Source organism: Acomys minous, assembly GCF_964271855.1.
Source record: "Acomys minous genome assembly, chromosome: 5".
NCBI lineage: Eukaryota > Metazoa > Chordata > Mammalia > Rodentia > Muridae > Acomys > Acomys minous.
In genome coordinates, this window is record NC_140494.1 from 87732613 (window position 1) to 88020970 (window position 288358).

The 288358-nt window shown below is 43.7% G+C and overlaps 1 protein-coding gene across 2 annotated transcripts; it reads left to right on the forward strand.

Annotated features, from left to right (window-relative positions):
• Positions 1–26501: 26501 nt before the first annotated feature.
• Positions 26502–141638, forward strand: EEPD1 (endonuclease/exonuclease/phosphatase family domain containing 1). Of its 2 annotated transcripts, XM_084783930.1 has the most exons (9): positions 26502–26859; positions 27258–28295; positions 56552–56701; positions 93825–93876; positions 126180–126290; positions 130063–130197; positions 132749–132887; positions 138493–138687; positions 140948–141638. In XM_084783930.1, the coding sequence occupies exons 2-9, from the start codon at positions 27418–27420 to the stop codon at positions 141145–141147; spliced, it is 1860 nt and encodes a 619-aa protein (XP_084640056.1). In that variant the 5' UTR covers positions 26502–26859; positions 27258–27417; the 3' UTR covers positions 141148–141638. The 2 variants fall into 2 exon arrangements, with proteins under 2 accessions (XP_084640056.1, XP_084640057.1); XM_084783931.1 differs by lacking the exon at positions 56552–56701 and having other exon boundaries at positions 26506–26859.
• Positions 141639–288358: the final 146720 nt, after the last annotated feature.

Genomic DNA, 288358 nt, shown 5'->3' on the forward strand with positions numbered 1-288358 from the left:
CCTGGTGGTAGATGCTGTGCTTTCTATAATTCTGCATGGGGAAGACAAGAACCCATGGAATCCTGGTCTGGGCTTACTGCAGGCTCCCCTCGGAGGATGCTTCCTATTCACTGGCTTGGTCAGCGCTAAGGGCCCCGCCTTCACGGTAGGGCTCTCAATTAGCAGGCATCTCAGACATCTTGGCCACATCTTTCTTGTGGCTTCTGGATCCCACCCACTGCTCTGCACCCTCAGTGCAGTCTCACCTGGCTCCGCATGAACATTTCCAGTGACAGTGGACATGCTAGTCTGCACACAGTCCCTTCAACCAAGAGATCTTGAATCCATCAATGGTGCACAATTTATGTTTATGTCACTGTGACAGGAACATTAGAGATTTGGTAGGAGCATGGCTTTGAAGGAAAGGGACACCCTGAGGAGCCACAGCCCCCCTCAGTCTTCCTGCCTTGGAGGACCTAATGCCTGGGCGACACTTTGCTGAGAATGCACTTGTGGATGGAATGGTGTGAGGCCTGTCTAAAGTACCGCTGTGGCTCCTGGCTTTATGGCAGGAAGAAGGCTGGGCAGTATGTGGACAGGTGACAGTGACCAGCTCGGCCACTGCGAGCCTTGCAGTCTCAGAACACTAGTAAACCATGAGAGAATATTGAGCTGTTTCCTGAGCAGTAGCTACCAATACTAAAATCAAATGCAGGAACCAGAAAGATGGTTCATCAGTTACTACTCACGCATAGGACTTGAGTTCAGTTCCCAGGACCCACCTCAGCTCCAGAGAGACCTGATGCCTCTGACCTCAGGGGACCCCTGGACTCCCCCACCCCACATACATAATTTAGAATAAATCTTTTTTAAATAGAAAAAATAAACTACATGTTTCTGACACATTTATATGGTAATTTATCTACTTTCTAGTTGAAAGAAACAAAATGAATGACGGAAGTGGCATTGTTTTTTATTTCCACATGTGTCCATATCACCTGGTTTTCAGAAAGATGGGACTCCCATGACATGAAGCTATTGAAAAAGGCCACCACAGACCTAAGTGGAGATAAGTGAGATGGACTAATATTGTGAATGTAATTTTACTTTGTTGGCTTTCAAAGGCCCCAGAGTACCGAGGACAGCGTGAGGACCCCTGGTTTGGAGTTTAAGAGAAAGTATATTTTGGTTTTGCACTGATTGTCCAGATTCAGTCCTATTTCCAGCATCTAGGATGTGGCCCACACATTAAGTGTGATCATCCTTGAGTCAGGTACTGAGTGTAATCTCCGACTTTGTCCTAATATTAGACTGATTCCTATTGCTTGACTGATACTCAAGCACAAGATTTGAACTTCCCACAGAAGAGGTCAGACCAGCCAGCAATGGATGCTGCAGGCCCGCGGTGTGTGCCATTCCTGTTTCGCTGTCATGGCAACCCCCATGGGAGAACTGCTGAAGCATGGAGCTTTGCTGTCTAGATCCTGATGTCCTGCCCAATAAACAAATGACTCCATCATTTTGCGCCTTGGGCCCATTTCCCTCTTGCCTCATTTGCCTCCTCTATAAAATGAGGTTCGTAAGACTATCTCTCCTCCATGGATTTGCCGTGGGAATTCAGTAAAGCAAAGCTGGAATGCACTCATAGTCAACACCCGGCAAACATTAGCCACTCTCTGGTAATTAACTCTCAGTTGTGGGATGTTCATATAGTAAGGTGAGATTCAGCAGCACAAATGTCCATGATAGATGTTCATAAAAGGGCAACATTTACAGTGTTTAAAACAAATCCAGGAAAAGGATGGGGCAGGGGAAAAAATAACAGTAAGAATGTCCAAACCGTCACAAGGAATCATACTGTTAACTCTACCTAAAAATGCCTATGATACAGGTAAGCCAGTGCAGTTTAAGTGAAATTTTCCCATCCAGGATAACAATGCTGCCCCCAAGAACCAAAGCCCATCTAACAAAAACATAAACACCAAGCAGGAGTCAAGAGTTTTTGAGTCAGACTTCCAAAACATTATAGGCAATGGCTACTGCCTTCGTTGGGAAATCATGGATCTTGAAGTAGAACCTACAACCATCACTTTACTAAACCAGCACAATCCCTGATTACACTCTAAACACCTCTATATCCACTGTGTAGTTCTTGCCACTCACCAAGGAAAATTCTCTTTGCAATGGATAGAGACCATTACAGAAAAGAACAACCAATCAAAACGCAGAGTTGTGGAGTCCAGTCCTAACTGATACATCTACAGTGCAACTCCTGTACCCAAGACTCATTGCAGGGATCACTGCAGAAGGGGAGGTCTTGTAACAGTCAGAGAATCAGGGACGTTTACTGTGAGAGTGTGTCTCCTAGGAATGTCAGAAGCTATCGCCGTGAAGGCTCACCAACATGGCTACGTAAACATGAGCTGAGCAAGGACAGTGACAACAGACAAGCTAATGTAGATGGGGAAGAAAGCACACGAGGCAACTAAGGAATGCTGAATGTGGGAGAAATTGTCTTCCCCACGGAAGAGCACATCAACTGGTTATCCAATACCAAATGTCAGCCTTAAAACATACATACATGTAACATTAAACAGATTGAGCAGATTGTATTTTTATATTTAGGAAAAAAATAACACATATAAGTATCAGCAACAATCAACAGAAAATAGGCTATGAATCTGAAAGAGAACAGAGAGGGGTATATGGCAGGTATGGAGGGAGGAAAGGGAAAGGGGAAATGATGTAATTGTTTATAATCTCAAAAACATTAAAAAATATACTTTCAAAAAGCCAAGAATTAAGAAATGCATATTGGAAGGCTGGAAAGATAGCTCAGTTGGTAAAGTGCTTGCCTGCAAGAACAAGAACCTGAATTCCATCCTCATGTTCCAGGTAAAGCCAGCTGGGTACATTGGCATGGGTTGGTAATCCTAGTACTGGGGAGGTAGAGGCCGCTGGATCCCTGGGGCTCATTGGCCAGCCAGTCCATCCTACTTGGTGAGTTCTTAGCTTATGAGAGACTCTACGGCGGCCTGAGAAACTATATCAAATGCACCTGTACACACACACACACACACACACACACACACACACACACACACGCATGCACACTTGTGCACACACACAAAGAGTACCCATTGTATGTCTACTTGTAAAGCTCTCAAGACCTGTCCGTGATTCTGGTGGAGAGCAGAGTAGTGAGTGCCTTTGGAGGAAGCACCGGGAAGGGAGCACACTTGTTTGTTGCTAGTACCAAGGCTGAACTTGAACTCCAGAGCTCAAGCAATCTTCTTACTTCCGCTTCCTCGGTAGCTAGATCTGTAGACGTGCACCATTGCACTCAGGCACATATTGCTTTTAACCAAGTATTTTCTTTTTAAACTTCACTTTTTAATTAACCAGCTAGTGTGTGTGTGTGTGTGTGTGTGTGTGTGTGTGTGTGTGTGTGTGTTTCTGTGGGATACCATTGATATTTACCAATGATTTCTTCCTTTGTGTTTTCTTTCTTTTCCTTTTTTCTTTTCTTTCTTTGCTAGGTTTAAAGCCAGGTACGCACTCATGTTAGACATGTGTTCTGCCATGAGCTATATCTCAGCCATTAGCCAGTTGTGAGTGGCATTTGTGAGTGGTAACCTAAGAGGTCAACCATGTGGAATTATCAAAAGGGTGTTTGGTGTTAATACAATACCCTAGATGAGACATCCGGTGAGAGTTTAGACTAGAGCTTATTGAATTCCATTTCTAGACTTGTCTTTAGATTCCCTGGGCTCTCTCAGTTGAAGCCCAGCTGTGATCAGAGTTCACACACCCTTTCAGGGCTGCCCTCTTGTCAGGCCATTCACTGGCTACAGTGGCAGATGCACAAGGTCTCCCACAGACTGACTCACACAACTGGTAGTTATGTCAGTCAATAAACACCCGTCATCATCTGCTAGCAGTGTGTTGTGATGGCGTCTGACTACCTTCTAAAGTATAGAACAGAGCTTCCAAGACATTCTAACTTTGGGAAGGACTGACAGAATCAACAGCAAACGTATTAAAATTTCACTGTCCTCAGTGTTCCAAGTCACTTTTTCTTTCTTCCTATATAATTTTATGGCTGAAATCATATAGGCAGTCCAAGCATTACAATATGTTCCTTTTGGCTGATTCATGATGAGAGAGAGAGAAGGAGAGGGGAAGGGAGAGGGGAAGGGAGAGGGAGAGGGAGAGGGAGAGGGAGAGGGAGAGGGAGAGGGAGAGGGAGAGAGAGAGAGAGAGAGAGAGAGAGAGAGAGAGAGAGAGAGAGAGAGAGAGAGAGAGAGAGAGAACACGAACCCTGGGCCTCACACATACTCTGCTGTTCTGCCGATGAGCTTTGTCTCCAGCCCCCAGGATATCCTTCCCCCCCCCGCCCCCATCAAAACACTGTAAATCTCCACAGACTGGTAGCCACCTGTTTTTCTGCTGGCCAAGTCACTGTTACTCAACAATGCCACAAGCAGGTACTGAACTCCTCCTGCTTCGCAAACATTGCCAAGTGGACACAAGGGGAAAGGTAGACTTTGCTAGGCTGGGCTCTCAGTGACATGGAAACAGCTACACAAACAAATGGCCACAGTGCAGGGGAATTCGTATCTGACAAGGACATCTGAGGTTGCCTCCTTGTATCAGCAGGCCACAGCTGAATGTCAGTGAGACATTCAACCAGACACCCATCTGATATGTAATGATCCCGCTGTCTCAGCTTCCTGTCACATGGCATGTTTGATTTTTTCCTCTGCAATACTTATGACCACTCAAACATTTTGTCTGTCTTGTATATCAACTATATTCTGCAGTGGATGTAACCATGTTTTTGTTTTGATCCCAAGTATGGGATGGGGAACAGACTTGTGAGAGAACAGGTGATGTTTATCCACTTAGAAGTTGAACCACCTCGTGGGGGGTCTTGGTTTTTGCCAGCTGAAACACATCCTAGTACAGACTCTGATATATATGAGCCCAAAACAGGAGGCTGGGCTTTTTGGGTCTTGGTATTATTTGGCTGTTGTTCATCCCTCCACTTCAAGATGCTCCTAGAGAGAACTGCTCCAGGAGAATACTTCGCTTCGGGGCTCCGGATTCTACTTGCTGCTCCGGGTTCCAGCTGCAGCTTTGGTGGAATTGCTAGTCTCCTGTTCCCATTAGCATCTTTTCTCTCCCATTTAGGGTAGGTGGGCTGGAAGGGAGGTATCACTCTAAAGAACCCCAAATAAAGTACGTTTGGAAGAAGCGAATCCTACAATATTCTCTCATGCCTCCCCCACCCCCACCAGTCCCAGACATACAGGAGATTTCCTGGTCAACAAGAGAATCACCAAATGACTGAGAGAATTATATATCCTGGGTATATTGCTAAATTAAACCATTAGTCTGTAATAATTTAGGAGGAAAGGACAAAAATGGCTAGTGTGATACATGTAATTATTATCTTGAGCATATCAGAATTTTTAATGAGAACGTGAGTATAGTATAAAGTGAACTAATATTAGCATTAAATATTTTTGTGGTGAACCACTGAAGTATAGAAACATGCACCTGAGTTTAGTTCCAGACACTTAAGTGACAAATGAGTATCTAGTTTCCCCTGGTGTGGGTGATGCAGTTCTGTGGGCTCGGGTCCTGGATGGTTTGAGAAGGTGAAAGCTATGGAGTGGGTGATATTCTGAGGGCTGAGGTCCCGGACAGCATGAGAAGGTGAAGGCTATCTGAGTGTGAGCGCCCATTGCTCCTGTGACCATGACTTCCCTGCTGTAATAGATTTGGTCCCCTCCTTCCTCAAGTTGTTTTGGTCAGGTATTTGCTGCAGCAACAAAGAAAGTAATTAAAGCATCCTTTGCCTGCTTGAAGGCATAATGATCACCCACTCTGCAAGGCCAGAATAAAATATCCATGCAGCCAGGGCCTAAATAATAACTCCTAAATAACAGCTTCAGTGGCATAAAAATACGTGTGTACAGAATAGAGCTGTGGGTAGATGTCTACACACGTATATTTTAGGCACTTGCAAATATATACAAAGAATCCAACATACCCGCTTGGGAACAGTCGGAACATGGGGAGGAGAGTTAGCCTTTCCAGATGCCACTAAAAGCCCCAGCTTGATCAGCTTTCGTCTCTCAGTCCTAGGACACATCTGCAATGGCATTTTCTGGGACAGTTTTGTCCCTGATGAGCTCAGGACCTGTGAAAATGTCACATGTGTTCAGGCATGGACCATCTCTTTTCACATTTCTGGAGACTGGTGTACCCAGGCAAATCCTGACTGAGTGCTACGCAGAGACATGTGGGAACTTGTACTAACGATGGCGTCAGAAAGGTAAATATGCGAATGCCTGGCCTCTGTGCCAGGGTGCTGCGGTGATTGGGAGATTTCCTAAAGAAAGTTCCATTAACCAGAATGTGAAGGTCAAATGGAAGCTTGAGGCAAGCTTGGTGGTAGAGCACCTCCTTAACATACACTAGGCCCAGGGTATCCCCAGGTAAAGTGTGAAAATAGAGTAACAGCTTGCTCAGTACAGAGTACAATGTGGTCAGGTTCATGGAATGAATCCCCCATCCTAGTGTGAGAGGCAAAAGGAACAGCATGTACAATGGCAAAGGCAGAAAACAGCCTCACTGACAATGTATGAAGGTGAGCTGGGCCCTGACTCCGAGCTGCAGAGCATGCTGGGGCCCTATTGTTAGGGAACACGTGTTAGAAGCCAGGGAGGTTCAGCAGTGACCTTGGGCATTGGGGCAGAACTGCCTTTTAAAAAGAAGCCTTCACATTTATCCCAATCTCCTGGTAAGTGAAGACTTTCATGGGACATGCCCCTTGGGCTAGTGTCCAGATATAAGTGAGTACATACCATTTGAGTCTTTCTGCTTCTGGGTTAACTCACTCATTATGATCATTTCTAGTTCAATCCACTTGTCCACAAATTTCGGAAGTTCCTTGTTTTTAATAGCTGAGTGGTATTCCATAGTGTAAATGTACTACAGTTTCTTTATCCATCCTATTGGGACGTTGGGCAAGAGAAGCATGGGAGAATGGGGAAGTAGAAGGATCTAGAGGGTCCTAGAAACCTACAAGAAGAACATTATGATGGGCAGATCTGGGACCAGGGGTCCTGCTCAAACTATGGCACCAGCCAAGGACTATATGTGTATTAAACATCGAACTCTGACCCAGATCTAGCCAATGTACAGGACATTTTCCACAGTTGAGTGGAGAGTGGGGACTGATGTTCACACGAACTCTGGTGCGCCATATTTGACCATGTCTCCTTGATGGGGAGGCTTGGTGGCACTCAGAGGAAGGATAGCAGGCTACCAAGAAGAGACTTGATACCCTATGAGCATATACAGGGGGAGGAGGTCCCCCTCAGTCACAGTCATAGGGGAAGGGAGTAGGGGGGAAGCGGGAGGGAGGGAGGATGGGAGGATATGAGGGATGGGATAACTATTGAGATGTAATAGGAATGAATTATTAAAAAATAAAAAAAATAAAATAAAAATAAGAATCCTTCAGCAGCTGAGTTAGAGGAAAGTTGAGGCTTTCAGCAATAGTCTGGGCTGGGCAGGAGAAAGCACATAGGGAACAGATCTGAGAGATGCGATGAAGATTTGTCAGGAGGCTAGGATGTAACTGGAGGGGTGTGAGAGGGATGAAGGATTTGATGAGGGTAAGAACTGCTGTGTATCTGGCTTCAGGACTCGACTCTGAACAGAGAAAATTGAGACTGCTGGCTTTGTGGTGCTGACAGAAATAAGCAGGTCACATCCTATAGTAAGTTAACCAGCACTGCCTCCTTAGGAGAAATATGAAGTTAGCTAGGAGGTGAGAGCTGCTAGGCAGGCCATCTGTGAATGCTAGCACAGTGAAAGTACACTGGCCAGTGGCATTGGGGCAGGGATCGAGGCGGGGGTGGACAAGAGCAATGACAGTGGCACTCGGTGGATTAGGAGGAGACTAGTTCACTAACATTTAGCCTGGCATGTTCTAGAAACTTCCAGGGGTCTGTGCAGCTGCAAGGGCCCTGGAGAAGTGTAAGAGACAAACCAAAGACCTGCCCAGGTGGTGCAGGAGACACCGCAGAATTCGAGACAGTGAGCACAGCTGCGACCCAAAGCCAGGAAGCTCTACAAGGGGATGGCTGCCACTGTTAAATTCAGGAAGATGTGCAGTGGTGAGGTGGGTTGGGGAAGGGTGTTGCAGGTTTTACTTGGGAGAGGGGAAGGTGGAGATACAGGTAGAGAAGTCCAAGTAGCAGTCAGTTGATGTGGCATGGGCCAATCTTGTCTGTCTGACAGACAGGGCTGGTAGGAAGGCCAGGCCAGTGGCCCATCACGGAGTGTGTGATGGGACAATCCCTCTAGTTCTTAGGATGCCATGCTTCCAAATGCCACTATCTTCTCCAAGGAACCCCATGTCCAACAAATGAACTGCCAAGGCAGGACCCAGACAAGAAAATTTCCAAATTACTGTGAAGTGATTCTGATGAATGCCATTGGAAAAGTAAGGTTTTCTGTGTTTTAGAGAACTTGCTGTTGCCTTCATTACCGTTTTGATGCCGGGAGAGGGAGAAAGACAAGACTCAGATAGGAAGTCTGGGATGGTGGCACATGCCTTTAGTGACTTTAACTGAAGCATCCAGGAAGCTGAGGCAAGTAGGTCTCTGTGGGTTTGAGGTCAGTCTGGTCTCCATAGCAAACTCCAGGGCAGCCAAGGCTGCTTAGTGAGATCCTGTCTCAGAAACTAAACTAAACAAACACACACAACAAAAAGGTCTGAACCACAGAATACATAGAGATAGCAAATAAACAAATAAACAGATGTTCTATTCCGTGCATCATCTGGAGGTGAAAAACTAGTGATTAGATTGTGATGTACACCAAGTAGAATGTCCTAAATCCAAAATGCTGACACCACCAATGGCTGCTGAGAATATGGAGCAATAGGGACATCACTCCTTGCCAGTGAAAATGTAAAATGAGAAGGCCACACTGGAAGACAGTTTGCTGGTTTATTACAAAACTAAAATAGATTCCTATTATATGACCATGCAATCACCTTCCTCAGTATCTAGCCAGATGAGATGTCTATTCACTCAAAAAAAAAATCACACCAAAAATGTTTGAAGGTTTCTAACAGCCTCACTGATGATTGTCAAGCTTGGAAGCAATCAAGGTGTTCTTCCATGGGTGAAGGGATAAACTGTTTCTTCTGGACAAAGGACAATTTATTATTCATTGCTAAAAGAATGTGAGGCTCTTGTTATTGCCAACAGCAACAGCAGCGCATATAGATGTGCCCGTGTATATTGTTGATGGGAACGTAAAATGTGGAATAGACACCACTTGCTTGAGAACATTATGCTAAGTGAAACAAGCCAATCCCCTAAAGACAAATATTATGTAATTCCATTTACATGAACTTCCTAGAGTTCTCAGACTCATAGAGAGAAGGCAGATGGTCAGCGCCTCGGGTGAGAGATGGGGAGTTGTTGTTTAATGACTACAGAATTTTATTTGGCAAAGACTGAGTTCTGGGGATGGATAGTGATGCTAGGTGGACAACTGTGTGATGTACTTAGTGTCACCAACTGTACTCTTAAAAGGGTAAAATTATGTTACAGATATCTCACCACATTTAAAAAATCTAGTTAGGATATTCTGTATTCAAGCCAAGAACCGTTTTCAAGTAGCTTAAGGTGTGTGTGTGTGTGTGTGTGTGTGTGTGTGTGTGTGTGTGTGTGTGTGTGTGTATGTGTGTGTACCTATATTGTGGCTGTTCCAGGGGATGGCTACTGTCAGAAATGCACAGCCTGCTGCTCTGATGGAGGCTGACCTCTCAAGAAGGGTAGCAGGGAGGCCACTGGCAAACCCATCTTCTTTGCTTTGCGTGGTCTATTTCTCTCCTTTGCTGTCCTCTGTCTCAACTTCGTATTCATGCGTCATGCTCTGTCCAACCCTGACTTACTGAGGACCGTCCAGGCATCGCTTCCCCTCTTGCAATGTTCTCTAGTCTGGAGACACTTGTTCGCCACTTCCTTATTGAAAAAACCCCACAGTTCAATTTTGAGGGACCCTATTTATGTGGCACGAGCATTGTATCAGGGGCTAGGAAAGTTGTGAGCTAGTGTGCCCCCATCAAAACTCCTTTGTCTTGTAAGCAGCCTCTCCAGCTGCAGCTGCCAGCAGTCCTTAGATGCCAGGCCATAGAATTTACCATAGCAGCAGTGACCTGACCTGACCTAACACCTCAGGAGTGACTGGTTCCATATTCACCCGGAAGCTGTGGCTCCCCCCGCCCACCATTCCTTTCCCCACAACTTCTGTGTTATTTGTTATTCCATCTTATATTTTTCACCCAAGACAGAAAACGATATATGAGGCGAAGTTTATGTGACTCATTTTTTGTATTTGAATGTGAGCACCTACTGCCACTTAAACACTGACTCATTAATTAACAAGAAAGGAACATTTAAAAGCATTGATTTATTTTTAATACAAACACACAAGTTGATCCTACTATCTGAATGAACTTTGGAAAAAGAAATCTAATCTCTCTGGTTTTGCAAAATGACCAGGCTGGATTGCACTGGGAGGCCACAGCGTGCTCTGCTTAATCCTGAAAAAAACTGGAGTGGACATTCTTACTGCCAACTGTCTCAAACACCTTAACAAGGACCGTGTGAACCTCTCAAGGGAGCTAAAAGAGCAGAGCTCCTCCCAGACCTGCCTGTGCACAGAATCCTTGTGACACAGACCATCCCACGGAGCTCCCCTGGGAGACCCTCAGGCTACTTGCACATATGTTTGGTGCTTCTTGCTTAGTTGACTCAAACTAACTGATTTTGCATGATCTTGGGTCCCCTTGGTTGTTTCCTGCACAAACCACACTCTGGCTATCGGAGGTTCATTTTCCTTTATCTCTGATCACAGGTCACCAAGTCCACTGAGTCAGAGTTCACTGAAGTTGCTCTTAATCTCAAAGGCTGATACAGTATCTCCGGTTACGGAGCAGGATAAGGCACAGTTACCCTGCTGCTGTTATGTACGGGAAGGCGTCTGAGTGGGCAGCTGTCACCTGGGCAGACTTTGTGTTGTCATTTCTCCAGCAGAGCATTGTCTCACCTGTGTGACTAGTGGAAGGCACAATCTAACTTTGGGTTATTCTGCAACTTTAAGTATCTCCCATGGCTCTGATTAATGAGTAGATAACGTAACTTACTGGAGACCAGAAAGCAAGAAAATGTCATTAAATGCAGAATCTGGGTGTGGCCTGGGTTAAAGGGGCCTCTGCTGTGCCCTCCCAGAATAAGCTGGGTGGCAAAGGGCACAGAAATGGATCCCAGCAGGACTAGAGGCTGGAGGTCTGTAAGCCAGTGCTGCAGTGTCACACACTTACTGAAGCCCGATGTTAGGTTTCTTGTCTCCTCTGCCTTCTGAGAGGCTCAGATGTTCCTCAGTTGGTAGCAACGTCATCTTTGCCGTTATCTGTGCAGAGCTGTCTTCCTTCTGGCTGTGCCCATGTCATATTATGAGTGTCTAAGAAACACGGAGAGAATGTAAAGTGCTGACTGACATAAGCAGGAGGGTATGTAGAAGCGGAACTTACGTCATACCTCTTTTACCTTTGAGCAACAATTGAGAGAGCTTTTGTCTGTTTGTTTTTGACTCTGCTGTAGTTGTTCGTTGAGACAGAGTCTCACTATGTAGCCCTGGTTGGTGTGGCTGGTGTGTGCCTCCGGCTCGCTGGGGTGAAAGGTATGTGTTGCCATGCCCAACCAAATTAAGGGTTTGCAATTCCAACTTTACGAGTGAGGGCACCGAGTCTCTCAAGAACGTAGTTTTACTCCTGTAAGCGTGAAACTACCACTTGAATCTAAGTTGCTCTGTCACCAAGCTCAAGACTGCTGGTTGTTCCACCCTGATTCACAAGTCTTTACCGTCGCAAGGAAATGCACTAGTCACAAATCCGGCAGGGTGGACGCTAGGGATGTGGACAAGGAGGCTGCCAACAGAACAAGGAGCCTGGTAGAGATGGACGACTCCTTCAGGAGTCCCAAGCAGGCTCTGCCTTTCTTCTTTCGATTTGGTTTGGTTTGGTTTCAAGACAGGGTTTCTCTGTGTTGCCCTGGCTGTCCTGGAACTCTGTCTGTAGACCAGCCTGGCTTTGAACTCACAGCGATCTGCTGCTCTCCCTGCCTCTGCTTCTCAAGTGCTGGGATTAAAGGCATGGGCCACCACACCTAGTGTTCCATCTCTCTTTCAATATGTGAACTCGAGACTCTCTTGATTTTCAATTTGGTGATCTATAGCTGGGTTAGTCCTGTCTTCCAGAAGGCACACAAAGTCCCTTAATTAATCACTTATTGTCCCTTCCCTCTCTGCCCTTGACAAGCTTCTTCTCTCACGATAACAAAGCACCAGTGGACTGCAAAGAGGAAGAAAGCATATAATTTAATTAGAGATTTGACAACAACAGCTTGGAGCTGAGCCTGAAGAAATGAAAGTATATGCTTCTAAAGTTCCTGGGTATGTACAGGAGGCTGTATATCACCACTTGGAGGCAGACAGTTAATTAAACATGCACACTAAAAACTCTGAAAGAACCAAAAAGATAATGAGACACACAGATACCCCTAAGAAGCCACAGAGATGATAAGATGAAATAAAAATAACAAGTCTACCAAGAAAGATACACACATTGCCAGTGAGCACTTGAAAAGGGGGCTCGGTGCTATTACTTATCAGGGAAATGCAGATCACACCTCCAGTGAGATGCAGCTTGATACCAGGGATGTTTTGCTGTGGGCAAAAGGACAGATGCTAACAGATGTTTGAGACAACATAGAGAAGTCAGAATACTCAGGCATTGCTGGAAGGAACATACAATACAGGCAGCAACTTTGCAATTGCTTGGTTACTATTTATATCATCCAGCAATTCTGCTCCTAGGTACATTCTCAGGAGAAATTAAATGTGTCTCTGCATGATGTCTTACACGTCAGTGTTATGGTGGCATCATTTGAAGTTATCAAAAATTCAAAGCCAACCCAAAGTTTGCCAACTGATAAATAAATATGGTGTGTGGCAGAATTCATTCAAAATAAGGAGTGAAGTGTTGACATATGTTATAACATAAATGAGACTTGAAAATCTTATGCTAACTGACAGAAGCCAGTCACAAAACACTGTACTATAAGACTCCACTTATATGAGCTGTCTAGAATGGGAACATTTACAGAAACAGAAAATAGATTAGAATGTGCTTAGGGCAAGTGAGTGTTGACAGTGGGGAGACTCCATGGCAACAGCTGAAGAGTATGGTTTCTTTAGGAAGTAATGAAAATGTTTTATAACTAATGATGATAATTCCACAATTTTTATGTACTTTGAAATTTATTAAAATGAGCCAGGTTGGTGGCACCTACCTTTAACCCCAGAACTCAGGAGACAGAGGCAGGTGATCTCTGTGAGTTCAAAGCCAGCCTGGTCTACAGAGTGAGTTCCAGGATAGCCAGGTGCTACACAGAGGAACCCTATCTCAAAAAGTCAAAACTAAGCCAAAACAAACAAAAACACGCCCCCCCCCCCGCATAAAAAAGAAAAGAAGAAAAAAGTGAGCATGTTATGTAGGTGAAGTTCACAACATACGGACAATAACAATAATTGTTATTAAAAAAGCAGCCAGTTCAAACATGAGAAAAAAGAACAGACGGAATAGAAAAAAAATCAAAGTCTTTAATCTAAATCTCAGCTTATCAGTCATCACACTACATTTATATGCACTACTTCTGTGCTTCAGTCTGAAGATATAAATTGACTTATTGGATGCTCAACAACAGCAGAAAAAGAAAAGGCTTTTCTTAGTCTCTTTCCTGCAGCTATAACAGAACACCTGAGACTTAGTAAATGATTATGGACAGAAATATATTCAGCTCATGATTCTGAATGTTGGAAAGTCCAGGAACATAGGACTGGCAGCTGGGAAGGACCTTGAATATTACCTCATGGTAATGCAATGGCACAGGAAAGAAGCTGGGTGGGGGGGGGGAGGGGAGGAGGAAGGGGGCAGGGGGGGAGGGAGGAGGGGGAAATCAGAGAAGAGAGGAGAGAGGAAAGGAAAGGGCCATATTCAAACAACAGCTTGACTATGTTCTTCCCATGACAAACCAAATTTAAATAAAATAAAAAGGTATAAAAAAGATATCTTACAAATATTAATTTTTAAAAAGCTGGAGTGAATACATTAATATCAGACAGTGTCGATGACAGAGCAGAAAATATTAGAAAGGACAAACAAGGCAATTTCTATCTTTTTTTTTTCCTTTGTCTTTTTGAGGTTTTTTTGTTTTTTGTTTTTGTTTGTTTGTTTGTTTTCTGAGACAGGGTTTCTCTGTGTAACAGCTCTGGCTGTCCAGGAACTCACTCTGTAGACCAGGCTGGCCTCAAACTCAGAGATCCACCTACCTCTGCCTCCACCACCTGACCCAAGGTAATGATAAAAAGTCACTTTCATCATAAGGATAGAACAAACTTAAGTACCTATAGGCTAAATACCAGAACTCACAGCTATGTAAAGATAAGCCTTCCAGCACTGCAAGGAAGTAATAAAGATGATCTTGGTTAAATGTGATATTTTAATTCAACCTCATGTCCTATAATAACAAATTGCAGCTGGGAAGTCGGGGGTCTCCAACCCAGTCCCCTCACTTTTCTATGTGAGGAAAATGGGACCTGGCAAAATCATTTGCTGTGTCCAAGGAGTCAGAGTTAATCCATGCCAGAGCCTGGCTGTCAGCCGGTGTCACTCGATTTCCTCTCATGTAAACTCCTCAGTTGGACATACAGCTGTGCTGCAGTCAGTACTGCTGTTTGCAGGAGACTATCTCTTACGGACCTCTTCATAAAGAAAACATTAAGTGCTGTTGGAGGTGCTGGGGATACATGACGTTCAAGTGTGTCCTGTCAGGAGTTTATGCTTTAGTGAGGAAGAGAAGGCAGTATATGATGCACAAGAGGTAAATGTTCTACAAAAAATAAGGTAAAGAGCTACCACCCCAAAGCACTACCACACACTCACATAGAAGACTCCTGTGTTAAAAGCTTAGTTGTTTGCTTATGGCATAATTGAGAGGTGGGATCCTTAGAAGAGAAGCTGGCGGAAGAAGTCAGGTGGTTGTGGGAGTGCCCCACCCCTCCTTTTGTCTATCTGTGCATCACAAGGTAAACAGAGCTCTGGGGTGAAGTGCCGTCATGCCACAGACCCAAAGCTGCAGAGCCAAAGGACCATGAACTAAGATCTTTGAATGAGCCCAAACAAGCCTTTCCTCCTTGCAAGTTATTTGTCTCAGGCAGTTTTATAATAGTCATGGAAATCTGACTGTTGCAAGGTTAAGGCCACCAGAGAACACACATAGACACGTTTAAGGCTGAAAACAAAGCCTGAGATCCTACACTGCGCTCACCTCTGCTCAGCTAAGCTCCGATCCCTCCATTCTTCTCTGTGGGCAATGAGCCTGGGTGCACTGAGGGGGAAGCAGACACAGGGCAGCAGGGCAGCCTTTGATGGATTAGGTCTTTGTTCCTGTTTTGGCAGTTTTGGGGCCCTATGTGCTGGCTTTTACGGTCAGAATGTCATCTCTAAAGTGGTGTCAGTTGTACTAAGGTATTAGGGTCTATCACATGACTGTACACACCTCACTGTATTTTCCTAAGACACGGTCATCATGTGAAATGGTCCAGATAACAGTAAGTAAATGCCGTCTAGGTGTCCTCCTTTTGGAGAATCTCTGTGTACATGGATAAATTAAAGGCCGTGAGAAGTTTTACTGCAATAAAATGCACTTCATTAGTTTAAGGCAACACTTTATGATCATAAAACATACTTTGAAGAGTGTCCATGGTGCTTCTTGGGCTCTGTCCTAATTAGGGTTCTATTGCTGTGACAAACACCATGACCAAAAGCAACTTGGGGCAGGAGAAGGCTTATTTGGTTTATATGTCCTGATCATACTAGAACACTGAAGGAAGTCAGGGCAGAAACTATGGCGGAGTGCTGCTTAATGGATTGCTCCCTGTGGCTTGCTCAGCCTGCTTTCTTGCCCAAGACTGTGCTCTTCCACAGACATCATTAATTGAGGAAATATCACATACCTACGTTAGGGACGGTCTGATGGACAAAATTCCTTATAGAGGGTCTCTCTTCCAGGATGACATTATTATATGCCAGTTGACAAAAACTAACCAACACAGGTTCCCTGAAGTTTCCTTGATGCTTTCTTTATGGATTAAACCAAATTCTTTTGTGTTTTTATTCTTCAAAAATCTTCACAGTCTCTCTCCCACCCAGAACCACTTTGTATGTGAGGTGATTATGGCTGCCAGGTGTGATGGATGTATGAAAGAGCCAGTTGTGGGCTTTAATGAGTGATTTTAAGATAGGAATGACTTTTCCTTCCAAGGGTCCAGTATCCTTGTGAATGGGGAGAGAAGCTGTCTGGGTTCTCTGACTCTTACTGTCCCATCGTTCTTTTAAGTGAAAGTGTTCTAAGACTGTGGTTGACTTTGGCCATCGCAGTCTGCTGCTGCTGTCCCTGCCACATGGCTGTGGAACAAGTGTTGACTCATTTCACTCAGACCCAAGGACATATTAGGGTTCTGACTTCCAAGTTTGACACCTGAAACTTTAACAGACACCTTGATTTAGATCCCACTGGTTTTTATTTTTTCTCATGGAATCCACCCAGTCAAGGCTTGGGGTACATTTAACCTGGTTCCCATGCACCAATTATACAGTTCTTGAGCTTGAACTTGATAGAACACAGCATCATGTTGCAAAGTTAAAAGGTTGGATATGCCAGGATGGAATTGTGACAAGTGTTTTGGATGCTCATGTTCTGCCACGGCTGAGAATCACTGCCTTTGAGACTGTTTTTCCTCTACAACTTTCCTTGGATACCTGCACGGCATATGACTTTCCTGAGGGCCACCTGTATATGAGAGTGCACGTCTGAATAGAAGACAGCGGGCAACAGGTTTTTGCTGTAAATAAAGGCAACTCAAACAAAACAACCCTACAGAGAAAACAATGCAATTTAGGCTAACACTGTTGTCTGCCTGGAGTCTGAGCCTGAGGAGACATTTTCCCTCAGGAAACATTAACAGACGTGAGAGCACATTATGGTCACTGTGGCCTCATCTGAGAGCTTCTCCTGGAAGCTCTAGAGTGGCATGCAGAGAAATTAAAAGGGAGTGACTTCCCACACAGAAGCATAATGGTGTTTAATGCCCTGTCTGAGGCCTTTTAACTCCCTCTTCCTCTTAGATGGCAGGCCACACTCTAGGGATGCTCTGTGAGACTTCCATTCATTCATTCTTAAGGGGGGTGAGGCTGTGGGATAAGGGAACCCACCAGTCATTCAGGATATTGATAGTGATGCTGGAAGGAAAAGGGAGAACCAGAGAATGGCATCATGGGGTTGATAAGGTGCTGGTGTTGACAGTGGTGATTATCACCTCTGGTAGGTGAGTTTGAGGAGGGAGTCTGAGAAGGGCAGATGAGCTCACCTGTTGTTTCTATGTACCTGCCAGCCTTCCTCTCAATTCCCCAGGCCCAGCACAGGCCTCTCTTCTTCTTGCTCATGGCTGAGTTGAAGGAGCCTCCCCATCCAACCCCCAGCAGTGCAGCTCTTAAGGCATTGCATCAGATGGTCATAAGGTAGCAATAGGCGAGGTGGTTCTGTGCTGAGAGACCGATTGTCATTGGGCATTTGGGAGTCAGAGAAACAGGCTCCACCAAGAAGAGCATCCCATAAAAAGCATTCAGTAAACAGAATAAACTGTTCTATGGAAGGGTGGAAACAGAAACTAACTGGAATTCTGGCTTTCCTAGGGGAAACGAATAGAGCAAATGGAAGCTTTATTTCCCAAGTGTGATGGCAAGAACCCCAACACATTTAAAGATTAATGAACATTATATTCTATATTAATGGTAATTCTGGAGGGAACACAGGCCTCTGATGGTAAATGTTCTCCACTGGGGTATGGAAATAAAGATCTTGTTCTGTTAGGGCCTTACCACAATGATCACCAACCAAATGCACCAGAAGAAATAAAATGCCAGTTGGAAGTATGTATACATATGTATATCAAACATCATATATAATTATTGTTAGCACTAATATTTAAAAAGAAGAATGTTTGGAATCTCTTACCCATGTATTTGATGGATATTTGATGAATAAACAGGCTTCTCTGTTTCTATGAGCATTTGTGATCACCTGCTAAGTAGGATGGCACTTCTGCAAAGAAGTGAGGAGACTCTAAATAGGGATTATTATCACAATCTTTTTAACTTAGTGGTTCAGTATAAAAACGTACTGACTAATTTTGCTTTAAAACCCTCATTTCCATAATGCCAAAGCCAGATAAAGGCATCACTAAAGAAAAGGCTATAAATCAATACCACCCAAAAACATGGATGCAAAAATTCTCATCAGAATATTAACAAACCAAATGTAGCAATGGATAGAGCGAATTGTATGTGATGACCTAGTAGGATTTATCCCAGGTATGCAAGGTTGTTACAACATAAAGTTAACAATGTCCCTTGTCACATCATCAAGACAAATGAGGAAAAAAATAAAATGAACACCTCTGCCTACCCCCACAATTATAGTTTAATAAAAATTCAAATCTGCTCATGATATAAACTTATCAAACTAGGAACACAGGGGCACTTTCTCAAATTGCCAAAGACATCTACAAAAACCCTACAGGTAATATCACACTTGAAAAGACAGATGTTTACTGATAAGAAAGAAGGCAAAGACAATCCTTATCATGTCATGTTGCATGTACAGCCAATGCAATATGACAAAGAAAAGAAATAAAGCGTACATAGACTGGGAACAAAGAGACTTTTTTGTTTATAAAAAACATGACTACTTGTGCAGTAAATCTAAGATAATTGACATTCAATTTATACTGTAGACTATAAACAGTTATATCAGGGCTTCCAGATAGGTCAGTGTACAAAGCTCAGCCAGGTTCCTTCATGTCAGTAATGTATACAGGGCAACTGAAATAGAAACTATACTGCTTAGATTAGTATCTTCAAAAATGAAATACTTAAGGATAGAGTTGTAAGATCCCCATGAGACAACAGATACAATGCTGATAAAAATAGGAAAGAGCTGGGCCATAATTGGGGTCAGCAGGCTAAGGTGCTTTTCTTGAAGCCTGACACCTGCGTTTGGTTCCTGAGACTTACAGCGTGGAAGGAGAGAGCTGACTCCCTCTGTCTGTCCTCTGACCCCCACATGTGTGCTATGCATGCATACTCCTTCCCACGCTAAGAAAACAAATGTTTAGTAAATAAATGAAAAGAACTAAGTAAAAGGGAAGAATCCCATACTCAGGGACAGGAAGCCTTAACACCACCAAGTTCTTTCAAACTTGACCTTACAGATTCAATACAACCCCAGTCGAAATCCTAGCATGTTATTTTTATATGCTAAAAACCAAAACCACCCCAAACCAAAACACAACAACAACAACAACAACAACAACAACAACAACAACAACAACATGTGTTTATACAGAGACGAAATACACAGTAATCAACTTAATACTGAAGGAGAATCACCCCCCCCCCTTTTTTTTTCCTTTTTCTCCAGACAACATTTCTCTGTGTAAGAGCCTTGGCTATCCTGGACTGTCTTGGTAGAACAGGCTGGCCTCAAACTCACAGGGATCTGCTTGTCTCTGCCTCCCAAGTGCTAGGATTAAAGGCATGTGCCACCACCACACCACAACTTTTAACAGAGACTCCCTAACCTTAGAACTTGGCAAAATCGCAGAGTCATCAGGAGGTGTGGACAGAAGGCAGGGAGGGAGGACACTTGTCTACCACTGGCTTATATGAGCTGAAGGGTCCAGTTCCCAGCACCAATGAAAATATTAATAATATTTCAGAGAACCCAGACATAGATTCACATAAATACAGTCAGCAGATTCTTTTTACATTAGGTCTTGTTATGTATTTTAAGTCATAATCCTCCTGCCTCACCACAAAATTCAAAACATATCATAGATCTGAATCACAAACACGAAACTAGGTAACCTCTATAATATAATGCACAAGGAGAAATGCACAAGGATTTGAGCATGGGTGATGATCTTTTGGGCACAATTGCTGAAATAAACAAATGATAAGCTAGACGTGTTCAAGGTTAAAAATCTCTCCAGAAGGCAGTAACACGAGAATGAGAAGACAAGACACACACTGGAAAAAGCTATTTGCAAAAGACATGTTTAATAAAGGACTATTATGTTAACTCTATAAAGAGCTCTTACAACATGACAAAATCAATTGTAAAACTTGATTTAAAAATTTTTAAGGGCTTGGGAAGATTGTTCAGTCAGTCAGGTGCTTGCTGCACAGGCATGAAGATCTGAGGTTTATCCCCAGTGTTCACCTGAAACCCATGCTGACACATTCTTGTAATTCCAGACGGGGTGGGGGGGGTGGGGGGGGTGGGGGGGAGGAGGAGCGGCACAGGGGGCGAGGAGGGGGCAGGGGGCAGGCAGTTTTGGGTACTTGCTGACCAGACAACCTAACTGAATCAGGGAGTCTAGGTCCCAGTGAGAGGCACTGCTAGAAAACAGAACGGAAAGCTCTGGAGAATGACATTGAGGTTGACTTCTGGCTTCCATGTATGCCAGAATTTAAAAAGCTTTCAAATGTCAATCAAAGAAGAGATAAAGCTAAGTGTGAGGTGTTCGCCTTTAATCTCCACCCCTCTGGAGGCAGAGGCAAGAGGATCACTGTAAGTTTTAGGCCAGCCTGATCTACAAAGCCAGGACAGTCAGGGCTGTTACACAGAGAAACACTGTCTCAAAAAAACCACAAGAGAAAAACCTGTCTTGAGAAACAAAACAAACAAAAGAGACACAAATGACAGTGTAAGACAAAATGTTCCACATCACATTTTTTCAGCAAGCTACAAATTAAAACCACAGTGAGACGCCGCTAGACACCTATTAGAACAGCCAAACTCCAAGTCCCCAATGTCACCATAAAACGACAGGGACTCTCACTTATTGCCGGTGGAGATACCAAACAGTGCAGGCGCTTCGGAAAGTAATTTGGCAGTGCTCATAAAACTGGAGATGTCCTCCACGTGAGATTTAGCAATTACACTAGTTTCTGTATTCTTTGTCCAGGGACTGTTTAGTCATCCTAAAAAACTGCCTAATCCTTAGCCATCAGGAATGTCAAGAGGGATCTGTGGATGACATGGCCTGGCAGAGGGAGTGGAGCATCACATATAGTCACTCCGTACACTCACAGTAAAGAAACTGGGCAAAGTGGACTGATGGTGCCCATGGCTTATAGAGGGAGAGGATGCAGGACTTACTGAGAAGCAGGAAGAGGCGCTGCCCACTCATCTGCTCTTGGCCTCCAAGAGATCTGACTTGGTTGATGCTGTCCTCACCTGACAGTAATTGCGCCATTATCCATGCTTCTTGCCCCACAGCATTGATGGAACCCCAAGCAGCTGAGTTTCAGTGTGTCTGTCCTTCTCACCTCAATTCCTTCTTGAGAACTGTTAGCGACCACAACGACGATGATGACGACGACGATGTCAACGACACACAGAAAACCAGAGCCTGAGGCAAAAACTCAAAGCAGAAGACCAGCAGGAGGTCCCAGATGCCTGCCAGTCCTGCACTGAGTCTAGACATGAAGGTGATCCACCATGGGCCCACTTCAGGCGTTATGGCCTCTCCATACCCACACAGCAACACTGGTGGGAGACACACAGATGGGCCCATTTCCTCCCTGCCTTCTGGGTAGCTGCGATCAGGTGCAGGATCAGAAGGATGTGCCCCTTGCACTGACCCCAGCCTCTTCCTCTGACCATAGTCAGGACCACAGGGACCACTATGTTTTAGGTCAGCTATGAGGGAGACATGAAGATGGACTCAGAGCAGGGATGTGAAGCCTCAGGTGCTGAGCAGTGAGGCCATGGGGACACAAAAGCTGCTGGGAAAGACGAACACCCGCCTCTGAAATCTGTCCAAAGCAGAGGAAAGATTTGAACAAAGCTGAGCCTGAGATGGTACAAGCAACAGGTGAGGGCAAAGTGCTGACAGCTGGGGTGGAGAGAGCAGGAAGCTCACACAGCCATGCACCCCTGACTCACCTGGCCCAAACTGTCACACGCAGTGGAGGTGGCCAGTGTACAAATGGCCAGGGCTTAGCTCACACGTTTGGTTGAGAGGCCACCTAGCTCCTCCATGGCTCTCCAAAGTGTTCTCAAGTACGTGTTCAGCTGCAAGGAGCTGCCCGGGAACAGGAGAGAGGCTGCCTGGCCTGGGGCCTGCAGAGGCTGCACTGCTTTCTGCCTCTCCCCTTCCCCTCACATCCTCTCTGCACTGTGCTCCATGCCTGTGTCCTGTAGAAAATACAAAACACACACACAGTGGTGGGCAAATGCATGGTTCTTTCCTCAGAGGTGACACATTATGCTGACAGACAATAGCTGGAGAGAAGGGGGATGTGGTCAGTGTGTGTGGACAGGGCTGCACTGGGAGCTGTGCTATTGTCTCTTCTGGCTGGGGAACAAGCCCAGGGCCAAAGACTGTGTGATGAGCACACTGTGAGGGGCCACTGGGATCTGCACTGACCTCTGACCTCTGACCTCTCTCATAACCTATGGGTGCCTGGCACTGCCAGGTAGCCTCTCCACCCTTGGCTCTCTACCAGGCTCCTCCTCTGAGCACATCTGCTGCAGCTGGACTGGGTGAAGGTTCCAGAGGCCTCACTTGAAACCTGGGCCTGGGAGGTGAGTGGACTAGGCTGCTTTCATTCTCCTCCATGTAGCCTTTCTTGCAGATGAGCTAGATGCCTCCAGTGCAGGTGCCAGGTTCCATAACATGAGGAGAGAAGTGTGGTGAGGAGGACTCTGGGAGGCTGGCTTACTGGGAGAACAGGCCAGGTTTGACTGTGGCAGAGTACTAGGCACTCTTAGATGTGGGGGCCTCTGCTGCTAGGCAGAGTTCATTGCTGAATGTCTGCATGCAGACCCCAGGACCAGGTGTGAAGGCCACAGGAGCTTCTGTTGACTCTGTGCAGGTGTCTATCAGTGGTCACTCTGTGCCACCCTAGAGCAGGACTTGCAGTGGGGCAGGTCTAATCCAGAATGTTCCAGAGCCCTGAGAATGCCTGGACTTTCATCAGTTCCAAACACAGAGAACACTTTAGCATACAGGGACAGACCTACTGTTGAGGTCACACAAACAGGAGTCGTTGCTTTGCTACCCTGCTCTGCAGAACAACACCCGTCTTGGCCAATGCATAAGGCTGGTGTGAGGGTCCCTGTCAGTAACCTGCTAGACCATTATTATCTGGGAAGTGCGGTTTGTTTTTCTTTGAAGGGACTGAGAATCTGTGGGTTGAGGCATCATTTCCTAATTATCATGTCTTGTGCTAACCCCCACTTCCTAGGGATGTCCCTTAGACTAAATTACCAGTGCTTTGTAGCATGTCCTATTTCTCTCCTCCTAGTTACTAACCTGCAGTGTTCTTCCTAATTTCCTGTCTACATCCCTGATGCCCAAAGGCTGTGGGAATAGAAGGAGCCAGAACTTGGTCCATCCCTGTCTAAGAGTGCCTGCACCGTGGTATTGAACCATGGAGATGGGCCCCTTGACTTCCACCACTCTCCCTAGTCACTCTTTATCTTCGCGGCTGCTGACTACGAAGCGAAAGGCCACTGTGACCTGGTCCTCTCTGACTAGGCTTTAAGTGAGAACTGTGTTTAAATAAGCAAACACTTATTTTTTTAATAAGTCTAATAAGCATAGACTTCTCCTCTGGTAGCTGTTGACTTAACTTCTTGTCCCCTCTCACCCATTTTGACTATCAGCCCTTCAGTCACTTCTGGCTTACCTGCACTGCCCCAGTTTCACCTCTTCTTCTAAGCTAAAAAGGTATTTCTTTAGAACTGCTTTCTGAAGACTTGCTGAAGAATAATTTAGCCATCCTAAACTGTATATTTAAAACATACCATTCTATTGCCTGTGACATGCTCAACCAGCACCTCTCAGGCAACAGTTCAACCACCCACCTTGAAAGCACTTTGTGCCCTTTTTATTCCGCTGCCCCCCACCCCCCGCCCCCACTCAATCCCTGGTCCATTGTCTGCACATGAGCAGATTCTATTTTCAAGCTTGTATATGGATCACGCCACGTGTTCTCTTTTTGTCTGGCTTCCTTCACGAACCGATTTTCAGTTTCTTTTCTCTTGTTGCTTCCGTTAAATAGTTTGCCTTTATTGTTCAACAATATTCCACAAGTGGTTTGTTTTTTTTTTTTAATTGCACTACTTCTTGTTTTCTGTTACTACAATGAAATACCTGAAGCGGGGTACTTGTGAAGATGAGGTTTATTTGGCACACAGTTTTCTTTCCCCCCCCCCTTTTTTTTATTATTAATTTATTCTTGTTACATCTCAATGGTTATCCCATCCCTTGAATCCTCCCATTCTTCCCTCCCTCCCATTTTTCCCTTATTCCCCTCCCCTATGACTGTTCCTGAGGGGGATTACCTCCCCCTGTATATGCTTACATACTCTGCTGCCTCACATTTGACCATGTCCCCTGGAGGGGGAGACCGGGTGGCACTCAGAGGAAGGACAGCAGGTTACGGAGAAGAGACTTGATACCCTATGGGCACACAGTTTTCGAGTCATCAGGAAGAAGTGTTGACACGGCCAGCCGGCCTTTCTGGCAAGGCTTCAAGGCACATGACATCACGATAGCAGGAAAGGGTGGGCAGTCAAGAGACTCGAGCAAAAGCACGGGGAGGAGGCAGGTTTTTTTTTTTTCCACCAACATTCTCACATGACTGACTCAGGGTCCTGCAAACATCCCCTTACTCCCTTCAACAGGTTGCACTACTGTGACCTCCCATGAAGCACCACCTAGAATGTAAAATTCCACCATCTCCCAACATCATCACCCTCCCAGAGGGCTAAGCTCTAATCCTGGAACTGCTGGGGGACAAACTCCGATCAAACCCAGACTGACGGTAACTTAGGTTGCCAGTCTTTGACCACAATGACCCCACAAACGCCCATGTAGAGGACTTCAGGCTTTGTGCTTTCTTTTCTCTGTAAGTGCAATGGCTGACTTGTACGGCAAAGTGCACTTTTAGCTTTCAGGAGAACTGTCAAGCTGGTCTGCAAAGTGGTCGGACCAACTTCTGCTCCCACTAGTGATATGTGGAAGTTTCGTTTGTTCTGCATTCTCACCAGGTGGATCATCTGTCGTTTAAAACTGTCAAATGTACACTGGTCCAGGTGTGGGCTTCTGTTTATCTACCTGTTGTCCCTGACCTCTGATCACCACCACCACCATGGGGCATTCTTGTCAAGAGAGATCAGCATGCCTGGACAGTTGGCAGCAGATGTGAAGGAAGTTAGGTGAGCCCATGCCGTCCTTAGCGAGGATGCAGACCTGCTCGAGGTGAGGTCACTATTTCCCAGGGATCAGAACACCCCCCACCCCAACCTCTGCCTTTTTCTTTAAGCTCTGCTGACTGGGGTGTCCTTCACTTGTAGTAGTGAGGTCCCTAACATCCCTAGCCTTTCACCATGCCTGGGCTGCCGCTCATTTTCACGTCCTAGTGCTTTCTGCTGGCATTCAAATCAGAAGCCTTGGTCAGATGGCTGGGTTTGACCTATTCTTTCAGAGGACACCAACAGGCCCCGGGGTCAAAGTATCTAACTTAGCACCATATCACCACCACACTGCAGGGTTTGTTTAACCAAATACTCCTGCTTCGGGTATCCACGGTAATGCACAGGGCTCTTTAATCTTTAACTAAACTATCATTTCACAATGTTATCCAAAAACTGTTTTGGAAAGCTGCCTGCGCTTCCCAGTATCATTTCCTTCCTTTGTTTTTTTTTTTTTTTTTTTTTTTTTTTTTTTTTTGTGATTAGACTTACTATTTAATAGAAACATGCCTTCATTTTCTCAGAGAGCTAAATTTACAACTGGCAGCATATGTACATACAACCTTTGTGAAGACACAGGAGGCAAGCCCTCTTCCAGTGACACAAGGTTCCCAGTTTCCCACCCTTTCCTGGATGAAGGTCTCTCTGCTTACAGAAAAGGCCTAAAAGTGGCAAGAGAATTGAACTAGATCTCATTTTATCCCGTCTGAGAGTTTCAGGAGCCTTGAACATGACAAGCCTACTTCACGGGGAAGTTTCCAGCTTGCCCCAGGAGGCGCTAAACAGCTTCACCTAACAAAACCAGAGCTTGGTAGCAGTTTAGGTTCCAGAAAAGCAGACAGGATCACTGAGAGCCATTCCTACTGCCCGCCCAGTCCCTAAGCCCCGCCCCGCGCTCCACCAGGCCTCCCAATGGTCCCGCCCCCTGGCGCTCACGCCCCGCCCCTACGTGCCGCGGGGAGGCGGGAGGAGGAGTTGGCGCGGAGGAGGCGTGGCTGTGCCGGCGGAGGCGCGGGCGGGCGGCGCGACCCGACTTCAGCTGTGACACCCACGGCGAGCCGCGGTGGTGGTGCGCGGCGCGGGGCTCAGGACACGCTCCGCCGTCTCCCGCGCCCGAGTTGGCGCCGGACTTTGCCTGAATCAACGCAGCGGCGACGCCGCTAGTCCTGGTGCAGCTTCTGGGGCTGAATTTCACCGCCGCTGCTGGCGCTCAGGAGCAGCCTTGCCTGCCCCGGGAGAGTGGCACTGAGAGTTTCCCCCCCGGAGAAAGAGCCGGGACACGCGCAGAGAGCCAAGGGGGACCTGGATCCGACCCCAGCAGAGCGGCGGAGAGGTGGGACGCGGGGATCGGAGGGCCGGGGGTGGGTCCTTGAGCCCCTGCTCGGTGTCTGCGCCTGATGGATCAGCTCAGAGTTCCCAAGTTACAGTGCCTTGAGCAGAGTGGGGGCTTCATTTTGACTGTCTGCAGGAGCCCCTATGGGGGTACCCGAAGTGAGGAGGTGGCCCCAGCGTTGCCACAGCAAAGAGGCATGAGGCTAGTGGGTATAGCTTTCTTCCCTTTTTGGACCCAGTGTGATAAATAATCCGAGGAAAACCCACAAGGAGAAGCCTTTCTGTGTTTGCGTTTTTCAGAAGTTGACCTGTCCCCCGCTAGTTCTGAACTTCCCACACTACTCGGGAGTGCTAAGGGTTGACTGATTAATTTCAATCCATTTCCATGTCAATTTCTAGGTGACCCAGCAAAAGGTCGATTTTAAACACTAGCCATGGAAGATTTGATGTTTGCCTGCAGCAACTTTCTCGACCCGTAAGTCCTGCAACTTCCCATTCTTCTGTGCTTAATAAAGGCTCCCAGGCTTCTTTATCTAGAACTGTTCTGTGTTGGTTGGCCATGGGGAGCACCCTGGGCTGCCATCGCTCTATCCCCCGAGACCCCTCAGACCTGTCCCATAGCCGCAAGTTCAGTGCAGCCTGCAACTTCAGCAACATCCTGGTAAATCAGGAGCGGCTAAACATCAACACTGCCACAGAGGAGGAACTGATGACCCTGCCTGGGGTGACACGTGCAGTGGCCCGAAGCATCGTGGAATACCGAGAGTATATCGGCGGCTTCAAGAAGGTGGAAGATCTAGCGCTGGTCAGCGGTGTAGGGGCCACCAAACTGGAGCAGGTCAAGTTTGAGATCTGTGTGAGCAGCAAGGGTAACTCGGCTCAGCACTCTCCCAGTTCCCTGCGGCGGGACCTGCTGGCTGAGCAGCAGCCTCATCACCTGGCCACCACTGTGCCCCTCACTCCGAGAGTCAATATCAACACAGCCACCCTTGCCCAGCTCATGAGTGTCCGAGGCCTCACCGAGAAGATGGCCGTCAGCATCGTGGACTATCGCCGGGAACACGGCCCCTTTCGCAGTGTTGAGGACCTGGTGAGGATGGATGGAATCAATGCAGCCTTCCTGGACAGAATAAGACACCAGGTGTTCGCAGAGAGGTCGAGGCCGCCATCTACCCACACCAATGGAGGTCTTACCTTCACTGCCAAACCTCATCCCAGTCCCACATCTCTGAGCCTGCAGAGCGAGGACTTGGACCTGCCACCAGGGGGCCCCACGCAAATCATATCCATGAGGCCCTCGGTGGAGGCCTTTGGCGGGTTGAGGGATGGGCGACCTGTGTTTAGGTTGGCCACGTGGAACTTGCAGGGCTGCTCTGTGGAGAAGGCCAATAACCCAGGGGTCCGAGAGGTGGTGTGCATGACGCTTCTGGAAAACAGGTGAGGACAAGAGCCACCAAGGGTGCTGGGAGTCAAGGCAGTGTGACATGGCCTCATCAGAGGATACAATTGACTGGATCCTTTGGGGGCAAGGGAAAGGCAAAGAGTGATTTATCCATGCTCCTGAGGTTCCAGCCAATATTGTGGCCTAGAGCTGATTGCTGTGTGATGGGTCCCTCTTAAGCAGAGGCTGTGTGAGTGTGGGTTCTGCTTTGGAGAAGGTCTTTTGACTCTCAGGGCTCTACAGAGTTTGAATCAGGGACGCAGCCTGGGAACTGAGGTGTAGTTTTGCATGTAAGAAAAACCTGAAGTCTTTTTTGTTTGTTTGTTTGTTATTGAGACAGGGATTCTCTGTGTAACCTTGGCTGTCCCAGAACTCCCTCTGTACACCAGGCTGGCCTCAAACTTAGAGATCCACCTGCTTCTGCCTCCTGAGTGCTGGGATTAAAGGTGTGTGGTACCACTGCCCTGCTAAAAACCAGAGTTTTTAAAAGTTGCACTCATGGGCTGGGGAGCGGGGGGAGTCATGATTTCTCATCAAATACACCTATTTGCATGGACAAAAATCATAGTATTTGCAAAAACATACACTGTATTTGCCAGCGAGCTGTGGACAAAGTGTTTAGCACCCCTCCACCCCCCCTTTTTTTTTTTTGTTGAACCTGAACTTGGCTTTTAGCATGCTCCGTCTCCTGTCCCATAGAGGGAAAAGGCCAGTATGGGTGTGGATACTGGGCAGATTGTTCCTTCTGAACTAAGGGAGAGAAAACTGGCAGGTTTGGCCAGTGGGAGGGGATGCCTCCTGTGCGTCGGAGCATCCTCTAACTCTGCACACAGCACAGTAGTGCACCGTGGTAGGAGCCCCTGCTGTTGTCAACTAGTGTGTGGTGTGATATCATCTATCTTCTTACTGTGTCAGACATCCTCAGGCCCCGAACTTCAGGGCTCTGGGATTCAAACAATGCTGGTGGCTCCTTCCTGCCTTCCCTTGAGGCGGACAGGCTTGGCAAGGTGGTATCTTGGTGTCGGGAAGTGAGGAGTGAGTGGTGAATTGCAGCAGGTCATGAGGACAGATTAGTGAGGAGAAAAGCAGGTCACAACGTCTTTCTTGGCACTGTCCCATGGCACATTCTTATCACTGAGGAGAGAGTGAGAGAGAAAGGACTGCGGGGCGGATCAGAAAAAGGGACCGGGAGACCACCAAGTGCTCTTCTCCCCTGCCTTGTTGTGTTATCTGTCACCCAAACTCATACCTTCTGTGGCCCTGGGAGACACACATCAGGATGGCCTTGGTAATAGTCCGCCTTCACAGCTGCCTGGGGGAGGGGGGGGCAGGGGAAGCTGGCAGCACGGTTGTTTAATTCCCATCAGGCGTTTTCTCGAAGCCCAGTGTAAAGTAAAGAGAGGGAAGAATCAGGATCTGAAGTGTCTCAGCAGGGACAGCTGCATGGGTAGTCGTTTGTCCATTTGCCGCATCAGTGTGGCCCTGGGCCGGTACCAGCAACCCCTGCCTCAGAAGCCCTGGGTGTCAGGCTGTGCCACCTCTCCAGGTGCTTCTGGTGAGGCCATGAGGCGCACCTCGCTCTGGGTTGGGCCTTCTGTGTGCTTCCGAGTTTCTTTTTGAAGACCTTGCTCGTGTGTTGTCATCTCTGTGAACTTTGTATTTGAGCTTTTCTGTTACTCTGTCCCCGCCTTTGGTTGTTCTGGCCAGATCTGAAGTTATCTGTTCTCGTAACCATTCAGTCTGGCCAGGAATTAAGGGCCTTGTCGGTTTCTAGGACATATGCATGTGGGGAGTGGATGAAGGGGGGTGGGTAAGGCTGGACACAGAGCCTGTGGTCCCAGCTGTTCAGGAGCTACTCAGGCAGTGGGCTTGGCTGTGAGTCAAGGATGGACCCACCACTGGCTGCCCAGAGAAGAGCATTAACAATTCTTGTCCAGTATGGAGTCCTTGGGGGTCTTGTCCTGTCTTTTTCTTTGGATTTCTTAGAATACTAACATTTAGCTGCTGATTTCACACGAATTCACCCAAACCCAATAGGGTGTAGAAGGGAACACTTGCAGTAAGCAATGGGAAGGTGACCTCCACTGGGGTCTCACACCGTGCTGCACATCTGTCCTATGAGTTGGTGACTCCTTTGGCCTGATCACAATTCAGGTATTGTATGGAATCCTAGCACACAGTGTCTGGTAAAACCTAAGTAATAGGCTTAGAGCCCTGAGCCTTGCAAAGCTGGGGCGGGAGCATCTGCCTATGTGACTGCCCTAGGGCACCAGAAGCTGTCACAGAGTCCTTGAGGGCAGGTGGCAGTCCCCATGCTCTAAGAGCTGTGTGTTCACGCTGATTCACAGAAGTGTCTCAACATCCTGGTATCTCCTTTTGTTAATGACAGGAAGCATATTTGGTGTGAGCAAGTGTGGATGCATGCTGATTTCCAGGAGGCTCTTATTTTCATATGTATATATGTATACTCTTAGGGTGTCCCTTTGTATTCTTCTGACAGCTGCCACATCTATTTGATCTCCCCAGTAACTATGCTTTTTTGTTGTTGTTGTTTTTGTTTGTTTGTTTTTGTTTTTTGAGACAAGGTTTCTCTGTGTAGCCTTGTACTGGACTTGTTTTGTAGGCCAGCCTGGCCTCGAACTCACAAAAATCCGCCTGCCTCTGCCTCCCAAGTGCTAGGATTAAAGGCGTGCGCCACCATGTGTGGCACCCCAGTCACCATGTAAAGTAGGGAATACCTGTTTTTATTAGAGATTCTCCTCCTTTAGGTGAGGAAACGAGAAAGGGGTTAAACCACCTGCCTCTGGAGCAGTTTCTTTGTGACTTACCAGGGACAAGGACGGAGACTGGCTGGCTTTATACCTTGCAAGTGTACCGTTTGCTGAGGCACAGCATCTGTATGTACACTGCTTTCTGCTTAGGTGTCCCGCACTGTACGAGTCAAAGGCATTTCCCACCTCCTTTGCCTGTCACAGACATTAAGTCCGTTATAAAGCAAAACTTGGGCAGCTGTGTCGAGGGCATGGCTGTCTCTTAGCTTCCTTTCTGCGTGTGTTGCTCATCAAGTATGCACATTTTCTTAGAGGAGAGGTCCCTGTGTGGGATTGGAGTCTTTATTGCCCTGATATGCTGCTGATTTGATAGGTGGACACGTTCGAGCTATAAGAAACCATGTCTTGCATGTGAACCCTAAGGTAGGACCTCTCAGAGCTGGGTTATCACAGTCACCAGGAACCTCCAGGGACACCATGCTGTGGCACGTGTCCATGCTTGGATAGTTTCATCAGATCCATTTGCCAACCCTTGGTCTTAGGCAATGTTCCTCCTCCTTCAGTATTTGTGGAGCAAGAATGAAAGAGGAGAGCGCTTCTGCTAAATATCCTTGCAAAATGCAGGGACAGTCAGCGTGAGGAATGCCCCTTCAGTGATTACTGCCAGGCGATCGCTCCAGCTTAAAGTGTCCCTCTGGATTCTGAAGTTAAGCTCAGGGAGAACTGATGGGTAGTTTCAAAAAGAAACATAAATTTCACTTCCCAAGTGCCTGTTTTCCCTACATTCTATAGCAGAAGGAAACTCCACGTGTCCAAGTAGTTAGCTTTTTTAATGGTGTTCATCTCATTTCTTGCTGAGTCCTCACTGCCAAAGCACAGGTAGATTAATGCCTGGCAACATGGACAGTTATAGGAAAAAAGCCTACCACCAAGAGATTTCAGTCTGTCGGGCTCGATTAGTGGGATCCACAGAGATAGAGTTCATCTTGTCATTCAGTTCATTCATTGAAAACTATGTATTGAATGCACTCTTGCTGGGTGCGTGTATAAACATAATTCAGGGATCAGATTGGCTCACCTCTATGACAGAATTAAGTAAATGCCAGTCAGTTTGTATGGCTCACTGTCAAAACAGTGTGCTGAGCCCAGATTTTTTTTTTTTTTTTGCTAACTCACAGAGATTGATTTGGTATCTGAGTGTATTTATTTTCTCCATATGAATAATCGACTCATTAAAAAGTAGATAGATGAGGCAAATGTTATATATATACTATAATATACCTATACCTATACCTACATCTATATCTATGCCTATATCTATATCTATACCTATATCTACCTATATCTATATCTATATCATCTATATCTCCCCAGGGGGCAAAACCACTTAGCATGGTGCCATCTTCTTTGATAGCTATGGAAAAAGAGTCTCTGAGGGTTAAGATAACATCCCTGTGACCTTAAGAAATACAGATGATGGAGCCAGGATTTGAAGCTAGGCTTTCTGTCTGATCTCAGAGCCAGGACTGGGTGCATATTTTACCACACTCAGTACGTCCTTCCATGTCCTGTTCTGACTCTATCCAGTCCATAGCTCATTGTTTCCTCTCCGTCTTGGGTCAAACATCAGGGCCTTTAAGAAACATGGCTTCACCCAAGTCCCCGAAATGGTCTCAGCCTCGGGAGGCCTCTGTGCCTTTCCTGTTTTTGTTCCTCCAAAGGATGGGGTGGTAGCCAGATGTGTGGAGCAAATTCGAGAGGACGTCAAGGCCTCTCTGCTTGGCCCTCACTGTGAGCTTGAGACCTTGGGCTCTACTCCAAGGTGGAGTTCCGGTTCGCAGAGCCAAGGAATGACGGGTCATTTCCAGACAGAAAGGTGGTCTGCACGAAGACTGTCGTGGCTTTGTAAGAGAAGGTGGGGTCAGTGAAGGGAGCTCTCAGTGCGGGCATCACTCAGGGTTTATTTCACAGAAAGGAAAGGGGTTGTGTTTGTTTTTCGAAAAGGTTGAGTTTCTTTGGGGTCTAATGTCAAGGGCCTGTGGAGGTTTGATACTGTTGATTTTTCCAGGTGATTAAACATTCATTCAAGCAATTTTTTTTTTCCGTTCTTTCTCTGGGTAGCAGTCTGTTTGAGACAAAGCGGGGGCTTTGCTGGAACTTCCTTTCTGCATAGGGAGATGAGCATGTCGTACACAGGTACCCAAGGACAGGTGTGTGCGAAGGCTGAGGATGACGGAGATGAGGTACAGAGAAGCTCGTTCAGATAAATGGAAGTCTTGGAAGGCCTCCTCTAAATGCTGGTGGATGGCAAGGAGCTGGGCATGGAAAAATCTGGGGGTGGAGGCAGATGCTGGCGACATGAATTCTTGCCATGCTGTTATGGCTGCTTTGGCCTGAATGGCTGGAGTTTTGGGAGCTGTAAAGGAACAGGCGGCTGTTGCTTCAGGGGTAGCGAGTGCGTGGGAGATGAAGTGGGTGTATATGAACCACCTAGTCAGAGGTAAACGCTGTAGGTATTTGTCTGTGTTTGGGATGATGTCTGAAGCACTTTGAAATTCCTAGCAGACAGACTCAGAGGCATTTCAGAAATTCTGGGGCCAGCTGGCATGCTTGTGTACTGTGTGAACATGACACACGTCTCTGACCTCATCGCTCCGCCCTGTGCCCGATGTACTCTGGTAGGATCTTGGGTACCCATAGCCGTTTGAGCCTATGGCCTGGCTTCTACCCCGGAGTGGCATCTGGCAAGGTGCTGTATGCTTTCAGCATCAATGACATGTAGAACAAGACCATGGTTAGGGACTGTAGGTACCTTGTCGTCAGAAGATATTTATAATAGTTTCCTTGTTGATTGAGCACCTACTCTACGTTTATTCCTTCATGAGGTCAGTGGCGCAGAGCCCTGCCCCATATTGAGGAAACTGATGGTCTTGAAAGGAGGTAGGAATACGACAGATAGTTACCAAGAGAGTGTGCAATATGAGGGAGGATGTGAACACTGCTGAGAGGCCAGAGAGCACAGGGATTGGGTACCAGTCGGCTTGGTTCCGCTGGGTTTGTGGAAACTTCCGCCTTAGGGGAGAGTGAGGCCCATCCTTGGGAACAAGCTCACTGCGAGAGCGGGATTGGCATTTAACATAGAGACATGTGGCAACAATTGGGGTTGTTAGTTAGCACCCCCTCTGTGCCTTCCCCTTCTTGCAGAGTTAAGGACTGAGGACCAAACTGAGCCTTCTCTCTACTCAGGTTGATAATTTATAATACTTAGAAACACAGAAGCTTTCTTCTAGAACAGCATACAAAAAGTCAGCACAAGAAGCAGCTGCCCCTATCATAATTCTGTGAACCTTGCGTGGTGACACATCTTTAATCCCAGCACCAAGGAAGCAGAGGCAGATGGATTTTTGTTTTGTTTTGTTTTGGTTTTTTGAGACAAGGTTTCTCTGTGTAGCCTTGGCTGTCCTGGACTCGCTTTGTAGACCAGGCTGGGTTCGAACTCACAGTGATCCGCCTGTCTCTGCCTCCCGAGAATGCTGGGATTAAAGGTGTGCGCAATCATGCCCGGCTCTCAGGTGGATTTCTTTGAGTTCAAGGCCAGCCTAGTCTACTAAGCAAATTCCTGGAGAGCCAGGCCCTGTTACAAACAAACAAACAAACAATCACAACAAACAAAACCAAAGGTTTTAATCCACAAGTCCTTAATAATCTTTGCTAGTAGCAAATAAAAGGGTGCATTTCACTACAAGTCCATTTACTCATCACAGATACCTGCCCTTACCTGCTGTAGAGGCAGCAAGGTGGGATTCTATATTGGTAATTCTGCATAAAACATTAAGGAGATGCTACAAAAATGCAGGGTGAAGGCATCCTGGCCGTACTGCATCTGATTGCACACAGGCCTTCCGCATCAGTGATTGTACTGTTGTGACTGATAGATGCCACACAGGTGGATCCCGGTGGTTAGGAGCCTATGGAGGTTATCCTGTAGTAAACATGTCATATAAAATAAGTCTAGGATCTCTCCGAAGTCTGGTATAACGTTGTGGTGGTTTTTGTTGTTTCGTTTTCCTGTCTCTAGTTCTCTAACTAATGTTGATTTGTGCTAATTCTCAACCAGTCCTTGTTTCCTGAGGATTCTATTTTGGTCCAGCCATTACCTGATTAAGCTGTTAGGCCAGGGCCTTTGATTGCGAGGCTGCTGTCAAGTCCTGAAATGGAGTGTTTCACCAGGGGAAGGCTGCCCTCCTGCCTGTGTCTCCTACATCCTGCTGCTCTAGGGATCTGCAGGCTTCTTTCCTGATTGAACTCTGGAGGCTCACATTGGTACTTTCTCTACTCAGGCTATTTTAAAGCATGGAGTCTTAGAGCGGGGTTTAAGATAGATTGCTTCTTAAGATATTGATCCAATAACTGGTTCAAAGGAAACCTCCTCTAAAGCTGTTTGAGCAAATCAGTCTAGGTTAAAGAAATTAATGTTTAAAAAAAAAATACAGTAAGCAGTTTCATCATGACAGTTTCATGCGTGTGACGTGGATGTTAACATTTGCCGCCCACTAGCCTTCTCACCCCACTGCTGTTTCCACTGCTTTCCCCAAATAGTCCCTTTCAACAGTGTCACACTTTTAAAAAAACTACTCAGATCTAGCCAATGGGCAGGACATTCTCCACAGTTGTGTGGAGAGCGGGGACCGACTCTGACATGAACTCTGGTGCCCCATATTTGACCACCTCCCCTTGGTGAGGAGGCTGATGGCACTCAAAGAAAGAATAAGCAGGCTACCAAGATGAGACTTGATAGGCTGTGACCATATGGTGGGGAGGAGGTCCCCTTCTGTCACAGACCTATGGGAGGGGAATAGGGTGAAAGAGGGAGGGAGGGAGGAATGGGAGGAGACAAGCAAGGGGATGACAATTGAGATGTAATCTGAATAAAAAACAAACAAACAAACCATCAGGATCACTCATTTGAGAGGAAGCACAGTATATTTGTCTTGAGCTGGCTTACTCCTTTTGACATGATGATCTCCACTTCATCCCTGCAAATGACACGATTTCCTTTTCTGCTATTTTAAGTAGAAGGAAAAGTAAAGCAATTGCTGTCTGAAAATCCCAATGATTGGCTTAAGTGGCCTTCTCAATGTGGACACTGGTCCCTCTTTTCTCACTTCTTGGTAGAAGCCTTTGCCGATGCAGATCCAGGTGTCATTTTGCCATTTGTGCCTCCCAGCACTCTCGGGAGGCAGAGGCAGGCGGATTACTGTGAGTTCGAAGCCAGCCTGGTCTACAAAGCGAGTCCAGGACAGCCAAGGCTACACAGAGAAACCTTGTCTCCGAGCACGGAGCTCTCCAATATTAAAGCCTCACTTTAAACAGTAAAATACTTCCTGTCTGTCTCTTCACCCGATGGGGCTGGAGCTTTTATGTCTGTTTGGTAGCAATACGTATTCTGAGAACAAAAACTGACAGTTAACGCTGGACTTGGTGTGGCTGAGGCCTGAGGTTGGCCAGTGTCACCTGTGACCGTCATCTTTGTCCCTGACTAATGGACATAAAAGGATTGATCAGCGAAGCCGAGACCTCTGCCAGAGTCACATGGCTTTTCAATAGTGGAGTGTGAATTGCAGTCGCAGCAGTTACTGTGTAAGTTTGATGGCTAGAAAGTTCCGGGAGGATCAGCCTGTGTCTGGACTAGCTGCTCTCCTTCCTGTTCTGCTCTGAGATCCTTCAGCATGTGGACACATAGCAGTGCCACCATGCCTGGGAGAGCATGTGTCTGCTCTGGCCTTTGCTTCTTCAAAGTGGAGCAAGGATATTTGCAGAGCAAACTGGATGTGAGATACTGTATATATATATATACATATATATGTGTGTATATATATATATATGCACACACATGCATGTATATGTATATGTATGTATACATGTATATATACATGTATACATACATATGTGTGTGTGTATACACACATACTCATACATGTATATGTATACATATATATACACATACACACAGACACATATATGTGTGTATATACATATATACGTACACACACACACACACACACACACACACATATATATATATATATGACTTTTGAGTATTTTATAGTTATCTTGCCTACACCTTTTTTGGCAGCAGTTTCTTACATTATTTGTTTTTATAGACTCTTTCCAAACATTCATCTTCATTTTCTTAGGAATAATTTCTCTTTCTGTTCATGCTTCTTGTTCACTGATGTCATATTTTAAGAGAGAGTAGTAATGAGTGCTACGGGCACTAACAGTCTTGGGACTCATACCGTTTGCTCCTGGCAAGTGCTGGCTGCCCACAGGCACGGCGGATCCAGTCAGGAATGTTCAGTGTGCTATGGGCCTCCCAAGCCTGAATTGACAGAGGAAAGGGTCAGTCTGCCGAGTCTCTTAAGTTGAAGTTGCTGAAAAGCGAATAAACTTTTTTTTTTTTTTTTTGGTGTGTAAAACCACTAGCCCATGTAGATGAACCTCCAAGCACACTAGCCAGGTATGGGGGCACATGCCTGTCACTCCAGCATTTGGGAGGCAGAAAAATAGATTGTGGATTTGAGATCAGGCTGAGCTACATAGACCCCCCCCCCCATCTCAAACCAAACAAAATTAAAGAAAATCTCAACCAAGCAGAAACACAACAAAATAGACACTGGTACCAGTGCCCAGGTTACTTGGTCTAGAGAGTGTTGCAGAGTATGGAGACTGCAGACTCTGGGCAGTAAGTGAAGTTCCTAGTCACTCACCATTTTCTGTAAAGTTGACTCAAAAGATGTGGCTGGTTATAAACTCATAAGCTGATTGCTCCAGTGTACCAATTCTTCCTAAATTCTTCATCTCAGCTGCCAGGTAAATAGCAATGAACTTCTATGCAATTTTATTTTTCTTTGACTGAACACTTGTATTGGTTACCAGGGTATAAAACAGTTGGTTTTCAACCTGTGGATCGAGACCCCCTTGGGGGGAGGGGAGGGGAGAGTCTAACAATCCTTCCACAGGGGCTGCATATCAGATATTTATATTATAATTCATACCAGTAGCAAAGTTACAGGTAGGAAGTAGCAATGAAATAATTTTATGGTTGGGGGGTCACCACAGCACGAGGAACTGTTATTAGAGGGTTGCAGCGTTAGGAGAGTTGAGAACTACTGTTTTAAATTTCACTGCTTATGAAACCTGTGAATTACTTTGAGCTGGGACATATTTTTTTAAGAAAGAAGGCTGGACTCTATGCTTCATAAAACATTTTTCGAAGTTTTAGAGTTCACAGCAGTCTTTTAAAATTGCTCTGAATTGAATTTTAAAGATTATTTATTTATGTATTTTTTTTTAATGTGGAATATGTGTGAAGTCTCCCAGTGACTGAGGCAAGCATTTCAGTGTATGTGAACTGAACTGAACACAGTCCAACAGCAGGCAAAACGGTGATGATTTGTTTTGATGATTCCACATTTATAATAAACATATAAGCCATTGTTAGAGGTTGCTAATTTTGACTTAGAAGTAAAAGTTGCTTTTATTGTTCTAATTCCAGGGTAAACTTATTGAAGAGCATCTAAGATGTTCAAAATGTCACCGTGTGCAGCCACTTATCTATGAAAAGCAAGAATTTGTTGACATTATCCAAACAAATCAAGGCACAGAAATAATCTGGAGGATGAGCAGGTGGCAAGATCACAATGGTTATCCTAAGCCCTGATTTTAGATAGAGTGTTTTTAACTGATGTATAGTCTTTTGAGACAGGGTCTCTGTGGGTAGCCCTGGCTGGTCTAGAGCTCTGTGTAGACCCTGCTGGACTCAGATTCAGAGGTCTGCCTGCTTCTGTCTCTTGCATGCTTGGAGTGAAGACATACGCCACCACACCGGGCTCAGATACAGTATTCGTGGTCATGAAAACCACTGTGTTAGGTCAGGAGGGTGGTGCACTGTGGAGCCTGAGGCAGGGTTGTGTCCAGGAACCCTGAGGTCCGTGGTGAGACCCTTCAGTGTCTTAAGGCCTGTCTCTCTCCCATAGTAAAAATAAAAAAATTAAAAAAAAAAAGAGAAAGAAAGAAAAAGAAAGAGAAGGAAGGAAGGAAGGAAAGGAGGACCAAAACATTGTCTACATGATACTTTGATTGATCAGCTCTGTTGGATGTATACATTTCTTCTGAGTCTCAGAAATCCCTTCTACTCTGAGGAAGGAAAGTGACCTCTATTTTCTGCCAAGTACCTGGAATTCTGAGGAAGAGGAACAGTGGTTTCTGTAGATGGGCGTGTCTCAGTCAAGAGAGTAACCATGATACAGTACTGGTGACGTAACAGCTAAAATTCATTGTCTCCATGTTTGACCAAGGAACTGTGACCAGTGACTTTGCAGTGGTCTTTGTTTTATGTTTCCCTGAGGCTGGGTCCCTGCCTCGTAGCTGACCTTCATCTCTCTTTGTTTTCACATGGCCCTTCTGCCTATCCACATCCAGATTTCTTCTTCTTGTGAGGACCAGTCATATTGGATGAGGGGATCGTTCATTTTGCAGACCTTAACTTCACATAGCCACATTCTGGGGTACTATGGGTTAGGACTTATTAAGTATGAGGGCACCCCATCAATCAGTGTATAAGAAGATGACTTAGGAAGAGTCGACCAATATGTCTTTCTTGGCCATTTGCGAGGAAGACACATCTCTGACTTTTTCTGGTGGGATAATATCAGGCATTTAGTGCACAGATAAAAGCTGGTGACACTGTCCTCTGACATGAGGACAGCTTTCTTATGAGCCACAGTATGTCTGGCCTAGCTTTGGGGAACTGGGGTTACTTTTCCCTGCACTGCCCTTCAGGTGTGCCAGTCTGGGCACCCTCCTGGAAAAATTCCATTGCCTTGAAGCCTTGTGGTCCACCACCACTCCCAGGCAGCATCTTTTAGTCTGCCAACTTTGGTGCTTGCCCTTAGTCCCAGGTAATATGGATGCATAAGCTGGCCAGACCTTAGTCACTGAGTTCAGGTAGGGATTTGGTGTCTGTCTGCTGTTTAGAACTTTGTGTCCTTTAGACCCGCAGTGAGAAGGTGAGATCCAGAGTGCCTGTCCTGGAGCCAGCGCAAGCCAAGCTTTCTTTGACTTCAGTTATTAAGTGCCCAGTTAAGGGCTCCCATCCAGATCTCCCTGACCATAGTAGGCACCGCAATTGCGTGTGGATGCCATTCGCCCTCCTAAAATGAGGGTTTCACGAGGGCGGGAGCTGTGTTCAGTATCGTAATTTTGGCACACTAGCCCTAAGAAATTTGTGGCAAGAATATGTTGCCACGAACAAATAAGTTATTTAATTTATTTCAAGTGCCATTACAAGCATTTTATATCCAGTAGCTAATTTCATCCCCACACCAACAAGTGAGTATGGTTCATCTACCATATACATGAGTGGGACTTTCTTTGGACCTGTCAGCAGTATAAATGACATGAGGCTTCTGTATAGGTTAAAGCTTAGCTAGGCCTCTGGCTTAGGCAGTCTCCTGGTCACCCCAAGCGTAACACAACTATGTAGCCTACAGCCCACCCCACGGCTAGCTCTATACCTTTCTCTGCTCCACTGCAGTCTGTGTCTGCTCCCTCTGTGTTTGCTTCTCACGTCTTTTACATCTGCCTCTTCTGCTAGCATCCCTCCTTCTCCCGGAAGTCCCATCCTCCACTTCCTGAGCAGATATTGGCCGTCAGGTCTTTATTACAACCGATTAGAACCTCTGGTGCAGTCCTAGATGGCCTGTAGGCAAGCGGGGAAGGATGAATATTTACAAAATATAAGGCTGGTGATGGGCCAGGGAAATGCCAACAGCAGTATCCTGCCAGCATTCAGCTCTCTGCTGGTATAGAACTAACAATTGAAAATACAGAGGCATGCCTTCACACAGTGTGAAGAAAAGGTCACCCCAAACACATGAGGACTTCCTTGAAGATTTTTAAGCAAGTTTGTGGGAAGGCACTCAGCTGGTGAGCAGGGGAGCAGGCCTCGTCTCCTTTACGTACGGAGGCAGAGAATCTGTAAACGTGGAGAGGCCACAGCAGGGCCAGGAGGGGACAGTTCTATTCCTAGAGAGGCCGGAGAGTCGGCGCGAGTTGTGGGAAGTTGTGTCTGTTAGGGAGCTTGAGGTGGTTGTCAGTCGGTGTCCTGGGAAGTCACCCAGTCTGTCATGGTGAGGCCAGCAGTGCTGGGCTGGGTGGAGGCTGGGTTTGTTTTTGTAATTGAAATATGACTTCTCCGCCATGCGGCTCATGACAGTAAAGTGACAGTTACTGGGTTTTATTATATTCACGAAATTGTGCAACTCGTGCCTAGTTAATTCCAGAGCGTGTTGATGAGTTCATAAAGAAGCTCCGTATGTATTGGCTGTCACTGCCCATTGCCTGTATGTTCTTCTTCTTCTTCTGGGCACTTGGCTTTTTGAATTGGACTCCTTGTATCTTGCATGTTTCAAGGTTCAAGGTTCATTTGTGTTGTGGTGTGTCGGCATTCCTTTTTTTTTTTTTCCTTGAGAGCTGAGTAATATTTCACTATACCGGTTGATGATAGCTTTTTTCTACCTTTTGGCTATTATGAACAATACTGACTTTGAACGTACATGAAGACGTTTTTTATATGGAAGGCATTTTCATTGCTATTGACTAGATCCAGAGAGTCAGGTTGCTGGGTCACAGGTAATTCTCTGTTTAACAGTTTGAAGAACTGCCAGATTGCTTTCTAGAACATCGGGATAATTTTTTTTTTTCTATCAGCAGAGTACGAAGGCTCACATTTTCCAAATTCCTGTCAACACGTATTGTTTTCTGATTTTTGACCATGGCCATTCTGTTGGACGCGGAATAGCGTTATCAGGGTCTGAATTCCATTTCCCCAGTAGCCAGTGATGCTTAGCATCTTCCCATGTGTTAGTTGTCTGTTTACGTCCCTTCTTTGGAGAAACATCTATATTTAGGCCTTGGGTTAGGTTATTTTCAAACTTATTGCTAAGCTGAAAAAAAAAATGGTGCTGCGCTGACTGTTTGTCTTCTCTTTCTTGGCACTTAGTCATGAGTCATCACACCAGGACATGATCTGGGCTGATTTCTTTGTAATAGAAGCAAGTACGAGCATCCTACCCCAACAAGCCTCCATCTGGGAAGAGCTTGGCAGCTTCCGCTTGCTGTGTGCTCCATGATTCTGGGAGCAGCAGTGCTGCGTCTGAGCTGGGCTCTTAGCAGAGTCCTTCAGAGGTACTGAGTGTCCTCCAGCTTCACGTTTAAGTTATGTGTTTTGGACGGATGTTTAAACACATTTATCCGAAGCCGGGATGTAATGCACAGCATGCCAGGGATTGCCGTGAGAGGCGAACTCTGGCAATGTCACTACCGTACCTGCAGTTCATAGCTCCCCGCCTCTCCCCGCCCAGGCCAGGGAACTGCCTTGAAGGAGCACCTGCTGCAGGACCCTGGCAAAGCCGCCATGCACAGATGAAATTACATGCCGCGTGTTTATTTCCTGATCTCTCTGAACCCCAGCTGTGGCAAGCTGAGTCATACCCTTCACTTGATGGGACCCTGTCATCAGCGAGTGCAGGCTCCACTTCCCTTTGCTTTTTTTTGTGTGTCTAAATTGCCCTTTCTTCTTAAGTGCCCCTCCCATCCCCTCTCAGTGTAAAGAGGTACTTAGATGCACTTAGGCATATCAGTGGGAATTATGATATTAATTCACAAAAGTACGTTCTGAGTCCTGAAGACTTCCAGCTAGCGACTGCTTCTGAAGGCCTTGTACTCAGAAGCGCTGAGCTCATGCTGTGCATCTACCACACATACACAGCTCCCGCTCCCTTCTTCTGGGGAGAGCTGTCCTGCTGTTTAATTGTCCTTATCATCACATTGATCATCTCCCTCACGCACATACGTCCCTCAGGAATTAGCCCTTCTTCTGGCAATGGTAACAGAACACCTTAAATGGGGTGATTTATCTGAGTGGAAATTTGTTTTGCTCATGGTTCTAGAGACTGAGAGGTTCCCAGGAACAGAGTGCCAGCAGCTAGGGAAGACCTTCAGCCTCCGTCAGCCCCGGGTGGAAGGTTGAAAGGCAAGGGACTGCAGAGGGCCAAGCTTGCTTTTGAAGAGACAGCTCAGGGGGCAGGAGCATGTATTTTTAAACTTAGTGCTAAGCTGGGGGGTGGGGGGAAGAAGTCCCGATGCGTTTTTTTGCCCTGTTTTTTGCTATTTAGTCATGGAGTCATTGCACCAGGACATAATTTGGGATAATTTCTTTGTGGTAGGAAAAAGAGCTCAACTTGCTACCAAAGCGACCTTCCATCTCAGAAAATGGAGGGGACCTGAGTTCAGTAGCTACTACCCACATCATGTAGATCACAGTGGCATGTAACTTGAGCCCTAGGGGCTCCAACAGCTAACACAATCACACATACACATAACTCAAAAAAGAACCACCGCTTCCTGATAACCACTGCTCCCCCAAGTAATGGGTAATCCATTGTGAGGACACAGCTTTGTGTCCTAAACATCTGTGTTATGGCCCAACACCTTTCACTAAGCATAAAGTGTATGACCTTGGGGCACAGACCATCTTATCTATGATTCAGGACCAGTTTTCTAAAGACCCCCTAATTAGAAATAAGTCCAGTGGGCCAGGCCTCAGAGTCCTCTCATATATCTGGAGGCCTCAGTTTTGTCTACCAGATTTATCTCCAGTGTCCTTCTCATTTATTTTAGTTAATTTTGCCCTTCTCCATTCTTTATATATTTAAAAAGTTCTAATTTAATTTGTGCATATTTGTGTGTGGTGTATGAACTTGCTGGTGTAGGTGTGGGCACATACGTGCATGTGGAAGCCAGAGATGGAGGTTGGTGTCTCTCCTGGGTTGCTCTCTTCTCGTTGCCTATTCAGACACGTCTCTCGCTGAAGCTGATTCTCACTGATTCTTCTAGGCTAGTTTCCAGGGGAGCTTCAGGGCTCTGCCTGTCTCTGCCCCTCCTTCCTAGTGCTGTGGTTATGGGTGTGTTCCACCATGCCCAGCTTTTTACATGGGTGCTGGGGATTTGAACTCAGGTCCTTGCATCTGCCTGGAAGGCACCTTTTTGACTTAGCTGTCTTTCCAGCTTCCTATGCTTTATCTTCCTTGCTTTATATCTTTAAGGAATAAATGAGTGATTTTTTTTCCTATACTGTAAACCTTAGATTTTCCAAGTATATTTTTGTGTGAGTACATGCACAGATACTAATGGACCTTTCAGAAAAGCCAAAACATATGCTGCTGGCTTATAGGCAAACAGACCAAAAATAATGTGTCTAAATTAAAAATACTTACATTTTAACCCAATTTTATTTGTGCACGATAAATCTAACAGTGAGTCAGTCTTTATTCCAGGTCGAACTTGAGATCAGCAGCCTCGACATTATCTTTCATGGTTCAAATAGGGTCAATTCATGGAGTCTCACTTTTCTAAACCCCTTTTTGCGACTCATGTGTCCCCAGGTTTGTATGTGTCTGACCATAGACATATGTTTGTATATGTCTCCACCCACAGAGTGTCTGGCTATGTGAGAGCTATAAATATACCCATCTTAAAAATAGATCTTTATCTTTGGTGCTAATTAGATCTCTGCTTCCTTCACTTTGTCAGTGAGTACGTACAGTTGGGAGAACCTGTAACGCGCTTGGCAGGATTCTGCCTTCTGACTAATTGTTTGCAAGCTCTCCCCTGCAGCTCGTTTTAGACGAGCCCAGTGGTACCTGGCATCTGATTTGCTATCAATGCAACTTAGATGGGAACAGGGACTTTCTCTTGTCATCCAGTAGTCTGGTGGCGGCTAGAGTGGGAGCCAGGAACCTTGACTTTGTATTTTTGTGTAGTTCAAGGCTAGACTGCTAGACTGTGAGGCACAGTCTCCTCCTCCTCCTCCTCCTCCTCCTCCTCCTCCTCCTCCTCCTCCTCCTCCTCTTTCTTCTAACTCCTCCTCCACCTCCTCCATCTCCTCCTTCTCCCCCTGCCTTTCTCATACTTGACTCTTTACATGAAACTTTCAAAACACAAAGACATATGAACAGTGTTTGGGCTCCCGCTCGTGAGGTCATGGTGCTTTCTACCTTTGTGCTGTCCTTCTGAGCTCCTTCAGAGCCCGAGGAATCAGCTTCCTTGAGACTTGGTGGACAGCAGTGCTCACCACTCACTGAAGAAGCTGTCAGTGGAGGCTCCTTTGGCCAGCACAGTGGATCCCTGCTGATCTCAGATCAAGGGACAGTGGCACTTATCCGAAAGCAGAGGGAATATGAAGAGCTCCATCTGGCTGTGGGGACAGTTGACACAGGATGGAGGGATTGGGTGAACAGCAGAGACTTTGTGACTGGTGGCAGGGAGAGGTGGTACTCAGGATTGCTGCCTGTAGAACTGCTCAAAGGGTCCTGTACCGTGGTGCTTCCTCTTCCAACCAGCCAGTGCTGTTTTCTGTTTCTTGCAGCTATGACTCTTGGTGGATGTACCCTGACCCACAGACCCCAAACAATGCATCTGTTTATTTACTGATATTAGGGACCAAACCCCAGGGTCTTGTGTGCGCCAGGCAAGCACTCTACCACTGAGCTGTAGCTCTAGATCCCGGACAGTGCTTTTAAAACTCTTTTTAGTCAAGGACAACTTTCGTTAAATGAAATCTTATGGCAGTGATTTTCAACCTGTGGGTTGTGACCCCTTTGGGGGTCAAACAACCCTCTTACATACGGGGCCACATATCAGATATCTGACATATTAGATATTTATGTTACAACTCATAACAGTTGCAAAATTCTAGTTATAAAGTAGCAACGAAAATAGTTTTATGGTGGAGGGACACCACTACAACACGAGGAACTGTATTAAGAGGTCACAGCCCTGGGAAGGTTGAGAGCCACTGCCTGTTGGGAACGCATACCACACCATGCTGATAAAAGATTAAGCTTCTCCGGGCTAGAGCTCAGGGCATACGTGGGGGCTGGGAGGCACACTGTGCAAAGAAGCACCGGCAAAATCCTGTGTGGACATTTTTTATCATCTGGCTCAATGTCAGTCACCTCCCCGCTCCTGTTACTAGGCTCTGCTCGCTGCCAACAACCCATGGATGATCATGGGACTGTTTGCTGCTGGTTCATCAGTTTGTTTTCAGGGCCTTCTGTGTGCTATTTATGTCCCCTGTGTCGGCCTCCTCTTTGTAGGATGATCGCTTTCACAGGCATAAATGCTCATATGCTTCCCTTTGTGCAGACCCTGAGCAGGTGGGGCCACCTGCACCAGAGGTCACAGTCTTCTTCAAAATACAATTTCATTCTTAGCTTTGGCTTTTTTTTTTCCTTAAGCAAATACTAATACTGAACTAATTGGTAGAGGCTACATTGGCCCTTGCAAGTGAAGAGGGCTGTGCATTTATGTCTGGCTCTCTTGGCTTCAGTTCTATCAGCTTTGATTAATTTTTTTTTTTTTTACTTTTCATATTAAGATAATTGCAAATTCAACATCCTAATGATATTTTTGGGGCAGCTCGTTCTTTGTGGTGGGACTGGCCCTTGTTTGTTTTTTTTTTTTAAATAAGATATTTAATGAATCCTTGGCCTCTATTCACTAGGTACTACAAGGGCCTGCCTTCCCTACATGTGATCACCAAAGTATCTCTAGAAATCTCAAAAAGGGGTCAGAATCCCCTGGGTCAGAGCTGGTCCGTGCCAGTACTTTAGAACTATTTAAAGTCCTAAGGAGTGTCATGGGGACTATAATATTGCCTGAATGATTTTCCCTGGCTATAGGAGAGGGGAGGCAATCCACAGGCAAAGATTAGCTCAGTGCTGATGTTAAGGACCTGGGGCCTCAACTGGATAGGGGAGGAAGTGTCGGGGGAAGGTACTGAAAAGAGGTGACTGCTGTGTCTTGGTGACATTGAAGAGTACATATGGGCAGCCTCTTACAGAAAGATCCAGAAGACAATGTCCGTGGGCTCTCGTGTTTCTGAGACATGGGCATGTGACAAGGATGGAGCTGAGCATGGTGCGAGACACATTGGCAGAGTAGAAGGCAGGAATGAGGAGGCAAGGCCCACGGTACCCTCAGGTATCCTTGTACCTTGCTGGTACTTGCTGAGTAGAGGAGGAACTGAGGACTACTGGTCTACCTTGTTAATGGTGAGGTTGGGCTTGGGTAGGGATGTGATGAGGCAGGGAAACTAAGCAAAGGCCTGAGGGTGAAAAAGCCTCCCAGGAAAAGTGATGCGAGGCCTTCCAGATTTTGTGGGAGGGAGTGTCAAAGCACTTGGAAGACAGTGGGTTTTTGAGGAGAAGCCTGAAGCTAATCTTCTCCCTCTGAGAAAGGGCAGGAATTTGGAAGAAGGGCAGGACTTGTTAATCTCTGTGCTGCCTTTTAAGGTAGGAAAAAATTAACTTATGGAGGCCACTGGGTGTCTGAGCAAAATTCTCTCAGGTCAGATGTTCTGAGCCATCTCTTTTGTCATTTTCAACAGCAGAGTATTTGTATGGTTTTAATTACTAAAGAATTAGTGTTTATAAGCCTCTGTGGGGACTATAAAGATGGAAGTGTATTTGGAATAATGTTTTTATTGTTTTGTGCATAGAGTGACGCCTAAAATGTAAAGGGTACTGTATTTGGCTTTGGGTCATATTAATTCGATATGTGTTTGGCTCTTAAGAAAAATGACTCAAACTAAATTCCTAATGCCAAAACACCAAATGTATCATTGCCAGTGAGGAAAAAAGGTGGGAGGCACATGGCATATGGTATGAAGTTGTCCATGGTAAAAATAGTGCTGCCTGGTCCAAAGTAGCTCTTAGGTACCTTGAATGTCTTTGATGGAAGGGGGAGGGGGTAAAGTTCGAGCATGATTTAATGAGTTTTGCCTTAAACTGTTATCGTATGCCTTTATAGCAAGAAAGTGGCTTGGGGATCGGGGCTGGGGTTGAGAACAGGATCAGCTGCAGATGGACATGAGGAAGGCTTGGGGATGACTGTGGTAAAGGTCACACCACTGTCACCCACCCCAGTGGGTGGGTTCTCCGCTATGTAAAGTTGTTGCTGTCTGCTCTAATGGCATCTAGTACAAGTTAGCACTTTTTATGTCTCCTTGTTGGATTAATCTTTTCAACGGGTGCTGAGTGTAAACCCTTCGGGGATCATGTTTAGGAAAACAAGAGGATGTTGGGTCAGCTTGTGGAGTTAATTGTAAAGCATTTGGCACACTTCTGGGTTATGGTCATTGCCCATTGTCATTGTTACTTTCCTCTCTGTCCCTGTCATAAGCCTGGCTCCCTAGTGCAGGCTTACTGTGGAGCCTTGCCTGCCCACATACAGCTGTCAAAGTGGGGCTTCCAAAATGAAAACACCAATCTTCATGAGAACATTGCTTAAGGAAGGACCTCATATAGTGTGTGTGTGTGTGTGTGTGTGTGTGTGTGTGTGTGTGCGTGTGCGCGCGCAATACCAGCTTTTCCTTATAACCTGGAACCCATTTTAGACCCTTCCAGTTTTGTACCCCTGACCCCAAGTCCTTAGATATTGTCATTACCGTAATGACCCACGTTCTGCCCATGAGGCACAGCACCAATAATACCTGGCACGGTATCCAGCAACCAGGGAAGCAAACCATTTCCGAAGGGATGGGCCTGCTTCTGTTGCCCTCAGGAGAAAACTTGGTCCTGAGTATAATTTATTCATTTAGAAGCTTAAAGTCTATCCCTCCCCATGCCTCGCCTCCCCAAATTATCTACTTATATGAAAATATGTTTGTGAAAGTCGGTACCATGTACAATGACCGTATGCCAATCCAAAGCCAAAAAGAAAGTCAAGGTCTAGAGCCCTTCTCTCTATGGCTCTCTGTTCAAGAGAAAACTTTTATTTATTTATTTATTTATTTATTTATTTTTATTTTTATTTTTATTTTTATTTTTTTTACTCCCAGAGGTTGACTGTGCCTGGGAAAGGGCTCTTGGTCTTTGCATGAAGTGCACGGTACTTGTCATAGGGGAAATCCTTTCTGCCTCTGATCTTGGCATCTCCCAGTCCCATGGTAGAAAATGTTTTCTTTGCATGGTGAGAAGAGAGAGGGCCCAGGAACCAGCTGCTAATCTGCAAAGCCTCGCTTGGCTATATGCAGAACACTACTATCCTCACAGCTATCTCCCCTCATGGAGTGGAAGGTGTGAGCCAACCAGGATATGGCTGTCTAAAAGACACATGTGGATGTGCTCAGACTAAACAGGGTTCCAGGCTCCGTTCTTTAGGGAGTTGTTAAGTGCATTTTTTTGGCATTTCGTGTGCTCATTTGTCCTTTCTTGCACGTTTCGTCGGGAGTAGGATGTAGACCAGCAGCAGAGCCTTGCCCCGCCTGTTCCTCTTTTCCTTATATTGCTATCAGCAACAGCAGAAAACAAAAGGGTCCCCGAGACGTCTGTTGGCCCCACTTCCTACGTGTTCTGCTTCTCAGCGGGAACCGAAGCATTGCACAGAAAGGGAGATGATTTATAAACTCGTAGTATGAGGGGAAATTAAACTCTGACATTGCTGCTGGGACTTTTATCTTACAAACAAGTGCGGAGAGTTACACATCGCAGTGTACCGTGCACGGCAGTCTGGGTGCTATCTGAAACAAACTGTTCTAGCCACCCAGAGAAGACTGCAGCTGTGACAGAGGAGGACAGAGAAGGGCACACGGAAAGCCTCCTGTTCTACGTTATTCACAGAAAAATATTTATCTCCTTGTGCTTTCCTATAATAAATGTGTGTGTGTGTCGGGGGGGGGGTAAGATTATGTATTTATTCATATGTACATCACATTTAGAGTTCCTGGCTAGATGCCTGTCAATGAAATGACAATCTACAGGCAGGACAGGATGACAGTGTGCCTCTCTATAGCGTCATGTTTATTGAACTACGTGACTGTTAACCTTTCTAAAGATTGCACATAGTCACACAAGAGTAAAAGCAATGGCTCGAATATAAGCTTGCAATTTAAAGCTATGCAAATAGACTTTTTTTTTTTTTGGTAATTAAAACCCAATTATCCCCTGGTACCATTTGCCCCGCTTGAACTCCTGCAGCAGCTGTAGACCTTTCATTCTGTCTTTATGGGAAGGCAGTGGGTTGGCCTTCTCACACGAGGCTGGGGGAGCAGGTGAGTCAGCATGGGACCCCTGATGCCTGTCAGCCTTTGTCAGGACCCTCTGTACAACTGAAGCGGCACAGTTACTTCTCTCGCACTGATGATGCAGACCAGCACACAGACGAAGGCACCAGGGCAGCATCGCGAAGTTAAGATTCCTTGCCTGTGTTCTTACCTTTAACATTTTGCCTCATGCCTTCCTATTCTGTTGCGTGTCTTATTCAGCTAGACCCTGCTGTCTAGGTCCTGTGTCCCATGGGCTCTTTCTTTTCCCCTCCTCCATGAAATTCAGGAGCCACCTGACAGCAGAAGGAACCAGTTGGGGTGAACAGGGCCTCCAGGTGGCTGGGGTGAGGCAAGCCTTACAGAGGAGGCTGGGGGGATGGTAGTCTCTGGGTTAAAGTTAGCTCACAGGCTCGTGTGTTCTCTTTACTCACCTACACTGAACCGTGGCCCATCCCCGAGTATCTGGTGACGTGGTGATGGCCCACACGTGGCCACGTTCTCCGCAGGGACTCAGAGAAACCTGGGTCACTTGGCCCAAGGTCTATAGTTGGCCAATGCAACCTGTGCTCCTCAAAGATTACAGAGCACACAGTGGACCAGAGCGTGGGTTCTGGGCGGCACACTGCCCTTTGCATCTAGCCTGACAGACGCCCCCAGCACAGCTTTGCTCCAATAATAGCTCAGAACTGCACTCTCAGCTACTTGCAGGAAGCCCAGAACCTGCTACAGTTTTGGCACTGGGGATGTTGTCAAAACATGGCCAGCTTGTGAGCCCGCTCCACACCTGAGGAGAGACAGAGCTTTGCTTTGAGCAGCTATTGCAGTTTTGTTTGCTTTCTTCAGGCTGAAAGCTTTCCACCTTTCCGTGCCTTTCCACTTTAGCAGCTCAGTACAGACCTGTGTTCCAGCAGGGGTAATGCTATGCTTGCTGTTCCTGATGGCCTTTCTCTGGGCCCCGTCTTGCTGTTTCCAGATGATTCCCAGCCCTATGGGTTTTGTGTTGTTTGATTTTTGTGGTACTGGGGGTTGAACCCAGGGTCTTGTGTAGGCAGGGCTCTACTAACAAGTTACATCCTTGGCCCCCATCTTCAGTTTTTTTTAAAGTGTAGTTTATAAATTGTATGTAGTTATATAAACAGTCTAAGCAAAGAAGCAAGCTGTGTTGTTTTGTTTTGTTTTTTTATACTTGGTGTGATTGTTTTAACAAGCTTTTTTATTTCCAGTGTAGCGGTCAGCTAGTATTTTCTGTCAGGGGTCACGTGCAAACATTTCAGGCTTTTTGCCTTCCTTTAGGCAGGCTCTATAGTCTCCTGCGTACACAAATAGGATGTTTGCCAGCAGACCCTTGTTAGTGCCAATGTTTGAATTTCACATACACTTTTACGTTATGAAATGAAAGGGAGAGAGGACAGGATGGTGAGGGGAATAAATTGAGTGTGTGATATACTTGTATCAATTGTCAAAGGACAAACTTAACCTAAAAATGCCAACGTCAGTCTTAGAAGATAGCTTGGTGCTTAAAGCTGTGAAAATGTGGCCTGGAGGAGCACTGCCAGAGCCCACAGAGATGCGGGCTGTGTTGTTAAGTCCAGTACTTGGACGCTGGAGACTGGGGAGACCTCTAGCTACTGGCTAGTGATACTGGCCTTACAGGCGAGCTCTGGCTCCAAGTGAGGGATTCTGCCTTGATAAATGTAGAGAGTGATCTAGGAGAATTCCTGCTGTCAACCGTAGGCCGCCACTTGTATGTGCACCAGGTTGCATTGTGCATTTGTTCATGCCAAAACACACACACACACACACACACACATACACACACACACACACACACACACACACACACGGGGAAATGCCAAAACCATTCTTGTAAGATGCAAGCAGATAGGTGGTATACTGGATGTAGCCCATGGGCCAGAGTTTGTGGATAACGTACCATGGAGCACTGAGTTCTGGGCACTTCTGTGAAATAGGAGGCGATATTCTGATAGCAGCCTTAGACAGTGCTTAACCAGAACAGATTCTAGTCAAGTGACAGAGCCAAGACATACATGTAGCCTGGGAATCTAAGACCTAGAGCTGTAGAGGGTAGGACAGGGTTTGGAACAGCAAGTTTCCTACTGTTCCTTCTTCCCCCGAAGATCCCGTTTGGGCTTGAAGGCCTCCTCTCAGTTCCTTCAGAACCAGTGGTGGACTTCTGACTCTTTGTTTTTGAGAAATATCTTCATTAAAGATGGTATGTGGTGAAGGAGGCCACCTGTAGCTCTAGCTCTCAGAAGGTGGAGATACAGGAGTTCTGTGGCCCGCCGGCTGACTGGACCAGCCTTATTGCTGAGTTCTGAGTTCAAACGCGAGTCCCTGTTTCCACACATAAGGCAGAGAGCAATTGATGAAAGTTCCCTTGCCAACCCTGGGCCTCCACAAATACTCAGAAGCCAATCTCGATGGCACCTACCTATATTCCCAGCTACATGGGAGTGTGAAGTTGGAGCGTCATTTGAGCCCAAGAGTTCAAAACCAGCCTGGGCAACATAAGACTGTGTCTCAAAACTGCAAAGCAAGCATTCAAAAGATGTATGAAAGATGAGTGCTGCCATGAGCAACCCATGCGCCACCCATACCAGCCTCAGCAAGAGAATCCGACTGCCTTGGTGTTCCTTCTGTGCTCTTCTTATGCAGAGGTACCTAAAGAAATACACGTCCCATTGCTCCCTTGCTTTCTGGTAATTTCCCACAGGAGTTCTTATCCCTAAAAGACACATTGTGCTCTGTATAACTGGAGTGACAGTCCACGCAGTCCCTGCAGCTTGCTTTTGTTTCATTCAGCCTCGTCTTCCTGAGATTCCCCCTTGCCTTTTGATTTGGCTGTAATTTACTCAGTTTTACCAGAGGGTGGGTGTAGCACGATGTACTTATCCATTCTACTGTCGAACATTTAGTTTATTTTCAGGCTTTTCTTATTATATAAGCTGTACTGCGGGGACCGTTCTTGTTCATGCAAGCACACATTTCTCTTGGGCGTAGATGAAAAAGTAGAATGGCTAGCAGCAAAATTTTATTTTGTTGAGCCAGGTGTGGTGATGCACACCTGTAATCCCAGTACCCGGGGAGGCAGAGGCAGGCGCATCTCTGTGAGTTTGAGGCCAGCCTAATTTACAACATGAGTCCAGAACAGACAAGGAGGGTGGGGGGGAGAGGGAAAGGGAAAGGGAGAGAGAGAGAGAGAGAGAGAGAGAGAGAGAGAGAGAGAGAGAGAGAGAGAGAGAGAGAGGGAATGTTTATTGAATCATACTAGCACCAAGCATCCATGTGCCAAGCTTGCGGCTCCTCAGAACCCTTGCCCTAACTCCCATTGCTGTGCTCCTTCACCACAAGCCCCCCGCTGTTGTCCATTGCGTTGCTGTCTTGGAAAGATGCCCTTCCCACTCTATGCATCTGGTTTGGAGATGGCCCTTTAAGGAGAATCCTGCCTATATTTCTTTGAATAGTTTCAAAGCAGCTTTGATTGTTTACTTCATGCCCTTTGTGTTGTGGTGGTGCTTGTTTGAGGTGTTGTTAGGTGGGATCTTGCAACTGCTTAGGGCATCTCTACTAAGCCCTGCTGCAAAGCAAGTAGCTATTTTAGTGTGATAGTAGTGGGGCTGGCTAAAGTCTACAGCCTGGATACCTTAGGATCCTCTGGGAAGCACATGTCTTTCTTGAGGCCCTGTCCGAGGGCTCGTTAAAGCAAGATTTTTAGACCTCACCACTGGAATGCCCCAACTTCCTTTTTTTTTTTTTTTTTTTAACTGTCTGCCTTTCCTCAAGTCATTGTTGGGCAATGACCTCTTCCCCAGAAAAACACTTAGGAGGTCATTGAACTTGAAATGACTTCTACATTTGTGTTGACTCTGGAACTTTAGAGTTTCCCCGTTAGAACAAATGATAGAAAACTTGACTGTCCTCGGAATCTATGTCAGTACCCGGTGATAGAGTGACCCTGGCTCTTGTCAAGGAAGCATTCTGAGAAGTGTTGGTTTGTACCAGGCCTCATCATCTTGGGTATTTCCATCAGTGGTCCTCAATCTGAGCGTGTGCTAGGAGGGCAAGAGGGAGTTCATAGGAAAGGTGAAGGGCACTAGGCTAGCGCCAAGCCATTTCAAAGGCCAGGGATAGATTTTTGTTACAATCTAAAAATCAGTATTTCAGCGAGGCACAGCTCCCAGGTCAGCTTGGGCAAGAGGTATGCTTAATGCTAGGGGCAGAGTGGGGTGGGGGTGGGGTGCTAGGGGGTAAGGGGAGGGGCAAGTAGTGCCAGCCTGGAGGCAGACCCAAGAGAGGGGCAAATGCTGGAGTTATCAATGACAATACCCTTGTACAGGCAGTTTGCACATGGCTTCTGTCTAGTTGTCATTTTGCCTTACCCCATTACGGCCAAGCCCAGAGCTAAAACTGGCCAGAGATAAAATATTGTTTGTTTTCTGCTGTAAGAATTTCACCCTGCACTGGAGAAGAGAGAAAACTGTGACAAGCAAGGGATATATTGATTGCCTGACTCGGGCTGAGCCACCCCCGTTGGCACAAGCAAGCCTTCAATCACTTTGGGTGGCCACCAAATATAGGCGTGCTACTCTCTATTGCAACTCCAGGTGCCGGATGGTATACATTTTATTTTGGGAAGTTGCCCGTTTGTTTTTAGGGCGCTTACCATAGGGGTAGATTGTAACTGGAGACTGTGATCCTCTGATTTGGAAGCCAAGGAGACAGAGATTATTTATTGACTCTTGTCATATGCCCTTGCGTTTGGAGGCATAGCCCGGAAAGGTCAAGGTCAAGATTAACATTATGGATTTTCGCAGGATGCCAGGATATTACAGGTCAAACCTCCTCATCTTTCTGTGCCCTGGCCTGGTATATGGAGGCCCGAGTTGAATTTAAAAGAATGCACTGGGCGCCAAAGCCTTTCACCCTGCTCTAAAAGGGGAGCATGCGAGCTTTGCATTGCAGATGTGATTTTTATTTTTAAACTCCCTGAGTGATGGCGTGTGAGCAGTGACGCATCCACAGCCAGCTAATCTGTATTGTGCAAAAACACACAAACCACAAATTATTTTTAAAAGAGAAGAAGGCAGAAGAACAGATGCGGCCAACTCCCCCAGTCACGTGAATGGAAGGAAAAGCTCCCCTACGGGCACTGCTGAACAGTGGCAGAGGTCAGACCGTCCTGGGAGGAGTGATCAGGAAGGGGACAGCTTGCTTCTTTGGGGTAGCTGACCAAGCTGTCCATCTCTATGCACTCCTTTCTCCTCTCTCTTTCTTTTTGAGAATGAATTCTTCACAGTTTGGTGTGATGCTGAGAGGAATGGACCGTGCAGCCTTACCTGCCGATCACTCAGTGGAAGCCAAGCAAATTGATCTCATAGAAGCAGAAGCTGTTATGACTGCCAGTTGAGGCTGCAAAGAGAGGGCCAGCATACAGAGCAGTGGCTCTCAACCTGTGGGTCATGACTTCTTTGGGGGGGGAGTCAAATGACCCCTTTCAAAGGGGTTGCCCAAGATCCTGGAAAACAGTAGAAACTTACTGTTATGAAGTAGCAATGAAAATAATGTTATGGTTGGAGTCACCACCTCATGAGGAACTGTATTAAAGGGCTGCACTAAAGGAAACTTGTATTAAAGGAAGGTAGAAAACCACTGGTGTAGAGGGAAGCTCATAGGATGCATATTGGGATAAGAAGACATTCCAGTAGTTTGCTGTATATGTTATGAAGAGCTGGAAGAGAGTTCAAAGCTTCCGGACAGAAGGAAATGCGAAAAAGTCAGGAGAGGGAGGTGCTAACTACTTTGGTTGGGTCATCAAACATATCATTGTATCAAGCTGTCATATTGCATCTCAAAACTCTGTATTGTATTATCAGTTAATATCCCCATTGAAGGAGTGGAAGTGTTGCTCAGTGGTTACAGCCTCACATGCTCAGGATCCTGGCATCAGCATCCAGTATCATTCATGATCTGTGTATCCACTGGAGGTCTGTATCTCAACAGTAATCGTGGATTACAGCAGTCATAGCTGTGGCATAACCCAACTCCTCCTGTATTTTAAAGTGAGGTTATCATGTAAACAGCAATAGAAATGGCACTTGCAAGACCACGTCACATAATTGTGTTTTCATGGGTTAGATCAGAAACACAAACTATAAAAGCAGACTCATTCTCCTGTCCTCCCTGTCCCCAGCCCAGGGGGACTGGTTGAGATACTCTCTCCTTGTGAAGAGGAATACTGCCCAGTTGTCACTCAGCCAGAGGGAAGACTGGCAGAGTCGTCTTTCCATAGGTCACGGAATGGAGGTGAGATGGGAGGACATCCTCAGTCTGGACTGGTCCCTGTGCTCTCCAGGCTCTTCATCTGCATCCTCAAAGGCTCTGGTCTGAGTCTACCCAGAAGGAGTGCCTGCTCCAACAAGAGAAACAAGAAGGGCTCAGCGTAGGTGGTGTGGTAGGGGTGTGGCAGCCCATAGATGTTTGTAGCCGGGATATAAAATCAATCTTGAGTGTGTGAGGTCTCAGGAAGAATCCCAGAAGAACAGACGGTAAGTGGCAGGACTGGAAATGCTGGCCAGAAGTTAGCTAAGTGGGCTCAGAGGACAGAGGTCTGGGCATTTTAACCACGGGTTGTTCTCCAGGCCGGGAAAATGAGCGGTTCCTGAGAACTTGCAGAGCTGCAGGCGCATGTGCCAAGGGCTGGCCATCCTCCAGGGTTCTCAGGTGATCTGTGATTCAATTGTGAGGCGTCCTCCACTTGACAACTTGATACGGGAGTCGAATCCAAAGCTGAGAGGACAGTTTTCCTTCTATTGTGTGCCTCCACAGTGGAGGGCTGGACCAGAGTCTTTATGGGAGCTGGGGAATAGGATCATGGGTAAGAAAGATCTTGAGGACATAGGTCATCCCAGCCAGGCTTATGTGTGGAATTCTCTCCCTGGAGACAGCTTGTCTCCAGGGCCTTTGCATAAGGGTTGCCTGGCTAGGATCTTGTCAGGGATTTGGGGTACTCTTTATTTTCCGACCTAGATTTGTGTTTCCTGCCCCATTTACTGCCTGTGCCAAGTATTCTGGGTGCCTGTTGGCAGTAAACGTTTGCTGTCAGACCACATTATAACTGGGACTGTCACCTGTTTCTGAGGGTGACAGGGCTGGAGCCCAGGGCTGAAAGGGTATCTGTCGAAAACAAACAGCACAGATTGCATGTCAGTGGCAAGTCCTATGAACTCTCTGCTTGATGTAGGTGCTGAACAGGTTGATCTTAAACTAGGCCAGTGTGTCTTGGATGACTCAGTGTGTCTGAGAACTGAGCCGCTTGCCTTTTGTGACCTAAGCCTACGGAGTGGAACCACTGCTAGTAAACTCTGAGCCTTTAGAAAGGTCAGTGGGGCCCAAGGTCATGTAGCCTGCATGTGGAACTGGGACTTGAGCTGGAGACTTTCCTGCTGTCTCTTTCCTGTTCTTGTGCTTGCTCTGACCACAGGCTGTAGTGAGAACTTTTGTTTCTTTAAAAACACAGAAATGTTATGTAAATCTGTTTTTGTTTCAATCACAGGTGTGGGATATGGGATTGCTTCAGCTTATCCTCAGCAGCTGACTATGATTTGCCTCATGTTCTAGCAGGGGTGTGATTTTGCCAGCTGAAGATAGTTTACGTTTGGGATTCTGGGGACTCTTCAGAGCGTACATGTGTATTAGAGCCCCAAGAGGCATGGTGCCTTGCTGCCCCTGTGGCTCCAGCTCCTGCTCCTCCCTCTACTGTTCCTGGTTGCTGTTTGTCATTGTTTGATGGGTTGCTGGTTGCTGGTGTCTGGTTCGAGATATCCTGATGACAAAGGCCAAATTTGCCCTAAGGAACTCGATGTCCCTAATCAGCGATATTGACACCCTCTTTCCCCTCTAACCTTCTTTCTCTCCTACCTAGTGTTGGGGGTTGGGAGTGGTTAAGGGTGGTATAGGGAGGTAGGAAAAAGAACCCAATAAAGTAGCCAGAAGTTCAGTTACAATATACCTGCAGGTTCGAGCTTTCTGATGGGCCTGGCTGCGACCGCTGGTCACTCTTGACATGTTTGGGGATGGTGTTGGGTACTGGAGTTGGCGTCTTGGGTTTGATTCCTGAGACCCAAAGAGGGAAGACTTTTGGAGTGACTCAGGCAGAAGTCCCATTTATTGTTGGTTAACAGTGTACATCATGGTGTAGCTTCTAAGGGCAGGCTGAGGTCTGCATTTTGAAGTGTGGCTCCTATAGCTGCATCTAAGCGATTGTGGTCCCAGGGTGGGCTGCGTTTGGGAGGCAGTTGCTCAGGGAAGCACTGCAGTTTGTCTCATGTACTGTTCAGTAGGATTTCTGGTCTGTGGCCAGCTCTTGTCCTCTTTTTCTCCCACTCTGAGCAGTGAACAGAAGGAAGTGGAAACTAATACACTCATGCGAGTTTGGCTTATCCCTACTGTGACTCTCCAGCTCAGAACGTGTCTTTAAAATGGCTAAGTCCTGGTTAGCTATTGAAGAAAGACAGCATCACATTTTACATAGTTGGCTTGAGGAGTAATCATTAGCTGGATTGGGACAGGAATGTGGCAAAACCCAACCAACCAACAACCAACCAACCAACCAACCAAGCACTAGATCCCAGACCTTCATCTTTGGGGCTGAAGGCCACTGGACAAGTGGCATAATAAAGATCAGGCAGTGGTCCCAAAGTTACTCATGCGCTCACTTCTTAATTTGAAAAAAGCATCATAAAAAAAAAGATACATCTGACTGAAAATGTAGTGTTCAGAAAAGCACAGCTAGCAAAGAGAAATTGCTCTAATAACCGCCAGACAGAGCAGTTGCGTTCAGACCCCAGCAAGCGTTTGCTTTGTCTCTCCTCTGTGCTCATGGTTAAATGTTATCTGCACACTCCTACAAACCACCCTTTAACTCAACATTTCAACCCTTCCCCAAGACATTAGATCCCCTTTTTGGTGGCACTGAACATGTTCACATTGGGCATTATAGTTTATCTACAAGGAGCAGCCGCCGTGAGGATGGCGACCATGCGGCCTGGCATGATATTGGTTTTAGAGACAGAATCTAGTCTGACCTTCAACTCACCATGTATTATCCTAGGCTGGCCGCAAGTTCAGGGTTTTGGGGATGGGAGGTATTTGCTACTGTGCCTCGTGGGATAAGTAGCTTTTGTTTAGAGCTTGTTCTGTGTCTGGCACTATGCTAAGTTTTACTTATAAAATTGATTTAGTATCACATGGTTTAATGAGATAAGTCCTGTTCTTATTCTTACTCAATGCTCCCCCACCTCCCGGGTGTGTGTGTGTATGTGTGTGTGTGTGTGTGTGTGTGTGTGTGTGTGTGTGTGTGTGTGAGTTGCTATTGCCAATTCTTCCTCTTTGTCTGGTTTGGTCTGGAGGTGGCCCTCTGGTGTGTTGAATGAGAGTGTGAGAATCCAGTATCTGCTGCGTTTAGGATGTGTGACCTAGGACTCTATGGGGAGCTGGCCTTTAGTACCTGAATTTTTTTTTTTAAATGACCAGATCTACTAGATTTCTCAGTTGGCCTTTACAACTTCACATTGTTAGTTAATCTTGTCTCTCGACTTAGTGTCTTTCAGTTAAACTGAAAAATCCCTGGTGGGTGCAACCACTTCTCATGTGCCCTCTCACAGCCGAGTGCGGTGCGCTGGGCACTCGGTCTGTTTTTATTGGCTTGGCAGAAAGAAGGAGAACTGTCTCAGTAAACCAAGGTGAGGCTTGCAAGTGGCCAAAACGAATTTCAGAGAGGGTGGAAACTGAGCCATCTAAACCCCTTTGCAGAAAGCCTGAGTTGTTGTACGGAGGAGGGTCACTTGCCTCCCCATCTGAGGTTCTAGGTTCATGAGATTCAGAGCTGAGTGGGCCTCCAACTTCCTCGCAGCTGCATCTAGAACAGACTGGAAAGTCCAGGAGAGTGTACCTGTAGGAGCCCCGAGCCCAGGAAGCAGATGGCTCTCACCTGGCTTGACACTTTGCTGGCGTGGGCCTCTTCTCCCTCTGAGTGAGCCCTCAGGAGTGGCTGAAGGGGCTAGACTCTACTGTGTGACGGTGGATTTTAAAAACTCTGTGGGATAGTGATGTAGATGCAGGCCTCCTAGGTCCCGGGTCCGTGCTTGGCACCGTGGAGTATGGATGAGTCAGTCTATGGATGAGTCAGTCATGGGCCGCTGGTGAGGGAGGTTGTCTTCCAGTTGTGACAGGTAAGAGAAACACAAGGCAGTGGCCTTGGCTTATTTCTCTTCTTCACTCTGGCCCTAATGTCAGGTCATGTTGACTTTCAGTGGGGAGGGGAGGTAGATGTGCTTGGACCCCTGGCCCAAGGCAGAGTGAGGTACACAGGCAGTGAGGTCCAATGACAACGCCTGTCACTTTTCGGCTAGGAACAAAAGCCGACAGATCAAGGTGCTGGGGCGGCAATGGTGCGCGCTTGGCACTCACCTCTTTCCATGTTGCTGGTGTTTCTTCACAGGGAGATCATGCTTAGGGATTATTCATGTAAATAAAGTAATTGAAAAGACACTCAGAGGAGAAGAATTCGTCTTCTGTCCAAAGACTAACTTCCTTTTAAAGCTGACTCATGTCTCAATCATTGCAATTTGATTGTGAAGAGGAAAATGTCCTATATTTTATGAGGCAGTGGCCTGTAAGATACCTCTGCTGTCTCCCCACAAGCTCTCCCTCTTTCCCATCATCCCCCCCCCCCCCCACATACCTGATCCCTCCTGCTCCAGCCTGTCAGTGAACTCTATCCTGTTTCCCCATCCCTTCCCAGGGAGATCCCTGTCTCCCTCCCAGCGCCTTCCTCTACCCAGCCGCTCTGGGTCTGTGGATTGTAGCTTGACTGTCATTTGCTTAACAGCTAATATCCACTTGTGGGTGGGTGCTTACCATGTTTGTCTTTCTGGGTCTTTTCTGGGTCTGGGTCACTCTGGATGAGGTTTTCTAGGTCCTTCTATTTGCCTGCAAATTTCATGATGTCATTTTTTTTTAACACCTGAGTAATAAATACTCCTGACTATGAGAATGAGTGGGGCTCTGGCATTTGCCTTTTTTAAGGACTATTTTCCTCCCTTTGGGTTGCCGTGTCTGACTTTGATATGATAGTTTTTGCTTCATCTTGTGCCCTACTTTGACATGTTTGGTTGTTCTCTCTTAGAAGCCTGCTCTTTCCTAATGAGACAGAAGGGGAGTGAATCTGGAGGGAGGGAAGATGGGGAGGGACTGTGAGGAGTAGAGGGAGGGGAAACTACAATCAGATATATTGTATGAGAAAAGAATCTATTTTCAATAAAAGAGAAAAGATACCTCTGGCCTTCTCTGAGCAGAGCTTTTTAAGTCACTTTGCCATTGCAGCCCCAGCACTGTGTAGGGAAGGTAAGAGCAGGGCCCTAAGTGTGATCCAAGAAACAATTTTAGGTCACCAGCGTGTCTAGTGATTCTTTCTGCTCAGATGTAGCAGCATGAGGGAGTATGTGTGTGTGTGTGTGTGTGTGTGTGTGTGTGTGTGTGTGTGTGTGTGTGTTCTCTCTTTGTGTGTTTGTGTGTGTGTATGTGTGCGTTCTCTCTTTGTGTGTTTGTGTGTGTGCTCTCTCTCTTCCTCTCTCTCTGTGCTCTCTCTCTCTCTCCTCTGTGTGTGTGTGTTTGTGCGCGCTCTCTCTCCCTCTCCCTCTCTCTCTCTCTGTCTCTGTCTCTGTCTCTCTCTTTCTGTGTGTGTGTGTTACTTGAGATGAACCTGCCTTACATACTACAGACAGGTAGTCTACCAAAGGGACTTTTTCTGCAAATGGATGGAGGTAGCCAAGAGTATTGCAGACAAAACACCTTAGAACTGAACTCCTGGACTCTGGGGTAATGGGGCCAGGCAACTAAATAAGGGCAGGGATCTGCTGAGTTTAACAGGTTCCAGCTGCCAGCATGGCTGAGTCGGGGCCAAGCTGAGGCTGCTCGGTCTTCCATTCACGTGCTGGCTCTGTGTATAGTCAGGTCCTGAGTGACATGGAGGTTGTTTTCTCATACCAGCTGGACTCTGACACCTCTGTTTTCAGAAGGCTGAGTGGTAACAGTGATCAGAGACTCTAGCCAAGAAACAGCATTTTGTCCTAAGAATCTAAGAAACTGGAGACCCTCTTTGGTTCAGGAGTACTAACTAGGTGGGCTGCCTGCTAGTCTCACTGCCAGCCCCAATTACAATAAGAGCAGTGGATGCTTTTTAAACCAGTCTGGAAGCACATTTTTAAAAGTTAGGGAGAAGCAGTTTAACATTTGCTTTAGTAACTTTCATTTCATGCACTATATATAAAATATGAACATTTATGTACATAGTCAATATAAATTTATTGTAGAAGTGTCTTCTGTTCTCTTGTGACCCTTATTGTGTTTATTTTATTTTACCTGACTAGGTGGCACAAGAGAAAGGCCTTACTCTGCCCAGGACACGAGGCTCTTCTGGGGGGAAGGTTTGAGTAGATGGTGTAGAAGAGAGATGTGGTGCTCAGTGGGGAGGAGTGGGCAGCGACCCCTGAAGGCTGGTCATTCCTTGAGAACCCAGCTTGGCGTGTCTTCTTGACGCCCAGACAGGTCAGGCTCCCTGCTTGAAAGCCTACTAGGTGTTCATAGGAAAAGCCAGGAACCCAGACATCCAGGCTGGCCACTTCGCCATGGTCTTAAGTAAGGGGGCAAATGTAGGAGGTACCCACTGCTGGAAATTGTTAATTGGATGGCCTTAATTCTAAGATCTTTTCTTTTCTGTAGATCTCACAGGTTGTTTTTTGTTTGTTTGTTTGTTTTTTGAGATCTGGAATTAGAATATTGTTCCTCCAGTTCTGCGTAGTTACCGTACACATCCAGTGAAGATGTGCGTTAAGTATTGTGTCTTTCAGAGTTACCCTGGAGTCCTGTGGAGGGGTGTGTGTGCCTTATTTATTTATTTAGTTTTTTGAACCCATGTGAATTGGCTTCTCTTGTGGAGTCTCACTGCAGGTTTTTGTTTTTGTTTTTGTTTTGTTTTTAAACCTAGACAGAGCTGGGCTCTTGCCTTGTGTCAGCTCTAGGTCCTGCTCAGCGCTAGGGCAGAATAGAGACAGCAGCAGCCTGACTGTCTGCAGCCTGTTGCCCTCCAGGGATGGTGCACCTCCTCTGCCTCAGCAGTTTTATTTTTATCTCATCAGCTCGTTCCTGCTTTTGAAGTGTGAATCCCAGTGACCCGAATGAGCAGTCTGCCTGGGCCTGGGCCAGCAGAACCAGGTTACTGGAGTTCAGAGGAACCCTGGCCTCTGCAAGTGGGGATGTTGGTGCCTGTGCGCTTCGATGGGCATGGGCCTTGCAGGGCAGTCTTGTTGTGGCCAGCTGGGATTCTTCAGCTGGGGAGACCTTGTGGCAGACATCAGCAGGAACCTGTATTCTCTCTTCTACATCCTTTCAATAGCAGCCCTTTCACAAAAGCAGGCACGATTTCATGGAAGTTAGATGTTAGTATTTAGAATTGCAGAAGCAGGCATGTGTACCTGTTGTCACCTTCCACATGTTAGATGTTAGTATTTAGAATTGCAGAAGCAGGCATGTGTACCTGTTGTCACCTTCACGTTTGCCTGTGGGAGCCCTGGAGTTTGTTGTGTGCTGGTGTTTCAGAACAGGATTGGAGAACAGTCAGGTCATGGGTATGTTCCTGTTTGGGGACTTTGAGGTTAGCAGTGACTGACGGCCTGGTACTCGGGGGAGTGGGGCATGTGGGATGCGACAGTACAGTAGTGCACTGGCTGAGACAGGTTAGAACATTAGATACAGAAAAGCACCAAACACCTGATTTAGAGTCAGTTAAAAGACTATTAGTGGAACCCCTAGACCCTATCAGGAACATGTGTAGCCCCAGGGCTTCTTTACACTTGCCCTTTTGAATGGCAGTTTTCTATAAGGCTATGGTCCCTAGACCAGTGTCATCAGCAGCTGGATGAGAACCTGTTAGGAATTCATATTTTCAGGCACTACTCAAGTCAAGGGAATGGGACTCTGTGGTGTTTTAAAGATGGCTCAGCTGTTAAGAGCACTGTCTGCTCTATCAGAGGTCCTGGGTTCAATTCTCAGTAACCACACTCAGTGACTCACAACCATCTGAACTGGGATCTGATGCCTTCTTCTGGTGTGCAGGTGTACATGCAGATAGAGCACTCATATATGCTTAAATAAATAAATAAAATTTAAAATAAACGAATGCCCCATCCCTATCCTGAGTGGCACTGATGTCTGGGAGATCTCGGGGACTCAGGTTAGCAAAAGGAGACTACGCTGGGCTCAACCCTCAGTCATATGCCATTATGTCTTTGGGTGCCCGGAGCAAGCATACCTTAATGCTGTTAGTGCTCTCACCTGTTGATAAAGGTTGGTAACAGGACTTGTCTTTTAGAGCTATATAGGCCTTCTGGGCCCTGTAGCAACAGTGTTGGGCTTGTGGTAGGCATATGGTGAGCGCTTGCTCTCACACACTCAAGTTTAGCTTTGATCCGGTGTCTGTCTGACTTTAAGGTTGTTTACTCACTGTATTATACTGAGTGTCCCTCCCTTGGAAACCTAATTCACTTAGTTGTTAAGGTATCCAATTGTCCAACAACAAGGAGGGCTGTCTGTTACAGACCAAGGCTAGCAGTGTGGCTTCCTCTCCGTGCCAGCTCTGGTTTGTGTTTCAGTTGCCTGAAGGAGGGTTTTCTAGCCTTTGGGCTGCCATGTGTGAGACCCCGTTGCTGTTACATCTGTCGTGGATTATGTGGTGTGTTACATATTCTTCCTGCCTGCTGTGAACTTACTATGGACTTCCGATCCTTTCCTGGGTTTAGTGGGGAGAGCTTTAACATCTCCCCTGAATACCTTAGGAATCGTGGAGTGCATGTTTGGGGCATATCTGCTCGGCACTCCATGTGGGATTGTGGGCAGCAGCACATGGCCTAGTAATTAATGAACTTTCTGGCCCCAAGCCATGTCCTGCAGGACATGTAAAGATGTCTGTGGCTGCAGCAGTGCTGAGGTGAGGAGCCTAGCCAAGCCTCTCTCCATTTCATGACCACTAGGAATGCTGAGCCTCATTTTGCTGATAGGGAGACTAAAGACTCAACAAAGTCAAGTGCAGTTTTCTAGTGCTTAACCATGGCCACAGTGGGAGATGTTCTCGCTTCGGTTGATCTTGTGTCTGTCTTTATCTGGAAGCTAGGGTATGGGCAGGACTGGATCTGTTTTCTCGGATCTGTCTATCTGTAACCCACTCAAATGGCAGAGTGCTACGTGAGCCAGCCTTCTCTGCATGTTGAAGTCCCTTTTCCCAGAAAGCACCGTTTCTAATGTTCTCATGACCTCAAACAAGTGGCCAGAGCCCACTTGGCACCAGGCTCTAGGGTGGATGTTTTTTCTCCCATCTTTGTCAGCTCCTGATGTCTCAGCAGCTGTGGCCTGTGTCTACTGGAGGAAGTGGTCAGTTCCAAGTGGAGACCCCAGTTCAGGTTTCAGGAGACTGAGAATTCCCCTGGTTTGGTTCAAGGTCATTGAGAGCTAATTTTCGTAGGAAAACCACCCTTCCCAAGGCCCAGTTCCACTCACTAGTGTCTGTATGTTGGGATGGGGCTGGATTCTGCACTCATAACAAAAGGTCCCTTTGTCCTAATACTCCGATTTAGCCTGAGGAGAACTGTGGTTTCCTGTCAGAAGTCCATCTTGGTACAGTGGTAACAGCTTCAGTTCCCTCCCATTCTCATCCTCACCATACTTTTTTTTTTTTAAACAACATATGTATACTTCCTTTTTTCCACCTCCCTTCCTTCCCTTTTCATCTGTGTGACCATTTCTGGTCTCAAGTGAGTCCTGCTAAACAACCAGCATGTTCACGGCCTGCTGTGTGCCCACCATAGTGCCCTCTTTTTGTCAGTTACAGGACAGCTTTCTGTCTAAGCATAGATGCATATGCACACACGTGTGTGCGCGCGCACACACACACACACACACACACAGGCACATGCCCACGCTCTCGTGAATACAGGCACATGCACGCATGCACACATGCACACACACACACACCGAGTGCACGCCCCCTCATGTACATGAACACAGACACATGCACACATGCACACATACACAGACACACACACAGACACAGACACACACACAGACACACACACACACACACACACACACACACACACACACACAGCAGTTTGTGCTTCTTTGTACTCTTTACCCAGGCAGCTGCTTGCATTGCTCTCTGTGGCTCTTGTGGCCTCACTTAACCCAGCAGTCCACACTTGCTAGTCAGAAGATTCCCTGGTGGAAGGAACACAGGGTGTTTACTCTTACTTGGTGGCCAGCACAGGTGTTTCGCACCCGAAGAGGCCTCGCTTCTGGAATGTAGTTGCTCTGCATTTCCTCCGGCAGCTCTGGAAGTGTCTGCTTGTCATATTGTATATGCGATACCTTCTGTGGGCCCACCCTTACCTTAGGAGTCTCGTTGGAGTCTCATGGGGACCTCCTTTCACTTGTGCATGCACGTTCCCTTGTGGACAGTGTCAGAGGCACTCTGGAGCAGCCAAGAGGGTCACTGTTCCTTTCATTGAACAGAAGAGATTGGGGCCCCAGCCTGCTTTCCCTTCCAGCTTCATGCGCACTGGGTTCTGAGAGGCTTCAGGGACCAATGCCTCATAGCCAGGCATAGTATATCTCATGACGTCAGACCTGAGGTTAGCTGCTTGGGTCCATGAATGAGCCTTGAGGTGATGGTTCTCTCTGCTCCAGAGGAGGAGGAGCCCTGCTAAGGGTTGGGGAGAGCTTGGAGGAGGAGGAAGGGCTTTGAGCCAGTGTGTAGCTCCCACGGCTAGTGAGGACAGATGAAACAGAGGGAGCCGAGAGTGAGGAGGAGGTAGGGATGGGAGAGTCCTGGGAAGATAGACTTAGCGCAGCTGTGGAAGTTAAAGTGACACGGAGGTGCTTAGCAGAGCCTGGCACACAGAGTAAGCCTTTAATCAGTGTTGCTTGTTCCGCACTCGGTCTCCCTAACCACCCACAGAAAGGGGAACAGAGAGAAGTGTTTGGCCTGATTTAGTGTGGCGTACCCCATGCCTAGACTAGGGCACACGGCACACATTGTGTCTCCGTTACTGGTTGTTGAGTGAATATAAAAGCAGGAAAGTACAGCATACAATAAGGGGATGGTAATTAAAACAGAAATTAGAGCACAAATAGGGACAGATTACCGGAGCAGATTAGTATCTCGGAAACAAACCGAGCCTTTCTGAGAACTTAGCACATGACACCAGGGGCGTTGCAGAACAGTGGGATAATAGATGGCTAAGTGAGAATGTGACCAGTGCAGAAGAATCACAGCCCTCACCCACAGTGTACATTAAAGGATGTAACTGCACCTTTCAAATTAACCAGAAGTTGAAGAGAAGAGCACGGAACACCATAAAAATTTTGAGAAAAGACAGAATAGCGAATTGGATGATCTTTAAAAATGGACTTTTATATATCACAAGCATGAGAAACAAAATTTCAAGTCAGCGCCGAAAACTTGGCTGACATATCAAAAAAGAAGTTTAAATATTTTCGTATATACTTACATAAATCAAGAGGGAAAAACCATTCCGATCTTTAAAGACAGTGAGGTGTATGGATGTTTTGCCTGCATGTATGGCTGCGTGCCACACGCGTGCCTTGTGTCCAGGGAGGCCAGAGGAGGGTGTTGAATCTCTTGGAACTGGAGTTCTGGATGGTTGTGAGGACCACTGGGTGCTGGCAGTCTGTTAATTCTGCAAGAGCAGCCAGTGCTCTCAGTCACTGAGCCTTTTCTCCAGCTCTGCCATTTCTACCCTAATAGAAGAACCAGCCCAAGGACAGATAGAGGTCATGCAGAGAAGAATCAAAGCAGCCAGGCCACATGGGAGTTCTCAGGGAATGCAGAGAAGAGGGAGGGAGCAGCCTTTGCTTATCAGCTGCTGTGGTAGGGCTTGCCTTAAGAAAGATGCTTTCCTAAATTGCTGGTGGGAGAAAGGCTAGAAATTGCATTTTTGGCACAGAGTTTAAAGAGGCTTAACTACATACACTTTTTTTTTTTTAAAGATAGGAAGTGCAACTCTCTAAATCCAGATTAAGGAAATATCTAAAATGCCCACAACATGTGCCCATATATTTATCATAAGTCATGGAGAAGTGAAAAAAGTGTTCAGTGACAGAGAATAATAAATTGTAGAACATACACATATGAAATCTTACATGACCTTTAAAACAATTTTAAAGATTATTTAATGGAGCCATTCTTAACCTCTATTGATTCGTGCTTGCCAATATTGAGTTGCTTTAAGCAAGCCACATGATCAAGTCCAGACCCAGCAGAGACACAGGAGTCAGCTAGTGCAGATTCTCTACTATAGGTTTATAGCATGATTATAGCTCATAAACATGAGGCATAGACACACAAGTATATGAGGATATACAAGCGTGCTATCAGTTTTTGTTCCTTAATTTAATCTATTATTAAATTGATAATAATAATAAGCAAAATGTATTTCTTGGACTAAGAAGGTATGGCTCTGGGTTTGAGACATTTAACTTGATAACAGATGTATTCACAGGTGGTTGAGTAGATAGAATTAGCCAGTGTGGGGTTTTTTTTGTTTGTTTGTTTGTTTTTTTTTTGGTATGGTGTATGTGGTTGGGCCTAGGTTGGTCCAAGAATAATGTAGCTTTGATTGAATGGTGTGTAAGAAGTGGAACAAATCTATGGGGGTAACTTTGCTTGGGAAAAAACTCACTTAATATGCTGAGTTTGAGGTTCCTCTGAAGCACTATAGTTGACGGTATATGAGGCCTTAGAAATCATAGAGCCAAAGTTTGGTAGAGAGAACTGGAAAAGGGGAGGGGGGCAGGGACAGAAGGAGGGGGAGGGACGGAGTGAGGGAGGAGGGGAAGGGAGAGAGATCTTGAATATTAGTGATCTTTATGAGAGAGAGGATGCATTGGAAGAGATGCAAAGATGGCAGAAGAAAGTATTAGGATAAAGCCTTGAAAGTTACCCTTGGCATGTTAGGGGTCAGGGTGTGCTGCTAAGACATTAGCCACACAACAGCTCTAATACAAGAGGATTAATTGGGGCGGGGAGAGCAAAAGGCTGTCTTGGAATGGGGATGAGAGAGAGAGAGAAAGAGAGAGAGAGAGAGAGAGAGAGAGAGAGAGAGAGAGAGAGAGAGAGAGAGATAGACAGACACAGAGAGAGACAGAGAGAAAAAACAAGACAAAGAGATCTTTTAAAGGGGGTGAGTGTAACATAGGAAAATATGCAACTTATAGTGACAATCTAAACGCACCGTACCTGGTGGCAGCGAGTGGTGACTGAGATTGTGAGGACACTCAGGACACTGATGATGTGTCCTGAGTCACTGAAAGACAGACTGGTGGAACACCAATTTGCAAAATTTTCTCCCTTTTGTTTACTACAAAATGTGAAGAAATAGGAAGGGATGATGGTGAGGCAGGAATTAGGGTACCATGCCTTTTAGGTTGCTTCTTGCTGTCTGGAGGTGACAGTATGTCCTGGAGAGCTGGCTGTGTCATTCACTGTGGCCTCTGTGGGGCCATGTGGGGCTAGAAAAGTACAGGCCTAGCTGAAGCCATTTGTGAAGCTGTACCTTCTGGGCTTAGCCAATCTGAAGCTATTCAGAATGCAGATTTAGAGGGAACACCTGGACCTGCTAGGATCATGGAACAGATACATCTTAAGGGCAAAAAATAAAGTTAAGGGATTTAGAGGGGAATTTTTCCTGAACCTTTTCAGGCCCGTGGTCCTGATAGTTGAAGGAGGGGAGTCCCAGGATCAGGAAAAGTGAGAGAGATCCCACCCTTAAGAATAAGTGGGACAGGCAGGTGGGGAGACAGGCTATTGATTGACAGGAGTATTTTATCCGGAGTCCATTTGATCCATGAGAGGTGGATTCAAGTCAATTCCCTGAAGCTTACAAGAGTTTTTTAAGTTTACAAAAAGAGAGAAGCTTTATCCACGTTAGCATCATCATTGTTTATAATCTGTACTGAAATCCACATCGACTCACACCTTTGTGTCATGGTAGTTGGGAAATGGTTTTGAGTTCAAAGCATGACTACTCTTTAAGGCAAGCTCAGCGGAAGACAGATGCTTTCCATGGAGCTGAAGGGAAAGAAGCTTGCTTGGTCTTGATTTTCAGTAAGAATAGACCATGAAAGCAGGCCCTCGTTCCTCTAGCCAGAAGACTCTCTCTCTCTCTCTCTCTCTCTCTCTCTCTCTCTCTCTCTCTCTCTCTCTCTCTCTCTCTTAGATGGGCATTTCTAGCACAGTGAGACACACTTTTAAGTCTATACTTAGAAGACAGCCAAAGGAAATTTAAAATCTTGAGCTTGTGACTATGATAATAGTGCTCAGTACTTTGCCAGAGCTAGATTAATACCTTATCAGAACTCCACTGATTAATGTTAAAACTCTGAGCTTTTGAGGTCTTAATACAACAGTAACATAGTGAAGGAAAGAAATCTAAAGCATTTTTCATTTCTTTTATATACCTTAAAGTACTTTCTTATCACCACTTAAGCTTTCACACCCTCCAAACTTTGTAACTTACATTTGCCCACCTTAAACTACGTCTTGCATTTACGCACCTTAGAGCACTTTCTTAGACCCTAGAACACTTTCTTAGGTCCTCACAACTTAAGCTTTTATATCGTCAGACCTTACACAAACTTTACAACTTTACGCTACCTTTTTTCTGTCCAAGTTATTTACCAGGAGACACGTGTGGCTGATTAGTAGAGTGCAGGCAAGTGTCTTTAAATAAAGGAGTAGTAAAAAGTTACATTGAAATCTGTTTTGTGAGTTTCTCTCTTTCTCAAGCCTGGTGACAAGGTAAGCTGTGTTGAGACCTAACAGTAGCTCTAGAAGAGTGAAGCCTGCGGCCTGATTTCTATACCTGAAGAGAACCAAGAAGCCGTGGTTGCTGCTGTTAAGTTGGCATATCTATCACCAGCCTAGTCATCAATGTAAGAAGGATAAATTTCACCCGAGTAAACAGGAAGTACAGATCAAGCAGCTTCCAAATCTATTAAAAGTGACAGAGACTTACTGGCTGTCTGGACAGTAACCGTAGGTTCCTCCATGGAGCTTGGGGGTGGAGGTCTCATGAAAGCATCAGTCTTAGGCCATTGGGCCCAGAAGGTCTGACAACTTTCCTGGGGAGTAGAAACTGTGGAGACTGCCCTACTTTGTCTAGGCAAAGCAGGGCAGTCAATGCCCCAGGGTCCTGCTTGTCCACAGTCTGGACAGTGTCCTGTCAGCAGCTGAGGCATGGGCAATTTTTCACCCAGTGGCCAGCTGCGCCACATTCAGAGCAAGCTCCTAGGGGAGGTTCTCCTGTGCCCATCTATCTTTTTTTTGGAGGAGATTAGGGATGATGCCAGGAGCTGGCATGTCTCTATCACACACACAAAAATTTTTTTATTAAACATTTTAAATGCCATGTTCTGCAGATCTCTGAAGCCTTTGAGGACTATCTATCAAGTATAGACACACTTTGTTTATAGTTCCTTTAGACTTGACTTTGAAGACATATACAGGAGGTTAAATAAAGCTTATTTGTGTTATTAATCACATCAGTACTTAGCATGACTACAAGAATAGTTCTGAACCCATCAAAGAATTTGGTCATTTGTAAGGTTACTGATCGTTAACTTGAATGTCCTAGTTATCCTTAACAGTTTACAATAAGTTAGTAGTTTTCCTAAGACTAGGACTATATGTTCCATCCCTGTTAGGTTTAGTCTTAAAAATAACAATTTTTTTTGAGTTGGAACTCTTCTAGTATCAAAATAAAACTTTTAGTCATAGATACAGTCCATAGAGAGACTGGCAACTTTGCTGATCCTTTTAATAGTACAGCATTATAGGCTATTGTAGTTTTTTTTTTTTTTTGTATGGGTTAGTTTATTCAGATAGCTAGAGTGCAAAAGACAAAGAAGCTAAACAGATGCTATTGTGGACCAGAACAGGAATTTATAGATCTTGATTGTCAAATATACCTTATTTATCAAACACGATCCTTATTTAAAATTTCTAGCAGTTTAGTGTTGAACAATTAGCAAAGACATAAGTACTTAGACAAATATCTTAAGTTAGCTTTTGTTACCCTTGAATAGACCTTTATAACTATCCAATTTTATCATCATATACAGTATATTCTAAACCAGAGTTGAATCACATACACAGTATATTGTAGCAAGTATAACTTTAATTTTTTATTTACTATACAAAAATCCATACCAATATTTGAGACTTGTTGCTTCCCTGTTCTAAAAGGAGATACAATGATAAACAAAGATCATTAGGATTTAGGTTTCACAATTGTTGCTTTATACCATGTGGTCATTTTAAGATGGTAAAGTTCACACGGCATGTACTCTTTAACGTTAGTAAAGGTGGCTGCCAGCCATGTGGTCGCTTACAACTTAATGCCGTCACCAGCCAAGATGGAGGAAAGCCACATGGTTGCTATTTAAAAACACATTTTTTTCTAAAATATATAATTTATTTATATTAATATTTATGTTAAATATATATTTGAAGTGAGAGTTGAATCCAAGTTACGTGCACATATACATACAGAGTTGAATCTGAGTTACATGCACACATACATACAGAGTTGAATCTGAGTTACATGCACACATACACCCACAGAGTCGTGGCGTCCGTGTGAGGATAAAGCAGGGAAGGTGACCTCAGCTGGTTGGGGACCAACTTGTACCACTAACAGGTCACGCCATGCAACAGATCTAACGCAAGGGGCTTATTGAGGCGGGGCAGAGGCGGGGTGGTGGGGTGGTGGTGGTGGTAGGGGGCAGGGAGAGCGAAAGGCTGTCTCAGAATGGAGACATGAGAGGTAGAGACAGACAGACAGAGAAACAGGGAGGCAGAACAAACAAGACAGAGGCTTTTTAAAGAGGATTCACTTTGCATAGGAAAATATGCAACTTATGGTGACAGTGGAAAAGCACTGTGCCTGGTGGCAGCAGGTGATGACGTGAGCTGCTGTCACTGAGGTGCTGAAAGACAGGTAGAAGAAGAAGTGCCAGGCAAGTGCCTGTTCTAGATGCTGCTACGGTCATAATGCTGTTGCTGCCCCAAGTTCCAGCCAGTCTCTTGTTATTACAGTCTCAGCATCTTATATCTCTCGTTTGCACCACTCGGCCCACTTGTAATTCTATTAACAGTTGTGTAATTAGCCTATTGAAGGGCATGTTCTGTACCAGACTGTCAGGTCCATGGGAGGTGATAGTCTGTCTAATTCTCTGTTGTTAATCACTGGTGCCAGAACACTGCTTGGCATGGGTTTTCGGGGAGGATACGTGCATCCAAGTCTATATCCAACAAGCAAACCAGGGAAGCAGGACTGATGAGAAGATCTGTGAGGATGGAGAAGGAAGACTAGCAGTGTCGGGGTCCATGAAAGTATCAATAGAGCTTCAAGGATAGACTAGGCACCAGTTTTGACTAGTGTTAGTGTTGGGAAAGGTGGCCTCTAGGTGATCAAGGACGACAAAGCTGTTATAGAGTAAGAATAGAAGCAAGACTGAGGGAAAAAGGTCACCACTAATCTGTCAAGAACACAAGTGGACTGATGAGGAAAAAAGCTGCAGAAAAGCTGCGAAGTGCAATGGACCTCAAACCATGATGGATGGGACAAAGGCGTAAGAGGGAAAAGGTGATCATATAACAAATGGGTACCATGCTTCACGGTCCGCTGGGTTGACCCTTTCAGGCTATGACAATTGATTATTCACAGTGTCCATAAGAAATGGACATCCTGTTTGGAGAATGAAGTTGAGTCATTTCTGTCCCCAGAGCCACTGGGTGTCTCCAGAAGAGGCTGTCAGTGCCCTCACCTCCAGTTGCTGGTGTTGCATCCTCATTAAAGCTGGCTGTGGGTCTGATGTTTTACCCTCAAGAGCTTCTCACGTGATAAGTCCTTTAAATAAAAGTGTCCCTCAGTCTGACCTGCCCCACCCTTCATTTTTATTAGGAATGCAAATTCAAAAGCCTCACCTGGGACCTACTTAGGACGATGGTCTCCATTCTTGGAGAAGCACTGTCCTCCTCTGAAAGCACAGACCAGCAGCTTCCATGACTAATTAGTCCTTGCTGACCTTTATGCTGGAGCCTCTGAACAGGGCTGAGTTCCCACTCCCTGAACATACACACACACACACACACACACACACACACACACACACGTGCACGCCCCTACACCAACCCCCCTACACCAATTCCCCATGCATGCATGCACATGTACACACAGATGCACAAACCCACACATGCATGCACACACACACACACATGCGCACACCCACCCTTACCCCAACCCCCTATGCACATATGCACACGTACACACATGCACACACACAGATGTGAGCACATGTACACACACTCACTGCTTCTTTTGAAAGTGCTTTTGAAGTTGTCTACTTGAAACCTGCTTCTGAATCCCCTAAGCTAGGGGAATTGGGCTGATAAAATTAGAGGCCCCTGTCATGTAACTGTTCCAGTTTACAGGGTCTGCAGGCTCTGCTGGGATCCCAGGCGATTTTCCAGGCCTGGCTGTGATTTGTATGTAAGTTCCTGAGCCACAGACGAGGGGGGTGTGCTCGTGGGCCCCCTGAATTTGGTATTTTAAATTGCAGACCAAAGGACCAAAGGGAACCAAGTTGCATGCTGGAGGATAAGGTTTCCTGCACAGCAGCTGGAATTCATAGCTCTGGTGTCTGAGGTGTCTGGGACTCCTGCCTTTGAAGACTGGAGAGAGGCAGTTGCCTAACAAAAACCAGACCTGGGCCCCTGGCTCCAGTCCTCCTAGTGACTCTGCCTGCAGCGGGTCATCTAGCCCTTAACTGTGCTCTGGGTCATCCCCCCACCTACACCTCTTTGATAAAAACTGGCTTAGTGGGACATTTGCAGTTGCCTTTAAGGGGCCAGGCCTCTCAGCTGCAGCTCTCAGCAGGGAGACTCAGCAGCAGATGCTAATTGCAAGAGAGGTAAGTGGAGTGTTTTTTATTTTTTGTTTTTTTTTTTATTTTTGTCATGTAGAGAGAGGTTCATGGAACCAGAGACCAGGCAGATTCCCATATCTGAAGATGACTCAGAAACCAGGCTGTGCAATTGATTTCGCAGCCAAGGCTATGGGATGCCCAGCTGGTGCTCCCCTGTCCCCGAGTGGATACTCACATTTGGAAAGCCTACTCATGCAGTATTTGGAGGCCTCGATGATGACTAGGATTTTGGTCCCAGTTCTTCACTGTTGAGTACAGTGTTGTGGATAGATCCTGGGAGCAAGGGCCTCTCTCCTTCGGATGCTGTGGCTTCTCCTAGATGACAGACACTAGCAGCTTAGTGCCTGCCCCATCTCTTGAGGGTACTCCTGCTCCTTCTGAAAAGCCTCTAGGCTTCTGCACGGACCCCGACACATGCCCACTGCAGTGCTTTCTTCTATGGCACTCTTGTAGGTGATGCTGCTACTGCCACAGCCACAGGTGAGACCAGCTTCAAGTTCTGCTCGGCTCCCGATTTTGAGGCAAGAAGCAAATCTCTCCGAGCACCCCTGTCCAGTGGGTAGACTTTAGTCCTGCTTGTCTTTAATGGATGGGCACCATGTAAAACTTTTTGGCCAGATAACTGTAGCTTTTCACAAGAGTATTTGGGAAATTCAAAAGCCCCTATTAGCAATTTTGATTTATCCATGGAAATAGATCCAGTTAACAAGAAGGAATCAGAGGCACAGCCCCTCCCCCCTCAAGTGTTCCTTGGTTGTTCTGCACAGGGGTGCTGGGCTCACGGATCCTCCAGCAGAGCGCACAGCAGTGAAGGCAGATCCTGCGGCTGAGCCCCTGTGCCACCATTACTCACTGGTTCAGATGAAAGCCTTGAGACCAGCCAATGAATGTGAACTTAACCGCACAATATCCTTCTCCACTGTATTTATCTCCACAGATAAAGAGAGTAGGTTGTTTAATGGTGGAATCCTAGCAAATCTAGTAGAATCCAAAGAGCAGTTTTGCAGAAGTTATTAAAAACCACAGAAATTTACATGGCGCTTGACCTTGTACTCTCAGGAATTTACTGTTGGGAGCAGTTGAGGTCATGAAAAAAAGCATGGTTTTCAAAGTGCTTCACGCAAATGCTTATTAGAACAGTGAAAAATTAAAAGTCCTGATATCCACTAAGGCATAGTAAATTGTGGCATATACTTGTCTATTTCTAAGTTATTTCCAAGAATGTCAGTTAATGACATAGCGTGCCAATTATTGGTGATAACTTATAGTACTCTATGATATTTACAGATGATGGAAAATGGTATGGATGATATGCCAATTTTTATTAAAAAGCGCATTGATTTAGCTAGGCCAGTTAGCCAGTCAGTGAGCTCCAGGATCTACCTGTCTGCCGTGCCACTCCCCACAACGAACACGAAGGTTAGAGACCCTCACAGCCACATTCAGCTGCAAAATTATTTTATTTTATTTACTTAACCTGTTTCTTTTCAATTTCTTAAATTTCTTTTGAATTTATAATATAATTACATCATTCCCCCTTTCCTTTCATCCCTCCAAACCTCATATGTACCATTCCTTGTTGTTTTCTCTTTCAAGTTCATTGCTTCTTTTTTCATTAATTTCTTTTTTCACACACACACACATACACACACATATGTACGCATATACATACATACATACATACATACATAAATACAACTTGCTCAGTCTGTATAATGTTACTTGTTTGTATGTTTTCAGGGGTGGCTATCTAGTATTGGGTAACCAATTGGTGTGCTTTTCCCTGGGGAAGGCTACTTCTCCTGCTTTCAACATTCTTAAGTTGCTTGTAGTTCTATGTGCAGGGTTGAGGCCCCATGGGTTTTCCACCTTACCATGCCCATTGTTCCTGTTCAACTCATGCTTAGGCAGGCACATTTATGAGACTCTGTGGGCGTAGCTTCTGACATTCCTAGAACATACAGTCTCATAGCAAATTTGGCATTTAGTCCAGATGAAAGGACATGGAAACCCTGAGCTGAAGAAAGTATTGACAACCACTTAATCGCTTTGCTTCTCTGTCACATTGTTGTTTCAGATTTCTGTATTATTATTATTATTGTAGCTGTGACCAGTGATCTATGCTGTTACTATTGCAATTGTTTTGGATGCCGTGCAAGTACCATACTACACAGTGAGCTTAAGTAGAAAGTGTGCACGTCTACTTGCACTGGAAAGTTTGGCTCTTGCCGTCTTACTGCCCTTTTTTCTGCAATGTTCCCAGAGCCTTAGGTGTGGGAGTGCTTTGTGGCTATATCTGTTGGGGCTGGGCTCTGCAACTATGCATATTGATTGGCTGTGGCTTTTTTTTTTTTTGGTAATGGTCTTTGAAAAGATCTGTTGTAAAGAGACGTTTCCTTGATGAGGGATGGAGACTATACTTATCTGTGGATATAAGGACAAATACTTTAGGATGTAGTTAGGGATGATGATGGTTTAAAAGTGGTGATTGTAGGTTCTCCTCCAAGATCCAGGACTTCACTAACTCCGAGTAGCTGGCTAAGTTTCAAGTATCAGGGCATGATTTCCCTTTTGTTGAGGGAATCTTAAATCCAATAAGAGAGCTGTTGATTACTCCCAAAGTATCCGTGGCACTACTGTACCTGTTGATTACTGCCAAAGTGTCTGTGGCACTACTGTACCTGTTGGTTACTACCAAAATATCCGTGGCACTGCTGTACCTGTTGATTACTGCCAAAGTATCTGTGGCACTACTGTACCTTTACTGTTATCATGCTTTGGTTCACGAATGTCATAGCTGGGTAGAGCTGTTGGTGGCTTCCTTCCCTCCTGTAGAACTTTCTATGATGCCTTCTGGTATCATGAGAGCTCCTCCTCATGGAGGAGACTTCCAGGTCAATTCCAGTTCAGGGTCCCCTGAGCCCTGTGTCTGAAGGGCACTGTACCTTCAGCAATAAGGAAGGGACTTACATTCTGCATCTTGGGACAACTAAGGGCAATGACAATAGGCTGTCTGTTTTGGGAGTTACAGGCACAGTCCTGACTGACAACTTAAAACAGGCCTTCTCATACCTGTTACTGGGGGTTTTGTCAGATGGTCTTTTGTTCTTGGAGAGAGCATCTTCAGACTAGATGAGACAGTTTTATTTAAGCTATATATGTACATTTACACACAAACGTGACCGTTTGACACTTTTAAGGCAACAGTGTAATTCCTATGACTCTTCACATCCTTACTGTTATATTACCATTGTCTCTCCTTCCCCCTCCCTAGTTAGAGCTCACGTCACTCCAGATCACTTGTACCCTGGCATTCCCTCTCCATCTCGCCCCCACCACCCCACCACAGCAATGGCCCCTTTTTGATTCCTTCATTTCTTCAGTTACTGCAGGAATCTTGCTCATATCTGAAGATTTGGAGTTAGGAGACTCAGAGAGAAAGGACTTGTGAAGTTTGTCTTTCCGGGTCTGAGTTACCACACCCAATACCTTTTCTAGTCAGTCATGTTTTTCAAACCCAGAATGTTCATATGTTCTTCCCTCCCCTCCCGTCCCCTCCCCTCCCCTCCCCTCCCCTCCCGTCCCCTCCCCTCCCCTCCCCTCCCCTCCCCTCCCCTCCCCTGCCCTCCCCCTCCCCTCCTCTCCCCTCCCCTCCTCTCTTCTCTTCTCCCCTCTTCCCTCTTCTTCCTCCTCCTTCCCCCTCCTTCCTTGCTTTCCTTGTTTCTTTCAACAGCTGACTAGTATTCCACAGTATATATGTACTCTATTTTCATTGTCTGTTAGTTGTTTGAAGGACATTTAGGTTGTTTCCATTTCCCAGCTATTGTAATAGAGCAGCAGTAAACATGGCTGGACAATTTTGTCTGTCAAGTTGGCACTACATTCACGTTTAAAAGGCCTAGAGTGTGTAATTGAAACCCTAGGGGCAATTCCCAGGTAACAGGATTATGATTCATGGTCCCTATTGCCCCCTCTATATTTCCTAAGTATTCCAAAAAGAAACACTTCCTAGAAAATGTATTCCTAAACCTAAATGATAGATATGTTTGAAATGTGACCTCATGGGCCACTGCTTTAAACAAGTCTCTGACCAGAGCATCCAACTGGCTGGTTTGCATTTGCAGGGAGGCCATTGCCTCTGACAAAACGCAGGGACAAGTTTCATCTGGTTCTGAAGGAAGAGCAGCTTTGGGAAGAGGGGAAAGGTCAGCCTTAAGCCGGATGAATTCTGGCAGGAGCGTTAGGCTGGAACCATGGAGCCTGTGCTGTGTAGGTTGGCTTTCTAATTCCCAGTGTGCTCTGAAAGCAGAAAACTCCTTTTTCCGTGCGTGTCTTGGTAAGCCCTCTTACGTTCTCTCAGAAAAATAAAATGAAGATCAAGATTCTTAAAATGTTAGCAATGGACTGAAAAGAGCAGTAGTGAGCCTAGCTGGGGATAGAGGGCCTCCAGGGTGCTCTGGAGCACTGTGAGATAGCTCAGAGGTGCTTGCTCACACCGGTTCTTATGTGGAAAACACAGTACCTACTTCCTGTCTGGAGACATGATCAGATGTAAAGGCGGACTTTAGGATGTCACTCCAGCATGAGTGGATTGCTCATGATAATTCCTGTGTAGAAAACATAGTACCCCTTGCTGTCTAAAAATGTGATGGGATGGATGTAAAGCAGGTCTTTTGCAGCAGTCATTTCCAGCATCCGTTGATGACCTATGGACAGAGGTGCTAGACCGTGGGCAAGGATTAGAGGAAGGCCTGAGGAGAAGGAACGGCCGCTGTCTTCTGCTGGGAACGACTTGAGTCTATAGAAGTAGAGGCCAGAACAGAGGAAGGCCCGGGGAGAAGTCTGTCCTGAGAAATCCCCAGTCCAGTTAGAGTGGACAATACTTAACTGGAGAGCCCAGTGTCAGTGCATCTGGCTTCAGTCATAGTCACTTGGATTAAAAGTGACCAACAAGAACCCCCTGGGTGGTCTATAGCTTTACCTCTTCCTTGTTGGATGTGACACTGGAAAGATGATGAAGCGAAGGACTGGTGTCCTGGGCCCTGAGTGTGGAGAAAGGCTTTGCTCTCATGAGGCATCCTGGCCCATGGCACTGACCTTATCTTCAAGTAGACCTACTGACAGTGACTCTGATGTCATGCAGACATGAGTGTTGAGGAAGCATGTAGCTAGAGTGACATAGCATTCCTTTTTTTTTTTACCCCCCCTTCAAGACAGGGTTACTCTGTATCCTTGGCTGTCCTGGAACTCACACAATAGACCAGCCTGGCCTTGCACTCAGAGATCCACTTGCCTATGACTCAAGTACTGGGATTAAATGTGTGTAGCACCACTGCTGGGCAACAGGATTCTTTAAAAAAAATTATTTATTCACTTTATATCCAAGTCATAGCCCCCTCCCTCCTTTCCTCCCAGTCTCACCCTCCCCCGATTCCTCTGAAAAGAGGAGCCTCCCTACCCACCCACCCCAGCTCATCAAGTTGTATCAGGACTGAGTTTGTCCTCTTCTCCTGTGGCCTGGCGAGGCAGTCCTGTCTGTGGCCTGGCGAGGCAGTCCTGTCAGGGAGATGTGATCAAAAAGCAGGCAACAGAGTCCATGTCAGAGACAGCCCCTGCTCCCCTTACTAGTGGGCTTATATGAAGCCTAATGCCCATTGGCTACATCTATGTAGAGGGCCTGGGTCCAGTCCATTCATGGTCCTTCAGACTCCACAGTCCCCTCTCGGTCCTGGTTAGTTGGCTCTGTTGGTCTTCTTGTGGAGCTCTTGTCACCTGTAGGTCCTTTTATCCTTCCCCCAACTTTTCCACTACACTCTTTATGCTTTTCCCAATGTTTGGCTGTGAGCCTTAGAATCTGTTTCCAAACTTGCTGCTGGGTGGAGAGCCTTTCAGAGGACAATTCTGATAGGCTCCTGTCTGCAAGCATAGCAGAGTATAGTACCAGGGGTTGGCTTTCTTCCGTGGGGTGGGTCTCGGGTTGGCCCAGGCATTGGTTGGACCTTCCCTCAATCTCTGCTCTATCTGTTCTGTCTTTATACCTGCAGGTCTTATATACAGGGTATGTTTTGGACCAATATTTTTGTGGATGGGTTGGAGTTCTCCTCCCTCCACTTGGAGTCTAGTCTTAAAGTACTATTTTTTTTTTCTAGTTTAAGGGAAGCATTTCATTTCTCACTTTTAAATGACCTGATATTTAATTCCTTTCCAACATCTTGTACTTTAACTTCTAGAATTTTGTTCTTCTCATTTTTTGGTAAAAGGGACTTTAGTTTTTAACAAGTTCTACATATAGAGTTGATAGTTTTGAAGAAACAGGTCAATTTAAAATCACAAACATTCTGACCCTGACTTCATGAGATATACTATACTTAGAACACAGGATATACATACATACATACATACATACATACATACATACATACATACATACAATCTTTAGAGTAAGTGTATAAGGTCTCTTTGAAACTCAAGTGAATTTCTTGTTTAGACTTAGGTCCAATCACCCAGCACATCTCACTCCCTCTCCGTCCCCCTCCCCCCTCTCCTGCCTTCCTCCCTCCTTCCCCCTCCTTCTTTTTCTTTCACACACACAATGCAAATATTTATGTATGTATACATGTATATATTTCAAGTCTTAAGCATTAAGGTAAAGCATAGTCAATCTGTATATGTTTTGTCTATTATCTGCATAATTTAATATTTTAGGGATAAAGAACATTAGGAGACTTATAATAGTCCTTGTGCTTTTTTGAGGGAAGTGCCTTGGATGGAGCAGAAGCGTGAACAGCTACTGGTGATGGTGTGGACACTACAGTTCCTGACATCACTTCTAAACGTCCTCATGTAGAGAAAGTCCAGTTTAGCAACTCCATCCTGACAGCTCCATTTTCATGCACTGGCCAGTCATTTGCAGCATTTTGTTTTGTTTTGTTTTAGTAGTAAAATGTTAGTTTTATTTTGGCTAATGCCAGCTATCTGTGTACTTTCCAATTCTAAAGCTAAGAATTCTGTCCGTTTTAAAGCACAAAAATACCGTTCAGTACAATTTATTAAGTACCTACTATATACTGCAAGCATATGACATTTCTTTGAATTTTCACAATGAGTGTATAAAATTAGAATTGTTATCCAAATTGTACAGAGTAGAAACTGCAGTGCCTTCTATCTGCACCAACTTCCCTGTGTGCTCAGTCATTCTACCTACTGGCTCTGCCTTCGTTTCTATAACCTGTTTACCATGAAACATGTTATAATAGGATAATTTATCACATATTCTATCCAGTTGTTATAAAACTATAAGTATTTTGTAATTTTAGGTCATTGCTAATCTGGTCTGGCATGGTCTGTTTAGGGTACTTTGACAAAATACTGTAGAGCAGACAACTTATAGACAAAATGAGTACTAGGCTCTTCCAGGCTTATAGACAACAGGTACTAAGCTCTTCCAGGCTTATAGACAACAGGTACTAAGCTCTTCCAGGCTTATAGACAACAGGTACTAAGCTCTTCCAGGCTTATAGACAACAGTATTAAGCTCTTCCGGGTTTATAGACAGCAGGTACTAAGCTCTTCCAGGCTTATAGACAACAGGTACTAAGCTCTTCCGGGTTTATAGACAACAGGTACTAAGCTCTTCCAGGCTTATAGACAGTAGGTACTAAGCTCTTCCAGGCTTATAGACAACAGGTACTAAGCTCTTCCAGGCTTAAAGACAACAGACACTAAGCTCTTCCAGGCTTATAGACAACAGGTACTAAGCTCTTCCAGGCTTATAGACAACAGGTATTAAGCACTACTATTTTGTAGTCTGGGAAGTCCAAGATAAAAGTGCTAGTCAAGTTGTTATCCTATGAAGGCCTGTGTCTTAGTTCACACGTGTTGTCTGTGGTAAAGTGAGTAAGGTTATCTGGGGCATTGCTGACATGCATCCACCAGGATGGTTCCTGTGCAGCAAGATGACTGGCTGCATAGGGACAGCAGAATTATGTTTGGCTTCATAAGTACAAGTAAAACGTATGCTTGCACTAGAATGTAGTCTACTAAATTTGCATATTTTCAGTTAAAATATGTTAGTGCTGAAAACAGCGTCTGCTCATTTGAGCCTGCAGTGAGTCGTACTCCTCTCTGGGGGGTGGGGGGAGGTCTCCCCAAAATGATGCTGCATATTGACCAAGGAGGTGGAGGCCACTGGTCAGAAGCTGTGGTTATGTCTTAAGAATAACAACGAAGGTTACTGTCTGGATTGTTCTCTCGCAGATTTCTTTCTAGAACGTGATAGTGTTTGTGTGGTATTACCCATTGCAGACCCTCTTTGAATGTTAGCAGCAACACTCTCACTTATCCTCTGAGTTTACATCAGCACCGACAGACTTTCCTTTCACCTCAACGCTGTTCACAGCCCCTTCATCAGCTATGGCTGCCATCGCAGGAGATGACTTTCTGTGCTTGTTCATAAGGGCAGGTCCTCGCTCTGGTTTAACCTGACATCACGGTGGCTCAGACACATGCTCAAGCTCCACATAGGATTCCAGGTCTCCACTGTTTCCCTCACCTCTACACTTACTTCCTCCACTCAGTTCTTGAACCTCTTAATCATTCATGAGGATTGGAATCAAGTCCTTTCAAACACTCTCATAAACATTGATGTCTTTACCCTTCATAAATTTCAAATATTCTTAATGGCATCTAGAATGGCAAATCCTTTCCAACAGGTCCCCAGTTCACATTCCCACATCCATTAGACAAATCTATGGCAGATCAAGTCTTATAAATGCATCTCTTAAGTAATAAGCCTATACAGTTGACATGATGCCTTCATAATGGGCAGCTACCTTGCCATAAAAGCAGCATTAATCTTGTTGGCTATGTCTGCCTGAACTCATGGATGACCAGGTGTTTTGTGAGTGCCCCGTAATATTTGAAAGGAACCTTTTCTGGGAGGTAGGTCATAACAGTCAACTGCAGTTATTTGGGAAGCCATGTTGCAAACAGTCACACTGCTGTCTGGCCTCTTCTACTTCACTTACTGAGTGCCAGCAGAGTAGATTTCAGCATAATTCTCAGGGTCGCTAGAGATTTAGGAACATCAAGTGACCATTGGCTTCTGCTCAAAGCCACTGGCTACATTCACTCATAACAAGAGGAGGGCCTGTCTGTGATGCTCCAAAGCCGGACTTTGCTGTCTCTGCCTCTGAAGTCCTGGGGGCTTCTCTCAGAGGCTCTGTGTGCTTCCTCAGGCTTTCACACCAACACTTACTGCTTCACCTGCCTTGTGTTCTGGAGATGGCCGGTTCCTAATGCCCCCGACTTGCCTTCTGTTGTTCCCTCAGCTCTCTGGGGGGTCACAGGGTTAGAGCTCCCGGCCTTGCTCTGGATCAGACTTTGCATCCACTGTGGCTGACTTGGTCTGTCCAAACCACTAAAACATTTCCCTACCAACAGCATGGCTGTTTACTTTCTTATCCTTTCTGTGTTTACTGACTCAGCACTTTTTATTTTCCCTGAACACCTTTTCTACAATCACCAGCATGGCTTAATTATTTAGTTAAAGATAAACAATTAGAAAGAACTTTTCCTTTGCTTTGCCTACTTGGCTAACTGTCGGGCACAGGAGGCACAGCATACGTCTTGCCTTGCTTGGTGACTCTTTTTCACTAAGCTTGCCTGAGTCTAGTATTTGATTTAAAGAAGTGGTACTCAACCTGTGGGTTGCTACCCCTTTAGGGGTTGGATGGCTCTTTTACAGGGGGTCACCTAAGCCCACTGGAAAACACATATATTTACATTAAGATTTATGATACTAGCAAAATTACAGTTATGAGTTAGCAATAAAACTGATTTTATGGTTGGGGAATCACCACAACATGAGGAACTGTATTTCTTGTCTTTTTTCTTTTTCTTTTAAGATTTATTTATTTATTATTATATACACAGTGCTCTGCCAGCATGCGCACCTGCAGGCGAGAAGAGGGCATCAGATCACATTGTAGGTGGTTGTGAGTCACCTTGTGGTTGCTGTGAATTGCCGGGCGTGGTGGGGGAACAGCTTTCCAGTGAGAGTAGACATGCATGTTTACTAATTAAGCTTGCTCTTATATGGTACTTGTACGGCATCTGAAACAATTGCAATAGCTACATCCTAGGTCACCAGTCACAGCTATAATAATGTAGAAATTTGAGACACAAGGATGTGACAGAGATGCAAAGTGATTCTGTGGTGGTTGTCAATGCTTTGTTCAGGGCAGGGTTTCCACATTTCAGAGTTTCGTCTGTACTAAATGCAGAATCTTCACAGCACAGTAGAAGGGACACCTGTCTAAAGGCTCTACCCCTCATGGCGCAATCTACCACTGCCCAGCCCCTTCACATGAGTGCTCCTGGGTTTTCACATACAAATCTGAAGGGCCACATGCATTTAGGCTCCAGCCCCGTCTCACTAGAGAGTTCTGCAGTTGGGGTGCAGGGGCTCCAAAGAACCAGCTGAACCCATGTCTTTGCAGCTCTGGCTTGAAATAGACCACACTGGGAATGGCTATTATAAGCCCTGAACTTGGCAGCCCAAGAGCACTGCTAACATTTCACTATTAAGCAGTTTTTAGCATCAGAAGTAATTTTATTTTATTTATTTATTTTTTTGCTCTAGAGTGAAAGGACACTCCAGTGGTTGATTCTGGATGGGCGCCCTGGCCACAGGCATTGTCAGCCTTTTAACATCACAACACATGTCATCTACAGAGTCTCTGATTGAGAGCTTAACAATTGAGTTTTGTAAATAATCACCAGCTGGGGGTCATGGTGGTACACACCTTAATCCCAACACACAGGAGGCAGAGGCAGCCGGATCTCTGAGCTCTGGGAGATCAGCCTGGTCTACAGTGTGAGTTCTAGGACAACCAGAGCCACACGGAGAAACCCTGCCTGAAAAAACAAACCAAACCAACCCAACACAAAACAAAAATCACAAATCTTAACAATGGGGATTCCCAAAGGGGAGAGGAAAGAAAACGTTTTATGCTGCCTGTGTGGAATACTATACTCCCCCCCCCCCCCAAAATAGTTCTGCTTTCTGATCTTCAGGAAAGGGTTAACGGCTAAAGAAAGCCTCTGATGGTGTTATTGCTCCTGCCTACCTCTGTGGATGCTTCCTGTGAGCAGAGCAACGCAGAGCTTACCCACACAGTCCCTGCTCAGGGCTGCAGAGTGTGTGCTGGACTCTCTTCTGCCACCCTCCCAGAAGCTCCCGAGGTTCCTAGAACCCTGCGAGCAGGAGCCAGTACAGCTCAGACTGACCCCAGCTGTCACCTCTTACTCCTTGTACCACCATGAAGAAACTTAGTAAACACTTGTACGTTTCCAAACGGGTTTTTGAATTGTTCAAACGTTTTGGAAGTAAAGGGGGAAAAAAAAACTCTGTAAAGGAGATCAGTACAGTGCTCTGCAACACCATCTTGCTATGCAGCCCCGCTGACCCCAACACACTGTCCTTCTGTATTATCCCCACTAGTGCTGTGGTGGCATGTGTACCAGCTGGGCCAACTATGCCATCTTGTATTAGACAGGAGGCGGAGTTAGTTGGTGGGTGCGATGAAGGAGAGGCAGCACAGTGGGAGCCCTCACACGTGCGGGCCCTGCTGCTTGTCCCAATGGAACCGCAGTTGGGATGCATTTGACCCCAGCCCATTGGGATGAGCTGCTCCTGGCTGCTCTGTCTTTGTACTTGTCCATATTAAACTTGATGAAGCCCTGCTTCTTTGAGATAGGGGACTTTCTACCTGTCAAAGAACATGACCTTAGTAGGACCTCAGGCACGTATCCTTCATTCTGTGCCTTGGGGAATAAAGGCTTAGCCAGTGTGAATGCTGGCCATGTTGCCTTGCTTCTTCCCAAAGGTCTCGTGTATACCTGCCTGATACTTAAATATGGACAACAAAAGGTGAGTGTAATTTGTAGTCCTAGACAGGCTTATCTCCAGGGTCCCTAGGACAGCTCATGTAAGCAGCAAGCTGGACATAGTACCAGTGAGCCTGCTGTTTGCAGCCGTTGTTCGTGGACAATATATTTTAAAAAGTGAAAAAATGTACAGGGTGCACTCTGCATTTTGGTGCTTTAGAATTATAGATAAAATCCCTGCAAACTCAACTATAGGCCTGTATCACTTGGCAACAGGGATACATCTGGAGCAGGGAGTCATTAGGTGATTTTATTATTGTACATGCATCGTAGAGTGCACTCATATAGGCTAAGAAGGCTTCAAAAGCACTGAAAATAAAAGCTTATGGGACCATCATTATACATTGGGCCATCTTTGACTACCGTGCTGTCATGTGGGGCATGACTATACATAGTGAAGTGGAAACAACTCAGGCAAGTTTCTAACACATTAAGCACAATTTTGTTGTTGTTGTTGTTTTTAATTAGGAATAGGATAGAGAGACTGTACAAGTTGTGAGATTATGTTTTCTAGATAGGCCTGGAACACTGTACCCACAAAACCTCAAGAATATGGTTGCCTGAGCAAGCCCTATATAATACCAGTCAATGTGCTAGTTCAGAGAGGGGGAAATTCACAAGGCCCCACCCCTAGAGGAAAGAGCTCCAGGCAATGCTGAGAGAGGGAGAATCAGCTTTCTTCAGAGTCAAGCTCCTCGCTAGATGGTCTAGTCCCACATGGGCAACCCTGAACACGTGTTGATCTGAGCGGATTTGATATATGTATATTTATGCAACAGTAATAACTAAGGAAGGAGAGGTCATGTCTTTGAGAGGGAGTGGGGGAAGCCAGGAGGAGTTGAAGGGGGAGAGAGGAAGGGGAGCGGGGAAAGTGATACAACCACAGTACTCGGAGCGCGTGTGTGGCTGTCAGAAGACAACTTTATGGAGTCAGTTCTTTCCTGTCACCTTTATGTGCATTCTGGTGATCGAGCTCAAATGGCTATACTTCCAAAGCAAGCGCCTTTCCTCACTAAGCCATATTGCTGGCCAGCCCTAAACTCAGTTCCTAAAATGAAAAAAAGTTTTTTTTTTTTCAGATGTGAAAGAGTGAAGAAGGGGGTATCAATTTAGAGAAAGAGGTTCTCCTGGTATTGCTCTTTGCTCAAAAATAAGAAATATGGGTAAATTGAATAAGTTTCTAAGAAAGTGGAGATCACAGAAGTAAACCCATGTGGTTGAAAACCTGAGAATGGAACATAAACTCTGAGGACTGTCCTTAGGGAAGGTCATTTTCCAGACCGTGGACTCAAGGGCAATGAGTGCAGGCTGGATTTGATGTAGATTATTCTAGAGATGACATACACAGTAGCCCTCAGCTTCCATGAGGAAGGATGAGGTGACAATGTGTTTGTACACAGTTCCATGCCTTTCCTTGGAGAAGTGTCTGCCCAGCAGAGGCTGACACCCCTGGCTCCCAGTGGTCGCAGAAGATTAAACATTAGGGAAACCAAGTCTGCCTGTGACATTCATGACCCCTCCTGAAAATTGGGGACCACAAAGATGGTTTCTTTATGACCTTGTTCATGTGGAGCCTCCTCTGAAGTGGAAGGGAGGAAGGAGTGGACGGGCAAGCGGCGTGGCACCATTCCTGGGCTTGACTTTGTTCAACTTTCTAAGTACTATACAGGGACATTGAGTAGAGTGGCCCTGGCCTATGGCCACCAGACTGGGCTGTGACTGAACCTTCACCTCCTTTTCTTCTCCTGCCCTTGCTGGGAGCTTCCTGTCCGGTGCCTTCCGCCTACTTCCCTCCGCTAGAGACATGGCCTTTCCTCCTCCGAATCCTGGAGTTAACATGACAGATGTACTGGGATAGGCTTTTTAGAAATGGAATCTCCACACTCCTACTTTTCCTTGTGGAGGAGATTGTGGGAAGGTTGCACTGTAGCACAGAGCTGCCCTGGGTACTCTCTGGAACCTTCTGGAGTCTTTGTATCCTGCCATAATATGTGAACGGTGACCACATATACTCTGAGCAAAACTGACAGGATTTAATCAAGGATGGGGCTGAGCATGGTGGCTTAACTCCTGTCATTCCAGCCCTTGAGAGGCTGAGGCAGGAGGATTGCTGAAAATAAGTAAGACATGACGTACCTTAAGCTACAGAGTGAAATCCTACTCCAAACCAAGCCAAACAATAACACCAACAAAACAAAATAAAACGAACAACTTTCAGCAAAAAGAAGAGCAGGATGAGACAAAAAAGAACATGGAGAGCCCCGAGCTTTCCTCCTTCACAAGCCCAGCTACGCGAGAAGGAGGCAGAACACATCTTTTTGCCTGGATTTTAACCTCATCATTTCTCCTCCTTATCTCCTGTCTACTCCTAACCCACTGGACTGTGGCATCCTCCATCTCTGGGGTCTCTCTTGCTCTAGGTACCAGTGTCTCCAAAGTGTGGCCTAGACCCTGGGCTCCGGGTCGCCCTCCCACTTTCCTGGAAGCCTCTCCTGCTCTCAAAAAGACAATTGGTTGTCGTTATTTGATAACTTCCCACTTTGTAGCCTTCCACACTATAGGAGAGTGCACTCTCCGCACTGCCTCTTCTAGTCCTCTCAGAGGCATCACTGTGTCAGCTGTTGCTCTGCTAAAAAAGATGGTGCCCTCCGGCGTGTTGCCTCCTTGAGGCTTGTACGGCAAAAATCAATTGTGTGTATTCTAGGTGCTTCTACGTGCTGCTTGAAGTGGTGGATTTTGAATCAAATTGGTTCTGCCAGCAGCTGCTTTGATATGTTTTCCCTCTTGTCTCTAAGTGGAGTATAGGAAGAGGAAAGACTGGTCACTGCTGTGTTCATCTGCCTGGCTCTGCTGCTCTCAGAGAATGCTAACTAGGTACCAGGCCACCCACTGACACGTGCTCTGAGACCCAGATCCACAGTGGAATGTGGGAGAGTCCAAACATCACACATTCCTGTCCCTTGAGCATGTGAGCCTAAGCAGCACCTTGGCTGCTTTCAGCTCTTAAGGGCAGGGACACCATTGTGCTCACACATGGTGCACTCCCCCATCCTCACCCCCACCCTGCCAAACAACATGATGTAGTTTCTACAGCAGGTGATATTCAATGTGTATTTGTGAAGTTAGCAGAAGGAAGGAGCCACAGAAGACAGGGCAGAATTGAAAATGACATATCAGATGATCTTCCAGAGTGAGAAGTTAGATCGTATAAAATGGAAGATTTGGTAAGTAGGTTCGCTGCCCCTAAATATTTGCAAAATTATGCGCAAAATTACTTCCCAGGGCGTACCTGGGGTTAGAAGATTGGATATCATCAGTACAGGTCAAAATATCCAAGTCCTGAGGAGTACCCAGCATTAGAAATAGCAGTGGGATAGCCTCTAATGGGACATCTGAGGACACCCTCGGAGCCTGCAGGTCTCAGGAGGCAGTCACAGCTTGCTGAAGGGTCTGAGGCAGCAAGCCCCAGAGAAGCCACCTGCTCCTGCTGTGAGACGCAGACTGTCTAGCTTAAGTGTCTCATCACCATCACCCCCTCGGCTCCTGTGGCCCTTCCATCTTGGGTCTGGGTTTTACATGGGAGAATGTCCCTTTCTTTCTGCCAATGACATCAGTGCTCACGTTGGTTTTTGAACAGATGTTGCGTGGGCTCGAGCTTGGTATCCTCTTTAATAGATTGGTGCGGCTTGCCAGGGTGTTGAGAAGGGTTCTGAGGTTCAGTTTCAGTTGAGCAGAGGGAAACCCCATGGAAAGAGCTGGCACAGGGGCAGGGATGAGTGAAGGGGAGCCACGTGGATGCTACCCTGTTCTAGAGACGTGGAGAATAGCCTAGAGATGGTGGAGGCTATTTTAATTTAATTTACCCCACCCACCCCCAAAGCTTTCCCTTGGTGCTTTTCAGTAGGTTGAATGTGGGGTCTTTGTGGATGGGGAAAAAAAGAGGTCAGTGGCTTCACAGCCTCCATGGCTAATCTGCTGACATCTGATATTGGACACTAGACCAGACCCTGTGATTGCAAACAGGCAGGAACAGGAGGCTGTTGAACACATCCCTCCAGAGTTAATCTGAGAGCCAGTTTAAGATGCTGTAACTTGAGCTGTGACTGGTGCCTCCTAACTTGGCGCAGAAGTTGCTGCCTACATTGTTACCTAGAACCTTAGCTCTGTTCACTGGCAGTCAGAATCTGCTGAGGAGGGCCAAGGGCTTTGAGTCGCCACAGGGTCTGTTTCACTAGCCACAGTTGGTTATACAACCATGTTTAGTAGCTCACCTCCTTTGAGACATTGTTTTTTTCATGTGGAGAAACTGAGGCATGACTTTGCCTTTGGCTCCTCTACACTGGGATGTATGAGTTTCCGAAGCAACTTGGCCCATGAGGGTAGCAAGTATTCCTTGGATGTTTTGCACATGTCTATTGTAGATACTGCAAGAGTAGCTGTGGGCAAGGACACCTGAGCTCTCAGCCTTCAAGCCTTCAGCAGTTAGGAGAAGATAAATGGAGCAAATGGCAAATAATAGTATAGAGTGTAGTGAGTACCCTGAGGAAAACAACATCTAAGTAGAAACCCTCCATGTTGGCTGACCAGAGACACTCTTTGGGGATAGTCACAAAGTATCTCTCGAGTCTGAGATATATCTGAAGCAAATCTGTCCAGTGGAGAGAATGCCTCGAGGCAGTCTCTTATTTTAGCACCTGAATCATGGACAGAGGTAGTAATGGGTTTCTTATAGACCTTGAAGGTACCGGTTGCCTCTCCCAGTCCTGCCAGTAAGATGATCCGTTCCATTTGGTAAGATGTACTCACTTAGTTGTATCAAGAATGTGAAGACATTTGTAAGGTACAGTGAGCCTTCAATGGCATTATCGCTGTAGGCAGCTATGTGTCACAAGTAAGGTTCACCTCTGCTCTGCATAAGCTGTGACATATGGACTGCAATGACCCCCATAGATAGGTGCATCAGCCTTGTGTGTGTGTGGGGGGGTGGGGATGTTATAACTCATTAATGTCTGAATTCTCACGCTTCTGTGTTGTATTCAATATAGCCCAGGTCTTGACTGCATCCTTGAAGCTCATGTTCCATAATGCTTCAGAAGCAACAAGTATAACAACAACAACAACAACAATAATAATAATAATAATAATAATAATAATAATTATAATAAGCAACAAGTATAACAATAACAACAACAACAACAACAACAACAACAACAACAATAACATTGTCCCAGTACTGAATCCTGTCACCTCAGTCAGTGGGCACAGGCAAGGCTTCAGGCTCTAACCTAGAAACTGGAGCACTGGCCATTTCTCTTGGGATCTTTGGCTATCCCTTTACAAATAGCCTTCATCCAAAACTTCTCCCCACCTGGGCAAAGCTATTTTTGTCTCTTCAAGATTAAGCACTTCTGCTGTCTGTGGAGACAGGGTCTCCTTAATATCTCTCTTCATCCACTCCTCTCACTTCGCTTTATGTTCTGATTTGACCTCGGCTTCCAAGGAGCCTTGAACTCCTCACATGCAGGTAACATGCTCTAAAGTCACACTCATTCACAGCTTCATGCACACAGTGAGGTGCCATTAGTGCCTGATGGGCGATATATGATGTTGATTCTTTGCTCACTATCTCAAAAAGGATTATGTGAAGATTGACTCTGAACATGAGTGACTGTTGACTTCTTTATCCCTCAGAACTTAGCCAAGTTCTTTTCATGAGCAGTTATCAGTCACTTTAAGGATGCTTTGTGGTTATGAAATTTATATAACAAAACTTACCATTTTAACCATCATAAAGCACACATTTTGGTGGCGTCAACATTCTCACTATTGTGTTACCATCACCACCATCCAACTCCAGAACTTTTTTTTTTTCATCCTACAGGGAAATGTCACTCTAGCTTAAAAAAATAAAAATAAAAATAGCTCCTCATATCCTTCACCCCAACCCTTGGAAAAAAACCACTTGTCTTTCTCTCTTTTCCAGCTTGGCTGTCCTTAGCACCTCATGTAAGTGAAAGCACTCAGAGTTTATCTTTTTGTCACAACTTGTTTCACTCAGCATGTCTTCAAGATGCATCAGTGATCTAGGCTGACTATATTAGACTATCCTTCCTTTCAGGGATGAATAACACCCGCACCCCACTTTGCATGGGTCCAGGTCTCTGCTGATAGACATTCGGGTTGTTTCCGTCTTTTAGTTATAAGGAATTGTGTGAGCACTGGTGTGCAAATTCCTTTTCAAGCCCTGACATTCACCTTCTACTGAAAATAGAAGTGCTTAATCTTGTGGTAAAGTTACTTTTAGATTTTAGAAACATTTTGAATATATTTGGAACAGTCATTTTGAATCAAACAAAAAAGTCACCTTAAGGTGGGAGGTGACATGGAAAGATGCCCTGAGACCTCACGTTCTTATTTTTGTGACCTGTGTGATGAGATGACGCTTGGTGGCACAAAATGACCTGTTTTAAATAATGGTTTTAATTTTATTTTTACAGCATCAAACTTCTGGCTGTGCAAGAACTGCTTGACAAAGAAGCCCTGGAAAAGGTAAATATTTTGTTTTTCTTGGCGCACAGGAAGAATTCTGCTCCCTGACCAGCAGCAGCACTTACTGCAGAAATGGTCTGGTTCTTCGTATTTTCCACAGGCAGTGAGCCATGCAGACTTTCACTCAAAGCTTCCAGTCCTCAGACTCCATCACCCTTGCAGACTCAAGCTCTGCTGGTGAAAGCAGAGGCTTGCTAATCACAAGCCAGGCCACGCCCTCTAGAAGGTCACCTGTGCTTCTATGCAGTAGGACCAAGGGGCCTGCCACATGCCAGGCTGCGAGCTTGCGGTCCCCTCCTCTCTGTTCAGTGTTTGATTATCTGAGTGTACAGATGAAGGAATTGAGGGGCGGCCACACCTGGTAACCAGCCCAAGGCAAGTGAACTCAGTGGGAGAGTGAGGATTTGAATCCCCTAATTCTATTTCTGAAATGCTGCCTTTCCTGTTTAACAGATGTGGTTGCAATAGTGTTCTATTAGTGTGTTTGCTGTAGTGTTCTATTAGTGTGTTTTTGGCTGTTGCGGAAGACTGGGGCATCATCACTTCCACACCTGTGCTCTGGAGAGCTATTGGTGCAGCTTCGGTCTTCCATGTTCAAGTCAACCCTGGAACTCACAGCTGTTTTCCCCGTGGATTCTAGTTCTGGATGTGAAGAGGAGTGGGTTTGGCAGTGCAGGTTAGGCAGGTACTGAGGAGCCAGGCCCTCCATGCCATTGGGAGAGCTATTGTACCCAGGCGGTGCTCTCGTCCGGGCGAGCTCAGGACTCTTGCTACAAATGCAGCTTTAGGTGTTGACTATAATTTGTAGATGACCATAAATGTAAATGGTCAGAGAGATAAACATCCAATGGTACTTGTTTTAGGAACTTGCAATGTTTGGGGGTAGTGCCCAGGCTCTTGGTACTAAAATGAGGAATGACTCTAAAGTGAGCATCAAGCCATGAAGGGTGGGGAGCGGCCTGAGCTCTGACGATCCACTCGGCCTCTTTTCTATGATGAGTGAAGGAAGTAGAGCGCATCCACGGACCTTAGAAAGCCAAGATGCGAGGCAAAGGAGTTAATGTAGCCAGATGGCTCTCTGGATGCCAAAGCATTCTGCTCTTATCAATTCTTGATTATCCATATTAATTCTTCATAAACAACCAGCCATTAAAACATGTTATGATGACTATAAAAGCAATCAGTGGGACAAAGGACAGCCTTGATGGTGGATGGTAGATTAGATAATGGTACTAAATTAACCATAGAGTTTCCTGAAGTTGATGCCTTGTTTGTGATTCTGTAATAGGAAGGCCTGGACCTTAGGAGTTACAGGAAGTAATATAGGAACGAATCTGGAAAGATTCTGAAGACAGTGGAGAGAAAGAAAGAGAGAGGGAGAGGGGAGAGGGAGAGAGAGGGAGAGAGAAGGAGGGAGGGGGATCAGCAGCGATAGTATCTATCGTGTGTGTGTGTGTGTGTGTGTGTGTGTGTGTGTGTGTGTGTGTAAGAGATGGGGTGGGATATGCAGATGGGACAAAATACAAACCATTGAACCTTCTATGTAAGCAGGTATATGAGAGTTCTTTGTATGTCTTTGAAACTATTTTGAAAGACTCATCCCGTTTTTTTTCTTCCTAGTAGTACTCACTGCAGTGATTTGTTTTGCTTCTTGGTTTTGAAAGGTTAGGGAAAAAAAAAATCGTGCCACAGGTGCAACTTCCACACCCAGTGCATCAGTATAATAAAAACACAAGCACCAAAAAACACTAGTTATGTCTTTGAAGTGGTTACTGTCCAAGTTAGAGAGGCCACATAGCCAGGCCATTCCAGGGGACCAGAGCTTGCAAAATGGAGACGTGGTGTCAGGCTCGCTGTCACTGGCTGCCAGCCATTTTGCCACCCTGAGAACCAGGCCTCTGTGGTTCTGCTCCAAAGGCTGCCTTCTCCTTCTTTCCTGAATTATCTTAGGTTACTTATCCTCTGTGCCTCAGGTTTCCAGCTCTAAAATGAAAATCCTAATCCTCAATTCACAGAGGTTTAGAAGAGAGTTAAATGGGCAGGCTAGGTAAAGGCATTTGGGAGGACACCTCGATCTCAGTGATCTGCACGGCTTCCCTTGTCCCCATCCACCTCCACTTTCCTCCTCCCCTCCTGTCTGTCTTTCCTCTCTGTAAGCCTGATGGTGGGTTTGCATCCTCCCTCCCCAACAGCCGAGCAGCGGAAAACATTATAGGACCATTGAAATATCTGCAAGGACCAATAGGGAGCCAAGAATGTGCAGTTCTGCTTCTTCCCTCTCCTGTGCAGTTGTCTGCTGTTTTGCTCATTCATTCTGCGAGTGTTGATGTTTCTGCATGCTAGGCAACCACTAAACATTTTTGGAAATGCTCAGAAGCAGCCAGTGGTTATGCACTTGGTATTCCAGTTGTACTTTGAGTGATACATGATATATTCGCTGGATTAGTGCTTTTTTGTTTTGTTTTGTTTTGTTTTGTTTGTTTTTTTCTTGCAGTAAGATTGATTCAGCGAGTTGTTGAAATAAGATATGGTCCCTGAAGAGCCTCCTGGGTGATATTTTCCCTTCCACTTGGTCAGGCTAGAGAACCACTGAGAAAAATCCCTGGTAAACAATGCAGCTTTGTTCCTCAATGTATTTGTTCCTGGGCCAGTAGCTCTGGAAGCTCATTAGAGATGCAGAACTCTGACTGTTAGCTCAGACCCACTCAACCAGAGCCACAGCCTGCCGAGAGCCCAGGTGACTGGTGCACATCAAAGTCCAAGAACTGTTCAGGAGAGGGTCATTTGCTACTACCACAGTGATTATTGGCTAGCCTGTAATAGTCAGAAACTTATTAGAGTGCAAAATTTTTGTTTCTGTGTCCAGGGAAGTTCCTTTGGGAGGTGTATGCGTGGGGCAACTAAAAAGAAGCAGACAGCATCATTTTACGTATAGATCTCTCTTTGTGTGTTGCATGCACTTGAGTATGCAAGCACACATACTTGTTTAGAAGCCAGAGCAGAACTGAGGAGCAACTTTTCTCTGTTGCTCTCTGCCATATTGCCATGAGACCGAGGCTCCCACTGAACCAGAGGCTTGCTCTTTCTGCTGGTCTGGTCCAGCAAGCTCCTGGGCTTTGCCCGGTCTTTGTTGTAGGGCTGGGGTTACGGACATGTGCAGTCATGCCTGGCGTCTTACTTAGAGTTTCATTGCTGTGAATAGATGCCATGACCACGGCAACTCTCATAAAGGAAAATACTTAATTGGGCGTGGCTTAGAGGCTCAGAGGTTTAGTCCATCACTGTCACGAGGGGAAGCATAGCAGCATGTAGGCAGACATGTTGCTGGAGAGGTAGCAGAGAGTTTTATGTTTGGATCCACAGGCATCAGGAAGAGAGAGGGTGACACTGGGCCTGGCTTGAGGTTCTGAAACCTCAAAGCCTATCCCCTCTTACACACTCATTCAACAAGGACATACCTCCTCCAACAAGGCCACATCCTGATAATGCTACGCTCTCTGAGTCTATGGGGACATTTTTATTCAAACCACCACATCTGGCTTTTTTAAAATGTGGATGCTGGAATGCGAACTCAGGTCCACATGCGTGCAAAGCCAACTCTTCTCCAGCCCCTTAAAACCTTATTCATATCTAACTTTTTCTGCTAGAAATAGTCAGCCAGCAGAGAGGTCTCAGGCGTGCAGTTTGTAAGCCTGTCTTTGCCTGTGCAGTGATCATCCTGCCTCTGCCTCCCCAGTGCTGGGATTACAGGCCTGTGCCACAGCCTCAAGTTAGGGCCGTGGGCTGGAGAGAGGCTCAAGGACACCTGACAAGTTGTGGCTCTGAAATTTTCTTTTCTTTTCTTCTTTCTTTCTTTCTTTCTTTCTTTCTTTCTTTCTTTCTTTCTTTCTTTCTCTTTTTTTTTAATGAACACTATACAAAGCCCACTTCCCAGATTAGACACAGAAAATTGTCAGTTATTTTGAAAACAAGTTACAAGCCGTAGAACTAACAGTCTAAGTTTCCTTGTCCAGTTTTTATTTCTAGAAATTATTAGCCATAACATTTACGCAGAGGGCCTGGTGCAGACTCATGCGGGCCCCCATGCTTGCTACCTTAGTCTTTGTGAGCCCGTACGAGACCTGTTTAGTTGATCCAGTGGTCTGTCTTCTCCTGGTATCCTCTACCTCTCTGACTCCTACAATCTTTGCTCCTCCTCTCTGGTAGGGTTCCCAGGTCTCCTAGGGGTGGAAACCAGATCGGGACCTCAATTGAGTCTCTTTGTCAACATTAATATCTGGCTGTGCTATGGGTCTCTATACCCACTCCCATTTCCTGCTGGAGGAGGACTCTGATGACTGCACAAGGCACCTACCCTAGGTCTCTGGGCTATCCGGTCTTTAGTTCCTGGCCACCCAGACAGCATAGGGGATGGATTTCCCCTCATGCCAAGGGCCTCAAGTTAAGCCAGACATTGGTTGGCCACTCTTACAATTCCTCTGCCACCATTGCCCCAGGACATCTTGCAGGCAGGACGGATTGTAGGTGGAGGGTTTTGTGGCTGGGTTTCTCTTCCCATAGCCTGTGAGTACCTTCTTGCACCAAAGAGACTAAGAGTGTAGTGGTGAAGGCTCCATGCTGGCAGGAGCTCCAGCTATGTTCAATGAGCTGTGTGGGTCTTGTCCTTGGCAATGGGGCTCTGTTGTCAGTTTTTAGAGAGCGATCCTCTGCCTGGCATCATCCTGAGTTGTTTAGGGATCTCCATGGAAGCCCCCCCCTCCCTTGGCCAACAATTCAATAGACTACAACCTAGTCCCACCAATAGGAGCCTTGCCTAGCTACAAAAGATGGCCAGTGAAGACTCCATATCCTCCGTTACTAGGAGTCCTCCCTAAAGTGACCCTCACAGATTCCAGGAAGTTTCCACTGGACTAGGTTTCCACATCACTCCCCAGTTCCAGCTCCCCAGTTCCGGCTGTCTCTCCCTATACTCTCTCCCTCCATCCCTGATCCCATCCACACCTGCTCCCTCCCACTACCCTCACCACCTGCTCCCAGCCTACTTGCAAACTCTCTTCTATTTCCCCTTCCGAGGGAAATCCATGGGACCCCCTAGGGCCCCCCTCTTTTCCTAACCTCTGGTTCTGTGGAGTCTGTGGATTGTAGCTCGATTATCATTTATTTACTTGACAGATAATATCCGCATATGTATGGCTGTTGGCGTGATGTTTTTGTGCCGCTCACAACAGTGGAAGGGGGTTGTGTCTTGACTCTTTTGCCTGCTGTTGGGACTCTTTTTCTCCTATTGGGCTGCCTCGTCCAGCCTTGTTATGAGGGCTTTCACCTTGCCTTATTGTTTGGTTGTGTTTGGCTCTCATCTCTTGGAGGCCTGCTGTTTTCTGAAGAGGGAATGGGAGTGGATCTAGGAGAGAGGGGAGGGGTTGGGGAGAAGTGGAGGGATGGAAAACTGCAGTCAGGGTGCATTGTATGAGAGAGAAAAACTATTCTCTTTCTTTTTAAAAAGTATTTATTTTTTTACATATACATTTATATTACCCACATATATACAATAAATTACCTATAGCAAGAATAGCCATGATCCAATCAGGGATTATGTAAATGTTACATTCCTAGTGGTTTGCCTATTTGTATTTGATAGCCTTGAAGAAAACATCTTTTCCTATCTTGGTGTGTCTAAAATTCTGAATGTAAATCAATCTTCATAACATCTTGTCATTATCAACTTAAAACATCTATCTAGTCCTAAAAAAACATCTTAACCCCTAAACAACTAAGCTTCATTGTAAAACTAAGCTACCTGGTCTTCAATTAAAAAAAAAAAAAAAAAAAAGCAAAAACCTGTAAGGTTAAATAAAAAAGCCCAGATAAAGCATTATGGAACAATAAATAAATAAATAAATAAATAACTTAAAAATGTATGAAATACACCCTAAAGAACTCTTCTGCCAATATGTTTCTGAACTTAATATATCTGCTAAGCCATTAATAACTTACTAAGTCTTCTCTGGTAGCCCAGAGTTAGACTTGTCTCCATGGGCTTCTTTTTTGTTTTTATTTTGGTTTGTTTTTTTTTTTTCAAAACAGAGTTTCTCTGTGTAGCCTTGGCTGTCCTAGACTTGCTTTGTAGATCAGGCTGGCCTTGAACTCAGAGATCTGCCTTTGCTCTGCCTTCTCAAGTGCTGGGATTATAGGCATGCACCACCATGCCCGGCTCTCTATGGATTTCTTATTAAAAAAATTATTAGAACCATGAGCAGGGTATCTAATAGTGTAAGTATCAAGGCATATAGCATTTTTCTGAAAAAGTGTTTCTGTGTGTGTGTGTGTGTGTGTGTGTGTGTGTGTGTGTGTGTGTGTGTTCATGCCACACAATACTTAGGTCCCAAGAGTAATAGGAGGGATGCTTATCAACTGCCTGTCTGTGTTCTTTGCTTTGAGAGTAGGAGCTTTTGCTTTCCTGAACTCAAGTCACTGGGAATTGCTTCCTGGGATTGAAAAACAGACTCATCTAATGCCCTTAAGTGCAGCATCGCATGAAGGGAAATAAAAATATTGGTACAGCTTGATTAGGAACGATTGGGATTTTTTGTTTTTTGTTTGTTTGTTTGTTTGTTTTTCTGATGACCCTTTCACACAGCTTCCTGCAAGGCTGAAGACAATAGTTTGGCTGGCCATTCTGGCTAGGGCTCACCTTGATCCTGGCAGTACATAGGGTGGCCATTGGCTGACCTACTGTAGTCCACGCCTACCTGTGAGCTTGGCCTTCCTGGACCCTCAGCTCATGACTGCTGCCAGTTCAGCCCCCACCCCTAGGTCATCACTCAGTCATCAATCCCAGATCCCGCTGATGATGCTGAGCGCTGAGGGCATAGACAGGTTGAGTCTAGCTTGGTTACTTACCAGTGAGAGGCCTGCTGGGAAGGCTACACACCAACTTTGTTTTTTTCCCCTCAGCATGTAGGGTTACAATTGTAACTACATCATTTGAATTGCATGAGAACTAGATGGAATAACGTATGTAGCAGAGAGATCATATATTAGTAAATGCCAGTGTGTTGGCATCTACTTGCCCTACCCCTGTCAGTGAGATGCTGTTCCTGTCATTGTCACATTCATTATCAGTGCCGTCTCTTCTTTGCTTTAGAAGCTTAATTTGAGCTTTACTGTTGCCATTACAAGATGTTAAAGGAAAAAGTCATAACCGCCCCCGCCTCTATTTGCCGAAGGTGGACAGCAAGGTGCCCAGTGCTCCTCCCTGTTGCTGCTGCCATGAAGTGTTTTTCTTAAAATACTGGCTTTGCAATGCACCTCTCTGTCTAGTTTTCTGGTAGGTGGAACAAATGATCTCCAAGCCTTACTTCCGTGTATTCTATGTGTGAGAAGTGTATGTTCATTTCACCAGCAAACCTGGGCTTAGGAAAATTTAATTTAATACAGTAGTCACTCTCCTAGCCAGAACCTAGTGCTAAGCAACATTGGAATTAGAAGTTAATAGTTCCCTAGGGATCTTCCGAGGGAATAGGAGGTAAACCATTTTCAGAGACATGTCGGTGACTAAACCAAGGATGCTAGCTCGGCTCCTGACAGTAATTGGGGGTCCTGTTGCAGATTCACTGAAATGCACACAGATCGTGGCTTCTGTTTTGACTTGGGTTTCCAGTTAATTTGGCTTGTGTGAATGCAGTGGCTGCTCTGCTCCTGAGTTGTACTTTATGCCAAAGAGGGTAAAGTTATAAAACTTTACACTTGAATGGTCTGTATAAAATCACAGTGTTTCAACCAAGGGAGACTTTTAAACCTACATAAACTAAGCCTATACATTTTTAAGAAAGTACCCCGAGGGCAAGGGGCTTGAGGTGCTCCCATTCTCCTGGGGACCATGGCTGTTTTGTTGGTAAGGCAAGGGCTTTTCTGCCTGGTGGCCTGGCTTCCATATCCAGATGGTCACAGAACCAGTAAACAATGCGTGCAGTGATGGAGCATGCGCAGTAGACACACCCCTGCAGCTGAGCTTAAATCCTTTAAAATACTTTCTGGAAAATGTGTCCTTTAAAAGTATCAGTGTGAAGCGTGGTGGCACACACCTTTAATCCCAACACTCAGGTAGGCAGAAGCAGGTGGGTCTCTGTGAGTTAGAGACCAGCTTAGTTTACAAAGCGAGTCCAGGGCAGCCAAGGCTATACAGAGAAACCCTATTTGGAAAAACCATAAGTAAGTAAGTAAGTAAGTAAGTAAGTAAGTAAGTAAGTAAGTAAATAAATAAATAAATAAATAAATAAAGATCAGCATGAGACCCTTCAGATCTCTAGTGTTATTTTTCCTCTCATTTAATTCCTCATTCGTTGGAGTCTAATGTGCAGAGTATGTTGTGTAGTTGATATTCATACGTCCATGAAGGCTGTTTGTTTTCTCACTGTGTTGAGCAGAGCTGTGTGTGGTCGTAATTAATCTCTCTGCCATCCTTTGCCTGGCAGGAAGCTGGTCACTTTAAAAGGACCAGTGAGCAGAAATGGGGCTCCCATAGAGGTTACAGGGGCTTGCTGTGGCTTCAAGCCACTGGGCAGCTCTGCACTCCAGACTGCACCCTGGGGTCTCTCCATGAACCTCACTGCTGAGCATTGGAGCATCTTGGTGAATTGTGGGCCAGGCTCCATGGTCTGTTTAAAGGAGGCAGGGCTGCTCAGTGGTAGAGTGCTGGCCTGTGGCATTCAAAATGTCTGGCTTTGATCCCCAGTACCAACAAAAGAGTGAAGCAATGATGCATTTCCTCCTGATATTTTGACATCCCCACAAGGTTCTGTGTATATGCTCAGGGGATCACGCTGTCTTTTCATCTCCTCCAATGAAACTTAAAAAAAAAATCTCCTTAGCTTTATTAGTTGTCAAAAGTATGCATTTATGGAATGAGAAGTTGTTTTAAATTGATTGTATTAGCAAAGTTTAAAAAACTTAATGTGGAAAGTAGAAGTTGCTGAAAGCACCGAGGTGGTCATTTCCGAGGAGGGCGGGTGACATGAGGCAGTGTGGTCCATTAGCCTCAGAGATGCCCTACCCTTTAGCTAGGGCCTGTTCCTGGCATGTCTCTTAAGGAAACAGTCCATGCAGACAGGTAGATAATAAACATATTGTCACACACTTTGCAGTTGTGCCATCAACAAGGGACCAAGTATTCAACATCTGAGCCTTTGAAGAACATTGTCCTTCAAACCACCACAGGGCCCCTCACACACTTGATTGATCCAGCTGATTCATTTTGTTTAATTTCGTTTTTGTTTTTGTTGTTTGTTTTTCATGTTTGTTTTTTTGAGACAGAGTTTCTCCGTGGAGCCCTGGCTGTCCTGGAACTTGGTCTGTAGACTAAGCTGGCCTCCAACTCATAGAGGCATGCCTTCCTCTGCCTCCCAAGTGCTGGGATTAACCTCATGCACCACCACACCCGGCTCACTTTGCAGGTGTGAACAATTGGAAGGCAGGTTGTTGTTGTAGAGGCATGCAGAGGACCATGGGGGTAGATCTGCCCCAGGGTTAAGTGTGTGACTGCCATAAACGGGAAAGCATTTAGCTTGGTAGGAATGCGATACACTTTTTACCAAAAAGGAGACTAAGCTTCTACTTGTTTTGATAATGACCATGTGTAAATATATATTTGTTCCTTAAGCTGATATATATTGAGCCCCATCTTTTATTAGACATCGTGCTGGTGGATGCCCAGACTTTGTGAACCAGACATTTTCCTTCCCTATCAAGGAGCTCACACCGTAAGCTGATAAGGGGACCACCATTAGCCATTACACAGTCATTTCATTACAACAACTAAAAACTCAAAACAAAACAGAAAGAGCAGGTTGTCAGGAAAGGAGCCCCACCATAATGTTCTCATCACGTCCAGGAAAAGTGAAAAATACACTAACCAAGGTAGGTTCTTATTTTCCTTCATGATTGAAGTAATATTCCTGGGTTGAACATTTTAGGGCCCCCTTGGCAGCTGCAGTGGGAGGAGTAGGAGGATGCAGCATTAAGGGAAGAGCTCCGTGGTCTCTGCAGGGTGGGGCGGTACAGAGATGGAAAAACCCCTCTGCACAGCCTGCCGTCCTGCACTGTGGGTACTGGGTGGGGTGGTACAGAGGCAGAACAGCCCCTGTGAACAGCCTGCCATCCTCCTGCACAGTGGGTCCTGCTAGACCACAGCAGCCTGTTCCCAGTCAGTGGCTTTTTGTTTGTTTGTTTTGTTGTTTTGTTTTTTGTTTTTTGAGACAGGGTTTCTCTTTGTAGCCCTGGCTGTCCTGGACTCACTTTGTAAACCAGGCTGGCCTCAAACTCATAGCTATCCGCCTGCCTCTGCCTCCCGAGTGCTGGTCCAGTCAGTGGCTTAAATCTGGCCTCTGGCTTGTCCTTGTGAAGTCTCACTGGAGTGCAGACATGCCCCACCCACCCAACTTAGTGCCTGTAGCTGCTGTCAGGCCACGAGGACAGAGTCCAGTGGTTGGAATAGAGATAGTGTCTACCTACAGACCTCAAGTCACCCGTCAGTTGGGCCCTTTTTATTTGCTGCTTTGCTGACTCCTCTTCTAGACAAGTAGTATCTTTAAGGGTCACGTGGAAGCTGTGTGCTCTTACCCAGGAAGATTCATGTATGAACCTTTACTCACGATGGACTTCCCTTATTTCAGGAGCCTGTAGGCCTCCTCAGGGTCTTACTTCTGATGAAGGTAGGACTCATTTCTCCACTCTAGATACGTTCAGTCATTTCTTCTTGTCCGCATGGATGTGTCTTGTGGATGTGGTTTTAATCATGGGATGAATTTGCCCAAGGTCATGGCGCGCAGATGGAATGAAATGAGAAATCAGTAAGGAAAACAAGTACAGAGAAGGCACTGACATGTGGAAATTAAACAGTTCACTTGGAAATACTAAAAGGTTACAAATGAAATCACGAGGGAGTTTAAAGTCCTTGGCATGGATAAAACCGAGGATGCAACATGCCAAATCTCAAGGAACATGTCTATGGAGAAAGATCTTGTGGTTGGATTTTGCAGCCTGTATTCTTACTGGTGCAAAAATAGCACTCTTTCCGTTCCTTTCTGTGGCTTATAGGGACTCTTGCTGTGGGGACCTTAAGGGGTTCTCTGGTTTCCAGAGCATCCGTGCTCCCATTCTTAGCCCCACCAGACATATTTAGGACTCCTGAAACCTGAAGTCGGTTGAGACTCGAGCCATTTTCTTCTTTGCCAGTGTCCTGTCTCTCTTTGTTGGTACTTACTCAGTCTCAGTGGGCATCACCAGCCTTCATCCTTTTTCAGTGTTCCTTGGTACTTAGCAGCGTGGCCCTTGCCTAGTAATAATGACAATATAACAAATCTAATAAGTTACCGTGGACAATTTCTTATCTAATTCAAAGCACTTTTAACTGTTGAAACTTTTTCTTTGGGGCCAGAGATGTCTCAGTGGGTAAAGATGCTTGCTGCTAAGACTGATGGCCTGAGTTCAATTCCTGGAGCTCTCTAGTGGAAAGAGAGATCCGATTCCTAGACATTGCCTGACTTCCATAAGTAAGCACATGCGCGCGCACACACACAAACACACACACACACACACACACCTCTCTAAACGTAAATTAAAGATTTTACTTTCTGCTGTTAAAGATTATTGTTATATGTTAAAGATTTATGTGCAAATTTTTGGGTAACTTTTATATACCTATATTTTGATTCTGGAAATCAATTGATTTAGATTTTTAAAAAATATATTTTATTAATTTATTCATATTACATCTCAATTGTTATCCCATCCCTTGTATCCTACCTGATTTAGATTTTAAAAATATCTTTTAATTGTTTTGTTTGGAGTATTGTGAGACAGGATCTCATGTAGCCTAGGCTGGCCTTAGACTCCTAACCCTCCTGCCCCTCCCTCCCACGTGCTGGGATTAGAGTCATGTGCCGCTACATCTACCTTTAAAAATGTTCGAAGTCACAGAAGTATGAATTGGCAGGAAAAAGAAATCAGTCACCGTTGGAGCAAGTGTGGCCTGTGGTCTGAGCCCCTTTGGGGAGTCCCATGGCTGTCGTCTTCTGCCTGTGTGGTTGTATTTCGGGGCTACTCGTTTGACGATATAATTCCGTTTCCTGCATACTCCAAAAGTTCCATTATTACATCTCAGTGCTGTAGTTGATGCTAGACGTATAGAGGAAATGAACAGAGACTGTATACATGTGGATCATGGGTGTGTGCCGAGGCCATAGCTGGGTCTACAAAAAAAGAAGAGAGGTGAATTCAGTTATGTCTCAAGATCCGCTGAGCCAGACTCACTGGAAACTGTTCAAGGCTAAATGTGCGCAGGAGAACTAACTTTGTTTTGCCTCTAGAAGTCAGGCCTCTGTGTTTCACTAAGATTTCTGTTAACACCAACCTGAGAGAGTTTTACTGGCCTGTCACGATGGCTCATGACTTTGTGACGTTCCTAGCCCATATGCCGGCTATAACATTTTCTGTGCTGCCTTGAGATGCCTTTCCCTACTCTATCTGCAGTCTCCACTTACGATCCTGATTCTGTAGCTTATATCAGAATAATCTTTGCTCAGCTAACAATATAAACTAGGTAAGATGTTCTCAAGAATTGCAAGATCCCAAAGGGCAGCCAAAACAAGCAGAAACCGCAGGGGCTATAAGTGAAGCAGGAATCAGCACCCAGTGAGGTCCATTGCCATGTGCTTAGCCCCAGCTCGCCAGTCGGTGGGCAGCAGCGGCAGAAGGCTGAGGTTTCAGGGGAAAAGGGAAAGTTCTGCATTGTGACTTGCAGGGGAAAAGGGAAAGTTCTGCATTGTGACTCCCCTGACTCTTTTTGTTGTTTGTCTTCTGACGTTACTGCTTTCTTCTCCCTACATTTGCTCTACCTTATCTCTTCTTTGGAAGCTTAGATTGACGATTTGAACTCACTCTTCCCTTCTGGTGTAAAAAGGCCCCTGGTTGTAATTTGATCTCTAACATTATCATAGACAGTGAGTCCCTTGAGATGTAGCATGTTGCATCTTTAGTTTTATCCAGGCCAAGCATCTTCAAGTTCCTTTGAGATTTCATTTTTAACCTTTTGGTGTTGCCAAGTCAATTGTTTAATTTCTGCACGTTGATGAATTCTCCAAACTCATTTTTCTTACTGATTTCTCATTTTATTCCATCTTGTTGTGGTCAGGGAACATGTCTCCTTTGACTTTTATCTTTGTAAATGCTGACATGTGTTTCCTGGACCAACATGATCTGTTCTGAGAGCTCCTAGGTGCACATTCGAAGATGTGTGCTATTAGGTGTTCAGGGTGTCTGCAGGCCTCCTTGCTTGGTTCATGGTTTAGAATTAATGTTATGCCCTTGTCAATCACCTGTCTAGCCAAATGATCCATTTAACTAGTGTTGGTGAGTTACCTGTACCTTCAGTTCTGTCAGTTCTTGGTTCAAGTATTTGGGGCCCTGTAATTAGGTTTATAGTGATTATATCATCCTAGTCACTTGGCCCTTTTATGATATATTGTGTTTTCATCATCTCTAATCTTTAGTAATGGTTTTTGTTTTAAGGTCAATTTCTTTTTCTTCCTTCCTTCCTTCCTTCCTTCCTTCCTTCCTTCCTTTACTATTTTTCTTTTGAGATAGTCTTTCTCAGCCCTGGCTATCCAGGAACTCTCTCTGTTGACCAGGCTGGCCTCTAATTCAGAGGTCCCCCTGCCTCTGCCTCTGCAGGGCTGGGAATAAAGGCACGTGCCACCACACCCAGGCTGCAGTCCATTTTTCTGACCTTCGTGTACTTCCTCTTAGCATGATATACACTTTTTTCCCCCTCTTTCTTTTAACTTGTGCCTTTGAGTTTCAGTTGTGACTCTTGAATGCTGCCTATAGTTGAATCTTGTTTCTTATGTAGCCCTATTGTGTCCACCATTTTATCCAGTCACACTAATGTTAGGAATGCTGTGGTTGAATGTGTGCCTACCATTTCCAGCTTTGGTTTTCTTGTCTTTACTCTTTTTGTTAGTTTGTTTGTTTTTTGTTTTTGTTGTTGTTGTTGTTGATGATCCTTACTGCTTTACTCTTAAGCATTAAGAAAATATTTTTCCTGCCTTTTCTTTTTCTTATTTACTGACTTTTCATTTTATGTGAAAGGGTCTCATTAGGTAGCTCAGAGTAGCCTTGAACTTGTGGCAATCCTCTTGCCTCGGCCTCCCAAATCAAAGGATTATAGGCATAAGCCACCACCTCCAGCTTTAAGTGAATATTTATAATGTAGCATTTAATTTTTTTAAATCATGTTTTTCACATATATCCTTATGTTGTTTTCTTAGTGGTTGTTTCAGGGTTTATCATAATATTCTCATTTACAATATCACACTAACTGCTTTCAAATTTCTACTATCTCAGATTCATGCTACCAACTGCAGTAAGCTGCAGCTCTCCGTCCCGTCCTCCCCTTCATGCTAGTGTTCCACGTGCTAATACATGCTTCACTGACCGTGCTCTGCTGTAATTCTTTGTGTGTTTATGTCTTTTAAAGATTTGAGGTATGGAACAAGCATTTGATTGTAGATTAGCTATGAGAACCCTACTTCCAACCACACCTGCTTGTTTGTGCCTGTAGATTTGAGTCGCCACTTGGTGTGATTTCCCTATTTCAAAACTTCATTATTCTTCTTAGCTCCTTTCTCCTTTATTGCATTTTAAAGTATGGTCTAAAGGTTGGGCAGTGGTGGTGCACGCCTTTAATCCCAGCACTCGGGAGGCAGAGGCAGGTGGATCTCTGTGAGTTCGAGGCCAGCCTGGTCTACAAAGTGAGTCCAGGGTAGCCAAGGATACACAGAGAAAAACCCGTCTCAAAACAAAACAAAACAAAACCCAACGAATACACACACACACACACACACACACACACACACACACACACACAGTGTAGGCTTTACAATACAATTATATGTACTCTCTTCTATACAGTCCCCACACATAGACACACCATGGCTCAGGGATTGAGTGCACTGTACAGCTGAGCCCACCACAGTCCCTGTAGTTGCTTCTTAAAAGAGCTCACAAAGGAGGAGAAGCTCCCATAACAGCAGCTACAATTGCTTTTACAGGCATTTCTTTTTTTTTTCCCCTTAAGGTTTCCAAGCACTGTGAGGTCACTTGCTTTTAGCCTAATTTGTTTATGTTTAAATTATTGAAGCTTAATTATATCATTTCCCCCTTTTCCTTTCCTCCATCCAACACCTTCCAGCTACTTACCTTTTAAATTCATGACTTTTTTATTTGATTATTATTTTCACACACACACACACACACACACACACACACACACACACACACCCCATGGCCATTTTACTTAGTGTTGCATGTATATATATGATTTTATGATTTTAGGGCTGGTAATTTGGTATTGGATAACCAGTTAGGGGGTTCACCCCTGGGGAAGACTGAATTCTCCCTCTCTCAGCATTCATTAGTTTCCAGTAGGTTTTTGTTTTTGGGTTTTGTTTTGTTTTATATTGTCTAGGGATTTTCCCCTTCCATGATAGCAAGTCTATTGGTCTTGTTTAGGTGGTCATACTGTTGAGGATGGGTGTAGCTTCACTGTCATTTCGAGGTGACATTATCTCACAGCAGACATTACCTACGGCTCAGGAGTTGTGTGGTAGATGTATCCACCATGGCTGGACCCCGTGACCAGTGCATTTTGACCAACTGTGGTTTTCCATAATGGTGTCCTTCTGTTGTAAAGAGCGGCTTCTTTGATGAGCGGTAAGAGCTACACTTATATGCAGATACAAGGATACATTTTAGAACGCAGTTAGAAATTATGCTGGTCTAAGCAAGTGGCCATAGTAGGTTCTCCTCTAAGATCAAGGACTTCATTATCCCCGAGTCCATGGCTAGGTTTCCAGGATCAGGCCTCATTTTCCTTCTGTAGAGCTTTCTGTCCAATAGAGAGCAGCTGGGTACTGCAGTTATGAGTGCCACTGTTACTGCAGTTATGAGTGCCCCTGTTACTGCAGTTATGAGTGCCACTGTTACTGCAGTTATGAGTGCCCCTGTTACTGCAGTTATGAGTGCCACTGTTACTGTAGTTATGAGTGCCCCTGTTACTGCAGTTATGAGTGCCACTGTTACTGCAGTTATGAGTGCCACTGTTACTGCAGTTATGAGTGCCACTGTTACTGCAGTTATGAGAGCCCCTGTTACTCCTTTAGGGACATCTTGCTATACTGTTATAAGTTTAAAATATTTTTCATCAGATGAATCTCTTAGGAGAAAATTCACTTGTTTTTGGTTTGTCTACAAACTTATTTCATCTTAGCTTTTGAAAAGCAGTTTTCCTGATTGTAAGATTGGCTGGCAGCCATTTTCTTTCATCGCTTTATTTACATGTACCCTTTCTCTCCTTCCATTCTTTTTTCACTTCTTTTTCCTTCCAGAGCAGGGCCTCATGTAGCCCAGGCTAGCCTTGAACTGAATGTAGCCAAGGATGATCTTGAAATTCTGATCTTCCTGCCCTCATCATCCAAGTGTTGGGTTTGCAGGTGTTTACCACAGCTCCTGGCTTGAATATGTCAGTTTTCTGCCTTGCCTACATTGTTTTTGTTCAAGTTTGGTAGTCAGTCTCACTGGGAACGAGTGATTTTGACAGCTGGATATATTTCTGAGGTGGACACTGCCATGTTAATCAAATGAAGTTATCTGATCTATTAGGTTACTTAAGAGTGACTCATGCTTATTTTTTTTTTTGTTAGTGTCTTAAAGTTGGTCCTGCCTCAGAGACACCATTTCTTTATACATATAATATATAATATATATATATTTAGTTTTTTTAAATCTATGTGCATTGGTGTGAAAGTGTTATATCTTGGAGTTACAGACAGTTGTGAGCTGCCATGTGAGTGCTGGGAATTGAACCCAGGTCCTTTGGAAGAGCAGGCAGTGCTCTTAACCACTGAGCCATCTCTCCAGCCCGAGACACCGTTTCTTTTGTTCAAGATGAGCTTTAACTCGTTGTCTGCATGAAGTACAAGAAAAGTTTCACATGGTTTTGGCAAAGGGAAAACAAAACATCAAGATACTCTAGGGCACCAAGGATTTTGTAGTGAGCAGACACTGAGTTAGGATAGTTTTGTGATGTCTCACCTAGCGCTTCCTTCAGTGTATATGTGTGAGTGTACACATGGGTAGGTGGGTGAGCAGCTATGTGGATAGCTGAATGACAGAGAAACAAATAGAAAGTATCTACTGCCACGTGAAAGTGTATCTGCTGCTAGAAATCGTAGTGTGTGAAAACTGCTGTGTTATTTTGCTGGCCTGGAAGAGGGATGCTGAGGGATTTTTTTTAGAAGGCTTCTGCTTGTCTTTGCTTCACTTTTTACCAGGTTAGTGCTGGCCCTCACAATGGGTGCGCATAGCAGACCCCACCTGTAGCTGCTGAGACAGCCATGTGGGAAGTATTCTAGTTTCCTGGCTTTCTTATGCTGCCCTCAGTGCTCATCCTATCCGGAAATGTAAACAATGGGTTAATCCTGGAAAGAACTTTTAATTCAGTCTTCTTTGAAATTTCTTAGGCTTTCTTGACTGATTCACTCATTCCTTGATTTCTGAAGCCTGGCTTTGTAGGTGGCAAAGCTTGCGATAGTCATTGGGAAGGAACGAAGGGACAGACAGGTGAAACTGATTTTGCTGAGTTGCTAAAAACATCAGTGCAGGATGTTCTCTGCAGGTAAAATATCCTGGCTGAGCTGGCTGTTAAAGTTTGCTTTGCCAGAAATGATTCAGAGCGATGTTCCCACAGATTGTCAATTCTGCATTTAGGATGAGTAATTCCTACAGCTGATAAAATATTTTTCTTAACCTTCAAAGGCACTAAAATGATGAACTTGGACCGTAAGACTCTAGACTCCTTGGAAAGTGTCCATTCTGGCTTCAGAGACTTTTGACCCATTTGGGTAGTGACTCAGAACTGTGCACTGATACCAGGATGGAAGACCTGCCTCCGGGTCCTAGACTTGGCTTTCCCACCACACACAACTGCTGTCACCCACTCCTGCCCATTCCTAAGTCTGCTCCACCTGAAATACAGATCTACTTATCATCCAGAATTAACCAGAGGGGTAGCAGAGAGCCAAAGCAAGCCAAACAGTGCCTCATCTGTGCGTTGCTCTGAAGCCCCCTGCCCTGTGGCTTTATTTGCCTCTGGCTCTCTAGACAGGTGGACAGTCAAGGGATCGTAAGTGGCTCTCTGCAGAAGCACAGTGGATTCATCACATCATCTTCCCAGTCTGACTGTCCTAGCTCTGCAGATTTCTGGGGTTCAGAAGTGCCATGGGCTAATGCAAACCCCCAACATTTATGATACAAAGCACTAAAACTGGGGAAGTTCCAGGGTTTTGCCTAAATGCCAATATTTGCACAAGTTGCTGGGGAGGCAGTGACCCCACCCCCAGCCCCCCACCTCCCACCCCCCACCAGGCCTCTACCCTGTAAGACTGCAGGCTGGCATCTTAGTCTCCTCCCTCTCCCCTTCCTCTCCACGTGGCCTTGACAGAGAGTCGGTGGCTATCCACTGCCCATTGGATTGCTCTCTCTCTGCTTGAACATCTTTTATGCATTCAGCTCGTATGAATATGCTTATGAGTAGAGATGTAGTGGGCGCCTATGCTACCCTCCAGGATGAGGCACCGGCATTCTTGAGGTTTTGGGAGCAGCAGACAGTGAGCTTTTTATAATGAAAGAGAGGGGGCAGAGAGTAGAAAAAGAAAAGTATGTGTCTTCCACATGAGTAAAGTTTAAGCCAATTAAGTGATATTTTTTACCATGGCTAGAGGAAATTTCTAGAATTTGAAAAACTGGGAGAGAAATGAAATATAAAATTCCAGTTTGATTCCTCTAATGTCATAGTTTCCGTCTCATTTATATTGCTTTCAGAGTAACCCTTCTGTGCTGTGGTCTCTGCAGGGGATTGTTTCAAGACCTCTCTATAGCAATTCCCCAAAGATTTGCATATATGCCACATACGCTCTCTCCAGTATTTAATCATGTTAAGTTTACTTAATACAGTACAAACACCAGGCAAATAGGAATTGTCTGAAATATTCAGGGAATGATATTAACAAATGTCTGCACGCGTTCTGCAATACACACAAAGGTACTTTTTTTTCCTGAATAACTTTAATCTGCAGTTGGTTGAATCCATCAATACGGACGTGGGACCTATGGGAAAAACAACTGTGTTTGCTCCAGGAGGGAGCTGAGAGGCGCAATGGGCTTGGACAGATGTGCTGGTGGTCGGACACACCTGTGTAGGATGTCGTCCCTGCCCCACAGCGCTGTCCCGGCGGTCACAGTACAAACCTTGCCCGCGTGCTGTCCAGTTTGGTTTCGTACTCTTTTCATAACCCTCTCTGCCGAGTTTGCAGTCAGCCAACTTTCTGCCTGCAGGCTGGAAGGATCCAGAAAAAAACAAAACCAAAAAAACAAAACAAAACAAAACAAAAAAACCAAACCTGTGAAACTAACATCACATAGTTTAGTGTTGCACCTGGCCCGAAATTTAGTGAGAAAGCAATTTGACTGAGAGATCCTGTGGGGATTCGGCTTTCTAGTTCCTGGCTAGCTTAGAAAAATTACAAATTAATGGATCTAAGACATTTTCCACTTCTTGCTGCCACCAAGCCTGTGGGAGTGAAAAACTGTAGGTCTCTTTTTTTGCTTCCCACACAGGAAAAGAACACTCACATCTATGTAGTCTACTTGGGAGAAAATGGGGAATGTAAGGGCTTTAGAGAGCAAGATTTAGCGTCGTAATGCAAACCTAAGAAAAACACACTGTGAACCGGCACCGCGCTCACCCATAGCTTTGAAGTCTTTATGTTATGATCATTTTAGAGGAAAGCAGGTCATATTATTACGGTTTAGAATAGCTGAAGACTGGCATTTCATAAGAAAAATGGTAAGCAGAGCCATTTCCCCGAGGCTTCCCATGTGCCAATTCTGTTTAATGTGACAGTCCCAAATAACGCTGGGTCCCTCACAGAAGCACACGTAAGGTAGTGTTGGGGGCTCTGCGGTCTAGAGAGAGTTAGAAAGGAAACCAGTCTTCAGCATGAACAGACCTACAAAATGTGTCCCTGGAGCTTAAAAAAAATGTGTGGGTGTTCCCAGAAGAGGCCTGGGAGCTAGTATGAGCAGCTGCTTTGTTCTGCTCTGAAGGGAGGGATAATCTGAGCGCTGAGCCTTCCTCACGTTTGCAGCTCTCCTCTCACTGCTCATCTGCTCTTTATACTCATCCCTTCTCCTGCCATAACTGACCCTTGATGCCGCTAAGGTAAAAGCACTCATAGTCATTGCCTTTACATCACTCTGACAGGAATTCCTGACCTCCAACCCATCATACTAAGCTCCGCTTGTGATGATTGGCAGGAGGTGCTTGCCCTCTGGGCAGGCAGGAAGTAGATGGGGAGCTTGCTGGTGTACCTGGATCTCATTTTCCCCTCTTACTCCAACAGCTCCATCCTCTGGGATGTACCAGACCACCTCTCCTTCTTATTGATTTTTTTTTTTTTTTAAAGAAATGTGTTCGGATGTGCCCTGAGGCCCACAGCCCACTTTACTAATTTTCTCAGTCCAGTTGAGAGTCAAGATTAACTATATAGGGCTAGAGAGACGGCTCAGTGGTTGAGAGCACTTTCTGCTGTCCCTGAGGACCCGAGTTTGGATCCCAGCACCCACATCAGGCGGCTCACTGCCATCTGCAGCTCCAGCTCCAGGGCTGGTCATCCCTTTCTAGCCTCCATGGGTATCTACACACCACGCGTGGCAGATATTCATGAGGACACATACACATACAGATAAGTAAAAGAAAAATCATAGGAAAAGACTTGCCGTGACACACTCTCACTAATCACCTTGCTGTAGGGTGGTTGGGGGAGGCTGGGGGCCGTGCCTTCCTTCCATCCGTGTTATCTATACGCTCAGCCTGCTCATCTGACATCCAAGAGGAAAGAAGAAGAATCTAGAAAGGGAAAGGGTGTGCTTCTCGAAGTCAACAAAGCCTGTGTTAGGAAACATGTCCTGTGGTACAAGTTCAGGGTGAGTGCATTTGATCTCAGTGTCCACGTTGTGACGCACAGTGTGACAGTTCCTGCTGTACTGGGGTTCAGCAGTGCAGTAGGAAGCAGCAGGTGGCCCTGCTGCCTCGACCTTCACATGGGTGTGTTACTCAGGCAGCTTAACCTTTACATTCTGTGGGTGAGCGTGCTCAGTACAAAGCATGGCGTGACCATCTCAAGTTTGTTTGTTTGTTTGAACTGTGATATGGGATATGCTTCAGTCTGCCTGCAACTTGCCCACGCTCTCCCAAAATAACTACAAAATCCTTCAAAAAGCATTGCTATTTTTGGACTTGCTTCCACTTAGAATAATTAGTTTCAATCATTACTCACAACTTTAGTGCCTAATTAGGAAAGAAGAGCTTATTTTATTTGCCCTAAAATTCACCCCCCCCCTCTCTCTCTCTCTCTCTCTCTCTCTGTCTCTCTCTCTCTCTCCCCCCTCGTCCTCTTTCTCCCTCTTTCTTTACCCCGCTTTCTCCCCCCTCTCTCCCCCCTCCCTCTCTCAACTCAAAGTGTCAGTTTTCAAAGAACGATTGGGCCGTACAATCCTCTGTTAAGTGTGTCTCGAGAACTCTTGTGTTACTGCATACAAGGAGCCACCCCACAGTGGGCCCTGACCTCCCTGTTCCCACTAGATCAACCTGCATTCTACAGTGCAGCTGTGCAGCCTTGAGATTGAAGAGCCCTCTTCACAGTCTTGGATGATGATGGGGATGCTTGTGGGCAAGGGCCTGACTCCTTTCCTCCTCTGGTTAGGACTCGGCAAGCTCATCCTGCCTCTGCTCTCTCTGGCTGCATCTCAGTAGCTCTCTGTCCTAACTCTTCCGCACTTCCCCTACTGCGCATCTTCTGCGTGCTTTCGTTGCTTCTGAAATGTTCTCACTACTTCTTTCTCTTGTCAACTCTCTTACTCTTGACTTACGAGTTCCGACATCACTGCTGTAGAAGCCTCCTCCAACTGAGGCAGATTCCCCACCAGCAGCAAATATGCACACAGGTTTCTCCAGTCGTGTCTTTATAGCATGAGTCACAGGTCCAGGTCTGCTTTAGGCTGTTGCTTGATTAACTGCATGTCTCCTCCTCTGCCTTCATCCCTAGCCAACTTAGGCCGGGCAGGCCATCATCTTCTTCCCTAATTATTAGAACGGTTGTGTACCTGGTGTTTGTGTCTCCTCCAGCCTTTGTGCACCGGAGCGTTAATCCTCACAGGGAGGTGAGGCTTTGAGAAATAAGGAAGGGGTTGAGAATACAGGTTTGCTGCTAAAGAACAAACATGACTCAGAAGGGTACACTCCAGGAGAGAGCTCTAGCGATGGCTGTAGTGTGGTGCTTGGATCTGGGGGATTTCTTTAAAGCACCTGTGCTGACCCCAGACATTTCCACAAAGCTCTAGTTAGGTGATGAAACGACACTTTTAAACTCAAAAACAACTAACCTACTTAGCAGCTTTGGAGTTTACACTCACCTGATGCAGGTTGGCATCAGGAGAAATTCACCACAGAGGCATTTCATTAAAAGTGTGTGTGTGTGTGTGTGTGTGTGTGTGTGTACATATATACACATATATGCACATATATATACATACACACTTACACACACACAGAGAGAGAGAGAGAGAGAGAGAGAGAGAGAGAGAGAGAGAGAGGGAGAGAGAGAAAGAGAAAGGTAAGCGTTGTCTGTCTTCGGATGGAAGAAAAGAAGTTTATTTGCAGAGAGTCTCCTCATTTGTGCCATCAGACATTTAAAAAGGAGACAGTGTCACATTCTTTCTGGTCACAGATCTGGGATGTGGAGAATATCTTTGGCCATGGCCTCTGGAGACCCCTGTATTGTCATGTACCACAGATACAGGTTAAGACACACACACACACACACACACACACACACACACACACACACACAAAGCAAAACAAAAACAACAACAACAACAAAACTCTTGGCTTGTTTTCAGAAACAAATTAAATTCTTAAAATAGTTGGAACATGGATAAAAAGCACGCCGAGCATGTGAAGGTGGAGTGGTTGAGGGTCTCTTGCCGCCTTGTAAGGTGACTCTATGATGCCTATAGTGAAATGAGCCCCAAAAGCAGAAGCTACCGCCAGGCAGTGAGCCTTCCACTAGCAAGGGGAGGGACTGTAGATGATGGTGATTTAGAGCCCATTGAGTAGTGTCAGGGAGTTTCTACAAGTGTGGTACATATATATCCCTGACAGGGGACAGTCACCCATAATCCTACTGGTAAGATGGGCAGATAATAAGTTTGAAGCTAGCCTGCTGGGCCACATACTGAGGTGCTATCTCAGAAAAAGACGTGGGGACTGTAGATATAAGAAAAGCAGAACACAGGGGCGAGTGTGTGTGTGTGTGTGTATGACTAGAGATGAAATGTCTAAGAAGTTGTAGTTTGAGTGTAGAGTGCCTGAAGGCAGGCACACACTCATCTGGGGTCGTTGGCTATTGTTTTCTGAGGCTTTGGGACAATAGAGCTGGCTAATCCTGCCTTTATTTATTTTGTTCTTTTGAGATAGGGTTTCACTGTGTAGCCCTGGCTGTCTTGGACTCACTTTGTAGACCAAACTGACCTTGTACTCACAGAGATCTGCCTGCCTTTGCCTCCTGAGTGCTGGGATTAAAGGCATTTGCCACATCCTTGCCCCCTTGCTCGCAGTAATTGACCCAGCCATATCCAATGGGAGTATCATTGCCTACTTAGAGGAACTGCTGCCATGGCATGTTGGAAGTTTCTGCCCTATGCCAGGCTCTTAGGAAATGTTACCTTTCCCTCCTTGTGCCTCTTCCTGCTTGATTTTTTTTTTTTAAACAGAAGCACACCTGGTTGTACATGATTAGGCATTTGAGTGCTGTTCTTATTATTGGATTTGCTTGGATTTAGCCTACAAGGATCAACCCTGTTAAAAGTAAGCTTTTATTCTAAGCACTTTAGTAAGGGGTTTATAGGAGACACCGAGGACAGCTGGTGTAGATCTTTTTGGGGGGGACCAGGCCACTGGGAAGGTGTGAGCCCAGTGTTCTAACAGCACCTTTACTTTCATCCTAGGGCACTTCTCTGCTATTGGAAAAGGCCCTTTGCTCACTGGGCCTCTCCGTAGCAGGGACTGGAATGGACTCCTCTGTGCTCTCCACAGGGTCTCTGGGCACAGCGCTAGGGGAGTACTGCGTGTGGGTTGCAGAGAGGCCTTGGAGCCTAGGGCCTGTGCTTGCATTTGAGCTGAGGTAGCTGCACCTTGTCTAGCTCTGTAGGAACACAGTACTCCTCCTCAAACAATGTGGGCCAGGAAGTTTTTTTCTGCTTATAAAGGTTTGGGAAATCGGGGCTGGAGACGTTCTTTGCTTGGCCTTCTGATGTTGTTGCTGGCATTTTGCCTGAGAGCCCCTGTCTCTTCCTAGAGGTGTGCCCCAGGGCTGTAATGCTGCACAACAACACCTAGCACCCAGTAGAACTGAGCTAAGGGAGGGCTGTTTCTGTCTCATGGGCAATATAGCCTTCCAAAGCTTGATATTTTAGAGAAACTTCACAATAGGTTTATTATATTTAGAAGGTCGAACAAGGTTACTCTTTAGCTTATACTTAATGAAATTAGCATTTGCTCAGTTTCATTATGCAGCAGGCTGATGCTCTGCATAGACCTTGGTCATCCCTTCCCTTGCTTTGGCCTGTGATGGTCACTGGTTCCCATGTCATCGGTCATGTCCTGTGCTTGAACTTTTGATAAGGACAAACTCTTACTTCCCACTAACTTTCTGTGAGCACCGTTGTTGTCTTTTTCCATGTTGTATCATATATATCAGATGAATATTGAGTCCCTTGACCTTGCTTGACCTGAGACTGGACTTCCCTTTTTGGTTGCAATGTATCTTTATAAGGAGAAAACACTCCACTGCCTTCATCCACCAAAACAGATTGGATTTTCAGTGGCCACACAAGAACGCGGAGGAAATCGGTCTTCTCATTTGGGAAACTCGTTAGAGGGAAGTCACGTCCAAAAATGAGGAAAGCAAATGAAACAGGAGCCCAGAGAAACACCCTCATCTGGAAATCTGACCCCGAGGTTGCATCGTGAAGCTGACCCTCCCTTTCCTTCTTGGAAGCAGGATGAAGTGGCCATGTGGCGTTTGCTTTAAAGTACCCACCAGTACTTCAGCTCTGCCTCCAGTTAACTGTGTGGTTGCCATTAGCAATGCATATTTATAGCTTCATCACAGAGCCAGACTTTTCTCTAGCTTGACTAGAAAAGGAAGCTCAAAGCCTCCCAGAGGGTTGGAACATCATTTTCATTTTTGTTTCTTGATCATGACCAATTGAATTAGGAATATTCTTTTTAGAAAGTAGGAGAAATCAAAGTGAATAAAAGAGTGCTAAGGTCCACAGGTAAAAATGCTTATTTCAAGTTTTAAGGCCCTCTGGCCACTGCAGAGATAAGTAGCCTGGTGGTCTAACGCAGACTCAGCATGCAGCAAGCCCTGAGGTCAGGGGTGCAGTAATCTTTTTGTCTTGGCACTTCCCAATGTCAGTGCCCTAGGCACCGAGTAGATTGCCACTGAGATGTTTGGCTTGACCTCCTGTTGTCAAGACACAGGGTGGAGAGGTGACCATCATTGGTTAAATTAGTGACGAAATGCCTAAGACAGCCACTTTTTAAGGAAGAAAAGCTATTTTGCTTTTGGCTTTCAACATTCCAGGCTGTGGTCAGTTGGCTGTGTTGCCTTTGGGCCTGTGGCAGGGCAGAACCTGATGGTGGAAAGAGCATGGCGGAGGAGCTGCTCACCTCGTGCAAGCCAGGAAGCAGCAACAAAGAGAAAGGGCCACGGTCCCAACAGCATCTGTGGAAACATAACTCCAGGAACCTAGGATCCTCCTGGTAGACCCCATAGTTTGAAGTTCCCACCACCTCCCATAATGCCACATTTTCAGGGAACAAGGCTCTGATACATAGGCGTTTGGGGACATTTTATATCCCCACTGGAGCATCCTTCTGGTCATGGCTGTGAGGCAATGTTAAAAAACGATTTTGCCCTGTTTGGACTGATGCTAGAGAAACAAATTATGTCTATGGTCATCCTTGTAACTCACACTAGGAGAGAGTAGACTGGACTCCCATTGACACACCGGAGCAGGCCTGCATGCCTGCAGGGTGCCTTCAGACTGTGATCTCAAGGATCAGCCGCAGGGAGCCACAAGTCAGGTGCTGTCAAGTTGTCTGGTTGAAAAGCTAGAGTGGTGTTTGTTTTGAATAATGGAAGCTGTCTTCCCAGACAGTGAGTTATGGGGGTGAGGAGGCTGACTCCACAACAGCTGTCTACCTTGTCTGAGCCTCTCAAACTTGAGAACTGCCCGGGGGTGGGGGTGGGGGTGGGGGGAAATTTGTTACAACTTTCAATCTTGGGCCTAACCTCAGAGATTCAGTCAATTAGGAACAGGGGTTATTAATTAGCTATATTAAGAACAAGAGAGGCCGGTAAGATGGCCCAGTGGGTAAAGACACTTGGCTGTCAGCCTGTAGGGAGAACTGAACATAGATAGATAAAGATGATGAAGAGGCTGATCCACGAAGCTGTCTTCTGACCTCCACACGTGTGCTGCGGCACACACGCCCCTCTCCCCCACAGTAATACTGAATAGTTAACTTACAAAACAGCAGGCACCAGCTTACTTCTGATTTGTTTGATGGTCACTTAGCCACAAGGGTTTGGTAAATATGACGGAGGGTGGTGTCTTGGTCTTAGGGCTGAACAAATCAGAATTACATGGACACCTCTCTTGAATAACCACACACGTTTTCTTCTGCCAGTCCTGCCATTTTGGCGTTTCTGCCTTGGTGACCCAGTTGTACTCATGGGACGATTATTATTTCATCTCTTTTGTTGGGTGACGGAAGCAGAATATTTAAGAATCAGCTGAGTTAAATAAAACAGGTTAAGGCAGGGTCCATGTTGAGAGTACTTACAAGATGCTTCTTGGTCCCATGGTGTCCATTCATTATACATGGCCCTGAGTTACATAAGGACATTTTCATATGAATGTATAATGTACTTGGAGTTTATTCTTGTCCTGAACCCTGCCCTCCCTGTTAGCCCCCCTTACTCCCTAGATAGTGTTGATTCTATTTTAATGTCATTTGTACACACATGATTTTACAAGTCGGTATAACATTTAGGAGCCACAAATGAGAGAAAACATGTGACACAAGTCTTCCTGAGGCTGACTTAATTCACTTATTATGATTACCTCCAGTTGTCGCTATTTCCCTGCAAATCATGGAACTTGGCTCTTTATAGCTGAATAGAACTCCGTGCTGTGTGTCCCCCACACTTTCCAAAGACAATTCTACTTCATGCTGGCATTTCTGGGATCCAAGGACTCTGTAGAGAGGGCCTGGCCTCAGCTCCTCTGACCTTGGCACACTCTGGCCTACCTGTCAAGCAAGGGCTGCACCAGAGAAGATGGAATTTCAGACGCTCTCTCTAGCACTTGCCAGCTGTGCAGTCGTGAGCTTACACCCGAGCTTGGGCTTTGCCTGTCTGTGGGGCATTCTTTACTGGTGAACAACTGCGGGCTGTGTGGAGTCAGCAGAGATGTTCTGTACGGGGCCATCTCCTGTAGCTTGGCAGGTGGGAAGGCAGATACGCCAGCTTCTTTCCCCTTCCCCAGCTCACCACTCATCCTGGGAACCCGTGGACTCGGATGCAGCATGTTTCAGGCACCCGCTGGTGTGCACACAGATAGTCTGTAGATCACACTTGGATCAGCAAGGACCCAAGGGGTGTTCTATTGTGTGGGTTAGCTGTGAACTGCAAGTGCAGGGTCATCTCTGTTTACACATGTAGAGTTCTTCTTTCCAGTCCTAGAAACAGAAGAGAATCCTACATCCTATTTAACTCTGATCCTGAAAACCGAGGACAGAAAAGTTTCAGTCAGCAACATAGCTCCTGAGTTTCTTAAGCGATTATTGTCTTTAGTGGCATAAGGAATATAGAAGGAGGGGCAGAGCAGAGGCTAATGTGCTACGTGGGCTGAGAGAGGGTGACAAGGGCCAGGTGTCAGATGTTCTAGATTAAGGTGGCTCAGAAGGATCAGCGATGATGCCTTCTTTAGGGCTTCTAGAATTTACCAATGAATAAAGAGCTTTAAATATGAACCAACGAAAATGTAATCCTTTGCATACCTCAATGAAGTCAACTTTGAAAGTCCAGGTTCTCTGGAGAGGATGTGAAATCTGCGTTGCTAAGCTCATCCAGTATTTAATTAAGTTGGCAGCACCCAGGAATTTGTACTTTTAATAAGCAGTCTCACTGTGTCATCTCACTCTGACTAGCTCAAGCGTAGTCCCAGAGACCATCTCTGAGATAAGTGAACACAGAAAACAGTGCCGTTGGCTTGGACCACCTGCCTCCCTCTACGGTACTGCTGCTAGGAAGGGGAGCACTTGAGCTGGATGATCTTGGGGTGTGTTCAGAGACTCACCTGTCCTTGGCTATCTGAAAATCCTCCTGAGGGCTGGGATTCCTGCTAGTGATGACCCCACTGCCTGTTGCTCCCTTGGTAGCTGTGGCCCCATGAGAACCTGTGAAGACTGAACATCCAGGATGCATTCTGGGGATTCTGATGAGAAGTTAGCCCTGTTTGGAGGACAGTGAGACTTCAGCTATTGATGAAGAATTGGGACTTAATGACCTCGCCTCTGTAGGGATGGCTTGGCAGTATTTTCACTCACTGATCTCTGTTGTCCGTGGACTGCAGCTGCGTACTTAGGAGTGTTTCATATCCTAGCTGTGTTAGTTACTTCTCACATTGTGGTGCCATTACGTGATAGAAGCGACTTAGAAAAGGAAGGGATTGCATTTGGCTCACGGTGTGAGGGCAAACAACAGGTTGGCTTAAAGGTCAGTGTCCCACCTCTGGGCGCTGGTGTGTGCCGCATGCCTTGCCTGAGCTTTGGGTTGCACTGATGAGTGTTTCCAGCCTGGTGAGAGCATCTATTCTACTTTCCCAGAGGAGCGCCTTCCTCCCCTCCCCAGCTGTGCTCTTTACACACATCCTGGCAGGGAAGGCATGGCCTCGTTGCGGTGCAGCGGTAGGCAGGAGTGAGAGTGGGCAAATGCCAGAGGTCAACTTGCTTTCCCTTTTTTAGTTTAGTCTAGGATGCCAAGGCAGAGAATGATGCCACTGAGGGTCTTCCATCTCAATTAGCTCAATTTCACAGCTCCAACAGATGCAGCCAGGAGTTTATCCTCCCCCACATGCACACACTAGCACTGTTGATAGTAAAACCAATGAAAGTTGTTGTTGCCTAAACTCCTGGGTGGACACTCCCCAGTCACACAGCAGCACCGAATGAGAGCATCTGTATGGAAAATATCTGGTTAAAATCGAGGCAGTTACCGAGGTAGGGACTTCCAGGGGGAGTCCTGTTTGTCTGGCGTGGATTTGAAGCTTAGTGTCCACTTACATTTTCCACTCACCAGCCAATGGGCTTCTGTTCCAGGTCAGGCTTTATAACAGCCCGGATGCTGCTTAGCAGAGTCCACTGTTGGGGAAAGGCAGCCATTCAGATGACTGTAAATTAAGCCCTATCTAAAGTCAACCTCCTGCGTTATCCTCCCATCACCTGGTCCACTTTCTCTGTAGCACTTAGTGTCGAGTGTTTGGCTGAGTCCTCACTCATGGCTCGTCTTCTCTGTTATAGCTTTAAGAGCAGAACTTTGAAGTCTGCCTCTTGGCTATGCGTTGTGTGGTTGTGTGCTACCCAGAGGGTGTGAAAAGAGCTTATTCCAGTCTGGGAATTGTATAGGGCAGTCTGCAGCTCTGCGGAGTCTAGGATGATGCTTAGGCAGAACTGGGGCAGCTCAGCTGTTCTCAAACCTGCCTGAAGAGCTTGTTACAAAGTGAGTTCGTGGGCCCCACCCAGACTTTCTGATCAAGCATGCCTATGATGTGGCCAGAGAATTTCTAGTAATTTCCAGAGGATTCTGCTATTGCTGTTCCTCAGACCACACAGAAGAAACAGGGTGGGGCCTCAGCGTGGTCCCTCATGCCTAGTGGATGGATCATGGTAGTTGGTGACAGGCTGAGAAACTCCTTAACTTTGCAGTGTCCCAGAGGGAGATTAGAATCTGAAAGGGGCCCCAACAGTGGGACTGGAAAGAGACTTCACAGTTAGGTGGCAGCAGAATCACTGGGCTTGGGGACAGATGGGGCAAGCAGGGGTAGGGGTGGAGGAGGGAGTTGGAGCTCTTAGGAGAAAAGGAATTCAAAGAACCCAGTGAGGCATGGGCTGGGGAGGGGGAAAAGGCAGCCCTTTGTGGCAGGGTAAAGTGGATGTTTGAGGAGAACTGGAGGTTTCTATCTGAATGTTGAAGAGGCAGTTAGCAGCGCGACTCAAAGCTCAGGCAAGGCATGGCGTGATGGCACGTACTAGTAATCCCAGCATTTAGAGGCAGAGGCAGAGGGATGATAAGTTTCACGCCAGCCTTGCCTATACAAGTAAGACCATGTCTCAAAATAAAAAACTGGCAGTGGTGGTGCACGCCTTTAATCCCAGCACTCGGGAGGCAGAGGCAGGCAGATTGCTGTGAGTTTGATGCCAGCCTGGTCTATAAAGTAAGTTCAGGACAGCCAAGGCTATAGAGAGAAACCCTGTCTCAAAAAACTAAAACCAAAACGCAAAAACCAAAAACAACGCCGTCAGCAGTAACATAGAACCGTAGGAGATAATTCTGAATGAGAGCCACAGATTTTTGACCTTCCAGAGAGTAGTTTAAGTTGACACCGTGAGCCTAGACACTAGGCTTGATGAAGAGCAGCTCAGTAGAGCAGAAATCTGTGGTACTCAAAGGAAAGAACCAGGAACTGGGCTGGAGGGATGGCTTAGTGGGAAGGCTTAGTGCACACGCATGAGGACCTGATTACAGAGCAGCGTCCATACGAAACGCTGGCCATGGTGTGCACCTGTAACCCCAACACTGTGGGGGCCAGAGGCAGGAGGATTGCTGGGGCTGGATAACTGCCAGACTAGTTCCAGGCTCAGTGACGAATAAGACCAGATGCCCTTTGGACTCCCCAGGTATATGCATGGCTCTGTGCATTCTCCCACACCAAGAATAGAACACACACACACACACACACACACACACACACACACACACACACACGCACACATACACGCCCCGTCAAGAATACTTTGCATGGGGAGCAGGAGAGGAGTGAGTGACGTGCTGAAGTGTGTTAAGGGACAAGAAGTGCCATCAGGGAGGAGCAGTACCAAATGATGGAGCATCTTGAAAATTGGGCCCAAATCTTTCATGTTGGGAATCTCTTGAAAGAATCACCCCCAGAAGAGTGTGTTGTGTGCTGGAGGAGCTGGCCTTTGTACTATGCACTCAGTCGTTTTTCTAACTCCTCTTCTGTATAGTTTTATTTTGTCACATGCTGTCCCCCTGACACAAATGTGCATCCATGAGTTCTGAGCCAGATGCTCTCCCCCCCCCTCTCTGTGTGTGTGTGTGTACTTTTATCTACAGCATTTATGACACTATAGCCGAAAGATTGTGAATTTGAAGCCACACTAGGTGACGTGATATTTTATCTCAAAAGAAGAAGAGAAAAGAAATAAAAATAGTGGGGTATCCCATATTCATGAACACCCAGATGTGATAGCCATCTGGGATGGAGAAGCAGTGTCCTGGCTGAGAATTAAGCTGAGGTCATCTTTACCCTCCTCTAAGCTATGCACTGATCCTTATCCATGTGCTCCTGGGACCTTGAATCCACTGGTGTCACAGTATGTATAGGGATCTGACAGAGCCTTCTGAATTTCTCTGACCAAAATGATATAGGGAACCCATATTTTTTTCTGAACAGATGGTTTTCATGTAATGATGACTTGTCAGCTTATAAATATTCGCTCCCTAATTTGTGGTGTTAATTTGGTTGTGTGGTTCTTTGTAAACCCTGGTTTTTGTTGTTGTTGTTGTTAAGTTTTTTATGTGTTTATTTTGCAGTATACAAATTATGCACTGCCGTCCCTGGTCTTCGAGAACACAGGGATGAAGCTCAGCAGGTCTTTAGGTGTTATGTGGTGGCGCAGAACCATCTGTGTCTAGCTTTCTAAGGATGCCACGCCCAGGGACACAGACACACTGACCTGTGTTGTGTCTTTGCAGTTCTGTACAGAGCTAAACCAGCCGATCCTGTTCAACATCCGGAAGTGGAAGGGGTCTCGAGGATGCTGGAGGTCCGTTGTTGCTGAGAAGCCTTCCAGTCAGCTCCAGAAGGTACCCCTCGCTGCACAAGCGCCCTGCACGGTTTTTAATTTTAAACAAAGCTTTTCTTCCGAATCAAGGGCGATTTCAATTTTTCTTTGTCAATATCCTTGGTCTAGTTTTGCATGCCTGACCTAACTTTTAATACTCTCTAATGCCATAAACCTCACTTTATATTTTGATCAGAGATGAATTCTTGCTCAGATAGAAAGGGGAGCTTAGCATCTTGGGAGGGGAATCCTACCTGGGGCCAATGCCATCTCATCATTCATTTGTCTGTGTGTCTGTCCTTTTTTCTTTTAATCCCAAGGTCACGGCTCTGTCCCCTACCGTGCTTGCAGAAGCCCATTATTCAGTAGCTGAGGATTCATGGTCACTGTAGTTCACACAGGAAGCATTGAATTCTTTCTTTCTTTCTTTCTTTCTTTCTTTCTTTCTTTCTGTCTCTCTCTCTCTCTCTCTCTCTCTCTCTCTCTCTCTCTCTCTCTCTGTGTGTATGTGTGCATGCATGTGTACATTTGCATGTGCATGTGTGTATAGAGGTTGCCATCAAGGGTCTTCCTCTATTGCTCGCCTCCTTTTATTTTCTCGAGACAGGAACTCCTAGTAAACTGGAAGCTCACAGATTCTAATAGACTGAGCTTCAGGGACCTGCTGTCTCTTCTCCCCCAGGGCTGGGGTTACAGGCACAGGCCACTGTGCCCAGCTTTTTATGTGGTTCTTGGCTCTGAACTCAGGCCCCTGTGTTTGTGGTACTTTACTGACAGCCATCTTCCCAGCCTGGGTTCTTACGTTTTTAAGGACTATTTCTTGTAATTACTTGAGGTTTAGGACTACTTCTTGTAATTATTTGAGTTGAAAAACCACTGCTTTTATATAAATTTTTTGCATAAATGCAGATGTTTTAAGGTTCTAATATGCCTTATCTGCTTATGACATTATGATTTGTATTTACATGATTGATACTCGTAATGTGGGAATCATAAATATCGACGGGATTAAAGTCCTCTTTCCATTTATTAGTGTTGACTGGGAGCCCTTCCTCTTCTCAGTGACTGTGCATATAGCTCCTTTCATGAATTTGCCGTGTTAGTGTGGAAACAGACTTGCAGTGGACAGTGAGCTCACAGTGGGCCAGAGGGAGTTCATGTAGGTTGCATTGGGTTTTCAGAATTGTAGGCCAGGGCTCTCCCCTTTAGTCTGCACAAAGAATAATGCCACTTTGCTGCAGCGGAAAAAACAAAACAAAACTTCATGGATATCAGTGTGTGAAAACTCACGTGACACACAGAGTCCATTCACTTTTATTCACTCATTCAGCAAAGCATTTGTGAGAGGTTATTCATGTATACGTGAGAAAACAGACCCACATCCTGGCCCACTCTGTGGCTACTCTATAAAAACAGCTGGGTAGCCCAACCCCTTTCACTAAGTTTACAGCCGTGTAGAGGGGGCGGGTCAGCTCACCCTACTTTAGCATGAGGAGCCAACGCCATCAATACAGACACTGAGAGCTCTCTGCCCTAGCTACTTCATCTGCACCATGGGAGCAGGAGCTTCTTCCTCAGCTCTCAGGGAAGCCCCAGCCTAGGAGACAGTGAGTGCTGAGGTGGGATGTGCCTCAGATGGTGGCGATTTCAGACTGGGATCCATACCAGTCTCAGGCTGCAGCCGTGTCTAGGCCTGGCCCCCCTGTTATTATGGGCTCAGTGGGTCACCCAGATCAATGGCATGTGAAATTTCCTAAAATTGTTTTTAAACCTAATGTGAGTCAAGTGTCATATTTCCATGATCACGAACCTACAGTTTATACGCTGAACAGCTGTTGGGACCCTGAGTCCTGGAGTCCTGTCCAGGTACCAACTAAAGGGGCAGTTTACAAATGAGAAAGCAGAGAGACATAGGAAGAAGTGAATTTCCCCCAAAGCAGCCCCTTTGTTATTGGATGTGGCAGTTTGCCCTGAGTCCAGTGAGCTACCTTGGGCATAGTGCTTTTCTGTGGTTGTGGCTGTCCTGGCCTCCTAAGCCACATTTTGGGGAGGGTGGGTGCCTGGGTGAAGAAAGAAGTGTTGGGATGAGAAAGGTCCTCAGAAGCTGTGGGTGGGGGTGGGGGTGGGGCATTGATCAGGTAAGGGGAGCAGCATCAGAAAGGGAGGATGGTGGAGCAGGGAAGGTTTTAGGCAGATGAGCTGTGCAGGAGGAAGCTTTCTCTGGAACTTCTCCTTGGGGAATAGTAAACAAAGTAGTAGCCTCAGCTCCACAGCCCACCACGGTGACTTTGTTCTCCTTGTCTTGATGAGGAACTGAGTCTTAGACACACTGAGGGGCTGGCCTGGGTCCCACAGTTCCCAGGCACACCCCAGTGTGGCGGGGCTTAAAGTGGTGCTCTCTCTAGTGGTGGACAGAGATTATTTTTTTCCTATTTATTTATTTATTTTAATTTTATTAATTTATTCAGATTACAACTTAATTGTTATCCCACCACTTGTATCCTCCCATTCCTCTCTCCCTTCCGCTTTCACCCTATTCCCCTCCCCTAGGTCTATGACCGAGGTGGGGCCTTCTCCCCCACTATATGGTCATAGGCTATCAAGTCTCATCTTTCTCTGCTTATTCTTTTTCTGAGTGCCACCAGGCCTCCCCACCAAGGGGAGGTGGTCAAATATGGGGCCCCAGAGTTCGTGTCAGGGTCAGTCCCTGCTCTCCACATAACTGTGGAGAGTGAATGGACAGGGAAATTCTTACACAGCATAAAAGACTCGTATTCTTGTCCCTGTGGCTTCCCTCCTAAACACATCAAGCAAGGTGTGCCTTTCAAATGTCTGGCTGGGGTGTGAGCTGAGACTGTATGTGTGCGTGCGTGCGTGCGTGACAGCAGCTGCTCAGAGGTAGCGAGGGTTAAGAGGGACCTTACAACATAGAGGAGCAGTGACAAGGGCTGTGGGCCTGGTTGATGTCCTGTTGATCTGTTCCCTGGTGTCAGACGTTTAAGAATGCCCTGGTTGCCAGCGGTGGCTCAGCTGGCATAGGCACACTGATGCTTTTCTTCTTTTACAAGGCCCCAGAGGCCGTGGCAGAAGCAGACAGAATGGAAGCAACTTCTCTGATTCTTAGAGCCAGAAGGGGGCCCAGAACTGTGCCCACTGTGCCCCAAGTTTGTCTGTACTTCCCCAGGGCATCCAACCCAGGCCTCAGACCTCTATGGGCAGCCCTGTCTATCTGCAGAGGGCCCTTGTTCAGTTTCAAATCACTAGAACCGTCATCTCTGACCTCTGTCATCCAGCAAATGCTGACTGAGAAGTGAGAAGGTGCTGGGCACCACTTGTGTAAGTAGTAACTTATCAACAAGTGATACCTGCTCCCCGCACCCCACTCCAGATGCTAATCTTTGAACTCTCACATCAGTACTTATGCTGTGTGGCTTTAGGGGAGTTACTCAGTCTCTCTGAACAGCAGTGGCCTCATCTGTCAAATGGAGATGGAAGCTGGTGCTTCCTGTCATGTGATGGTTTGAAAGTGATTCTGGGCCTGGTCTGTTCTTCCCCCACCTCCTTCCTAAGGAGAAGAGCCAGGCAACCTTGGCCTCGAGTAACTCGGCGGCGAGTATTGGGCAGGGTGCGCTGTGGCTTGGTGGTACTTCTCCATGGTGGAAACACCCAGCACGAGTCACTGTGAGGACCCGAAGCAGATCCTGCTGCTCTGCGCCTGCCTGCTGCTCTGCTCTTCCCTCTGCTCTTGGAATTTAGAACCTGGAACTGAGGCCCTGTTTCCATTTGCACCACAGGGCCCCTGCTACTCTGGATTCCTATGGGACACAACAGCCAGTGTGGAGCTGAGAGACATCCCTGGGCTGGAGAGCTCACCCAGCAATGGTCACGGGAAGGCTGTGGATCCCAGCCCGTTCCTCGCCAGGTTCAAGGTACTTACTTCCTGTCATCTCAGAGATCCAGTTCCTTCCGAAGCGGAAGTCTCTGTGACGCTGTGACCCAGAGAAGCCACTCTTCTTCTCACTTGATTGTATTCTCTTAGGGTAGGATCAGCACCCATTCTGGATGCTCCCTCAGTGGGGGACCCTGCAGGGCAGGAGTGAAACTTTTAGGGCATCTTAGACCCAGAAAATCCCCTGGCAAGAAGCCAGGAGTGGTCCACCCTTGTTGTACCAGCAACAGGGGCTGTGGCAAGAGGATTGCTTGAGTCCAGGAGTTCAAGACCATCCTAGACAACGTAACAAAACCTCTTCTCAAAAATAGGTAGGTAGGTAGGTAGGTAGGTAAATAGATGTATAGGCAGATAGATATACAGATTCATAGATAGATAGATAGATAGATAGATAGATAGATAGATAGATAGACAGACAGACAGACAGACAGACAGACATGATATATAGCAGAATCACCTTTCTTAAAAGCAGGCGTACCCAACCCTCTCCCATCTGGATAGGGTCCAGGCTGTGTTCAAGTATGTTCAATGGGTCCACTTGCCTGGTACTAGTTAGTGGGGTGTTCAGAATGGCCACAGTTGGCAAAGCTGCTCTAAGGAGCCCCTTCTCTTTAACCGTTCCTCAGGCCTCATTGTCTGGATGTCAGGAAGAAAGGGCCAACTGAGGGATTGTTGGATTGGAGGCGGGATCCCAAAGGAGCTCTGGGCTGAGGGACCCCTGCCACTGGCTCCTCCCATATATGTGCTTGCCCACGAAGAAGCCACGTGCCAGCCACATCTGGCAGCAGCTGGGTGCTGGATCTGTGTGGCCTGCAATGCCTCTGGGCAGTGTTCCTGGATAGCAAAGTACTTTGATACTGAACAATACAAGCAAGAGGAAGCCAAGAGATCACCACAGACGCAATGAACCTCATCGCAACTTACCCGCAAATTCCAAGCCAGGCAGCTTGACCCCTCGAGAGAGCATAGTAAACCCTCCTTCCTCTATTGAGCATTGACGCCCTTTCTTTCTTTATGCTCCCCAGCAACTCTGGAGCCTGAGCCTTAACCCTAAGCCCACATCATTTATCGGTAGCAGGAGGTGGGGCTTGGGGACAACCCATGTCACAGGATGTATAAGCCCACACCTCATCTATTGAATTTATAGGGCAGAGGTGATGGGGTTGGTGCACGCTCACACACAGATGTGGCTGCTGTGGCACTCAGTGGCTCCTTCCATCTCTCTTCCCGCTGTTCTGATGAGGTTATGTCTATAACCCTGGTACCTGTGGTTCTGATACATGAGTTGGCCAGGATTGTCTTTTAACCTAACACTACCCTTACCTTTCAGTGGTAAGTGATTTGTCCTGGCTCTGGATTACTGGAACAGCAGCCACAACCAGCTCACGTAGCCAGAAGGCAAACTGGTATTTTTGTTGGTGCTATTACTATCTTTTGAGAAAGGGTCTCACTATGTGACCTACATAGTGAGCCTTCCAGTCCTTCCCCTCAGCTTCCTGAGTGAAGCATAACAGAGTAGCTGCCATGCCTACCAACTTTAAAAAACGACTTGTAAAGCATAGTTTTTAGCGAACGTAAAAAAGCAAAGTATATCTAATAAGATAACAGTGAAAATGCCAACTATGCACCAGGAGGGATGGCTTCAAATCATTTGAACCAATCACCAGCCCAGCCCTTGACTTCTTGTTTTCCAAGTCACATTCAAGGCAAAGCCAATGGTCTGGGACACAGACAGCTTATCCTTACAGGCAGCATTTGGCAGTCCAAGTCTCAAAGTGGTTTCTCTGCCTGTGACAACAGCATTTGCAGAGCTGTCAGTCCTGATAGTGATGATGAGGCGAATGGGAGCCACACCATTAAGACAAGACCGGTGCTGTCCACTTCTTGGGGCCCCTGGACTCATCCTTTCTCAGAAGTGTTTAGTGTTTGTTGCCATGGCAATTGAAAAGGCAGAATTGCTAAACCTAGAGCAGCTGGCACTGTTACGATAGCCCAAAAGATAAACTGCCCTTGTGTGTGTACACTCTTAAGAACTGTGAGAGCCAGCCTGGGGCCCAGGCTCTGGGCATATCTTCTCCTGTCTTTGGTTGGTTGGTGAGCTTTGGTTCTTACAGAAGAAATCAGATTAAAGTGGATGTTATCACACAATTGGTTCCAAAGGACAAAGATGAATGGGGTGGTGAACTTGAAGCTAGCCTTGTGGGTAACAGCCTTGGGTCTGTAACATCTAGATACTAGAGACACTTCCTTCTTTCATAAGGTTGCACAAAAGGTTTACAAAAAAAAAAAATCCTACCACTTCCAGATACACAAATGTTTTCGGCTCTGAGGGTGTTGAGGTAGGAGGCTGGATTTTGGAGTAAAGAAATCTAAAATAAAGTACCTTGTGTTGCCCCCTGTGCATCTGAGCTAGCTTTGCTCCCGCTTACCATTGCTGACTGTGTGTAGGAAAACCATTTATGGATCCATCGTAAAATAAAGAGACATGAGTATGCAAGCCTTTTCCTTTCACTCCATTTCCTACTACCCAGGTGGGCAGTAACGACTTGACCCTGGTTAACCTCCAGCTGACAGCCCATGCCCTCCCAGGAGCTGAGAACTCAAGCAAGAATCACAGTGATGGCCACCGGTTGTTGAACTTTGCACTCACCCTCCAGGAAACCCTGAAAGGTAGGAATGTCTGTCTCTGTCTTTGGGCAACAGTTCTTCAGGGCTGGCAGTGGTACCTTTTTCAAGTCATCTCTCTGAACCCTTAGCCCATTCACTCGCCAGCATCATGGTGCAGGGCAGTCACAGTCCTTGCTCTGAGGGATCCTGGCTGGCTGACCTTTCTGCACGCCCCGACTTTGTGTCTGTGGGCCTCTCTGGTGGGTGTCAGGGTATCAGTGATGTGGTCTGTAAGCCTCTTGGATGGAGAAGACAAGAGGAGCTAACATAAGTGGTGATAGTCCTCCCCTGGGACAGCGCATCCTGGGTCTGCCCTGGTGGTACCACATGCAGAGCTGCACGTGCTCTTGTGAAGGAGGCACAGGAGGTGACAAGGTGAAAAATTGCTTCTGGAGACCTGAAACTCACTCTCATATTCGTCTTGATTGCCCTTCTAGCTTCCTAGACTTCTTGTCATCAGCTTGTCCCTTCATAGTGGGAGATTCAGTAAATGATCACCTACGGAGATGTTTCTGTCCAGTTGTAACTTTACATTTTAAAAGCCTTTACATTGTAGTAAAATGGCCATGAAATTTGCCACGCTATTATGCATCTCTCAGCACCATCTCTCTCCTGTCATCTGTCTTCTGAAACTCTGTCCCCACTGAATTCTGGCCTGCTGGTCCTTCTAGCGCCCCAAATCCACCGCACTATCCTCCGTGTTCCTGGACTTGATAGCATTTTGCATATGAGGAGAATCATGTGGTGTTTTCCCTCTGTGTCTGGCTTTTCTCACTTGGCTTAGTATTTTCCAGATTAGTGGTGTCGGATCATGTGTTAGAGGCTCTCTCCATGCCTTTTGTGGCCACATTTTATTGTGTATCCATCCATCTCTTGGTAGGCGCTTGGGTTGCTTCCACCTTTGTGCACTATGAATGTGAACGCGCAGGCTTTTGTTTTAAGTCATGACCTGTCCTGAGCAGCATTCTACTTAACTGATGAATCTTTGGGCTGAAAAACAGCTGAGCAGGTTCAAACTGGGATGCCCCATTCCAACAAGTAGCTGTGTGGGAAACGCTTCACCCACAACTAGTCTCTAGCCTATTAAAAGAATGACTTGAGACCTTTCCGTATCTGGGGACATATCTGTCTCTCTCATAGATGCAGGAAAGAAAGGTGCTGGCTCATAATTTTTTGGAGAGCTGTAAGCAGACACCAATCTCCCCCTGGTCTCTAGAGAAAGAGAGAGAGAGAGTTCAGAGTCTGTCAGAAAACTTCAGGCAGGTTCCACATTGCCAAGGGACTACTGATTGACCCCCCACACAGCATGACTCAGCCTTGACCCATGCAGGTAGGGACAGTGACTCCTGCCCCCCACCCCCCCACCCCCATGCCCCTGCTTGTAACTTAACACCCAGTTAATTGTTAACTGATGACCCAGGGAATTCAGGAAGTGCTCGTCTACAGCAAAGGAAAATCGATGTGTGCAGGGTTCTGCGCAAAGGAGGACAAAGCTTGCTTTCGGGATGGAGGCAGAAACACTGGATTTGCAACCTGCAGGCCTTTCTGCCTTTGTCTGGGGTGTGAAACCCAGCTGTCATCGGGGATCCTATGCTTGTGCTTTCACGGAACTTCCTTCCAACCTAGCAAGATGTGAGGACAGGGTCTCCCTCCATGTGAAGGAGCATATGCTGCTCCTAAGCATCTGGTGGGAAGGCTCTCGGGGGAAGGAGTGCACCTCAGTGGAGCCCCACTTCAGTGGTTGTCACTGTCCCTTTCTAAACCAAGGGGATCTCTGGGGAAACTGGTCCAGGGATCCGTGACTAGGGAGCCCACCCAGGGCATATGACTAAGAGAGTTTGGGCTGCCTGTTCTTGGGGGCAAAGCTGCTGCCACGTCACCCCTGACACACACTGAACTGGAAGAAGGAGATGTGAGAAAACTGGATGTGCCCATTCAAAAGGAGCCTTTGTTTTCGTTTGAAAAGCTACACAGAACTGGCGCGTTGACCCCTGACACTGTCCTCCCTCCTGCTCGCCGAGTTGCCCTTTCCCACCAGGACTTGGCTCTTCACCCCACTGAAAAAGCCTTCTTCATTTATATGGGAACTGTCTGCCTCAGTCTCCCAGAACCTCCGGTTGTCCTAGTCAGTGCACATGCGCTTTTGCCTTCATTCAAAGGCCTTCCTCCTGCCAACACATATTGTCTGTATAGCAGGTCCTGACCCAGTCTTTCCACGTGTCAGGGTGAACATCACCAGCCCGCAGTCTGGGCTTCTTCCTCCCTAGATCTTTGTGAAGAACTCTGGGTTTGAGGGCCACCTCCCGAGGCTTTGGGCAAATCATTCAGTTTTCAGAGTCTGAGCTTTCTACCTGCAGAGAGGAGAAGGTTAAAGGACATGCTGTCCAAGATGTAGTCAGTACAGTGCCGTAGTAAGGGCTCCGTGACTGGTCACTGACCCAGGTCATCAACCCTGGGTTCTGTTCAGCAATGCTCACAGTTTTCCGGGGAGAAACCGGCTCGCCCTGAATTGTACCGTGGGATGTAGTCCACATGTTAGGAAGTGGAGCCCCTAGGAAGGCTTCTGTTGGGTCCTCCTGGAGGAGAGTGTCATTTGTAGCACACAAGTGCCCCCTGCTGGACTCTCGTGTCACTTCACTTTAGATTTCTTTGTCTTTAGCTATTGTTAATACTATATACTTATACCAAGGAAAAGGAATTTGCCAAAGGGCTTGGATATGCTATTTTGTTTATGAGCTGCTTTCTCTAAAGTGCCTCTCATAGAGGGCAACAGCAGCCTCATTGCCCAGGGCCTGTGCTTCCCTGCAGAGAGTTCCCCACAAGGGTCAGCCCTGTCCATGGGAATCTAGTAGGGCCTGGCTGGGTCATTGTTCTTTTTGAATTCCCATTCACAGTGCCTGGGAAATACTTCATAACGATTCCATTTCCTGGAGGCTGGGAGAGAAATGTCTAAAATACTTCAAAGGGACAACCTTTCCACTTGGCCCCTGCCCTCTCTTTGTCACCCTTACTTACACACAAGTAAGTCATTTCTGCTGCCATATCTCTGGCAGACCCTTGTTAGTGTGGCTCAGGAGAGGCGGAGGGAGGCCTGCTCTGCTCAGGAGATCCTGTGTCAGGCATTTATGGGAATGCTGGGCCCTGGTACTACTGTCAACAACTACCAGGAAACGGATTGTTCTCTTCATTTGGTGGACCAAGCCCTGCCTGAGGTCACCAAGCTGAGAGGTGGCCATGGCCGGAGTCACTCAGATGTTTTCTCCTAGGATGAGAACAGCAGTGTTCACAGAAATGCTGCTCTGTAAGGTTAACTCTGCAAGACCACTCTCCTTCTGTTTGCTGTAGGAGGCTGATGCAGGGCATTGTGTATTCAAGACCAGCCTGGGTTACATGGTGATCAAGGCCAGCATGAGCAATTTCAGAATGTCTTGTCCCAAAGTAATAAGTAAAGAGGACTGGATAGTCCTTGCCTATCATGCATTGTGTTTATCTCTTGTTTGGAAAGGAAGGAAGGAAAGAAGAGACAGAGAGAGACAGAGAAACAGACAGACAGACAGACAGACAGACACACACACACACACACACACACACACACACACACACACACAGAGAGAGAGAGAGACAGACAGTGAGAGAGAGGGGGGGAGAGAGGGAGAGCAAGAGAGAGAGAGAGAGAGAGAGAGAGAGAGAGAGAGAGAGAGAGAGAGAGAGAGAGAGACAGAGACAGAGACAGAGACAGAGACAGAGACAGAGACAGAGACAGAGACAGGGAATGAAACTGTGGTGTATGCTTAATCCCAGCTGTGCATGATCATGAGTTCCAGGCCATTCTGAACTACAGCAAGATCCTGCCTCAAAAACAAACAAAGATAAGAGAATCAAAACCATAAATGTTGATTGAAACATTTGTTTGATATTGTCACCGTAGCAAAGGCTTGAAAAGTTACAGAGGGTCACTATTCTTTTGAGCTATAAAGGGCTTCTGTAATCAGTTAATGAATCATTAGTACCCTGAAGAAAGAGCACCCAGTTCATGGCTCGGGGGAGAACTAGAGTTTCTTAGAGAAGTGATTAATTCTAGGGCTGTGCCAGAAAAGATACAGGTGAACCTGGGATGTTTTGGCAGGTCACAAAGAATAAAAGCACTCACTTAGACAAAAAGAAAGAAAGAAAGAAAGAAAAAGACAACATGGTGTTGTGGGGCGAGGGCACAAAAAAAAAAAAAGAAAAGAAAAGAAAGAAAGAAAGCTGGAAAAAAGAAGTAACAATGTAAACAACATAGTAGTGAATTATAATTCAGGGTTTAAAAATAAATGCCCAGGAGTTTACACTTATGTAAACAAATTCTTGAATGAATTAATACCTTCTTGTGCAGAATCCTACATAATTTGTGTAGGCCCTCCATCCTCAAGGCTGTGGAAGGAGGATGCACAGGAAGGAGATGCACCAAATCGTTTGCCTGGGGGTGCTCACTGTTGGTTTTAGTGCCAGGAAGCGTTCCTCATTGGGCTGACATGGGATAGCCTCTGGTAAGGAGGCCAGCATCACCTATCTAGAATATGAACAGTGACTGGACTTTTAACTGGTCCTCTGTTCTAAGAACAGAAAGCAGGGACCCAGATGCCTAGATGCTTGGGTGAATGTGTCACACCAGCATTATTTACAGCTGTAAATTTTGGGGAAAATTTAAGAGATGACCTTTACCAAGAGGCTAGTAAGCTGTGCTCATGGATGCTCTGAGTTGCTTACTGAGTGATGGGAAGACACCGGTCTTTCCCCTGATTCGTTGTTCTGACCTGATCCCCAGGCAGAGAGAACATGCCTGCCAATTAGAGAGTAGCTGCCGCCTGCCTCTCTTGCACAGAGGTCAGGATACAGCTTGTAGGACCTGGCTCTCTGCCTCCATGATGTGAGTCTTGGGTACTGAACTGGGCCACTAGGCTTGAGAGCAGGCGCCTTTGTCTGCAAGCCAGCCCACATCTGGCTTCTTAAGTGTTCACTCTGGGTACTCCAAGTGCTGCCACCCCCAAACCACACTGCTTCGTTGCTCCCTGCCTCCTCACAGTTCCTCTCATCCTTATTGTCCTGACAGCTTCTGTGCATCCTCTAAGACGGAAGCCAGCTGTCACCTCCCGGGAGCCTTCCCTGGCCACCTTCCTTGTGCTACATGGCCTCAGAACCTGTCTCTGGCCTGACACCTACACGCTGCTCCTCCCCTGTCTCTCCTTTAGACTGTGAAGTCCTAGAGCACAGGGCTTGCGTTTTATTCATCCTTGACTCCTGCACAGGCAGGTCCCAAGGAGGTGCTCTGTAAAGGTTTGGTGAACTTTTGTTAGCTATCTGAGCAAGGCCTGCTTTCCTTTTCCCACTGTAAGTTTAGGGCGCAGAGAAACTGAATGGGATGTTCCTGTCTCACACTGTCCCTCATTTCCAAATTAACCTATCCTTAAAGTCTGTGAGTACACAAGAAATACCAGGAAAAGGAGAATTGTGCCTTTGGCCCTAACCCTGAGGGCTCAAACCGGAGACTCGCAGCCGCTTTCGAGGGTTGTGTTAGATTTTGCTGTTTCCCAGCTGCTCTTTCTGATGCTCTTCCTTTCATTCCCAGGAGAAAAAGATGTTGTTATTTTAGGGGATTTTGGCCAAGGGCCTGATAGCAGTGACTGTGATATCCTAAGGAGAGAAAAATTTCACCACCTGGTCCCGGCTCACACCTTCACCAACATCTGTACCAGGAACCCTCAAGGCTCCAAGTCTGAGGACAACATCTGGATCAGCAAAAGCTTAAAGAAAGTGTTCACAGGTAGGGGAAGCTTCCCCCTCCCCCACCCGCTGTCTCCGCTCAGCAGTGGGCAGGGGACCTGTAAATGTCTGGAGTGGCCAGTGCTAGCCGTCCCCCCTCCTCTGTACATACCCACAGGGTTAGGACAGAAGAAAGACTGTCATTGTTGTGTCAGAGACATGTCTAGGAGGGAAGGGCATGTGACAAGTAATCTAAATGTAACCACCAGTGCATTTCACATGCAAGCCCAGCTATAGTCACCTCTGCAGGTCATCGGGGTCCTGATACAGAGATGGACTGATAACCTACCTGAACTTTCAGGACAGTCATTCAACAAACATTTTTTTAAAAGTAGTCAAAGGCTGTGCTATGAGATGAGGTGTGCACTTCCACGGGGGGGAGGAGACATATCACGGTTAGTGTTTCTGTCACTGTGACAAAAAGGCCCAAGGTAATCGACCTGTAAGGAAGAAAGGTTTACCTTGGCTCATGGTTTCAAAGGCTCCAGTCCAGGGTTAGCCGGCATGGCTGCTTTTAGACATCTAGTGAGATAGTGCATTGTGGTAGAAATATGTGGCACCCGCGGGAGGCACCTGTGCCAGACCCATTCTTTCATTTGTCCTCTCCCCCCAACACACCCCTTAGAGCAGCCAGGAAGGAGAGGGGGAGGATCCAGGGAGTGGCTGCAGTGTCAGTGTCGTTGAAAGGGCAGGTACCCAGTGACTTAACCTTCCCTACTTCCTCAACCTTCTACCACCTCCCAGTACTCCTGCCAACTGGGGACCAAGCTTTTAGGGAACCTTTAGGGACCAAATCGTAACACAGAATATCACAGAAGGGTGAGAAAATACTTAATTGATCCACAAGGAGCACAGCATGGTGGATGCTCCACCCTCAGACTGTGACCCACAGAGCCAGGAGGCAGGTAGCAGGATGCAAGCTTGGTAGGCTCTACTGTGGTGCGTGAGTGCGGTGCTGCAGATGGAGTTCTAGGGCCATCCGATACCCACGCCACACCCCCACATCAGCATCAGGGTCTTTGATGAAAGACTAGAATGGTGTTCTCAGCAGGACCCTCATGAACCACAGCAAGGGACTTAAAAAGGAAGGGAAACAAGACTTTGCCACACAGCCAGGGTCCATCCGGTTCCTTGGGATTTAGAATTTTCAGGTGGATGACCATGTTTGCCAGCACTTTCTTCTCTCTGGACATTGGTTTCCTAACAGGGTCAAGTGGACCTCAACTGGGCCTTGATTACCATCACCTGAGGCGTGATATAACTTGCAGGCTTGCTTTGGAGCTCAGGGACTACCAGGCTCCCTGGAAGGCACTTGTATCAGAAATACTGATGCTGAGCCATGCTTTCCTCTGTCCCCCACCACCAACATGTGGAAGCTGGGTACAGGGACAAATTCCCCTGTCACAGCTGTCAGCCTTGCTGCCCAGGCCAAACCTGGAATCCAGGCACTCCATACGTTACATTAACCCTGACGTCACATCTCACAGAGGGGTGCAATGTGCCTTGTTTCATAAGTATATGCTGTCTTCATATATAATTCCTATTTCTTGTATTTCTGTCTTTATTCAAAGGTATCATTACTTCAGCAACAACTACTATAAGTTTATCCTTTCTGCAAGAAGGAGTTGTCCGCTAACCCTTCTTTAGTGGTTTTAGCTTTGTGAAGCAAGTCTTCCACTGACTGTCAAATACTCATTTGTCATTAGAGGTATAGTGTAGTGCTGGCTTAGCATGCGCAGGGCCCCAGGCTGGGCTTAGGGCTTAATCCCTAGCACTCTAAAAAAAGAAATTAATTACAAATGCTAATTGGATTCAGTAGGTTATAATAAAAAGGAAGGCAGGCAGTTGGGAGGGAGATGTGTTTTGGTGGGGCAGGGAGGAGTTAAAGAGAGAGAGTAGGATGGATATGAACAGGACATATTGCATACATGTGTGAAAATTTTAAGAATTTAAAATAGTCATAACAGATAATGGTAAAAATATCACTTGTCTTTTTAGTTTTGTTGGTCACATTAGAAACACTGTATGAACAAGGCTGTTGAGCTGGATAAGAAGCCTGGTCTCTGTGTGCCTTCAATGCCCAGGCAAGGAAGCTGCTGTCACTTCTATTATACAAAGATTAAAAGAAATACGTAGTTGGCCCTGAATTTTTATATATGCAGACCAGCTTACTGGAGGAAGGCTGTCAGGACACCTTGGCCTTCAGGTGAGCAGCTGTGACCACGTTTGTCCTGACTCCTGCTCTCCTCTCTCTCTTCCAGGCCACTGGGCTGTTGTGAGGGAAGGTCTCACAAACCCTTGGATTCCAGATAACTGGTCCTGGGGCGGAGTTGCTTCTGAGCATTGCCCTGTGCTTGCTGAGCTGTACATGGAAAAGGACTGGAGCAAGAAGGAAGTCCCCAGGAATGGCAGTGGAGTCACCTTAGAGCGAAGTGAAGCCAACATCAAGCATGAGCGATGATGACATCACTGTTTCTACCCTTGGACTCAGGGTGGGGCCTAAGAAGGAGCTGGCACTACAGGGTGAGGAGATCCAGGGCCTTCGAATCGTTGTTTTGAGGACCTGAGCCTTGGTCCCTGGACCACCGCCTACTTTGTGAACACTTTAGAACCTCTCCTGAGGGGAGCCTGTCAGGTACTGGCTGTGCTGGGGCACCACGGTGAAGCTGGCTGCAACTGCAATGTCTTGACGCTGGATAGTGAGTTCAGGGTGGGTGGGGGCTGCGCTGTTGGTTGCATCATGTGGCAGCGCAAGAACAGCTACAGAGGTAAAGCGGAAACGGGGGATGGCTCAGGCTGACAAGCAAGGCCACAGCGGCTCTCATTTCTGCCTCACCAGGATGTGATGCTCTGCCGACAAATTCCAGGAAGCTTTTAACTGTGATGAATGCACTTCTCAAAGAGTTTTAGTTTTGTTTTGAAAAAATAATAATAATAAACAGATTAATCTGCCTGGCTGCAGTGAAGGTGTGGGGTGGGTTGCCCTGCTCTCTTAGACATGGACATCCACTCCCTGATGCCTTTTCCCACACAACCCTTTTATGTCCCTACCTGAGATGCTACAAAGGGTCTCTCACATGCTTAGTCATCCTCTGTCTCAGCGCCCCCTTCATCTACTCCTTGTAAGGCTCTCTCCTTGGAGGACCACTTGGCTTCTGGACTTTAGTCTAGGAAGTGATTTCTATCAGGAAGACTCATTTCCTCGCACCATCCCCGCCACACTCCATCCTTAGCTTAGAGCCTCCCTCTGCTGATCCCAAGGCACACGTGGTCTTTGCATCAGCAGCTCCCGCACTTACAAATCCAGCCAAGCACAGATGGAAACATAATTTGTAAATTGTGCCTGTACTGAACAAATACAGTTGCTGTCATCGTCCCCCAAACAATGTGGCATAGCAGCTGTTTTATAGCACTTACATGGTACTGGGCGTCTTCCTATCATCTGGATGGTTTAACGTGTGTGAGAAGATGTGCGTAGGCAAATGCTATACCATTTTGGGTGAGCGACTTGAGCATTCTTGGACTTTGTGTTTCAGGAGGAAGAGTCCGGGAGCCAGTTCCCTGTGGATGCTAAGGAGTGATTGTGGATTCAGGGTTGGCAGGGTTTGCAGGGTTTGCAGAAGGCTAAGCCTGAGGGTATCACTGAGGTGGTGATGGCGGCACACACAGGGGAGGGAAGAGGTGCTCTGGGGGAGGGTTTGGAGGGCAAGCAGTAACAAGTGGGCCTCTCCGAGGCCCCGTTCTCTGAGCCTGAGCCGGGTTAGGTTTATCTTTAGGCATGTCGTTCTATTATTACAGTGGATCCAGGCTTATACTGTCCATTCCACGGCTCCTGACCATCACTCAACCAAAATTAACGGGGTCTGAGCCCCGGATTCTCTGACTCTTAAAACCCATTCACAATGTCAGCTCTATGCATATCGCGACATTATAAAAATAAAACGTAAGTCTTAGTCTTACGCTCTCTAGGTCATTCCAGTCCTCTGTGGAAGCTAAGAATTTATTACTCTTTCCACACCAAGTATAGAGTGGCCCAAGATGGAGAACCTGCCACTGTCACCAAACAGTTGTGTCTTCAACCCCGTTGTGTCAACTCTTTCTTGAGAGATGTGAACAAATGCGTGCTCACCATAGCAGACCAAAGAAGGATTCTACTCAAGTCTAGCTTGGTGAACCAGTGACTTTAATTTACTCACTAAAGGAGCATGGGAGACTTAAAAGCCGCTACAGCACTGAAGGAAAAGCTCCTTCCCAGCCACCTCTGTCTTTGGGAGAGGTGGAGCCTCCTGTAAGGTTTTATAGGTTACCTCTGAGCGAGTCGCTTGGGTGCTACCTCGTGTAGCTTGGGAACCCTCCTAAGGAGGAAGTGTTAGTGTGTCCAGTCTTGGGAGGGTCTTGCATAAGTAATCATAGTGCTAGGATTTCAGAGTAGCCGTGGCCATGCCATAACGTAACAGCATCCCACTATAGGCTCCATGTGATAGGCGCTGAGCAGTGGCTGCATCACTGGTGTCTTTGCTTCTGACCTCAGGCCCCCTTGGTCTGTAGGCCATTGCTTTTATCCTAGACCCTCATGGTTTGCATTCTGATTTTGAGAGGTTTTGTTTTTGTCGTTGTTCTAATTTTTTTTAATTAGTAAACTTTACTTTTAAGAGCTGTTATAGGATATAGGAAAACTTAGGCAAAGGGTATTCCCTTCACTTCCTAATTAACATGTTTCACAATCGGGTAATCTCTTATAATTTCTGTGCCAACACTGTCACATCACTATTGACTAAAGCCCACAGTTTACATTAGATTCACTCTGTTGTGCATCCCATGCCTTTTGACAACCATACACAAGCCCTGAATTTATAGTGAGATTATATTCCAGTTAAACTCCCAGTATAACAGGTAGAAATAGCTGTTGTCCTAGGGTCGTAAGACATCATAATCAAAAACAAATCAGGGGAGGAACGGGTTTGCTTCAGCTTACACCTTTTAGTTCACAGGCCATCGTTGAAGGAAGACAGGGCTGGAACTCAAACAGGGCAAGAACCTGGAGTCAGGAGCTGATGCAGAGGCGGTGGAGGAGTGTCACGTACTGGCTGGTTAATCATTGCTGGTTCAGCCTGATTTCTTACAGCACCTTGGACCACCTGCCCAGGACTTACATGACCTACAAGCTGTTGCCCAGCCTCACTGAGTGGGCTAGTTGCATACGTATTACTGGCAACTCCAACTTCAAAGCACTCTATCTGTCACTAGAGTTAAGGCAGAAGTCTCAGCTCTAAAACATCCCAACAGACTAAGCTCAGGTACGCATCCCAGAACACCAGTCAGAAAGACCCACAGTGCTGGAAGCAGAGAAGGAAATACAGCCTCAGTGTGGCCCAGTGGGAAGAGCTGAGTTATCACCTGAAACCCGGTTCTCAGGTGCTTACTGCAGGCTCAGGAGTTCTGAAGGAACCGCCACAGTAGTCACAGTTGTCCGACTATGATCTCATTAGACACTCAGGGTCCACTGTCTAGAACTTTGTGCAGTAGCCCTGGCTCTGTTGCTGAGGAGGAGGGTTGGTTCTTCATCGTAAAATGAGTATTTATCTGGACCTTAGCTCCTGTGAGCCGAAGTAGCCAGAAGAGAGGAGGAGGAGATGCACTTGAGAGGGAGGGGAGCAGTGGGTGCCCCACAGCTCATAAGGGAGGAGCTAAAGCGAGATGGGGCTGTCCCTGACCCCTTCACAGCCACATCGAGCATTGAGCCTTTACATTCCGCCAGGAGTGGCGCTGAAGAGAGAGCTCTTCCCATTTCTGCCAAATGCAAATCATTCTTGGACCATCATAAAGTGGAATTGTAAGTCGGATGCTATGTTGGGACCATTTGTAAAATGGCATTGATCACATTATAGCTTCACGAGTAATATTTTTCCACACCCTGTAGCTTTTGGAAACCACCATTCTGTCTCCACAGTTTTCCCTTTCCCAGCACTTCATAGATTTGGAATCATAAAGAAAAAAAAATCTCTCAGGGTAATCTTTTCTTTCTTTTTTTCCCCTCCGTTTATTTATTTGTTCATTTTACATCCCAATTACAACCTAACTTTCTCTTCTCCCAGTATCACCCTCCCACCCACTTCCCCAATACCCCCTCTGTAGTAGATGTAAACATGTTTTTGGTTTGATCCCAACTGTGGGATATGAAACAGACTTGTGTGAGTGTGCGGTGTTTGTCCTCTGGAAACAGACTTGTGAGAGGATACGTGGTGTTTGTCTATTAGAAGAGGAACTGCCTCTTGTAGGAGTATGGTCTTTGCTAGCTGATAAACATCCTAGTACAGACGCTGAGAAAATACACACACACACACACACACACACACACACACACACACACACACACATGTCCCCCAAACCAGAGGCTTGGTCTTTTGGTTTTGGCATCGCTTCCGCTCATTTGGCTGTTCATCACTCTACTTCAAGACGCTTCTAGAAAGACACAGTCCAGGTAATGCTGCAAGGTTCTAGGTTCCACCTGCTGCTTCAGACTTCAGCTGTTGTGGTTGCAGTCACCTTTGTTGAGTTGCTGGTTTGCTGTTTAATGGGTGTGCTGAAATCCTGATTAGGAAGAATAGAATTGCTCCATGAACTGTGTCTACTTCTGTTCCCATTAACCTCTTTTCTCTCCTATCTAGGGTAGGTTGGTTGGAAGGGAGGTATATGCATTTAAGAACCCCAAATAAAGTAGGTTTGAAAAAGTTCAAAGCCTACGTTCCTCTTAAATCCCCCCCCCTTTCCACCCCAAATACCAACCCACCCTGGCACATCAAGTCACATCAGGGCTAAGTGCCTCCTCCTTCACTGAAGCAAGACAAGGCAGCCCTGCTGGGGAAATGGGATCCAGAGAGAGGCAACAGAGTCGAAGTCAGAGACAGCCTCTGCTCCAAATGCTAAGGGACCCACTTAAGGACCAAGCATCCCATCAGCTTCATATGTATAGGGGGTCAAGGCCCAGTCCATGCATGCTCTTTGGTTGGTGGTTCAGCCTCTATGAGCCCCGATGGGCCCAGGCTAGTTAGCCATGTAGGTCTTCTTGTGGTGTCCTTGACTCCTCCAGCTCCCTCAATCCTTCCCCTAACTCTTCTTCAAGACTCCCTGAGTTCTGTTTAATGTCTGCTGTGGGGGTCTCTATGTATGTTTCCATTATCTGCTGGGTGAAGATTCTCACAAGACAGTTATGATAAGTTCCTGTCTGTAAGGATAGCAGAGTACCATTAATAGTGTCAGGGATTGGGGGTCTCAAGTTTGGCCAGTCATTGGTTGGCCATTCCCTCTTAATGAAAAAACAAAAAATAAAAAATAAAAAAACCGAAATGGCTGTATCCTGTAGCCAGGCAGGACTTCCAGTGGAAGGAAATCCTTGACCTATAATTTGTCCTGCCTACAGGATGTGCAGGGATAAAGGTGGAACAGAGTAACTTTTCCATCCAGCCACTGCATTTGAGATTTCTTTTTATGGTATAGGATTCTATCTCTCTTTCTCTCCCTCCCTCTCCCACCTCTGTGTGTGTGTCCGTGTCCTTTTCCCCTTCCTCCCCCTTTTCTTATTCCTTTCCCTCTGTTGTTAAAATGTATCCCCCACTATGGAATTGATCTTAGTTTCCTTGCATTGCCTTCTGAGCCATGCCCTCTCCAGTGTTCTTTCCTCTTACCCTCAACTTTGCATCATTTTTGTTTTCTCCTCTCCTCTTGGCTGTGTCTTTCTCATGCCTCCCACCATTTTCTGACAGTCAGAGCAGGAGCCTAACTAGGAAAGATTTCATGAGAGAAGCCAGTGGGTCCTAGGTATGCTGTTAAGGTCAGCAAGCATGAAGTGGAAGCCTGCTGAGTTTCCTGATGTTCCCTACTACAGGTGGATCTCAGGTGGCCGGGGTGACCCTCCCTGCCCATTGTCAAGAGACTTCCAAGTGAGCTTGCGTTAGGAGGCACTTCTCAGCCCACAACCATGGCAGTTCTTCCTGTACTGCTCAGAATCTACTCTGTAAAGAAACTGAGCAAAATCTGGTGGCGGTGGCTGCGGCGGTGCACACCTTTAATCCCAGCACTCAGGAGGCAGAGGCAGGAAGAGCTCTGAGTTTGAGTCTGATCTACAGAGTGAGGTCCAGGACAAGCCAGGGTGACACAGAGAAAACCTGTCTCTAAAAACAAACATACAAACAACAACAAACTGAGCAAGAATGACTCTAAGGACGATCAGATGCCCTCCTGGCCCACGTGATGGGTCCTTCACTGCTGCTCTTGGGGTACAAAGGAAAGCAAAAGTAATCCAAGCCCCTCAGACAGACACTTACCTCTCTTAGTTTCTCTGGTTTAGACCTGTTTCCCTTCTTGTGCATGGGTGATGTAAGATGGAAAGACAGTCTCATCAAAGCTTCCTGCTGACTGAGAATCAAGAATTTCTACACAAAAAATATTTGCTATGAATGTTGCCAACATAGAAGAAATATTATTAATGAAAATGTTAACCTAGCAATACATCAAATTGAAACATGAACATGTATGGCCTTGAGTATGGCCCAGCTCTCTTAAGTATTTTCTGGGAAGTTCAGCAGAACTATTAACTTTTCTTCTTACAATGAAAATATCCTAACTGTTCATGTCTCACCCCTAATCACCCTACCCAGGAATGAAGACATTCTCAGGAGATGCTTTTGCCTATTTTTTTTTGACTATTGAAACAATGGGCTTCTCAAAATTAGAAACTTCCCAGGAATCTCATGCTAGGAGGAAAAGGCTGAAGCCTGGTGCCAGCCAGATGGGGAGCTTTTCTGCTGGGAGGAGATTTCAACATGCCACATCAACAGCAGGGACTGGAGCTGAGCCAATAGCAGAACCACACTTTAACCAGGACAGGCTACTTCCCAGGCTACTTATGAATACCCCTCCCCTGCTACTCAAGCCTTATGTTAGGATCCTGAAAATGGACTTGGGGTAGGGGAGGTTACTACGTTTCCTTGTCCCCTTTTCCAGTGTTGCCACATTAAATCATCTCCTTTTTATTTCTTTTGTATTACTTTGTACCTTCAAGAGGGATGCTGCCAAACCTAGGTGGTTAGGACTTCTTGGGCCCAGGTTCTGATCCTAACAACTGCAGTAGCCATTTTGGTGACCCAAGCAGGGGTCGAGCTCACATATTGCCAACAATTGTGGTAAAGCTAACATTTCCCCTATTAATTTACTATGTCAGCCACACTTTAGGAGCCACTCCGTGATCTCATTTGAATTGTTTAGCAGCACAATGAACTGTAAAAACTACCTACATCCTAGGTATGAGAAGACAAGGAAGTACAAATCCGTCTGAGATGCCCTCACCCATGCACCCATGCTCTTGGGGGTGTCTTCCTTTTCTCCTGGAGTGCAGCTCCTGCTATCAGCTTCTGTTCACAGCACATTCAGTAAGCTCCAACTGTGCCTTCTACTTGCTTGGTTTGAAATCCTTCTCTTGGTGAACCAAGGATCTGCCTTTATCTGTGTGGTGCTTCCTAAAATATGATGGGACTGGCAAAGAACCAGATCCTGAAGGGATGTAGAGACACGAACATCAGATGCAGCTCAGCCTAAGAGTACCTCCCATGAACTGGACCAGCATCTGTAACCTGATCCTAAGGGAAGGACCACTCATCACAGGGGCTCTTTCATGGGCTGAGAGATCTGGGACTGAACCCACCAATTAGGCCAGTATGTTTTCACATTCCACACCCTGTCTGTCTCTCAGCATCCATTTCATCATCATTTATTTCTGCCCAGTACAAACTTAACAGGCTAGTTTGGCCTTGCCCTATGCTTTTATTTTATTTTATAATTTATTCATCTTATATCCTGATTGTTATCCCCTCACTTGTATCTTCCCATTCCCAGCCTCCCTCCCTCTTCCATCCTATTCTCTTCCCGGAGGTGGGGTGGGGTGGCCTCCCCCACCATCTGACCACAGCCTATCAGGTCTCATCTGGATAGCTGCATCTCCTTCCTCTGTGTGCTCACAGGGCATCCCCACCCTTGGCCGTATTCTTGTTCTTTTTTTTTTCTGATTATTCCTTTTCATTTTTATTAATAGTTTAATGTATTCTTAAAGAAATATGATTCCTAACAACAACAACAACAACAACAACAACAACAACAACAACACATGCACACACATGCACACGCACACACACCATGCATGTACACATGCACATGTTAAAATAGAGTTACACAGTGATGTGGCAACATTGTCCCTACCAGACACCACAGGTTAACGAATAAAAGTTCTAGTTCTAGAAATAGCTTACTTTACTTCTTTTGTGATTGTTGGCCAGTGAGGTCCCAAAGACTCTCAGATATTATAGGCTATTGTCAATGTTCTTGGTTACCCTCCAGAACCGATGATCTTATTGCTAGAGACACTATGTTCTTAAGTCATAGAACATGGAGAAATCAAGATGATACTAACCTGGAAGTTTCCTCCCTACTGGATAGCTTTTTTAATGCTGGAATGTAGTGTGCATACTACCAGAGAATAATAATAGTTATCAAGCTTACCCAGTTTGAGCCTTATGAGCTACAATAATGACTGGCCTGCAATAGTGCCATGAGTATCATGGATGCAAACAATCCATTTTCTGGTTGGCTTTCAGTCCCATCCCTCAAGGTGAAACCCATTCATAGCACCATTACTGTGCCAAGGACCTATAGCTAGATAGGACGTAGGTCCTAGAGGAGAATCTACTAGTATTATTTTGATAATGGATATGATTTTAAACTAAATCCTAATGATTTATTACTATACCCATAGATCAATACATCTTTCAGCCTTCATCAGAGAAACTTCTATTTACAGTCAATGTTGAATAACACAGAGACATACAAGTGGCCAAAGTACAAGAACAAGAGCCTGAAGAGTGCTCAGCCCAAATGGTATACCATAACCCTTCCTTCCAAGGCTCAGGGACCGTGGTAGAAGAAGAGGCAGAAAGAATGTAAGAGCCGGAGGTAGTTGATGACTACACAGAAATGGCATCATCTGGACACAGTAGCTGTGTATATGAACACAATGGCAGTTATCACAATATAGATAAGACATGATGCAAGCCAAAGACAGTCCAAATCCTGCTGGATTGAAGAAGGGAGTTGGGCACTAAGTGTTATCACTATCTGAGAGTTACTGCTGGCTGTGGCAAGAGTCAATGACAAGTTTTCTCTAAGAGTGGAGCTCCTATTTTGTTGCCCATGATTCACTGGAGGCCAAACACCAAAAATATTTGAGTAGCACAGATTCATCTTGACTTTTTAAAAAGGACACTAAATATATAGGAAAGAGGATTAAGGGAGAGGAGTATATATAATCAAAACATGTTGTACAAAGCACAAGGAACTAATAAAAGTATCTATTTAAAAAGTTGATTCCTTGAAAAGATAAATACTATCAATATACCTTTAGCCAAACTAATGGAAAGAAAGGGAGAAAAGATCCAGATGGTGGTGCACACCTGTGATCACAGCACTTGGGGAGGCAGAGGCAGGTTGATTTCTGAGAGTTCGAAGCCAGCCTGGTCTATAAAGTGAGTCAAGGACAGCCAAGGCTACAGAGAGAAACCTTGTCTCAAAAAATAAAATAAGATACAAATCCAAAAACCAAAAACTTAAAAGAGAGGGAAGAGATAAGAATTAACAAAATTATAAATGGAAAAAAAAACACAATACAACAGATACCAGTGAAATTCAGAAGACCATAAGGACATAACTTTGAAACTTATATTCTGCTATACTGGAAAAATCTACCAGAAATGAATGAATTTCTAGATGCATATGACCTGCCAAAGTTGAACCAAGATACATAGTTTTAACAGATTTATAAGAACAGTGACATTGAACCAATAATGTAACAATAACAATGATGATAATAATAATAACAAGTCTCACAACTATAGATATTTTAAGCTCAGACAGATTCACAGTGGAAGGCCATCAGACTTTTGAAGAAGAGATAGCACCTATGATTGTCAAATTATTCCATAAAATAGAAAAGGAAGAAATCCATTCAAACTCTTTAGGAAGCTGGTATTACCCTGATACCAAAACCAGATAACCATGCAATAAAAAAGAAGAGACCCTAATGGACACAGATACAGAAATTATCAACACAACACTTACAAATAGAATTATAGAACACATAAAAAAGGTCACATCCATGACCAATTTGGCTGCATTCCAGAGATGGCTTGAGTTGGGCAAAACTCAATAAACCTAACAGCAGGAACAGCAGAACAGAAATCATGTTGCTATTTCAATAGATGCAGACAAAAGCCTTTGACAAAACCCATCATCCCTTATGATAAAAACTGAAAACAACAACAACCAAACCCACAAATCAGAGACTGGTATTTGAGGGAATGTATATCTGCATAATAAAGGCTATATGGCAAAGGTATAGTCCAGTGTATTAAATACAGAAAATATCAAAGCAGCTCCTAGTGCTATTTCAGGAGGAAACCTTTAGAAGGAGGGGCCTAGCTGGAGGAATAGCCTTTATTTACTATATCTCAGACACAGTCCTGGTCCAATCTGTCTCTTTTTTGATCGCCAAGTGTGCATTCTCATAACAGCTGTGATGCTGGAGCCACAAGCTTCCACGATCACCACAGCTTCCCTCTAGGATGGGTTGGGCTTTCTTTCCCAATCAACGAGAGGAAGGAAATCCTCCCACACGTTGCTTCTTTTAGGTGTCTTTTCAGAGTGAAGAAGTAGCTAACACAGCTTCAGAAGAAGTACTACTTAGACCCAACATTAAAAATCTAAAGTAAAAGAGACTTTAGATGCCAATCAAAGGCAGAACTCTTGCATGGCCTACACAGCCCTGGTTCTACCGGAAAAGGACAAAGAAAAAAAGGCCCAGGTCATACAGATCCTCTCCCTAGGACAATAGCTCAAATCTCAGGATTCAAAGTGTTGGCTGATGTTAGGGAATCTGTGCATCACAAGCCATGGAGAAAATTCATGACATATTAATGGTATGTGTGTCCAGGTGTACATGTGTTTGGAGCCAAAGGTTGATGTTGAGTATCTTCCTTTGTCACTATCTACCTTGTTTTTGAGACATAATCTATCACCAGATCTGAAGCTCATAATTTTGGCTAGTCTGGCTGGCCAACCATCCCCAGGAATCTTTTTTATTGGGTGGGGGGTTGAGACAGGCTTTCTTTGCATAGGATTCTCTTGGAAGTGAAGAAGAGAACACGTGCTCAAGACTTGGATACTCCCTACTTCAAAGGCTCAGACTTCTTCCCATAGAGTAGATGTGGCATGTGAGCACACTGGAGTGTTGTTTATTTTTAACCTATTTTATTTGGGTTCTTATGTCTCTCCCTCCCTTCCAGACCTTTTTCCACCCTCCCCTGCCAACCCCACAACAGTAGGTAAAGAAAGAAAGTTAGAAGGGGAGAGGGGCGTTATGTCTCTTTAGACTACTTCCTGCTGATTAGCACTGTCAGTTCCTTAGGGCAAGTTCACTCTTTGTGGCCATGATATCGCCAACTTCTTGTCTCTTTGCTCTTTGTTTACAATGACTTGACAAACCACAACAACAGCAACCAGGAGCAACACAGGGGAGTAGCAGCCACCTTCTGCTTCAGAACACCTCTTGCCCCTCTCGGGGCTCTGGCATTTATTCCCTATCCAGAGTACCAGAATTAAACTATCTGCAGCTGGCCAAAATCATGCCCCTCCTAGAACACAAGACAACCATTGGTTAGCAGCTGTGGACAGTCTGAAGCAGCCCCAAATGCCACACCTGGGATTAAAACAAAAACATATTCACATAACAACTGGGTTTTTATGGAAACCCAAACTCTCACTATACAGGAGGGTGCGCTGACGAACAGAATGTGTCCGTACTGGAAGAAAGATGCTCCACAAACTGAATGTTATGAAGAAAGAAAAGATGAAGGAACATTCTTAGATTTTACCCAGGATCCTTTTACCAAGGACACAAAACAGGCATCTTTTCATGCAGTGAATACATAGTTAATGAATACTAAAAAAAATGTGTCCTAAAATAATTCATGATGACGGTGGATAAAAGATTCATCATAACCCAAGTGTTCCGAAGGGAGAGAAGAAAACACAGTCCTAGGCTTCCGAAAGGATCATTTCAGACACAGAGATAGCCTTCTTTTCACATAAGGAATACAGCATTAGCTGATACAAAGAGAAAGTGTCATACAACTCCATATTGTTGCTGCTGGAAATGGCCTCAGGGGAGAGAAATAGGAAATACATTATTGGGCCATGTGCAGATACATACACATATATATGATCTATATGTTGTGTAATAATGAAAATATATATGCTTTCATTTGAGACAAGAGCCCAAAGCACTGTCAGCAAGGCAGCTCAGTGGGGACGGTCTCTTCATGCCAAGCTCGATGACCAGGACCTACATGGTGGAAGTAGAGAACTGACACTTGAACACCTTCTTCTGACCTCCGCATGGGTGTCACGGCATGTGTACACACACTCACACGAAGAAGTAAATGTGACCAGGTTTAAAATGAACACTCAAAGGCAGGGGTTGGGGAGATGGCTCAGTGGTTAAGATCACTGGCTGCTCTTGCAGACGATCTAGGTTCAGCTTAGGTTTACCTGGCTTAGTCACTTGTTGCCTCACAACCGTCTGTAAATCCAGGTTCAGGGGACCTGAAACACTCTTCTGGCTGCCAGGAACACCAGGCACACATGTGGTGTACACACATATATGCAGGCAAAGCACTCATGCACATGAAATAAGACTGAGTTTTAAAAAAGAACTCAAAAGGCCTAAAAATATCTGCTGTGAGTTAAATCTCTCTGTCTCTCTCTGTCTCTGTCTCTCTGTCTCTGTCTCTGTCTCTCTGTCTCTGTCTCTCTGTCTCTCTGTCTCTGTCTCTCTCTGTCTCTCTCCCTCCCTCCCTCCCTCCCTCCTTCCCTCCCTCCCTCTCTCTCTCTCTCTCTCTTTCTCTCTCTCTCTTTCTCTCTCTCTTTACGCAGCTTCAGGAGTTTTAATTTTCCTTTGCTTCTTCTCAGTTTGGGAAACTGAAGCGAGGGGGAAACCATCAGCCACAAACTCCCCATTATGAATTGGAAACAAGCTTCTAAATCTGATACCTCTCACTCAGAAGAACTTTCTTTGCCTCTGTGGAAAAAATTATATCTTTATATTTGACCTGAATATATTACATTTTACTAGTTTTGGAGCCCAAATTGGTGGTGTTTTTAGACTGTGAATGGCTCATATCTTTAGTGTATGCATTATTTTGATAAGAATATCTAAATAGTGAGAACTAATGAAAGACAAAAGGCTTCAAAACAAAAATAAAACTAAGTGGAAACAGCAGAATGCATAGAAATGTACAAAAACAGAATAGCACACAACATTTTCACCAGCGTTACTAATCAGAAAAGGAAATATGTCTGGAAGTAAATTAGAATAGCAATGCATAACAGAACAAAATAAAAGACTTACAATAGCTAAGTAATAGCCAGACAGAAATTCAATAAATCATGACTTTTTGAGTTTTAATTATGTGTGTTTATATGTGCATCTTTGGAGTTATAGTTGTTGTGAGCCACCAGATGTGAATGCTGAGAGCCAAACCTGGGTTCTCTGTAAGAGCAGTACTGCCTCTTAACCACTGAGCTATCTCTCAGTGGTTAAAAATGTAAGGTTCCGAATAAAGCATAGATGACATTTACTGAGTTTTAAATACTGAGCATTTTATGCTGAAAATACTTTCCTCTTTCTCATGGGCTGGGTATGAATTCCCTAGTACCTTCCTTCATGCATATGTAAAAATTAGAAGCTAAACCCTGTGACGTATTGGAGACTATGCTGTGTATATCTTGCTGAGCTTAGGTGTACCTCACTCAGTCCAATATTTTAAATTTCCATCTATTACTGAAAGTTGCATAATTTAATTTTTTTAATGGCTGAATGAAATTCCATCGTGTTCATAATCCATTCACTGCTGCACATAGAGACTGATGCCATTTCTTTGTTATTGTGAACAGAAAAGCAATAAGTATGGGTGGGCAAGTGTCCCTGTAGAAGGATATAGTTATTTGAGTATATCCTCAAGAGTGAGAGAGCTGGTGTTGATGAAATAAACAGCTCTCACCTCAAAGGGAATAAGAATTAGCTTATTCTGGAGGCAAATTTGAGTGCCAGGATGATGGCCTGGGAACATGGATATAGCTCTTCCCAGATTCGATGTTCCAACATGAAAGTAGTTTCATAGTAATAGAACAAAACGTAGTTATAAGTCAATGTGTTTTTACAATACATTAGTGGGAACATTGAGTGGGCAATTTTAGCAGGCAGTCAACCATAGGCCTCGGGTGCTACCTGACAGCATTCTTAGCCCTTCCGTTGGTGGATAACAGTGTTTTGCTGAGTTTTATCTGTTTGTCAGAATGTTAGGTTCAACTTTGTCTGCTACTTGTAGAGCATTAAGACTGACATGGAGATGGGAAAGGAACGGCTGTTTGGTAGTCTAAAAGTCACTCGAGATGAACTGTGTTTCATCCCTGAGGCTGCAGTGTCCCACCCCCATAGTCATTGACACCGTAATTAGCCTCTGCACACATGGCTTCTTTCCAGAATTTTTATTTATGCTGGGTAATATGGAAGTTTTAACTTTTTTTTCAATACTGATGGCACCAATTTGTACTGCCACCTAAAGCGAGTAAGACCTTGTCTTTTCTTACACCATAATCAGCATTTGTTGTCATTTGTTTTCCTGATGGTATCTGTTCTGGCAGAGGTGACATGGAAGCTCAGGGTAGTTTTATTTATTTTTAATTATAATAATAGTAATATATCATCATCATCATAATCATTGTGTGTGTCTCAGGACATGTGAAGTCCATGTGAAGTGTGAAGGTCAGAGGACAACGTTATGAAGCTGGTTCTTTCCTTCTACCCTTTCATGGGTTCTGGGGATCGAACCCAGGTCTCCCGGGAGGTAGGCAAATGCACTCACTTGCTGAGCCATACTGCCAGTCCTTATAGTTGTTTTTAGTTTACATTTTTTTCCTGTGGCTTTTTTAAAAATCACAAGTTAAATACTGATATTTCTCCTTTTATGAACTCTATTTCTGGCTCCTTAGTTCAGTTTTCGTTGGGGTTACCCATTTTGTTGTTATAGTTTGGCTTTTAGAGTTCCTTGCATGGTCTGCCCTTGAAGCTACCATATTTATAGTCTGGAAAGACTTTTTTCCCCACTCTTCAGGCTGTCTCTTCACTTGTCTGTTTCCTTTGCTGCACAGAAGCTTTGCAATTTCATGTGGTTCCACCGGTGTGTGACACACTTCTTCCGGTGAGACACAACACTTGCACATGTGATTGGGGCTTACTGACAAAGAGCAGGGATGACTAAAATGCAGTTGTGTTACTGGAAAACCCATCCCAACATCCCAAGACCAGGGACCACTCAGCACCCTGGCAGCCCTGGAGGTCTCTGCGCAGGAGGTAGGGAATTGACAACAGAATCCTCTTCTCTCCCTGGTTCCAGCTGCTAGTGTCCTCCCAGCAGGAATTGTTCTTTTTATACTGCTGGGAAGAGGCCATGAGATCTTCCAAGTCCCTGTCCTCCCTGACATGGCCTTTTGTTTACTTCCTTGGGCTCAGTAAGTGTTTCTGGAGAGGAATGTTTCAGTTTCGAGGTAACTGCCATATGTGAAGGAAAATTCCTGGAAAGAAGCTGTGTCTGCAACCAGCAAATGATTGGTTGAAACTGTAGCAATGTGGAAAGGTTGGAATGTTGCAGGTCCAGAGGCTAATTACCTCATCTTGTGGGAGTTTTTGACCCCTGAGTGGCCATTCCTTGTCTACTTCTGTGTTTGAGCTAACATCTTGTGACTAATAGATTAAACAAATTGAAATCCATTAACTTAGAAGACTATTAGCTTCTACTAACTCGAAGCTAAAAATGGACTCAGATAGTGTCTGAGGCCTGTAGAGACTGTCTCTCTGATGTACCCACCAATGTATTTTAAACTTGTTTTGATTTATGACGTTCTTTGTTCAACAAAACAATAAAACTTATGAACTTTAGAACATGAAGTTTGGAGCAACCCAAATCTGTGTTCCTGAGCCGTGATTACTCAGAATGACCACATGACAAACTCTTATTGCCTTTAAAACGAGAGCTGAGGGTTTTTGCATCGACACACACAACACCCATTTGCCAATCATTGGCTTATTTCCTGAGCAGTGGGAGTCTTACTCAGACCACCCTGCCTATGCCTTACCATAGAGTGTTTCCCCTCCTTTTATCTTCAGCATTTTTTGAGTTTCAGGTGTTTTGTCAAGGTTGCTGATTTATTTGTATTTTATTTTTGTGCAAGGTGAGCGATAAGGATCTTGTTTTATTCCTCCGGTGAATATCCAGTTTTTTCAGGACTATTTGTAGAAGAGACTGTCTTCTCCAATGCTGAGCGGCTATAGCTGCATGTGTTTATGTTTGGATCTTCTATTCCACTCCATTGGTCTAAGTGTCTGTTTTTGTGCCTGTACCATGATGTTTTTTTTTATTACTGTGGCTTTATAGTGGAACTTGAAGTTAGAGGTTATGATATCTCCTATATTATTCCTTTTTCTCAGAATTGCTTTGGCTATCCAAAGTCTTTTCTGCTGCCAAATGAATTTTAAGATTGCTTTCTTTAAGTTAGTAAAGCATGGTATTGCCATTCCGAAGGGGAGTGTGTTGTACCATTGGCAACTAAAGACACCTTGCTTCCTCCTTTCCTGTTTACACCTTGTAGTTTGCTTCTTGTGTCTTAGTGCTTTGGCTATGCTTTCTGGTACTGTGATGCGTAAGACTGAAGTAAGATTGTCCCGTGCCTGATGGTAGTGGAGATGATGTGAATGATTCTGCATTCAGAATAATGTTGTGTTAATATAACATAACCTTTCTTGCATTGAGGGAAGCACTTCTATTCGCACTTTCTTTAGGATATTTGTCATGAAAGGATGGTGATGTTTCCAGAAGCTTTGTCTGCATCTATTGAAATGACCATGAGGTTTCTGACCTCGATCCCTTTATTGTGATGTATGACATTTTTTTGCTGTGTTGAACCATCTGTCTTTTTTGGAGTAAAGCCTACTTGATCATGATGAATGATCTTATCTTGAGTTCTGTTTGCGGGTATTTTGCTGTGAGTCTTTACAAGTGGTCATAATGGAGACTGGTCTATATTTCTCTTTTGTGTTGTTGTCTTTGTCTGCATTGAGTATCAGGATAATGCTGAATATTATCAGTATAAATAGTTGACATGTTCCTTTTCTATTTAGTGGAATTGTTTGAGAAGTATTGTTTTTTAGTTCTTTTTAAACTGTTCGGCAGAATTCAACATGGACTGCTTTTATTTGAGAGATTTAAAAAATATTGTATCTGTCTTCGTGCTTGTTATATTGCTGTCTGAACTATCTCATTTTTTACTAAATGTAGTAAATCATGTGCTTCTAAACATTCATCCATTTCTTCAGGTTTTACAATTTAGTGAAAAATGTTTTAAAAGTACATCCTTTTGATTTTCTGAGTTTCATTTGTATCTATTGAATGTCTTTTTGTTTCCTAATTTTATTAATTTTCTCTCCCTCTCAGCTAGTTTGGCTAAGAGTATACTAATATTACTTAATTTTTCTACCTTGTGCTTAAGCTCAGATATTTTGTTCTCTTCTTGGTTCTATTGGTGATGCTTTCCAAAGAACTTCAGAGTTCAGATTATTATTTTTTCTCTGTCAAGTATTTCAGTTTTGTTTTCCTCACTATTTCTCTCTCCTTATTGTTTTCCTCTTTTGTATTACATATCTACCCATGATTTCATCCAGCCATTTGTGCTTTTTTATTATTATTTCAAGAGTTTGATTTCTCCTTTGAAATGATTGTGTTTATAATAATTTTAAGTTAGTGGTCCTCAGCCTCCTAATGCTGCAACTCTTTAATATGGTTCCTCATGTTGTGATGACATCTGGCCATAAAATTATTTTTGTTGCTACTTCATAACTATAATTTTACCACTGTTTTAAGTGCTTTTCCCCCACCCCTGCCTCTGGGATTTCATTTAGTTCACTTTCACTGGAGGCCATTGATGTATGGTTAAACATTAATTGTAGAATGTATGACGCCTTGGTGTTTCATATTACTTGTGTTTTTGCATTGTGCCATGTACATCTGGAGATAGATTCAGTTGAATTTACTTCGTGAGGTACTCTTCATGAGGTACCAGGTTGTTATCACTTGAGGGATGTGGCTGGAGAGTTATTAGACATGCTGACCTCATGTCTGTGAAAGGTGGAGCTCTAACCTGTTGAGCATGTTGTTCACATAAGCGTGGTGGCTGGACCCTACGCCTTGTGAGTAGTCTGTCATCACCAAGATGGCTGGCATGACTGGGGCCTCCTTGGAACACTGTGTTCACCTGGGTGACAATGAGAGACTGAAGTCTCATAGATGTGCTGACCTCACTGGGGCAGTGGGCAGCACTGAAGTTCATTGGGTGACTGTAGTTGCTGGAGTGATGAATCAAGACTTAAGCCTTGCGGATTCGTTGATCTCACTTGTGTGATGTGAGGAACTTGAGCCCTCCTGGACATTCCATGTTCTCCAGGCTGATGAGTGGGGTTGGAGACTATTAGGAGTTCATTCCTCACTGGGAAAATGGGACAGGCTGGAGATCAGTTAAGGTGAAGTCTCCTGGGCATTCGTCCTCATCAGGCCAATGGGTGCGGCTGCATCGTCCCAGATTCATAGTACTCACCTGGCCAATGGGCGTGGCTGAAGCCTCAGGCCTGGCTAAAGCCTCTCAGGTACACACTCTTCACTTGGTTTTTGGGTGTGGACAGAGTCTTCTGAGCACAGTTTGCTCCAGAGTGATAGGAGAGGCTGCAGCTTCCTAAGAAGGCTGCTGTGCTCATCAGAGTAACCAAAGGGTTGGAGCTTCCTGGGAGTCACTCTTTGGGGAAAATCATAGCATCAGGGCCTCCCAAAAGCACAGTTTTGATTTGGGTGGTTGGGGCTGCAGCATCCCAGGCCTGCAGTCCTCTTTTGAGCAATGAGCAGGGCTGGAGCCTCTCAGGCAGGTTGTGTTTCCTGGGGAAATGTGTGGCCCTGGAACGTGAAGAGCATGCTGGGCTCACCAGGGGAAAAGAAAAAACAAGGATAGTGCGTGTGAGCACTAGAACATTGCGTCTTTATGAATCGTTTTTTGTTAAAAGCTGGATGAAGGAGGCACACATACTGCACTAAATGAACAGAAGAAGGGCACACTGTCTGGTATCTGGCATTCCTTTTCAAATGTTACAGACAGAGTGCTTTCACCTCATGCACAGAGAGCTATGAGCAACAGAGAGTGTGTCCTCACAAATGGTTTTGTTTTGATGTGGGATGAGTGCTGCCCCACACACTAAATTTATAACTCATAAAAGGAGTCACAACTTTACCTACCTAGTGCTCTACCTAGTGTGTGTGTGTGTGTGTGTGTGTGTGTGTGTGTGTGTGCATGGTGTGTGTGTGTGTGTGTGTGTAGGAGAAAGTATAAGCATGTCAGATCTCTTGGAGCTGTAGTTACAGGCTTTCCTGGACAACTTTATATGGGTGCTGGGATCCAAATTCTGGTCCTCTTCATAGAGGTCCTCTTAACTGCTGAACCATCTCCCCAGCTTGCAACCTTCATTTTTTGGATGGAGTCAAGATGCTTTTTACATGTCAAATAAGCCATGAGCAAGAAGTAATGTGGGCCCAGAAAACATTTCATGGTGATGCTCTGGCAAATATGTAGCACAGACTGAGTTAGGCCATGGAAGGGAAGAAAGAGCAGCTGCATTCTCTAGCTATGAGAAAGCCCAGTGCTTCCAAGGCTCCAGCAAGCTTTCTTCATAGACTGAGTGTGGTGTTTCCAAGCAGCCATCTCTTGCAGAGGTGGAGACAAGTTGCCTTTTCACATGCAGTGCTCATGAGCAGTAAGGGGTATGTCTTTATGACAGCTCGTGTCAAATTTTGATGTTCCACACTGAGTGCTTCCATGGAAACAAAGAAGACGTCTCATTATCGGGTACTTGAAACTTTCTTTCTCGAAGGCACAAACAAGAAGCTTTTCATACACCCAATATGATATTCATGTCTCCATAAAACACTATTTTGTTGCTTCTGAAGAAAAAAAGGCATCACATTTTTCTCGTTGACTAAAAGCAGATTTTTTTTTTCAGGTTTCAAACTGGCTCACTCTGTAAGACTCCAACGAGGGTCTTTTGAGACAGTGAATGCAGAATTTATGAACACTGAGGCATATTCACTTTAAAACAGCATTGGTGCTAGATAAAGGCAGCACCAAATGTGGTGCACTGCCATGGGAGGGAAGTAAAACATGCATTGTCAGGGATCTTCCTGTTTTTCTTCTCAAAGATAATAGCAAGGTGATCTTCACAGAGTGATCACCACATTTATGAGCACTAGGAAATGTGTTCTAAAATGGCTCACATTGATGAAGACTGAAATATATGTCACATACCAAACGATTTCAGGCAAGGGATGAGAAAGCATAGTAGTAGATACCAGAAAGTCCCTCCTTTAAAATGAAAAACAAATTTTGTGCCATATAGGCTTTTGAAGTAAGATCTAATGATTCTTTGTATTTCTTCAGTGTCTGTTATTATGTCTCCCTTTTCGTTTGTGATTTTGTTGATTTGGATAGTTTCTCTCTGCTTTTTAGTTAGTTTGACTAAGGGTTTGTCTATCTTGTTGATTTTCTCAATGAACCAGCTCTTGGTTTTGTTAATTCTTTGAATTGTTCTCTTTGTTTCAAATTTATTGATTTCAGCCCTGAATTTGATTATTTCCAGCCATCTACTCCTCTTAGGTGTTTCTTCTCTTTTCCCTAGGGCCTCCGGATGTGTCATTAAGTTGCTTGTATGAGATGTTTCCAATCTCTTTATGAAGGCACTTAGTGCTTTGAACTTTCCAATTAACACTGCTTTCAATGTGTTTCATAAATTAGGGTATGTTGTACCTTCATTTTCATTGAATGTTATGAAGACCATAATTTCTTCCCTGACCCAGTTGTCATTAAGTAGAGAGTAATTCAGTTTCCACATATGTGTAGATTTTTTGTTATTTCTGTTGTTATTGAGGTCCAGCTTTAGCCCATGGTGGTCTAATAGGATACAAGGATTATTTCAATCTTTTATTTGCTGAGGCTTGCTTTGTGATCTAATATATGCTCAACTTTATAGAAAGTTCCATGAGGTGCTGAGAAGAAGGTATGATCTTTTGTGTTTGGGTAAAAAGTTCTGTAGATGTCTATTAGTTCCATTTGATTCATGACATCTGTTAGTGTCATTATTTCTCAGTTTAGCTTCTGTTTCATTTACCTATCTTTTTATGAGAGGAGGAGTGTTGAAGTCTTCCCTATTAATGTGTGGGGATCGATGTGTGGTTTAAGCTTTATTAATGTTTCTTTCATAAAATGGGTGCCCTTGTATTTGAGGCATAGATGTTCAGAATTGTGATGTCATCTTGGTTAAGTTATCCTTTGACGAGTATCAAGTATCCTTCCTCATCTCTTTTGATTAATTTTGGTTGAAAGTCTATTCTATTAGATATTAGAATGGTTACTCCAGCTTGCTTCTCGTGTCTGTTTTCTTGGAAGACTTCTTTCAAGCCTTTTACCCTGAGGTAAAAGGTATCTTTGTGGCTGAGATATGCTTCTTGAATGAAGCAGAATGTTGGGTCTTGTTTGTGCATCCATTCTGTTAGTCTGTGTCTTTTTGTTGGAGAATTGAGACCATTGATGTTGAGAGAGATTAATTATAAGTAATAAAATAAATAAAAAAAACAAATGACTGTTAAGTCCTTTTATTTTGATGTTGATTGTGGTAGTGTGGTTGTATGTTTTTTTCCTAAAGTAAAGTTATCTATTTCCTGTCTTTTATTGAGCCTCTTTGGGTTGGAGTTTTTCTTTTACTACTTTCTGTAGAGTTGAATTTGTGGCTAGCTACTGTTTAAATTTATTTTTGTCATGGAATATCGTATTTTTCTCCATTTCTGGTTTTTGAAATTTTTGTTAGGTATAGTAGTCTGGACTGGCATCTGTGTTCTCTTAGGGCTTGCAAGACCGCTGCCCAGGAAATGGAAGTATGCTTGATACATTCCACTTGAATCAAGATCATGCAAACAAATTAAATAGTCATTTTCTCCCAAGGAAATAGAAGTAGTAATTAAAAGTCTCCCAACCAAAAGAAGCCCAGAGCCAGATGGTTTCAATGCAGAATTCTACCAGACATTGAAAGAAGAGCTAATACAAATACCCTTCAAACTAGTCCACAAAATAGAAATGGAAGGAACATTACCAAGTTCATTCTATGAGGCCACAGTCACCTTGATACCTAAACCTCACAAAGATACAATAAAGAAAGAGAATTTCAGATAAATTTCTCTTATGAACATTGTTGCAAAAAATTCAATAAAACAATTGCAAAATGAATCCAAGAACACATAAAAAATATCATTCACCATGACTAAGTAGGCACCATTCAAGGTGCAGGGATGGTTCAACATATGGAAAGCCATCAATGTAATCCATCATATAAACAAACTGAAGGAAAAAACCAACATGATCATCTCCTTAGATGTTGAAAAAGCATTTCACAAAATCAAACATCCATTCATATTTAAAGTTTTGGAGAGATCAGGGATACAAGACACATACTGAAACATTATAAAGGTTACATATAGCAAGCTAATACCCAACATCAAACTAAATGGAGAGAAATTCAGAGAAATTTCACTAAAATCAGGGACTAGATAAAGCTGCCCACTCTCTCCATATCTCTTCAATATAGTTCTTGAAGTAGTAGCTAGAGCAACAAGACAGCAAAAGGAGATCAAGTAGATCCACATCAGAAAGGAGGAAGTCAAAGTATTACTATTTGCAAATGATCTGATAGTGTACATAAGTGACCCCCAATATTCCATCAGAGAACTCCTACAGCTGATAAACACCTTCAGCAAAGTGGCTGGATACAAGATTAATTCAGTAACCCTCCTTTATACAAATAACAAATGAGCTGAGAAAGAATTTAAGGGAAACTATACCTTGCAGAAAAGCCACAAGTAATATAAAATATCTTGGCATAACTCTAACTAAGCATGTGAAAGACTTGTATAAAAATCCAAGTCTCTAAAGAAAGGAATTCTGAAGAAGATATCAGAAGATGGGAAAACCTCCCATGCTCATGGATCAGGAAGATCAACATAGTAAAAATGGCCATCTTACCAAAAACAATCTACAAATTCAATGCAATCCCTAGCAACATACCTGGACAATTCTTTAGAGACCTAGAAAGATCAATTCTCAACTTCATACGGAAAACCAAAAAGTACAGAATAGCCAAAACAATCTTGTACAATAATAGACCTTCCGGTTGAAAACTATCCCTGATCTAGCACAACAGTAATAAAAAACAGCATGGTAATGGCATAGAAATAGGCTGGTCGATCAACAGTCTTCAGTTGTGAACTGAAGACACATAATTAAATCCACACACCTATGGACACTAGAATTTTGACAAAGAAGCCAAATCCATACAATGAAAAAAAAAAAAAGGACAATATCTTCAACAAATGGTGCTTGTCTGACTGCATGTCTACATGTAGAAAAATGCAAATAGACCCATATTTATCACCCTGCACAAAACTAACATCCAAGTGCGTTAAAGAACTCAATATAAAACCAGAGACACTAAATCTGTTAGACGAGAAAGTGAGGAAGAGCCTTGAACTCATTGGCACATAAGACAACTTCCTGAACAGAACACCATCAGCTCAGGCCTAAGATCAACAATTACTAAATGGGACCTCATGACACTGAAAAGCTTTTGTAAGGCAAAGGACACTGTCAACAGAACAAAATGACAGTCTACAGATGGGGAAAAGATTTTCACCAACACTACATCTGACAAAAGGCTAATATCAAAATATGTAAAGAAATCAAGAAATTAAACACCACCAAAACAAATAACCCAGTTTAAAAATGGGGTACAGAGCTAAACAGAGAATTCTTAACAAAAGAATATGGGATGGCTGAGGAACACTTAAAGAAATGCTCAACATCTTTAGTCATCAGGGAAATGCAAATCAAAATGACTCTGAAATTCCATCTTACACCTGTCAGAATGGCTAAGATAAAAAATGCAAATGACAGCACTTGGTGGCAAGGATGAGGAGAAAATGGAACAGTCCTCCATTGCTGGTGGGAGTGAAAACTTGCACAACTTTGGAAATCAATCTAGTGCTTTCTCAGAAAATTGGGACTAGTTCTATCTCAAGATCCAGCCATACCAGTCCTTGGCATATACCCAAAAGATGATCCACCAAACAACAAGGACATTTGCTCAACTATGTTCATCACAGCCTTATTCATAATAGCCAGAATCTGGAAACAACCTGGATGTCCCTCAACTGAAGAATGGATAAAGAAACTGTGATGCATTTACACAATGGAATATGACTGAGCTATCAAAAACAAGGAAATTTTGAAAACTTCAGGCAAATGGATGGAACTAGAAATGATCATCCTAAGTGAAGTAACCCAGACCCAGAAAGACATGCATAGCATATACTCACGTATAATTGGATATCAGACCAACATAGATGCCCTCTGAGACACTCCACACAGTGGGGGATTGTGACAGATGCTGAGACTCACTGCTGGACTCTGAGTAAAGTGCTGAGAGTGGTATGGAAGAATGGGGGGATGGAAGGACCTAGAGGGTTCAGGAACCCCACAAGTAGACCATCAAGGCTAGTGGATCTGGACCCATTGGGGACCTAAACTCTTGCATCAACCAAGGACAATGCATGCAGTAAACTTAGACTGCCTGGTCAGATCTAAGAAATGGAAAGCTCCCCATGGTTGAGGGGAGAGTGGGGACTGCCTCCGACATGAACTCTGTTGACCCCAATTTCATCACTTCCCTTGGTGCGGAGGCCTGGAGGCACTCACAGGAAGGGGAAGCAGGATGTTGTGATGAGACCTGATAGGCTGCGGCCATATGGTAGGGGAGGCGGTCCCTTTCTGTCAGCGATCTAGGGAAGGGGAATAGGACATAAGAGGGAGTGAGGATGGGAATTGGAAGATACAAGTGAGGGGATAACAATCAAGATGTAAGCTGAATAAATTATAAGTTAAAATAAAAAATACTAAATTGAACAATTAAAGAAAAAAAATCAAAAGCAAGGGGCATTTTGCACTCTGAGTCAAAGTTTAGCTAGCAACAAGGAATGTTGGAGTACCTGTTCCATGATGCCATGAGGCAAGGTGTCTCAGGGAATGGAAAAAAACATGTTCTTGTATCTCAGGTGCTCTTGTTTTCTCAAAGGTTCAAGCAGGCATCTTTCATGGAGTAAATACAGCAATTACGAGCACCAGAGAATGCATTTTGCAAAACAGTTTGGTTTGATTGTGCATGAATGATGCATCACAAGCTAAATGATCTCACGAAGGGAAGGAAAACACGTCGTTAAGCATCTGATAGCCTTCTCATCTCAGAGACGCAAACAAGAAGCCTTTCCCAGAGTCAACACAACATCAATGAGCACTAATTAACACGTGCTTATCAATCAGCTTGTTTTGAAGCTGGATGGCACAAAAGCCCTCTCATGGAAGGGAAGAAAAACGTTCCATTCTCTCCCAAAGATACAAAGGATGCAATGTGTATAAGCATGAAGTAATATGTTTATTAAGCTTTTTGTGTTGGTCTGGGTTGAGGAAGCAAAACCACTAGATTATCTCTCAGTCAAGGTGCAGGGAACAAGAGCCTGTGCAATGTTCAGCGTTAAATGAGACATTTATATCACACCTTCCTTCTAGTCAGTCTCAGAGTCATTGTTGGGAAGGAGGCAGGAAGATTGAAAGAGGCAGAGGTAGTGGAAGACGACAAGGAAATAGTATTTTTCTGGACACATCAGGGCAGCTGCACGTATAGATTCAGCAGCTATACCAGCATGCACAAGACCTGTCCAATCCCAAACTAGAAAAAAAAAATCACAGCATAGAGAGGAGAAGTGGGCATGAAGTTACAAGCTGGCCTGAGGAGCCATTGACAAAGCACAGGTGCTGGGAAAGGGAAACTCAGTGGACGGCCACACACGCCACAGTACAGGGGCAGCACGAATCAGAATAGACAGATTGAAACATACGAGAACACATGCTGGGTGGTTACGGCGTGGGAGCAGCGGATTTGCGGGGAGCTGGGGCAGGGACGTAAGTAGGATCAAAATGTATCCTACGGAATTCTAAAGGAAGAAATTCTCAAAGAATTGCAAATTCCTCCAGGCATAGAATATGCTTGATTTATAAAAGAAGGCCCCCGCCAAACACACACAGTGCAGAGTGTTTATAACCATTAAGAAACGTGCTCAGTGAAAAACACATGTCATGTTAGTCGTGAGAGGGAAGAATTAATCCTGTTAGTCCAACCACTGATCTTTTTCTTCAAACACACAGAAAGCTGTTATTTGCAATGTGAATATAAAAGTCAGTCATTATAAATCAGTTTGTGTTGACAGTCTGTGAAACATGCATCTTATGCTAACTTGTCACAGTGTAGAGAGAGGAGCTCATGTCTGCAGGAATCTATGGACTTCTCTGGCACCCATGCAGAGGAGCATCAGAGAATATGGATTCTTGTGAGCATTAAGGGATGTGTGCTTTCAGATGGTTTGCGTTAACTCTGAGGTGAAGATGATCACATACTGAGTTGTCTCATGGGACAGAAGAAAACACATCCAAAGGCTCAGAGGCTCTGAGTAACATTGCTTTTTCAAAAGCCAAATAAGTGTTTTACACACCATATATAGTGACTATAAGTACTATAGTCTTTATAAAATGGTGTTGAATTCATATGAAAGGTACATCAACCTCTACGTGACGTCATGGAAGGGAAAATAACACACATTGTCAGGGGGATGGTTACTATTCCTTGAACTTGGCTGGATTTAAAACCACTGTGGAAACACCTCTGATATCTGATAAAGGGTTAATAAAGCTGGGAAGATTGGCATGAGGTGTGGGCGGCATCACACGTTGGCTGGGGTCTCAGTTGGAGTCAAAATGAGAAAGTGAGCACCTGCACGGCTTCCTGGCTGCAGATGGAAGGCACTCACAGGTGCTCACAGGTGCTCACAGGTGCTCACAGGCGTTCACTCTCTTCCCCACCATCGGGGACAGAGTCCTCCAACTGTGGGCCCAGATAAGTCTTTGCTTCCTGGGTGTGCATGTGTGTGTGTTTTTTATGAATACATGTGTGTGTTCATGTGTTTGTAGGTTCATGAGTATGGCATGTTTTCAAGTGTGTCTAGGTGAATGTGTGCACCTAAATGTGTCTATGAATTCATGTTGATGCATGTATACATACACATATAGTCATGTTTGTGTGTATGTGTATTTGTGTATGTGTTTGAGTATATTTTTGTGTCAGCACAAACACATGTTTTCCTGCACATGTGGGTATATGTACACATATGTGCATGCCTATATTCATGTGCATGTCTGTATTTGTGTACATTTTTATCACGTGTTTGTGCATGAATATGTGTGAAAATGTGTTTGCATATATGCTTGTGTATATGTATTTATACTTTTGCACACATGTACAAGTTCTGGAATGTGTTTGTATATTTATATGCAGGAGCAAATCTACATGTACATATGTGCTGTGAGTGTGTATAGTTTTTAGTGTGTATTTACACGTAAGTTTGCATACTTATACTTGCATTTGTACATGTCTTTCTATAATGCATATATGTAAGCACATGTATATGTGTTCATGTGTTCCAACATGTGTGCACTTTAATGTTTGTGTATATGTACACATGCTCTTATATTCATATGCATGCATTCAGGCTTCTGCACATGTTTGTGTGTGTGTGTTGCACAATGTGTCCATCTATGTGTTTCATATGCTCATATATGCATATTTGTATCCATGTTTGGTCATATATATGTGCAATTTTTACTTCTATCTTTGTGGATGTGTATAAGTGTCTGTGCATATATGTGTAAATGTGTATGTAGATAAAAGTATTTGCATTCACGGGTATGATTGTCTATTAGTGTATGCACCCATGTACTTTTATATTTGCATACTCATGAGTGTGCCATGTATGTGTACATGTTCATGTATGTATTTGTATGCGTTCATGAGATACATAATTTTACATACACACCTGTGTGGTTGTGTGTACATGTAGATGTGAGAGCTCACATCTTTCTGTGTACTTTCTCTCATATGCTCTTGATATTTTTATATAGTCACAATTGATTGTTTTCATTTGTGCATCTGTGTATGTGTATAAATATGTTAATATATGGGTTGGTCTTTGTCTATATGTGTGCACACCAGTTTTTATATGCATGTATTTTTGTGGCTGTGTGAAACTGAATGTTCACATGTACTTATCTATAGAAATACATTTGTGTGTGTGTGCATTGGTGTGCTTATGTATGTATAAATTTATATGTGTGCACACATGGGAGGCCATGATACACATGTGTGTATACATGTGTGTCCATGTGCTTGTCTATTTATAAATACATTGGTATGCATGTTTCTGTGTGTACATGTGTATATACATGTTTGCTTTTGTGTTGTGTGTCTGAGCATATATTCACATCACTATGCATGCAAGTATATGAAGAAGCCTTTGTACATGTGTCTATATGTGTTTATGTTTCTTTCTGTGTGTTTATTTCTGCCTCTTTGTGCATGCTTACTTGCTTGTGCTGTATATTTCATGCACAATGTTAGTGAATATTTTTAACAGGCATATATGTGCATCTGTGTGATTATTTGCATGTCTATGCATATGTGGATATTTATGCATGATGCATTAATTTCTTGTTAGATGTTCAAGGATAAATGTGATTATACATGTATATATATGCTTGTGTATATATGTGCCTATGTACATAACATGTTTATGTGTGTGCATGCATGAGTTTGTATGCAGTGTGGGAATCTGTGTTTATATACGTAAGTTTATGTGTGAGTGTGCATTTGAGTTCATGCTAGTAGATGTGGTTTTGTATGTGTTTATTTACTCATGTGTGTCATGTATGATTTTATGTTTGTATCTGTATGCATGTGTTTGATATGTTCACATACAGTCAGTAATATTCATGCATATCTTCACAAAATTTGGTTTATGGGTGCATATGATTTTGTATGTGCACTTTTATTCATATGTACATGTATGGCTGTTGATTTGTGTATGTGTTTATGTGATCATGTATTTCTATGTCCATGAATGTGAATGTTTATTTTATTTTTCATGCATATACAGGGCTATATCTATGTATGTGTGCGCCTTTTTTATGTGTTTGGGTGGATTTGTGCACAAGATGTTGTGAAAGGGTTGTGTGTGTTTGTGTGTGCATACGTATGTTCAGGCAGGAGACTACATAGAAAAACATATTTTTGTTCATATGTGTTTATATGTCCTTATGCATGAATGAATGTGATTCATTTGATCTTGGGATTACACATATGTGTTCCTGTGTGTAGGTGTATATACATGAGTGTATGTGTGAATGTGGATATGTGCATATGTGTTCTATATATATATGTTTTCAAGTGAGCAGGTGTTTGCTCATGCAGTATTGGTATATGTGCTCATGTATCTGTTCATGTATGTGTGCAAGTATGCGACTATTGCTCGTGAATATGTATGTACAGAATAATTTGGCTGTGTGTGCACATATTCATGAGTCCAGGTATATTTGTGCATATGTGCACATATTGTGATTGTATGCAGGTGTGCATATTTTGTAATTCATGTTTGGGTCATGTGATGGTTAGTTTTTTGTCAACTTGACACAAGCTAGGAAGAGGAAACCTTCATTGAGAAAAATCTTTTCAGAACAGGCTTCCTGGGGGGGAGGGGCTCTGTGAAGCAGGCTGTGCAAGCCATGGAATTCTGTGGTCTCTGTTGAAGTTCCTGTGCCGTTCTCCCCATGACAGACGTCCAAGAGGACAAGGAGCTGACTTGTTTTATGAGCTATTGCTTATTATATTTCACTCCTAGAACAAGGTCGAGAAAGTGATAGGTGTTCAATCTCCTGGTGGTTGAATGAATGAGTGACCAGCCAATCACCAACACTGTACACAAGCACGTGCCGTTGCTCAGAGTAACCTCTTGTAAGTTTATATGCTGCGTCTGGTTTTCTGGCTATTGCTCGATGCATTATCAATGTCTCCTATTTGTTGAGCACTTACCGCGTGCCACAGCTCTTTGGTTTGTGGTCTCTCAAAAGGAAAAAAAAAAAAAAAAAAAAAGAGGAAAGGAGAGGCAGTGCGCTCTCTTTAAAAAAGATGAGTACATTCACCAAAGCTACACAGCATCCATCAGTCCCTAACCACTCACATGCGGGAATGCCAGCTCCTCATGAGGCAGTGCGGAGAGGCAGGGCATTCTGGGAGGTGTCTGACTCACGGAGGCAGGGTGGTTTCCTAAACGGATCACATCTTTCTCGTGTGAATAGCTTATCTAGAACAGCTGTTTGTCTCACGTTTCTTCTCGCTTCAAGTTGTACTTGGCGATGTAGCACGAGGCCCTTAGCAGCTATGGCTGCCTCGTCTTGGACAACCCGGCTTCTGGAGTCATGAGCCCAAGTAAACCCTTTTCCTACACTACTCAGCCCCAGGCATTCTGCTGTAGCAAGAGAAAATAGACTTAAGACCTGCTGTCCCTGAATCTGCACCCAGTGCCTTGGCCTAGCATCTGCTGGGCTCTTCTTATGTTAGACTCCGCCCCCCCGCCCCCTCCCCCCCCCCCCCCCCCCGCCCGGGCCAGCCTCCAAAGGGGCTAGGAGCTACACAGATACCAGCACTGTGACTTTAAGGCCACCCTTAAGCTTTGAAACCCATTGGTCTTGGTCACCTTGCCACCATTTAGTCAGCCAGCTGAGGGCTCTTTTGCTCTATTTGGATACAAACCATGGTCAGCCGACTCAGTAAGAAGCAGCGCAGCGTTGGTCTCTAGTCTGATAGTGAGTGGCGGCGGTAGGAAGGTAGGGGCCCTGGCGAGTGGCACGCTAATGTTATAGTCCTTTGCTAGTCTTGGGTGTCAAGGTCGGGACTCTGAGTGCTACAAGCGTTACAGTCCCAAGAAGGTCTCAGGCTCTAGGTAGTGGGACCCTGGGTCCCCCAGCAGCCAGCTTTACAGCTCTTGATTGGTTACCTACAGCTTGCAGGCTTGAGAGGGCGCTGTGACTCTTCTGGAGAGCACCAGGGGGCTCTCTTCTCGGCCTCTCTACAGCGTTACTATCTCTCTCTTGTTGCCTCTACTTCCACTTTCCTTTTCCGTTCTCTGGCCACTTTCAACCTGTTCAGTTCGTGGGTTCAGACCATGGTGTGGTTCAGAAATTGTCACTGGGTGCAGCCAAGATCAGTGGGGTCCAGGCACCGCTTTCTACCATGAGACTGGATCCCTACAGGATGGAATTTCCTGCTGGAGTTGGCTGGCATCCTGAGGCCATGCACTTTGCAGGTTCCACTGGGTCGGATCAGACCTGTGGACATTGTCAGTGACTGAATCTGGAGCTTCCACGGCCAGCCACTTCTTTAGCTAGTAAGTGGCTGTGCCAAAGCCTTGCGGCTTCTTCACAAGTCAGGTGGTGGTTACCTGACTTGGCCATGAAAAACAAGGGCTTCTGACACGGAAAGGAAGACATGGTTACTAAGGGAAATGTCCTGGAGCCAGACTAACAGGTCTGAGAAATCAGTACCAGGCTCCGGGACTTCCGGCAGCTGTCAAGCCCTTTGCAGGCACATTCAGACTCAGCAGAAGCTCTTGGGAACCTCAGGAAATGGAAGCAGCATCTAGGTGCTGGGTGAAACTTAGTGCTGTCATACAGCATAATGTCCAGCAGGGGGCGCCGGATACCCTCGCGCTTGTAGAACTTCAATTGTCAGGGAAGCGCCTGGAAAATCAGGCTTTGGGGACATCCAGGATCAGGCAGTTGTCAGAGGGAGCATGACACCGCAGAGGTTGGAGCATATTCAGCTTCTGCATCCCCAGCCACCATCCATACTGCTAATTTGTTCTCTTCTGCTTCCTTCTTATATTTTCTATGCACCTGCAGTGCTGAAATTAAGGCAAGGAAAACCCACTTCTGGGCAGTCTTTTTTTTTTTTTTTTTTTCTTTACAATACATTTGGATTTTATTTTTTTTTTTATTAATTTATTCTTGTTACATCTCAATGGTTATCCCTTCCCTTGTATCCTCCCGTTCTTCCCTCCCTCCCATTTTCCCCTTACTCCCCTCCCCTATGACTGTTCCTGAGGGGGATTACCTCCCCCTCTATATGTTCATAGGGTATCAAGTCTCTTCTTGGTAACCTGCTGTCCTTCCTCTGAGTGCCATCAGGTCTCCCCCTCCAGGGGACATGGTCAAAGGTGAGGCACCAGAGTATGTGAGAAAGTAATATCCCACTCTCCACTCTACTGTGGAGAGTGTTCCGTCCATTGGCTAGATCTGGGTAGGGGTTTAAGGTTTACTGCCTGTATTTTCCTTGGCTGGTGCCTTAGTTTGAGCGGGACCCCTATGCCCAAATCTGCCTATCATAATGTTCTACTTGTAGGCTTCTAGGACCCTCTGGGTCCTTCTACTTTGCCTTTCTCCCATGATTCTCTCATCTAGAATCCCACTAGAATGTCCTTTCCTCTGTCTCAGTTTCCTGGTAAGTGAAGGCTTTCGTGGGACATGCCCCTTGGGCTAATATGCAGATATAAGTGAGTATATACCATTTGAGACTTTCTGCTTCTGGGTTAACTCACTCATTATGATCATTTCTAGCTCAATCCATTTATCCACAAATTTCGGGAAGTCCTTGTTTTTAATAGCTGAATAGTATTCCATAGTGTATATGTACCACAGTTTCTTTATCCATTCTTCTATTGAGGGACATTTCGGCTGTTTCCATGTTCTGGCTATTATGAATAAGGCTGCTATGAACATGGTTGAGCAAATTTTCTTGTTGTGTGCTGGAGCATCTTCTGGATATATTCCAAGGAGTGGAATAGCTGGGTCTTGAGGAAGCCCTATTCCCATTTTTCTGAGATAGCACCAGATAGATTTCCAAAGTGGTTGTACTAGTTTGCATTCCCACCAGCAATGAAGGAGTGTTCCTCTCTCCCCACATCCTCGCCAGCATGTGGTGTCGCTTGAATTTTTGATCTTAGCCATTCTGATGGGTGTAAGATGGAATCTCAGAGTTGTTTTGATTTGCATTTCCTTGATGACTAAGGAGGTTGAGCATTTCTTTAAGTGTTTCTCAGCCATTTGATATTCCTCTGTTGAGAATTCTCTTTTTAGTTCCATGCCCCATTTCTCGATTGGGTTATTTGGTTTGGTGGTATTTAATTTCTTGAGTTCCTTATATATTTTGGATATTAGACCTTTGTCAGACTTAGGGTTGGTGAAGATCTTTTCCCAGTCTGTAGACTGTCGCTTTGGATCTAACAGATATCTATAGAACCTTTCACCCAAACAAGAAAGAATATACCTTCTGGGCAGTCTTTACTTGGCCTGATGTCATATCACCAGAGGAGGTGGCACAAGGGAGTATGTCCCAGTGGCCCCAAAGCAGCACAGGAAAGGTTGCTGGAGCCACTTGCAGACATTTGCTTGGCTAACCCACTGCCTTGCCTCTAGCGCCATTCATAGTGAGTGATTAAGACTTCTGATTTTTATCAAGCATGGCCTTGCTACCGGGAGAAGTGTCCTCCTTTGGAGGAGGTGGAAATAGTTTTAGGGAGTCCACTCACTCCATCTCCAGTGTCTTACTTGCAGGAAAGTGAGCAGCAAGCAGGTGGTGAGCTCCCCATTAAACCTCCAGAACCTACCACCAACACTGGCAGGTATTTGAAGGGATTTAGATGGTGCTTTAACAATGCTCTACAACTGCGCAGTGGACCGAGAGACAGACTGCTCTTGTTTTGTCAGCAGCTTAATCATTGGCCATATCTTTCAGAATCAGCACTTTTACGCAACCAACTTTCCCATTAAAAAGACAAAGCTTCACCACCATATAGGAAACAGCACTGGGCACACGCTGAGCACCATGCCACCCACGAAGGTGGGCACGGTTAGGTTCCTGATACTGCTCTAAGAAAATTGCTGAACACCTGGGGCCTTGTCCAGTAAAATCTTACTGTCTTCCCATCTAGAATCAGGGCACTGGGAATCTGGCAGAGCCTTGCTTCTTTTCAGAGCTATAGAGAACATGCATGCCTTACTACCTCTGTTTCTCATGGCTTTCATGGCGTTTGTAGGATTGTGGCTGCATCCCTCCATATTAGGCCTCTATCTTTACACTGTCTTCTCCAGATATCCATCCTGCTCTTGTGAGCGCAGCAGTTCTCTGACTCCCTCTTGTAAGCATGCATGAAAGACATACTAAGATAAGCCAGGCTAAACATTTCTGCCCGAGGTCTTTAATTCAATCACATCTATTGCAAGGAAAGCCATACTTATAGTTAAGGCAGGAGGCAGCAAAATGTGTCATCGGGGCCACTAGCCAGATCACGCAGAGTTGTCTCCAAATGGCCCATGGAACATCATTACAACAAATATGCAGCCCCAGAACACTCTAGAAAAGAAAATCAATATGCATTTGATCACACACGTTTCACCTTGTTTCTCAGGAAGAAAAGATCTGTGTACTATTTAATATTCAGACTTTTCCTTATGGGGAGAATCTTCTGTCTTGTCTAACAAGCTTATAGAAAGCACTAACTACTCCCAAAGAGCACATAGCAAATACAAAGTGTCTGTATGTATTGTTGACCTAAATTCTGGGTTTGTGTAGAAACCCACACATTCTTAAGACTTAGACCAAAGGGACTTCCTGTTTTGTATGAAGCAGAGAAATAGAAACACACTTTTGAAAAGGTTTCAGTTTTGAGATTTATATAGTGAGATAATAGGCATCTGGAAGATAAGTGCTGGGTACCGTCTAGGTGTCTCAGTGCAGTTGAGTAAGTGGACACAAGAGGGCACTATTGCAGCGAGAAGAGGGAATGAAACCTTGGAGGCAGAGAAATCCCTGAGCAATTGCCTAAGCTGAGTCTTCAATGATGTTAGTAGCAAATTACAGCTAACACTTACCAAATGCTTACTGGGCAGTGTGCTGACTGCTTAAATGCGCCCTCCTACTTCCCCTTCCTCTCCCATTTCTATTTCATCAGCACAAACGCTTTCTGGAGAGCATTCATTAATAAGCACCTTTTGCTCTGGAGAACACTGAATCTCAGCAATTACAAGTAACTTTCCCAAAGCCTCAGTGGGTGTGTTATAGACTGAGATGAAACTCAAGAACCACACTTAGCCAACACACATTCTCTGCTGTGTTCTGGGTGCCGTAGGAAGGCAAGTAGCCCTTGAGACATGTTCTAGCCCTCTTTGACTATGTTGTGTCCAAACTTATTCTCTTCTGCCTGTTTTACTTGTGATTCAGGCTCCTATGCAAAGACCATCACGAGGGCACAGACCAGCAACTTCCTCCTTTCTCTGCATCTTAAGGGAGGGACATGGAGGCGCACAAATCTACGCCTCAGCTTTAACCCTTATGCATGTCCCCTGAATGATAAAGACCCACGTAAGTGGGAGATTCGTGATCTAGCACTCAGAATTCTTCTGGGTTCCGTGGGGGCGGGGCGGGGGTAAGGCAGGGACAAGTCCTTTCAGAGGTTCCACTTGATCTCTCCAGTTTCCTCTTCTTCTAGTCCCGCACGTCCCTCAGCCAGCGGCTGGAAATGGGCAGCAGTATGAAGTGGGGCCCAGGTCTGGGGGCTCCTCTAACGGAGCTAACAACAGCTGATTATTCACGAGCGTGGGAGAGAAGGAAGAAAAGCAACGCCAAGCATGCCTTGTAGGTGGTGGACATTCAGCGGACATTGACTTATGTATGAAGTCGTAGAGGGTATCAGCGGAGCGCACACCTACCCTCTTTGTCCTGCCCTAGCATTCGTGGCTAATTCGAGTCCCTCGAATTCCCTTTTCAGGTTCATTTTTCTGGCTTCCTATGTGACAAATAGAGCATAGCTGACCTCATGCGCACACTCATTTGACACCATATGAGAGTGAGAGATGGTCTGTCATGACGGCAAGCATCTGTCAGTTTCCAGGGCCAGTGCTCTGTCTCAGGGGTATATTGAACAGAATTTACTTCTGACTTCTCTCCTCCCCAATATACCTGCTGCTATGCCTCTCGGGGTTCACGCCAGCTTCCCTTTTCCAAGCACCTTTGCACTCATCCCTCCTGGGTGTTTTAGGTGCACCACCGAAGGGAAGGAGGTTGGGCTCCCTAGGCTCTGTTACAGAAAGAGCCACGGATTACTGATGCTTGAGGATGCTAGAGAGGAGAGTGTTGCTGAGATGTTAGTGCCGCCAAAGAAAACAGAAGGACTGAAAGATTTCCCTGCACTCTTCCCATCAACCGCTGTCTCCTTGGGGTTCAGACCCAGGGCCCCCACACCCCGTAGTTCTTCCATGTCTCCCTTTCAGCCCTCTCTTTTAGCCATCTCCATTGTTTCTGACTCCCAGCTGACTCACAGAACCGCTGCCCACCAGGGACCCCACATTCTCCGCAATTGACTAGGTCTTAGCTATTCTTTTTGGCCCATCTCTATTTCTTAGTGAGTCCCTGCTCACCCACAGAACTGCTGTCTATGTGGGAACTCACAGCTGCCATTCTTAGATAGGACCCAGATTGGGGTAACAGCAACCAAAAACCTGAACACCCACCCATCAAAGGTGAGCCTAGACACATACACCCAGAAATACTTCATATGCCATAACTCCAGATGCCTAGATCCCACAACTAAAGCACAAATGTAAACAACCAAGACAATATGCTTTATTCAGAAACCAGGACAGCCAAGGCTACATAGAGAAACCCTGTCTCAAAAAACAAAAACAGAAACAAAACAAACAAACAAAGAAAACCACAAAAAACCAAACCAAACCAACCAAACAAGAAAACCCCACAACTCTATTATAATAAGCCTAGAGAAAACCAATTTGGCTGAAGCCCAAGACAAGGACTTCAAACTAGCAATTAGATATGTTCAAGGACCTTGAAAAGGATATGAATAAATGCCTTAATAAGACTGAAAACAGAAACAGTTGGATGGAATAATGAAAACCATTCAGGACTTGAAAGCAGAATTCAACAAAGAGCTAGATTAGCTAAAGAAAAACAAAACTGAAATACAATTTGAACTGAAAAAACTCAAACAGTCAAACAAAGAGCTCAGAGATAAGGCTCACTGATAGCTTAAAAGACGTGGAAGATGAAGATCCAGAAAGACCAAGGTTGTTCATGTGTCCTATTTTATTGGAGACCCTAACTCCAAATCTCCAGTTGCAGGTCCATAACCTGTAGTAACTGCATAAACCAGGGGAGTAAAATGGTACCATTGCCAGGATAGCAGCTTAGCGGAGCAATAGAGAGGGGAATTGCAGGATACCAGTGACCTGATCAGGGAAATGGAACAGGAGAAGCTCTTTAGAGAGGGAAAGGAAGGTAGATACAGAAGAATGTGGGAAGAGGGTAAAGGGGAGTGCCAGGATATAAGTGACCAGATAGGAAATATTGGAAAATCAGGGACCTTTTTGGGAAGGAGGAAGGACGGCAAAGAGGAAGGTAAAACAACAATAAGGATGGCTGAAAGAGCCACAGGAATCGTTCTATTGACTCTGTACCTAAAATAAACCCCTATAGTACACAATAAAGTATACAAAGTTTTATTGAACTTTTCTTATTTGAGAATATGGTGCTCCCCATAAGAACCAAAGACTAACAACACCTTCAATCCCAGACACGAGAATCCTTCTTTTGAGTCATTGGCCAAGGCTATCCAAGAGACTCCCCAAGCATAGAGGCTAATGCAGTTGCTCTTGGCTACCCTCCAGAGGTGAAAGATAAGTTCCTCTTGATGAATACACCATGTGCTTCAGAAACAGGACCCAGAGGACCCTGAGCTGGAACTGAAATGAATGCCCCTCCCCTCTCCATGAGGGCTAGGCTTCCCGATTCCAGAAGGTTCCACACAAGCTTCCAAAGGAGGGAGTCAATAACACTCCTACTCAGCTATGATGCCCATGAACCACAGTAATAACCCAATGGTACAATAACCACACAGGTGCTGTAGTGGCACACATACCTTGGCAGTAACCAACAGCTCTCTAGTTGGACTTAAGGCCTGTTCAACAAGAGGGAAATTTTTATGCCTGGTACTGAAAACCTGGCTTACTACTCAGCGCTAGTGAAGTCACAGTTATTGGAGGAAAAGATACAGCCACTAATTTAATAAACCAACATAATACCTAACAATAATCTGCAAACATTTATCCTTATTCCAACAGATGGGTGTAGTTTCATTCTCACAAGGCAACTTTTTTTCGCAACAGATGGAGACCACTACAGAAACAACAGCCAATCAAGACAAAGAGTTGAAAAATCCAATTTTCAAGGGATGTATCTACAAAACACTCTTGCACTTAAGGTTCAGGGAATGTTGCAAAAGAGGGGGTGGACATATTTTAAGATCCAGAGGACCAAGGAGTGTTCTGTGGGATTGTAACTCCTAGTAATATCAGAAGCCGCACACAAAAAGCTTCACTAACATGACTGTTCAAATTTGACCACGTCCCCTGGAGGGGGAGACCTGGTGGCACTCAGAAGAAGGATAGCAGGCTACCAAGAAGAGACTTAATACCCTATGAGCATATACAGGGGGAAGAAGTCCCCTTCAGTCACAGTCATAGGGGAGGGGAGTAAGGGGAAAATGGGAGGGAGGGAGGAATACGAGGATACAAGGGAGGGGATAACCATTGAGATGTAATATGAATAAATTAATAAAATAAAATTAAAAAAATTTGAGCTGAATAGGAACAACACCAATGGACATGCTAAAGTAGATGGGAAAAACTTATGAGGCCTCAAACTACACAAAGAACAACAGACAACTGAGAAGATCTGGGCATAGGAGAAAGTCTTCCTCAAAGAAGAATATGCCAATTAGTTGTCTAATGCCAAATACTCAGCCCTGAAAACATACATATGTATCATTATATAGACCGAGACAAGTTGAATTTAGGGTTAGATATGTATACAATAATAACTAGTGAAAAAAGAGGCTATAAATTTGAATGAGAGTGCAGAGAGGTATATGGGGAGGTTTGAAGGAAGGAAAAGGAAAGGAGAAATGTTGTAATTATATTAACCTCTTAAAACTTAAAAATAAATCTTAATAAAAAGGACATTAAAGAAAGAATTTCAGATCTTGAAGACAAGACAGACGAATGGGATAGTTCAGTCAAAGAAATTGTTAAATCTAAAAAATTCCAGGCACAAAACATCTAGAAAATCTGGGACACTATGATAAGATAAAAGCTGTGAAAAGTAGGTATAGAAAGAGAAGATACCCAGATTAAAGGTACAGAAAGTATATTTTTTAATCAAAGAAGAATAATTTTCCCAATCTAAAGAAAATGATGCCTAACTGGGTACAGGGGCATAGAAAGCACTAAATAGATTAGACCAGAGAAGAAAGACTCCCAACACATACTAATCCAAACACTAGATGTACAGAATAAAAAGAAATTAAAAGCTGTAAGGGATCTATGTGGGAAAAGAGGTTAAAAGATTCTAAGAGCCAGAGTTAGTCAATGACTGCAACATAATAGCATCTTCCAAACATGACAGGGCTTATGCACATACAAACTCACAAGGGCTGTGACAACATGCAGAAGACATTCACAGATTTAATACAGACAGGGTCCAAACACTGAGAAGTGGGCATAACCTCACACGGAGAAGTTATTTACAATTGATATCGTCTAGGAAAAAGAAAGTCAGTTTTCTCTAGTTCAGTGACACTGGATATGTCAGTTACAATCCAGGGAAAACCCCATGCCCCAAAGTAGTTGGCCAATGTAAAACAGACTCCTGTGTGTGTGTGTGTGTGTGTGTGTGTGTGTGTGTGTGTGTGTGTGTACATTTATGCTGTTTTGTTTGTTTAATCTAATATTTTTAAATTTTTGTTTTACTGCTTCATTTTTCTATTTTTACTTCTTTTTGAGAAAGACAGAGATAAAATATGAAGTTGTGTGAGGAGGGAGTTAGGAAGGACCTGCAAGGAATTGTGGGAAATAATATGATCAAAATATATTGAATAGTCCTTTATGGCACAACTTAAACAAAATCTTTAAATTTATAAAACAATGAAGGTAAAAGTAAGCATATGATTTGTACAGCATAAAATAGCTAGATTTACTTTATTAGTAGACTTAAGCAAACGTGTCACGTTCAACAAGAACAACAATTATTTGCTGGTAGAACTTGATCCAGAAATGATAAAAGAAAAAAAGGGTTGGGGGAGAATTCTAGGAATCATGAGACTTGGGCTTGAGAAGTGTTTGAACAAGCAACAGTTATGTATGCCCCCCCAACAATATGAAAAATTAAATAATCTTGTTTTGTTTCTTTTGTTTTTCAAGACAGGGTTTCTCGGTGTATACCTGGCTGTCCTGGACTCACTTTGTAGGTTGAGCCATCAGAGGTCTGGTGGAGGGGACAGGTCAGAAGGAGGGAGGGTGGCAGTGGGAAGAATACAAGTGAGGTGATAACAATTGGGATGCAATATGAATACATTATAATTAAAAATTATGCCAGAGAGGCAGGCCAGCAATAAATAAATAAATAAATAAATAAATAAATAAATAATAAGAAAAGAAAACAGATTCACAGAGCAAGGACAAAAAAAGATTTGCCTGGACTCTGGGTCTCTATTGTTCAAGGCATGGTTTTGTTCTTTCTACCACAACCGTGGTTTGGATTGAACTGTACCACATGGCAGAGGATGATGGGGTTGGGAGACTTTTAGTGAAAGCATCAGATGCTACTCAGGGGGTTTCTCTTGTGCTTTCTGCTACCAACCACTGACACTCCTAAGAACAATCTGCCTGGTGCTTTGGGCTATCTGAGCTAAATGGAGACGCCTCATTCACGTCTTCTCAGATTTGTTGGCACTTTACCAGGGCTCCCCTTCCCCGTGAACTCAGGGACAGTCTGACACCCTCTAAATATAAATTGCTTTTCCTGATCTCAGCCAGCACTTCTCACCTTTCTCCATGCCTCAGTCCAAAAACCACCCATACCCTATCAAAAGTGGGAGAGATCTGAGTCTTGGGTCTACCTTCACTGTCTCCTCATGCTTGGCTGCCTCCTAAGCAAACTCTTGTCCATTTCACCAATTGGCAGACCAAATGAGCCAAGTTCACTAACATCTCACCATCTGGCCACCTTGGCCTGGGCTCAGTGGATGTACAATCCTAATTACAATGTTGGAACACAAAGTGATGCTACAGCACTCATCACCAAGGATTCATGTAGATGCTCCCCATACCATATGGGTGCCACTGACACCTAGAATGTTCAGTGACCTCTAAGGGACATAAGCTGCTACTGCAGCTGGCACAAGATGCTCCTTTGTCTACCTGCTGTCTTTAGTGGTGTCTAATCATGGCTCCTAGTGTTGCCACAACTGCTCTTCTGTCTCCACACACACCCCTGCATTCATAAGGAGCTCCTCCAATCCCAAATTGGGATTTGTTGACATACCAGAAGAAGAGAGGACCAGGATGGAAAGGATTATGGGTTCCTAGACTCAAGATAGCATGTTCATATTTATTGTTATATGTTTTTGAATTCACAAACATTCATTGTTTTGTTCTATAACTCACCCTACAATACAAATAAGGTCTTATGGGTTGAATAAAGACACCTTGTTCTATATCACCTGAGCAGTGGGTGGCTGTGGTAGAGCATTCACCCGTTTAGAGCATCTGCATCCCTTGCCCCACAGCATCCATGGAAAGACTAAGAATGCTACCATATTAGTCACCGCTGCCTGCCTTTTCTCTATGACTCACATATAGCAATTCAAGGCTGGAGATAATTAGTTGTATGATCTCTAATGATACCAGTAAGACAGATGAAGGGTACTCACTTTTGGGCAATTATTAAACATTGTTAAAATCTGTTAAAAATAACTGTTAGTATTAATGAAAAGTTCTTTCTGTTTATGTTGTAAGCACGCCTACTGCTGTTCATTTTCCTGCAAATCAGAAGACATTGGGGACAGGGAAAATGGAACTTCCTAATTAGCGACTGGTAAACTCTCTTGGTTCCTGGATCTGACCAAAAAAAAATTAACAGTCTAACAGTCATCAAGACTATTCTTATCCCAGTTCATGGCACAGATATACTGAAAGAACCATGCAAAAGATTGTAGCTAATTTCCTGGGATCCAGAAGGCAAAGACATAAGGGCTTGAAATAATTTTACCAGACACTTTCCCATTACAACACTCTATGAAGCATTGCTACCCTTGGCCAGAAGAGGTAGAAACCGCCTTGTCTGGAGGACTGCTTTACCTGTCACTTCCTCACTGGGCTCCACTTCCCCTTGAAATCAAGAGAAAGCCCTGAAGCCCTCTAGATTTAAATTGCTTCACCTGATCTCGGTTATCTCTGCACATTTTTCCCCATGCCTCAGGCCAAGAACATCCATCCCCTCTCGTTAGTGAGAGAGGACTGAGGCTCCTCATGCTTGTCTGTCTCCTGAATAAACTCTTACCAAACTTGTCGTTTCACTGATTGGCACGCTGTGTGGCAGGCCAAATATGTTAGCTTCATTAACCATCTCGCCATCTGGCCTCCTTGTACTGGGCTCAGTGGACGTATGATCATTTGCCTAATTACAGTTCTGGAATACAATGCAGTGCTACAGCACTCAACAACCAGGAACTGCTAGTGTTAAGAGGCAAAGTCCAGAACTCAGTCTGTAGTTGATGCTAACAGAAGTGATTGGTCCATACACTACTTATTGGTTATATTGCAGATCAGTGGGATAGAAGACCTAAATTCAAGCCCAGGCAATCACAGGCACCTGAGTTTTCACCAAGGCACCAAAGGGAAAAAAACCCACAGCAAAGGAAACAAAGCATCTTCAGTGGATGATGCTGGAAAGACTGAATGTCTTTCAAAAATGAAAAACGTGTTTCAAAAATGAAACTGGACCCTTCTCTCTTGAACTAAATCAACTCCAAATGGATCAAAGACCACAACACAGAGCCTAAGACTCAGAAATTGGTGAAAGAGGAGGTAGGGAACATGCTACAGCATAGATGGATGGATAGGTAAGGACATTTTAAATAGGAATCTGCTTGCTTGGGAAATAATAATACCTACCACAAAGGAAACACTGAATCAAATGAAGAGCCAGTTTACATAAGGGGAGAAAATATTTGCCAGCCATATATCAAGCGATTGATTAATATCTAGAATGTACAAAGAAGTAAAAACAAAAAAGAAACCAAAGAATCAAGAAAACAAATGACCAATCAAAAACGGTCTTCAGATCTGAGCAGGGAATTTTCAAAAGAAGTAAGAATGAGTAATAATGTGTTTAAAATGTGTTCAACATCATTAAGCACCTGGGAAATGCAATTTTAAACCACTCTTGGATATCTTGCCCTTGTTGTAATGTCTATCACCAAGAAATCAATTGACAACAAATCCTGTTGAGGAAGTAGGAAACCAGAAACGCTGACTCACTGTTGGTAGAAGTAAAGAGTTGAGCTGCCTCAGTGGAAATCAGTGTGGAGATTCTTCAAATATCCAGAAACAGCATGTTTCATGTGACATTCCATTCCTGGGCATACACTCAAAGAACTTCATATCCTACTAACAAGATTCCTGTTAGTCGCCAATTTATTTATAATACCCAGGACATGGAACTGGCTTAGATGTTCATCAACTGACAGATGAATAGTGCAAAGTTGGTACAATTACCCAATGGAATTTTGACGGTTGAAAAAAGAAGTAAAAGTATGGAATTTTCAGGTAAATGCATAAAATTGGAAGAAACTATACTGAGTGAGGTAACCCAGGCACAGAAAACAAATGCCAACTGTTCTTCTTCCTAGGTGGGTTCTAGATTCGAGTCTCTAATTTTGTGAGTTCCGAGAAAGGCCTGAAATCTAGAAAGAGAGTATTTGGCTGGTGGTACCTTAAGGGAGGGTGGATAGTGGAGGGTAATAGGAAAGTAGAGAGGAGGATATAAGCAGGGAGGGGGTGGTGAGATAGAGGAGACGAAGAGGTGGGGAGATGGGTTAACTAAAACAAAGGAGTATGAGAAAGCTATAGAAACCTACTATTTTGTAACCAAACTGAGCTGGAAAGGAGATTCTCTGCATGGCTGAGAAAAGAGCCTTCTAGAAACTACAGGCTTTTAAGCAAAATCTCCAGTTATAGTGTGTCCTGCCTTCTTGTGAGTTATTGACATGTAGGTCTCAGAGGTCCCCAACAATACAGATTCTTGCTGTTCCTCTTGGCTTCCCACCAGTGCTCAATAAAAACAAGCTACTGCTGTGAAAGCCACACATACAACTCATGTGCAGGAAATGGAAAAATCCAACTAGTTTCCATGGTTCTGGATGTATTATGCAGGCTTCTAGGAGAAGAAAGACATTAGTTGTCTTACCCAGCTACGAGCCATACAGAGTATGATACCAACGTGCCAGGGAAGATGTGCCCACTTGCACAATAGTGGCATGGCCATTGTAGGAGTAACCAATTGCTCTTTTACTGCATTTGAAGTCCATCCCACAGGAAGAAATCTATAGCTGATACTGTAAACTTGCTCAAAAGTCCATGGCAGTGGAGAAAATAGGCCCCAGGGGAACAACTTTAATTTATTTTTTCGCTAATTTGACATAGTACCAGGCTACCTTCTCATTATATATGTTTATATTCATAAATAATTATCCCTCTCAGGCTTAATCAGAGAAACATCTCTTCAGTGAAATGGAGTGAATACTGTAACTCATGGCATCATGAGGTTCTCATGATAAATGATGGAAGAATGTTCAGCTATACAGAAGAAGGTAAGAGCCAGAAGGTAGAGAGAAGAGGTGTAAAATGCTGTCTGCTGGACTATATCTAACCACTGCAATCACAAAGTTTCAACAGCTACATATAATTGTGCTGGGTCTGCACAAGAATGAATCCATCAAATAGCCAGGCATGGATGGATGGGGACCCATGGGGCCTCCTCTCCCTCCCTCCCTCCCTCCCTCCCTCCCTCCCCCCCTCCCTCCCTCCCTCTCTCCCTCTTTTCATCTCTCCCCTCTTTCCTCCTTTTCTTCCCCTCCATCTCAGCCTTTCACTGATAAACTGTAATTCATTTTGTTATTATTATTTTTAATTAATTAATTCAGATCACATCTCAATTGCTTTCCCCTCGCTTGTATCTTCCTTTTCCTCCCTCCTTCCTGCTTTCACCCTATTCCCTTCCCCTAGGTCTGTGACAGAAGGGGACCTCCTCTCCCACCATACGGTCACAGCCTATCAAGTCTCATCCTGGTAGCCTGCTTATCCTTTCTCTGTGTGCCACGAGCCTCCTCACCAAGGGGAAGTGGTCAAATATGGGGCACCAGAGTTCATGTCAGAGTCATTTCAATTACTCAAAGAAATCTGTTTACTTAAAGTCTGCTGGTTTAAACATTGTTCTCATCTAAAAGAATCAATTAAATTTTAGGATTTTATTGTTCATTTGGGAAATTAGTGTTAAAAATACCACGTTTTTTAAAAACTGTGAGTGTACTTAAAAATTACACAAAATAGTGGTCTTTGCAACCACAGTGAAATCCAATCATTTTACATAGCTAACAAAAATGTATGAGGAAAAACTAAACATTGGGTCTGATAAGAATGGTAATTTTAAAAATGGGATATTGTTTTTGTTTAAATTATTTTTAAAATAAATGATCATTTCTGTTTCAATTAACTGCACTAGGGGCAATACTGCGAAAACGTAGTTGAGCTTAACTGAGCCATTTGTCTGCAAAATGGAGTACTTGTAATGAGTCCTAAAGTTAAGATTTGAAATCATTCCATTAGAAAGGAGTCCATGTATTTTATTGTCCCGTTAGCAGAGACATGGTTCCTGTCTTCCACAGGCAACGTTTAAAAGATTGGTTCTCTGTAAGGTTTTCTCCCTTCTCTATATTCGGTTCAAAATATATTACCATTTGTCACACATCCTGTCTGATCTGAATGTTGTGCCCTTAAGGAGGGAGTCCTTTAGTGCAGTCCACGATGGGACTTGTTACCTCAAGGTCTGTAATGGAGATCAAGGAGAGGGATAAAATAGCTCGTTTATAGCAATTAGAAACAAACAAAAATGTTTGCATGAGATCATTTTTTCCCATAGACTTTTAATAGACAATCCATATTTGTCACAGAAGCAAACCACTGTATTGCTTCTCTCGCCTGGTGTATTTATTTTAAAGCCTCAGCCACAGTCATCAGAATGGCTTCAACTTACTTTCAAACAATTCACCCCTTTATTTCCATTTTAATCTTTTTTTTTTTAAATAACCAAATCCTTCTTTACCATCAAGTGGATTCTTAGCAGGTGTCTTGCCAATAGTACTTTGAGTCTGAAGTGAGATTTTTGGTTTGGTTATTTAATATGAGTTTTATAGGAATTATTTTGTAACATCAGAATTGCCCAAGAAAAAAAAATACCCTGTCAATGGCATGGAGCTCATTTTCTAGTGTGTTCTATGATGTGGGAATAGTGAAGAGCAGATGCGAACCATACCACACTCCCAACCAGGTGCACATTCTCTGATGTCTCTCCATAAGTTCCTTCACAGTGACGTCAAGTCCAGTGTTAGCTAAATATCTGGTCATGACAGTCTAGCCAAATTAAAACACAAAATAATACACACACACACACACCACTTAAAGACCTTAAGGAAGCATGGTGATACATACCTAAAATCATGGCTCTCTGCATACTGACGCAGGAGAATTGGGAGACTGAGGCTGAGCTTGAACTGGAATGCACAGGAATTATGGGTTATCACCATCTATGTATTGAGACATTAACTGGGAAAGGTGAGGTTGGGAGGAATTTGACTACAGAGGATTTGGAATCTGAATAGGTCAAAGTTAAACTTGATATGAGCCAAACAATAAAAGGATGAGCAAACGATGAGCATAGAAAAGAAAATGATGTGCTGTGGTTGTAAGGAGGAAAAGGAAAGAAGATGAGAAGAAAATCTCACTTGGATTTCACAAGGCATAGAATGTTTGACCTCGTTTTCACTTTCTCTCCACCATCTTTGGGAAGTCATGTCTTTCTACCTTTCAGACTTGAGCTCAGGTGTTCCTTTTGGCTTCACATGCCTTGTTCCATTGGCAGATGTCTGAAAGTACAAATGGATTTTCTCCCTGGGTAGTAAGACCCAACTTGCATGCATCAGCAAATGGGATTGGCTCTAGACTTCACACAATTTTGTTTATTCAGTTTTAAATATCCACAGTCCCTAGATACCTATAAACAATCAAGGAAAATAAAATTGGAAAGAGGCAAAGCTGTCAACATCATTTCAAATCTCCTTGATATGGGTTGACAAGTAATCACCTGAGATGAACTAGGGAAAATGAGTGTTGGGAAAGAACCAAGAATTAAACTGTAATGTGTATCTATCATCTTGAGCACTCACTGGAGATGTTGGCTGCCTGTTTGAGTTTTGCCCTAAATTAGGTTAGATCCTTAGAGACCTTAGGATGGATGTGATCCCTTCTTTCAACTCAAACAATGCCATCAAGAGGCCTCGTTCATTATGGTATACTGCAGGAAATCCCTTATTGAATTTTGTGAGAGTTAATTCTTGTGTATTTTCTTTCTTTCTTCTTTTTTTTTTACTGTGTAAATAAACACATAGAAAAATGAGTGAAGGGCACCTCCAAATGTTTTTATAAGGATGATTCCAGAGACTAATAGACAATGATGGCTTCATCTTCATGAAATTCTTAACCTACAGACTAAATAGACTATTGGAAGGTGGTAGAAGGTGGGGCTTGGATGATGGAAGCATGTCATTGAAGAGTGTGTCATTGGTGGCTGTATTTTGTCCCAGATCTTCCTGCTATGGGTCTGTTTTGTTTTATATCCACCATGATGTGGGATGCTTTTTCTCAATGGTTCTTGATTGCAATGAGATGAGTAGCTTCATCTACCACATGTTTCTAATGCCATGATATTGCTCAATGGCTCTGAAACAAGTTACCGTGCACTAAACCCCTGACACAATGAAGGCAAGTAAATCATCTCTAAGGTGCTCTCTTGGGTGTTTTGAGTACAACTACTAAGAACAGTTAACAAGGATGTATTCCTTTGAGCCCTAGATTTTAGGTTTATTTTGGCCCCTCTGATCATATCTAAATATTCTATATAGAGATTATATTTCATTTCTTTGTACCTCAAGCCTAAAATAGGAGCAGATGATGGGACATGAATCAGGACTGTGTCATGCAGCTGGAATAAGGTATTTCCTGTAAAGGTCCAAAGAAGACGTGCCTAACAAGGGTTCCAGACAACGTCACAAAGAAAATCTTACATTATGTTCTTCAAGATAATGACTCCTACATTCCGGGTCAGCACTTGCAACATGGCTTCTCTGAATTGAGATTTTTTTTTGTTAGTCTAAAAAAATTACTTTAACCTTTCTTTCTTCTTCCTGCCTTTCTTTCTCTTTCTCTTTCTTTCTTCTTTCTTTCTCTTTCTTTCTTTCTTTCTTTCTTTCTTTCTTTCTTTCTTTCTTTCTTTCTTTCTTTCTTTCATCACTTTACAGCCTGATCCCAGCCGCTTCTATCCTCTCCTCCCAGTCCAACCCTCATGGCCCCCTACCCCATTCCACCTGCTACTTCTCAGAGAAGGGGAGGCCCCCAATTGATACCAATCCACCATGGCACCTCAAGTCACAGCAGAGCTAAGCATATCCTCTCCTATGGAAGCATAACAGGGCAGCCCAGGTGCGGGAAAGGGATGCAGCCAGAGGTAGACAACAGAGTCAGACAGCCCTACTCCCATTGTTAGGAGACTCATATGTTGGCTAAGCTGTACATCTGCTACATGTGTGTAGGGGCTCTAGGTCCAGCCCATGCATATTCTTTGGTTGGAGGCTCAGTCTCTGTGAGTCCCTATGGGTCCAGAGTAGCTTACACTGTAAGCCTTGTAGTGTCCCAGACCCCTCCTTCTCCCTCGATCCTTTCTTCTACTCTTCCATGAAGCTCCCTGAGCTCAGCCTATTATTTGCTGTGGGTCCTGCATCTGTTTCCATCAGCTGCTGGAATAAGCCTCTTAGAAGGCAGTTATGTTAGGCTTCTGTCTGGAAGCATAGCAGCATAAAATAAATAGTGTTAGGGCTTGGCTCTCTCCCATGGGTGGGTCTCAAGTTGGACAGGTTTGCCGTTCCCTTAATCTCTGCTCTACTTTTGTCCCTACAGTTAAAGTTTGGTCAAAGGTTTTATGGGTGGGTTGGTGTCCCCCTCCCTCCACTGGAAGTTTCACCTGGCTACGGAAGATGATAACTCCAGATTCCTTAACTCCATCCTCTAGGAGTCTCAGTTAGTGTCACCCCCATAGACTCTCAAGAGCTTCCCTGTCCCAGAGATGACCTCCCACTGGTTTCTGTTTTCTCTTCCAGTCCCCTTTCTTCACACTTGATCCTCATCCCTGCTCCCCTCTGCACCCCTCTCCCACACAGTTCCCTCCCTCCATCTACTTCAGATATCTATTTTATTTCCCCTTCTGAGTGAGAGTCACGCATTCTCCCTTAGGGCCCTCCTTAGCTTCTTTGGGTCTGTGCACCATAGCATGGTTATCTTGTACTTTATGGCTAAGTGTACTAATATCCACTTATAAGTGAGTATGTACCATATATGTCTTTCTGGGTCTAGATTACCCCACTTGGGATGATCTTTTTTAGTTCCATTCATTTGCCTGAAAATTGCATGACGTCTTTGATTTTAATCGCTGAGTAGTATTCCATTGTGTAAATGTACAACATTTTCTTCTCTTTTTAATTTATCATGTTTTAATGTACAAGCAAGAGATTGGCTTCTGAGGTTTACTGTCTGTTTAGGGCATAGCAAGGATATTTGCAAAGGGGATTTGTTAAGTTACCATACCACATTTTCTTCATCCAGTATTCACTTGAGGGTCATCTAGGTTGTTTTCAATTTCTAGCTATTATAAATAAAGCTGCTATGAACATAATTGAGCAAGTGTCCTTGTGGTATGGTGGAGCATCTTTTGGGTATATACCCAGGAGTGGTAAAGCTGAGCCTTGAGGTAGATCTATTCCCAATTTTCTGAGAAACCTCCAGATTGATTTTCATAGTGGTTACACAAGTTTGTACTCCCACCAGCAAAGGAGGAATGTTCCCCTTTCTTCACATCCTCATCAGCATGTGCTGTCATTTGAAATTCTGTTCTTAGTCATTCTGATGGATGTAAGAAGGAATCTCAGAGTCATTGCAATTTGCATTTCCTTGATGACTAAGGACACTGAACATTTCTTTAAGTGCTTCTCAGCCTTTAGAGATTGCTCTGTCGAGAATTGTCTATTCAGCTTGATACTCCATTTTAAAAGTTGGATTATTTGGTTTATTGGTGTTTAATATCTTGATTCCTTTTTATATTTTGTACATTAGCTCTTTGTCAGATGTAGTGTTGGTTTTTTTTTAATGGCAGAGCTGTAGTAATCAAAATAGCGTGATACTGACAAAAACACATGAAGATCAATGAAATAAAAGAGAAAATGCAAATATAAATGCAAATAATATAACCATGAGATCTTAGATAAAGATGCAAAAATACACACTAGAGAAAAGACAGTGTCTTTAGCAAGTGGTACCAGAAAAACTAGATGTTCCATATGTAGAAAAATGAAATTAGACCTGTATCTATCATCCTGAATAAAAAATAAACCTCAAGTTGTTAAGTATGTCAATGTAATACTTATAAGTAAAACAGGACTTTAAGGGGTGTGGGAAGAAAGAGATCTAGAGAGACAGTAGGACACAGGTGCTAATAAAGTGTCGGGAAGGGAAAAATCAGGTTGGGGGCAGAGATACTTAATTAGGAATGGAGGATAACACAGAGAAGGAAGAGGGAGATTAAGGAAACATATTATATATTTTTAAAAATACATAATGCATATATGCATACATATATGCATGTATACACAGATATTCATTTTATTTATTTTATTTTTATTTTTTTCATAGCTTTTAAAAAATTTTTTTCCTTTATTAATTTATTCTTGTTATATCTCAATGGTTATCCCATCCCTTGTATCCTCCCATTCTTCCCTCCCTCCCATTTTCCCCTTATTCCCTTCCCCTATGACTGTTCCTGAGGGGGATTACCTCCCCCTCTATATGCTCATAGGGTATCAAGTCTCTTCTTGGTAGCCTGCTATCCTTCCTCTGAGTGCCACCAGGTCTCCCCCTCCAGGGGACATGGTTAAAGGTGAGGCACCAGAGTATGTGAGAAAGTAATAAATTATACCATATGGGTTGATAATTCTCTCCTCAGACCCCAAAACACCAAGAAGGATCCAAGGAAGAGAATGCTTGACTCTCACTCAGAAGAGGAAGTAAAATAGACATCTGAAATAGATGGAGGGAGGGAATTGGATGGGATAGTGGGTGGGAAGGGTAATGCAGGTGGGGATCAGGGGTGGGGAGAGTGGAGGTGTGGTGGGGAGGACAGGTAGAGATAACAGAAATCAGGTGGGAGGCTTTTCTGGGAGGCTTCTAAGAGTCTATGTGGTGATACTAGCTGAGACTAGCTGAGACTAGGAGTAGGGGGAGATGCAGCCTGAAGTGGGCACCTCTTGTACCTAGATGGGACTTCAAATGGAGGGAGGGAGGTCCCAAATTACCCATAAAACCTTTGCCTCAAAATTTGTTTTGCATACAAGAAGTGTAGGGATAAATATGGAGCAGTGATTGAGGGAATGGCAAGCCAGTGACTGGACTGACTTGAGACCCACCCCATGTGAGAGAGCCAACCCATGACACTATTAATGATATTCTGCCATGCTTGCAGACAGGGGCCTAGCATAACTCTCTCTTTCAGAGGCATTAAAAGATAGGTTTTGCATATGAGAGAGAATATGCAGTATTTTTTCTCCATTCGGATCATGTTGCTTACTATTACAATTTCCAGGTCCATTGATTTTCCTGAAAAATTTTAAATTTCACTTTTTAAAATAGATGAATAAAATTCAGTTCTTTATATATACCATATTTCTGTTATCTGTTACTTTGTTGATTGAAATTGTGGATAGTTCCATGTGTTTGTGATTGTGAATAGTGCAACAATAAACATGGATGTGTAAATATCTCTATGTTAGTCATCGTAGTGGGAAAAAGTCAAGGTGCATAGCTAAAGTATTTACCATACACGAATTGGTAAGTTTTAATAAATAGACATTATAGACAGAAAGAGAAGGCAAATTCTTAGAGGAAGAAGAAGAAGAAGAAGAAGAAGAAGAAGAAGAAGAAGAAGAGGAGGAGGAGGAGGAGGAGGAGGAGGAGGAGGAGGAGGAGGAGGAGGGGGAGGAGGAGGAGGAGGAGGAGGAGGAGGAGGAGGAGGAGGAGGGAGAATCTTTCATAGAAGTTTAAAAAAACGTTGTTTGACTCCTGGGCCATTTGTGCGGGGTTATATTGAATGAAGTTTAAGGAGGAAGCTTACTATCTTGAAGCAGAAAGATCTTATAATGCCATTTGTCTCACATGAGAATGTCCATTTAGGGCAAGGTATCATGGCATTAAGAGGTGTACTCTAAGTGTATAACAAAAAAACGTAAAAACTCATTGAGTCAGACTCCTAGGCCTTAGGGTCTGTCAGTGAAGAATTTTTGGGCATAGTGCTCTTTGGGTGCATAATGAGGAAGTAGAGATGAACCATATGTTAGTATTGTTTTTCATCTTTTATGTATTAATTTATTTAATTACTTTACAGCCTGATCTCAGCCCCTCTCTCTTCTCTTCCCAGCCCCACCCTCTTACCTCCACCATACCCCCTCTTTCTTCTCAGTGAAAGGGAGGCCCCCTAAGGGTACCAATCCATCCTGGGACCTCAAGTTGCAGCAGCACTAAGCACATCCTCTCCTACTGAGACCAGACAAGGTAGCCCAGCTAGGGGAAAGGGATCCAGAGGCAAGCAACAGAGTCAGAGACAGCTCCTGCTCCAATTGTTAGGAGACTCGCATGTTGACCATGGTGTATATCTGCTACGTATGTGTAGGTGGCCTAGGTCCAGCCCATGCATGCTTTTTGGTTGTTGGTCCTGTCTTTGTGACCGCCACCCCCCATGAACCTAGGTTAGTTTACTGTGTAGGTCTTCTTGTGGTGCCCTTGATCCTTCCAGCTTCCTCAATCCTTCCTCCTACCCTTCCACATCACTCCCAGAGCTCCGCCTATTGTTCGGCTGTGGATCTCTGCATCTCTGCTGGATGAAGCCCCTCAGAAGACACTTAGGCTAGGCTCCTATCTGCAAGCTTAGCAGAGTATCATTAATAGTGTCAGGGGTTGGCTCTCATCCAATGCGTGGGTTTCATGTTGGGCCAGTCATTGGCTTGACATTCCCTCAATCTCTGCTCTATCTTTATTCCTATACCTCTTATAGGCAAACCACATTTAAGGTTGAAGATTTTATGGGTAGGTTGTTGTTGCCCTCCCTCCATTGGAAGTGGTGATTTCAGGTTCCATATCAATAGCTTCTAGGAGTCTCAGCTAGGGTCACCTCCATAGACTCCTAAGAGCCTCTCTTGTCCTAGAGATGCCCCCTCCCCAGATTTCCATTTTCTTTCCTGGTCTTACCCCCTCTCTTCCTATACCTGATCCCTCTCCCTGTTAACCTCCCCAGGCCTTCTCCCACCCAGTTCCCGCCTTCCATATGCTTCAGATATCTATTTTATTTCCTCTTCTGAGTGAGATTCTAGCATCATCCCTTGGGCTTTCCTTGGCTTCTTTGGTTCTGCGGACTTTCCCATGGTTTTCTTGTACTTTTGGCTATGATCCATGTATAAATGAGTGCATATCATATGTGTCTTTCTGGGTCTGGGTTAACTCACTCAGGATGATGTTTTCTGGTTCCATCCATTTACTTGCAAATTAGATGATGTCTTTGTTTTTAATAACTGAGTAGCATTCTGTTGTGTAAATGTACCACATTTTCTTTATTCATTCTTTGGTTGATAAACGTCTAGGTTGTTTTCCAGTTTCTATCTATTATGAATAAGGATGCTATGAACATATTTGAGCAAATGTCTTTGTGGTATTGTTGCATTTCATTCATCCATTCATTGCTTGATAGCTTTGGGCTTCTTGGTGTTTGGGGTGTTTGATTTTTGCATGATTTATGTAATATAAATAAGTGTAATATATATTAACCTCCTAACTGAAGTATATCTGCCAAATATTTTTTGTTTTGTAGGATGTCTGTTTACTATGATAATAGTCTCCTTCATTGTGTAGAAACTTCTAAATTTATTCTAAGTATAAAATATAGACTGTTTTTGAAGATTTAATAGGATAAAAGAATATAAAACATCACACTAGTGGTTTATATTGAATACATATTAAAGCTTAGTTTTACTTTTAAAGATGTGGTTTCGGAATAGTTGAAAACGTATACAATTCATACATTTTTATTTCTCTTGAGCAATCGAGTTTATGGAAAATATAATTCTCAGAAAAAATCACCTATTTTACCAGATAACTGAAACCATAAGAAGTCTTCATCTTCCTATGTATCCATCTATCTACCCATCCATCCATCCATCCATCCTATCAGCCATCCAGTAACCGAGTTAACCATTCATCTATCCAATCAACCATCTTGCTACATGTATATCCACCCATCCATAAATTTACCACCCACACATTATCCATCTAAGTATCCACAGTTAATATTTCAATTTGGAATGTACCAGAGAGGAATGTTGTACTGAATTTCACATTTGCTAGCTTATAAACATCTAAAAAAAAAAAAGCAGGAATGAAAGCAGTGAAGGCAGAAGAGGAGGTAGTTGGTACTGAAGGAAAGGCCCATTGCATCTTGTTTTCATCCTTTCATGTTTCTTCAGTGAACAATCTTGATGCTATTTTTGGTTAGACAGTCTTGTAACTTTCTCAGCCCAGTGATGATATTTATGGTCTTACATTGTCACTACAGGTTCTGACAGTTATATATACACCCAGTAGAAAGTAAACTTTGCTTATGGAGGCTTAAAGAAGTGTGCCTTCATCTTTTTCAGTGGTTGCTTGGATTGTTTGAAATTTCAACTTTAGTGGCTTTGTGATTTGATTGGCCTTTCTTCTTGTATGTGGCCTTGTGTTTATAAGATGGCTACTGTAACTCCAGACGGTCTACTTACGTTCACAGAAGGATTAAGAGAAGGAGTGGTGGTTCCTGTTGCAATTTTGTCTTTTATTAGGTGAAAATTCTTCTATTTCACTAGTCAAACAGTGAAAAGGAGCTTTGTGGTTTTACTCTGAATATTAAATGATAGGGGATGAAACATACCCAAGAATCCTTTCAGCGACAGGCAAAGGATATGTACACTATGAAATGGAACTTCTGCATATTGCACACTGAGATCCTAAAAGACAAAGCCCTCCTGTTAAGATGTCAGTGGCTTCTTCTCTGAATTAGTGTTCTACTACTCTATAAAAATTGTTTCCCGTGGGAGAAAATTTACCTGCATATGAGGTGGCTATGAACTTTAGGTGTGATTATGTTATTGTAAACATGATGGTTTCACACAATTGCAGTGCCTAGAGAGCCATGAGGCCCTCCTTCAGGTCATATTCAGATGCAATTTCTATGGTTTTCTTCTATGTCTTAGCTTTTTAAGTAAAGTTTGAGTAAGTGCCTCTATTGGTCTTACCACATAGGGTTTTGTGATATGTACATTGAGCCCATCTGAGAGGACACGCATGAGCTACATCGTCTAGAGTAATATTACATATCACTAACATGATGTCTGCAAATATGTGAATATCATTCAAAGTATGTCTAACAAAGCCACGTATGATGATGCACATCTGTGATCTGGAATGCTGAAGTACGAGGAGTTTCAGGTCAGTCAATCTGAACTATCTAAAGAGACCCCATATCAACTTTTTCACTGGCAAATAATTTTCAATAAAAATTATCTAAAGGATGAATTCAAAATCATTGTCAGCTCATCACAGTAGGAAATTATCTTGGAGTTAGGTTGGACTTCATATAACCATTTTTTTTTGCCACGAATATTTCAGCAAGTCCCTTATATGTGTTTGGTTGGACTTCATATAACCATTTTTTTTTGCCACGAATATTTCAGCAAGTCCCTTATATGTGTTTAAGTAACTTTACGTTATACATGCATTTTCATGCACATATGTTTTACAATAGCTCAGATCCGACAGACTACATTCACACAGAATTTCAAGTTACATTTTCTTTCTGTGTTGCAGAAAGAAACTGTTACAGTTTTCTACTTGCTTTCTTACACTGTCCCCACCCAACTGCCCCTACCAGTGTGGATAGAGACAGGAAGAGTCTTCTACCAGGGAGTGTAAGACTCAGATGAAGAACTGTGACCCCTCCTCATGAGTCCTGCCTAAGTCTGAGACCATCAGCACCACTGCAGTAGCTCTCACATCAGCGTTGTGTTGAAGGGAGTGCTTGGCACATGGGGGCGCCCCTGCCTAGGAGAAGGCAGCTTTACTGGCAGCAAGCTTTATTTGACACACCTAATCAGGCTCATTAATGTCTCCTGTGCATTTCCAGGGGAAAAGCATCTATTTGTAGAAACAGTTGAGTTACAAAAAAAAAAAAAGACAAGCTTTCAACATGCTCGGCCCCAAGGGATTTGGGAGACATGAGTGTGCAGAAGAGGATATGGGAGCAAGACGTCTCTGAATGATGTGTGGCACCCCATGGCAGAATCTGTGACAGATTCACGGTGAATAGCAAATCTGTAGAAAACTTTAGTTATAATAATTTAAAAAGACACACTATTAAAATTTCATTTTATTGGAGTTTATTTTAAACTAATTTTTAAAAGTCACATTATTACAGTTTAAAAGGCACATTATTCAGTTCATAAACAAGAAACTGAAAGGTTTACAAAGAGTGTCCCTATTCTTAACACCGCCTTTGGTGTCCTTCAGCTCTGCATCTATGGATTAAGTCAATTGATGATTGAAGATACTGAGGGAAAAAATTGCATCTGTACTGTGCATCTTTGTTTATTTCCTAAACAATATGGCATAACAATTACTTTCATAGTATTTTCATCATAGTACATATTATAATTTGGAGTATGGTTTAAAGTATATAGGAAGCCATGCATCTGTTGTATGTGAATACTGAATGCTTTCATATATGGAATGTGAGCATGTTGAGATTTTGGCATGAAGGAAGTTTTGGATTCAATCTCCCACAGATACTGAGACACTGTATATTATTAGTGATATGGAATACCACTCAGAAAACAGTTCTTCTAATGACATCATTAGACCTTGGTGACAAATAATATATTTCAACCCAAAGGATTATAGTTGGAATGTACTGGAAACAAAAGCAATGATACACCTCATCAGAGTGCAAGAGAGAACTATTGTTACACTTGGGAGAAACCAATTATTATAAGAGGGCAAGGAGAAGTCATTGTGGGATTGGGGCGGGGCTGTCCAACATGCTCATAGTTAGCCTGATTGGCAATTCTCCTTGGGGGTATATTTTAACACAACAAGGCATGGAAACTATGTCTTCATTAAGATTAAGACTACAAGCAAGTAATGTGGACCAGAGGCACTTTCAGGAGATAAAAACAGCTTGTCTGGTCTGTTAAGGTCTAAAAACAGAGATGGGAATCCCTCTTCCTTAGAAAGCCCCACATCCTGCTCTGTTCTATTCTGTGTTCATTGATTAACAATGAATTTGTTATTTCACTTATAAATATGTATTCAGCTTATAGAATTCACAGATTCATAAACCATATAATTGATTTTGTTTGCTTCTGAGTAAACTTTTGTGATGATACAAACTATGTGCCTTAGAGCAAGAATGTGCTCTGTTTTCCCCCCTTTTTCCCCAGATTCTTTTTCCCCCTTTCCTTCTTTATCTCTCTTGACCTTTCTTGACTCCCCCACAGTCTTGATCTCTTTTATTCTCTATTTCTCCCACACATAAAGAGTCCGGCTGCTTCTGTTTCTCGGCTGCCAAGTGCAATTTCTGTGTTTGAGACTAGTGAGATCTGAGAATGTTTGAAATGTCTCAAACTCATGCAACCATCAGGAGGGAAACACTCTTTCTATAAAGAACCCCTTGGGCTCCATATAACGGCAGAATTAAGTTTTTCAGTAATCATGTCTGAAGGAGAAAAGCTGGGGCTAACTGTACCAGATAACGAACAACGTAGACCAGGCAGCATTGGGAATGATGCTATGCTGCTGTGGGCTCTGCAATTCTCTGCTTTGTTATTTTTTTGTTTGTATTTGTAGTTTGGCATTATTTCTGAATCAAATAAAAATTAAGTGCTAGCATGGAACTTATTTATTGCTCCGTGAGGGCATTCACAGTATTTGAGTTTCTCTGGAAGTCAACTGCTAAGTTGACCCTCAGTGACTATTCTGCATGGTATCCATGCCTTAGTACATATAGTCCGTTCCCTAACAGATGGTACTCAATTCTGTGACCAGCATTGTGGAGATGATCTTGAAGGCTAGCTCATACAACAAGCACTATCATTACTCTCTTTTGTACTCATCTCTCAAGAAAGATGAGGTGCCATAACATCCCATGGAGAGAGAGAGAGACCATGCAGGGAAGAATCAACTTGCAAGCAGTACCTTGTCAGCCGACAGGAGCCACACTGGAAGGGAAGCCTTTATATCTTGTCTGGACAAAAGGTTCCACCATGGAACAAAGGCCAACACAGAAAGTCTTAAGGAGCAGGAGATTCTTGGAACTACCCATTCTCGTTTGCAAGTGTGAATCTGAAGAGACAACTATTGCCTTAAGTTTCAGTCCAAGGATCATCAGGGTATAGTTATTTCTGTATAGTAAATAAATATTTATCCACCCAGCATACCTTTGCTGAACCCGTATTAGGTACCAGAGGGCAGAGCAAAACAATGATAATCACTCACATTGTAGAAATAAGAGTCTCATGACAGAAACAAACTGTGTATAAGAGACTAAACACCTAGTTGCTTCAAAGAGAAGCTTATCTGCGGCTATGAGGACAAGTATTTAGAGTATAGTTAGGAATTGTGCTGGTTTAGTAGAGGGTGTAGCTGCTCCTTCAAGATCTATGACTTCCTTTGGTAGTTGGCTAGGTTTCCAGTACAAGACAGAAAACAATAGCCAATCAAAATGAAGAGTTGCATTCAGGGAACACTGTGGAAGAAAGAGCCAGAGGAACAGGGCATTTGCTATATCTCTTGGTTATGCCTGGACCACAACAGAATGGTCTTCCTACCAACTAATTAGGCTATAATAACCGAGGAGGCACACAAATTAATGAACTTTGCCAAACAGTTACAACAATATTCTCAGCCTTTTCTAAACTTAGTTGATCACAACACTTTTAGTCTCAGGACACCTGTGGAAAAAGCCTTTAGGTAAGATGTATTAAAGTAATTCTTTCTGAGTGACAGAAGCATGGATGCTTTTCTTTCATGCTTGCTTACCTGTATTGCACATATCTTCTGTTGTAAGGATATTGTATCTGTAATGAGATCAGAATGAAAACCTCTCTTGTTTCTTTTAGTGTAAAGAATGAGTGAGATGATTGGCAGCAAGCATGTACCCTCCCCCAACCCTGCCACCCCGGGGAAAAGTTGAAGGCTTGAATCTTAGGACATGAGTCTGAGAGGTGGAGGGAGTGTTGTAGTTACAGCAGGTGATGCTGTTTTCAACTCCTCATAACAGGTTTCAGCCGCTGCGTGCAAGGATGGCCATGGAAGAGCTTAGGACTCCCGATCCTAGCCAAGGAGCTATTTCTAAGTCCAGGAGGCACAATTCACAGTCAGCTTCTTCTGCCTGGGCTTAACTGGGCATTTTAATGCCTTAATAAGAACTAAAAGTCCCAGCCCCAACTCAGAACACCTACATAGTTCCTTGTAATATTGCTATGAACTAAATGCATATTCCCATCAAATTCATACACTAAGCTGTGAATTTGGAGATTGGACACTTCAGAGTTAGTACTCAAGGTTAGGTAAGGTCACAAGAGTGAGGCTTGTGACAGGATCAGTATCATTACAAATGGAGAAGATGTACATAAGTCCTTGTGACGACATAGTGCTTGCTGGGAAGCCGACCTTCACCAGGAAGTGAATCTGCTGGTGTCTTGATGCCTCCGGCCTATGGAGTTCTTTTACAGCAGCACCAGCTGACTCCAATGTGAATGCAAGTCTTCTTTGTGGAAACACAGCAACAAGAGACTCAAGATTTTTATGAAGAAGAGGTTTTAGCAGAATGTTTATCATATATCTAAGTGAATAGTTGTAAGTATTTACTGAAATTTTCTCTATAACCAGAAACTAGAATAAGAAGAGAAATTAACTGGTGGTCTTGAAGGACACATTGGTGGTTGGAAGGGCTACTCAGAATGGCCCTTTGGAATGCTATTCTGACACTCTATTATGTCACACAAAGCAGGCCCCAAAGTGGCAGTGCCACTCTTGCCGACCTCCTTTTTCTCAACTAATTTCACTCTTACCCCTCATGTTTTATTATTTTTTTTATCAGATCTTATGCAGCTGCTGTTTCATGGTTATGGCATCCATGCCAATGTTTTGTTGTGATCTTCTCTGTGTCCAGCCCTTACAGTCTTTCTGCTGCTGTGAGGGTCCCAGAGCCCTGGAGGATGTGATACAGATGTTTGATGTAGAACGGAGCAGTCGGAATTTACTTAGTATTTTGATCAATTGTAAGTCTTCGCATTAACCACTGCCCTCTGCAAAAGGAAGCTGCATTGATCGCAACTGAGAGCTGCATAAGGCTGTGGGCGTAAACAAATCTTTAGGAGGCAGCTTGGCTACATGTCAATTTAGCAATAGGTCAATAATACCGTCTCTGTGAGAACCTTCGACCTTCTCAGTCACAGGCTTTTGATCAAGTACAAGACATGTATTTACAGTACCAGACTTGTACTCACTCCCATAAGGCAGGCCTGGAATCCATGGCTGGTGATGCCCCAACACTTTTGACACTATTGTATGAGTGGACACGCCTTGCTTGGTAGGGCCCAAATCTGGGAAAGACCACTGATGGCATTTCTCCACAGCAGCCTGTATACTACTTTCTGGCACTGTGACTTCTAGTCAGCAAAGACTGAAGCTTCCAGTTGGCTCCAGCTTGATTTCTCCATGCTCCTCATCCAAATGGTATACTGTATTCAGCAATAGGCTCTTATCATCTTGCTCTCCTGGTAATCAAGAGCAATAGCATTAGCCTATGTTACTTTGGGAGCTTTGGGGGAAGTCTGGACAACAACACATAGGGAGGTATCTCATACACCACACTTGGATTCTTGCTTTAAAATTCTGAAGTAATTGAGAGCAGTGTTTTCTTGTTTTGCTTTTAATTTTTTACTTAGTTAAAATGAAACTACATCATTCCTCCTCCCCTCTCCTCTTGCCTATCAGTCCCATGCCCCCCCCCCCAAAAAAAAAAACCTCACAGGTCCCTTGTTTTTGACCATTGCTATTGAATGAATAAATAAATGAATGTGACCTGCTGAATATGTTCCATGTTGCCTGTGTATGTTTCTAGGACAGGCCACTTGGTATTCAATAGCGAGTCATGGGGCTTATCAATGGGGAAGACCAATTCTCCCTCTAAGAGTCATTATTTATTGGTTGTAGCTCTTCATCTAGGGAAGAGTGGCCCTGTGAGTTTCTCTCATCTACTTGAATTGTTCAGGACTTGTTTGGAGCTATGTTGTTGAGATTTCATGGATGTAGCTTTCCTGTCATAGCTAGAAGGCATAATGGCACATCAGACTTCTTGGTTCTCTTGGCCTTATGGTCTTTCTGGCCCCTCTCCTGTAGTGTTCCCTGTGGCCCAGAGTAGGACTTGTGCTGTAGATGGCTCAGCTAGGGCTGGACACCCTGCTGTCTGTCGTTATTTGCATTTTGAACAGTTGTGACTTTCTGTAATTGTCTCCTTCTCTTATAAAAAGAAGCTTCTTTGATGAAGCATCAGATCCGTGTGTATAAGATAAAAAAGTTCAGTTAGGAATTGTACTGGCTTAAGTAAGCACAGTGGTAGGTTGCCCTTTAAGATTCATGACCTTATTAGCAATATGTAGTTGGCTATATTTCTAGTACCAGGTATGACTTCCCTCTTTTAAGTGGGCCTTGAGTTTGATTAGACATCTATTGGTTAATGCTGAGATGTGAGTGCCACTATTACGCTTTTAGGGATATATTGCTATGTTGGTCAATGTGTTTCATAGGCATCATTGCTGGGCAGAATTATTGATTTAATTCTTCCCTTAGCACCATGACTATCAGCCTCTTGCTCTGGAAGCACTATTATCAATTCGTTCTAGGTGTCTCCATTTAATCACTCCTTTAAATAACGTAAATTAATTCTTTGAGAATTTTAAACAATGACATCAAACATTGTCTTAGTTACAGTTTTTATTCCTTCAGTTAAACACAATGACCACAAAGCATGTTGGGGAGGAAAGGGTTTGCTTAGCGTATACTTCTACATTGCAATTCATCATCAAAGGAAAACAGGACATGAGCTCAAGCAGGACAGAAACCTGCTGCTTACTGGCTTGCTTCCAATGATGTGCTCCACCTGCCTTCTTAGAGAACCCAGGACCACCTGCCCAGGAATGGCACCACCCACCATGGGCTGGGCCTTCCCCGATTAATCACTAATTTAAAAAATGCCTTATAGCTGGATTATATGGAAGCATTTTCTCAATTGAGGCTTCTTCCTCTCTAATGACACCAGCTTGTTTTAAGTTGACACAAATCCAGCCAATATAAAGACATTCTCTTCATCAACTCCTCCCCTTCCCATCATCTCAGTCCTTCTATTTCTTCCTACACAGATTCGATATTACATGTTTTTTTCTTCTTCTTTTATAGAGTCCAGTTTGTGTTGCTTAGACAGACTTGGGATTGGAGCCCACTCTGGTATGTGGTCAGATTTTTAGGGGTCATATCACTAAGAAAACTGACTCTCTCTTAGAAACCAACATACGCCAATAGCTACTTAGCTAGTAGTATTTTTACATCTCTGTCTTCTTGCCTGCTATGCTGGAATTTTACATGGCTGGAGCTGAGAAAGTCAACTTTTTAAAAACTGTACTTTTTAGTTCATATAGTAATTGGTTTCTATAGGGCTTTCCCACTATCCTTAGTTTTGGTAGACTGTCTCCCTCAACCTCCCACTGTCCCTCTTAGGCACATTTAAACCCTCCTGATGTGGCATTTAGTTTCATTTATGTTTATATCACATATTGTTCATTTCCTCACCCTAAAAAAGCCTCTCTAGCTATTTCTTGTGGATCCCATTTTGCTTTCTATCCATCCCCAAGTTACTCATTCCAACTCAACAACATAAATGTAAGCATTAGTCTCCTCATATGAGAGCACAGTACAGTTCTCTTTCTGGCTGGGTTATCCCTCTCAGTGCGTTTCAGGTTATTGTCATTTCCCAGAAAATTTCTCTACTTACTGAAAAATATTTAGTCTATATAGAATCCAATTGTGTACATGTACCACATTTTCATCATCCATTTATCTTTTGATGGACGTCTATGCTGATTCTATTTCCTGTCTATTGTGAGTGGGACAGCAACGGCAATGAACATGGATGAGCTACTATTCCTGTTGCTTGGAACAGAATACGTTAGGTAACGCACGGGAATAATATAGCCTTCTGATATCATAGTTCTGTTTTTAGCTTTTTATGAAATCTCCACATTGATTTTCATTGTGACTGTGCCAGTTCAAATTCTCATTAACAGTGAATAAAGAGTCTCCTTCCCCTACATCCTGTCAGCATTTGTTGTACTTTGCTTCGCTGTAGCCATTCTAACTAGGGTGAAATGGAATCACAAAGTAGTTTTAATTTGCATTTTCCTGCTCACTTAGTGGTGTTAAACATTTTTAAAAAGTGTTTGTCATGTATAATTTAAATTGACATATTAATCATACATATTTATGGGATACATTTTAATAAATATATCTAACATAATGATCAGATCGGGGTAATTGGCTTATCACTATAAACATTATCATTTATGTTTGGAACATTCAAAATCATGCCTCCAAGCTACCTCAAAACATACATTAGTATCAGCTAATTACCATAGTGTGCTGGGTAGTATTAGAAACTGTTCTATCTATCCAACTGCATCGCTCTTTCCACTGGTGATTTTCTTTCCTCTGTTCTTCCATCCTTCTCAGACTCTGGTATACTCCATTCTCCTCATTAGGTCGGCACTGTGGCTCTGTAAATTTTGTAGCAATATTCTGCTTTTTCTTCACTCTTTCACATTTGAGTCTGACATCAACTCACTACAGATACTGTCTGCCAACCAGGAATCTCCCTGGATTTACCTGCAATGAAGTCCAGGAACTGAGCTCAGTACCCCTCATAAGTTTGGGAGCTCATGACGTACAAGTTAAGACTATACCAACGTCTAGGAGCTAGAAAGGTTGTTTACTGCATAAGGATGCACCTCTGTCTGTAGATCTCCCCAAAGTTATTGGATTCCTATCACTCTTCTTCCTCTACCTTCATCCCAAGGAAGGCAGCATAAGTACCTGGAATCCTCTGAATGCTGCGATCTGAATCTTTGCCTTCATGTGTTTAACTTTAACTTCCAAACCGGATGATATTAGGAGGTGGAGACTTTGGGATCTGATGGGGTCATGAAGGTTGAATCACCATGAGAGAATCTCGAGGCCTCACCTTTCCACATGAAGCTATTTAAAGTTAAGTGAGGGGTGTCACTTTATTCAGTAATGTGATCACGGATAAGTTTCTCATACTCCTGTAAATAACCTCCATCCTTTGATCATGCAGGCAACCCTATTTAAATTCAGTGGGTCACATACACAAAGACACGGACAAAGGAAAAAAATTATTTCAGTGAGATGGGGGCACAGGGAAGAAACAGAGCAACAGCCCTGGTGATGGTGTCATACACCTTTAACCTCAGCACTTGGGAGGCAGAGGCAGGTGGATCTCTCTGAATTTGAGATTAGCCAGGTCTACAGAGCAAGTGTGTGTGCATGTGTGTGTGTGAGTATGTTGTTTGTGTGTGAGGTGTGTACATGTGCATGTGCTTGTGCGTGTGTGTGTGTGTGTGGATGTGGGTGTGCATGTGTGTAGACAGAAAGTAAGATGGGCAGAGGAGGTAAAGTCTTCTAACATAGAGGTTTTAAGTGTGAGGTACTAAAATGTTGGCTAAGATGAATGCGAACAACTTTAATGTGTGTTGCAATCACCAGGACATTTGGGTGTGATGCTTTAAGAGGTTGGTAATCAGAACTTTGTCTCTAAGATGATAGGAAGGTAGGTTCTCACCACCAAGTGGAACATGAAGGGTACCAGGGAAAGGGCCTCTTATGGTGTTTTGGAGACATAAGTGGACAGTGTGTGAAAAAGTTACAGCAGGCGGAGGTAGTTGTGGAAGTGTGGAAAGGAAGCTGCACAGATTCAGCTTGACTTGACTCCTCTGTCTTGGGTTGTAACCACCATTGGACCTAAGTTTGGCTGGCTGTTACTGGACAGTTTCCCAGCCAATTATAAACAAACAAACAAACAAACAAACAACCCACAGAGTCCCAGTGAAGCTTGGCTGTCAGACAACTGCCCCCTCTGATACTAGTTAAACTTAAGCCAAGTACGTTCCAGGCAGGAAGAAGTCACTTTTGTTCTAACGCAGGTTGTTGTCCTGCTCTGGCCTCCACTTTAGGCCTCCACTTTCTCTTTCTGTCACCCAGGACCACATCTCTCTCAGTAAGCCCCTGAATGAACTGCTGTCTCTGTAACTCTAGATTTGTTCAGCCGTCTTTGGTTTGGTGACACCTTGCTGACCAGCTTCGGTAGCTAGGACTGGGTGGTTTGGAAACAGACAGACAGCCATGAGCAGGCCAATCGCAGGTAAAAGCGTGAGCCTTGGATGCTGATGATACACAAGAGTTTTTTTAAAATTAATTTATTCATATTACATCTCAGTTGTTAGCCCATCCCATGTATCCTCCCATTCCTCCCTTCCTCCCACTTCCCCCCTACTCCCCTCCCCTCCCCTATGTCTGTGTCTGAGGGGGACCTCCTCCCCCTGTATATGCTCATAGGGTATCAAGTCTCTCCTTGGTGACCTATTATCTTTCCTCTGAGTGCCACCAGGCATCTCCATCCAAGGGACATGTTCAAATATGGGGCACCAGAGTTTGTGTGAAAGTTAGATCTCCTTCTCCACTCAACAGTGGAGAATGTCCTGTCCATCGGCTAGTCCGGGTAGGGGTTCGAGGTTTACTGCCTATTTTTCCTTGGCTGTTGCCATAGTTTGCGGAGGACCCCAGGGCCCAGACTTGCCTGTAGTTTTCCAGGACCCGCTGGATCCTTCTATTTCCTCTTTCTCCCAGGCTTCTCACACCTAAAGTCTCAATAGGATGTCCTCCCCTCTTACCCACTATCCTGGTAGGTACAGATTTTCATGGGGACGTACACCTTGGACTAGTGTCTCGATATAAGTGAGTATATACCATTTAGCTCTTTTTGCTTCTGTGTGAACTCACTCATTATGACAATTTCTAGTTCAATCCATTTGTCCACAAATTTTGGAAATTCCTTGTTTTTAATAGCCATCCGTAAGAGGTGCCCCCTATTTGACCATTTCCCCTTGGTGGGGAGGCTCAGTGACACACAGAGGAAGGGGAAGCAGGCTATCGGATGAGACCTGATAGGCTGTGATCAGATGGTGGGGGAGGAGGTCCCCTTCTGTCACAGGTCTAAGGGAGGGGAATAGGGTGAAAGAGGGAAGGAGAGGGGAATGGGAAGATACAGGTGAGTGGGTAACAATCGGGATGTAATCCGAATAAATTATTTAAAAATTAAAAAAGAAAAAAAAAAGAAAAAAAAGATGTTGTTGCAAGTGACTTCTGTTTCAGTTTTCCTCATCTGGAAAATAGAAATGACAACAACACTGAACTCATAAAGCTACTGTGAGGGAGAAATGTGCTCAAGCACGCAAACTGTTCATTTGTCAGTGCCTGAGGGTGTGATAGATTTACAGACACAATTTCCCTTGGTAGGTCCAGAAGGCAGAGCTCAGAGCAGTGTTTTGCTCACCGAAGGCACAACAGCCAGCGGCAGGTGGGGCGAAAGCCTCCGTGAATGGTGACTACAAGACAGGTGTCATCAGGCCTCATCTGGCACGCAGGCTGGAGTGTTCTGTCCAAATGCAACAATGTGCCGATTGGGGCCAACCCTCCCTGTTGCTTTAGAAAGCCACTGGAGGGTGTTGAAGCAGGATTAGGGAACAGAGGCCTGGCTGGGAAAGCAGGTATGGAACAGTGCCAGCCTACACAGGGAGATCTGGGGCAGCACCTTACCCCCACCCAGGAGTCTGTACTGTTTACTCTTCTAAACAAGCAGTGCTTTATTTTGTGAAATGCAAAGCAAAACAAAAGCACAAAAAGTGCCGAATGGCTATAATAATGGGACGTTTCTGAAACCCTGTACAACTAAAGTAATCACACTCACTCACCAGGGCAAACGAGAAGCTGCCTAAACAAATAACGCCAGCTTCCGACTGGGTGATGGATAGTACGTTCAGGGGGAGAGACCATAAACTTTATGGATTTATTCCCCAGAGGGTATCAATGGGAGACAAAAGAGCAAGCCCATGGCCAGTTGCCATTTCACTATTTATGTGGCCGTGAAGCATCTAAAGCATCCACAATCTACTCTCCATAGTCACATTTGCTGTCGTTAAAAAGTCCAAATAAACTTCTTTACTAATGTCTCTTTGTGAAGAAAGGCTTTAAATGGAAACTTGATAAATTATTTCAAAAATACACATTCTATTCTGTTGAGCTATATTTATCTTTACATTTAGTTTAAGATTTTCTTTTTCCAGGGAAATCTGAAAGTAGCAACCATAACTTTTACCAGTTTTATGCCAGTGTGTAAATGTAGAACATATGGAAAAATGATCCTGTGTTGTATAGTTTATAGATGAACAGTTGAAAAGAGAGCTGTAAGAACTCACATGAGTACACCTCCAACTCCACACACACAGAGGCATACACACAGACACACATACACACACATACAGACACAGAGGTACACATACACACAATACAAAAGAGGCACACACACAGACAAACATATACACATAATACAAATGAAAGCACACATACATACATAGACACACAAACACATACACAGACACATACACACAACACTCACATACATACACATACACAGACACACAAACATACATACACACATACACACAGAGGAACACACATAGAGTCACACACACAGACATATACACAGACAAACACAGGCATACATACATATGCCATTCACATGTACACATGCACACATACATACACACACATACAAACATGTTCATAGAGCAAACCCAATTTCTTTGGTGTATGTGTGTGTGCCCATGCATATTAATATATGTGTAGAAGTACAGAATTTCCGGGTTTATCTTGTATGTGTTTGAGTAATTTTGTGGGGGTTCTGCATTTCACTAGACTTGATTAGTATAAGTACACACACGCATAATATTTTCATGTTAGTGCTTAATGATTGAGGGATTTAATACTATTGTCTTCATTATTCATTGGTATTTGCATTTCTTTTTTCTTGATCAATTTAACCAAAATTTATAAACATTTTAATATTTTCAAAGAACCACTTAAAATATTTTATTTTAAATTTTGTTTTACATCTATCCATTCACTTGTGTGAATGTGTGTGTGTGTGTGTGTGTGTGTGTGTGTGTGTGTGTGTGTGTGTGTACATGTGTGCATGTGTGGAGGTCCAAGGATAACTTGTGGCATTATGATTTTTCCTTCTATCATGTGGATCCCAGTGATCAAATTCAGGATTTTGTTATTTTTCATCTTATTTCATTGACTTTTATTCTTCTTCATATTTTTCATTCAGGCTCTGCACATGCCTAGGCAAGGGCTCTACCATAGAAAGACAGCCTCAGCTTCATCTCATTAGTATTTTATTTTATTTTACATCTATTTATTTATTTTGGATAAGTGTGTGTGTGTGTGTGTGTGTGTGTGTGTGTGTGTGTGTGTGTGTGTGTGTGTTTGTACATATCTGTAGAGACCAGAAGAGGACAACTTGAGGTGTTGTTCCTGATTTCGCAGGCACTATTCAATTGTTTTTTTTCTAGCCTGGTACTTACCTGGCTAGACTGGTTACTAAGACCCAAGAATGTGCCTGTCTCCACCTCCCTCCCAGTGCTGGGATGACAAGTGCACACCACTGTGCCTAACCTCTTTTTCAGTATGGCCATCCACTCAGTTCACAGGCCTCCTGGCAACCCCTGAGGAGTCCTTGTGAGTTCTGAGCTCTGAAGTCAGGAAAGGAAGAGGGTCAAGGGAAGTCAGAATGTTGGAGGGAATATGAAGAGTCATGGGCGGAAAAGACATATTTTATTCATGGACACTCAGGACCCTAGGCAGGTAGACACTGATAGACGTGTAGACACTCACAGGCACATATGGGCCTCACACAGGCAAGCATAGCCATGCATGCAGATCAGCACACAGGTCGCAGGTACACACACACACACACACACACACACACACACACACACACACACACACACGTATATAGTTCTACTGGCCAAAAGTCTAAAGTCAAGTCAAAAGGCACTCACCAATGACGTCAAGGCTTTATTTATATAGAATCACACAAAAGTCACATTGGGCCAGAAATTGCTATAAAACAGATTTCCTTACTGTTTAATTTGGGGTTCCCCAAGATATCCAGTGTCCGACATTGTTTGGTCAGTACCCTCATTGTCCAATGTCCAATGGCAGCCATCTTCTCCTGTGCACGACATCTATGTCAGCACTTTGTTGTCTAAACATAAACTGGCCTATATGGCCTTGTGTTCTATTCAGTCCACCACTGTACACAGCAGAGCTTCATGGGGACCAGTCCCTAGAGATGCCCCTTGAAGCCGTAGTTCACAGGAATGGTCTACAAACAACACTGTTCTGTAGGTTCTCAGACACCTAGGTTTTCTAGGTGCTGGCCTCTGTTGATTCTACTAGTGAGCATTTAGGGTGTGTGTGTTACCAGACTGTAGATCAATGGGCTCTTGGGCTCTAAGGCTCTAGGCTACTAGGCCCTTCTTTCTTGAAGCTTCCAGTCTCCCTTTAGGCTTCAGGAGTGTTCCCACATGGGATGGCCTCACATTGCCCTGTAACCCCCAATTCTGTGTACATGTGGAATGGGGAGTTTTATTATTGTTAGGCATATAGACTAATTTAGCTTAATTATCATTAACATAGCTTATCAGCTGCATTGACCAATTTCTGTTTCATCAAAATACCATCAGTGGACAGTTACACTGTTACCATGTTTTATGTGAATTGTGGCCTTCTCCTGGTTTTATCAGTATACAGGCAATAGAGGACATGACAGTCCTTTCTCTTTAGGGGCTTGGCGTTGTGGGTCACAGCTTCTGTGGGGAGCGTATTCTGTATTAACACATAAAGTTCACTGGTCCAAAGGCTTCTGTAACTCTCTTGTGAGGGGAACATTAGTGTCTTCTCCCTCTTTGGTGTAAACAGACACAGACTATTGCATTTTGGAGCTGGTTATCACCCAACTCATGAACTTGGAGCAGCTCTCAGACTCAAAGTCAAATCTGCATGAGATTATGAGGTTAGCATAGCATCTGTAATAAAATGGTAGAGAGAGTACCTTGACTCTCTTTCAGAACCCCAATTGATGAGACAACAGATCATGACAAGCGATGCTGCAGCAATACACAGCCGATGTCTACTGTTCCAGATGTAAAGGAGTTGTTCTTGTTCCACTACATAGTGGCATGGAGCAAAGCAAAGTTGACTAGTTCATCAGGACCGTGGCGAACGGCACAGGTGCGTCCAGCATGGGGGTCTCAGTAACCCACAGTCACTTTTTAAAATTATTTAAAAAATTAGATTATAATAGAGTTATATCATTTCCCCCTTTCCTTTTCTCCCTCCAAACCTTGCCACATACCTTTTTTTGCTCTCTTACAAAATCACGGCCTCAGAAGGCTGAAGATGATGCTCCAACGTTACATAGAGAAAATGAGTGACTGACCAGGTAGTAAACTGTCTCTGTCGTTTCTTAGTTTTGGAAGCTGCTTGCCTGAACTTCCTAATTAAGTAATAATTTTATTCCTTCTCAGTTCTATGAGGTGGCTGAAAACTAGATAGTTATAGTTTCACAGTTATGCTTAAGTTATTTAGGATTTAAGAACATGTCTTAAGGTTTAAAAATATGTCTTTAAGTTGATAAACACAAGATACGGTAGAGAATGATTTAGGTACAAAACTTTAGACTCACCTAGATAGCATACGTAGTACTTTCTTCAAGGTTGCCAAATATAAATGAGTTGAATGTTTTGAATGTAATATGGCTTTCCTGACTGTTTCATATCTCTTCCTACTGTATGTAGTTTATTATAAATAAAGTGCATATGCAAAACAAACAACCAAACAACCCCCCCCCCAAATCATGGCCTTTGTTTTCATTAGTGGCTGGTTTGTTTATTCTCTCATGTACTACCCCCCCCCCCCAACCTCAGTTCCCAGGACTTGGCTTGCAGGGCAACTAGCCCTAATCAAATACCCACCCCTAGGATATACTCAGCCACCCAGAGACATCCATCAGCAGGAGCATGGCAGGAACCCACGCGTGCTTACACTGGAGACTTCTGCATGCCCCAGTTGCCTGCTGGACTCCAGTAGCTTTAGCACCTGCAATGCACCCAGCTGCAGGATGGAGGGAGAGTGCCACACATCTATCGCCAGAGCCATTGTTCTCGGCATCGAGCTTGCACTGTTCCTCAAGCGTGCTGCCTGAAGGAACTGTTACCTTTGCTGGGGCTGGTGTAGTTTTTAGTTTGGAGATATCTGTATTAAGTCCATTTACCCAGCCTCTGGTAAGTCATCAGCACTGGACCATATCAGATGCAGTCTGGCCATCACCCATTTCATTAGCTAATGTTCTCCCTGTTTTTATGGCCTGGGGATCTTCAGGAACTGTTTTAAAGAGAGGTAGGTGGTAATGGCAGCTAATTTAGTTATCATCGCCTCCACCATCAATGAGAGCCTTTCTGCCCCTGGTACAGCTTTGCAAGCTCGGCAATTCCGGCATAGTGGAAGGAGCGTAGCTTCTGCAGGTGTCCTCTGTCTGTAGATATGAGCATTTGGACTCAAGGTATGTGCTCTCTGTCTTACTGGCCTGGTACACAGTATAGGCTGGTGTCTCTGATAGTCTCACTTTTGGCAAAGGGATTTTAGCACACTTAGTCACATTCCTGAGATTTTGATTGCTATCATATCTACACTATCATGCCTCATGCCCCAAACATGTTGGCTTCCCATGATGCATGATATCCCCAGGCCAACGTTTAGCATAGTCAACACCAGCCACTCGACTTTCCCTGGCTGGAAAGGCAGCCACTGGACTTGGGATTTTTTTCCTATCAATTCAGGAGTCCTGTCTGCTTTTCTACTTTTTCTAGGCTACCATCCTACAATTGCATCCTACTGACTATAACAGATGTGAGGTCTGAGCTTAAGAGAGGCCATGAGGCTGAAGGGAACATGGGGGAACCAGGCAGATAAGACATGTTTTACTCATGAACACCCAGGCTGCTAAGCTGGCAGACCCTGGCAGGTATCGAGGCACATGCTAGCACCTGGGAGTCGTACACAAACTGGCATGAACACACATGCAGACCAGCACACATGCTGCAGGCAGGCCACATGGCTCTGCACACACTGACAGGCAAAGGCTGCAGACAAAAGGCACTCACCTCTGACCTCAAGGGTTTATTTATACAGAATCATACAGAAATGACACTTTGACACAAGTAGTTATAGCAGAGATTGCATCACTGTTTATTTGTGGGTGCCCCAGATGTCCGATGTCAGCCATTTTTTTTGATGACTAACCTTAGTCATTTTGGCCCATATGGATATCAGCCTAGGTGTGTGCCATCTATGCCTAAATGGTCTTGTATGTATTTTTGTTCCCTTCATCCCAATCTGCAATCACTAAAAATGAGTGCATATGGATTTTTGACTCACCATTTATGTATACTTCTTTTGTTTCTAGGTCAACTTTTTTACAAGTTGAACACTCAATAATCTATATATTGCATTCCCATGTGTTTTCACTCCTCATGAAGATGGATGTGATCTTTGTTTGAGCCGCTAGAAAAAAAATATTATACTGGCATATATAGAAAGCAGTTTTCTTACAGCCGGGAAAGCAGGGAAGTCCAAGGTCATTGTAACAGAAGAGTCAGTGTTGAATTCTACTTTTATGCTTACCTTTGCATGATGAAAGAAGTCAATCATGATGAGAGAAGTTGATGAGCTGGTTTTGGATGCTTTGTTATGGGCCTTAACCCCACTGGCGAGGTTTTTGCCCTTTTGATCTAACCACTTCCGAAAGGCTTCAGCTGTTAATACTTGCACATTGGTTTGGCACATGACTCTTAGAACAGCCAACACATAGAAGGCAGCAACTGACTTTTTTTGAACCTGAGCCGTGGCATAGCAGCCTGACTAATACAACCCCTAACCTCAGAAGCCAATAATCCTTGGAATGGGTGAATATGTTCTTTGATAGGAACAAGGATTAAAGTTACACATGGAATTAGGGCTAATAATTGGGTGACTTTAAGGAGATTATTCTGCATTATCCAAGTAGAACCTAGAAAATAAAAGATCCCTCATGTGCTCAGAAGCAGAAGGTGGTCTGCCAGGAAATTTGAAAACACTGCCGTGCTAGCATTAAGGATGGAGTTGGGCCACAAGCAAGGAAACTAATATACAGAGAAGCCAAAGGAGAGAAATGAAGTCTCTTAGAGCCTCTGCGAAGAACACAACATTTCTGACTGCTTTACTTATTTTTAAACCATTCCAGATATCTTACTGCTACAGGAAATAATGGCTGTAAGATAACATGCTTAGAGTATTTCAAGCCACAGAGACAGTCTTTTTTTTTTTTTTAAACAGCAGCACTCTAGGGCTAATGCACACAGTTGGGAATACATCCATGTGGCAATGCTTGCGTGCTTCACTTCCCTTGAGGAGCTCTGTCCTGTTCTATCTGCATTTCTTTCAAGTGTTTGGTTTGGCTTACAGTGGTTTGCTGTGAGAATGTCAAGGAAAAATTGCAGCAGGCAATAAAATGGGTAAGGAAGATGATATTCAAGATTATTCCAATAGGAAAAACACATAGAGTTCAATTGAAGAAACCAAAGACAAAAGAGTGAGAAAGGAATATAGGCATCACTCTTTCTGTTATTTATAAATTTATCATATTTCATTTTAACTGATACATGACATAAATGTTTGCATATAATAATGGGATAATATGTGATATGTTTATATATATGCAAAATGCTCAAACCAAGACACAGTTATACATTTTCTCAGTCACTTATCATTTTTTTATTATAAAATATTGAATATTTTGTATCCCTCCTTTTAGCTTTTAGAGAGACATAGTACATTATTACTATCTCTAGTAACCTATAGCAAAAGTTCTCAACCTGTGGGTGGTGACCTCTTTGGGGTCAAATGACCCTTTTACAGGGGTCACCTAAGACCATTGTAAAACACAGATATTTACATTACTATTTATAACAGTGGGAATGTTACAGTTATGAAGTAGTAATGAAAGTAACTTTGGGGCTTTGGGGGCTACCACAACATGAGAAACTGTATTAAATAGTTGCAGCATTAGGAAGGGTAAGAAATTATCGTGTAATAGCACATCTAAATTACTTTTTATGTAATTACAACTTAATATTTGTTGTTTATAGTGGTTAATGGTTATATGGTTATAACGGTTAATGTTTTCTGTACCCCTCATTTCCTCCCACTGTCCATAAAACATGGTAATCATCATTCTTCCCTCAATTTGTATGAGATTACCTTGTAATATCCCACATGTGAGTGACCTTCTGTATCATTTGTTTTCCTTTTCCTAGCTTATTTCACATAACATACTCTCCAGCTGTCTCCTAGTTATCACAAGTAGTAGGATCTCATCCTTTTACTGACTAAATAATATTCCATCTCAAACAAACACTACATTTTCTTTATTCTCCATATGGTGCACACTAAGGTTGGACTGGATATCTTGGCAATGGTGACAAGTACTCTGAAGAACATTGAAATGCATTCCTTTTACACACTGCTTTCATTTTCTTTGGGCATCGACTCAATAGGTACAATAGCTCATCTTCATTGTCAGCTTGACGGTATCTGGAATTGCCATTGAGACAACTCTGAAAGATGTCTGTGAGGGGTTGTCTAGGTTAGTGCAGTTGATGTGGGAAGACTCACTATGAACGTGGACTATAGCTATACCCTTCCGGGGACCGGGGTCCTGGACTGTTTAAAATGTAGAAAACAAGCTCAGCACAAGCATTCTTCACTCTAGGTTCCTGACTGTGAACAAAATGTGGTCAATTGCTTCTTGTTTTGGATGCCATAGCCTGCCACAGTAGGCCATTCCTGCTGGAACTATTAAGACTGATAAGCCCTTCCTCCCTTATGTTCCCTTTGCTCGGCATTTTGCCACATCAAGCAGACAGAGAACTAATACAATCCTAATACAATACAGTACAATACAATACTAATACAAAACTACCTTTGCATTCACTGTTCCATTTAGTCTACTCACTAGCATTTCCCCACTTCATAGATAAGCAAATTATGGCTAAGGGAGGCTAAATGAATTTCCCAAGCTTGTACTGCTAGTGGGCGATGGAGCCAAAGTATAGGGTCATCTCCAAGCCTCAGATGTGTCCATGCACACACTGCAACCCCTCACCAAAGAGTCATCTCCTGCATGCTTATGACCTATTATCCAGAGAAAAGTCAAGAGGTATTGATTTCACTTAGGAAAAACTACAACCCCACTGCCCCTGTTGATGTTACTTGCTATTATGACTTTGTATGGAGCCTCAAACTTCTGTGAAAAAGATGATCTATATAACTCAAGCATTTCGGTATAAATAGTTTGGAAATGCACACGTGACACATGAAGTCCTACTTGTCACTGGTGCTTAACAGTCATCCCAATGACAGTCAAGCTAGTGATGCATTCCTTAGAAACTCAGCCTGTCCTGCAGAGTGCTTTCTTCCCTTTCTGAAGAGATGGGTTACCCTGAAGCCTGAAGCTGACCCAGTAAGCAACAGAGCCACGATTGACCCCAGGTCCCAGGACATGCCCCCCTTTCCCTGCTCTGAACCTGTGACCATGTTACCTCATGTGTGAAGTTACCAGCACAGACAGTGCCTCAGACAGCTGGGCTACCCAACTCTTCCAGAAACACTTGCAGAGGTTGCCTCTTACCTGACCTGAGGAGCCCATCTGATGAGACACGTCCCTCCCATTCTTCCCTAGGCAGAAGATCTTCAAGCTCCTTGGCAGTTTTCACATGTGGCTGCTGCCTATTGTAAAACTCAGTACCTGACCACTGCTTAGTTTTTTACTCCATTCATTCTTCCTCTTGTTGTGGCTGTTTGTGAGGGTTGTAGGTGTGCCAGTTGGTGATCTACCCTACTTGGCAGAGTTTCTGTTCTCTGTGTCTCTTGGCACCCTCCCTGAAGCTGTGTTCTCTGTGGTTGATGATGCATTGGTGAGTGGGGTTTTAGTCCTCAGTAAATAGTTACTGAGCTTGTGTTTAGTTGATGTATTTGGAATTATTGGGAGACTTGTCTCACCCGTATTTTTCAGGGTTCTATAAAAGAACAGAAGTGATAAAATAAATATATTTATTTATATGTATATATGCAATTGGGGTTTAATATATGTCATATTTAATATGTTACATGGAGTTTATTATATATACGAGATCATTAGACTGGATTACAAGGTATGACCTATGTAGTCCAGAAATGTTTGTCTCACACTGGAGAGGCTGAGCATGGCATTTCTTCAGTATTCAAGGCTTGGATGTCTTAGCAATCCCAGTCAGAATCAGAAGGCCTGCAGGATTTCTGGAGAGGGCTGGGCTTCAGTGTACATTGGATCCCTGAAGAGCTTGGCTCTACTATCATTGAAGGAATGCCATAGCGACAGGGTAAATGTTTTTGGATGCAAAAGTGAGGACAAGCAGGCAAAAAGCAAAGCTTCCTTCTCCCTGTCCTTTCATATGGGCTGCCACCATATGGACCATCTAGGGTGGGTATTCCCACTTAAAACACCCAGATCAAGAACTTCCTTCACAGGAGTGTCCAGCAGCTTGTGTTTTAGTTGACTTCAGATGCAGTCAAGTTGACCACCCAAATTAACCATCATATTGCCTCCTACTAGACTTCAGGTTACTTGAAGACAAGGGAATGCCCCAGCTCTCAGAACAGGGCTCCTACAGCTGAGAGACTATGCTTGTCACCACAAAATGAGACCCACTGACTGCCTTCCACGTGTCACCTCTATCTCCAGTCTCAGCACTAAATGGGTACACGGAACCTTAGGGATTCAAGGACTTTTAGTCTTCAATAAGTAGTTACTGAGCTTCTGTTTTGTAGTAGATACAGATGAAGGAGACAAATTGTAGGACCATGATTCTTACAGATCAGAGTCATGGAGCGGAGTGCGGTGCTTCTTAGGCAGGGGGAGCAATGCGTAAGAGAAACAGGAAGACTTTCTATGCAGCCGTTGCTTCTGGATGTCGCATAGACCACAGTAATTGGTCCTACTAAATTTGTAGTGACATCCTATTATTTGGCGAGCTGTTTGCTACTCATGCTACTTCATCCCACAAATAGTGGCCAGATAGTAAAAATGACAAATGGTTGGATCCTGGGTCTGATCTTAAACCTTCAGCCATTGCTCCCTCCCTAACCTGCTTAGCAGCTCCAGAGAAAACAAATGCAAAACCTCAGATAGCAGGAACCTTCCCAAAGCCTGGCCTGGTTCAAAGCCACATGCTGACAAGTGCATTTTTCTGATGTTTCAAGGGCTTGGAGAGAGGAAATATGTGAAGTAAGCAGGGTAATTGGCTCCAAATATTTCCATTTTTTTCCTTCAGAACTTGGGAACATAAAAAGGGCTTTGTAGAAAATGTAAGATCAATTAAATGGCATCATGGTGGGGGGATTGTTTCCAAGCATCCAGGTAGGGCTAGTGTCACCACAGAGTTATTAAAACCAGAGTAAGGAGGGATACTGCAGGAGAAATATAAAGAGGTCTCTGAAGATGTCGTGCTACTGACCCTGAGTGCACCCTCAAGCCAGTCAGCCGAGCTCACACTATGATGTAGTCCATTGAGCTCCACTTGACACTGCTGACATCTGGAGCTTCTGTGTTACCTTGAGCTACCACATTTGTGTAATGTGTTGCAGGAGTCATAGGGATGAAAATAATATTGCATGCTATTTCTAATAATAAGGCAATTTCAAACAGTCGTTTTTGAATAATTCAGTGAAAAGAACAGGCTGTTGAGTTAATTTTCGCTGTTTCCGAGTGTGTGAAATTGTCCACCCACATATCAAGTTTGAACTTCTTACCAACAGAAGTAGTGGAGTGTGCACGTTAAAGCCATGATGAGTTGATAAAAGCCATCACATCCCCTCCCTGCCTTTCCCCCCCTTTTCTTTTTGAGAAAGTAAAACCTGGGAGGTGGGTGAGAGGGCAAAAGAGGAAGGATTTCTGCTACTCAATCCAGCTGGCACTCCTGCTCTTGGAGATGACGTAGCTAGGCCTTCTGTTTCTGAAGTACCTTTAGGACCACATGACAGACAGCAGGGGAGGGAGTGTCTCTATAACTCCCCTGTGTGGCTTGTTCTCAGAGACATCAGCCAGGAGAGAGAGAGAGAGAGAGAGAGAGAGAGAGAGAGAGAGAGAGAGAGAGAGAGAGAGAGAAAGGACAAGAGAGAAGTTGGAGAAATTGAGAGGAGGAAAATTCCAGGGAAGAAGAGCTGGTGTAAGAGGCAACGCGAAAGGTGTGAGGTCACCTTCCTTTCTCACCGAGTTCCCAAGGAGATTGAACCAAGAAAGAAAGAGGGAGAAGAAGGGACAATAAGGAGAAAGAGAGACATGGTGACATAGGACATACAAAGGGATTTAGAGCCATAACATTTCTGGTCCTGCTGAAATCTGGTGCTTATGCTGGACAGGTAACCTTCTGTATCTCAGGTCTGAGCTTATCCTTGCTTCATAAGATGCTATGAAGAATCTGATACAGGTGCTTTCTCTAGCGCTCCCTGTCAGGTAATGGTCTGTGTGACCATGCTAGGCAATTATCACAGGCCGTGTGGGACCTGTCTTGACCAATCAGTATCTTTGCTATTCCCCAATTTGTATACACTACAAATTTCTGAGCCTTCCCCATGCTATCACCACCTATGGCTTGTCCTCATCATGGCCTGTCTACCTGTTTGCAAAGTTGGTATCATGCCTCTTAGAAATTCGTTCAGCTTTTAAGCTGTGCTATGTACTTACAGGTGGTGCACATATGACCTTTGCAGCCAATTGGAGAGAATCAAGTAGTCAAAGACTCTGCAAAAGGGTGATTACAATGTGATTGGACAATAAAGTGTTGGTCTTCTAGCCTTTGTTTTTCCCTGTGTTCTCTTGTGACCATAGCTCTGTAGCGGTTCCAGGAGAAACATGTCTGAGTAGTGACACAGGAGAAAAATCCAAGGATGTGGGCCTAGAATACCGAGTATAATTTTTCTCTGGTTATTTGGCCTAGAAATAATTTCTTGGTAAAAAAATCTAGAGAGTATAAAGTAATCCCTCACAGGTGTAATAGAAAAACACCAAGATTATAGCTATAACAGTCTGAAGAGAATGCTGCTGGAGAAGCATTTGGCTTTCATGGGGCAACTGAAGGCAGCCAGTACCATGTGTACACAGGATCAGAGACACCCTAGGGTAGATCTCACAGAACAGAGCCTCCACAGTGGTGACCTTGTGCTATAGAGAGGTCCAGAAGTGTGCTGAGGTATGTACTTTGAGTAGCACTTTCCTGAGGGAGCAACCCACCCATGCATTCAAGTACCCCAAACAAACACTGCTTATGTTGTGTGCCCCTGGACACCACAGTAGGATTCACACAGAGTGCAGCAAACCTTCAAGCAAGGTGGGAGTGACTTGGGAGGTGATCGTGTGTAGAGAGATCAAAGGATAAAGAACAGTTACTTATGCTTTGCTAAGGTTAGCTGAGCAGAGAAGGTTCCTGTTTCACAGTGAAATCCATGGTAGGAAATAGGGCATATTCTTGAGTGTGTATTGTGTGGATACCTGGATCCAGCTACAAAATCCTGAGATCCAAGTACATTCGTAAGCCTGATGCAGCTTGCACAATGTCTCCCATGTCTCTCACTCAAGAAAGTCAAAATCACAAGGCAGTGATAGCATCCAATGATCCTCAATTCTGTTCTTCATCTAATGTCTACATGTTGAGTCTTTCAGATTACTTTTTAAAATTTAAATTTATTTATTTAATCACGTTACAGCCTGATCCCAGCCCTCTCACTTATTTCCACCTAGTCTCACCCTCATGCCTCTCTCTTCCCTGTTCCCCTTTCCTTATTATCAGAGAAGAGGAGGCCCCCAAGCAGTATCAACTTACCTTGGCATCCCAAGTCACATCAGGACTAAGCACATCCGCTCCCATTGAGGCCAAACAGGGAAGCCTAGCTGGGGAAAGGGATCCAAAGGCAGGCCACAGAGTCAGAGACAGCAGCTACTCCCATTGTTATGGGTCCCACATGATGACCAAGGTGCACATCTGCTACATATGTTTAGTGGGTCTAGATCCATCCCATGCATGCTCTGTGGTTGGTGGTTCAATCTCTCTGAACCCCACAGGTCCAGATTAGTTTACTGTGTAATTCTTCTTGTGCTGTTCTAAACCCCTTCAGTTCCCTCAGTCCTTCCTCCCACTCTTCCACAAGACTCCCCTAGCCCTGCCTATCCTCCACTCTTCTTACACCTGATCTCTACACCCTCTCCAACCGAGTTCCCTCTATTCATCTATTTTAGGTGTCTAATTTATTTCCCCTCCTGAATGTGATTCAAACATCCTCCCTTGAGCCCTCTTTGGCTTCTTTGGGCGTGTGGATTGTGGCAGGTTATTGTGTTCTTTATGCTAGTATCTACTTATGGCTGCTTACATACTATGCTTGTCTTTCTGGGTCTGCATTACCTCACTAGGATGATATTTTCTAGTTCCATCCATTTGGTTGAAAATTGCATAATGCTGTTGTTTTTAATAGCTGAGAATAATCCCGTTGTGTAAATGTCTCACAGTTTCTTTATTCATTCTTTGGTTGTTCTATGTTATTTCTAGTTTCTGGCTATTATGAATAAAGCTGCTATGAACATAGTTGAGCAAGTGTCCTTGTCATATGGTGGAAAGTATTTTTGGGTATATGCCAAGGAATGGTATAGTATATCTGTGTCTTGGGGTAGAACTACTCCCAATTTTCTAAGAAACCTCCATATTTATTTGCACAGTGGTTGTACATGTTTGCACTCCTACCAGAAATGGAAGAGTGTTCCCCTTCCTTCACATGCTCCTCATCAAGATGTGCTGTCACTTGAGCTTTTTATCTTAGCCATTCATGGTATTGGCATAAAAAACAAACAAGTTGACCAATGGAATTGAGTAGAAAACCAGAAATAAATCCACACACCTATGGACACCTGATTTTGACAAAGAAGCCAAAAAAACCTACAACGGAAAAAAGAAAACATCTTCAATAAATGCTTCTGGTTTAACTAGATGTCTGCATGTAGAGGAATGCAAGTCGATCACGTTTATCAGTCTGCAAGAAAATCAAGTCCAAGTGAATCAAAGACTACAACATAAAACTGGATACACTAAATCTGCTGGAAAAGAATGCGGAGAATAGCCTTGAGCCCATTGGTATAGGAGACAACTTCCTGAACAGAACACCAACAGTTCAGGCACTAAGGTCAGCAATAGTAAATGGGACCTCATGAAACTGAAAAGTGTCTGTGAGGCAAAGGACACTGTTTAACAGAACAAAACGGCAACCTACAGATTGGGAAATGATCCTCACCAACCCTACATCTGACAGAAGGCTAATATTCAAAATACATAAACACCTCAAGAAATTAAACACCAACAAATCAGATTGCTATTATTGAGTTCACAGTCCCCTAAAAAGAGAGACATATCCCTTCTGCCATATGTGATTGCAACAACAGAAATGAGTGCTACTTCAAAACCGGATTCCTCCAAGTATTGAATGATTCACTGAAACAGCACTTATACACATTATTTTTTTTTTAACTATAAGGACAGAAATGGAGATATGGCTCAGTGGTAAAGAATACTGGCTGATCCTAGTTGACCCAGATTCAACTCCCAGAGTGCACACAGCAGCTCACATTTGTCTGTAACTCCACTTCCATGGGACCCATGGCACTAAGCATGCATGTAGTGTACGTATCTGTGCATGCAGGCAAAAATACCAATACACATAACATAAAACAAATAAATCTTTAAAAATTAAATATAAAGACAGTCTCATAACAGGCAGATAAAGAAATTCAAATCCTTCCCCCTCATTGCGTGTGTGTGTGTGTGTGTGTGTGTGTGTGTGTGTGTATGTGTGTGTTGGGGGGGTGATTGTGGCTCACAGAGACTGAATCACCAATCAAAGTGCATGCATGTCCTGGACCTAGATCCCATAAACATACGTAGCAGATGTGCAGCTTGGTCATCATGTGGGTCCTCTAACAATTGGAGCAGGGGCTATATCTGACTCTGTTGCCTGCCTTTGGATCCCTCTACCATACCTAGTCTTTCTGTCACTTGATGTGCCAGGGTGGGTTGGTACCCATGGAGAGCCTCCCCTCTGAGGGAACGACAGAGGGGTATGTGGGTGGAACTGGGAAGAGAGGAGAGAGGGGATTTTGATCAGGCTGTAAAGTAATTAAATCTATAAATTGATAAAAAAAAAAAAACAAACCCTGAGATAAAGTGAAAGGAAAAAAAAATTTATCCTCTCTAAAAGCTTGAAATTCCTGGGAAAATACCAGTGTCATGGAATCCACTGTTTCCTTATTCTAACAGTCAAATATTGTCATCTCTGCAGGCTAGTTACATTGAAAACACCATTGGGATTGTGTTTTGTCCTGATAGCCAAAAGCAGCCAATGAAAGTGAGTAAAGGATAAGCTGGGATGAGTGACAGAAGACAACAGAGGATACCGTGTCTGAGAAAACTGAGGTACCTTTGGCAACATGCCCATGCAGGCAGCGTCGTCTTTCCCCAAACTGCAAATTACCCAGCAAGGAAAAGAAGTGTTGACAGAATTAATTAGTACCTGGAAAGCGATTTCACACTAGAATAAACAGGGGGTGCAAAAAGCAATAAATATATTGTAAACTCCAGATCTTAGGCGGGAGACTTGATAATTTTTTTTTAAATAAAAGGTGTCAAATGTTACCAGAATGACTGGAAATCATATTGTTTATCAAAACCAGCAAGTGAGGTTTGAGATGAGGCACTAGACACGGATGGACCACATGCTGAGGATAAAAGCCTCTTTCTAGGACATGGGCTTCTGCCACGGAGATACAGGCAGCTTGTTTCTGTCTCAGTGAGCCAAGGAGGAGGGATGCAGTGTAGATTAGAAGTAGAAAGGGATGAAGGCTGCTGAGGGCTGTCTGTAAATATGGCCCCTGTAAAGATCTTGAAAGTGAAGAATGAAAGAGACAAAGAAAGAAAGGAGGAAGGAAGGAAAGAAAGAAGGAGGGAAGGAAAGAGGGAGGAAGATAGAAAGAAGCAATTTCACTAAAGTATCCATGATGGCTGGTCATCACTGTTAATGCCATTGGGTTTCGAATCACCATGGAAACAAATCTTTGAACATGTCTGCGAGGGATTATTTAAAATCACTAATTGTGGTGGCAAGTCACATTCTAAACGTAAGCACTGCTATCCCATGGATTGGGGTCCTGGACTGAATGAAATGTAGAAGTGAGCCAGACACAAGAACTCAACTGTCCCTGCATCCTGACTGTGGACATAGTGTGACCATCTACCTTAGGCTCCTGCTGCCGTGAATTCTCACTATGATGGACTGTCCTGTGGAACTGAGAGTCCAACTAAACTTCCCTTCTAAGTTGCTCTGGTGAGGTATTTTGTTCCAGGAATGTGGAAAGTAAATAATACAGAAAATTGATACCTGAGGAAAGCTATTACTGCAATAAGCCTGACCATGGAGGTCTTGAGCCTTGGTTTGTGAAAAATAATTGATCCTTGTGTTCAAAAATCCCTTGAGTACTGTAAATTTATCTTAATGGGCCACTCTGATGAGGACTAGAAAGACAAGGCAGCCAGGAGAAGTGTGGAAAGCAGAGGCTTGGCTCGTGACATTTCAGAGAACAAGAACTCTAACAGAAACTGGGCTTGGAGGCCATTCAGGAGATAGTGTGGATTTGAAGATTTGATTCTCAGTGGTGGTGCTGTTTGGAGAAGTTATGGAACCCTCAGGAGGTGTAACATTTCTCAAGAAGGCAGTTCACTGGGGAGGGCTTTGAGAGTTTATAGTCTCACCCACCTCCAGTCTACCGTCTCTGCATTGTCTTTGTGGTTCGAGTTGTAACGTCCCAGCTTCCTGTTCTAGCTTTCTGCTGCCATTATGGATTCTTCCGTTGGAACAGTAAGCCAAAACAAACTCTTTCATAAGTCACTTTTAGTTATGATGCTTTATAACAGCAACAAACAGTAATGACTACAAAAGTTGTTGGTTCTTGTGAAGAACCTGATTTATTTTAATTTATTTTTTATTGTTTATCCTTTTAACATATACATTTGTATTATTACACATATATACAATAAATACCTATAGCAAGAAGAACCATTAAACAATCAGGAATTATATAAATGTTACAGTCATGGTGTTTTGGCTATTTGTATTTGGCAACTTTGAAGAAAACAGCTTTCCTCTCTTAGTGAATCTAAAATTCTGAATGTCAATCAATATTTATAATATCTCATCTTTATCAACTTAAAACATATATCTAGATTTAAAAACATCTTAACCCCTAAACAACTAAGATTCATTGTAAAAAATAAATTATCTGGTCTTCAACCTCATTAGAGGCCTGAGAAGGAATAAAATTAGTTATCTGAGTAGAAAGGAAGTGCAGGTTAGCAGCTTCCAAAATGAGAAAATGAAAAAGACAGTTTGATGCCTAAACAGTCAACCAAAACTATCTATAATGGTATAGAATCACCTTCAGCCATCTGGCCCAATATATCTGACAGACATATTTGTGAGGCAGGAACTATTGAGGACTTGCTTACCGTGTCTTGGCAGAGTTTGGCTGTCGACTGTGCTTGCATACAAGCTTGCCCATTTTTAGGCAGAATTCTGTCTGTGACAGAAACAAGGACATATTTCCAAGTGTTTTTTTTTTTGCCATATTTGAAGCCATCTCCATAAGGTGGTTCACTGATGCTCATCATATTCTTTGAGGTAGGCTGGGTGTTGTCAGGAGTTAACCTGTCTCATCGTCACTGATCTTTAAAATAATAAAAACATCTTTAAATGCCATATTCTATAGGTTTCTGAGTTTTTTGAAGACCTTATCTAACTGTTTTACTTTAGCTATAGAAGGAAGACTACAGAAACATACAGGGATGATAGGACAAAAAGTAGCTTAGTGAATCTACTCCTCAACTTAATGCCTTAATTGTAATTCACAAGGTTATTTTTAATTTACTGGTATAGAATTTTGTATATTGATGCAAAATATGTTTAATTTTGATACATTGATATAGAATTCAAATTTAAGATTATTCTTTACACATTATATATATTTCTATTCTAATATGATGAATTGTACCCATAAAACTCAATTATAATACAAGATTTACTTCCAATACTTTGATAGTGCTATTGTAGGCTGCTTAGGATAATTAAGTAATACAAGCTAATTATTAGTTGATCAAATCATGGTCATATCAATTACAAGTCTATTTTTAATCACAAGAACATCCATCCTGGGTTTAACAGATTGATTTTTTTCAAATGTGTAGAGGACTTTGGAGCTGTGGATGAGAAAAGTTATTGAATGATGTAAGCATAACTTAAACAGGCAATTCTTGTACTTGGAAGACAACACTAGTTAGCAATGTAGACTGTGGCTGCCTGGCTAATAAAGTTTCAAAGGGAAACAAAGCCTCTAATAGCAATCAGATTAGAATCAATTCATGTAGTATTTTGGCAAATATTCTGGCTGTTTTCAGCCCATGCCCTCACAATTTGTATGACAGCATAATGTGGACTCTTACATGGTTATTGATGATAATAGTTACGTGGGTGTACAATGAAAAAGAAAAAATTGGGCAAAGGCGGTTACAAAATATACAATTTTGAGAGGAAAAGAACAGTAGGAATCACAATGATGAAGTAAGGGCATGTGCTAAAAAAACATTAGTACCATTAAGATGAAGGGTTATCTCTGCATTGAAATAGTGATGAGGGTACCTTCAGAGAAATAAACCATCCTGCTGTGCTTCTAACTTATGAATGACGAAAGCTTAAAAGGTTTATTACTCTTAGACAGCAACGTTTCAACACATAAAAGCTGCTATAAATGTGGTAGAAGTGGGCAAGGGTCCTGCTCAGGCTGTCAGCTGCTCTTGATAATGCCATCTTCATGGAACTGGCTGCAAAGGTTTGAAGGAAGGACACAGGATTCATATAGTCTTCTTCTACTGCTGAGGCTAGGCAGTGCGTGGTGGGGAGGTCCCTGTGAGAAAAAGCTATGAGAGGCTGTTGTAAGAAGCACGGGAAGTGAAGCCTGAGTTGCAGTAGAGACCCCCAAAGCCATAAGACATATGCCAAGAAGAGCTGCATACTGGGAGTGAAGCCATCCCAGCAAAGAGATGTATGTTGTAGGCAGCAAAGCTATAGAAGTGGAGCCATTTAATTCCCATGAGACTAAGGTCCTAGATTCCAGGCATGGATCTACCAGATGCAGTGTTTGGCCTGCTGGCTCCTCTTGTTTTGGCCCAGTATTTCCTCACTATGCCCTCATTCTTCCCCTTTGGACTGGAAGTGCATATTCTGTACCACTGCATGCTGGAGGTATGTAATTTGTTTTATGGTTTACACGTGTCACAGTTAAGATATTGCATTGATCTATTGCTGACGACAAAGCTTCCATATGTCATTGAACAGGAAGAGTGGAGCTGGTGCCTAACTAGAAGTTTTGCCCACGCTGACTAAGATTCATGGCATTAGAAGCCACTCTTCACACTATTGAAGGAGAAAGGCAATCATCAAAATCTTGCAACTATAAGCTCTGAAACTTACAACAGTGACCCACCTGCAAAATATACCTGTGCAATAGTGACATAAAAGTTATGGGAGTAATTGGCTACTCTCTGTAGGATATAAAGTTCACCCCACAAGAAAGAACCCATATCTGACACTGCTAAAGTGGCAAAGATGTGAGACTAGAAAGGTCATGGGACTTGGGGTAAAAACATACTACTATTACTCTGCTAAACGGGAAATAGCAATAAAACAGTCATGTATCCTAGAGGAATACTGCTGTACTCATAGTACAATGTCTTCTTCAATGCTCATCAGAGAGGCCTCTTCTTGAAGATGTGAATTAACATCGAGACCCACAAATGGACACTATGAAGAGAAGGAGATATTTTGAGAAACTCTATCCTAAATGGGATGTCTTCATCAAAGCTTTCCTCTAAAGCTCAGGGATCTATTGGAAGCAGAAGCAGGGAGATTGTAAGAGCCAGAGGTGATGGTTGATTTCAAGGAATTTGTATTTTCCAGATACTATAGGACTGACACACATGAACTCACTGAGATTGTGGCAGCACACACAAAACCTGCACAGGGTTAAGCCAGATGGGGTCCCAGCACTGAGAACAAAAGGTGGGTCCAGGCCTCTGCCCCCAATAAAGATTCTATCTGTATTTGATACCTACTGGCAAAGGAAAAGACAGTTTTTTCCAATTTCTCTCATTGGGTGTATTAACCATACTTTAGGCCACTGTCCATGCCCAGAAGTAGTTCGACAATACAAAACAAACTCAATGATATTTCTGTAGACAGTGTATGTGTGTGTGTTAATTTTTTGTTGGTAATATTTTGCTTTTGTCTTTTTATGAGTGAGAGAAAAAGCATAAATTGGGTGAGTAGTGATGTGGGACAGGATCTGGGAGGAATTGGTAGAGGGAGAAATGATCAAAACTCATTCTATGAAAAAAATTCAACTAAAATAATGTCTTTCCTTGAGTCTCAGAAGATAATTTTGGCTTTTAAACAGTGTTGAGTCTGTGAAAAGCTCCAGAGACTTTTGAATTTGGACTAAATAAATGTCCATGAGCCTATGGGTGAGTGGAGTGTGATAGATTAAGTAAATAATATCTTCTATAGTCTTAGGCATTTGAGCACTTGGTCTGCAGTTGCTGCCTCTGTTTGGGGAGGATACAGAACCTTTAGCAAGTGTAGCATTGCTACAGTAAGTCAGTCACGCAGAGAGGCTCTGAGAGTTTAATGCCTGCTCCCAAATCCAGTTCATTCTCTGCTTTATGATTGTGGGTTCAAGATGTGACCTCTTAGCTTTTTGCTCTAGCCATTTCCTACCATGTAGCCCTTGCCATTATGTACTCTCATTATGGAATCATAAACCAAAATGAACTCCTTTTCCAGGAAATTGATTTATTTTCAAGGTATTGTTTTGTATCATAGGAATAAAACCCAACTCATAAAGTTACACTGGCATTCCTGGCATGGTGGTGCACACCTGTAATCCTAGCTCTTGGGAGGCAGAGGCAGGAGGATTTCTGTGAATTTGAGGCCATCCTGGTCTAAAAGTGAGTCCAAGTCAGCCAAGGCTGTTACACAACCCTGTCTCAAAAAAGTAATAATAAATAAAATTACACTGGTATGCTTGTTTAAATACCCAGGCATTGGTAATCAACTTAAACTTTAACCTCCATTCCATACAGGGGTAGGACAAGGAATTACTTCAAGTTTAATAAGGTAATCTTGAAGTATTAAATACCATCCTGAAGTAACTTACATGTTGCCAAAAATTAGTCGAAGTTTAGACTACAAAACTCATTTAGCTCTTTGGGGATTCCAAGGATGATTTAGGAATTACTTAGGATTTACATGCCAGAATGGAGAGCCTTACCTAATAAATGTTTCACAGCATCATTAGTCCTAAAAGCAGAACCATGGAGAAGTGCTGCTTACTGTCTTGCTCAGCTATTTTTCTTATATAGCTTAGGGCCACCCACCTAGGCATTGCACCACCCACAGTGGGCTGGACCCTCATATATCAAGTAGCAACCAAGAAAATGCCCATGAACACACCCAAGGGCCAGCCTATTGGAAAAAGTTCCTCAGTTAAGGTTTCCTGTTTCTGGATGTGCCAGGTTGATGACCAAGATTGGCCATTACGATCTCCCTGACCACCCTGCTTAAAATTGAGATCCCTGACTTGGCTTTGGCTACACTTACACCTTCTGACATAGTATTCAGTTGGCTTATTTAACTGTTTTTTTTGTTTTAATTTTATTAATTTATTCATATTACAACTCAGTTATTTCTTGGGGCTATCAGGCTTGGGTTACTTTCTTTTATGGTGTGTTTCTGAGTAGTCTTCATACTTCCCTCCAGGATGAAGCCTTGACACACTTGTCTACAAGGTGCAGTTTTTCTGTGTCTGAAAGGACTGAGCTGATTTCACAGTTTCTGGTGTATTTGATAAGTCTCAGGGCTTATCTTTGCCGTGTGGCTTTAATATGCCCATGTGATCAGATGGCCTCAAATAACTGATGAGTAGGGTGATATCTTTTGAGTTTAAGACTATGCTGTGTCTCGGATTGGTTGGCCCTAGGCAAGTGATGACATTTACTTGCACAAAAGATATAGTCATCATGTCCTCTGATCTGTATTAAAAATGGACCAAAGTGCTGAATTGTACAATGAAGACATCTAGGATGAGGTTACTGGGTTACACAATGTGGAGTGACAAATCAGGACACATCCGATTTCAGCAATGTGTGCCTTCTCTGTGACCACTGTTCTCTGCTCTCAGGTGATTAACTCCAGAAAACATCCAACACATTATTTTTATGCAATTTTAAAATTTCCAGTAGTGAAGTCTAGTATTATTGACCATGCCATGCTCAGAAGTGACATGATGTGTGTACAGAGAAAGCATTGCAAAGGCTAGCAAGCACTCTTCCTAGATCCAAATGAGGGTGCACACCAAGGTGAATAGCAACTGCTTTTCATAGAGGATGTGGATGTAGACAGATTATCCCTGATACTAGCTTACAAGCCAACTCAGGTATACTTCCTCAATATATATGTACATCCAAATCTCCAATAACCCTATTCTAAAATTAATTTTCACCCATGTTCTTATGGCTAGCCCATCACAGACTTTGGAAAGATGAACCCATCTGTAGTTTTTCAGAGAACAATGGCATTTAATATCTCGCAGAAGCTGCATCTCACAGGAAGGGTTCAGTGACTACCACAATGCCTTAGATCACAGTGCGGGTGGATCCAGGCAGGAGGATGCTCTAAACAGTGATTATTGGTGACTGAAGTAGCTGCTGAGAAAAGGGCTTTTTGTAAGTCATTCTCCCACTCTTCTGCTGAGCCTGTCCACTCAGCCTAAGCTATTTTCCAGGTCCTCTGTGCTCTCATTCCTTGAAAATGGGCTTATCCACCTCTAAGTTCAGAGCTGTTGGCCTATTTCTTTGGTTGGAAGTTTTGTCCCTTATAGGCAGCCACATCTGCCTTTTCTCCCTGGGCTACACACTAATGAGAATGGGAGAGGCCATTTATCATTTTAATAAGATCTCTACATTCAGATATTAGAGGCTTCTACTTTATTGGTACTTTGGGATAGAATACGAAGGAAATCATTACATCCTTCAGTTGATGTGTTCTGTGAAGGCTGTTCACGTAAGCCACAGAGAGCCTAAATCAATCACCCCTGACACTCTCCCTTGTGGCAAATCTCCTTGCCAGTTGCCAGTGTGGAATATACCTCTTTTCATATCCTCAGCACAGATCCTTTATCTGTTCATATTCTGATATTTTAAAAGTACAAGTGTTGTGTACACAGCAACTCGGGAGTTGTCATTATACATGCTCCCAAGTTCTGCAGTCAAACTGGGATCTTCCTGTCCCACGGTGCTGCAGCTAATGAAATCAGCCCAGTGCACTAGGTGATGTGACCTCCACAAGTGTGCTTGTTGGGAAGATGCCCTTAACCAATTGTTAAACAGGATTCATGGGCTTCTGAAGATTCCAAGATGGGCCCAGGGGGCAAGACATTGTGAGTGCAGTGGCTACTGTCTTCAGAACCTTAAACATGGCAGTGTCTGTGTGGAGATGCAGATCTACTCACCTTAAGAAATATCTGACCCAGAGAGACTGAAGGTGAGGTAACAATGGTGCATGATGTTCAGAATTCCTAACCTAGCATCAATTTTGCCCTATATCAGACATCCTCTTTCTCTATTGCATTGTATATTTTGCCTTCTGGGCCTTAGATTCTGCATTGGGATCCCTTAAGTCATTACCACTTAATGAAAGGGTACCTGAAAATTACCCAAGTGTCACTCAAATCTCCATCACTCATGATCACCAAGGTTCCAAGAATGTTTCCCGAACCCCAGTGTTTACTCTCAAGAGTCTCTATTGCTATGATTCCTTCAGCCTCCCAAGACTGGCCAATCCTTCCATGTCATGCTGTAATGCATTTCAAACTCCTTTATAGCAATGTTTGCCTGATTCTACAATAACCTAACTGTAAACATACATATGGTGTTCAGTTGAGCAGACATGAGGACGCAGCTGGGCATCACTGAAGGAGACTTCCTGCTGCTTCCATGATGAATAATGGTGTTCCATATACCACCCAATGGGATTTGTGGTCTCTACTAGTTCAAGCCTTGTAGTGACCCTGCCTTCAACCAATACTCATGTTTTCACAGAAGAAGGACACAGAGTCTTTGTGATGTGAACCACCTCCCAAGATCTCTAAGTTTGTGGATGATGGAAACAGTTGCACCAACAGTGTGACCCCACTCTGCTGTACGGAAAATGACCCTTGAGACTGGCTGCTCTCTGAACTATAGCACTAGATCTGGCTATTTTGCTCATCATTGACAACCACTCTTTCCCTACTTCTTGGGAAGAAATTAGCTTTACTTTATACTTGAAAGGGCCTTGAGTATGACTTGACTCTTCAGATCCACACTGCAAGGTGTCAGTCCTCACTGATAGACTCAGACCACTACTCCATGCCTTATTTTTTTTATGACTTTAAATGGATCTTCCTAAGGACATTTCATTCAGAGGCCTCTCCCAAGCAAGGCTCCATGGAATATTAGGAGCTGCACCAGTAGTACCAACAACAGCATCTTGACCAAGCGCTGGTCAGACTTTGAAGCCTATTTTCAGGTAGGCCTGTATTTGGCCTTTTGTCTTCCCTTCCCTAGTCTACTTTTTTCTTTTTTAATTTATTTATAATAAACTATATACAGTAAGAACAGTTATGAAACAGTCAAGAAAGCCATATGTAAAAGTTACACTCAAAATGTTTAGCTTATTTGTATTTGGAAACCTTGAAGACAATTCTATCTAACTTATCTAGGTGATTCTAAAGGTTTTTTTTGACCTAAATCATTCTTTATCATATCTTGTAATTTTCAACTTAAAACATCTTTCTAGACCTTAAAACATTTTCTTAAATCCTAGCAACTTTTAAGCCTAACTGTGAAACTATAACTATCTCATTTTCAAACTCACCAGAGACTTGAGAAGGAGTAAAATCATTACTTAAACAGGAAGTGCAAGCAGGCAGCTTCCTAAATTAAGAGATCACAGAGACAGTTTGCTGCCTGGTCAGTCACTCAATCTCAATAATGTTGGAGCATCATATTCAGCCTTCCAGCCCAGTATATCTGGCAGACATAATTGTGAAGCAGGAAATACAAAGGACTTGCTTACCCTGTCATGGCAGAACTAGTATATAACATGACCATGAGTTTTATTGGCTAACCATTACTTTGTATAAGTTAACTATCTTAAATAGTTTGGAATAGCAGATTTTGAAAGGTCTGGAAGGAAATCTTATATTTGTAAATGAGTTATATAGGTCCAATATGTCATTCCAGGGTAGAAACATACATACATACATACATACATACATACATACATACATATCTATATGTATCAAAATAACCTTAAGTTTGAATCAATGTATAAAATTCTATACCTATGTATAAAAAATAACCTTAGTTAAGAATCCTGATAAGTCCTTGGTTGGTATAACAGTTTGTGCAGGCCCCCCTGGGCCCAAGCCTAGACCCTCAGTCCAGATCTAGCCAATGGATATCTCATTCTCCACGGTTGTGGGGAGAGCAGGGATGGCCTCTGACATGAACTCTGGCACACCCAATTTGATCACTTCCCCTTAGTGGGGAGTCCCAGCAGCACACAGAAGAAGGAGAAGCAGGCTATCCAGATGAGCGCCAATAGGATGTGGTCATATGGTGGGGGAGGAGATCCTCTTCTGTCAGAGGTCTAGGGGAGAGGAATAGGGGAAAAGAGAGAGGGAGGGTAGGAACTGGAAGATACATGTAAGAGGATAACAATCAGATATAATTTGAATATATATATATATATATATATATATATATATATATATATATATATATATATATATATTAACAATGCCCTTACATCTGATTAGCTTTTAGTAAGAATTTTATATTAACTCATTGTCTGTCTGTGATGTACATATTCTAGTAAATACCTGAGATAAATGAGCACACAGATAGAAAAGGTTTACTTTGGCTCACAGTTTTGGAGGTCTTATTTTATGTTAGATTGATCCAATTGTTTTGCTCAATGAGGAGACAGCCTCCTGGCAGCAGACAGTGGATCTGAGTGATGGGAGAAGAAGTCGTGGTTGACCCATAGTTCCACTTGATAGGATAAAACCAATAATCTGGTGACCTCACAGGAGGTTCCACTTCCTAACATTTTAATGAACATCCAAAATTGCTGCCCTAGTGATGAAGACTTTAGTACACAGATATTTTGGAGACACCTAAGATGTTTACTACAGTAGCTCTCACTAGATTATCTAAGTCGCAATTTCTCATCCTTTGATGTTTGATTGAACTTTCTTAGGCATTTTCATCCACTGACCCCCAGTGTTCATTGTCTATAGTGACTGTGCTGTCTTTGATATCTTTAGAGCTGAGTTGAGTTTCTCTCTCCCAAGATCCAGTAAACTCTGTCTTGCTGTCTTATATTACCAAACATAAAAATGAGAGACACCTACAGTAACAGGGGATCTTTTTTTTCATAGATTAAAGCAACTTTCTTAAATATTTATTGAAGCACAATTGTATATGAATATCCATCAAACTTGGCATGTTTTATGAGCTAAATATATATGCTCATCCAGAGCAGAAATCAGAATAAAGCTAGCACACTTCTTCTCATTGTTGAATTGCTTCCAATACCAAGAAATTCAACCTCAAAGTCAGATTAAAAGAAAGACTCACTATACTAGTTTAGGAAATCCTAGCTGTATGTTTGATATATACCACCCCTGCTGTCATAGACAGAACTGTTTGTCCTGTTGTATATCGTTAATTTTTATGTCAGCAACATGTACAAGTAATTAGAAATAGAGGTCAACTGTCCTCACAAATTAACCCAATGCTACTTGTGATGTTTCTTTATTGAAATTACAAATGTTGCTTCTTAATTAAAATGTTTGTCTTCACAAGTAGTCTATAAGGGCTGTGAAGAAAATGAGAACTGACAGTTATCGTTGCTATGAATGGAGCTCACATCCCACATCAAACATTGTCCTAATGCTGACATACGTCATGCAGTCAGCTCTTCCCACTATACCATAACTGTGAGAGTATATCATCGGAATCTCTGAGTTAAAGGAGCTTACATTGTCATACATGTAATAAGGATTTGGATGATCTTCAGAACTAGGTCTGACCACGAAGAGAGCCATATTTAAATTGTACCCACTAGAAACACAACATTATCCTGAAATGTGATTTCCTGATGGAGGCCAAACTAGGTTTCCCTAAGATGAGGTGTGAGCATCGTGGTTCTTCTCTAAAATGCCCCATATACTCTTTCTAGAAGGAGATACAGGTAAAGGCTTGAGGGTCTGAATGATTTGTGTTCACTAAATTCATATATTGAAATTAGGAGACAGAGTTCTGGGGAGGTGATGTGCTGATGAAGACAGAGGCCAAATGATGATGATTAGTCCTCTTTTTCCAGAGGCCTTCAGACACCCACCCCTTTCATCATAAGCACAACAGGAAGGTATTGTTTGTGTAACAGGCAAAAATACTTATGAGAGACCAAATCTTGGGGCTTAGGTCTTGCCCCACAGCCACAACACAGCAAAGAACATCATGTAGCCTCTAGATGTGAAGCATCACTCACATCTTATGAGAGCAGGGCTGGATTGAAAGTCACCTTCCTACTTGGTGGCTGCCTTAGTGGAGTTACCCAGTCTGTTCCATGGAGGGACCCCCTCATAGGGAGCCTACTCATAAAAGACCATCTGACTGGGGTTCTCTGAGCACTTGATTCCATGGCTGCCATCAAATCAACCTGGACTAAGGATTCTACACACACACACACACACACACACACACACACACACACACACACACACACACACACACAACATGTTATCCAAGGGCTGAGAAAATGAGCTAGAAGTTGGCACAATTTTACTAATGTAGGATCCTTTAATTTAGAAATTTAATTTGTTCGAGTGCTATTTTTATCTTTCCATTATATGCATTAAAATGATTTGCTAAATACATTTAGAGAATAAATGATATAATAAGAACTTTTAAACAGCTTTAAAGAATGACACCATTAAGCTCGTTAGGGATATGATTTTGCTTTGTTAAACCCTTCTGTCTTCATTAGGCATTAGCAATCGTTCGTCAGACTCCTTTTCTGGACAATATTTTATTTGCATGCTTAAAATAAAATATATAGACATGGATTTTAGAAGTTAAATAGAAAATTACATGATGAAAATTGAGATAAGTACAATGACCAGAAAAGCCAACACCAGTACTTGGAGCCATAAATTTCGCATAGATTTCTGGATGTAACTGTCCTGACAGTAATGAAAATCTTCATGTCACTTCTTTTGTCTGTCACACTAAAGAATAGTCTTCATAAAATTAAAATTTCCCCAGGAATGCCATATTGAGAGAATGCTGGGCTCTTGAAAAAATTCATACTGTTCTGTCAAACTGTCAGATCACTTTGCAGGACAGAGCCAAGCAGAGCCAATGGTGGTTTGTATGGGTACACTGTGACCAGGAGTGCTCACTTGTCCACACTTCTAGTCTTTTGCTCCAATCTGAACCTCAGGAAACAGAAAATTGAATTGATAGGTTACTGGGACTGCTCAGTTACTCTTCAGGTTTGTTTAATTAAAAATAAAGATTTTGAGCATGGCAGTAGTGGTGCACACTCTTTAATCCCAGGAAGATATCTGAATTTGAAGCTAGTATGGTCTACAAAGTTAGTTCCAGGGTATCCAGGACTAAACAGAGTATCCCTGTTTAAAAAAAAATTCATTCTGGAGATTGAGGGAATGTCCAACCAATGCTGTACCCAACCCAAGACTCATCCCGCGGGAGGGAAGCCACCCCTGACACTACTAAGGATACTCTTTTATGCTCACATACAACCGAGCAGACATGTCCTCTAGAGGCTCCAGCCAGCAGCACTTCCAAAAAGATGCCGAGACTTACAGCAAAAAATTGGGTGATACAGAGGGAGTTGTGTGGAAAAACAGGGGGAAGGGTAGAAGGACCTGGAGGTGGCAGGCACTTCACAAGAAGACCAACAGCGCCTACTAACCGGGACCCAGAAGGGCTTGCTGAGACCGAAGTACCAACCAAGAGCCATGCATGGACTGGACCTAGGCCCCCAACACAGATGTAGCCGGTGGGCAGCTCAGGCTTCTTGTGAGTCCTCTAATAGTGGGAACAGGGGCTGTTTGTGACATGTACTCTGTTGCCAGCTTTTTGATGACTTTACCTTGGCGAGACTGCCTTGCCAGGCCACAGTGGAAGAGGACATGTTCAGTCTGATGTGACTTAATGAGCTGAGGTGGATGGGAAAGGGGGGGGGTTTTCCATTTTTCTGAGGAGTAGGGGAAGGGGAAAGAGGAAGAGGATGGGAGTGTGGGACTGGGAGGAGAGGAGAGAGGAGGCTACTACCAGGATGTAAAGTGAATAAACAAAGAAAAGTCTTTCTGAAAATGTCCCATATGAGCACTATTTACATCATTTCCATCTGCCTCTCGCTTCTTCAATTTCTCATGTGTTTCCTCCAACTCCCTTTAAAATTGATGACTTCTATACTTAATATGTGGGTATAAGGATAAGTAATTATATCGAAGTTAGAAATTATATTGGTTGAGAAAAATGGCCGAAGCATGTTCTTTTCTAGGACCCATGATTTCACCTGTTATGTATAGCTAGCTATGTTTACAGTACCATGGATTGCTTCCCATTGGGTGGGCTTTAAGTCCAATTAGATATCCGTTAGTTACTGCGAAGATGTAAGTGCCACTGCTGCACTGTATCATAGCAACAGTTAGTTGTGGTTCCCAGGCTTTACAGCTGGGTAGGGCTGTTGGATGGCTTTTTTTCCTTTCCTTTGGTAGCTTGCATAGCATCTTCCAACATTATGGGAGCCGATTCTCAGAGTAGGGAGAAGGATTTCAGGTCAGTCCCAGCTCAAGTTCTTCAAGTCCTGTCTTCAAATTGTATAGTGTCTTCAGCAATAGGGAGGCAACCAAAAACAATAGCAATCGCCTATATTGCTTTAGGAGTATCCTGAGAGGTTTGACAGATAGGCTGTGGCTATTGGGGGGAAACGATAGCGTTCAAAGTGGACTTAAACTATATATTTGCACACACATACAGTAATTACACAAGTACAACTTTACAACTTGCTCAGTTGTGTGATGTTACCTGTGTGTCATAAAGTCTCATTATCACAACTGCCTAAGCATGACAGCAACAACAGACATGCTAATGAAACCTTAAACAAAGAACTACAGGCAGCTAAGAAATGCTGGGAGTGGGAGAAATAGTCTTCCCAGGAAATAGCAAACCGAATGGCTGGTCCTGTACTTTAAGTAAATGTAAAATAACACACTGCCCTAGGCTTTTTCAGACATCCTTAGTGCTATCTCTCTTTACTCTCTTCTGCTTTCTATTGCCCAGTTAAAGTCTCCATTCTTCTTTTTCCCCATCCCATTATCATCCTCATTAGAGCTCCTTCTACCCCCTCCCTCTGGTCCCTTTTTCACTTTTCTGGTATGTGAAGTTATTCTAAGTGAAATATTCATGCCTACAGATTTGGAACTAGGGCTCACAAATAGGAGAGAACATGTACATTTTTCCTTCTGGGCCTGGGTTATCTTCCTCATTACATTTTGTATTTCCATCCACTTAACTAAACATTTTATAATTACATTTTTCTTCACAGCTGAATAGAAATCCATTGTGTATATGTGCCACATTTATCATGCATTCATCTTTTGAAGGATATTGAGATTGTTTCCATTATTGTGAATAGAATGGGAAAGAATGTGGCTGAGCAATTATCTGTGTAGTAGGATGTCAAGTTGTTTGAGCATGTATTCAGAAGTGGTATAGCTGGATCATATGGTAGATCTATTTCAGGTTTTTTTTTTTTTTTGAGAACTCTCCAAACTGCTTTTCTGACTGGCTGTGTCAGTTTGCAGTCCCACCAACACTGAGTGAGGGAGTGCTCCCCTTCCCCGTGTTCTATCCGACTTCATTGACTCACAGAAGATGAGATACCAAAATAGTTTTAATTTGCAGTTCTCTAATTGCTAAAGATGCTGAACACCGTTAAAGATACTTCTATGAGATTTTTCTTTCTTATTTTAAGAACTCTTTGTTCAGACTCATCGTCCATTTTTAATTAACTGGGTCATTTGTTTTTCATGAATCTTTGTTTATTGGATTCTTGTATATTCTGGATATTAACTGCCTATCAGATGTATAGCTGGAGGAGGCTATCTCCTCCCCTTCATTAGATTGATTGCTTCCTTTGCTGTTACAGAAGCTTTTTAGTTTTTATGAAACCCCACTTGTGAGTCATTTTTGAATGGCTCCTACAAGACATCTGAGTTTCACTGAAGAAGACTAAGCCCTGAGTCAGGCTCAGTACACCGAGGTTTGGACCACTGATCAGAGTCTGATCACAGTTGGGCCTGGTATAGGCAGGTGCTCTTCTGTATGACGTTTAGTGATTGGTTAATATGGTGTCAGCTTGATAGAAAATCATGGAAGAGAGAAAAGTACAGACTTGCATTTGAAGGGTTATTTTGGTAAGGTTGATTGAGATGCGACAACCTACCCAGAATGTGGGTCCTTCCTTGTGTTGCCCTATACTGAATAAAATGGAGGAAGCTGTAAGAGGAGGGGGATTCAAAGTTCTCTTCTCCCTGAGAGCAGATGCCTTGTGCCTAGCTGGATCAAGAGCTAGCTGCGTCAACTGCCTGATGCCATGGCTTCCCTGCCACAGTGGACTGCAAGTCTAGATAAAACCCCCTCCTCCTTAAGTTGCTTTTGAGAAAAGTAACTAGTACTAGTGACCCAAGTATGTAACTAGTAACTAGTTACTAGTAACTACTAGTAACTAGTAACTAGTAACTAGTAACTAGTACTAGTAACTAGTAACTAGTAACTAGTAACTAGTACTAGTAACTAGTAACTAGTAACTAGTGGCCCAAGCATGGGGCTTCATTCCCTTTCCACTGTACACAGGGAAGCTGATCATCGTCTTGAAACTTCAAGACTCAGACGTTCAAACTTTCAGTTTCTCAAATGTACCTTCAGGAAGATCAAGGGACTTTCCAGCATGTGTACCTGCCTTCTGGTGTTTTTCTTCCCAGTAGATTATTAAAAAGAACATAAAGCCCATTGAAAGAGGGAGGAGATGGCTCGTGGTAGAGAAAACTAAGAATGTACAACGACAAGCAGCCAAACCGTAGTTGACTGACTGTGCATGAGAGATGATGGCTAAGGCTCTGGGATCAGTGTCAGGACTCTGTTTTCCATACGCTTGAAATAGTAAGAGCATCTTAGAGAGGCTTGCCCCTGCCCTGATGCCATAGCTAGTCAGATGTAGATTTGCCAGCTTGGAAACATGTGGGAAAGCATGTACCACCCCTGGATGTGGAGACCTGCAAGCCCGTAGTGTCTTCTCATGGCTGGCTAAGCCAAATTCTCATTTGCTGTATGTTCACTTTCTGCTATTCATAACCCAATTTATTGTGAGGAGACCTACCCAAGGGTTCTTATCCTGAAAATGCATTCTCCAATCCATCCATCTCTACCATGTGGAGTCACCCTTATCTCTGTGCTTTATGGCAGGAGAAAGTTATTGCCTTGTGCTGATGTCATCTTAGAGGGAACCAGATTGGTGTTTTCATGTCATGATTTTCACGTCATTACTTGACAGCCTAACCCTTATTGACCCAAAAAGTATTATTGCTCCACTCTGCCAACAAGGGAACTGACACAGACCTTGTCACTTATTCTGTTCAAGGTCAAACAGGTGGGGTTTGAATACAAGATACAGTAGAGGTCTGACTGGAAGGCAGAGTGCAGGACTGCACAAGAGCAAGAATTAACAAGATCTACCTTGAGCATTGAGAGCCGAAGCCTTTCCCTCTCCACAGAGCTATTCATCTTAGTCAGAGACTTTGGGGGCATTTTCTGTTTTTCCTTAGCTGAAAGCACTTTGGAGGTTAATGGCTGAATGTGTGTTCTTGTTAGGAGCTCTGTGGCTGGGTGCTCTGTTTCTCTACATCTCGCATGTTCTACACAGGATGCCCCTGGTTTTCCATCTAAGCACACCCAGGATCACCTATTCTGGGGACCTTTCATTTGGCTCATTTACAGTGCAGCTTCTCTCATGCTGGAACACCTGTAGGTGCAGGGGGAGGGGGAGGGAGGCCATGCTACAGGAAAAGAGTAAGAGGCCTGAAATGCCTGTGTTAGCACAGCTGCCTGGTTCCCTGAATCCAGACACTTCCAGCAAATAGGTGTAGTTCTCTCTCTCTCTCTCTCTCTCTCTCTCTCTCTCTCTCTCTCTCTCTCTCTCTCTGTGTGTGTGTGTGTGTGTGAGAGAGACAGAGACAGAGACAGAGACAGAGACAGAGACAGAGACAGACAGACAGACAGACAGACAGACAGACAGAGGGTGCTCCTTTCCTCTTGGTTCTGTGTCCAGGTCATAGAGCTGCAGCAAGCAAGTATCCAGAGGCCTGCTTAGCAGAATCTGTGGGAAGCAGACTTGATAACTTGCTTTCTTGCTGGATACTCCCTCTTTCTTCATTCTCTTTTTTGATACTGGTCTTGTGCTATCCTTGTGGGGTACTGACTAGAGAGGGGGGTTCACTGCAGGTCCAGAAACCATCCACATCCTCCTCCTTTCTCCTTTGTTCTCTCTCTTCCTCATTTCTTCTTTTCTTCTTCTCTCATTTCCAAATATACATTGCCAGATCTTTATTATCTGTGTACCTGACCCAGTGCCTTAGAAATGGCCAGACTCAGAGAGGCAGCAGTATGGAGACACAGAGAGAGAGAGATGGAGAAAGAGGGAAGGTGAGAAGAGAGATTTCCTAGTCAGGTCAAAGTTGACAGCTCTATGTCTAGCATACAAATTGAGTGATGCTCCCAGCAACAGCATATTGTCATACCCATACTTACTGTGGGCAACCATGAATAATTACAACAGTTTTGTTGTTCTCATTATCTCTGGGCTCTCCATGACAAATAACTCATAATTATTTATTTGTCTTCATCCATATTCCAGGTACTTCTCCAGGCAATTCAGGCTTAGTGGTGTTCAATTATTGCCCTTGCCCAGCTGGCTCATGTCCCAATCATGCCCCTCCTAGTTGCCTCTGAACACTGCTTTTCACACTCAGCACATCACATCATATGTCTACTGTGCAGTAAAACATTTTGGGGTCATGTATCCTCTTTTCCTGGAGATCTCACGGGATGTGTCCTGGATTCACTACAGGGTCAACCTGGCTTTCAGGAGGTTTGTGCTGCCCATACTAGGGTGGGACCACTACTGACTGAACACGAGATATTCCTCAATGTGGTATGCTAGTGGAATTAGAACAACAGGAAATGTGTAAAATAAAGGGCAATGGACAAAACATGATTCATAAGCCAGATACCATTTCAGCAGACTAGAGACATGAACCACGGTGGAAAATCTGTGCATACTCTAGGGAAGTGGTTCTTTCACATGAGTCACATATCAGCTATCTCGTATATAATATATTTACATTACAATGTATAACACTAGCAAAATTACAGTTATGAAGTGGCAACAAAATAGTTTTATGGTTCTGGGTTACCACAACATGAGCAACTGTATTAAAGGGTCTTAGCATTAGGGATGTTGAGAACCACTGCTTTAGTGCATACATATGGCTAAATATTTGTGGTCCCTTGGGTTCTTTTTCAAACTCATCAATGTCAACAGCTCTTCTGGGCAGATTTAGGGAGATAAGTATGGACACTGGAAAAAGATATGTGACCGAAAGCTACAAGAGGTTGGGCCTTCAGCTGTTCCAGCTGATTAAAAGAGCATAGTTTCCCATGACAAAACCAACTCAAAGGCAACAAACGTTGTGATTCTAACTCCATGGTTCTATGGGAAATGATAAAGGCAGTAAAGTAAACTATTGATGGTTAATGATGTGTGATTGTGTGGTATGTGGTGGTGGTGGTGGTGGTGGTGGTGGTGGTGGTGGTGTGTGTGTGTGTGTGTGTGTGTGTGTGTGTGTGTGTTTATGCAGTGAACAAGAGGGATATATGGTGTTTTAAGGGCCAGTTGGCTTAATTAAAACCCACAGAACTGTGGTCCTTAATGTATACTATGGAATGTTTAGTTAATAACAATGTATTGATATTGATTCAACTGTAACATACTACATGTGTTTTACATATTAGTAGTAATAGAAGACATTTTGTATGGAGTTGGGGGAATGTACATGGCTTCAATTTTTCTATACACATCTTATATAACTTAAAGTTGTCTTAAAAATTAAAGCTATTAATTTTTTAAGGAAATGAATAATAATGATGAAACTAGTATGTAGGTGACCAGGTGAGTTGTCCTGTTCAGTCTTTCAAGCACATTTTAGGAAACTGAATCTTGCCACCATTGGGTAAATTGTTATCTTGATTTTTCTTAGAGATAGTTGGTCTTCAGTGTTGTCCTGGTTTGCATTTTTCTCTTAATTTAATTTAGCACTTTTTAGTGAGCATACAGAAAGATGCATTTCAGTATGACATTTTTATATATGTCTATAATGTATTTTGATGGTATTCTGCATTACCTAGGGGTAGCAGCATCAACACCCATCAGTTGACCACAACTTTATGGAATGTTTATTACACATATTCCTGACAGTATCTTGGAGTGAAAGAAGGCTGCTTCCTTTGTGTTACTGGTCTTGGGCAGAGTGGGAAAGAGTGTCCTGGATTTTTCCTTAGTGTGGTGATAAAAGTATAACTTTGATGGGTCATCTGTATTAACTCACCTGCTTTCCTAAAATCATGATTTTATTTTCCTGCCTTAAAAATGTAGTGAAAAACACCATATACTTGAGAGGCCAAAACATTTAAATAACATCCTCCAAATCAGTTGGATACAAAGAACAGACAAACCCTGAAGTATTGCTAAGGCTTGGGATCCATATTTCTGCTTTGAATGCTCTCTGATGGGCTCTACTCCAGCTTCCCCCGTCAGGAACACCGAGGCCCTCACAGAGTAAGGAAACTGAGCGCTGGGCCAGTGGAGCATTGTCTTGTGTGTAGATACTTGAGTGTTCTGCTTTGTTTAAAGAAGACGGAGGAGGCTGTGTCCTCGTCCCTCAGCCATAGGTCATGTCGTACCTAGGCACAGCTTTCTGAACTTAGTGGAAGGCTCACTCCTATTGCTGGAAGACATGGATGGCAATTTCTGCTTCTTAATGTGACTGGAAAATAAGAAATCCCTTCACCAACTGATCAAAGAAAATGAAGACAGGGAAGAAGTTATGGGAGGGAATAAACAGGGTGAGTGGAAAGAGCTTTATCACGTCAGGTGCATCTTAAAGCCTGCAGCACCGTTCTCTCAAAGAGCATATCTTCAGTTCTGCTCCCAAGTGAGGGTTTTCTGGGGCCAGATGAAGGAGAATTATCAGAAGTGCTGAAAAACCTGTTTTAAAGCTTTCTGCAGCTAGGGAGTAACTCTTCCCCATTAAGCAAGCCAGAGCTGGCAGGCCAATGTCGCTGGAGATTAATAACTCTGTTTGAAAAGAAGCTGCAATTAAAGGCTCCCCCAGCCCCACAGGCAGACAGAGGCTGTCTTCTGTGGGAAGTGGCTCTGGGAAGAGGATGTGCAACAACCAGCAAGGCTGGGGTTTTACGGAGAAGGTTGTTAGGAAAAGTAAATTCAGGGCTCTGTGTTTACGACCAGCCAATGCATGCTCACAAATGTGTTTTAGAAACATATATGTTGAGATTATTTATTTTTAATAATAGTTTATGGCTCTTTTGACATTTTAACATAGGTATGCAATGTGCCTTAATCCTACGTATTCCCACTCTCCTACGGTTCTTACTAGCGCCCTCAAAACATCTCCTCTCCAAGTTCATGTTTTTTTTTCTTTTCTTTGAGATTTATTTAATTTGATATGTATCAGTGTTTTGCTGTATGTATGTATGTATGTGTGTGTGTGTATGTATGTATGTATGTGTGTGTGTATGTATGTATGTATGTGTGTGTATGTATGTATGTATGTATGTGTGTGTATGTATGTGTGTATGTATGTATGTATGTGTGTGTGTGTGTGTGTATGTATGTGTGTGTATGTATGTATGTATGTGTGTATGTATGTGTGTGTGTGTGTGTGTATGTATGTATGTATGTATGTATGTATGTGTGTATGTATGTGCGACATCTAAGTGCCTAGTGCCTGTGAAAGTCAAAGAAGTGCATTGGATCTCATGGAACTGGAGTTATGATGGTTGTGTCACTACATGAACACTGAGAATCAAAGCCCAGTCCTCCACAAGAGCAACAAGTGCCCTTACGTACTAAGCTCTCTTCCTAGCCTCCTCCTCTTTTTCCTCCTTTTTTTCCTTTTCTTCCTCCTCCTTCCCTTCTTCTTTTCCCTTCCTTTCCTCCCTTTCTCTTTTTCTCCCTTCCTCCCTCCCTCCTTCTCTTCCCCACCTCTCTTTTTTCCTTCCTTCTTTCAAGTATATAACCTATGAGTCTGACTAGTGCTGCCTGGCATGGGTGGGGCCCATTCTCTGGGGGGCATAGGCAGCTTACCGGTAAAAAGTGACTCTGCCTGCCCTAGCTGAAACTAAGTAGCAATAGTTCCTTGGCTATGGAAGGGACCTCAGGAAACCTCACCTCATCTATTCTTGATTTTTGACCAGCTTGATCCTGTTCAGGTAATCACAGCTTCTTTGAGCTCCTGTGTGAACAGCCATGTCATGTCCAGAGGATGTCTATAGACAATGGAAGTGACAAGTCATAGACTGGTACTTCTCAAACTATACATGGCATACATTCATTAAAATATTTATGTATAATATATACTTACATGTCTTATATGGAAAGTTAGGTAAATAAAATTATAAAGTTTTTATAATTTTCACAAATATTTTTAGTGTTTTTGTATCATTTCTGTCTAGCTCTTTCTGTACTGATATCCCTCCCCCTTTCCCAATTAAATCATTCTCTATTTTTATGATTTTCTCCTTCATTTAATTTGTGCCTTGCCATTTCCCTCTGTGGTAGTGCCCTCCCCATGGTCCCTTTTAATTTTCTTGGTTCTCTTTGTTACTCTAGGTTATATACTCATTTGTTGTTGTTGTTGTTTTTGGGGTTTTGTTTTGTTTTTTTTTCGACAGAGTTTCTCTGTGTAGCCTTGGTTGTCCTGGACTCTCTATGTTGACCAGGCTGGTCTCGAACTCACAGCAATATGCCTGTCTCTGCCTCCAAAATTCTGGGATTACAGGCATATGCTACCACACCTACCTTATATAATCACATTTGAAGATCTGTAGCTCTTAACCTCAGCTGAGAAAGAACAGGTGATGTTTGTTTTTCTGAACCTGGGTTACTTTGGCCAATGTGGTATTTTCTAGTTCCATCCATTTCACTGCAAATTTTATAATTTCATTTTTCCTGAAGCTAAACAGTGTGCCATGTACTATGTGTGCACTGCATTTTCATTATCAGTTTGTCAGATGGAGAGTGCTTAGGGTTTTGTTTTTCTGTTTCCCAGCTGGTGGGAACAGAGGGCAACGAACACGCCAAGCAAGGATCTGTGCAGGAAGTGTTGAGTCCTTTGGGCAAGACCAAGGAATCACAGAGATTGGTTACGTGTTTTTAGAGTTTTGAAATTTTTCCACACTGGTTTCCAGAAGGCCTCCACCAGTTTGAAATCCCATCAATAGTGAATGAGTGTTCTCTTTCCCCAATCTGTTGTCAGTTGTTTAGCTGATCTTTGGCATTCTGACTGCAGTGAGAAGACATTTAAATTTTTCCTTGCTAAGGGTGATGGACATTAAAAAATATCATAATTGATTCATGCACCTCAATTCCATTCATTTTCCTTCCCCTTGTGCCTGCCTTCCACCTTTGCAACCTCTCCCCAAAAGAGAAAAAAAAATCTCATTGTGGAAGCTGTATAGTGTCACAGTGTGTCCCACAGCATACTCTTTTGTCCACACTTTGCTTGCAAATGTTCGTTGCAATAACTCCTTAGCCTCATATGAAGCCTCTGGCTTCTGTGACTCAATCAATACTGGAAACTCCCTGAAACTACTCTTGGATGTCCTGCTGTTGCCCTGTTTTGCGGAGATTCTATAGTTTTGGATCTATAGGACCGACCTCTTCATGTACCCCAGCAACTCATCTATAGGGTAGATGTTGGGGGTGGGTAATTCACAGCCTAGGATCTGGGTCTGAGAGGTACCTGAGCTGGTCAGTCCCCAGCTCTCCCACTCTAACACCCTCGAGGACAGCTCATCTTGCTACCCAGGCAAAGTGCAGGGCCTCCTGTCCCCAGTGTTGCAGTCCATAAAAGACATGGCCAGTTCTCCCACTCTAGTGAGTCTGGGTCTGGCTCTACTGCCAGCCATAAGTGGCAAGAGATGAGGGAGGAGAGGAGGGTGTCTCTCCCTCATCTGTGCCATCCCACAGCAGACAAGGGGTAAGTCTGGCTCTCCCATGCCCACCCTCAGGGCTAGCTCACCTGCAAGCTCCATGTCTAGGGCCAGCTCTGCTGTGCTGCCAAGGCAAGGTACAGGGCCTGCTCTCCCGAGTGCTGCATCAGGTGAGAGTCAGGGCCAGCTTTCCTGCTCTGTTAACCTTGGAGCCAGCTCTCCTGTCTGGGGTAAGTGGCAAGGGAGAAGGGGGGGGGGGCTGTCATCTCTCCCTTGCCCATGTCACCACGTGGCAGACAAATGGTGGGGCCAGCTCTCCAACACTCATGCCTTCAGGGCTGGTTTGCCCATGCCTCTCCTATTAGGGTCAACTCTACTGTGCTGTCCAGGTGAGGTGCAGAGTCTGCTCTACTGAGTGCTGCATCTGGTGAGGGACAGGACCAACTTTCCTGCTTTTGTGACTCCAGGGACAAATCTCCTGCCTGCCTCAAGAGGTAAGGGGTGGAGGAGGAGAAAGGTGTCCTTTTCTCATCCATGTCACCACATGAAGGATGAGTGGCATGGTCAGCTGTCCATGCTCATACACTTGGGGCAGGATCACTTGCGACTCCTGCTGTGTGCAATCTGAGCTCCGAAGTACTGCAGCTATCTAGTGGCAGCATCAGACTTCCTGCTCTCACAACCCCTAGGCAAGGGATGGAACCAGTTCTGCACAGCCCTCAGACACCAACCTGTCCCCTGGTGGCAGCCTAGGCCTGGCCTTTGATGGTAACAAGCTGCTACTGCTGCAGGGCCACAGACCCAGTGGCAGCATAGGCCAGGACCCCACCATGGTCCCAGGTGACATCACCAGTTACTCACATCAGGCTGTTCTTGCTATTGTCAAGTCTATTCATTGTGCTCATATCCTTCTGTTTCTTTTCCTCTTCCATTTCTCCACCATTTACTTGTTCCTCCTAGTAGTGCCTGGTCTCTCTGGGTGTCTAGGGTCGTCTCAGAAGTGGTCTCAGGAGCCCTATACCCTGCTCATGCATTATGACACTGGGCAGGGGTCATCTTAGGTGTGGCCTAACCTGCCAGGCCTCAGGCCCAGGGCTAGACTGGGGTCATCTCAGGCTAGCTCTCTGTTCTGGCCTCTTTGTGGCAGCAGGGGCTCATCTCAGGCTCTCTTTTATCAGGGAGTGTTAGGCTATGAATCACCCAGATGTTCACAGGTCAGAACACTGAGCATAGACATACCCTCTCTCCTCTCTGCCCACTACTGACATACATGTGACATGGCAGCCATACCTGTAAAGCCTCTAAGAAGTAGTGATGATGAACATTTTTGGAAATATATTTCATAGACATTTTTAATTCTTGTTTTGAGAACTCTCTGTTTAGATCCATGGCTTCCTTCCTTTTTATTTGAGTTACTTGTTTTTTGACTTGTTTTGAGTTCATAAAAAATGAACAGAGAAATAGTGGAATTAAATAATATTAAACATCAAACTACTAAGTAGATATCAATAGAATATTTCATCCAAATCCCAAAGAATATACATTCTACTCAGTAGCCCATGGATACATCCTTAAAACAGAAAGCAAATCTTAACCAAATCAGAAAACCTGAAATAAGATATATCCTCATGTGTCCTATCTGACAATAATATTTTAACACGCAGAATAAAAAGCAAATAAATCTCTAGTAAATACACAAGCTTGTAGAGATTGAACAGCTCACTAGTGAATAATGAATAGGTTAAAGAAGAAACTAAAAATAAACAAATCATTAAAACTAAATAAAAATGAGAATGTGACACAAAATAGCTACTGGGGCACATTAAAAGCAGCTGTAAGGTAAATTTACAGCTCTAAGCTTCTATATTAAAAATCAGAAAAAGAACAAATACATAAATTAATGATACAATGTAATTTCAAAAAACAAGAACCAAATTCACATTTGTTTGACAACGAGAACTAGTAAAAATCTGAGAAGAACTTAATGAAACAGACATAAAGAAAACAACACAAAGACTCAATGGATCTAAAAGCTGGTTATTTGAGAAGATAAATAAAATTAATCCAATTAACTGAAAGTAAGAAATAGATAATCCAAATTAAAAGATTCAGAAACATACACGGAAACATTACAACTAAAGAAATTCAGAAAAATATAAGAGAAGACTTTTAAAACCTTTACTTCATTAAGTTGTAAAATCTTAAATAAGTGGACAAATTTCTAGATTCAGCCAAACCATCTAAACTAAACTATGAATGGATAAAGAACGCAAAGAGACCACTAACAAATGAGGAGATTAAACTTTTCAAGTAAAATTCCTAGGCCCAGATAGAGTCACACCAGAACTCTGTCAGACTTTGAAAGAATATCCAAAATGAATGTTTTCAAGTTACTAAAAAATTTAAACAGAAGGAATTCCTTAGAACTCTTTCTTTCAATCCAGTATTACTCTAATATCTATATGTAATATAGACGTTATGAGAAGGCTAATGTCCCTGGTGAACATAAATGATGATATCCTCAATAAAATGCTTCACACTGTATACAGACACATATAAAAATGATCATCCACCACAACCAAGTTGTCTCCATCCCAGAGATACAGGACAGGCTCAGTGTACATGTCAGTAGATTTAATAAATCATGTAAAATTACATGATCACTCAATAGGGAGAAAAGAAAATCTTTGACAAAATCCAACATACCTTCCAAATGTATATCCTAGAGATATTAGGGCTTGAAGAAACATACCTCAACATAATAAAGGTAATGTATGAAAAACCCAGGAATAACATTGTCCTACATTGAGAAAAAATTGAAACCATTCCAATAAAATCATGAATGAGACAGGAGTGAACATTGTTTCTACTTCTTTTCAATATAGTGCTTGAAGCAAAAGGTAATAAGACAAGAGAAGGAAATTAAAAGGATGGTAAAAAAAGAGTAAAATAGTAAAAAGGAGATCAAATTATCTATTTGCAGTTGATATGATATTATACATGACTTCTAAAAATGCCAACAGAAAGTCCTAGAATTTATGAATGAGTTCCACAAAGTGGCAAAAGTCATGATTGGCTTACAAAATTTGTAACCTTTCTCTGAGACAACTGTGTTAAGAAAGAAACCATATACATACTACTATTCATAATAGCCTCAAAAATTCTAGGAATAAATCTAATTAAGGAGGTTAAAAACTTTAGTTATAACTTCAAATCTCTGAAGAGAGAGATTTAGGAAGACATTAGAAAACACTCCAGTGCTCTTTGGATTGGTAGAATAAATGATGTGAAAATGACAGCTCTACCAAAAGCAATGTACAGATTCAATACAACCCTAATCGAAAATTTTACAACATTATTTACACAAATAGAAAACACTTTCTAAAAATTCACATGGAACTATAAAAGACCAAGGATAGTGAAAGAAAGCCTGAACAAAAAGGAGAAGGGAGGAGGGATTACTATTCCAGATGTTAAGATATATTTCGGAACCGCAGTAACACAAACAGCATGATATTGCACAGAGAGACATGTAGACCAATAGAACAAAATAGTACACCCCAACATGAGTATATATGTAACTAAGGCCATATGATATTTGACAAAGATGCTGAAAGCATACACATGAGAAAAGAAAGCATTTGCAATAAACAGTGCCAAAAAATTTAATGTCTACATGTAGAAGAATGCAATTAGGTCCATATATGCCACTTTACATAAAAACTAACTACAAGTGGATCAAAGACCTTAATGTGAAACCTCAAACACCGAAACTGTTAGAAGGAAATATAGGCACTACCCTAGATTTACAGGCTTAGGAAAAGGCTTTCTGAAGAAGAATCCATTTGCCTGGGGAATTCAGGCCAAAAATTGACAAGTGGAACCACGTAAAACTAAAATGATTTTGCACAGCTAAAAAATAATTGATTGAGTGAAAAGGGATATCAAAGCACCGGAAAGAGTGTATGGCAGCCATACAACTCCTGGCTTCATTTTAGATTCACTCCAAGGATAAACTTGTAGGCTTTGAACTTTTCCAAGCCTACTTTGTTTGGGATTCTTTAGTGCTTAAATCTCCCTTCCAACCACCTATCCGAGACAGGAGAGAAAAGAGGTTAATGGGAACAGGAGAAGTAGACCTTCTTAGACTCAGCTCCTGGGAGCAATTTCACTGGCATAGTCAGCAGGATCCCAGCAGACCCGTTGAACAGCAAACCAGCAATTCAGCAAAGGTGACTACAGCTGTAGTAGCCAGAACTCGGAGCACATAGGAACCCGGAGCACAGCAGGAACCCAGAGCAGCAGACTGAACATGAAACCTTGAGGCATTCTCTGGAGCGATTCTCTCTAGGAGGATCTTGAATTGGAGCAATGAACAGCCAAACAATAGGAAATGATGTCAAGACCAAAAAGCCCAGCCTCTTGTTTTGGGCTCATATAGTCTGGTATATCTCTTCTCAGAGTCCGTAGTAGGATGTTTTTCAGCCAGCAAAGACCAAGCCCCCGGAAAGAGGCAGTTCCTCTTCTAGTGGATAAATATCACCTGTTATCTCACAAGTCTGTTTCCCATCCCACACTTAGGATCAAAATAAAAACATGTTTACTTCCACTATACAAACTTTTAGATTTCTTTTCAGCTGTTAAAAGAGAACTGAAAATAAGGGTTTTTTTGGTTTTGTTTTATGTATGCTTGCATGCACATATGCACACACACACGTGTGTGTGTGTGTGTGTGTGTGTGTGTGTGTGTGTGTGTGTTTCATGGGTTTGGCATATATCATGCTTTCAAGTTTAAATTGTATATGAAAATAAGCCTCAGACTTGTTTTGGCCAGTACAGCTTAGGCTTTTCTTCCAGAGGCTGATTTTGATCAGTTTTGGCACAATGCCCAGGGATCTTTGTACTACACATACCAGGAGTTTCTCACCTGGCTGCTGTAATTATGTCATAAGGGAGCATGACTCTTGAGACTCCAAATCACTTCCACACCCAGTTGTCACTTGAACTCAGGATGCTGTAAAGGAAGTGATCTTGGACCCTTGTCTTGTCTTCACCAAAGTTTCCTCAGTGCCATCTGAGCAGAACAAACTGAGCTCCAATAAGGATTCGCTTTCCACACGTGGAGGCACACATCACTCCAGGTAGGAATTTCAGGACTTATATCTCTGGAATCAATTTAGGGCTTTAGACTGAAGGGAAAAGCAGGAGGATATATATTTTTTTCTTTTAAGAATCACAGAATCCTAGGCAACTAGTATTGTGCTAAAATATTACTTATGGCTGACTTACAGTGTGTGTTAGCCCAAATTCTGGGCTACAAAAGTTGCATTTCTCTCTCTCTTTCTCTTTTTAAACTTGTGATTTTTGTTATAGTCTCTTTCTTTTTTAAGTTTTAATTAGAATTATATATTTTTAAAATAAAATAAGCTTACATCATCTATCTTCCCCCATTTCCTTCTTTCCATCCCCTCCTCACGTCCCCTCTCTGTTTCCTTTCAAATCCATGGCCTCTAATTCTTTAACCAGATAGGCTGTTCATCTCTGGAGAAGATTATTTCTTCATTCCAGCAGTTTTTGGTTACCTGTGCACCCCACTGTGATTTCCCCAACCATACTGGTGTTTTTATTGTTCATGCTTTAAGTAGTTATGTTGCTGAGATTTCATGGGTGTAGCCTGCCCATCATATCTAGAAGACTCAAACTTGCATCAGACTATCTGGTCCTCTGGCACTTTTTAATATTTCTGCCCCTTCATTTGTAATATTCACTTAACCTTGGATATAAGGATTTTGTTGTAGATCGGTCAATTGAGGATGGGTACCCGTAGTCTGTTATTCTCTGTATTTTGATAAGCTGTCCAGTTCTATAATTGTTTCTGCTGCCTCAGGAAAAATCTTCATTAGTGAGGATTAAGAACTATGCTTTTCTGTGCACATGAGAATAAGCATTTAGAAAGCAATTAGAAGTTATACTGGTTTAAGAAATGACAGTGGTGTGTTCTCTGAGAAATATGACTTCACTAGTGATGTGTGGATGGCTAGGTTTACAGGGCTAACCTTAATTTCATTCTTGTTTAGTGAGCTGTAAGTCCAATCAGATAATCTTGGTTACCACCAAGATACAAGTGCCACTATTACACCTTTAGGGATATCTTGCTGTGCTGAGAATTGTTCTAATTTATAGGGTTCTTATTTAAGTAGGAATATTGAATGGTTTTCCCCCTTGGCAGCTTACACCTTCTGGTATTATGAAAGCAAGTCCCAATGGGGAGGCTTTTGAGTCAAATCCAACTTGAATCCTTCAAGTTCTTTGCTCAAAGTACATAATGCCTTCAGCAACAGACATTTATCTTCAGCTTCTGAAAGTCAACCACGGGAAACAGAAATAGCCCATATTGCTTTGGGGATTCTTTTGGACTTTCTTAACCAATTATTCAAAAGGAGGTTTCTGGATTTTTGTTACATAATTTATGGAAATATAGGACAGTATTATTATCCCATGAAACATAATTTCATTTAAACTATATACATATGTATATACACCCACTTACATGTAATTTTAGGCAAATATAATGATTCCTTATGGACTTTTCAAACATGTGTTTATTCCTTCTCTCCCTGTATCTCTTGTAGTTGGACTATGTCATGGTTCTTGGGTTTTTAGTATCCCAAAAAATATAGTGAACACCCCAGGTGGGAGCTTCTGAGGGTATGGCATTGCAGTAATATCCTTTAATCTGAAGACTATTATTGCCTCTAATACTCAGGAAATCATATAGTGGTGTCACCTCAGAATCCATGTTAGTCTGCTAACCGTGGTGTCTTTCACCCCCTTGGGAAAGTTTAGAGGTTGTGATTCTATAACACAGGTAAGTCCTTTGCATCATTGTCATCTCTTTCTTCTAGTTGACATGGAGGTTAGTGTTCATAGGAGGATTGTGAGAGATGCAACATCATGAAAGGTGATAGAGATGACCCAAGATCAGTGACATTAAGGAATTGCATAAGTAAGGTGACTTGTGCAAATAGGTTCTGCAGAGCCATGACACCACAACAATCAGCAAGGGCACTTCCTCCTTCTCCTCTTAGCAGGAACAACATTATCTGGAGTGAAACTTCTGACAGGAAAGAAATCAGAAGCTGGAAAAGAACATGCAATACTTGTTAGAAACTTTGTGTTCACTGACTGGATGGGAAGCATTCAATAGTATGTCTCCTTTACCTTATCAGGTGTGTGTGTGTGTGTGTGTGTGTGTGTGTGTGTGTGTGTGTGTGTGTGTGTAGTAAATCTCTTCACTTCACTTGTACCCATAAATCATGTAATCCATTCTTTCATAAAACAAGCAGGAAGGCTTCCACTGCAGATGGCCGTCATGTGCAGAGATGATGAAGATTTAAGATGAGGAATCTGAGTGTATGCATTAAATTGTCTCAGCTCTGATGGTTGAGTTTTCAAGGACATACAATATGAGCTGATGGCCACAGGCCACAGAAGTTTGGCTTTCTCTTGGCCATTCTCTATTAGGTGCCTAGCTTAATGATGTATCATGCAGAGAGACAAGAGCCAGGGGCAGGTTCCCCACTGGGTTTGTTTGCTTGCTGAAAGCCTTCTGTTATGATCTCAATTGCTGATTGTCAGAAAGGGCAACTTTGCATAATAAATTACACTGTAATAGTCAGGCATTTCCTAAAAGAGCCATGTTTCATTTTTCCTTAAAAGCACTGTTTTTTCCTTTCATTTTAATTCCCTATCTGTAAAATGAGGTAGTGATACCTGCACTGCTTTTAAGCACAATTATTAGACTTAATAATAGTGACAAGAATGACAATATCACTGGTAAGTGTCAGTGGTGATGGCTATGATACCTCTGGTGAGAATGTTGTCAGTGAGATGGTGATAGTCCCAGTGAGGATGCTGTGTCAGAGAAGGAGGAGGAGGAGGAGGAGGAGATATCCCTGGTGCAAATCCTGTGTCAGTGATGACAGTGATATTCCCAATGAAGATGCTGTGAAGAAGAAGAAGAAGAAGAAGAAGAAGAAGAAGAAGAAGAAGAAGAAGAAGAAGAAGAAGAAGAAGAAGAAGACAATAACATCCCTGGTGTCAATGATGATAGTGATAATCCACACATGGGGATGCTGTGTCACTGAAGATAGAATTATTGAATGAAATGAAGACATGACCACCATGAAGTGTGGTTGAGAAGATTTTTATTGTAGATATGAGGGAGAGTAAGTGAGCAAGATGTCTGGAAGAATCTAGAGCAGAAGGAGAAAGTAGTAGACTGAACATGGCCAGCAAACTGAACTGTGCTATGAAAGGAGAAAGAGAAGAGGAGAGCAAGAGGAACAGAGAGAGAGAGAGAGAGAGAGAGAGAGAGAGAGAGAGAGGAGAGAACTAAGAGAAAAAAAGGGGCACATAGCCAAAATGGCAGGGTTATATACGAGTGAGAAGCTAGCGGAAGAGAGGTTCATGAGTTGGAATTTAGGATAGAGTCTGGAGTGAGAAGAGAGAGGAGCCAGAGAAACTGACTCAAGCTGGAGGCCATGGGTGCTTTGGTATACTAATCAGCACCATAGTTAGCCATTTGTTCCAGATTTTTTTTGGACCTGACAACAATGATAATACTGGTGAGGATGGTGTTCAGACATTGGCTATAGTCGCAGATGTACTACAACGGTAGAAACAGTAGAAACTTGTGGAAGATACAATATGGCAGAGCTGATCAGGCACTGTATCAGATCAGTGGAACAGCAGTGATTCCAGAACATCTAAGAGGCCGTGGCTGTGGACTCCAAAATTACAGTGCCTGTGTTTCAAAAGTGAAAGGAAAGCTGGAGAAAACAGCAGGTCTGAGCTCAAGTCACCCAGCTAATTCTGGGAAAAGACCCTGGGTTACTCCGAGTGTGGTCTCAGCAGCTGGCCACCCACATACTCCTATGTTCTCGTGAGTGAATACCTTCTGGATACCGAGGTGCACTGGTCCAACTTTGGGCTCCCTGATGCCTGAGATCCACAGAGTCAGCGCCAGCTGCTGCTCCAAAAAGCAAACCCATTTCCCAATGGAGAACAGCTGGACCTCGGAGCTCTTAGGTTCTCATTGTAGCTCCCAGTGAGCACAGTGTCTGAGCACAGTGTCTGGACAGAGGGATCTCAATAATCTTGGAACAAGAGAGCCACTGGTGGGACGGCTGACTTCAGGGTTTCTGCTGGCAAGAGGAGGACCCTCAGACTTCTGAGGAACTCAGTCAGTCCTGAGCATCATATATCTAAGCAGAGCCACAGGAAGTTCCCTGAGAACCACCCACCAATCAGAGATCACACCTACCAATCTAAGGAGGGCTCTTGCAGAAACATCCGGTTCCCAGGGCTCTTCTCGTACCCCTTCCCCCAAGAAGCTCAGTGGGCACCAGTAACTACCAGCCAACACCAGAGACAACCAGATGGCTAAAGGACAGCATAAAACCACAATCAACAAAAGCAGGAGCAACATAGGATCTCTAGAACCCAGTTATCCACCAGCAAGCAGCCCTGGATACCATAACACAACTGAAACACAAGAAAATTACAGTAAAGCTATACTAATGAAAATGATGACAGCTTTTAAAGAGGGAACTCTTAAAGAAATACAGGAAGTTACAAACAGATTGAGGCTTTAAAAGGAAATGAATAATTCACTCAATGAAATACAGGAAAATAAAAACAAACATGTGAAGGAAACCAATAAAGTGGCTCAAGATCTGAAGATGTAAATGGAAACAACAAGGAAAGCACAAACTGAAGCAATCCTGGAAAGAGAGAACTTAGGGAAGAAACCAGGAACTACAGAGGGAAGCATCAACAGCAGAATATAAGAGATGGAAGAAAGAATCTCAGGTATAGAAGATAACAATTGAAGAAATAGACGCATCTCTCAAAGAAAATATTAAATCTAAAAAAATACCTGACACAAAACATCCAAGAAATCTACGACACCATGAAAATATGAAACCTAAGGATAATAGGAATAGAAGAGAAGATTCCTTGTTCCAAGGCCCAGAAAATATGTTCAGCAAAATCATAAAAGAAAATTTTCCCAATATAAAGAAACAGATGCCTATAAACATAAAAGAGGCCTACAGAACGTCAAATAGATTGTACCAGAAAAGAATATCCTCCCACTATATAATAATCAAAACACTAAATGTACAGAACAAAGAAAAATATTTTAAGCTGCAAGAGGAAAAGGCCAAGTAATATATAATGGCAAACTTATCAGAATCACACCTGACTTCTCATCAGAGATAAAAAAAAACCAGAAGGACCTGGGAAGATGTCTTGAAAACACTAAGAGTCAATCCAGACAACTATATTCAGCAAAACTTTAAATCACCATCGATGGAGAAAGTAAGATATTCCACTACAGAACCAATATAACCAATATCTATGCACAAATCCAGCCTTACAGAAGATACTAGAAGGAAACCTACCACCTGAGGAAGTTAACTCCAACACAAACACACACAAACACACACACACACACACACACACACACACACACACACACACCAAAACAAAAACAAAAACAACAAATTCCACCACAGCATATAAATAAGTTCATTTCAGCAAGACCAAAAGAAGACAAGAACATAAACACACCACCACAACCAACATAAAAATAAAAAGAACTGACAGTCACTGGTCATTAATATCTCTCAACATCACCAAACTCAACTCTCCAATAAAAAGGTATAGACTAACAGAATGGATGTGTGAATGGATCCATCATTCTGCAGCATACAAGCAACACACCTCAGCCACAAAGATAGACATTACCTGAGAGTAAGGGCTGGGGTTTTTCAAGCATATGTACCCAAGAATCAAGCTAGAATAGTCACTCTAATCTCCCACAAAGTAGACTTTGAACCAAATTTAATGAGGAAGGATGCTTCATATTAATTAAGAGGGAAAAATCCACCAAAATGACATCTCGATTCTGAACATCTATGTCCCAAATGCAAAGGCACCCATATTTGTAAAAGAAACACTGATAAATCTTAAACCATACATTGGTTCTCACATATTAATAGTGGGAGATATCAACACCTCATTCTTGCCAAAGAATAGGTTAACAAAACAGAAACTAAACAGAGAAATAATGAAACTAAACAGAGATCTAATGAATTGAATGAACCTAACAGACATATACAGAAAATGTCACCAAAACACCTCATGGAACTTTCTCCAAAATTGACCATGTAGTCAGTCACAAAGCAACCTTGTATCTTATCAGACCACCATGGACTAAAGATTGACCTCAACAACAGAAATAACAAAAAGCCTACACATACTTGGAAACTGAACAACTCTCTACTCAATGACAACAGGATCAAAGAAGAAATTAGAGACTTCCTAAAATTCAATGAACATGAAAGCACAACATACTCAAATCTATTGGAAACTGTGAAAGCAGTGCTAAGAGGAAAATTCAGAGCACTAGCTGCCTTCGAAAAAATTGGAGACATACATACAAGAAAGTTAATGGTATACCTGAAAGAACTAGAAAATAAAAGAAGCAGGTATATCCAAGAAGAATAGATACCTGGAGATAATCAAATTCAGGGCTGAAATCAACAAATTAGAAACAAAAAGAACAATTCAAAGAATCAATAAAACCAAGAGCTAGTTCTTTGAGAAAAATCACCAAGATGTACAAACTCTTAGCCAAATTAACTAAAAGGCAGAGGGAGAGTATTCAAATCAATTCTTCTATTTCCCCATTCTCTCATGCTTCTCTCTTCATCTTACACCCATCAGAATGGCTAAGATAAAAAATTCAAGCCACACCACATGCTGGTGAGGGTGTGGAGAGAGAAGAACACTCCTTCATTAATGGTGGGAATGCAAACTAGTACAGCCACTTTGGAAATCTGTCTGGTGATATCTCAGAAAACTGAGAATAGGGCTTCCTCAAGTCCTAGCTATTCCACTCCTTGGAATATACCCAGAAGATGCTCCAGAACACAGCAACAACATTTGCTCAACCATGTTCATAGCCACCTTATTCATAATAGCCAGAACCTGGAAACATCCTAAGTGTCCCTCAGTAGAAGAATGGATAAAGAAACTGTGGTATATATACACTATAGAATACTACTCAGCTATTAAAAACAAAAATTCCTGAAATTTATGGACAAATAGATTGAACTAGAAATGATCATAATGAGTGAGTTAACCCAGAAGGAGAAAGATTCAAATGGTATATACTCACTTATATCTGGACACTAGCCCAAGGGGCATGTCCCATGAAAGCCTTCACTTACCAGGAAACTGGGACATAGGGGAGGACATCCTATTGGGACTCTAGGTCAGAGATGCAAGTGGAAGTCTTATATGAAAAAGTCTTCCAGTCTCTAAATAAAGAAATTAAACAAGATGTTAGAAGATGGGAAGATCTCCCCTGCTCATGGATAGGTAAGAATAAGAATAAAAACCCATATTACCAAAAGCAACCTACAGATTCAATGCAATTTCTATTAAATATCAACACAATTTTTACAGACCTTGAAAGAACAATTCCCTGTTTCATATGAAAAACAAACAAACAAACAAAATTCCAGAATAGCTAAGACAATCCTGTTTATGGACTGATTATATCTTAGAGAACAAACTGTTTCCTGCTCAGATTGATTTTGTTCAATATTTTATTACAGTAGTAGAAAAACAAACTAGCTGGTTAGCTTTGTTGTTGTTGTTGTTGTTGTTGCTGTGACAAATATCCTGTATATACACCTTAATGAAGAAAAGGTTTATTTTGAGTCATGGCTTGAGGAGTTTCAGCTCATAGGTGGCTTTCTGGCCTATTACAAAGATAAGCATAGTGGGGAAGGGCATGATGGAGGGAAGCCATTCACCTCATGACAGCCAGGAAGGTAAATGGAGACTGGGAACAAGTACTACTCCTGAGGCTTTCTACTGTCTTCTAATAATACTGTCATAGTGTGAATATATTAAGAGATTTATCAACTGATCATTGTTCTCAGGATCTAATCATTTCCCACAGACCATAACTTCTTAAAATTTAATTTGTTCTTTGAAAATTTTTATACATGTATATAGTCCATAGTTTACTCTCACCTCTACCATTTTTTATCTCGCTCCAGCTCACCAGATTCTCCCTCCACCTCACAGGTCCCTTCTCCACATTCATGCCTTTGGTTTCATTTTATGACCCCACAAATTTTAACCAAGACTGTGAGCACAGGTTTGGAATTTTCCATGGGAGCTTGGTGGTCTTACTCTTTGTCAACGTGTTGACTATTCACAGTGGTTCTAGTCCAGGCCACCTTCGAGCCAGCTCTCTCAATGCTTTCTCCCCTCATTGCATACTCAGATGGAGAGCTTAGAGGAACCCCAGCCAAGGAATATGCCCCAAAGGCTGTTCAGAGGAAAACCTGGCAGGCAGGATGGAAAGGCAGGGCAAGTGACTGCTGGGCCACCACTTAAGGTTCCTGCTGTGTCAAGCCCACCAGTGTGGTACCATCTGCTGCACCATGTAGAGTCTTTAATTAACTCCTTCAGAAAAGCCCATATGTATCCATTTCTTTCTACTCAGAATGCAATTCCTGGAAATGTGCAATTGTCTTCCATTACAGACAAGAATTGCAAAACTTCAATAGCAATAGAAAGGTAGGCAGCGAGCCAACCCTGGCAGCCTCAAATGGCCTACTGCTGCCAGAGCATGGGCACCTGGTGGCAGCTTTGACGGCAGCTGTGATAGAGAGCAGAAGGCCTTGGCTGGGGTGGAGTATGGAAACAAGGTTTCTAAGGAAACTTGAGACCCAACCTGTGTTCTCCATTGGGACCCCAGGGCAGGGAAGCTTTTCACTGGTTCCCAAATTGCTCCAGAATTCTAGAAGTCCAGGGAAAAGAAATGTCAGGTTGGGACTAGTAGCTACTGGCTAACAGCATTTTCAGCTTTCCTTCTAATGGGTGCCTTCACCTTTAGCAGTAATGAAATTTGTCTTTCTCTCTGTGTACAGGGGATAACAAATGAACAAACAAACAAGCAAACAGAAAACCCCTCACCCAAACTATAAAATAGTCTTGAAGGAACTAATGACTTCTCTTTATTGAGTCCTCTCACCCCAGGTGATGGTGAAACAGCCACATTTTTTTGACAGGACGGCAAATACAAGTTCTGAGAAAGTCCTTAGTTGTAGAACATATTACATAAAATAAATTATTAATAGTGGTATTTTTGAGTGCTTACTTTCTCCCTAGAATTTAAACATAGTAGCTTCTGGTGCATATGCATAATGTAGACTTCTTGATTGGTGAGTACAATCTAAGAGGTTACCTGAGTTCATTCATCTCACAGGAGGCAATTGTGGGCACACTGTACGTGATTTTAATCCTAGCAGTTGAGAGATAGTGTCAGGTAGGTCTCTGAAGTTCAAGGCTAGCCTGAAATCTTTTTCTGCATAGTAAAACTCACAAAAGAGAAAGAAAGAAAGAAAGAGAGGAAGGGACACTAGTAAGCTCAAGCATGGCAGACATGGCCCTGGCAGGCCTTGCCCTTCTCCTCTATTCCTCTGTCTTGCTAAAAACCATTTGATTAGATCCCTAAAGCCAGCCACAATCCCCTATTTGGCCACTTCCTCCTCCTGAGTCTGACTACCAAGGTCCAGGTATTAAAATAATATAATCCAGCAATCAAAAGCTCCCTTTGGCTCACCTAATTAACATGCCTAATTAAAATGAATCAACTCATTCTAACATGGAGTCTTTCTTATTTAACTTTACAAATTGCTATGTGCCTCTGGGCCATATCTGTCTCTATCCAGAGGCAGTCCTTGGTCCCTCTAGGATAATTATCCCTCCTCCTCTACTTGGCACCTTTTCTCCTTTCTTTCTTGTTCCCTTCCCCTTGCCTTCTCCTTCTTCCTCCATTTCCTGTCTTTGACCCGTATCCCTGCCCTCTGTCTCTCTGGGGCAAATACATCCCCTTCATGCTTAAACCTTGGTCTTGGTGTATCTTGAGATGATTTGGGAGAGGAAGGAAGGAAATGAAGGAATAAAAAAGAGTCAGTACTGTACCTGACTTCCAGCTACTTCCCTCAGACCACCCTTGCAGAGCGCCAGGAGGGAGCATCATCATGCTTGGTTCTGCAGCCTGTATCATCTTCTAACATCTTTACATGCCTGAACTTGAGCTTGGGAGTAGATTCCTCAACCTCTTGCTTCCATCAGGCTAATAAAAGAGACCACATATACAAGATCAGGGTCCCCCACATTGTCTAGAAAACAAACGGAGAAATTGCTATGCTCATTTTTATCTTCTGTGTATATATAGTTGGCGACTGTGATGGTTAGCCTTGTCATATTCACCCAAAGTTTTGAAGGGAGAAAAAAAAGCACAAATGCAAGGTTTGTGATAACTGTGTCTCTGCTTTACTGAAAATGATTAGTTAATGCATCAATATTATGTTACAATGTAAGTAAGGGTTACAGGAAGTTAAGAAAAATTGACTCATTCAGTATGTACACACACACACAAAAACAAAACAAAACAAAACAAAAACAACAACAAAAAACCACCACTGTTTTCACCTTAAATGGAGTAAGAGTTTATAAGGGAGCCATTTTGAGTCACTATGGCCCAGTAAACACAGATTTAAGTTACCACAAATTCCTTCTTCCAATGTGAAAGCATTTTCAAAAAGTTTCATAGGTTTACAGGACAAAAAAGTAATAAATCAGAGTAGGTTTAAAATATTTTGGTGGGTACATTTGAGAGCGTAACAAGATGAGGGATGCTTTTCGATCGTCCTCAGAGCTATCAGATGATATTATTAGGTTTGGGGCTGGTGGAAGTTAGTGGTCTACTAAGTTAATAAAGCCCACATGGTTTCTATCTGTTCATCACAGGATGTTAGTTTCTACACAGTGGTAGTCAAGAAATGGCTATTTATGGGATTACAACTAGCCGGAGATGAGGAAGTTAGCTTCTGGCCTGCATCATTCCAATCTCTCTAAATCAGTGTAGTTTGAACCCATCAATCAGTCTACACAGACGTAGCTTCTTCCCAGAAATTCTCATTGACAGGCAGGAAAGCACTTCCAGCTCTGCTTTGTAGAACTGTCCTAGAGATATCAGATTAGCATCCTCAGCCTAACCACTCTCATTGTCTCATGGTCTCAGTCTCCTGGGTCAAAATGCAGCTTGAACTCTCTCTACCTGACTGCCTGCTGCAGCAGCTTTGGTTCCCCAGGGAGGAGGCTACACAGAGCCAATGGTAGCTACCTAATTCTCTGCAGTGGCTCAGTCACTCAAAGGGAAGATACATGCCGGGGGCGGTTTCCTCTGCCTCTGGGTCGGTGGTAGGAGTTGACTTGGTAGGAAACAAGAATGAGGCAATGCTAAGAGAGGAAGGTGGGGAAGAAAAAAGGAAGAGGACTTAGATGAGATAAGCTAAGAGGGAAATGAAGAAGCTGTAACTCAGATAAGGCATCAGAAAAGAGAAAATGTATGTACAAATGAATTTGTCCTTTTCACAGGACCGTCCTCAGGTTAAATCTCCTCACCCACATGCACTCTTCAGGGTCTCCCTATCCCCTGATGATTTGTGGTTTCTTCTCATTGAGATGGTCTTTTGGAAACCCTTCTGTGGCCTTTTTAGGGACTAGAGCCCTCTTGGGAAAAGAACTAACTTGAAAAGACAGGTTTTATCTGAGGAGACTTAGACAAAGGCTCCTATGCTATTTGAGGTTCAGACTCTAGAAAATATTATCACAGTGAGTGAAGTCAGCAGGCTGATGTTTCTTTCAATATGCCTGGCCTAATATGGCACTTATGACTATGTTCAGTTCCATGGCAAGGGGCAACGGCAATGTGGTAAGGATCCAGAGATTGGGGCTCAGTGTAACCACAGCCTATTTAAAAGTGAGAGTAAGACAGGAGGTTGGAAGAACATGACTACATGTGAAACCTACACAGATGCAGAGAAACTGTTCTAAAGATGCAGAAAGAACCCCAGGTCATATGGGACATTCAGAGATGCTGGGAAAGGAAACAGGACCGTTTTCTCCCTCCCTTAACCTTCTCAAGAAACAAGACAAGAGTCCTGTGTTGGACTTATGCCAGATGGTATAATAATTTTTCATATCTGAAAATTTGCCATAATAAAACCAACCACACATAGAATTGAAAACATGCAATTAATTGTATTTACTATGTTCTTTCTGTACATCCTGTTGGGGAAGGAGACCCCTGCCCCCAGATAAGCAAAGTACACAATTCCACTTTGTAGCAGTTCTAGTCATAGGAATATTATGAGTTGACACAGATAAGAAAGTGTGTTCAAGTCACCTTTTCCAGGACTTCTGCCCTTCCACTGTTGTCACTTGGAAATAATCAGCTTGTCAAATTGCGCATGTTGGGTAGTCAGCACATCACTAGATGCCAGTGTTTTCTATAAGCTCACACTGTAAAGTCTTGCTTTCACCCCCTTCCCACATACTAAAACTCCAGGGGAAGTTAGAGCTACCACGGTGTGCCAACGGTGTACCACGGTGTAGGACCAAACTCATCTGGCTTCCTATTGAGCTCCTGGCCTTTCTTGTGGCTATCTGGAGAGAGTAAAGTATAAACCAAAAAATTAGACACTGCCATGAGGTGAAGGGGTCTCTATGACCTGAAAGAGTTATCTGGTGGTACTCTCATGGTATTGCTGCCATTCCCAAGTGTTTGGTGTTGACTGGTAGAGTCTATTCCCTTGCTGATTGTATGGAATTATGTCTCCTCAGCTTTTGATGAGGAACATGGGCTAAGGTATAGCTTCTAACAATGTGGTGTCATAGCCACCATGGGGTGAAAGGAGATAGGTTGTGTTGTTCAGCATTCAGTGGGGCAGCGTGGGTCCCAGCGCCTGTGCGTTGGTCTAGGATTCATATCCTGAGGGTCGGTCTAGGCATGGCTTGCTTCCTGAGGAGAACAGACAACCTCGAGATTAAAGGTCTCAAGGTGTCATTTCTTGCTCAGGGGCAGTGTAGCGTGCTCAGGATGAGGCCCAAGGCTGGGCACTAGGCTACGTTCCCGGTCTCTCTGGAAGAGGTAGAAAATGAATTTTCCACAGAGCATTACAGTTTAGCTCTTTTAATGGAATGCCTGGTATCAGAAGGCAATGGAGCTCCACAAGCCCATGATGCTACCCAAAGTGTTAGAGCTTCTTATCTGAGCTGCTGTGCTGAGCACAACAGAGGAAGCAGGCAGATGTTTGAAACCTGCTGGCCGGTATTTCTGGTGAGACACAGGCCCAGCAAGAAGCAGGCCTGGTGGTGCTTCATGGGGGATGGTGTGTGTGTGTGGGGGGGGGCTGGGGGGTTGGGGGCTGGAGGATGGGGGTTGGGGAGGGGGGAAGGGGAGTCAGCACCAAGCAGCAGGCCCGAGCAGCTGCAAAGGCAGTTTTTCCATTGCTGCCTGACTACAGTGCATCCCACGGTGGTTCCTCTGGAGTAAGTGGAGTCTCAGATAGTCATGGCGGAAGAATGCTGAACAAGAGGGCCTCGGCATGACAGCCATGACATTTATAAACCATGATAGTAGGGAGGGGTTCGTGGGTGAGTGTGTCTGATTTTACAGGGCTAATGGTGCCAGTGCCTCATTTACATGCAGTAACATCAGGTCCCTTCACAAGAAGGAGAAAACAGTACTTAATTATCCCGTGGATGAGGTGATAACTTCTAGGTATGATTAGAGGTCATTTGCTGGAGGCTAGGATCTCCTCAGCATAGGGTCCTCTATTTCCAAGAATTCTCTGTGCTTGAACAAGTTCCTTATCAGGACAGGGTCGGGCCCATAATCTCCCTTGAGGGCTATGTGAAATTCCTTATAAAATCTGGTGTTACCAGATCAGGTGGTGTGGGAACCCCGATGAGAAAAGGGAGTCCGCCAACATAGACTGAGCACAAAACAGCGATCTGGAGAATTCAGACTTCAACCTTACCCAGCCGAGTCCCACAGGTTGGTGTTCGGACTGGGACATTCCAAGGAATGTAAAGGAATGGATACCCCATTACTTGAGTCTGGAAGATTCTGAGAGATTGCAGTGGAAGTGCAAAATCAGGGCCTAAACTAGAACGGTGAGGATGACATAGTAGTCACTAATTCCTGGGAGTCAAGGAAGATGAGAGAAAAAGGAATGTTTGTAGATTTAGGTGCTGAATCTACAAGTAGGAGTGCGTTATTTGTCTGCTGGGCACCAGGCCAACCACTGGAAGTTAGTGAAGACATGCTTAGGCAACATGGGGGATGTTTCAGATGCCTTTGAAAACAAAACCATGACTGACATCAATGATACAGTGTTTCTTGGTAGCTGGACCCTGTGATAGTAGCTTTATTTATTTGGCTTTTGGGGATAGGGCGTCATCTAGCCCAGGGTAGCCTTTAATTTGATAAGTGGTTAAAACTGAGCATGAGCTTCTCATGCTCTGACCTCTGTCTCTGGGTGCTGGGATTAAAGCTGTGCATCGCTGTGTCTGCTTTATCCTGGGATGCAACCCTAGGGCTTTGTGCATGTGAGGTAAGTGCTCTCTCAGCTGAGCTACACCTCTAGTTAATATTTTACTTTTTAAATTCAAATTTTTTCCATTTTCTGAAGACAGATTCTCTCTCTATAGCCCAGACTTGTGTCAAAGTTGTGGCTCTTGTTTCTCACTCTGCCAACTGCTAGGATTATAGGTGTGCACCATGCTATTCCCTTCTCACTGCTGTGGGAAAATCCTAGCAAGAGAATCCCCAGGAGGGAGGAGCTTGTTTTGGCTCACATGAAGGCGAAGGCTCTGTTTTTCATAGCAGAGAAGGTTTTGCAGTAGAAGTGGAGGGCAGATGGTTGCTTTGCATCCACAGGCAGGATAGACAGTGGTGCTCAGCTTGCTTTCCCCCTTTTTTACTCAGTCTGGAAGCCCAAATTATGGGATGGTATAGCCCCAACTCAGAGCGGATCTTTCTACCTTATTTAACTTAATCTGGAAACTTCCTGCCAGTCATATCCAGAGAATTGCCTCCCAGGTGATTCTAGACCCCGTCAGGTTGAAAATACTACCACCACAAGTCCATCCATTGTCAATTTGATGCTGAACTATATAATTTTTGAGGCATGATTTCTACCCTTTGCTCCATAGGTTCAAAGCCACCTCATAATGTAAAATCCATTCAGTCTAAATTTAAAAAGTCTTCGTTGTCTTTATCAGTCCTAAAACTGTACAATCTCCAAAAATCTAAGTCTCTGTTAAGAGTCAATGCAATCTCTTATCTGTGAATGCAATTGATCACGTCGCACCTGTAGTCAGGAAGCAGCAATGAGTGCTGATATTTAGCTCACTTTCCCCTTTTTATTCAGTTTGGGAATTTCACTCATGGCTGGTGCTGCCCATATAGGGTGAGTCTCAACCTTAACTTATCCTAGAGCAGTGGTTCTCAACCATACTAATGCTGTGTCCCTTTAATACAGTTCCTCATGTTGTGGTGACCCCTTCCCACTGTAAAGTTATTGCTGTTAATACTTCATATGTAGTTTTGCTGCTGTTATGAACTGTAATGTAAATATCTGACATTCAGGATGTTTAATATGCATATGACCAAAAAGGGTTATGACCTACAGGTTAAAGCCGCTGCTGTAGAAGCTTCCTCATGTACATACTTATGAATTTGTCTTCTAGGTGAGTCTTGATCCTGCCAAGCTGACAATTAATTATCCACCACAAGCACTGTGCTTGGTTTCATATTTTTTTCTACTTTTAATTGAGAATTTGCTATAAATATCTGTGGAGTAAGATGTGATTATTTGACAAATACATATGTCTTAGAAAGAATAAAAGCATACCTTTAAACCCAGCCCTTAGGAGGCAGAGGCAGGTGGATCTCTGAGTTCAAGGTGAGCCTAGTCTTCAAAGTGAGTCCAGGAGAGCCAAAGCTATACAGAGAAACCAGGTCTTGAAAAAGAAAAAAAATGGAGATAATTAACACATCTAATAACACTCCAGCTATTAGATGTGTAAGGACATTTAAGAATCCACTCTTTAATAACATTTAAAATACATTATTTACTGTTATCACTATGTGGTGTGATAGTCTAACATTCACACTGGAGCTTTGTATTCTTTGACTAACATCTTTACATTCCACCCCATCTCTGTTCCCTTATTTGCAGTAAATAAACCACACTGTATTTTTCCACAGGTGAGATCATGTTAAATGATCTTTCTGTGCCTGACTCATTTCATCTAATATAATGTCTCTTAAGTGCATCTATGTTGTATAAAATGGTAGCGCATCCTGTATTCAAAATGCCAAATCCTACTGTATGTATATAACATATTTTCTTTGTCTATTAATCCAAAGATGGGCATTTGGCTTGATTTTATCTCTTACGCATTATGATTAACACTGAAATTGAAATGGTGGGGAAATGGTCTTTAACTCAGGAGCTGTGGTGCTGGAATCTCAATAATAACACAGAATTTCCACTGAATTGACAACTCTGGTTCTTTTTTTTACAATCATAAGAATGAAATTCATGGGCTACAGAAAGGTTAGTTTTAAAGAGTTTTATTCTAGGATTATAGGTAAGAGCTTAAGAGAAAGAAGGCTGAGCTCCTCCTGGATTACAGGAATGGGTCTTGGAAAATGGGATACCCTGGATCCACTAGTCCAGATGGCAGAAACTGGGGTTGGGCATGGGGAGATGGGTTGACCACACCAGCTGGGCAGATCCCCTAAGCATGCAGGTGTGTCTCGGTTTCAGTCATGTCCCCATGTGCAACCCCCAATCCGTGGTGCTCCACCATGAGAGTGACAACAGGAGGCAAAGGAGGAAGCAGGTCCCCTTTAGGCATTCCTAGCTTTAGTTTGGAATAAAACCAAGGACATTTCCAGGCAAGGACAAAAATCAGGGCCCCTGTCCTTAAACTGCCTGACAATAGTTTCTTCTATTCTCCTCAAAATGAGCATAGATGTGTAGTAGCACTTTAACATACTAATTCCATTCCTTTTGTACACATACAAGGAACAAAGTTGGAGAGGCAACTTACAAAAGGAAGTATTTAATTGAGTGCTTGCTTACATTCTCAGACCTGAGTCTGTAACCATCATGGAGGGAAGCCTTGTGCTGGAGCAGCAGGTGGAAGCTTACATCTGATTCACAGGTAGAAGACAGGGGGAGGTGGGAGGATGGAGAGGAAGACAGAGAGGAAGAGTGAGATGGAAGGAAGGAGTCAGGGAAGGAGGGAGCCAGGAAGGGAGGGTAGAGAGAGAGAGAGAGAGAGAGAGAGAGAGAGAGAGAGAGAGAGAGAGAGAGAGAGAGAGAGAGAGAGAAAGCCCTCCTGAAACACCTTCTCCAACACAGCCACACCTCCTAATCCTTTCTAAACAGTCCATCGACTAGGGAGCAAATATCCAAGCCTATGGCAGCCACTATCACTCACACTACCACAAGTGGTACAGCTGGATTACATTTTTAGCTTCGGATGACTTTCTTACTGTTTTGTGTCCTGGCTGCACTAATCGACATTGGCACCAGTGGGCAAGCCTTCCCCTTTCTCCACAATCTCTTCTTATTCCTTGTCTGTAATAATGGACATTCTAACATGAATGAGGGAGGTCTGGTACTTTTGATATGCATTGCCATGAGGAATGCGATGTTAAATGTAGACAAAGGCTTTTAGAGCAGGAAAAGGGAAGGAGGAATCAGACAATAGCCAGCCTCCTGGAGAGAGAAGGTCTAACCCTGACTACTAACCTCTCCCTTTCCCTTTTTGCTTGCCATAGCATTCTCCTGGAACTGATGACAGCTTCGCTTCAGGGCTCTCATTTCCCTTATAGTTCATCTGTGGCAGAAAGCACAGGCTGAAAGAACGAGGGCATTTCCTCCTTCTTTTTTGGATTTTTTTTTTAAATTTGAAAACTTTATTGTAAAGAATCTGAAAATACAAAAGCAAAATCACGAAGCTTCTCTCACACAGTCAGTCAAGCACTTGCCCATACCTGAAGTCTGTTCTTATAATTACATCATTTCCCTTTCCCTTCCTTCCTCCAAGCCTTCCCAGTTTCCTCTCTCTGATTTCTTTCACATTTGTAACCTTTACAAAAATTAATTGCTGTTACATACATACCCATGTATGGTTATACATGTATTCCTAAATAAACAAACAACCTACACAGTCTGTATAATGCTACCTCTGTGTACAAATTCTCAGGACTGACCATTTGGTATTGGGTAGTCACCTGGTGTGCTCTTCCCTGGAGAAGACTGTTTCTTTTGATCATAGGATTAGTAGCTGCCTGTAACTTTCTGTAGGGTTGAGATCTTGTGAGTTTCCCCCATCCACATTAGCTTATCTATTATTGTTGTCTTTGTTCAGGTCTAGGCAGTCATGTCGGTGAGGCTTTATGTGTGTATGTAGCTTCTGGCGTTACTAGAAGACACAATCTCACAGCAAACTCCCTGCAAGAGTGTGGCTCTTACAGTGTTTCTGCCCCCTCATCTGCAATGATACCTAAGTCTTAAGTAGGGGAGTCCTTTTGTAGATGTATTGTCCAGGACTGGACTCTACAACTTCGCATTTTGATTGGTTGTGGTGTTTTGCAGTGGACTCCGTATCTTGCAGAAAGAGGTTTACTTGATGAGGGGCAATGACTACACTTATCTCTGTGTAGAGTAACAAATACTTCGAGTATTAGGGATTATGTTGGCGGCAGCTGTAGATTCCAAGATCTATGGCTCAACTAGTTGTGGGTAGTTGGCTTGGTTTGCTGCACCAGGCATGATTTTCCCCTTGTCTGAGTGGTCCGTAAGTCCAATTAGTGAGCTGCAGGAACACTGCCAATGTATGCATGATACTACAGCATCTTAGGTTGATCTTGCTTTGATGATTTTTATGGTGGTTCATAGGCATCAATGCTGGGTAGGACTGTGGTTGCTTCCCTCATTTACACAAACTCACATAGCATGCCATCTGGTACTATGAAAGCTAGTCCTCAGGAAACAGAGAACATAAAGGACCAGACTCTATGGTCGCACTCTCTTCATTCCTACGCTCTTCTTAACAGCATCATGTGTTTCTCTTTTAAAGAAAGATTTGACTCATTTGGATTCTGAAAACATACTCAAAGAAAGCCTGACTGCCTTTGTTATCTTGACAATGGGGCCAGCTCTTGTGCTCTGTTGGTGAAGCCTGCCTCTGTGGTTTCTGTTCCAGTTCCTACATTTTTCATTACTAGATTCCTCAGTTTGGATTTCCTTTATTGATTCTATTTCCACTTTCAGTTCATGAATGGTTTTATTCAGTCCCTTCCACTCATTTTTGTGTGTATTTTCATAGATTTCTATCCTATTGAGACTTTAGGTAAGAGAAGCCTGGAAGAATGAGGAAATAGAAGGATCCAGAGGGTCCTGGAAACCTACAAGAGGAACTTTATGACAGGTGGATCTGGGTCCTGGGGTCCTCCTCAAACTATGGCACCAGCCAAGGAAAATATAGGCAGTAAACTTCGAACCCCTACCCAGACTAGCCGATGGACAGGACATTCTCCACCATTGAGTGGAGAAGGAGATCTGACTTACCACAAACTCTGGTGCCCCATCTCTGACCATGTCCCCTGGATGGGGAGGCATGGTGGCACTCAGAGGAAGGATAGCACGTTACCAAGAAGAGACTCGATACCCTAAGAGCATATATTGGGGGGGAGGTCCCCCTCAGTCACAGACATAGGGGAGGGGACTAGGAGGGAAGCAAGAGGGAGGGAGGAATGGGAGGATACAAGGCATGGGCTAACAATTGAGATGTAATATGAATAAATTCATTAAAAAAGATTTTTTTCATTTCCTTTTTAAGGGTCTCTATCTTAGTGGGTCTCAACATTCCAAATGCTATGACACTTTTATATAGTTCCACATGTTGTGGTGACTCTCAATCAAAAACTAATTTTCATTGCTCCTCCATGACCATAATTCTACTACTGAAGTACCTATATTTTCCGATGTTCTTAGGCAACCCCTGGAAAAGAGTCATTTGACCTCTAAAGGGTTCATGGCTCATAGGTTAAGAACTCACTGCTCTATCATCTTCATAAAAGCTGTGTTAAGGTCTTTTCTTTCTGCTTCAGCTATACTGGAATATTCAGTGCCTGCTGGGGGAGAATTGTTGGCCTCTAGTGGAGACATGTTGTCCTGGCTTCTGTAGTGTGTTTGTGCTACGATCTAGGCCTTTGAGATTGGGAAGACTCTAATATTAGGTGCTGATATTTGGTCTTAGTGGATTGAATGTTTTGTTCCTTGGTTTTTGTTTCCTTTCTAGCTCTTAGGAGAATCTGGTGGTTGTGTATTGCCCTGTAGGGATGTTTCTGTGGTCCTGATAGATGTGGGCACTGAGGATTCCAGGTAAAATGTGTTTCTGGTGAATGTGGCCACACTTAATATAAAGCATTTTATGGTACTTAAAGTGCAATGTGTACTTTCATAAGTGCTAGGGTCTTACGCATGCTAGGTAAGCACTTGCTAGAAATGCATAAGGAAGAGCAGGTTTGGAAAATACAATGACATGAAATTACCCTTCAGGATGAGCTTTATAGGACAGTGAGACTTAGGCTCATGGGATGCCATGGTCAGGTTTTGAAGGGGCAGTCTTAGGACACAGCATGATGGATCCTGGAAGGCACAGGTCCTTTCCTTTGAGCTCTAGAGAGAAGTTGCCATAGGAGAGAAAGCACCGTGTATAGATGGTGGAGATCAGAAGGGAAGAGTCTTCAAATACCCTCAAAAAAGTGGGTTTCTGAGTCTCATCTTTTGGGGAGGGTGATAGAAGATCCTATTTGTTTTACTTAGGATGGTCTGTCTTATGTGCCAAGGGGCATGAAGATGGCACTAGGTGGAACCATTAACTTATTCTACAGTTGCAAAGCAAAGTGGCTTGCTTTTCCTACACAGGCTTGAGTTCATTAGCAGGGTTCTATCTGTTCTTTAAGGCATAGACTTGAGGGGGTGTAGCCTGATTTCTGTTAATTTGTCATCCTGTCTCTTAGAGAGGCAGTTCAATGATTTAACAGTACTCTGCTACTGAATCTTGCCCCAGATCCCAAAGTGCAGTTTTAAATTGACCAAAAAAATTGAGCAGATCTCAGACTGACCAAATATTTCACCCATTGTTACTATCTTCTCACAGTGAGGTCCATTTGGTCTTTGACAGACAATAAGAATACAAGTCTAATCTCCCCAAACCCTAAGAAAGGAAAGTCTCCATTTGCATAGCTGTTGAGAGGTTTGCATTCTTCACACAAGCTCTGGTGGGGTGAAGAATGAGTGTGGACAATTTCACTGCTTTCTGTTTGAAATTTTGAAGAGCTGACAGTGTTCTCCTATGTACAGCAAGGGAGAGAAGGAAACAGAGAGGTGCTGCAGGATGATGTGAGCAGCTGCAGAGGAAGCAGTTCTGTGCAGCATCTCTGACAGGCGAGAAGCACAGAGTCAAAGGTCTCTTGAGACAGGACAGAGGAAATTGCTTCTGAAAGTTCGTTATGCCAAGGGAGTGTCCCATTGCTCTACTCTGGGCTCCATGTGTCCCTGACGAGGCCCCCCTTTCTATTTAATATTGTAGGCAGATTTATACTTTGTCTTACTATACAAAGCAGATTCCAGGAGATGATAGTTCAGGATTATGAGAGGCTATGGTGGTTCAGATTTTGTATTTAATTTTTTACTGATGTAAATTAACTTCAATTTCTTTAATAACTAGTAGCAGAGGCTGAGGAGGAGAAATTAAAGTTAAATAATACTGGGGATATTTGCTTCTCTGAAGCAAAAAGGCTGTCAGTTAAATAGACAGTTGACAGCTCTAATGCCCACACTGGGCATGCCTTGAGACATTTATGAAAAATATTGCAGATGATTGTTGGCTCCTGAAGGTACAACCACAGCCAGGGCTGGTTGCAACAGTTTGGACTAGACCTTTCCAATCATAAGCTTCAGTAAACCATTTTCCACCTTGGCTGGACGGATACTATTTCCCTGGTGAGTGGACCACTATTATCAATGACAAGGCTGTGATGGGTCCAAAAATACAAATCCTTATGACTCTAATGAACAGCTAGGATTGGACAAACAAATGGGTATAATTGGTCCAAATACCTATAATCAGGTTATTTAAGCAGGTTGCCTGGGCCCATTTAGTGAGTGCACTGGTGACACTCTTCTGTGCTGAGTCTATTGGTGTTGCAGCATTATATCCAATATAGACTTTTCTTGACTGGCCTACTTTCCTAGTGCAAACTGAGTAGGAACATCAAGAGTCAGAGTTGAGGACTGTGGCAGAAGGAAGCTACACAGCATCAGGACAGCTGGAGGCACATATTGACAGCTGAACAAGTGCTGGCCACAGATAGCAGCGCTGCAACGCTGGTCTTAAGCAGGGGCTTGACAGCTGGGAGAGTACCTCTAGGCCAGGCATGACAACAAAGATCCTATGGGGCTCTATGAACACGATAACATGGGCAGTGTCCTGAAGCTTGACAGCTGAAGGTTGTGCAGACAGCTGATACCACCTGACACCAAAAGAGATTAGTGCCATCTTGTTTCTGAGCCCAGTGCCCAGCTTCCAAGAGAAAAATCTCAGACAACTGCAAATTGACAGCTGAAAAAGAGGCCACCTGCAGAGGCCTTACACCCACATACTGGCACTGTTAATTGGCCTAGTGGCTCTGCTTCTGGGTAGACAAGTTACTGATCACACCTGAGATGCTGTAAGCCTTCTAGGATCCTGCTGGTTGTGGGAGGGAATGAGTAATCGTGGCCATGTCCTGTGCCCGGTTTGTGAATGCCCTTTCCAGGTGCCCCAACTTACAGCTGTGGCAGCAGCCATTGAAAACTAATGGCGTATGGCCAGTTTGAGAGTAGCCATGGAAAGAAGAAAAGAAACAGATTATAAAAGGCTGTGAGGATGAGATTATAATCTACAGGACTTTGTTACCAGAAGAGCTCCTGAGAGCTGTCACATCTGAGACCCTAAGCTTAGATCTATTATACTGACTACTGCCACAGGGTAATGGTTCAAATACCCAAGGTCTACACAAGGACTACAGCACCTAGATAGTTAATAATTTTGACACTCAAGGCCAGCACAAGAACTGTAAAATGAGAAATTTCCATTTGCATTTAGGGAGATGACACTTACCTGGATGTTTCATTCCTACTGGCTAGCTTTCACAATTCTGGAAGTGGATATAGATACTGTTAGAGTAGAAAAGTCATAAAGTCATAGGGCATCTGTATTATACTCTGTCTACCCAAGATTGATCAATATTTGCTTTGTTTATAGTGTGACAATAATAGTGTGAGTATAATAGTGTGACTATTAAAACTTTGCACTATATAACTACATATGTATATGTAACTACACACACACACACACACACACACACACACACACACACACACACACACATCCACTATAAGCAATGCAAAGACAAAAGTGAAGAATTAACTCAGACTTTATTGAACATTTACTTATCACATCACTGAAATGCTTCAGAGAACGTGTTCCTCAGAATTTACGGCCAAGTAGAGAAGATATACAAATAACAAAAATAAAGATGTAATCTCAGATAATGATGCTTTGGAGAAACTCTAAAAGATAAATAAATAAAATAAAAGCAGAGTGGAAGAGAAGAAAAAGGAGAGGAGAAGAAAGTTCAGCCTTCGATGTGAAGTGGTATGCTGTAGGTGGACAATGTGGTACTCTGTTTGCAGCCAGAATAATGCATAGAAGAGAGCAGATGTCAAATGGAGATGGAATTCTAGGCAAAGAAATATCCTTAAATATTTGGGGGAAGGTATGCAGTGATTTAGTGCAAGCTATTGAAATGATCTAGGTGACTCAGGGTAGCCTAGCTCTCATGGGATTTTGTATAATTATGTTTAATGCTCAATGAGTTTCTGTGATCTGATTGGCATTTTAGAAAGATGTGTTGGCTTCCCAGTGAATAATGGATTTTTATTCTTCAGGGAAAGAAGAGAGATTAGTTAAGAAGTTGTTATCTTTCCCAGACAAGAGTTGATGGTGTGATGCGTGAGTCTAGTCACACTGGAAATAGAGAAGATGGTTGAGTTAGGAAAGGGCTTTGGCGGCAAAAGCTTATTTGCTTATGTAATAGACAATAGTATTTTGTTAAATAGTGCGACTAATGATGGCCCCAAGGTTTTTTTTTTGGCATCATAAATGAATGAAAAGTGGTGGTATTTTAAAGAAACGAGGGAAAGTCTCAGGGCATATAAGGGAATTGACAATTAGTTTGAAATCATACAATATAAAAGGAGATGGATCTTCAGGAATGAAGTCAGATATGAAGATATTGATATGGTAATTACCATGCAAAAGGAGAGATCCCTAGAGTAGTCCACTGAGAGAAGTGCCAGAGAATAGGAACAAGAGAGAGCAGTGAAGATTATGGTGCCAAATCCTAAAAAGTAAAACATTTGAACAGGAAAAAAAATCAACAAGTGATGCTGACTATGTGAAAAGTTATTGACTCTTCAGGAATTCAGAGATAAGAGTAGTGATAACTCTAATGTGTGCTTCACATGAATGACAGCCACAGGGGGCCCCTTTGGGTGGGGAATGAATAAGTGGTTATAGCTGAAAATGAAGAAGGCAAGAAACTAACCAGATTCTAATAGAGGGAGCAGCCACAAGCTCAGGAGTCATCTGAATCCAAGATCAAGGCAGCATCTATAGGCAGTGTGTAGATCTTACCCTTCCCTTTCTCTCCAAGAGTTTGGGAATCTCCCATGTATACCCCGGGGAAAAGAGCTTTGTAAGGAGAAGGACCTACTTCTATTCCTCCTGTGGGCAGTGAGAAATTATGAGTTCATCTTCTCATTGTTGTGGCAAAATTCTTGACAAAAACTTCAGAATGAAAGGGTCTGTCATGACTCATGGTTCACGAGTATAATCCACCATGGTAGGAAAAGCATGGTGGTCCGAGTGTGATGTAACCAGTCACAGTGCATCCACACCAGGAAGGAGAGGATGGAGGATGATGGTGCCCAGCTCACTTTTTATTCAGTCTAGGATCCCAGCCCACAGAATGGTGTCATCTCCATTAGGATGCATCTTTCTGCATCAACTCAATTAGAAAACACTTGATAGACATGCTTAGAGGTATGTCTTCTGGGTGATTCTAGGTTCTGTCAAGTTGGCTGTCAATACTACTGTTACATCACTGTGGTGCCTTGGATGAGGTTATGTTTGCTGAGTTAGCAGAAGGAGCAAAGCTCATTTAATACACGAAAAGTGCAGAGAACCAGTCCATTTTACCCATGCCCTCCATTGTCCTTGGACGTGGATGCTAACCAGGCCTCAGAAATAGATGGTTGAATTCAGTAGGACAATATGCATGAATGTGCTCAGTGGCAAGGAGAAGATTAGTATTTATATCTATGAAAAGTGAAGTAGGTTCTAAATTAATTTATGTTAGTTACTTTCAGCAACGAAACCTCTGTTATCAGTCAGTCTGTTGACTAGTCATACTTTTGCTAGCAGGTGCTAATGCAGAAAGAGGATGTTTTGGTTCTTCTACTAGGCTACTTTCTAGAAAGACACATGCCTGTCCCACTTATATACTTAGTTGATGCACCTGTGTGCTCAGTTTAATTTAACTCCACTGTCTCATCTAGCTTTGGCATCACAGGAGCTCATGATCAAAAGTAAAAGTTTGCAAAGCTGAGGTATTTGAAGTAAAGATAAGCAACTTCTTGAATGCAGCACCACTACCTAAGTGATAATTAGATACCATTCATTGGCTGATTTCGTACTATGACTGTGACCATTGCATTTTTATATGGAACCTGGTCTGAACCACATTTCATGTGTAGGGTGGAGCTGAAAAGAAGCTTCCAGAAGCCTCAGGCCTGCCAAGGGCTGTTGCTAGAATGGCATCAGAGACCCTGTATGCTGCTACTGAAGGTACAGAGGTCTCCCAAAATGAACTGGAGGATCCTTAGCTGTGAGGCCACCACTGGGAGGGACAACTTTGTGCCCAGTTGGATCTTCACGCCATGGGAATTTACATCTTGAAATACTACATGCTTACCATGCTTAAGATCTGTGACCACTCCTTCCTTGCTCATTGAGTGATAAATATAGGGATGGACTTGAAGAATTATGTAAGCCTTATCCCAAAGAAAATTTATAGCTTAGGAGGAGGGCAGACACTACCATTGATGAAATAAGGGAAGGGACTAGACGAAGCAATGAGGTCGTTTCTAGGGGCATAGGCTAGCTCTCATCCAAACCACCAAAAAGATGGATAAATATCTGTGCTTCATGCCCTTTCACCTGGGGACATTTGCAGACTTTACAGATAAAAATGTAATCTAACATTTGTTTGGTTAGGTGCGATTGGTATGTGTTTAGTCTCCTTCATCCAGGAATTGTTCCCTACTTCTGTGTTTTGTGGTTTCTTTTGTTGTTTGTTCAGTGATCATCTTGGCTATATATTCCGGCATTTCCTGGTTGTAACCTAGCTATTTCCTTTTTATGTAAACTGAAAGTTAACTCTCAACACTCAGATAGACTGGGGTTCAATATTACTTGGCAAAGTGTTTCACGTAGTATTTCTTTCTGCATCTTTTCTGGAAGCAGGAGGAACATATTTTGTCATTAAAAACACTAAGTTGATCAGTTTGTCCAGATGATGACCTCAATCTATGGTCCATTTAAAGCTGTCTGTGGGCATGGTTATTATGGGTTACGAAGAAGACATCTTTCAGCAAGTCATTTTTGCATATATTTATAACTTTTGCATGAATAACATGACTATGAGCTGATTTTCCAATATCAGCATTTCTTTACATTGGCTATCTAGCATTCTCAGGCAGATAGCTATATATCATTAACTGAAGCTACATGGCAGTTTATCCAAAAGGTGGGGTAAGTAGTTAAATATTTTCTTTCAGGGTTGATTGGCAGAGATGATAATGTAATCATAATTTTTCAGCACGAAATAACATTCTGAGATATTTTTATTGCAGTTATATAATTTAAATAAGACATTTCTGCAAGTGACAGTTACCCTTTTTACTGAAGTTTTGATAGTATATTTTCTATTTATTCTAAGGTTAGTGGGCCATATTAAAGTTGAAGATTGATTAACAATTGAGTAATTGCCAGGCAGTGGTGGTTCCAGTACTTGGGAGGCAGAGGCAGAGGTAGATATATCTTCATGAGTTCAAGGCCAGCCTAGTCTAAAAGGCGAGTCCAGAATAATCAAGGTTACACAGAAAAACGTTGTCTCCAAAAACAAAAACAAAAACAAAAACAAAAACAAAAAAAAATCCCCCCAAAATGAGTAATCAACTTTTTCTTTAGTCTAGAAGGGAAATGTTATATGCCTACTCACAATCAACATTTTGTAGCCTCTCTGTGACTGGGGATTTGCAGTCTCGTCTTAGTCCACAGTCTGGAAAATGAGCTACTCCAAAACAGTGGATTTAAAGTGTTTGGACAGTTAAAGGAGATGTGTTGATGGCTTCTGTATTTGATGCCAACATTGGATACTCATGATATAAGCACTATCCCATTCATAAAATATAGTTATCTTAAGTTACCCAAGTTCTCCAACATAGCAAGGAGGTCATCAGAAGGCATGAACTCTCTCCTCAGATACAGGTGAGGACAAAGGGAAAGGTGGGCCATAGAGATTGTTACTACTCCAAGTCTACTGTTCTTTGTCATGAGGACAAGACTACTGTCCCTACCTCAGTCACCATGTAATGCCAATAGGGCAAACATTTTCTCATAGTGACAAGTATTTTCACCACAAAAGAAATGCAAGATGAACACACAATTAGCTTCTCTAGGGCTACTACAAATGTTTGTGTGTGTGTGTGTGTGTGTGTGTGTGTATGTGTGTGTGTGTGTGTGGTGTACATATGTGTTTTGCAAGATCAGTCTTTTGGCTTAATAATGATGATGATGTCATAATCAAGCTCCTCAGAGAATTTCCACCTGAGTCTCTCTTGGAGAATGTTATCCTCTCACAGCCGTTAATTACAGCCTTTATCAGAGCAGCTGTGACAACTTGTGAGAGCCACTCAACATCCAGCCTGGTAGTGTTCTCTTATGGAAGACAGAGGAGGAAAGACTCACTAGATATCCACTTGATATCCCAGGAGTTCTTTCCTACATCGAATTCCCAACTTTACATAATTCTGCCCTAGCGTCACATGGTCTCATGGTTGCAGGAAGTAATACAGTAGATAGCAGATGTAAGGCCAACAGAAGAGGAGGGCCTCATCTATGCAGCTAAGGAGTCATTGTCATCTGTTCTGGCATGAGACTTCTGTGATGAGGCTGCTTTGGGCTCACTCAATCCTGTAAGCGACGACTCATCATCCATGCTTTGTAATTAAGTCCAATAAACACGTTGGCTCATCAAGTTGGACTTTGGTTCGACTGCTGATTTGACCTGCCATCGAAGCCCTATCTGCAGTGAATAGATGCTTGTTTACATCTTTTCAGGAAAAGATCATACGACAATCTATTTTTACACTCTACAGCTTTCCCCAGCCATGGGTGTCTTCCAGTCACTGGGGAAATGTCCATCTTATGAGTCTCCATGATGCAAATGGGTGACTCACATATTTGAGAGTTCACTATCCACTTCGGACCACACAGCACATTACAAAAGGACTACCCTTTGATTTTGAACAAACAGGTGTTACATCTGATTGGATTTCACAAGGGTGTTCATTAGAAGGGAAGGAAGCAAGAAGAAACAACACAGAAGGTGGTATCCAGAGATGAATGCTGTTACTCTCTTCTTGGAGCTGACATGATGACTCGCAACCTCATCTCTAAGAGCAGACACCCTTGTTGACTATCTTGACCCATTTGGATGTCTATTCACCTTTATTTTACACTCCTGTTCAGTCTGTACATTCCTTGGTTGTTTCTGAATGATGTTGGTGTCTATGTGCACACATAGACCTTGAAACTTGGCAGCAGAACAGCATTGGCAGCAATATTCTGAATGCTCACAACACTCCATGCTTGGTTGATGTTTACCTGACATCTCATTATCTAAGCAGCAGAAACAATTGTATCTTAAGAACAGAAGTCTCAGAGACACTGAGAGGCAATCCTTGAGTCACACAGTTAGTAAATTCTAATCCAGGTCTGGTTGACTCCTAAACTCAGCTATCTTACTCACCTTGCTAACCAGTAGTTTGCCTGTCAAATTCTTTTAGTCCTTCACAACTATAAGCCCAGCAGCAGGTGTGTGCAACTCTATCTGTCTCTAAGATTTGACACATGGGGAAGCTGATTCATCTGGAGATTGACCTAGGAGGTACAGATGAAGCTGAAGGCCAGAGACAGTCAGAATTACTAAGCTTGTCATCTGCATCTCCAGGAAGCTCCTCAAAGAAATATTTAATTAACAGAGCATAGCTTCATAGTTCCTGGGTGAGGATGAAGGCTACAGGTCTTATTTTCTGAATTCCACCAAAACGCAAATGATGAGGCAGGACCGATATTCTAAATCAGCCAGGTAAGGTACTGGGAGACCACATTCTTATATTTCTGAGGCATGCTAATGTCTGAATAGAAGTTACTCAGAGTAGCTAAAGGGGAGAACGCAGCTTCCTTGACACAGAGTATGGGCAATGCATCAATTTTCATCTTGATCTGATGGACCTGCAGCCTATTAAATAAAAAAAAAGCCCAGGTAATTTAAAAAGCCTAGTAAAGTTGGCTTGTGTTATGGATGGGGTTGAATAATATTGATTACATGTCACCGTTTCTTACTTTTCGACAAGACTTAATTTCTAACTTTACTTTCCAGAACACCAAGGGGACAATTTAGTAGCTATTTCAAAGGCTAAGTTCAAGTGGACTTTGAAAGGATCTTCCTCAGGCTTTTCCAAGTCCCATCGGGTTCCAGTGCTATGCAAATAGTAAGTTGGCCACAGTGGTTTCCAGCCCAGCTGTATCAGCTGGGTATATGATGGCTGAGTTGCTAACTCTTAATCATGGACTTTGATTCTTTGGTCCTCAGTGAGCCTCCTGAGCACAGGAACTCTGACTGGACAGAGGAGCAGACTATTTTAGCTATTTCCCCATCAACAGGCTTAGACATGGAATCCAAGTGAGTTCACACCAGTGAATATTGATGCTGATTTGTGACCAAAGTCTCCAGGTTTATGCTTAGGGCTTTCATGCTTTTCTGTTTTTGCTGTAAGTGCACCTCCCAGTCTCCTCATCACCATATTGTTCAACTTATTTAGGGAAAATACAAGAGAACCCAATTTAATTAAGCAGTAGGGAAATGAAGATTTACAATATGCTGCCAAACACCATGAAGGCTTCCTTCATACGCAGGGACTCAGTCACTGACAGTCATAGTGTTTCTGTCATGGAAACCTTCACAGGAAACTTTCTGCAGCCAGCAATGTCTGCCCCACTTGTCAAGTAGCCTAGGGCCCTCCTCCCTCCACTTTGGCCTGTTATCTTAGACTCACATTTTTCTAGAGACTTTCTACTGACCAAGGTATTCTCCCCTCTCATGCATCTTAGGAAACATCTCTGAAAGTGCAGAGAGATTTTTTTTACCTAAATGTGGAGATTAAAGCAGGACCAATACATTGAATGAGCAATATATATGATTCTATAAGCTATTTTATAAGTTCTCTTCCTCTAGAGAAACCCAACTAATACAGATTTGAGTACCAGAAGTGATTATAGAGCAACAGAAGTATAAGAATATTTTTAAAAGTATCTTAAATAGGCTTTCCAGTTGGGTCAAACCTCCGGTTACTGTAGTCTCTAGTAGAAGCTCAGAGACCACTGAAAGCCATTGGTTTTTAGCTATTTTGGAAGTGTAAAAAAACAAGTGAATTTGATTATCCCTATTCACCAATTGTGAAAGGCAATGGCTTTGGTGATTCTGTATATAAAACTTTTGACAATTTGTATAAAAATAGGCCAGTGATGATTCTGGTCTGTTGCTCCTATCACCCTTGGTTAAGGAAAACTTTTAGCATCTTAAAATTCAATGAATGACAACAATGAACTCAGTGATAAAATTGACCTGCTCCAGATGTGTGTAACAGTCACGAGATTTTTAAGTGTGTCCTGGAAGAGAATATTCTCTTCAGCCACCATAGAGCTCAAGTTGTGGAAAAGCAAATTGAAACAGTCATTATAAGAGTGGTTGGAATTAAAAAGAAAATTTAAATCAAACCCTCAGAGTCTCAAGGGCTTCCGTCACCTGAGGAAATATCCTCTGTACTCTCAGCAGATGTACTCCCACCACACCCCTGCAGTATTGCCTTATCTACCTTTGAGGGAGGAAATTAGTACTTCATTGTTAGATAAACCAACACTGACTTTTCTGAAGAAGACACCAACTGTTGTCTCTAAACCCTATCAACGGTTGCCATTAGCCCTATGACCAAGCTAAAGACTATGCAGCCCCTTATAGGGGAGGTAGAAAGGTGTGTTATACTATTAAATAGCTTGGAGACTTTGTTCATTCATTCAAGCAGAAGTCTGAAGAATATGTGAGGGAATAGATTTTGAGGGTGTGGAATAATGGTGAAAGAAACATAAAACTGGATAAGGCTAAATTTATTGATACCATCTCAATGAGCAGAGATTCTAGGTTTAAAATGGAATTTCAGAGTTTTAGAAGGTGCCAACAGTTTGTCTGAATGGTTGGCAGAAGCATTTGACAACAGGCGGCCTGCTGAGGAGGACTTAGAGATGCCCAGTATTTCTTGGCTTGGTGTTGATGAGGGTATTTTTTTCTCCTTTATTAATTTATTCTTGTTACATCTCAATGATTATCCCATCCTTTGTATCCTCCCGTTCTTCCCTCCCTCCCATTTTCCCCTCCCCTATGACTGTTCCTGAGGGGGATTACCACCCCCTGTATATGTTCATAGGGTATCAAGTCTCTTCTTGGTAACCTGCTGTCCTTCCTCTGAGTGCCACCAGGTCTCCCCCTCCAGGGGACATGGTCAAAGGTGAGGCACCAGAGTATGTGAGAAAGTAATATCCCACTCTCCACTCTACTGTGGAGAGTGTTCTGTCCATTGGCTAGATCTGGGTAGGGGTTTAAGATTTACTGCCTGTATTGTCCTTGGCTGGTGCCTTAGTTTGAGTGGGACCCCTGTGCCCAAATCTGCCTATCATAATGTTCTACTTGTAGGCTTCTAGGACCCTCTGGATCCTTCTACTTTGCCATTCTCCCATGCTTCTCTCATCTAGAGTCCCACTAGAATGTCCTCCCCTCTGTGTCAGTTTCCTGGTAAGTGAAGGCTTTCGTGGGACATGCCCCTTGGGCTAATATGCAGATATAAGTGAGTATATACCATTTGAGTCTTTCTGCTTCTGGGTTAACTCACTCATTTTGATCATTTCTAGCTCAATCCATTTATCCACAAATTTCGGGAATTCCTTGTTTTTAATAGATGAATAGTATTCCATAGTGTACATGTACCACAGTTTCTTTATCCATTCTTCTATTGAGGGACACTTAGGCCGTTTCCATGTTCTGGCTATTATGAATAAGGCTGCTATGAACATGGTTGAGCAAATTTTCTTGTTGTGTGCTGGAGTATCTTCTGGATATATTCCAAGGAGTGGAATAGCTGGGTCTTGAGGAAGCCTTTTCCCATTTTTCTGAGATAGCACCAGATAGATTTCCAAAGTGGTTGTACTAGTTTGCATTCCCACCAACAATGAAGGAGTGTTCCTCTCTCCCCACATCCTCGTCAGCATGTGGAGTCACTTGAATTTTTGATCTTAGCCATTCTGATGGGTGTAAGATGGAATCTCAGAGTTGTTTTGATTTGCATTTCCCTGATGATTAAGGAGGTTGAGCATTTCTTTAAGTGTTTCTCAGCCATTTGATATTCCTCTGTTGAGAATTCTCTGTTTAGTTCCAAGCCCCATTTCTCAATTGGGTTATTTGGTTTGGTGGTGTTTAATTTCTTGAGTTCTTTATATATTTTGGATATTAGACCTTTGTCAGATGTAGGGTTGGTGAAGATCTTTTCCCAGTCTGTAGGCTGTTGCTTTGTTCTCTTGACAGTGTCTCCTGCCTTACAGAAGCTTCTCAGCCTCATGAGGTCCCATTTATTAATTGTTGACATTAATGTCTGGGCTGTTGGTGTTCTGTTCAGAAAGTTGTCTCCTGTGCCAATATGCTCCAGACTCTTCCCCACTTTTTCTTCTAAGTGACTTAGTGTCTCTGGTTTTATGTTGAGGTCTTTAATCCACTTGGATTTGAGTTTTGTACAAGGTGACAAATATGGGTCCAGTTGCATTTTTTTACACATAGGCATCCAGTTAGACCAGCACCATTTGTTGAAGATGCTATCCCTTTTCCATTGAATGGATTTGGCTTCTTTGTCGAAAATCAAGTGACCATATGTGTGTGGATTCATATCTGGGTCTTCGATTCGATTCCACTGATCAACCAGCCTGTTGCTGTGCTAGTACCATGCTGCTTAATTACTATTGCTTTATAGTACGAGGGTATTTTTTAAGGCTCAGGAAAACTGAGATGCTCAAGTGGTTATGTTGTGTAAAATCCAATCCTCTACAATGTAAAGGCCTGACAACATACCCTTCACTATCCTATAAGACAGAATGGTGGAATGGGCAGTAGCATATTAGAAGAGCACTGTTGTTACTCTTTTCCTTGTGCCAGATTATATAGTTGGACACACTTCTGCTTAGTTAGATAAAATAAATGCAATGGGTTTTATTTGGCCCTAAAGTAACAGGAGCCTGGGAGTAGGACTGAATTGCCAAAGTCAAGGTGATCACAGTTATCTTAATGGGCAGCATAGACAAAGCATTGTCCGTAATAGTCTGACCTGTAATGGGCAGCACAGGTAAAGAGATTTTTATGGTGACATGACTCCTATGGACCTTTGGTACTGGCTAATCAATCATGGTGTTTCCAAGCATGAAACAGATGAGAAGCCTACTGAGTTTTTGTTAGATCTGTATAAGTAAAAAAATATTCTCAAACAAAGATTCTCATAGTAAAAGGGACTCTCAGCCCTTGGACCAATTTCCAGACTTGAGCCAGTTTGGGAACCCAGAGCAGCTAGAGTGAAGGGATGGCCAGGCTCCTGTGAGGAAGGACCTTGATAAAGCACCTTAGAGTTTTGCTGTTAACCTTTCTCCAGTCCTTCCCCAGAAGAACCTACAGCCTTTTACAAAGGGAGCTGTTAAATTGAGGGAAAGGAAACAGTCAACTTTCCAGGGTTTATTGAATATTGGTTCTGAACTGACACTGATTCCTAGAGATCCCAAGACATATTGTGGCTCTCCAATTAAACCATGAGATTTTTCTAGGTGAAATGATCAATGAAATTTTGACTGAAGTCTGACTCATAGTAGATTCAGTGGGTCCCTGAACTCATCCTGTGGTTATTTCCCCAGTTGCGGAATGTATAATTGTAATAGATATATTTAGAAGTTGGCACAATTCTAACATTGCCTCCCTGGCTTGTGGAATGAGGGTCATTATGGTTGGAAAAGCTAAATGGAAGCTTTCAGAGTAGTCTTTGCCAGGGAAGACGGGGAATCAAAATCAGTATCACACCCCAGGAGGAACTGCAGAAATGAGTCCCCATCATCCAGGACTGTAAAGATGTAGGGTGGGAATTACAGCCACATCTCTCTTTAACTCTCCTATTTGGCCAGTGTAGAAGACAGATGTGTCTTGGGGAATGACAGTTGATTATAAAAAACTTAATCAAGTTGTGACTCCAATTGCAGATGTTGTACCAGATGTGATGTCCTTGTTTGAGAATCTTATAGATCTCTTGGTACATGTTATGTAGTTATTGATATAGCCAATGCATTTTCTTGGTACCTGTCTATAAAGACAACCAGAAGGAATTTTCTTTCAGTTTGCAAGGCCAGCTGTTTACCTTTACAGTTGTACCTCAAGGATATATTAACTCTCTAGCA

Excerpts from the sequence above, each read along its gene's own strand:
- EEPD1 (XM_084783930.1), top strand. The coding sequence starts at position 27,418 with ATGGGGAGCACCCTGGGCTGCCATCGCTCTATCCCCCGAGACCCCTCA. Across the intron at positions 93,877-126,179 it reads ACAAAGAAGCCCTGGAAAAG|TTCTGTACAGAGCTAAACCA; the intron begins GTAAATATTTTG and ends GTGTCTTTGCAG. Across the intron at positions 132,888-138,492 it reads CCTCCAGGAAACCCTGAAAG|GAGAAAAAGATGTTGTTATT; the intron begins GTAGGAATGTCT and ends TTTCATTCCCAG.